Raw genomic sequence first — 282,468 nt, forward strand, 5'->3', positions numbered from 1 at the left:
GTGGTGCTCCGAAAACTGGTTTTTCTTGAGGCTGTGCGGCAGCAGAAAAGCACTTTGGGGCTAACACCCGAGAACTGGCCCTGCTCATCAGATGCCTGCTCCAGGCCTCAGTTCCACACACCGATCCAGGGACAGCCTGGCTGAAACGGGCGCTGCAGACACTCCTCAGTGAGGTGTGCCACGCTGCGGCTTATGTAACAAATGTTACCTGGGGAGGTGCACCTCCCAGGCAAACTGGAAGTCACACTTCCTCCTCCCAAATCTCACGTTAATCGAGCAACTTCTCCGGGGACAGATCAGTTTGGTGCAAAACCGGAAGAGGAGGAGGGAAAGAAGGTGGGGGAGATTTCTCGGGGCACCTCCGAGGTGGCTGGCTCGGGATCATAAGCAGGCCACTTGCAGAACTGTGGAAATGTGTGTTCCACCTGCCAGCCGGCCATCACCGGACCCCGAAGCAGGCTACTCAGCTTTTTCTGGTGTTCAAAGTCATGTATCTAATGAGATTAGGCTACTTTGAAGGTCCCTCCCAGAAATGGAATGCTATTCAACTTGGCCAAAGGAAGCTCCACCTCCAGTTGGAAGATTAATTTTCTGGTCCAGTGTCTGTGAAAAAATGATCACTTATCGCGGGAATGATGCTACCGAGCAAAGGAAAATTGGTCCTAATGGTCTGTGTTGGTACAATTGGGTAGGATGAGACAACTTCGATCTTCACCCGTTCCAGCGTGGCTCTGAACATCCTGGAAATGTGGCCAGTGCCACTGGAGATGTTCACCGGGAGTGTACTTACACCGAATTTCAAAATCTTAGCACGGTAAGAAAGGACGGGAAAGATCTCACAAGTAACTTACTATCTTGATCACATGTGAAAATAATATTTGACTTAGGAGTTAAATGTAGTACTAAAATGAATATCAGCTGTTTCTTTTTACTCTGTTCGGTGTGGCTACCACAAAATTTGAAATTACATATTTCAAATTTTGTGGTTATTTCTATGAGACAGCACTACTTTAAAAAAAAAGTTTTTATTGATTTCAGAGAGAGAAAGGGAGAGGGAGAGAGAGATAGGGACATCAATGATGAGACAGAATTATCGATCGGCTGCCCCCTACCAGGGATCAAGCCCTCAACCCTGGCATGTGCCCTGACAGGGAATTGAACCATGATCTCCTGGTTCATGGGCAGACGCTCAAACACTGAGCCATACCACGTGGGCCGGACAGCACTACTTTTGAAAGCATAGCTGGAAAACCAGTCATTTGCTTTCAACCCAATACTTTCTGTCTCTGTTCTCTCGTTTCCCCATCTGTTAAATGGCAAGATAGACTTTGGACTAAATTTCTCTTGGGGTTACTTCTGGATTGAATATTCCTTCAATGAAGAACTGAAGCCCAGAGAGGCCCTGAGACCACCCAAGGCTACACAGCTGCCTAGTAGGGAAGCTAGAAGAATACAGGTCAGATGAGGGCTGCTGGGCTGCCAGAGGGATGTCTGACTGCCAGCTTGGGCCCGATCCCCCAGGGAGCGGGCCTAAGCCAGCAGGTGGCTATCCTCTGAGGGGTCCCAGACTGCAAGAGGGCATAGGCTGGGCTGAGGGACCCCCTCCCCCTCCAGTGCACAAATATATATATATACACACACACACACATATATTTTGTTGATTTCAGAGAAAGGAAGGGAGAGGGAAAGAGATAGAAACATCAATGATGAGAGAGAATCATTGATTGGCTGCCTCCCGCACGCCCCCTACTGAGGATTGAGCTCACAACCTAGGCATGTGCCCTTTACCAGGATCTTTCAGTCTGCAGGCCGACGCTCTATCCACTGAGCCAAACTGGGTAGGTCAACAATAATAATAATACTCTTTATGGTTTCTTTTTTGAAATTTAGAAGGAATATTACAGAAGAAAAGAAAGGGATAAGTGTGTTTTTGAGAGAAGTTAAAAGGAAGTAGTTTATCCTAATAAGTTGGTTATTTCTGAATGTGTAAAAAGAGACCAACTAAGAAGGACAAAGGACATTGTAGAAGGTTAGTGGAAAAGGAATCTTGGGAAATAAATTTTTAAAAAGATTTAAGCAAGTTCAACAAATATTTTCTGAACCTCTACTCTGCCCAGTGCCTGGAGCCAATGTACCGCTTCCCTTCCTGGGAGCTTGAGGGGCTTATACTTCTTTGCAGCCCCGGCCACCTGCACCTCAAGAAACAAGCAGCCCTTTCACTCTCCCCTCCCAGCCCACTGGTCCCTTTATTCCTACTTTATTAGAGAGTCCAGGAGAAATTCGACATGAAGACAGGCACGCCTTGGGAGTTAAATCTAATTTTTCAGACCCAGAAAATCAGCATCGAAATCGATTTCATCAGCATCTGCGTGTTAGTTTGTAACCACCAGTCCCTCCAATTCTGCACGGGTGTTTGCATTCGTGTTGTGTCCCCAGCCTGTGATAGAACCACAGTTTGTAGAATTGGCCTCTAATCGATCGCTCTCCGGTCATTTTTTAAAGACCATCCTCCTCTGAGCTTGCACAGAAAAGCCATACACTGCAGAGAGTCCATTTTTCTCTGGCCATCAGCAGTGTGGCTATATGGTTTTGAGACTAGAGAAGGAGACAGGAGGACAAATGAATTGCAGGCCTTACAGATGTCCGCCCAGCATTGATGATGTAATAGAGCCCAGAAGCCAGGTGATTGTTCTGCTTAGGGTTAAGAAACAGAGCTTGGCCCTGGCTGGTTTTGCTCAGTGGATAGAGCGTCAACCTGTGGACTGAAGAGTCTCAGGTTCGATTCCGGTCAAGGGCACATGCCCAGCTTTCAGGCTTGATACCCAGTGGGGGACATGCAGGAGGCAGCCAATCAATGACTCTCTCATCATTGATGTTTCTATCTCTCTCTCCCTTCTCCCTTACTCTCTGAAATCAATAAAGATAAAAAAAAAAAAAAAAAAAAGAAACAGCTTGAATGGACAAGAGGAAAAGGCTTTGGGCTCAGATGTAGAAGTGGGTCCTTTGTCTGGAAGGTTACTGACGAGACAAGAAGAGGGGTGGGCTGTTTAATGTTATCAGGCGGCCCCGGTGGCTGGAAACCCTTGCATTTCCGGCCACATCACATCTTGTAAAACTCTGACCACCCTTTGGAAAATGAACAAGCCAAGCTGACGTGAGCCCCCACAGGGCCCCTCAATTCCGAGCCTGGGCCTCTTCTCCGAATGGGCTTCCATGCTGGTAGGCTTAGGCTGGGGACAACCCTCCTGGACCTCGGGCCCCCTCCCGGCAAAATGCCGGGGACGGGCCTGTGCTGCATGGACGTGCCCCTCGGACATCCCCCCTGGACATGGCCTGTGGCTGTGCTTTGTGAATGGATGTGACGCATGTGCCCTTGGGCATGCTCAGTGCATGCACACCATAGACAGGCACCATGGCTGTGCACTGTGGCATGACACACATGCTGCATGGATGTGCTCCGTGACATGCATGTGGAGGTGCTCCAGGGACAGGCACCATGGCCATGTCCCATGTATGTGTTCTGTAGTCACACTCCAGCCGTACACTATGCTCTGCTTGGAGATCATGCTTCAAGGGCCTGCACCATGGACACGCACCTGGAAGGAGTTTTGGCTGGTACACAGATGAACATTTAAAAATTTTTCAATTGCTACATATTTATTTCAGTGCACATTAGAAATGCATGTATGTTTGTATAAGGAGCAATCAAATCCATGCTTTTAATAATGAATGATAGCCCTAGCCAGTTTGGCTCAGTGAATAGAGTGTCGGGCCACAGACTGAAAGGTCCTGGGTTCAATTCTAGTCAAAGGCATGTACCTCGGTTGCAGGCTCGATCCCCAGCTCTGGTCAGGACATGTGTGGGCGGTGGCGGGGGAGTAAGGGGGGTTACCAATCGGCTTGTCTCTCTCACATTGATGTCTTTCTCTTTGTGTCTCTCCACCTCCCTTCCACTCCTTCTAAAAAAAGTTCAATGGAAAAATATACTCGGGTGAGGATTAGCAGCAACAAAATAAGAATGATAAAGAATTTCCTCTTTTTTTTTGCCCTAACCAGTTTGGCTCAGTGGATAGAGTGTCGGCCTATGGACTGAAGGATCCCAGGTTCGATTCTGGTCAAGGGCATGTACCTTGGTTGTGGGCACATCCCCAGTAGGTGGTGTGCAGGAGGCAGCTGATCAATGTTTCTCTCTCATCGATGTTTCTAACTCTCTATCCCTCTCCCTTCCTCTCTGTAAAAAATCAATAAAATATATATTTTTTAAAAAGAATTTCCTTTTTAAAATGATTCATTTGTTTACAATAGTTATTTATTTAAAGTAAGATACTCAATCAGGTGTTTGTAGATCTTGTAAAAACGAGGACGGTGATTCCCAGACAACCTTGGTGGAGAGACCAGGGTGTGCTGCTCTCTGTCACCTCTCCCAGCCCTGATGTTCTTTTGTCTATGATGGACCACCTACTCTGACAATCTAGAAAAATCCACTGAGGAGTCAGGTAAGTGGATAAGAAAGCAAGCCTGTTTAAAAAAGCACACGTTGCAGGCCTGGACCCGATCCAAGAAACCTTCTTGGCTTTGAATAATATGTGACCAGGTTTGCAACCTGTCATCAGACACCAGCGTGCTGATGGGCCGTCGGAAGCAGGAGGCTGGCCGCAGAGGAGGCTGGACCATGCGGGTGGGAACCTGACTGCTGCCTGTCCTGTCCACTGGGCATGTGTGAAATCTAGTCCTTTCTGTGAGCATTAGGTTGCTCTGGAAAGTACCATTTTCTACCCGGAATCCAGTCCCCTCCTGTGAGGAATGAGAACAGTAAGACTCAGAGAAGGTGTCTCCGAGTCCAGCCAAATGGAGGAGGACCATGTGCTGACTCCCCACCACGCTGCCAGGAGCCACCCTGGCACTCGTTACTTTCATCTTCCGGGTAGTTTCCATCATAATTATTACGCACACAATGTTCAAAAGAGTGCGTTTATTACCAAATTTTATTGAATTGCCCGAGTCTTGGGCGGGTTCCCCTTCCTTGCCTTGGGGGACGGAAGGAATTTGCCCGGACACAGCCTTCTGCACACCATCATTACTAACGCTCGATTCCAAACAGGGTGCGAGGGACCTCTGGGCAACCAGTCTGACCGGGAGAGGGTTCCCGCTGACTCACAGGCAGGCGGGAAGCACGGGCGGCTCCAAGAACCCACGCGGGGCCGTCCGAGGAGGCTGAAAGGAGCAGACGGGAGTGAGAGACAGTGCGGGAGGGAGATGGAGAGCACAAACTGGGTTCAAGTCCCCGCTCTGCCCCTTGCTGTGTGGTCTTGGACAAGTTACACAGCTTCTCTGAGCCTCCCTTCCCACCTCTGTGAGTAGCAATGGCAATAGAACCTACCATGGAGCCTCACTCTGTGGCCTAAGTGAATAATCTTAGACGGGTGCCTGGTACGCAGTATGTGCTATTGGGTGGCTCTCATCCTAGACCTTAGGAGGACAGCCCATGGATCCATAGACCCGGCCAGAACCACAGCTCTGGCCGGACTCACACCATGACCTTGGCCCAGTTACTGCACTTCTCTGGACCTCAGTTGTCTTGTGTGTAAAATCAGGGCATGATGGAGTGCACCTTACAGTGTTACTGGAAGGGGGGCCTGACCCTGGCAGGCTGGCCTAGAGCCAGCCAGCAGTGGGTGGGTTCTTGACTTCATGCAGGAAAAATTTCACAATGTGAACCCAGGTGACGAAGAGGGAACATTTATTAGAGCTGGAGACAGTGAAACAAGAAAGGGCTTAGCATAGAAGCAACAGGAGAGCCCAGGCTGGGCTGCCCTAGCTCTCCGGGAGTCAGAGAAAAGGGGGCCTTGGGAGCAGGTTCAGGGGTTAGACGGGACAAGCTGCTGCTGCCCACTGCTCCCCTGGTTGCAAGCCTCATGGGGTCCTTTAGGGTTTAGGAGGTGCATGCCTGTGGGGGGAGGAGAGGGAAGAAGAAGGGGAAGGGGAATGGCGGGGCTGCTCCTCAGAGGGAGGCCTGAGCTGGGTCCTTTGTCTTGAGGTTTTTCTCTCTCTCTTACAGGCTGGATCTTAGGGGAGGTCTCAGGGGAGGGTCTCAGCAGAATAGTGATCAGTTTTCTGGGTGTGCTCCTCCAGAGCCGTGGTCTCCCCTGATTGGTCAGTGCTTCATTGCAGCTGGTCCTGGTGTCAGCCACCTGGTTTTGCTGCTTTTCTGGGCCTGGAGCTGAAGTACAACGGAGGCCTAGATGTCATTTCTAAGGCTGTAACCGTCTGCATCTGCTGTAAATGGCTCTGTCAGTATGTCCAGCTATGTGTTTCACTTTCCCTACCCCACTTGTCCTGGCTTACTGGCCTGTCTCAGTAGGAGTTTTATGAGGGGTCATGAACTTGAACCCAGAGCCTCAGGGGGCGCAGACGGAGCCCCTGAGAAAGAAGAACTTGCATTAGCTAAGACTCTCGCCCTTGTATATCGTTGGAATCTTGTTGGGAGTGCTCAGGACAGAGCAAACCAGTGAATGTCTCCGATCACATGGATGGGGAGGGGGTGATAGGTGAGTAAGTGAAAAAGACCCAGGGTGAGGAGCCAGGATTAATCTCATGGTCTGAGTCTCTGGATGACCCTGGGCAGGGTCCCTCCGCTTCCGGGGCCTCAACTGCACCAAAGGTACAAAGAGGGTTGGAATCTCATCAGGGGTCCTCTCGTGAGAGATTTCCTTGGAGGTGCTGGGCCTCAGCCCCCCCCCCCCACCCCCCGCCTCATTTCAATCAAAGCACATAAAAAGTAATAATAGCAAACATCTGCTGGGTGCTGACCACTGGCCAGGTACTTGACATCCATGCGGGTCTACCAGTACTTTGTTCCTTTTCCCTAAACTGTATTCCATGGTTAGGATGTGCCATCGCTTCTTCGACCATTCACCCCATTCAAGGACAGTTTGGTCCTTCCCAGTGGGCGGCCGGTACAAACAAAGCCACGGCGGACATGTGTGCACAGGGCTTTGTGCGGACATGTTTTTGTTCCTCTTGGATAAACGCCCAGGTGTGTAATTGCTGCGTCATAAGGTAAGTGTATATTTAGTTTCTTAGGAGAAACTACCAAACAGTTTTCCCGCGTGGCGGTCCCACCGGTCATCCCCGCCAGCGGGGTGGGAGGGCGGTTTCTCCACCTCCTTGCCAGCATCTGCTGTGTCCCTGTCCTTGCTCTTAGCCGTTCTAATAGGGACGCAGCGAGTCTCCGAAGGGTCTTGATCTGCACTTCCCCAGTGATGCTGGATGTCTTTTCATGTGCTTATTTGCCATCTGTAATGCCTCTAACTCCTCATCCGTCAAGTCTCTTCATGTCTTTGGCCCGTTTTCTAATTGGATTTTTTTTTTTTAATTGTTGAGTTGTGAGAGTTCTTTATACAGTTTCCATAGGAGTCCTTTGTAAGATCTGTGTGGTTTACAAATATTTTCTCCCAACCTGTAGCTTGTCGTCTCATCCCCTTAATGGACTTTTCATAGAGCAAAATTTTCTAATTTTGATGAAGTCCAATTTATCCATTATTTTCCCTTTGATGGATTTTGGTTTGGCTTCCTAGGACCTAGCCTGAGGTTCCAAAGGCATTCTATCATTTTCTTCCAAAAGTTTTAGAGTTTTACTTTTTTTAAACTTTTTTTTTCTTTTAATTTTAGAGAAAGGGAGGAAGCGGGGGAAAGAGAGAGAGAGAGAAACATCGATTTGTAGTTCCACTTATTTATGCCTTCCTTGGTTGCTTCTTGTATATGCCCTGACCAGGGACCAAACCCACAGCCTTGGTGTAGGGGACGATGCTCTAACCAACTGAGGTTTCTTTTTTCAGTCTGAGACCCATTCCGAGTTAGTTTTCATATGAGGCGTGAGGTTTAGGTCAAGGTTGTTTTCTGGCCTGTGGGTATCCAGTGGCCCCAGCGCCCCTGTGTGAAAAGACTGTCCTACCTCTGTCGGGCATGGACCTACAATGCCCCTGGCCAGGGACACGGTCCTGCAGGGAGGCAGCAACTTGGAAGAGGGGGTGACATCAAGGGGAGCACCGGCTAGGACTTGGAAGGGTGCTTTACGACACCGCATGTGAGTATTGCCTTCACGTCCGGCTGGTGTGGCTCAGTGGTTGATCGTCAGCCCATGCACCAAGAGGTCACCAGTTTGATTCCTAGTTGGGGCACATGTCTGGGTGGCCGGCTCAATCCCTGGTGGTGGGCATGCAGGAGACAGCCAATTGATGTTTCTCTTTCTCTCTCTCCCTCTCCCTTTCTCTCTCTCTAAAAAATAAATTAGAAAAACACACATATTTAAATATTGCCTTCACCCTGGCTCTTTGATGCTGAGAGAGAATTTTAGTCTCTCAGACACCACACCCACCCCCCAACCCATTCATGGGAAAGAAATTGCAGAGGCGTGGGGACAGCTGCTGCACCCCCAAACACATGTAGATGTACCAGGGTTAGTCTCATGTCAGTAACCTCGCAGAGTCCCCATTAGGGATGTCTCTCTCCATTCCCTGCCACCCCTGTCAACGGCAATGAGGCCTGATGGCCGCTTGTCAAAATCTCTTGTTTTAGACCAGAAAAGGCAGCTAAAAAGAACACTTGGGGAAGGTCTCTGCTCACATCATCATGATGCTTTAAAGTTTGCCAAGCACCTGTGTCTACTCTCCTGGGCCTCACAGTTGCCTGGTGAGGGCATGGGTCACAGGTCAGTACGCCCATTTTACAGTAGGGGAAACTGAGGCTCAGAAGGTCAAGTGGCTCGCCTTTTCACGTTTCTGCATCCTTCCGCTAGGCCAGTGATGGCGAACCTTTTGAGCTCAGCGTGTCAGCATTTTGAAAAACCCTAACTTAACTCTGGTGCCCTGTCACATATAGAAATTTTTTGATCTTTGCAACCATAGTAAAACAAACACTTATATTTTTGATATTTATTTTATATATTTAAATGCCATTTAACAAAGAAAAATCAACCAAAAAAATGAGTTCGCGTGTCACCTTTGACGCGCGTGTCATAGGTTCGCCATCACTGCGCTAGGCGAAAGCACCCAAGATGATAAAGCAGAGTTTTGATACTGGCCCTAGCACTTCTCTCTTTGGAACCAAAAGACAACAAGGAGGTTGTGACCAACGGCCCAAGAATCTCAGAAGAAAGAGAGGCACCGAGAGAGACCAAATTCAGCTGTCCACGGACCCCTGCCAGGCAAGGAGGGAATTGTTAGCATCCCGCTTCCCCGCGAGGAAACGGACAGAGGTAGGATTCTGTGATGGTTCATTTGAAGTGTCAATTTGACTGGGCTAAGCAAAGGCTGCCTGGATGGATACCCGGCAAAACATTATTTCTGAGTGTATTTGTGAACATGTTTCAGGGAGGAGATTGGCATTTGAATGGATAGACGGAGTAGAGAGATCTGCCTTCACCCATGTGCGTGGGCAACATCCAAACCCTTGAGGCCCGAATAGAACAAAAGGGCGGAGGGAGGGTGACCGGCTCTCTCTCCTCCCACCCGTGCTCAGCTGTCGTCGGCACTCCTGGTTCTCAGGCCTTGGGTTTGGACAGGAACGGTACCATCCTCCTTCCTGGGCCCTCAGCTTGCAGACGGCAGCTCAGGGGCTTCTCAGCCTCCATCACCATGAGAGCCAGTTCCTCACAGTGCATCCCTTGCTCTATAGCTCAGATTCCTCTGGGTTCTGTTTTTTCTGGTTACCCTGGCTCATACACTCTGCACTCTATTTTCTGTCTCTGGACTTGGGGCTCTAAGGACCTTGCCTAAGTGGATGTGACGATGTTTCTGGAAAGTCTTTAACTATGAGAACAATACAGAGGCCCACTTAAGGAAAAGTAGAAAGATAAAGAAAGGGGAAGAAAGACGTCCGGTGAGTGACCCCTCACTCTGTAGAACATTTTCCCATCGACACCCCCACTTTCTGGGAGACATCAAGGTGAACTGTGCGTTTCACGGCAAGAGACTCCAGCGAGCTGAAGCTGATGAAAATCGTGAACTTGGAGTCCTGGCTGGGTGGCTCAGTTGGTTGGAACATCGTCCGGATACGCCAAGGTTGCCCGTTCGATCTCTGGTCAGGGCACATACAAGAAGCAACCAATGAATGCCTAAGTGGGTGGGATCGCAAATCGATGTTTCTCTCTTTCAAATGAATCAATAAAACATTTAAAAAATACTTTTCAGCCCTAACCGGTTTGGCTCAGTGGATAGAGCGTTGGCCTGTGGACTGAAGGGTCCCAAGGGCATGTACCTTGGTTGCGGGCACAACCCCAGGAGGGGATGTGCAAGAGGCAGCTGATCGGTGTTTCTCTCTCATTGATGTTTCAAACTCTCTATCTCTCTCCCTTCCTCTCTGTAAAAAATCAATAAAAAATATATATATAAAAAAATAAAATAAATAAAAAGAAAAAATACTTTTCAAAAACCATGAACTTGGGGTGGCCAGGACCCAGACTCTAACTGCACCTAACTGAGCAGACGGACAAACAATGACAACCATGTCCAGGCTGAGGGGCCCACGGAGGCCTCTCCAGAACGCTGCTTCCCAGGCTTCATCCTGTCCTCCGCCCATGGTAAAGTCTTCCTTCATGTTTTAAAACCTAAACACAACCAGTGCCCCTCTGGCTGTTTTTGTTTTGGTGTGTGACCTTTATGTGCAGATTGGGGAGCAGTTACTAAACCTCCCGTCCCCCTGGCGCTGGGTCTGAGCTCTTGGAAAACAATTGAGTTCCTGCCCAAGGCCGATTGAATGCTAAACACAGGCCTTTGGGGCCAGAAAGAAAGTTAGCAAACAAAGTGTGCTGTTTTGAGAAATCGGTCATAACTAGAGCTGCCATTTCTTGTGCTTTTTCTAGGGAAGGTTGGGTACTTAAGACACATTATTGTATTCCTTCCTGGGATTTGGCATTGTTTCCGGCAGAGGGAAGGCCAGAGAATAGCTTCAGCTTCCACAGTTGGCATGTGTAATGATTTATTATTATTATTATTGAAAGGGGGCAGCGATAGAATTTGGGGAGCCAGCTCATATTGTAAGAATATTAATCACACTCTGTTCACTGTGACTGTTTTATTCTGGTTAAAGAAGGCACTTCTTCCCTGGCTGGAGCTGACCTGGAGATGCAGCCTTCCTCCTCATTTGAAGCTGCCTGTTATCATGGAAAGATTAACCATGATGCTGCAGAAACAGAATCGCCAGCCCTTTGAAGGTCTCCAGCCCTTCTGCACACCTGCAGGCCTTTGCAGACCTCCAGCCTGCTCACCTGTTCACTGCCCACCTGGCACTCCCTTTGGCTGTCTCTCCTGTAACCCCAGTCCTTGCCTATCACTCTAGTGAAGACCCCCTAGTCCTTTTGCATGTCTGTAAACTGCCCTTTGCCTACTTTTCCTTTGTGCTTTTGCCATATAAGCAGCTGGCTTATGGGGGGCTGCAGAGCAGATTTCTGTGGACAACCTGCTGCTCTCCCGTGCTGCCGGCTGTGCTGGCATAAACGCTCATATACGATTCAACCCTGTCTCTGCTTATTTGGCTGGAGTAGTGACAGTCAGCACTGCCCCATTGTTATTATTATTATTATTATTACTACTACTACTACTACTACTAGAAGCCCGGTGCACAAAATTCGTGCACAGGTAGGATCCCTTGGCCTGGCTGGCGATCAGGGCTGATCAGGGCCTTCTGGCTGCCAGCTGGGGCCTCCCTTACCTGGCTACCAGCTGGTGGCCCAGGCCTTCCTTCATTCCACACTGCCCCCTGGTGGTCATCACATGTCATAGCGAGCGATTGGTCTCCTGGTCGAACTCTAGTGGGGACAATTTGCATATTAGGCATATATATATATTATTATTATTATTGCAGCTAGTATGTATAGAGCACTCACTAGGTGCTGGCAAAACTTTGCTTACTGAATATATGTAATTTTATAGAATTCCCATGATAATCTGATGAGGTGGGTGCTATTTTCATCATCGGGCCCGTCTTACAGCTGATGGGAATGAGAAACAGACAGTGGCTCTCTCCAAGCAGCCCAGCTGGTCGGTGGGGAGCGAGGCTTGCCCCAGGCCCTCCTCAGCACCCGGGGTCACCTTTAGCTCACCCTGCCCCCAACCTGCTTCCTGGTTCCAAAGCCCTCCTCTTCGCTGCCACCCCGTACATGGACAAAACGAACAACTTCTCTACGAGCAGACTTGGGGTCTGGGGTTTGAAATGATCCCCTCTGATCCCAGGCAGGGGCGTGGGCCGGGCCCTTTGGATTCATCCTCCATGTCCGCAGACCACCCACTCTCCTGTTTGAAGGGCACAGGCCCGGAGGTTCTACCAGGGCCTGGCCTCTCCCCTGCCCAGGGCTGAGCTGTTCCCTGTGGAAAAGTCTGGACATTGTGTATTCTCACTCCTTCACGGGGATTTGCGTGTTTGGGGACAATCTGCTCAGGTTGGGAGGGGAAACCACACCCACAGGTGAACCTGAAGTCTGCTCTCTCGTGAAGAGAAGTTCCAGCTCTTTTTGGAAACAGCTTTTCCGAACTCCCAGGTCCCTCCGGCTAACAACCCCTTTGTTCTCCAGTCCCGATCTTAAAAGGGCTCTTCCTCCCTCTTCCTCTTTGTTGGTTCAGACTCTTTTCATTGAGCTGTAATTTGCATGAAGGGAAACACCCATTTCCACGTGCAGTTCACTTACCTGCAGTTTGTCGTGTGCAAAGGGGCAGGCCACACCCTCAAGGTGCTGAGCAGCCCCTTCCTTCCCTCACACTACCTGGGCGAGGGCACCCACCAGATGCCAGCTCAGAGCCCGGCCCAGGGCCCGGAGCCAGGGACACCCAGTCTTAGCCTTCACAGAGCAGCTCCACTAAGGGCCGAGCAGGAGAGGGAACAGGTGATTGCTCTGGGCAGGCACCAGGTAATGAGAGGCTGGTGTGAGGTGCAGAAAAAGCCCAGCAGAGGGCCTTCCCAGCTGTGGGGAGGCAGGTACTAGAGAGCCAGTGCAGCGGATTCAGAGAGTGCGTGCGTGGGTGCATGCGTACCCTGCCCTGGGACACCTGGGATTTACGGCCGAGGAGCAGCGTGAGGGGTAAAGAACTTCTCTTCATGGGGGGAGGGAGGGAGGGGGATGGGGGCCCTGCCAGGCAGGGGAGGCTCCCTCGATGTATTTTCGACATTTGTTTTGCCCAAGGCCCAGGTCAGGGAGACGGACCTCGCACATGTTCACAAATGGGATAGGGGGTGGCCCCATTTATAGATTTCATTTTGGGGGGCAGCTGGGAAGTGGAGATGGGGGCGGAGTGGAAGGGCAACATTGACAGGAAAGCACCGTGCAGAGGTAGCTGAGTGTCTGAGTGTTAATCTGACCTCGCTTTCCGGTAGATGCGCCCTAGCGTTCCATTCTAGCGAAGAGCCGCCTCTCGGAAGGGCTCCTTTCACACGTATTTCATGACTGAATCAGACATTGTCCCTGGGCACTGGGGTACCGCAAGGACCAATCAGGACAAAGATCCTGCCCTCCCGGGGCTTCCATTCTCCCGAGGGGGCAGAGGGGAGACAGACATTAAGCAGGATAAAGATGTGAATTGATTCTGCTGGGGAAGGGGAGAGAATGCCACCTTGGCAGGTTTCCATGAGCAGCACACGGCGTGGGCTTGGGAGACCTCACTGGGAAGGAGACATCTGGCTAGGGAGCCAGCTAGGAGACAGGAGGACACCTGGGGGTGGGGGTGGGGACACTGAACCAAGGGAGAAGCAGGTGCAAAGGCCCTGAGGCAGGCTCATGCCTTGTGTCTGGGAGGGGAAACTTCCCCTTTTCCAACTCTTAGTTCTTCTGGCTGAAAAATCCAAATAACATCGGTCATATTAACAGTGGAAAATCAAGTTGTAACACCTGCTCCTGGAGCGTTCACAGAAGCATAAAAATTCCAAAGACAGCAAGGTACAAAGAGGGGCATAAGTGGATTAAGGAGGGGGAAGCAAGGATTCAGAGGGCGGGGAAGAGTTATTGTTTAGCAAACAAATGGGCCACCATGAAACAATGGAACAAAGAGAGAACTGGGGTCAAACCTTGTCAGGTTCCTCCTTGTCCATCACACTTTGCCTTGTTCATATTTAAATGTAGCAGGCTCTGATTCTAGCTCCTTTCCTGGAGCAAATTCTCAGGTATAACCAAAGGGGAAGGCCAAAGGTCCTTCCCAAGCCTTCTGGACCCTGATTGTTTTCAGCAGGAAGAAATCTGCATTCTAGGCCAGGGCGGCACATCTTGGGGGCATTTATCCTGAATGACACTAGGGCAGGGGTGGGCAACCTTTTTGTGAGTGCGTGCCAAAACCAGCAAAATCTCTGACTCAAAATTCTTCTGCGTGCCGACCCTAATTTTTTGAGAACATGTTACGGCTACTTGATATCTCTTAAGGTGTACGTATGTGAAGAACCTTGAAGAAATAATAAAATTCATTCGAGCGACAAAGACACAGTATATGATGATGAAAAATACATTTATTTTTTAATGTATACATGTACACTGATAGTCTGACAGAAAACTTTATGACTCCGTTTGATATTATCAGTGGGACTTTTGCTGCTGCATCCCTGATGACAGAGATTTTACATCAGGTTTGTATTTCGTGACCTTCAGAGATATGCACGAGCTACTACTTTCATCCGTCAGGCTACTCCTATTAGGAGACTTAACAAAATTCATCACTGAGAACAAAGATTCACAAGCGTATGTGGATGAAACCAAAACACTGGTTGGATCTAGGAGGCAGGGAGAGTTAAGGCAGAGGCATAGAAATTGCTCTTCCCCTCTCTTGTCAATCCATGTCTATGGTCTTTAAGATAACTTGTTATTTAAAATTATTTATTTATCTAAGATGCACCTACACTGAATTTATCTGAAAAATAAAAAAGTCGATATTAAGAAAAGAATTGTAAATGGAAGATTATAAGAGAGGGTTTCGCGTGCCAGCAAAAGTTACTGGCGTGCCATGTTTGGCACGTGTGCCAGGGGTTGCCCACCCCTGCACTAGGGTGTTGAGTGTCCACAGGCAAGGAAGCTAGTGTGGGGGAGCAGAAGGAGGAGTGGGGTGAGGGGTGCAGGGTAGGTCACAGGCTGGACTGGGGCATTTTGGCCTGTTTTTTGTTTGTTTGCTTGTTTAACATACCCAAGTGGGGATGGTGGGCAGGCAGTTGGTTCTGAGCCTGGAGTCAGGGAGCAGTCTGGCCGGAGACATACATAAGTCAGTCATCTGCTTTGGTGTAAACACACTATTCAAAACCTTGAAACTACATAGGCTCTTAAAGGACCAGGATCTTGGTAATAGCGCCGGGAAGGCCCTCACAGCTTCACATTTCAGAATGAGGTCCAGAGAGGGGCGGACACTGGCCCAAGGTCACACAGCCAGCTGATGGCAAAGTTAGGAATCAGACCTCGATATCAGACCACCCTGGACATCTGATGGGTTCCTCATCCCCAGCCCCACCCCTCCCACCCCCCTCCCCGACCTGGGATGTCTGGTCACCCTGGCCTGCCTTCACCAGGAATCCTGGTGGGTCGGGTGGATTAGCCAGAATCCTGCCTTAACCCTCTTATACTTTTACAACCACTGATCCTTGGCTATAAATTCCCACCTTTTCCTGTCATATTCGGGGTTGAGCCCAAGCTCTCTCCCACTGCCACGCCCCACTGCCAGTGGTCCTTACATGTATGGAACCGTCCCCTCGAACGGCCTTCTTGTTCTTTAACAAGGGCCGTCCATCATTGTCTTTCACAGCTGAAGCCACGTGGCAGGCGGGTGTCTGCGACCACAAGCATGAAGCAGGAGTGACCTCCATCCGGTGGGACCTGGTGCTGAGCCGTGTCGGCAGCAGGGACACGTAAGTGACCCCGAGCAGGTGTGGGAGGTGATGGGGGATGGCTCCCCCTCATGCCTGTGGATGCAAAGGGGCCACACGCTAACCCTACTGGCTCAGGCAAGGCCTGCGTGGCGGCCTTTCAAACTCAGGCCTAAGGAACCAGAGAGGATGGTGTGAAAGGAAAACTTTTAAATTAAGAAGCACTGTATGGTGGCTAGTCATACCTAGGCCGCATCTTCCCTGACAAAGGTCAATCTGTACCTTCACGGAGCCTATTGTCCTTTTGCATCTGCGATAACATACCTTTGGAATGTCCAAGCGATTTTCCGTTTCCCGGGCTCTTCAGAGCACAGGCAGCGAGCGCTCTGCGGAGACCACAGTCCCCTCATGGCTATTGAGTTCATTGTTGACAGTCAAATCCTGCACCCGCCTCCCTAGTCTGTCACCAGTGGAGTTCATGGAACCCACTTACGTCTCCTCCTTTGATGGTCATGTATGAAACAAGGTGTAGCCCTAGCCGGTTTGGCTCAGTGGATAGAGCATCAGCCTGCGGACTGAAAGGTCCCGGGTTCGATTCCGGTCAAGGGCACATGCCCAGGTTGTGGGCTCAATCACCAGTGGGGGGGGGCGTGCAGGAGGCAGCTAATCAATGATTCTCTCATCATTGATGCTTCTATCTCTCTCTCCCTCTCCCTTTCTCTCTGGTTAAGAAAATAATAAAAAATTTTTAAAAAGTAAAAAACAAACAAACAAAAAAACAATATGTAGCCCTAACCAGTTTGGCTCAGTGGATAGAGCGTCGGCCTGCGGATTCCGGACAAGGGCATGTACCTTGGTTGCAGGCACATCCCCAGTAGTGGGTGTGCAGGAGGCAGCTGATCGATGTTTCTCTCTCATCGATGTTTCTAACTCTCTATCCCTCTCCCTTCCTCTCTGTAAAAAAATCAATAAAATATATTAAAAAATAAGCAAACAAAAAACAAGGTGTAAAACCACCCTACTCTGGAGCCTTATCTCAGTACTTTGAGATTCTGCTTCCTGGCCATTGTCCACAGTTTGGCTCAAAAAAACTCACAGAAATTCTTTACAGGTTTGAATGCTTCTCACGTTAACGTGCCTTGGAGATGACACCTCTGTGGCCAGTACTAAGGAGGGTGTGCCGGCGGCTTCCCATCCGAAGGCCGGGCCTGGGAGAGAGGGCAGGGGTTTTTGCCTTTCGTTGTGGATAAGGTTCCTTCCTTCCCCTCAGGACCGTTCTCTTTGCCAAAGAACTTTCCGCCCCACCCTGCCATCTTCCCTGGATCCGCGAACAGCCCTTAGTCAGCGGCTTGTGCCCATGCAGGGTTTTCAGGCCCCTCGGGGGGCCAGGTGTGCCAGCCGTGGTTGCCCTGCGCCTGGAGGAAGGAGGCTCAGAGCATCCTGGCCTCCACCCACTAGATGCCAGCAGCAGCCCTCTCCCAGGCAGGGCAACCAAAATGCTCTGCAGACACGGCCAGATGTTCCCTGGGAGCAAAATTGCCCGACCCCTGCCCCCCCTCCCCGAAGCTGAAAACCACTGAGTTGCTGGGAAGATTGTTTTCAGCTGTGGCAGCAGGAAAGGGGGGCGGGAGGGGGGGCCCCTACAGGGCCAAGTGACCAGAACCAGATGCACGGCTTTGATCATTACACTGCAGCTCACTTTACCGCCACGTGTTTCGTATCTGGAGGGGCCCCGGAGACTGCTCTCTTCACCGTTATAAACTTCGGGGGGGTGGGGGTGGGGGGCCTCTGGGAACTCCTGCCTCCCTCCGTACAGTGAGAGGTGACGACATGCAAGCGATGGCTTCGCTAATGGACGCTCCCATCCTGCGAAGGCAAGGGGAAGGAGGGCCAGTTTGGGATTTGGTCCTGGCCCAGCTCTCGACGGCTGTGTGATGTCAGGCTCATCCCTGAACCTCTCTGGGTGGCGAGGATCCGAGGCCCCCAGGGCTGGGAGGTGCCCAGAGAGCATGTGGCCCGCCATCGGCCTGCCCCCTTGCCGGGAGCCGGTCCATCCTTGCTGCTTGACACAGTTGCTGCAGAGAAGAAACATCTGCACAGCATATGTTTCAAGGGACCTGGCGTATATGGCATACTGTTCTTAAGATGTTTGCTCCCCTTCTTGGCGCTATGTGTTTTAACCAAGGTCACCTCTCCGAGAAAGGTTGTTTCCCCAGGTAGGAATTTTTCCCTGAAGTTAGGGAGGGAATAAAACCTCTTAACTAAATGCCAGGCAGGTAGTTAATTACTTTAACTACGAACAATTACCCTTAAGCTACATAATCTTTACTCCCTGGAATGGAGATAAGAAATGCCCTAACCTTTGGAATAGAAATTGATAGGATTAAAATCAACTGGTATAAATACAGATGTAACAAGACAACAGAAGACAGAACCTAGACACAGAACCTAGAGACAGGACTTGGCTGGAGATCCTAGACAGAACCTAGAGAGAGAACCTAGACACAGAACCTACAGACAGAACCTAGCGAGAGAACATGGACATAGAACCTGGCTGGAGAATTTAGCGAGAGAACATGGACACAGAACCTGGCTGGTGAACCTGAACAGAACCTGACTACAGAACTTGGCAAGAGATCCTAGAGCCAGAACTTGGCAGGAGATTCAACACAGAACTTGGCTGGAGATCCTGGCTAGAGATCCTGGCTAGGCTGCTGATCAACTGAACGCTGTCTCCGTGTCATTCCTTCATCGCCGACTCCGTCCACACCTTTGGGGACCTCTGGACCCGCTGGGGTTGGACCCCAGCACCCCCTAAAAGCACGTTCTCCATTTTCACTCCGAATGGGGATGCTGGGCAGCATGGCGGCACACGTCTCCTGATGGCCTCTGATGTGGAACTCTGGAGAAACAAAATCAAGTTAAAGATCGCCGCCAGGGGTGGGTCCACCAGGGGTGGGTCCCCCAGGAGTGGGTCCCCAAGGGGTGGGTCCACCAGGGGTGAGTGTGCGGGCACCTTACCGTCCGCTGAGCCAGGACAGGCCTGTGTCTAGAACAGGGGTGGCCAAACTTTTTGACTCGAGGGCCACAATGGGTTCTTAAACTGGACCGGAGGGCCGGAACAAAAGCATGGATGGAGTGTTTGTGTGAACTAATATAAATTCAAAGTAAACATCATTACATAAAAGGGTACGGTCTTTTTTTTTTTTTTTTTTTAGTTTTATTCATTTCAAATGGGCTGGATCCGGCCCGCGGGCCGTAGTTTGCCCACAGCTGGCCTAGAAGGACGACTGGGGGCAGGGGTAGAAGGAAGCCCAGGGGGTCACTTAGTGACTTCTTGTTTCTTGCTGGACTGGCTCAGGGTTCTTAGAAAGTTCGATGTTCTCTTAAAGGTGTCTGGGGCAGGGGGTGGGGTGGGGACACACACACACACACACACACACACACACACACACATGATGGCTTTCAAAGCAAGGAGTCTGGACTGCTAAATCCCATGTACTTGTATTTTTCGTGCCAGCAAACACCCCACCCTGCCCTCTGCAAACCCTAATAAGTCTCTATAATAAGGTCAGCATGGGGCGGGGGTGGGGGGTTTGCACAGGTGTGCAGCTGGTGCAAGGACCCTAGAAAGAGTGGAAGTAGCTTTGAACAGTACTAAAGAGAGCATCACAGATTAGACCTCTCTGAACGTGACGAATATTGATTGACTGAGAGAAGCGAGCCTGACCCGCCAAACAATTAGCTGTCCAGGGCCGATCTATTTGAGCCCCCTTTCTTCTTTGGGTTCTGATAGCTGGTCCAATCTTTTGTTTGTTCTGGAAAGTCCTGGATTTAAAGATCTCAATGAGCCAGGCCCTTCCCTTCCCTTCCCTTCCCTTCCCTTCTCATTCCCATCCCTCCCCTCCCCTCCCCTCCCCTCCCCTCCTCTCTCCTCCCCTTCCCATCCCTTCCCATCCCATCCCTTCCCTTCCCCTTCCCATCCCATCCCTCCCCTTCTCCTTCCCTTCCCTCCCCTCCCCTTCCCATCCCATCCCTCCCCTCCCCTTCCCTTCCCTTCCCTCCCCTCCCCTCCCCATCCCATCCCTTCCCTCCACTTCCCATCCCTTCCCTTCCCATCCCTTCCCTTCCCTCCCCTCCCCTCCCCTTCCCTCCCCTCCCCTCCCATTCCCTCCCCTCCCATTCCTTTCCCTCCCCTTCCCTTCCCTCCCCTCCCCTTCCCTTCCCATCACATCCCTTCCCTTCCCTCCCCTCCCCTCCCCTCCCATTCCCTTCCCTCCCCTTCCCTCCCCTCCCCTTCCCTTCCCATCCCATCCCTTCCCTTCCCTCCCCTCCTCTCCCCTTCCCTTCCCTCCCCTCCCCTTCCCTTCCCATCCGATCCCATCCCTTCCCATCCCATCCCTCCCCTCCCCTCCCCTCCCCTTCCCTTCCCTTCCCTCCCCTCCCCTCCCCTTCCCTTCGCATCCCTCCCCTCCCCTCCCCTCCCCTTCCCTTCCCTTCCCTTCCCTCCCCTCCCCTCCCCTCCCCTCCCTCCCCTCCCCTTCCCTTCCCTTCCCTTCCTTTCCCTTCCCTCCCCTTCCTTTCCCTTCCTTCCCATCCCCTCCCCTCCCATCCCATCCCATAGTACTGATCTGCAAATCCCTCCCTCTAGTTAAGTGAAGCCCTAAATGAAGTTGCTCTCACCCAATCTCTATGCAGATGAACCTTTAAATCAATTTCACTCACAGGACACAACTTACATTAAAAAAAAAAATACGTTTTTTATTTTTATTATTTTAAAATATATGTTATTTGTTGTTTTTTTAATTGATTTTTAGAGAGAGAAAGGGAGAGGGGTAGAGAGATAGAAACATTGATGGGGATCGAGCGTGCAACCTGGGCATGTGCCCTGGCCAGGAATGGGAATTGAACTGGCGACCTCTTGGTTCCTGGGCTGAGCCACACCGGCCGAGCACGACTTACATTTCAATGTAAGAATCACCTGCGTTACTCTGTTTTCCACAATTTACAGAGTGTGAGTTAGTTTCCAGACAGTGAAAAGTGAAGCAGGCAAGCTAGGCAGGACACCCGCCGCATCCCCAAGCCTCTCACAACTTCCCCTGCACCCCCCTCGCCTCTGCCCCCCCTCCCCTCACGCTACTCCAGCCACAGGCCTCCCTGCTGCCCCTTGAGCGGCTAACCTTCTGTCCTCAGAGCCCCTGCTGTCCCTGTGCCTGGAAGGCACTGTCCCCAGGTATCCCGGCTCTTCAGAGCCCTCGTCTTGCTCAGGCCTCTGCTCAGAGGTCACCTTCACGGAGGCCCAGACAAAACAGCCCCTCCCACCCACCCCCTGCACGGGGAGGGCCCCAGCTAGGAATCACATTATCTGTAGGACTGGAAGTGGGCTTCAGATATTTGTGACACCCTGATATTTTAAGGACAATGAAACCAGGGGCAGGAGAGGGAAGAGCCAGGGCCCAGGCAGTGGGGTGCAGGGTGAGGCCTGTGTTCCCAGAACCTGCTGCTGGGCTCAGTTCTCATTACGTGACCCGGGGGCCAAGGCGCCTCACCTCCGGAATCTCAGTTCCTCATCTGGAGAAGGGAGGAGCTGCCTGCACTTGAGAGGATGTAGGCGAACTTCTGAGCTCCGCACACTGCACAGCACGTCTGCATGTTACCGGGAACCCACAAAACCGTGAACTAAGCCATGTGGCGTCTCAGTACTCGGACCAGCCAGCTCTCCGGAGCTCACCTGGGTTTTGAAGGGAATTAGAGGTGCGGCCGGGAACTGATGTTTTGGAGTCTGAATCCGCGAGCAGGACCCTCAGGACTTGCTTAGAACAGCGGTGCTCAGATTTCAGCCTCACCTGGGCTGGGGCTTGTTCGATAATCTGCATTTCTGACGTGTTCCCAGGTGACAAGATGCCACTCACTCTCCTGGCCCTCAGCCCAGCACGCTTTCTCCTCTGCCTTCGCTGAGTCTACTGGAAGCTGTGGCTGCAGTTCCTACCTGATCAGTCCAGCTCCCTGTCCTTCCTCCACCCTCCTCCACCTGACCCGGGATTTCTTCTTCTGTCCGCATGCACCTGTGCACAGGCGGTTCTTCTCACCCTGCCGGCCCCCACGAGCGCCTTCTCACTCTTTTTTTTTTTTTTTTTAATTCTTTATTAGTTAAGGTATTACAAATGTGTCCTTGCCTTCTCACTCTTTAAGGCTCAGCTCAGACAACATTCTTGGCTTTTCTTATCACAGGCAGGGTGGCCCATGCCAGTTGCCCTGGCCCACTCAATCTAAATTGTTTCAACGGCAGTGAATTGAACTCCTGAATCAGAATACCCATTGCTCACTGCAGATCACCTCCTCCAGGAAGCCGTCCTGGACTCCCCAGGCTTGATCAGGAGTTTCTTCTGAGCCCTGCACTTACCGGGCTCATAAATGGGTCATTTCCTGTGAGGGGACTGTGTGCATATCAAGGCATCTCAGCATCCCGTCCTTTGGGTGTTATTTTTACTATAACCAGCAGAGGGCGCCTCAGCACCACAATTCTGCCCAACTGGGTTCTTTCAGAACTGTTCTCAGGAGGCCTGGGGCAAAGGTGAGGCTTCCCTTGTTCTTCGAGCACCAGGTCACCTGTGGTTAAGAGCTCAGCATTTGGGCCCAGACGTTCCTAACTGCCCGATCTTGGCTTTGTGACTTGCCCATTTCTCTTCTGTAAATCGGCTATAATAATGCCTTTTGGGAGTTTGTACGTGTTTAATAAAATGTTCAAGTGAAGCTCTCAGCCAGTCAGGCTCGGAGGGAACACGTCCACCACTGGCTGGGTGACCAGGGACCGGAGATTTCACCTCCCGAGCCTCAGTTTCCTCATCTGTAAAGGGGAGATAATGTCACCTCCCCACCAGCTGTTGTGAAAATCGAGTTAATAAATATAAAACACCAAGCACTGTGGCGGGCGCATGGGCTGTGCTGTGTTGTCACTCCCCTTTATTGTTATTACCGAGGATGATGACAGTGACCCGGCTTCGATGTCCACCTGGCTGACCACGGGTCCAGAGTCAAGGCTGCTCCACCCTGTGTTCCTGGGCTCCCCCTGCTCCCCCAGAGCTATTGCTGTGGGTGGGGGTAGGGTCTGTCTCCAGACTTTTCTTGGTAGGGGCTGGTTGAGACCCTGGGCCTGAGCTGGGATGCTGATGGCATCTGGAAACTTGGCTTCCTTGAACCTGGCTGCAGCTCAGGTCAGGAGTGGGAGTCCAGGGTGCTCCCAGAATGCCCCGGGCTCCCCCACAGAAACCGAGACTGCCCTGGGCCCCAGAGTAGGCCCTGCTCTCTGAGGGGGAGGAGAGGCAGCAGGCAGCACCGGGGCTGGTGGCCATGTCAGCATTAGAGCCAAACTCAGGGTCAGGGGTCAGGGGGTAGAGCTTGGACCACCAGTGTCTTCATCTACATAATGGGGACACAAAGACCTGGTTCCCCTCTCCCTCTCAGGGCAGGCTGGTAGAGCACCTCCATCCAGTGGAGTTAGATATGGGAAAGCCCACAGTTGGGAGCTTTGAACCCCGAGTCTACTTTCTACCAGCTGTGTGACATTGGGCAAGTGACTGAACCTCTCTGAACCTCAGGTTCTTCAGGCGATGCTTCGAGGACTGAACATGTTACATACATATTGTGTGTTGTTGCTGCCTTACTGTTGTTATTAATGCTAGAAACCAAGTGGGTTTAATCTTCAGTGCAATCATGCAAGATTATATTCTCCGGGCCAGTTCCCTAACATCAGGGGTGGGCTTGACCTTGAGCTTCCTGTCGCTTGACGTTCCTGCTCCGGTTTCTGGGCGGAGAGGTGGAGCTGCTGTCCTCGGGCGGGGGCAGGGGGGGGGGGGGGGAATGCTACTCCTTGGAACACCCACCAGGCACTAGCCTTTACCTATGTGATTTCATTGATGCCTCAGAGCAATGGGGAGAGGTCGTCATCCCAATTTACGGGTAAGAAAACGGAGGCTCCAGGAGGTGGAGTGACTTGTTCAAGACCCACAGCTGCAAGATCGGGTGGCTCGGAGGCTGCCTCTGGGGTGGAGGAAGGGGCGTGAGAACCTGCACAGTCCAGCCCTTGAAACCTCTGCAGAGCTGACAGTCGTGCTCAGTATACACGCCAGGGGGCGCCACACACAAGGCAGACCCCTCCTGCAGATCCCCGCCCAGGGCTGTCCCTCTGAGCGGCAGCTGAGGCTGACTCCTGACTTCTGTGAGGACAGCATTGTAGCTGGTAATGACCGATTATGCCCATCACTGGCCTCCTGGGAACTGGGCCCCTCCAAGCCATTGGCTTCAGCGCCCCCTCCAACCTGCTTGCTTGTGTCTTGAGTGTGCCCCAGCTGTTTGTGCTGTCACTTTAACTCCCACGATGGCCCTGAGCTTGGCGGAAGACAGACACAACAGGAATCGAATAAATGCGTGGGCTGCCAGGCAAGCAGATGTAAATAAGTTGTGCCTCTGAACTGCTCAGTGGGGCAACAGCCTTAGAATACTGTTTAAGGGCCTGAGCTGGAGAGGGAAGAGGCTCCCATTCAATACCAGACACGGGCAGCACTGGGGACTCGCGCTGTAGCTGGAGACTGGATGCCATAATAGTGAGCGATGGGCCTGTGTTCAAGTCCTGGCCCAACCACTGCATAAGTGACAGAAATGGCCACCACACTTTGTTTCTCCCATCGAGGAGTCTATTTTTTTTTATAGCGTTTGATATAAAGCTTTTTTAAAAACAGTTTTTATTGATTTTATGGAGAGGGAGAGAGAGATAGAAACATCAATGATGAGAGAGAATCATCGATCAGCTACCTCCTGAATGCCCCTTACTGGGGATCAAGCCCACAACCTAGGCATGTGCCCTGACTGGGAATCCAACTGTGACCTCCTGGTTCATGGGTTGACGCTCAACTCTTGAGCCACAGGGGCTGGGCTGTGGAGTCTTTTTCCATTCCTTGCTTTGACCTCTGGAATGTGGTGCAAGTGAGGATTTGCGACCTCCAAGCCAGGGTCCCAGAGGCCTTGCCCACGTACACGGTCTCTCACTTGGACCATTGTAACCATCATGTGACATGAGTTTGTGCTCAAGGGCCGGGGGCTGAGAGACCACGTGGAGGAAAGGGTCCCAAGCGAGGCCATCCCAGACCAGCTGACTGATGAGTGAGCCAAGCCCCAGCCAGAAAGACAGGTGACCATGGACTATGTTAGATGCTCATTGTTTTAAGCCGTTAAGTTTGGGGCTGCTTAATATGCAGAAATCATTTACCGATACAGCCACTTCGAGTTAAACAATCATGGTCAAACTCTGTACCCTCTTTGACCCTCCATTTCTTGATCTGTGAGGTGGACATGACGACAGTCTGCGTCCCAGAGGAGTGACCCGAGGAGTAAATGAAACGCATATAAAGTACTTAGCACGGTGCCTGACGCGGAGAGGATCAGCGGGAACAGGCCCTATGGTTCCTGTCCTCATCCTGGAGGATGTACTTCTGGTGGCCAGCAGGGGGCGCCCAATACCCCTTTGGGTCCACAGATTAGGAGGGGGCAAGGGAGGGTGACACTCATGGCTTCTCTGGACATAAACATTCTATTCTAAGTTCTTCACGTGAACATTCTTTTCTGAGTTCTTCAGAGGGTTATCTACAGGAGATATAGGTATAGATATAGATATAGATATAGAGATAGAGATAGAGATATAGGTATAGCTAGAGATATAGGTATAGATAGAGATATAGGTAGAGATATAGATATATAGATATAGGTATAGATATAGGTATAAATATAGATATAGGTATAGTTATAGATATAGATATATAGAGGTACAGATATAGGTATAGATATAGATATAGCTATAGATAGAGGTATAGATATAGGTATAGATATAGATATAGCTATAGATAGAGGTATAGGTATAGCTAGAGATATAGGTATAGATAGAGATATATAGATATAGATATAGATATAGATATAGATATAGATATAGATATAGACGTAGATCTCCAGGCATTGAGGCAGAACTGAAAGATTCAGAAGTTTAAACTCAGACTTGTTAGAGTAAAGGAAATCTATTCCTCATGCTGCGTCCCGTTTGGTCTGAGCCAGTGTTGTCAGCTTGACCCTCAGACTCCACTGCCCGTCAGCTTAGCTGTACTGACCTCTCCTTGTTTTCTGATAACAAGTCTGTGGAGGTGAAGTTGGTGGCACCGTGGCAGGGGTGGAGCAGGCTGCCAGCAGAGGCCAGTCAGGTTCTCTTTCCCGCGGGGCACTACCCGGCAAGGTCACGCTTCCCCATCTCTGGCACCGGGACCCGAGTTCCCCCTCCCCCTTGTAAAAACAATATAACCTGAGCCCCTTCAAAAGAGTCAGAGCTGCCGTCCCAGAGGAACTGCCTCGCAGGTGTTACTCCTCAGACCTTAGGAGTGTTAGAACCGGGCACGGCAACACTTGGACCGAGCCTATGGCAGCATTGTATCCAAACAGGTGCTTGTTATGAGCACAGGACTGGAAATTAAAGACCCTTTAGAACTGTGGTTCTCAACCTTGGCTGCACATTAGAATCACCTGGGAATCTTTTTAAAATCCTGATTTCTGGGCCTCATCCTCCGGAAATTGTTTTTTTGTGACTAATGTTGTGGCCCCACCCCATAACAAAGAAACAGAATTTCCAGAGGATGAGGTCCAGAAATCAGGATTTTAAAAAGATTCCCAGGTGATTCTAATGTGCAGCCAAGGTTGAGAACCACTGCTTCAGACAGCGGTTCTCAACCTTCCTAATGCCGCCACCCTTTAATACAGTTCCTCATGTTGTGGTGACCCCCAATTTCATTGTTACAAATTGAACATAATTAAAGCATAGTGATTCATCACAAAAACAATGTATAATTATATATGTGTTTTCCGATGGTCTTAGGCGACCCCTGTGAAAGGGTCGTTCGACCCCCAAAGGGGTCGTGACCCACAGGTTGAGAACCGCTGCTTTAGAAGTAGCACCATCCCTATGTTAGCTTATCTGCACCCTTAGAATATTTTTCCCTCCAGTTTATGTCATTATTTACCTTCTCTTTCTCGTAAATCCTCCTGCCTTCACCTCCTAATCAGAACACGATTTGTTCTTCTCTTCCCCTGGATAGCTATTATTTTGGATCTCAGGTAAATGTGTAGTTGCCACTCACTTTGACCTTTTATTCTTAGGTTAACACCCTCAACTCAGGACAGTTGGTGTAACCAGGGCAGCTGAAATCCTGAACTCCGAGGGGAAAGTTTAATCTCTCCTATGCAATTTTCACGAATGGACTTGGCCTGGGAGAGATTTTAGTGGGTCTGTTTAAACGACAGATGAGAATCATTTGCCAGGAGCCTGGCCATCATTAATGTAAATGGGGTTTTCCTGGTACTCACTTTTGCTTTCTTAAATTTAATGTTTGCTCACTCAATGTTAATTAAACCCCTACTATGTGCTGGGCACTGGGTTAAGCACTGAGGATGCTGCTGACGCAGGTGGGTAGGCTCCTGCCTTCCTGGAGTGTATTACACAATTGAGGGCACAGATACAATCCAAGCAAGCACTCAGATATTACATAATTACAAATTGCGTAAATGCTTTGGAGGAAACAAATACATTTGCTTATTGGCTCAGCTGGTTGAGCATCATCCTGCGCACCAAAAGGTCGCTGGTTGGATTCCTGGTCAGGGCATCCCAGGTTGTGAGCTCAATCTCCAGTAGAGGGCATGCAGGAGGCAGCTGATCTATGTGGTATATTGCTCTCACATTGATGTTTCTCTCCCTCTCCCCTTCCCTCTCCCTCTCCTTCTCTTTCACTCAAAATTAATAAATATTAATAAATATTAATAAATATTAATATATTAATAAAAATATATACTAGTATATTTTAAAAAAGCTTAAATGATACAAAGGTAAGTTTCAGCCTAGCCCATGGAATCTGAAGGTTTTTCTAGGATACTGTCATAAAAAATGATAATAACCACCCACGGTCTCCTTAGATATTAAGATGGCCTGCTAAGGCTATGTATGCAAATGAATGCCTTATATAAGCAAGCTCCTTCACTCCTTACAGCAGCTCTCAGCTCTCAGACTTGAGTGCCATTATCCCCATTTTACAGATGCTCATATAGAGGTCTAGGGGACAAGTGACTTGACCGAGGTCACATGACTTGCTAATGACGCTGGATTCAAACTCTGGCTTGTTTGATCCGTCCCTGCTGTGATTACAGATCCTGTCCGTGCGGCGCTGGCTGGGCTCACGCTACACCATTTGTCTGGGTTTTGCTGTTAAGCTTCCTGGCTGAGAGAAAGCAAAAGAAGAGAAGTGGCTGGTGGGCGATGTCCCCACAGCCGGGATTTAGGCTTCCCACCTGGGCTGGGAGAGGGGATGGGAGTGCTGGGAGGCTGAGGCTGGCCGTTGCTATCGTCAAGGTCTAGCCCAGAAGCTTGTCTCATAGCAACGGGACCAAATGGTCTCTGTCTCCAAGATGCACTGGCAGGCCCACCTGGGGAAGGGCCGCTGGCCCCAACCTGGGGTGCAAATGCTGGATGAGGATGATGGGTTGAGGGGAGGAGCCCCAGCTCTGCATCCACATCCACCAGCGCTGCTCATACTCTCAAAGCTGTAGCAGGTGGCGTAGGAGTTTGGGAGCCAATCAGAGGCCCCCAAGCTCAGAATCTGGCCTCCTTGCTTCCAGTACCATTTGCCATGGGCAGCCCCAGTCCTGTCCTCCCTGTGGCCAAGCGTCTGGGCCCTGGAAAGGAAAGGACTGTGGGCGAGAAAGTGGTCACATACTGCACCTGACAAGCTCAGGGGAGGGCTGCATGGCGGCCTCACACACTCAGAGACCTAAAGTCACCACAAAGGATGGTCGGAAATGAAAGCTTCCTAACTACAGAGGGTTGTGACGGGTCGTCATGTCTAGTCCGGTATCTTCCTTGACAAAGGTCAGTCTTTGCCTTAACTGAGCCTGCCTATGGTCTTCTTGCATCTAGGATAACAGACCTTTGAAATGTTAGAGGAATCCCCTTTCCCAGACCCCTCAGGCACAACCCCTGAGCCAGGGCAGGAGACCACAGACCCCCTCATTGCTATCTTGTTGCCCAAATGCCATCTCCATGTGTGGTAAATGTTAATTATTAACTATCCTGCACCCGCCAAGGTAAAAGAAGCATGTATCTCTCCATTGTACTCTTCATCCAATCCCAGGGATTCCCCCCCACTTTACTTTCTCCCAACTCTCTTATCTACCACTGTTGCAGAAGACCAAAGAAATCCCAAGCACGCTTCCTAGAGAAAGGGAGGGACCCTGTTTATTAACACTAGTGACTAGTGGACTCCGAGAATAATTTCCAAATCAGAGTGAGTAACACGCAGAGGGCTTCACTTTTTATAACCTTCTGTTGTCTTTGTCTTGCAGATATGGTTCCGCCCCCTTGTGGGCTTACAGGAAGGCCCCCAGGTGTTGGGGTCCCCAGGCCATATCTGATGATCTGTCCTGGGGCCAGCGATAATGACCTTCCCCCTCCCCCCCCAGGGCAGTGCATTGTTCACAGTTTTTATGGCTTGACACACCTTGCAAGACCAGTTTCCTCCTCACCACTAGTGAATTTCATGTCACCCTCCTTCCAGTCCCTTTGATTGTCATGCATAAAATAAACTGTAAAACTGCCCTTCTCGGAACTTGAGATTTTGCTTCCGGTAATTGTCATCTGACTCAACTAAACTCGTAAAAAATTTTTTATAGGATTGGCTGTTTCTTTCTTTCTTTTTTTTTAAAAAATATATTTTATTGATTTTTTACAGAGAAGAAGGGAGAGGGATAGAGAGTTAGAAACATTGATGAGAGAGAAACATCGATCAGCTGCCTCCTGCACCCCTCCCACTGGGGATGCGTCCTAAACCAAGGTACATGCCCTTGACCGGAATTGAACCTGGGACCCTTCAGTCTGCAGATCGACGCTCTATCCACTGAGCCAAACCAGCTAGGGCGGGATTGGCTGTTTCTTTTCTTTCTTTCTTTTTTTTTTTTTAATTTTGTTTTATTGCTTAAAGTATTACAAAGAGTATTACATATGTCTCCTTTCTCCCCGGGATTGGCTGTTTCTTACTTCGACAAGACCTAGATTCAAATTCCAGTTCTCCCACTTTCTTGCTGTGTGATTCTCCCCAAGTTACCTAATCCTCTGGGTCTCAGTTTCCTCATCTTTCAAATGGGCGTGTTAATATGTGCCTCTCTGTTTGGGAGATTCAGTGAAATCATTTACATAAAGTATGTCATCCAGTTCCTGGAGGATCCTATAATCTTGGTTGATAACAGAAAGTCAAATCTTTCCCTTCCAGGAACTTGGGCTGTCAGCAGCTTCTCCCCAAGCGATGAGGAGTCCGCACAACAGGGCGTGACCCACTTAGGTTCCTTCCCCGATTTGCTTCCAACCGAATAAGTGCTTTTCTGTGTAAGAGACTATTCTTTCTTCGAGGTAGTGACCCATAGGGAGGCTCTTCCAGGAACATGGCTCTGGAAACATCTGCAGAGCCAGGGGCACAGCCTCGCATGAGCTCAGTGGAAACATTCTTGAGCATTGACCTATGAATCAGGCGGTCACAGGTTCAATTCCCGGTCAGGGCACATGCCCAGGTTGTGGGCTCGATTCCCAGTGGTGGTATGCAGGAGGCAGCCAGTCAATGATTCTCTCTCATCACCGATGTCTCTCTCTCTCTCTTTCCTTCTCCTTTCCTCTCTGAAATTAATAAAAATACCTTTAGGTTTCCCACCAGGAGGGCTACGGGTCTGATTGAGGCAGTTTTATTAAAATAAATGTGCAGGGCGGTGCTATCATGGATCAGAATGAGGAACGGGGGGTTCTGGGGCACTGGGCCTTTCTGGGGGCTGACCTTGGGCAGAGGGTCATGCCCTCCCTCCCACAAAGGATAGTCCCAGATATCTCCTCGAGATCCTTTTATTGCAAGGACAGAGTCCTGGGGACATAGTCTGGGGACTCGGGGTGCCTCAGACACCCACGGAGCTGCCTGGCCTCATGAGGGTCTGACGCCAGGAGCTGGCAAGGACTGGGAAACCCGGTCTCAATTCCCATAATCTCTTTTTTAAATCGTGGTAAAATATATGTAACATAAAATCTATTATTGAAACCATCTTTAGGTGCACGGTTCAGTGGCATTAAGTACATTCCCTAAGTTGTGCAGCCATCACCGCTATCCATTTTCAGAATCTTTCTATCATCCCAAACAGACACTCTGCCCCTGATAAACAGTAACTCCCCCTCCAGCTCCCCGCTAGGCCCTGGTGACAACCATTCTACTCTCTGCCTCTAGAATTTGCCTCTAGGTGCCTCACAGAGATGGATCCCATGGGGCTCTTGTGACGGGCTTATTGTACTTAGCGCAATGTTTTCAAAGTTCGTCTGTGCTGTAGCGTGTGTTACTGGTGGTGTTGATGGCAAAATTGGACCTGGGTTCTTGAGTTCGGCAAAGAAAGAATTCAGAGCCAAGAACTTAAAGCAGTGGTTCTCAACCTTCTGGCCCTTTAAATACAGTTCCTCATGTTGTGACCCAACCATACAATTATTTTCGTTGCTACTTCATAACTGTCATGTTGCTACTGTTATGAATCGTAAGGTAAATGCCTGAGATGCAGGATGGTCTTAGGCGACCCCTGTGATAGGGTCGTTCGACCACCAAAGGGGTCGCGACCCACAGGTTGAGAACCGCTGGCTTAAATGGTAAGAGAACGTTGCTTTAGAAAGTGGCAGAGGCAAGAGAAGTGAGCCAGTTGGGCTGCGTGGACTCAGAAAACGAGTTACAGAAGCAAAAGAAGGGCTGTGGCGCTCAGGAGAGGGAAAGGCCAGGGCCATGTGCTTTGGGGGCAGTGGAGGGAGCAGGGCAAGGCCCACGTGCTCCCGTGAGTGCCCAACAGTGTGGGGGAAAGACATGGAGGTGGGTTTATTCATTTTTCCTGGACTCTTGGCTCCTTCTCAACGAATACTCAGCCCCTCCCCTGCCTCCTGGCCTTGAGGGCGGGGAGAGAAGGGGCACGAGAAGGCCCCCAGCAAGAGGAGAGGGGGGGCCAGAGGCCTCCATACCCTTCGGGAAGACAGGGTCTGGCCCCAGTTTCCCAGGGAAAAGACCTTGGCTGCCTCTGGCCCCTCCTGGGCCCCCACCGTGACCCTTGGTGCTACTGCTTCTGGGAGTGGAGGCCCAGGCCTCAGAGGCCCTTTGGGGCGGGGCCCTGGGGGTGAGGGGCAGCCTCCCCCCTGGCCAGGAGGTCAAGGGCCTGGGAGGCGGGAGTGGAAGCGTCTCTCCTTTCAAGGCTCCCGAACCGGAACCAGGAAGTGTCTCTCCCAATTGGGCCGTGCCCTCTTAAAGGGAGAGCTCACCCCGCTGTCACTCCTGCAGGTGGAGGGGCTGCTTCTCCACCTGTTCCCACCTTCCAGGGGGGCCAGGACCCAGCTGGGAGCCTCCCCGGCGGGGATGGGCGGCAGGTGCGTGTTGACTGCCCCGGGCTGCGGAGCCGTCAGTCCCACCGGGGCTTGCTGAGCCCTGGGTACCTCGTGGAGCCAGAGGCTTGGGTTTCCATCAGCCTTTAATTCAAAATATCCACCGCCACAGACTCTCAGCGTGACCGCGGGTAAGTTCCTTCTCTCTCGGAGCCACAGTTTCCCTCTCTGCAGAAAGGGGGAGACCTGGTGGTGAGGCTTGTGTGAGGTGATGCATAGAGAGGTTTTTAGTGGCTAAGAGATGTGAGAGGAACAGAGACCTAGACTGGCGTCATCACTGCCGTCCTAGGCATCACGTGTCATCGCCAGGGACCAGCCCACTTTCTCTGGAAGGCCAGGCAGCAAGCACTTTTGGCTTTGCGGACCCTACAGCCTCTGTCATCACTCTGTTCTGCCCTTGTCTCTGCAAAGCAAGTGGATGTGGTCGTGTTTTCATAAAACTTTATTTACAAAAACTGGCGATGGGTTGGGTTTGGCCCGAGGTTCGTAGCATGCCAACCCCTGATCCAGGACCTTGGCCTGATGGTTGGTTTCCTGTAGCAGAAAGCGAGCAGGTCAGGCCAGGCCAGGCCAGGCGTGGTGGGCGATTCGGGCATCCGTGTGTGGGTGTTGGAGGGCAGGGGCTCTACCACTGAGACCCCCATCCTGGGTCCTCAGGGGCGCACGGTCAGGGCAGAGTAAGTGTTTGAGGTTAAATGACTTGATCCCGATGTCCAGATACTCGTGCTCTTAGTTTTTAAAAATAAGTTCAGTTCTCGTTTGTTTTTTTTTTTTAATGTTTTATTGATTTTTAGAGAGAGAGGAAGGGAGGGGAAGAGAGAGAGAGAAAAACATCAATGTGAGAGAAACATCAATCAGGTGCCTCCTGCACACGCCCTACTGGGGATCGAGCCTACAGTCCGGCCCGTGCCCTGACCCAGAAAAGAACTGGCAACCTTTCTGCGCACGCGACTGCCTGAGTGAGATGCCTGTGCTCTTAATCAGCACAGCAGATGTCTGGCTAACATCTGGGGGCCACCAACACTGACAGTAGGAAGGCACACAGGCCTGTCCCGAGTGTGCCATCTGCTTTCCCGAACGGGAGAGTCAGAGCCACGATTACTGTCTATCGGGAGGAGCTGGGACTCCAGGCCCTTTCCCCACAGCCTCGTGCACGTCTCACCAGAACCTTGTCAGATTGGGTCCACTCCAGTGGAACAAGAGGGAAACAGGCTTGGAGAGGCGAGGCCATGCAGCTGGAAGGGGCAGGGATTCAAACCCGGAACTTTCCACTGTCAAAGGGTGTGCTTTTCCACCTTCTCCTGGTCCTGGTCCATGGGTGAACTTCCAACGCTCCCCTGTGCTCAGGCCCGGTGCCCCTTCCTGGGCCAGCGGGCCGCTGTCAATGCTCAGCCTTTCTGCCTGCACCCCCCTTTGCAGGTCCCCATCTTTATTCACACTAGCTCAGCTGGTCTAGCAGGTGAATGACTCACCCACCTGTACACACAGCGCCACAGGGAGAGCTGGTGCGCGGCGCCTTCCTGCCTTGCCAGCTGCTGAGACAGCTGGGATCTGTCCTGCCAGTGGGGACCCCGCGGCCGGAATTGGACCACACAGAATCCAGGTCAGGTTTTGGGTTTTTAAACATCTCTGTTTCTCTCTGAGCTGGAGGAGGAGGCTTTGGCACTCACTGGGCGTGGGGGTGGGTCTCTCCGTTGTTGACACCCTGGCCCAGGGACACCCTTCCCTTCCCAGGTGGCGACGGGGCTTAGGGGCGCCTTGTGCTGGGGTTTGTCGGAGGGAACTCTGCTGGGAGCCTCAGTAGATGTGACCCTGACCCTTGTGGCCACCTGTGGGGCAGGTCAGAGCAAAGTGGGGGTGAAGGATGCAGAGGGAGCCTCTCAGGGGTGAGTGTGGTGAGAGCTTCCCCCCACCCCCTTCTTAGGGTCACAGAGTTTGATGATTGCACTTGATATGGCCTCAAGAACACCTAGTTCAATGGCATCATTGTGCAGCTGGGAAAAGTGAGGCTTAGAATATGGGGGGTAACTCAAGGTCACACTGTGAATGGGTGACAGAGTGGGGTGGGGGAGGGGGAAGCCAGAGGGGGCTGTGGCCTCCCCTCCCAGGGCTCTGCCTCCTTCGTGCCTGCTCCTCTGTTCCTGCCCCCACCGCCCTGGTAGCCCTCTTCCCATGCTGGGAAGGAGGAATGCAATGCCCACAATTCCACTGGCGCGACTTTATGGGCTCACACTCAGAAGCCTTTTAAAGGCACCAGGCAGTCCTGGCCCCGTGACTCCCCCATGTGGCTGTTCAGTGGTGGCTTGAGTGTCTGCGGTGATGGCGAGCTCACGGCGAGCTCACGGCTGTTGGAGGCAGTGTCTCTTGTTTGTGCGGCCGATGTTTGGTGAAAAGCATGCTTGCCGGATGCTTGCTTTGTGCCAGGCACTTTGCTAACAGAGCACTCATTTAATTCTCCCGGCACCCTGTGAGGTATTAATATGATCACTAGAGGCCCAGTGCACAAAATTCGTGCACTGGAGTGGGGGGGTCCCTCAGCCTGGCCTGCACCCTCTCCAATTTGGGACATCCCTCTCGCAATCTGGGACTTCTGGCTCCTAACCGCTCGCCTGCCTGCCTGATCACCCCTAACCACCTCTGCCTGCCTGCCTGACTGCCCCTAACTGCTCCCCTGCTAGCCTGATCGCCCCTAACCGCCTCTGCCCCTGCCTGCACCTGGGACCCAAGCTTCCCTCCTCTGCCTGGCCCAGGCACCTGGGACTGGGATGGGGGGCGGGGCAGCTTCAGCTGGCCCGGCGTTGTCAGGAAGGATGTCCGGAAAACATCTGGTCTAATTAGCATGTTACCCTTTTATTAGTATAGATTCTTGTTTCTAGCTGAGGAAACAGGCACAGAGAGGGTAAACAACTTACTCAAAAATTCACAGCTCGAAAAGGAGAGCTGAGATTTGACACTAGACAAGTTTGGTTCTGGACTCTGACCACATCCTTAGCCCCCTCCTGTGACTGCTGCCAGGAGACAAGGAGACTTACGGGGGGGTGGGGGGGGGGGGCGCCGGTCTGGCCGGGTGCGGCGAGGCCGAGGTTGTAAAGGAGAACATTTATTTTTTTATTTCTATTTTTATTTTTTTAAAAATACATTTTTGTTGATTTCAGAGAGGAAGGGAGAGGGAGAGAAGCATAGAAGCATCAATGATGAGGGCGAATCATTGATTGCCTGTCTGCCTCCTGCATGCCCCACACTGGGGATGGAGCCCACAACCCGGGCATGTGCCCTGACCAGGAATTGAACCCTGATCTCCTGTTCATCGGGCGATGCTCAACCCCTGAGCCAGCCGGCCGGGTGTAAGGGAGACGTTTAGATGACTGTGTGTAACCTCTGGCCGGCCTCCCAGGGTGCTGGGGGTACAAATGTCACCTTTGAAGCGTTTCTCCTCTCGCCTGCTCCAGCTCCGAGGCAGACCACGGCCTGCCTGACTAGCCCCCGGTGGCAGGTGCAGGACAAATGGTCAATGACGTGCAGGATGATCTGCAGTGAGGGACAGGAGGGGGGTTAAAAGCAAGTAGCCCAGGACAACCCCAGACACAGGCTTCAGGAGTTCCCAGGGACTCCAGCCCGGCAAAGGAGGCAGGAGGTGTGGGTGTCGCCTAGTAGCGCTGCCGCCATAACTCCATTGCTGTTTATTGGTTATTCGCTCCCTGAAGCTCTGAGCCAGCATCCTGCGTGCCATCGCTCCTCTCGTCCTGACAACCCCCACTTCACAGGTGAGGAGGCTGAGGCTCAGAAAGGTGAGATCACGTGTCCAGGGTCACACAGCTGGTCAGTGGCACTGAAATAACCAGTCAGAAAGTTGAAAGCTGCCCAGCTGGGTGGCTCAGTGGTTGAGCAACGATCTATGAGCCAGGAGGTCACGGTTCGATTCCTGGTCAGGGCACATGCCCAGGTTGCGGGCTCGATCCCCAGTGTGGGGCATGCAGGAGGCAACCGATCAGTGATTCTCTCTCATCATTGATGTTTCTATCTCTCTCTTCCCTCCCTTCCTCTCTGAAATCAATAAAAAATATATTAAAAAGAAAAAGAAAGTTGAAAGCTCACATCACCCAAAGTCAGCATCCTAACCCACATGCTGAGCTCATGGTGCAGCCAAGGTCAGGACCCAGCTTGGTGGGCTCTGGGTTTTAGGCTCTTCCCATTCAGTGCCTTGGGCTGGGCTGGGCGGGGCATCTGGTTGCTTCTAAGAGGTGTGGGTAAGCCACCCAGCCTCCTGGGGCCCGAGTCACCCTTTCTGGGGACAGGGGCTGCTCTCCCGAGGGCTGTGAATCATCGTCATGGCTGGAAGTTAGTATGACGAGAGTAAACTCCCCAAGCAGCGTCTCCGTCCCCTCTGCGCCTGGGACGGCCTTGACAGTTAATCCCCACAGCCGCCTGGGGAGCTGGGAGCACAGGCTGGCTTTGGAGCAGGGAGCTGAGACCCAGAGGGGCAAGGTCCCAGGACTGGTAGGCGGGGAAGCAGGGACTTGAACCCGGTCTGTGTGTTTCCAGAAGTGAGTATCCTCCCACTGTGACAAGACAGCTCCCTGGGATGGGGGTCTCTCAGGGACCCAGGCTCGGAGCAGTGAGTGGGTTTGGGGACACCCACTCTTCAGATTCAAGGGCAGACTCATGGGAGCAAGTTCCCAGCAGCTCAGCAGGTAGGTGGAAGGTGGCGGGGGGGGGGGGGGGGGGGGGGGGCGGCTGCCACCAAGTGAGCCCCTAGCTCCCCACTCAGGCCTTTTCCCACGTGGCCCTCCCCCACCCTTCCTTGTCTGGGGGACAGAGGCAGTCCTTGTTCTAAGGGGCCAGGAACTGGGGGCTCTCCTGGCCACAGGGGCCTGGCCCCTGCTCCTGCTCCAGCCAACCCACTCGGCGGACGCAGGGAGGCAACGGGTGACCCTTCTCCCTGGCTCTCTTGCTGAGCAAAGGCATAATTACATCTGATAACTGTTCATTTGATCTGATAGAAGGGGCTCCAATGTCCTGGCTTGTCTGAGGCAGGCTGGGGTGGAGGAGGAGACCCCGGGCTTCGAGCCAGGAGGCTGCCTCGACTCTCATTCCATCCCTCACCCTGTGTGGCCTTGAGCAAAATCCTTTGCCTTCTCCAGGCCTCGGTTTCCCCCTCTGTGAGAGGAGAAGGGGTGGCTTGGGTCATGGCTAAGGGCCTGTCCAGCTCTGAAAGTCTCTGAATTGCCCTCTGGGCTCGCCGCCACCTCCCCCGCCTTCCCGCTAAGCTGAGGAATGTGGGGGAGGCTGCGTTTGCTTCTGCTACATGGGAACTGGCGAAGGCTGGATTGGTCTCCATAAAAACTGCTCCGATTCTGCCTGGCCAATTTTGGGATAAACTCAGGATGCCCATGTTTGCCCAACTGCGGGGGAGAGCCGTCCTGTGGCCTTTTCACCTTGCTGTCCGCGGAGAAAGCATGGCCTTTGGGGTCAGACTAGGGGTCAAACCCCAGCTCTGTCCCTTCTGACCGTGTGAACTTGGGGGAGTTAACTTGGTCTTGGTTATGTAACTGAAAAGGAAGATATTAATACCGAACTCACTGAGGTGTGATGAAGGCTGTGCATTAACCCAGGCAGAGCACCTGGCCTGGCGCATAATAAGTGCTCAGAAAAAGGTCCCAGTGCCATCCCAATCTCTCGCTTCTGGCAAATACTAGTAGGTAAGGCCCTTGGCTGTCAGGACGCCTCACCCGCTGTCCAGGGCCTCAATGCCGTGTCCCTGCAGAGGAGCGGAGGTCTCCAGGTGGTAGGAGTGGTCCTGGGCTTTATAGTCTCTCCTCTTCCTCTTTAACACTGCGAAACTGGCCCCATGTTGCAATGCCCGCTCTCCCGGGACCGCTGGTTTTCTTTGGCGCTGTGTCTTGCGGAAGCCCAGGGCCCTGCAGGGGTGAGTGGGGAGGAGGACAGCCTGCTTCACACTGATCTGACCTCAGATCTAGCTGGCCGGCTCAAGCTGATGATCAGAAATCACGAGGCATGGGACTTTGAGGATCAGCGTGAGGTTTTTTATTTTTTTAATGAAAAATTTGTTTTAATTTATTGATTGCGTTTAGAGAGAGAAAGGAAGGGAGAGGAGAAAGAGAGGGAGAAACATTGATTTGTTGTTCCACTTACTTATGCATTCGTTGTTGATTCCTGCATGTGCCTTGATTGGGGATGAACCTGTAACCTTGGCACACTGGGACGATGCTCTAACCCCCTGAGCTATCTGGTCAGGGTCAAGCAGGAGAGCTTTTAAATTAACTAGAGAACAAGCCCCCTGAAGCTCAAGGCTCCTGGTGGCTGCTCCAGAATTCGCAGATGGTGCCCAGGGGATGGGCTGGGCCTGGTCCCCAGGGCCTGGCGCAGCTCTGTTCTTAGGCCCAGTCCTGGCAGCACAGGGCAGGGGATCTACTTGGGCACATTTTGTGGCTGCCCCCCAGTTCAGAGATGTGGTTTGGGATGGAGCAGCTGAAACTCACGGCAGAGGGGTGGTTTCTGGAAGGAGGAACGCTTCACCTTGTTTGGGACTCTCTGTGCTTGTGTGACTTTTTTCTTCCCCACCTCAGGGAAGTTTTCTGATATTATTTCTTTGAATAGGTTTTCTAATCCTTGTTCCTCTTTCTGTTGTTCTGGCACCCCTACTATTCGTATGTTGTTTCGTTTTATGTTGTCCCAAAGCTCCCTGGAAGGGGGAACGTGTGATGGGACTCCATGCTGCTCACTTTCAGCTGTCTCAAAGCCATCTCCCCCATGGCGCTTCTTTTCCCTCCCCTAGTAGTCAGCACACTCTTCTCGGCTTTCCCTGGAATCTTGGCCAGGGGATTTCCCAATTAGCAGAGAAACTGCTCCCAGCTTCCTCCTGCTTCACTGAGGGGGTGGGTGGCTGGGAGTACAGGAGGTATGTATTGTTTTCTAGCTCTTTTCCTTTTATTTTTCTATTGTATTTATCCATCCATCATCTATCCATCATTATCCATTATCCATCCATCATCCATTCATTCATCCATCATCCATCCATCCATTCATCATCCACTGATCATTCATCATCCATCCATCCATCCATCCATCCATCATCCATCTATCCATCATCCATCCATCCATCCATCCATCCATTATCCATCCATCCATCCATCCACCCATCATCCATCCATCATCCATCCATCCACCCACGCATCCATCCATACTTCCATCCTTCCATTTGTGTGTCCATCCATCTGTCCAACCATCCATTCATCCAAAGGCTACAGGCTGCCTTTGTGGGGGCTGGTGTAGGCCCCCTGGAAAGCTCCCAGAAGCTGAGGGGAGCCAGGATACCAAGGGAGGCAGAGGTGGGGAACAGCCCCTGTGCTGGGGGAATGGAGTGTCTGCTGAACCCCACAGTGTGAAGACTTGGGGAGACACAGTGAGGTAGACTCAGATACACCTGGAATCTGTTGCTTACTTGCTGTGTGACCTTAGGGAGGCTACTTACCTCTCTCCAAAAGGGGATCTTGAAAGCAGCCATTCTGTAGATTCTTGCAAGAAGACATGCATTCATGCATGAAGAGCACGGGGCCAGCGTGTAAAGGCTCAGTGGAGGGGGGCTGTCATCAACGGCGGCCTTCAGAGGAGGAAGGGGGTGAACTGGCCTTGGGAGTGTGAATGTGAGATGCGGTGAAGGACTGTGATTTCACCCGAGGGAAGGGGCTGGGGTCCTTTATACCTGTGCCTGATGTGCTCTCCCTTCAGAAGTGGCCCGCCCCACTCTCCCTCTGCTGGCACCTTGGGTAGGTCAATAGGACCATCTGCCTTGGGTAGGTCAATAGGACCATCTGGTAAAGGCGTTGAGGTCTCAGAAGATGCTTAGTTCCAGGAGAAAACCCAAGAAAATCTCTGGGCTTAACCTCCTGAATTTCGGCAGCAGGACCGAGTGATCATAACCCGAGGCCACGTGGTATGGGGGAAGGAGCTGGGACTCGGGGTTCCAACCCCGCCTCCTCCACTCTCCTGCTGTGTGACCCTGGGCCAGCACCTAGCCTCTCTGGGTCTGTTTCTTTATTCATAAACCGGGACAAAGGCCGCTTCCTTGCGGGGTGGCCTGTAGGCCGAGCACACTGTGGAACTCTGTAATCTGGAGTGATTTTGCAGGCTCCACGGAGGGTGAGGGAGTGGATGTTAATGAACGCTGGGGCTGGTCCAGAAACCCAGTCTATAAAGCTCCTGCCTGCAGCTTCTGGTGCATTGCTAATGGCAGTTTATGTGAAGGACACGGCGGGATAAGGGCCCATTGTTCCGAGAGGGGATGGGCTTTATGACTCTTAGAAAGCGTCTTTCATCTGAGAGATCAGGGAGCTTATGGAACCTTCCAGCCCTGGGCGGTCAAACGGGAGGGGACACTGAAGGTTTCTGGGGCTGGTGCCAGGCTGCAGGCGTAGCCGGGCCCTCCTGCCACAGCCACCGCAGTCCCAGGCTGGCAGCTCAGCACCTCCCATCCCCAGACCCGGGCCTTCCCTCCTGGAGGCCTTCTGTTCAACCCCCGTCCCCAGCCTGGTCTGCTTGGCAGGGCTGGAGGCTGAGCCTGGCCCCAGGCGCCTTCCCCGCTCCCCACCCTCAACAGCCAGTGCCACACTCTCTTCATCCTGATGGCAGCTTCCAGAACAAGTCTGCTGTCAGCTGACCAGCAGCTCTCATGCCCGGAGCTTCTCCTAGCAGCCCGAGCCTGGATACGGGCAGTAACCTGATGCCAGGAAGCGAAGACCTTGCCTCCTTGTCCTTTCTGGCTCCTTGGCCAGGCCCCAAGCAGAGAAACCCAGCCTCCCTCGGCTCACAGAGAGCTGCAAGCCTCTCTGCCTGCGTGTCCCATGGAGGCTGCAGACCCCCGAGGAGGAAGCTGCAGACCCCCGAGGAGGAGGCTGCAGACCCCCAAGGAGGAGGCTGCAGACCCTCGAGGAGGAGGCTGCAGACCCCGAGGAGGAGGCTGCAGATCCCCGAGGAGGAGGCTGCAGACCCCCGAGGAGGAGGCTGCAGACCCTCGAGGAGGAGGCTGGCTTCCTCCTGTGAATTGGGCTGGCATACGGGGCTTGTGGGGTCTGTGTTTGCAGCTGCCTTTGGTGCCCCAGGCTGTGAAACTTCCCCTTTACAAACCCCTCGTATTTTCCAGTTAGGGAGATACAGGAAGGCTGGAGCAGGATGTTTGGGGTTGCCTTAATTGGTCCCAGAATCCCTCCTCACCCTGCACAGAGCAGTAGCCACGGGCAGTGGGCACTACCTGAATATTAATGACCCGCTCCTCTCCTCACAGGAATAAAATCCACGCAGGTGAGTACAGGTACAGGGTGGGGGCTCTCGTAAGGACACAACAGGACATGCTGATGGACACTCAAGGCTAGGACAGGATGTCTTTGTGCCTCAGTTTCCTCCCGTAAAACCTGATAGAAGTACCTACTTTATAGGGGTGCTGTGAGGATTCAGTGAATTAATGGTTGCACAGAGGTTAAACAGAGCACGTGTGGAGAGAGTGCATTGGGAGCGTTTGCCATCACTGCTGGGAATGCCTCCCAGGGCTGCACGGTCTCCGGCTCCCTGTCTTTTTCTCCCACCTTACTCTGTACGCCTGCTTGCTTTCGTTCTTTTGTCTTTCCTCTGGCATTTCTGATCCTCCAGAACCTCAGCTTGAACTTGGCTGTGGTTTGTGGCAGCCTGGATGCTGGCCCCAGTCCTGTGTGATGGTTCAGGCTCAGCGTCCATGGGCATTTGACCCACTCAGCCTCTCAGCTCTGCAATTCCAAGTTCCTGGAAGAAGCAAGCTGATTGGCTCAGTTTCTGTCAGGTGTTCACCCTGTTGTCCAATCAGCTGTGCTGGGGAGGAGTGGGCTGCCATGGCACATGGGGTTGTACACATCTTGGTCGGAGGCTCCATCAGAAGAACCATGCATTGTGGTTTGGTGCTTTTCCCGTCAACCTACAGGGGCGTTCCCATGTTTCTAAACGTTTGGGACAAGCTTTCAGAACTCCTCCTGGTGCTGGCACTTGGGGCCTGTTTGGCTCACAAATTACTAGCCCACTTAAAATTGGAAATAGTTATCAATATTAAAAATCAGAAGGCCGGCTGGTGTGGCTCAGTGGTTGAGCGTCGGCCTATGAACCAGGAGGTCACGGTTCGATTCCCGGTCAGGGCACATGCCTGGGTTGCAGGCTCATTCCCCAGTAAGGAGCATGCAGGAGCAGCCGATGGATTATATTTCTCTCTCATCATTGATGTTTCTATCTCTCTCTCCCTCTCCCTTAATCTCTGAAATCAATAAAAAGATAGTTTTTAAAAAGGCAAGACTTAACCCAAAACCGGTTTGGCTCAGTGGATAGAGCGTCGGCCTGTGGACTGAAGGGTCCCAGGTTTGATTCCGGTCAAGGGCATGTGCCTTGGTTGCGGGCACATCCCCAGTGGGGGGTGTGCAGAAGGCAGCTGATTGATGTTTCTCTCTCATCGATGTTTTTAACTCTCTATCCCTTTCCCTTCCTCTCTGTAAAAAAATCAATAAAATATATATTTAAAAAAAAAGGCAAGACTTAAAAAAAATTGGGGGATTTCAGTTAGAAATCTGGGTTTCTGGTTTGGGGAGAAGGGAAAGCTCTGGAGACACTGGGCATAGTGATGCATTTATTAGGACAGGTGGTGACTGCCCCCTTTCTAGGGCATGAACTGTCCAGGCCTCCGGGGGGTCCCCTCTCCCTGTGGTGTCCCCAATCCTGAAATCTGTGTCAGTTGTCACACACATTCATCCTGCTTCTCCCATGTTTACCCCCTACCTGGTCCCTTTGGCACTGGGGTGTGCCACCTTATTCTATACCCTTCCACTTGTCCTGGGGATGGGAACAGCATGAAGAAAAAGAAAAATGATACACCTCTTCAAAATTTTGAAATATGTATATGAACCCAGTTCTGTTCCAAATACTATCAAATATTATCTCATTTAATTCTCTAAACAACCCATATGAAGCAGGTATTATTACTTTCACCCATTACTATACAGATAATAAACTGAGGCTCAGAGCATTAAACAACTTGTTCTAGATCAGCACAGGCACCTGGCTTTAGAAATAGCTTCAAACTTACAGAACAGTTGCCAGTAGGGCTTTTTCCTTCTGAGGCATGGAGAGGCAACCACTGATGATGTTTCTTACCTCTGGACACTTTAGTGTGCATTTCCCACACACAAGGACATGTCCTACACCACCATGATGCAGCCGTCAACACCAGGAAACTAGTGTCCCAAAAAGGCCCTTTATAGGAAAGGGTGGAGGTTCAGAACCGCCTGTGGCATTTAGCTGTTGCGTCTCTTCAGTTTCCTTCAATCTGGAGAAGTTCCTCAGTCTTTCCTTGGCTTCTGTGACCTTGGCCTTTCAGAAGACAGTCAGAGGAATGTCCCTCAGGTTGGGTGAGTTTGATGTTTGCTCACAACTATGTGAGTTGTGCGTCTTTGGCAGGAGTAGCATGAAGTGAGGCTGTTGTGTTTCTCAGCCCATCACATCACGGGATTTGTGATGTCAAATATCCCACAACTGGTCCAACCTGGTTTGATCGCTTGGGTGAGGAGGTGTCTCCTGTAGACTTGCTCTTTTCCCCTTATGATTAGAAAGCATTTTTGTGGGGAAGTACTTTGAGGCTATGCAAATAGCCATTCCTAACTTTCCATTCATTCATTTATTTATTTCCATTCGTATGGACTCTTGGTTTCCTATTGTATTCAATGGAATATAAATCCATACAATTATTATTTATTTGGATGCTCAAGTTGCCCGCAGTTTGGCTATTCAGAGCCTCTTTGAGCTGGTCTCTGTGTCCTTTTGCTATGTTCTCATCACTAGCAATTTATTATTATTTTAAATAGATTTTTATTGTTTTCAGAGATGAAGAAAGAGGGAGGGAGAGAGAGGAACATCAATGATGAGAGAGAATCATTGATTGGCTGCCTCCTACACACCCCAGACTGGGGATCAAGCCTGCAACCCAGGCATATGCCCTGACTGGGAATCAAACCGTGACTTCCTGGTTCATAAGTTGATGCTCAACCACTGAGCTATGCTGGCTGGGCTTGAGCAATTTATTAATTTCTGGCACAATATGTTTCAGACTCAACCTATTTCCCCCCCGGAATCAGCCATTTCTCCAAGGAGCTCTGGTTCCTGTGAGTAGAGAATGATATTTTGAAACCATGATCTAGTTGCTAGGTGTGCTCATTGCTATTGGGATATTCCTGCTCCCAGGTCCTCTTGGTGGACAGAGCTATGAACTCACACCAATACTTTCACCACCACAGGGTTCATTCTATCCTCTCCCTTTCCATATTAATAATTCCCTTCCTAACAGTGAGAATCCCAAGAGTTTGAACTCTTGACCATGACTGTACTAGATTGCCTCTCATAAATAGTAGTTATGACTGTTTATGATAATATAGTCTCAAAAAGCATATTTATTTAATTTTGTCAGTGAGAAGTTGAAAAAAATCTCTGTTCGACAATACTGGATTGATCCTTCAAATTCTGTGAGTTCGAAGAGAGCAACAAGAGTATTGTTCCCACTTTACACAGAGATGATTCTCTCTCATCATTGATGTTTTTATCTCTCTCTCCCTCTCCTTTCCTCTCTGGGGAAAAAAAAAATGAAATGAAAGAGGTTGAGGGCTGTTCTCAGGGTCCTACAGAGAGCTCATGAGCAATCAGGCCCGGAGCCCTGTCCTGTGTCCATGTCCAGCCCACTGGACATGCGCTGTATACCCGTCCCAGGGTTGTCTTGGGAAAATGTTGAGATTACATCCCCAAGAGAATGAATTGCTCAGACCGGCCTCTCCCTGACACCAAGGCCCATAAAATAGTAGCTCAGAGAAGTCAAGTTTCTCTCCCACCTGAGCCCCTGCAACCACCTCCAACTGTGACCTGTGCCTGGACCTTGGCTTGCTCCCTGCAGATGCAGGTCTTGGGTTGTGAGGAATCTGAGAGGCTTGGAGGGTTGCTCAATGGCATCCAAGCCCCTTCCAAGTGCCCATCCTACTTACAGGGCCAGGAGTGTAGGGGAAGAGGGCTTCATCTTGGTTAGATAGACTGTATAATGAGGATGTGATCCAGCCCCTCTCAGATGAGAGCCTGCTCATGATGGCTTTGATGATACAGTAAGTGTGGAGGACTGACAGTTTCCTGCCCGCTCTCCGTTTGTACTGCCAGTGTGAGGGTGGCATCTGGGCTTGAGAAATCCACTGTTCCTTCCATCCACGTCCTTTTTGACCTCTTTGGACCCAGGCCAGTGGAAGGGAGGCAGAGGCAGCAGCCCTGGGTTTCCATCTTTTTCTTTTTTTTTCTTTTTTAAAAATTTTTTGGAAGGGCGAGAGAGATAGAAACATCAATGAGAGAGAACCATTGATCGGCTGCCTCCTGCATGCCCCACACTGGCGATGGAACCCTGACCGGGAATCAATCCATGACCTCCTGGTTCATAGGTGGACGCTCAACCACTGAGCCACGCCGGCCGGGCCTGGGTTTCCATCTTGACTTTGCCACCAGCTCGCTAGGCAACCGTGGGCAAGTCACTTAGCCTCTCTGGCCAGTGGAAAGTACCACCTGCATGCCCTCCCTCTTTCTTAGGCCGGCGGCGGAGACAAGGGAGAGCAGAGCCCCAGTCCCACTCGGCAGTGTCATTCATGATGACCTTGCACAGTAAATCCTGTCCTCACCAGAACGCTCAGGGAGTGGGGAATTCTGGTTAATGGAATGTTCCGGGACATGGAAATGTTCCCAGAAGTTCTTTTTGTTCCTTTTGTGGCGATTGAAACCCATTAATTCATCTATTTAGCAAATATTTGTCTCCTGCCTATGCTCGACCAGGCTCTGTCCCAGGTGTTGGGGATTCCAGTGAGAGTGACAGCCGAGTCCCAGCTCCCAGGATGCACAGAATAGGGGAGACATGGGGCAAATATACCGCACAACACGGTAGGATGGGTACACTGATGCGGGGAGCACAGGACACGTGGGAGCCCCAGCGTCGAATCTGGGGGCACTAGAAAAGAGATCCTTGAGAAGGTATCGTTTACATTGAGAGCAGCAAAAAGCAGTTAGCCACAGTGTCTGGGGGATGGCAGCAGAGGGAACAGTATGGGCAAAGGCCCAGCCAAACACCTTGCACATTCATTTGTGCTGTGGAGCCTAAAATGTGAAGCTGGGAGGCGAGCGAGAAGGGGTGTGTGTGTGTCAGAAGAGGGCAATGGCGAAGAGATCAAGAATGTAGGAGAGCATGGCCGGTGTAGCTTAGTGGTTGAGCATCAACCTATGGACCAGGAGGTCATGGTTTGATTCCTGGTCAGGGCACATGCCAGAGTTGCAGGCTCGCTCTCCAGTGTGGGGCGTGCAGGAGGCAGCTGATAGATGATTCTCTCTCATCATTGATGTTTCTATCTCTCTCTCCCTCTCCTTTCCTCTCTGGGGGAAAAAAAAAAAGATTTAAAAAGAAAAGAAAAGAATGTTGGAGAATTTGGCCTGGCCTGGGGCCTGGGGCCAGCCTGGTAGGTTAGGGCTGCAGGCTTATTTATTCTCAAGTATGTGTTTCTTTCTCCTAAAAGTACAATGTAGAGTAGAAAGTGCAGTAAAAACACTAATTCACAGAGGAGAGGCCTCCAAGTCAGATGGGTTATATAGGGCTGGGAGGGATAGAGGCAAGCGGAGGGCACAGCTCTGGTAAGGAGCCAGGCTCCCTGGGGCCTGCAGAGGGTGACCACGTGGGAACGGGGGCCTGGCATCACCAGATCTTCAGATTTGTTAAGAGAAGCCAGCAGTCTGCTTTCTATGGGAAATCTCCTAACTGTTAATTGTTGGTAACTAATTAGCAACAACAATAACAACACCACTATGGGTGAAGCAAAATGCTTCTGCAGCTCCATTGGTCTATGAGCTGGCGGGTTGCAACCCTGGATCCCGAGGGTTCTACTGCTAAGGGTTTGAGGGTGTCCACTGAAATCTATTTTGATCCTCTCATGATCCCAACCTGGGCTGGGCTCTGGGGGACTGGGGGATGGCCCCTGTCCTCAAGCCTGGATCATAGCTGCCCTCAAACTGGAGAGATTTCAAATCAGTACACGCCTGGAGCCAACTCAACAAAACTAAAGCAACCAACCCAAGCTCAGAGTGCTTTGGCGCTCAGAGCAGAGGCGCTCAGGGAGCGAAGGCCATGTGGGGGGTCCTCGAGGGCATGCTAGGGCTTCTGATGTTCCTGGGAGGGAGGGTGAGCCTCCTGCAACCAAAGAGGGGCGGGCATTCAGCTGGAGGGCTCAGGAGGGCTCAGGCCCAGGAGGAAAACTAGAAGGCCAGGGACGGGGGTAGGAGCAGGTCTGCAAGGCTGCGAATGCAGGTTCAGAATATCTAAATTCTGGTCCAAGGTTCAATGAGCCCCGGTCACCCAATGGACATCCGGAGATGCCCTTGCTGCTTTGCTAGCATTCCAGAAACTTCCCTCTCTGCGGTCACGGCCACCGTTCATTCACCCCTGGAATGGAAGCTCCAGCAGGGCAAGGACCAAGCCTGGTTTGTTCACTGATGTCTCCTGCGCCTAGAATGATGTCTGGAACGTAGTGAGTGCTTAACTAATATTTACTGGCCAATTACTATGAGTCCAGGGTTGCTGTAGGCCTGGGGCTTCCCACAGCGCCTGTGAACAAGTCTTAATACAAGCTCGATGGGGCTTATGTTCTAGTGTGGCGCAGGACAATGAACAAACCAACCCATGAATAAGGTGGCTTCAGTGAGGGTGGCCCGAGGGTGGCTTGTCTCAGCACACTGCAAGTGGCCTGTTTCTGTGTGTCTCCTCCTGGCCTCTGAGAACCGAGGGGGCAGGGCTGGGGTCTGCCTGGTTCCTTGTTTCATGCCTAGCCCCTAAGGCTGGTGCCTGACGCGTAGGGAGTAGTTTAAAAAATAATGTTTTTTTGCTGGCTGCATGAATGGACGAATACAGGCTGACAAAGATTCCAGCCCGCATACACCTGTGCCCTCTGGAGTCTATAGAATCCTTATTACCAACCCAGGAGTAATTGCTGATAAGCCTGAGTGTGAATTGCATTGTAAATTGAGAGGTAGCAGGGCAGTGTTTAATAACTCCGGGGATCATCTTAATTAATGGCCTGATAAGTCTAATTAATTGCATCATATCTGCAGGCCCTCTTTGGAATTCTGGGAGGGAGTAGCTAGCGATTTTGGCAGCTTTAGAGGCTGGAAGGAAGGAGGTGCTAGGATCTGCTTTCCACCACTTCCTTGCCGGGTGAGTTTGGGCAAGTTACAGCTGAGCCTCAGTTTCCTCATCAGGAAGATGGGGCCACATGCAGGGCTGTTGCCAGTTGGGTGAGATGTTCTCACTCAGCTTAGCAAACCCTTCATGCCTGCAGCCCCTGGGGTCAGAACACTGAGGTGCAAGGACACGGAGGGACTGAAGGGCTCTGGGCCAGCAGGCAGGGCGTCACAGGCCCGGGGTTTTCCACCCTGGGGCCAGCCCAGGCATCTCAACCTCCCCGGAGACACCTGGCAAACTCCTGAAAGTGCGGAAGGAGAAGCCGCAGCCCCGGGTGCGTGTGCGGCACTTAGGGGAATGGGATGGTGTGTGGGGGCTTCTGGCGGGAGAAGCAGGGAAGTGGGAGGGGACACTGGGAGTGGAGGAGTGAGGGGTCCCTGTGGCCTCAGTTTCCCCGTGGTGCGCTGGGTCAGGTTGATCGGAGCAGGGCCAGCGGGAGGGCAGAAGCCGTCCTGCCACAGGGGGCTGGGGGCTCCCCTCTTCCCCGTCCCGTCCTCCGGGGGCGCCCGCGCAGGCAGGGGCGCGGCGGCGGCGGCCACCAGGGGTTAAGCGGTGACTTCAGCGGCGGCGGCCGGGCGGCGGGGCGGCGCCGAGCGCGGTGGCTGGGCCAGGCCGCTCCGAGGCGGCGCGCTCCCGGCGGGGCCATCGGCTCGGTGGCGGCGGCGGGCCGGGCGGGGCGCGGGGCTGGGCCGGCCCGGCCATGGGCGCCCGCGGCGGCCGGAGGGCAGAGGCGCGGAGCCGGCCGCCGGCGCCTTTGTGAGCGGCGCGGACAACAAAGGCGCGGCCGCGGCCGGAGCGGGTGAGTGCGGCCCGCGGGCGGGGGCTGGGCGGGGGCCGCGGGCGCCGCCGGCCCGGGAGGGGCTCCGCGAGTGGGGGGTGTGGTCCCGGGTGACCCCAGGGCCGGGGCGCCCCTGTGCCAGGGTCTCGGAGAGCCCAGGGCCCCGTTGCCCGGCGTCCCGGCCCCTTGCGCGTCTTTGCTGCTGCGGGATCTTTGTGTGTCTCTGACTCTCCCAGCGCGAGTCTGGTGTCTTCCCGGGGTCCCGGTGTGTCTGTGAGTCTGTGTATCTCGGTGCCTCTGGGTGTGAGGTCCACGCCGGCATCTTCCCCGTGGCCCTGGCGTGTGTGTGTGTCTCCGGGAGCCGGCGATCTCTGTCCGTGTCCAGGGAGCCTGTGTGCGGACGGGTCTCTGGGTGTGCGCTCCAGAGCCTGGGTCTGCTCTGTGTGGGGGTCGCTACTTGGGTGGGTTGAGTGTAAGTGTGAATGTGTACCTTTCGAGTGTGAGTGTGCACCCCACTCCCCACGGGAGTCTGTGTCCCATCGCTCTGCATGACTTCTGACCGGCTTCTGAGCATCAGTGTGTGTGTGTGTGTGTGTGTGTGTGTGACTCTCTGCCTCACTTTCCGTCCATGGACGGACCCTTCAAGTTCTGCTGTCACAGGCATCACCTCCCCCTGCTGACCTTGGGGGTCCCTGGGGTTGCCTGAAGCCAGGGACTGCTCCTGGCGCCTCTGTGCTGGGCTAGCAGCTCTCAGCCTGGACGCTGGCTGCATGGAGGAGGGGGTAGGAGGAGAGGTGCCCTGGTCCTCGGGAAGGCCATGGCCATCGAACGGGGTGAGGCCTGGACACTCCTGAGGCAGGGAAGGGTGTCGGGGTGGGCCCTGCTGAGGATGAAGGTCAGCCAGCGCCCTGGCCCCCAGGGGTGGTCTCTGAGAGGGGAGCCCAGGCCTGTTGTGGGAGAATGTGGGAGACTTCCTCCTCCCTGTCCCAGGGTGGGGGACCCAGGCAGGGGTCAGGAACCTTTTTTAACCTGGAGAGCGCGAGGACCCTGGCTCAGGCCACAGCAGGGAGGTGGGGGGTGGGTGGGTGGCACTTCCCCCCACTTTAGAGCCGAGACCTTGCCTCAAAGTCCTTGGCCTTCCTGAGGGATCCATCCAGGGGAAGCCCCGCCCTGCCCGCCCGCCCGAAGCACCATCTGCTCCTGCTCGGATGCTGGGGAGAGGGGACAGGTTGTGCACACTCATTAAAGTGCTCAGCCCTTCCCTGCAGCCCTGCCCGCATGGCCATCAGCTGCAGCATCCATCTGTCTATCCATCCAGCGCTGTACCCCGCGGTGTCCAGTCCTCCGACACACAGACTAGACAGGAGGCCCCGTCTGGAACTCTCCAAGCTCCCTGAGACCGTGGGGGCTGTCCTGCCCCTCCCTCAGGCTCCAGGGTGACACTCAGAACCCTCCTCGTGCCTGGTGAGGCCTACGGTTGTGCCGGGTCTGATTCTCACTCTGCTCCCTCACGCTTGCCTTCCTGAGGTCCCTGCCCCTCCTCTTCCACCAAAGACCCTGCACCATTGCTGTTCCCTCCATGGAAAGCTGGTCCTACCCTTCGCCTCTTCACTTCTCACCTGGGATCTCTTCCTCTCAGCCCGTCAGAGAGGCTCACGGATCCTTGTTCACGATGCTGCTCCAGCCTCATTGTAGTGAGGGTGGCTCTATACCAGGGATGACGAACCTTTTGAGCTCGGCGTGTCAGCATTTTGAAAAACCCTAACTTAACTCTGGTGCCGTGTCACATATAGAAATTTTTTGATATTTGCAATCATAATAAAACAAAGATTTATATTTTTGATATTTATTTTATAGCCATTTAACAAAGAAAAATCAACCAAAAAATGAGTTCGCGTGTCACCTCTGACACGCGTGTCGTAGGTTCACCATCACTGCTCTATACCCTCAGGGGACTGTAAGCCTTGGAGAGCAAGGACCATGTCTGTCCTGGAACAGGGCCTGACACATAGTAGGTGCTCGATAAATAGTTGCTGATTAAGTGCATGTCCAGTAATGAACGGTTCCTAAATTCTGCTCTTTCAAGTTTTAACTTGGGAGGCGTCTGGGGAGGGGGTGTAGCTGGTGGGCTCTTTGGTACCAGTACCAGATTAGTGTAGGTGGAAAGCCTGCTGTTAACTAGATAAATAGTAAATGAATTAACAGATATTGGTAGTATCTGGTAAGTGCCAGGTGCTGGGCTAGCTGCTTCACATGTGTGTTCCCTTAAATCGGGCAAGGAGCAGAGTGGCAAGCATAGAATCTTAATCAGATAAGTTTAGAAAAGATAAAGTGGGTGATGTGTCTATATGATAATAGTAACTTAGATTCATATCACCTTTTCAGGTCGAAATCTCTTTGTTTCTACAACAGCCCTGATACTTAGGCAGGGAAGATGGGTTCATACCCATTTTACAGATGAGAAAAATGAACCACAGCGGAAGGTCACAGTCAGCGGAGGACTCACGCCTGGGTCTCCCCGACCGCCCAGTCCTTGCTGTTTTGTGAAGGCTTGTCTTCACCGCATTTGTGTTCTCATCACCCGGCTGGACATTGGTGAATGGGCCACTCTTCTTGCCCTCAAGGGGTTTGAAGTCCAGGAAAGAGAATCAGATTCATAAGCAGCAAAGTGGGCCCAAGTTCTCTGTCCACCCCACCGTGCCACCTGGGCCCCAGCTCAGCCCAGTCCTGGCCGTGGGTCCCTGGAGAGTTCCTTGGTCTCTGTTTGTCTCGCTGGAGGCCATCAGAGCCACCTTCCTTTGGGGCCCTGGGCCGAGAGAGCTCCCAGGAGTGGCTGTCCTTACAAGGCTGTGCTGGGCCCTGGGCAGTGGTGTGCTGGGGCAAGTTTGTACCAAAGCATGAGAGCTGATCACTGTATTTGAGGAATTTTATGAGCTGGCTGTTAGACACAGCCTTTATAAAAAAAATTGTACACCTATAAATTTACAGTTAAAAAGGTTATACTAGCCCTAGCTGGTTTGGCTCAGTGGATAGAGCATTGGCTTGGGACTGAAGGGTCCTGGGCTCCATACCAGTCAAGGGCACATGCCCAGGTTTCAGGCTGGATCCCCAGTAGGGGTGTGTGCAGGAGGCAGCCCATCAATGATTCTCTCTCATCATTGATGTTTCTATCTCTCTCCCTCTCCCTTCATCTCTGAAATCAATAAAAATATATTTTAAAAGTTATAATAGAAGCAAGGATAACTCGAAACACAGTACTTCTAATTACTTCACTATAACCTATGTGTTTATTTGTGTCTTTTATGCGTTTGTATTTATATTATACATACATAATGTTTAGGCACATATGATGGTGGTCCCATAGGATTATAATAGAAATGAAGGCTATGTGGTTCAGGGGGATTTTTCTCTGACGGGAGCAGTGTCTGGAGCTTGGCAGTAGACTCCCTCTCGCTCACAGCACCTCAATTCTGAGCGCACAGATTGCATCCCAGTCCCTCGGCCACTGACCTGTTTCCTCCCAGAGGAGCCCGTCCCCCAGCGCTGCGTGTTCAGAGGGCGCTGCAGCCCCAGGCCCGGCTGATGGGCTTCAGAGGACCCGGCTGTAGGTGCTCTGTTGAGGACCTAAGGTCACTGTACACGGACTCAGGCCCACGGGAGCACCTTAATCAGTATGAAGCGCCACGGCCACTCCAGTGAGAGTTTTCCCTTTCCCTGTGGGGCCAGCCTGTCCCTGGACGTTGGAAATATTGTCAGGTTGTAATTGTGTAAAGCAGAGATAGTTTTACTTCTTCTATCAGTTCAATACCAGAGAGAGCCTTTTATGCCAGAGAGGGCCAGTGGAACCCAAAACAAATTTCCAAAGTCAAAACTGAAACTGTAGGCAATGTAGCAATGGTATTTGTGTATCTAAGCAGAACTACCCTCTCTTCATGATAACACCCTCTTTTTCCTGAACCACCACAAAGTTCCTTGATCTGACCACGGCTCCAGCAGGCAATAGCCACCCACGTGGCCATGACAGTCCCTGTGTTCCTTACCCTTCCGTCCTGGTTTCTCATTCCTGCTGACCCTCAGGCCACCGTCAGTCCCTCCTGACAGTCACTGTTACGGTGATCGGCGTCTCCCCCAGCCATTTTCTCCTCGATATTCCCACCCAGCCCACATCCCTGCTCATGGGGCAGCGCTGACAGCTCTGTGTTCTCTGACCCTGTCGGAAGGAAGTGGGGGAAGGACTTGTGGGACAGAGTGATAAAGTCTGCAGTGTGTCCAGTAATGCCCAGGCCTTCCCACTCACTCAGTGATTCCCGGCATCTTCCGGTCCTGCAGGCTCCAGTCATGGTCAGTGCCCTGCACAGTTTTATCTCATACACTGTATTTTTACTGTACCTTTTCATGTTTAGTTATGTTTAGATACACAAATACCATTGCTACATTGCCTACGGTATTCAGTACAGGAACATGTACAAGCTTATAGCCTAGGAACAATAGGCTATCCCATATAGCCTAGGTGTGTAGTTGCTTATACCATCTAGGTTTCTGTAAGCGCCCTCTGATGTTCACACAAGGATGAAGTAGCTTACCGATGCATTTCTCAGAGCGTAGCCCCATCGTTAAATGACACCTGACTGTATAATATACATGCTGGTGGCTACTGCACTTTTCTTCCCAACTGTGTGCTTGGTGATGTCACCTTGGTAGCTTGAAATGGGCCGTGGTGAGAATATTTACACCACAGAAATGGGCAAACACTTTAAATCAGCCCTCACCCCCTAGTTAGTTGTTGAACATTTGAAGCTCACCATGGGGATCCAGCAGTGAACAGCTCAGGCACAGCCCCTCCCTGGAGCTGGCATTCTGGGGCTGGTCTGGGGTCCTCACAGTGCAGAGCAAGAGGGGCAGCTGCTGGGCTGGGCCTGCTGTGGTGGTTGGGGTTGCAAATGGCCCTCGAATGACCTCTCCCTTTGGGAACTGAGTTATTATATTGCCATGCGCCAAGAAGAGGGGAAATGGGTTGAGGATAGGATGCTGTTAATTGCGAGCCTGCTTTGCCATTGATTGAATAACCATACTCAGGGGATCCAGGCATCTGGGAGGCAAAGTGGTGGTGATGTCCGAGGACACGGTGAACAAGTCAGCCAGCTCAGGGCTGGTGGAGGTGTGATGTCCAGGACCCAGGTGGCTGGAGCTGTCTGGGGGAGGCGTAGGCAACAGTGGGCATGGCCTATCCCCATGGATTCAGGGACAGCACAAGAGAGTAGAGCCGGACTGTTGAGCAGACATCTCTTTACAAGAGTGTTAGCTCTTGTCCAGTGTGTGAGCTCTAGTGGGGAGATGGACATGTGTGCAGTTACATTCATTGGAGGTGTGAGAGCAGGAAAATGGGGTGGGGACAGGGAAAGGGTCTGGATCGAAGGAACAGCATGTGCGAAGGCTCAGAGGCAAGAGCTGTCGGGAGTTCAGTCCGGCTTGGGTGTCAGAGCAAGTGCTGTACCTTCCTCAGGTCAGAGGATACAGCATCATCTGGGTACCAGCCCAGGAATCCTGCCACACCTCGCCTGCTAGGGGCATCGTGTTGTGTGGGCCAACCCGTCCCCTGCACATCTTGTTATTCCCCAAGCTGCCTAATGCTCCAGTCCTGGCATCTGTGGCTGGTGGAGTCTCAAAAAATATTTCCATTTTAATATCAGACCAAACAAAAGAGAATTGCCGAAGCCGGTTTGGCTCAGTGGATAGAGCGTCGGCCTGCGGACTGAAAGGTCCCAGGTTTGATTCCGGTCAAGGGCATGTACCTGGGTTGCGGCCACATTCCCAGTGGGGGATGTGCAGGAGGCAGCTGGTCGATGTTTCTCTCTCATCGATGTTTCTAACTCTCTATCTCTCTCCCTTCCTCTCTTTGGAAAATCAATAAAAAATATATTTAAAAAAACAAAAAACAAAAGAGAATTGGGAAGGTGAGCATGCTGCCCTCCTCCCCCAACCCCCAATAATACCAGAAAGGCCAAAGATAAAAGTAACTGGAATTGAGGTTACCCAGTGTTTTTGGTTACGTCTGCCCTTCACTTAATAATGAAGTTTGAGAGCTTATTTCTTTAAGGACAACTCATGTTCACTTTAAGTCTGTACGTGCCAGACCCTTTTGATGCATCAATTTCTTTAATTCCCATCCTGAGCCTGCAGGTGGGTACTGTTGGCCCATCTTATAGACGAGGACACGGAATCTGAGAGCTTGAGTGACTTTCCCAAGGTCACGGTGTTTGTCAGTGGCAGGATTCAAACCAGGTAGTGGGATCTTCCTAGAATCCTATTCCCCTCTATACTATTTCCCCAGTCTATAATCTTAACACACTCTGCCACTCTTTGTCTGAAACGGATGTGTGTTTTTTCACCCACTTAGCTGGGTTCACTGCCCTGTGGTTTAGGGTCAAGGCCTAGAATAGAACCCAGTGCCCAAACGGGCCCCCAGGCCTGCCGTCCGGAAAGCGCTAATAATAATGGCGTGTATTTATGGAGATTGCTGAACTAATAGGTCTTATTTAGGGAGTGGCAGGCACGTTGGCAGGCACGGGGCTCGAGGGAGCTGCTCAGTCATCAGCCATCAGGGACGTGGGCTTGTCATCTCCACTGTGTCCCCGAGGAGGCGGAGGCCCAGCTCAGTCATCTTGCTCGTCCAGGTCACGCACCTGTGAGGGGTGGAGGCGGCACGGGTCCACCTTGTTCTGTCTGCCCCAGAGCCCAGCTCCCAGCCCTGCATCCTAGGCCAGTGCCACCCTTTCCAGGACCGGGCCTGGCTGGGCCTTCGGTGTCCCCTGGCAGCAGTGGCCACATGCGGTGGGAAACCGGAGGACAGGTGACCACGTGGCCAGAAGCACAGGTGGTGGTCCCTCTTGGTTAGAGCCTGGTGCTGAGCCTCCTGCCAAGGGCTTCAGGGATTCATCTTCCTACTCACCTGTCTGTCCAGAGGGTGGTCTTGGGCCAGTCTTTGCAGGGACCCTCTTAGACCAGGGCAGGGCAGGCGTTTTGAGGTGGCCCCTGCCTACATTGGGGGGTGCATAAGGCCCCAGGCGGGCGGCCTTCTGGGCCTGGCCTCTCCTCCTCTTTGAGAGCCTGGCCTCTGGGCCTCTATGGAAAGCCCCTTCCAGGCTGCCTGCTTGGTATGCGTCCCTGCTTCCCGCCATCAGGGCTCGAGGCCGACCGCTCTCATTACTTCCCCCTCTTCATTGTTTGAAGTGGGCAGACTTGGAGAGAGCTCTAAAAATGCGGGCTTATTATTCAATTTCACTAGAAAAACAGCGGTTTAAATTAAGTAGAGGAATAACAGTCTCTGAAAATTGAAGAAAAATATTCCTGGACCAAGGCATTGCCCAGGACCTTTGAATTTACTTGAAAACTAAAGCGTTATTGTACTTGAAGTTATGTGTGTGTTACACGACCATTGAAGAAAACTTGGGAAATACAGACAGAAGGAAATTAAAATTGCTCCACGTTCCACTACTCAAAGACCACCTCTCTCAACACCGTGGTGCACCTCATGCATTGATTTTTGGTGATAGATTTGCTCATTTGGCAAGTGTCTATTTCGGGTTTGCAAAGGGCCAGGCCTGCGTTGGGCTTGGCGGGTCGATGGGTGCCCTGCTCTTTGCTGGGCCTCTTTCTGTGTTGGACCTTAGGCAACTCACTTGGCCCCTCCGTGTCTCAGTTTCCTCATCTGTAAAATGGGATAACACTAGTCGCCGTGTCCTGTGTTGCGTGGATTTGAGGAGCAAGTACAAGGAGGCTGCTCCGGACAGCGCCTGGCCCGTGGGAGAGCAGCATTTCCGCTGCCGTGATGTCGGTCAGCTGGTCGACCTTCAGTAGCCTTGCCCTGTGGCTCTTACGTGATGGCAGAGGAGACAACAACCAAAGCAACCGCTCAGATTACAGAGTAACTGCACGTCATTGATGAAAGAAGGTCCAACCTATAGAAAAGTTGCGTGAGCGTTTATTTGAGCCAACATTTTGAGGAGCAGGATCTCAACAGGTTGAGAAAATGCTCAGGAGAGTGGCAGTTTGGTAGTTCTTTCTGTGCATTTGGAATCAAAGGAGAGAGCGTGGGGAAGGTCACGTGGAATCCATGGGTGGGGGGTTAGGGAGGTGGGGAAATCGCTGGGATTGGATAAAAAGCGAAACGGAGAAACACACACTTCTTTTCCGTTGGCGGGTGCGGGACAGTGCCCATTTACCACCGACAGCTCCCGGACAGCGTGCAGGAACGAGGTGACAGGAGGAGCTCGGTGGTCTTGGCTCTGGTGCCCACGTGGGCCTCCCAGGGGCCCGGGAAGGAAAACGACTTTGACATTTTATTTTATTTTTTTAAAAAAATATATTTTATTGATTTTTTTTTACAGAGAGGAAGGGAGAGGGATAGAGAGTTAGAAACATTGATGAGAGAGAAACATTGATCAGCTGCCTCTTGCATACTCCCCACTGGGGATGTGCCCGCAACCAAGGTACATGCCCTTGACCAGAATTGAACCTGGGACCCTTGAGTCCGCAGGCTGACGCTCTATCCACTGAGCCAAACCGGTTAAGGCACGACTTTGACATTTTAAATGTGTGCTACCCTAGATGCGTAAGAACGTTGGGGCACATTCACTTCAGGTCAAGGTTGACCTTTGCCGAGGAAGCTGTAGGACTTCCCGCTCTGACCTGCCCGGTTAGGAATTCATGATCGGCCCATCCATCCTGCGTGGTTACTTTCGGTCACTGCGCTTGCCAGGCCTCCCCGGTGGCCCCCTGAGCTTGTCGGCTCTGCGGTGCCGTCCCTTTTCGTCCCCAGTGTCACGTAAGAAGTCCTGTAAGCAAACAGGCTGATGCGATGGGAATGACTGGGCCTCCGGGCTGGATTCTAGCTTGGGCGTGGTTAGCACATGGACGGAGCAGGTGTGGCCACCCCGAGGTCAGGGGAAGCAGGAGGAGGCCAGGGGGTGGCGCTGGGAGGAGGAAGGAGAGCGGGGCCCCTGGGAAGCCCACACGCCGTTCTGCTTCAGAAAAGAGCTAGTGGTTAGCAGGGCTGCAGGCTGGTGAGAGTCCAGGGAAGAGGAGACAGGAAAGGGGCCACTGGTTCAGGCCACTTGGAGGCAGTTTGGGCCTTTGTGTCAGAGCAGTTCTGGAGGAGTGATGGCGCTCCGGAGTGGGAAAGGATGAGGGGCCGGGAGGCGAGAAGGGAGAGACGGACAGCGTGTGGGGACAGCTTCTGAGGTGCTGGGTAGTGAAGAGGGGCTGAGAAAAGGTGTTTCGTTTGGAGGTGAATTGAGGGGAGGAGGACTGGGGGACCCAGGAGAAGGGTTTGTACGGATGGTCAAGACCCATGGGGCAGCTACAGGAGCTGGATCTGTAGGCGGATGAGAGAGGAGGAGGTACCAGTGTGGTGATGCCGGGTGGGGGGTTTATGGGAGTAGGGGTGCTTCTTGGGAAATGGAAGAATCGGGGTAGATTGGAGTACACATGAGGGGGGGTTGGAGATAGTCCCATTTGGTAGCCTCATGGTTCTCAGTGACACCTTGACCAAGGGAGGGGAGGGTCCAGTCCAACCAAGACTGCCCACCCCGGGAGAGGTCGGTGGCAGTCACTGTGAGAATGAGCAGAGGTTGCTGGGTCCCCAAAATGATGGAAGTGGGCGCTTCGTAGCCCTCCTTTTTATTTTTATTTATTTATTTTTAAAAATATATTTTATTGATTTTTTACAGAGAGGAAGGGAGAGGGATAGAGAGTTAGAAACATCGATGAGAGAGAAACATCGATCAGCTGCTTCCTACACACCTCCCACTGGGGATGTGCCCGCATCCAAGGTACATGCCCTTGACTGGAATCGAACCTGGGACCCTTGAGTCCGCAGGCTGACGCTCTATCCACTGAGCCAAACCGGTTAGGGCAGCCCTCCTTTCTAAAGAGGAGGGAATGGGATCAGAGAGGTCAGCGGTGTGTGCGAGATGGCACAGTGGGGCCCACAGTCTCCAGGGCACCGGGCTGCTGGGTGTGGGGCCAGTGCTGGCGGATGCGACGAGCACCCGAGCCTGTTGGGAGCTTGGTTTCAGGAGAACTCGGTTCCTGCAGCAGATGCCACTTCAGCTGGGCCAGGCTGGACGGCTCTGGGCCCTGTGTCACCCCCACTTCCCACTCCTCAGATGTGAAGTGCAGGGAAGTCACCTTTATGCGCCAGGCGCTGGCCTGAGCACTCCGGGAGGACTGGCTCACGGCATCCTCATAGAAGTGCAGGTGCTGTTGCTGTCCTCACCTTCCAGAGTGGGGAGAGGCCACCCAGCCAGCACGGCCAGCTGCCAAAGGGGGCGAGGGCCCCACCCAGGTGGTCCAGCTACTGCTCCCACAGCATTCCTGTTGGCAGAGGAGGAGACCGAAGCTCAGGGAGCAGCTGATTTGTTTTTGTTTGTCTGTCCTTGCATTCCTCTCTTCCCATCACATACTTATCTGGCACAGATTTCTTAGGGAGCCGGTACCAACTAGGAGCCAGATATGAGTAAATGTGTGCACCCTCTTTCTGCTGGGGGAGGCAGACGGTACCCGGTGCAAAGATGCAGAGTGTCTAACCCAGGCATAGAAATGAGAAGCTTTCTAGGGGAGTGTCTGAGCAAGGCAGCCAAGCGTCAGTCATTTCAGGGAGAGGGAAGCACTGTGCATGGCTGCAAAGGCTGGGGCCGGGGTCGTGGGGGATCCTGGTGAAGGGCTCTGAACATCTCACTCGGAGCTCTCACTTTATCTCGAGGACCATAGGAAGCCAGTCAAGTGTTTCCAGATATGGAGGGGGGGTGGGGGGAGACAAGATCAGAACCTTTTGTCCTCAGGGGAGACAGGGTTGTAAGGGTCAGGAGACATCGGGGAGACCTTTAGATCATTCTGCAAACCCTGCTGAGTCCTTAGGGCTTCCTGAAATCTGCTTATTTCTCTTTTCTAAAAAGATTCCTGAGACTCAGAGAGGTTAAGCAACTTGCCTGAGGTCACACAGCATAACAGGACATCCGGGCTGGGACTGGTCCCTTGAATGAAACAACCAAAGTCTCAAGGGTGGAAGCAGGTGGAGAGTAACCCCAGCGAGAGACTCAGTGGGGGCTCAGGTGAACGTCACCGTCCCACCATCCGCAGGTCCTCTTGTGGTTTTAACTATTGCCCTTTGCATACTCAGAGACTGGGCAGTGCCTCCGGGCGGGAGGAGCTAGGCTGCTGCTGGAAAGTGGGAGTTGGCCCTCCCCGGAGCCAGGGCCCCCTGGGTTGTTGAAACATTTTGCTGGGCCTTGGCTTCCTCCCCAGTAAGTGATTGGAAAACTTCTGGGGGCTGGGCTAGGATTTGATCCTGGACATGGGTCATGTGAGGCCAGGGATGGCGTGGTCTTCGCTGGGGACGGCAGCTGTATTTTACAGATGCCAGGCAGAGGCCTCATTTTTGGGGGGCCAGGAGGGATGGGGGGCAGTTCGCAGAGACCTGCTTCTTAAGAGCCCCTTCACCATGGGCAGCTGACTTGCCTCTCTGCAACCTTGGTTATCTCATCTGTGAAGTATGGATGAGATGAAATGTGATCCCAAAGGATTGAAAAAATAACCCGTGTTTACTGAGGGCTTAGCGTGTGCCAGGCACCATGTATTATTATTATCTTCTTTCAGTTCTCTGTGGCAATCTGTGAGCTGTGTATGGTTAATATCTTCATTTAACAGGCGTGGCAGCTGAGGGACAGAGAGGGTGATAATTTGCGCAAAGTCACACAGCTAGGAAATGGCAGAACTGGAACCCTGACCCATCTGAGGCCGGAGACTTCCCTTGAAACCCTTTGTTCAGCTGAGCCCTTCCTTGGCAAACTACCTGTTAGGATCTTGGGGGGTTCCAGCGGTCAGCCCACCCCGCTTTGGGACAACTGGTTTAGTCCAACCCCTATAGTTTTATCACGAGCCTTGGCGCTCCAGTGGCCCTAAAGCCCTTTGCTGATCGTCTCACAGCCACGTGGGGCCGACTTAGGATGGGAATTCCAGCCCCCTGGCCCCCTGGCCCCTGCTCTTTTCACCCTTCCCCCCCTTCCCCCGGGGTCTCGGGAAGAGCACCACATTGGGAAGCAGGCGCCTGGGTTCCGGTGAGGGAGGCAAAGGGACAGTGACAGGGAGAGCAAAGGCAGTGCTTAGTCCACCACTGGGCAGAGCTCAGCCCAGCCTGCAGCCTGGCCGAGCAGTACAGGCCTCAGCTGCTTACAGGAAAGGGGATGCGGGACCAGGGAGAGGCTGTGGCTGGTGGGGAGAGAAATAGAAGCTGAGGACAGGGCCATGAAGTCAGAGACTCATTTAGAGCTGGAAGGGCCTTCCGGGATCATCGAGGCCAAAGTCCTAACTTTATGCATGGGGACAGCTTCGCCTGGAGAGGGGCGGTGACTTGCCCCAGGTCACACAGCCAATGGCAGCAGAACCAGGCGCAGAAGACCTGGGAAGCTGGGTCCTCAGCTTCACCTCTTGGCCACTTTCGTGAGCATGACTTCCTGCCCAGGCCCTGCTGCTGCGTGCCCTCGCTCCCTCCCATCAGAGCAAGAACAACAACGATAAAAATAAATGAAATGGCCCAGCTGGCGTGGCTCAGTGGTTGAATGTCAACCTATGAGCCCTGAGGTCATGGTTCAGCCCCGGTTAGGAATCATGCCTGGGTTGTGGGCTCGATCCCCAGTGTAGGGTGTGTAGGAGGCCACCGATCTATGATCCTCTGTCATCATTGATGTTTCTCTCTCTCTCCCTTCCTCTCTGAAATCAATAAAAAATATAAATAAATAAGAGTATCTTTAAAAAAATAAAAATAAATGACAGGGATCATCTCACTGAGTACTAAGCATGTTAGTCTCCAGTGCAGACTCGGGTCCCGCGTCCCCACTTCCTGGTCTATGACTTGGGGTACACGACTCCTCTTTCATCTGCATCATGATCTAAGCAGATTCTGAAATTGCAGGACTCGACAGTGCCTTGAACATGCCTGATATTGTTAATCTCCGTGATCAGAGCCACTCTGACTTCCTGGAACAGCAAGCCTGGCCGAGACATCCAGGGCGGACGGCCGCTGCCCTGCTGGAGGCTCTTCCCAGGGGCCTTGACTCACCTGGGAGCACGTGCGGAGAATGCGAGTAGGGGAGAGCCTCCCACGTGGGCCAGGGCAGCGTGGGCCTGGGGGCGAGCCTGGGGCATGGCCATCTGGCTTCGAGCTTGGCTCTGGCACTCACTCTTTTATGACCTTGGGCAGGACACAGTCCTCCCTGGGCCTCGGCTTCCTCATCTGTAAGGTGAGAAGCTGGGCCTCATGACTCGTTGGTTGCTTCAAGGCTCAGGCGCTGAGGAATGGGCACGTTTGCTGCCTTGTGGCCTCTCACCTAGTTTGCTGGGTTTCTTGGAGTCATCCAGGCTGCCCCCACAGGAACTTTCCTCTCTCAGAAGGTGAGGTGTGCATGAAGGTGCCGGACACGTCGGGTGGTCTTAGCACCCCGGGGAACCCATGAGCCAGTCGCTCCCATCCCCCCTGGTGCCAGGATGGCCCAGACAGCCTGTTAAGGGTACAGATTCTTGGGGCCTCCCAGAAGAGACTCTAAGTTTGTAGGTTGGGGTGGGACCTTAGAATCTACATTTTAAAAAAAGACTTCCTCTGCCCAGCCGTGACTCAGTTGTTGAGCCTTGACCTATGAGTCAGGAGGTCACAGTTTGATTCCCTGTTAGGGCTGCAGGCTCGATCCTCAGTAGGGTGTGTGCGTGCAGGATGCAGCTGATCAATGATTCTTTTTCATCGTTGATGTTTCTATCTCTCTTCCTCTCTCTCTTCCTCTCTGAAATCAATAAAAAAAAATATTTTTAATTAAAGGCTTCCTCTTACTCAGGTGGTTCTGAAGTAAATAGTTCAAGGACCACACTCCAAAGAATGCTGTTAGACTCTTTTAACCTAAAAGAATTAGGAGAGTGGTGATCTGCCCGAGTTGGTGACCGCTCCATCCGGCCCTGTTCGGAGATGCCTTCATCTGCGGCCACAGCCTTCAGTAGCTGGGGACTCCTCTTCCCCACAAGCTAGGTGCCCAATCCCGGCCAATTACTGGAATTGCCAGAAAGCTTTTGAACAAAATACGCATTCTTGAGTTTCACCCTTAGAGATTCTGAGCCAGCAGATCTCAACCGGGACCTAGAAATCTCCATGTTTAAAAAGCTCCCTAGGTCTTTTGTTCATTTGTCATTTATTCAACAAGTATTCATTGAGGCCTGCAGCGGCCCCAGCCCAGGGGAGGGCATTGAGGACGTAATTGTTAGGCCAGACGCAGTGCTGGGTAGTGTGTCACCTACGCTACAGCCTGTGAAGGAGGCAGACAGTAATCACACAGGGATACTCGGCCAAGTTGGGGAAACGTACCTAGAAAAGAGTTGGGTCAGACTAAATACCTGGGGCAAAGCTGGGATTCCCTGGCAGCTGAGCTCCAGTAAATTCCAGACCGAAGTAGAGCCTGGAGCCCAGTGGCCTCTGGTATTACTTATGGGATCCTATTATTTGTTCATTCATTTAGTCATTTATGTGTCCACCCATCCATCCACCCACCCACCCACCCACCCACCCATCCCCTCATCCCCCTATCCACCCACCCACCTATCCATCCATCCATCCATCCATCCATCCATCCACCCACCCATCCCCTCAGGACACAGAGCATCCGGCCACATCTCCCTATCCACCCATCTATCCACCCACCCACCCACTTATCCATCTATCTATCTATCTATCCATCCATCCATCCACCCATCCATCCATCCACCCACCCATCCATCCACCCACCCATCCACATACCTACCCACCCATCCACCCATTCATCTATCAATCTACCTACCCACCCACCCAGCCATCCATCATCTCTTGAATCTCTACCATGTCCCGAGGACTGTACTGGGTATGGGAGAGACAGAAATGAAAGGCATTGTCCGTGTCCCCAAGGAACTCACAGTCTAGTGGGGGAGTCAGAGAACAAAGCAGATGATTCCAGTCCAGAGTGTTAGGTGCTCTGAGGGGTGAGTGGCTAGCTGTGGGCATCGTGGAAGACTTCCCTGAGGTCATCTTGTGTTAAGGCTCAAAATGTAGGTGTGAGTGTCCCAAGCAGATGAGGTGGGACACGGTTTCCAGGTCATGGAAGGCAGGTCATGTGACTGGGGCAGGTGGGGGCCCCTCTTTTGCTCCCAAAGCTCAGGCTCTGTCTTTTATTTTCCACTAGAGGCCCGGTGCATGAAATTTGTGCATGGGTAGGGTCCCTAGGCCTGGCTTGTGATCAGGGCTGATCTGTGGGGCACCCACCTTGGCTGGCCTGGTGCCACCTGCTTGCTGGCTGGCCACGTCTCCCGATTGCCCTGCCATGGGTGGTTGCCTCCCTCTGTTGCAGGCAACTGGTGGGGCGATGGGGTGGGAAGAGGGCGCCTTGCTGGCACCTGCCTTGGCTGGCCTGGGGCCTGTGGGCTGGGGGCAGCTCCTGCATTGAGCATCTGCCCCCTGGTGGTCAGTGCGTGTCATAGCGACTGGTCATTCCACTGGTTGTTCTGCCGTTCCGTTGATTTACATATTAGGCTTTTATTCTGTAGCAGTGGTTCTCAATCTTCCTAATGCCGCAACCCTTTAATACAGTTCCTCATGTTGTGGTGACCCCCAACCATAAAATTATTTTTGTTGCTACTTCATAACTGTAATTTGCTACTGTTATGAATCATCATGTAAATATCTGATATGCAGGATGTATTTTCATTGTTACAAATTGAACATAATTAAAGCATAGTGATTAATCACAAAAACAATATGTAATTATATATGTGTTTTCCGATGGTCTTAGGCGACCCCTGTGAAAGGGTCGTTCGACCCCCAAAGGGGTTGTGACCCACAGGTTGAGAACCGCTGTTCTATAGGATGTTTGTCTCCCCATGAGGCCTGATCCATAGTATGTGCTCAGCAAACATTCATCATTGGTGAATGGGGAGTTGGGGATGATCTGTCAAAAAGAATGGCCTTGTGGGCCACACTGAGGAGCTTCTGGTTCTGCGGGCCCTGGACAGTTGCAGGCGGGGAATGACACCATTACCCAGGCTCCCTCTGCTCAGCGGGAAGAACAGGGAAGGCAGACGAGGGTGCCTACCCAGCTCCTACCTTTCACAGCCTCCTGGGCCTTCAGCTCTTTCCTTGTGTGGGTAAGAGCCATTGTGTTCACGAAACCTTCCCAATGGTAGGTCTCTCCTGCCCTGTGTGCGTGCATGGGCGGCATGAGTGTGTGGATGTGAGTGTGTGTGTGTGCGTGTGTGTGTGCATGTGAGTGTGTGTGCGTGTGTTGGGGGAAATGAGGGGATAGGGTCATTTGGAGGGTGGGGTATATGCAGTGGTGGCCTCTGGAGTCAGGCTGCCTGGTTTTGATTCTCACTCTGCCTATCTGCTCTGTGTCCTGGGGCAAGTGTCTCAACCTCCCTGTGTTTCAGTTCAGTTTCTCAGCTTGTTGGGTAACAGCCTCGTCCTCATCCGGAAGGTTCTTGGACCGATAAAGACAGTCGTCATGTGTAAGCAGGTAGAGCCCTGCCTGGTACCCGGTAAACACCTGATAAACAGTGGCAGGAAAGTGGAGTGCTGGAGGCAGGCTGCTTATTCATTAGCCTGGGGGCCAGGAGGCCTGGTTTGAATCCCCCTGTACCTCTGACTATTTAGAGACCTTGGCAGGCTGTCTCAGGCTCTAAGCTGAGGTTTCTCATCTGTGAAGTGGGGACCGATGCCCCGGATAGTTGCTGGAGGGGCACTGACTCTGGTGGTTCTCCTGCGTGGGGCTTATTATTGAAATCAGGAAACTCGGGTCTAAACAGCCCGAGTGAAATCTCCATTGGATGAGCGTGCGTGGCAGCCACCTCCACTGCCCACGGATGCTGGGGCTCAGCTCTTCGTCTGTGGGGCCTCAGCCTCCACCCTCGCATGTTCGCCCTGGTTTCCGGGATCCTATGGAAATGGGTCATCCGATGAGTGGGGCTCGGGTCTTCAGAGCAAGTGCTATGGGGTGGAGGGTGACACTTAGTCTGCAGGGACATGGGGAAGGGACGGACCGCTCCCAGCCAGCCTGGGTTTGGGTGCCCTAGGGGACCAGGGTTTCTGACTCTTGTCCCAGATTCAGCACCACCTCCCACCTCATGTCCCTTCTGGGTTGGAAGTCTCAGGGCTGAGTGGCTCAGGCATGCCTGGTGCCCCAGAAGATTTGGGTCACAAGCAGGTAAATATTAACTCCACAAACCTAGCTCTGGATGCAGACCTGTTTGGGCTGGCTGCCTGGGGGGCTGCAGGTTCTGAGCCCCCTGCCCAGCTGATGCCCAGGGTGAGCAGGTGCCCTCCAGGGGAGAAAGGGTGCCTGCCTCAGGCCGGGTGATGGACGGCATTTAATCACCTTCGCTGTCCGGTGGTCAGGGGCTGCTGTCTGTTGTTTAGCGGAGGAGGAGACCGAGGCGTGGAGAGGGCCGGAGGCCCGCTCAGGTCTGCACAGCTAATGGGGCGGACCTGGGGTTGAAACCTGGAGGGTCTCGCTGCAAAGCCCATGCTCCCCGCCTTGGACTCCAGCCACCTCCTCGCTGCTGTGAGGGCCACACCAGGATGCTCTGTGTGTCACAGGTGCTGAGGTTTGCTTTCTGGCTCCTCTGAGCCTTGGTCTCAAATTCCTCTTGCAAAGTGGGTGCAGGCTGGTTTGGGGTCTCTGGCAGGCAGGACCTGGCTCAGGACACCCGAGAGCAATGAGGCAGGGAGCTGGGGAGCGGGCCCTGCTTGTGATGTGTGAGGCTCCCCTGGGGCCTGGGCTGGGGTTTGGGAGTAACCAGCTGGCCAACCGAGAAAGCCCGTGTCTGCAGACCACGGATGAGGCATCATGGAGACACGTAGGGCCTAGTCACAGTTTCTGTCCTCTGGGAGCTGACACATGAGCAGGAATGAGAACACAGGTTTGGGAACTTCAGGGCCTGGGTTTGAACCCTGAGTCGCGTTAGCTGTGGGATCTTGGGCAGGCACCTTTGTCTGGCTCAGCCTGGGCGGCTCCCTTGGAAAGAGGAGTTAAACCTGTACTTCACAGGGTCAGTGCGGGGATAAAGTGACACGGCGCTCCCAGAGCTCCCAGGGCATGGCAGGTGCTCAGTAAGTTGACTTCCTTCCCAGGCCCACAGATGACAGTCTTCAAAGGCTGGACTAGAAGGTCTGCAAGGTGAGTCAAGCTGCTTCCCGGTGATGCTGGCAGCCCAGGGGTAGAAGGGGTGACTCTGCTGGCATCTGGAGATGGGGCAAGGGGGTGCCAACTCCACCCAGGGGGAAGGGCGTGTGTGTAAATGAGATGTGGGCTAAGTGTGGCTGGAGAGAGAGGGAGATGTTGGCTTTCACTTGGTCTTGCCCTCCCCTCTCTGTTGTCATAAGCAGGGACCATCAGCACTCTGGGGGCGGAAGTGACTTGCCCAACGCTGGTAGCATTGGTGGCAGAGCCAGGCTGACGCCCAGCCCGAGGCCAACCGGACCTGGCACCTCCAGCTACCTGGGGTAGGGCCCTAGGGCTGTCAGGCTCTGGGCCGCCGTGGCCTGCCTGGAGCCAGCTGTGAACCCAATATTCTGGGGCACATGATACACAGGCTGGTCTTTCCTCCACCAACGCACTTTCTGTTTTTCTTCATTTACTTTTCCTTAAAAGGTCGAATGTGGAGCTCACCTCTCCTTTCTCAGGCCCTGGAGGGGCGGTGCCTTTTGCCCAGAAGCCTGTCTGGAGAGAGCCCTGTTAGCCAGCTGCTGGACTGCAGGCGCTCACACATGGGGAGGTCAGAGAGAGGCCGAGTGCAAGCACTTGGAGTTGCACAGACCTGGTCCACAGCTGGGCCGGCTCACTCTAGCTGTGTGACGTTGGGCAAGTCACTTTACTTCTCTGAGCCTCAGTTTTCTTACTCAAGTCAATCCAACCAGCATTTATTAAAGACCTGTTAGATGCCTGGTTACATGCTAGACATTTTTTTAAAGTATATTTTTATTGATTTTTTTTACAGAGAGGAAGGGAGAGGGATAGAGAGTTAAAAACATCGATGAGAGAGAAACATCGATCAGCTGCCTCCTGCACCCCCTCCCCCCCCACTGGAGATGTGCCCGCAACCAAGGTACATGCCCTTGACCGGAATCGAACCTGCGACCCTTTGGTCCACAGGCTGATGATCTATCCACTGAGCCACACCGGCTAGGGCAGTGCTAGACATTTTGGGCAGACTCAGCCACTAGCCTCTGGGAACCTGGAGACTGAGTGGGGACTCAAGTGGGGACCTGGATCTCCACCTTGAAGTGTCGGGGAGCTTGTGAAATGACCCGTGAAACACCACACACGGCTCCTGGTTTTAACAGAAACTCAGAAACGATGGTGAGCATTCGTGTTGTTCGCAGCCAGTGAGAGCCGGCACTGGGTTTCTTGCGAGTTACTGTCTCTTTGATGTCACTTGTTCGCAGGAAAGAGCAGGGTCTACTTCTTGGGGGTCCGTAGGGACGGTGTTGGATGTCCGTGGGCATCGTGATGTGAGTCAGAGCCCTGGTCAAGAGTGGAGTCCGCCACATTCCCCTGGGTGCCCTGACCTTAGCAAAGAGGAAGTGCAACCCAGGTGATGTCCTAGGGTCGTCCACCCTGGGCACGTGGGGGACACCCAAGGGGTGTTTGCTGAGCTCATGAGAAGGACCATGGCAGCCTGGAATGGGCCCTAGTGGGGGTGCAGTGGACACAGTGAGGGAGGGATAGCGGATGGGTATCCTGTGCAGGAGGCGGGGCCTTGTCCTGAGAAACTCCAGAAGATGACATGAGGGCAAGGGTAGACCCTTCCAGTGACTCTTTTGCCGAAGGAGGAATTCATACGAGAGTATGACGTGGGACAGTGACCCAGGCTTGGCGTGAGGCGGGGCATTTATGACATATCCACTCTGTGACAGGCACAGGGTAAGGCTCAGTAAGTCCGCTGGGGCAGGGAGCCTTTTCCCATGGTTCACTGATGTATCCCAACACCTGGGACGGTATTTGGCTCAAGGGAGTACTTGATCAATATGGGCTGAATAAATGAGGGAGTGTATTACTTAATGGGTTTTGGGAGTGTCATTGCGCCCAGTCTGCAGATGAGTAAGCTGAGGCTTAGAGAGATGAAATCATGTATTTGTTCAAGCTCTGACCCACCCATCTGCTAGGATTAAGAAGGAATTCTTGCTCTGGCCCACAGGTTGGGTGTAGGCCTTGCTACAATCCCTCCTTTGGAGAGTGACTGGTTGTGGGAAAATACAGCGACGGGGTCAGTGCTGTGAATCACAGGTGACGCTCTAGCCATTGGTTCCTGCTCCGATCACGGGCACCCTTTCAAGGGGCCAGGTTAGGAGGGGATTTGATGCTGCTAGCAGTAAAGGGGGCCCTTCTGGTTTTGGTCTGACATCATGGTATCCTCAGTCACAGCAGGGGGAGGGCCCTTGCTCAGCCCATGGCTGGCACGCAGCCATGCCCGCTCATGTCGGCTGTCCCTGCCCAGGTGTCTGTGCTAAGGTGGTGGCTAGGGGGCCCGGGTGAATCCCGGTTCACAGGTCATGTTCCTGCCAGACCAGAATGCCCAGTGAGACTTACCGTGTTTACATTCGGCTGCTGCTGGAGCCCAGGGCTGGGTCCCCGACACAGGGGCTGCTTGGCGAGGCTCTGTTGGGGGCAGTGCACCTAGAACTCTCCCTGGGGCCCACGGGGCCCAATGAGTACTTTGCAGGGAGCCTTTTCCCATTGTTCTCTTCCTGATGTGCCTGCCCACTGGGGCCCTGACCCTCTGGCTCGCCATGAGTGGTGTCCTTGTGGTCCCATCTGCTCACCCGAGCATTTCCCGGACACCACTGGAGCCCAGCTGGCTGGTGGCTGGCTGGTGGCTGGCTGGTGGCTGAAGATTGAAAACCCCAATCCTCTTGGGGTTTAGTCCTGCAGCCTCAGAGTCTGGGTTCACATCCCAGCTCTCCCTCTGTGGACGCTGTGACCTTGAGCCACTTCCTTAACCTCTGCTGTTGAGTTTCCCAATCTGTAAAATGGGGATGACGGATAGCGCCTCTCTCACAGGGTTGTTGCAAAGATTAAAATAATAAGATTAAAGGGCCTAGAATAGCTTCATGCACTTAAAGGCAATTAGTAAGTTGAGGTTGACTTTGGCACTCACTCCCTGGTGGCCTTAGGCAACCCTAGGAGCTGCTGCCTTTCTGTGTGCCTAGTGCCTGGGCTCTGGCTTCCATCCCCAGTGCTGTTTGTCCCGGTGAAGGAGTTCCTGGGCCAGGTGTCTGGGGAGAGGGGAGCAGGGCAGCGTGCAGGCCCCGGACGCCCCCAGAAGTCCCTGTCTACCTTCTCCTTGTCTCTGTCCTGCTCACGTGTTCTCACTGCTGCCGTGCATGTCCCAGGCCTTGCAGAGAGGAGCTATTCATGCTGTGTCCATTGTTTCCAGGACTATTTTAAAAATATATTTTTATTGATTTCAGAGAGGAAGGGAGAGGGGGAGAGAGAGAGAAACATCAACGATGAGAGAATCCTTGATTGGCTGCCTCCTGCATGCCTGGAGCCTGCAACCTGGGCATGTGCCCAGATCGGGAATTGAACCGTGACCTCCTGGTTCATAGGTTGATGTTCAGCCATTGAGCTACACAGGCTGGGCTGTTTCCAGGACTATTACCTGATGGATAGCCCTGCCCCCCATCTAGGTTCAGGGCCCCTCCCAGGAGTGCTTGCAGCTCCCCACCCCCCCATCTCCTCCACAGGAGCACTGCCTGCTGTTTATTGTTGCTCCCTGCTCCCTGCTCAGTTCTCCTTCCCCTGCTGAACTATGAGGTCTGAGGGGTAGGGGCCGATGGTGAGTGTGGAGGGTTGAGCCATAAGCTAGGCTCAGCTCGGGGACAGAGAGGGACCTGGCCTCAGAGCTCACAGAATTAAAAAGCGGCCGCTTGGTGCCGGGAATGGCGCTGGGTGCTGGGGACAGGAGAGGCATAGCACGTGGTCCCTGCCTTAAAAGGCCCAGTTTGCCCTCTTCCCCACCCCCTCTCTTTCTCCTTCCCTCCCTTCTCCCACCTTCAGTATTCCATATGCTGGGCCGGGTGGTGGAGAGGCACAGAGAGGTGGGTCGGAGGTCCACAAACATCAGTGACTGTGGTATAATGCAGTCTTTTTAGAGACCCGTAGCCTGGTATTTCCCTGCTGTGGAAACCAGTGGTCATGACTTTGTCTTTGTGTCCCTGTGACTAATAACGTAACACTACCCAGCGCTAAGGAGCCAGTATCTGCGCTAGATCTCAGAGGACTTGACCAGATGCCCTTGGAGTAAGGGTTCTGCACCTCGCACTGTTGACACTCGAGCCGGGTCATTCTCTGTGGTGGGGCCGTCCTGTGCCCCGTAGGGTGTTTGGCAGCATCCTTGGCCTCTACCCCCCGGATGCCACTAGCATTCCCTGCCTTTCCAGTCGTGACAGCCAACATGTCTCCCAACATTGCCAAATGTCCCCGGGGTGCGGGGGACCAGATCGGCCCGGCCGAGAGCCACTGCCGTAGATGGACCAGCAAGACTCTCTGCCCAGGTCAAGATGGGATGGGAATTTTGAAGTCGAATGCTGCCTCAGGCCAAAACAAGCGAAACAGGGAGACAGAGCCCACACCATTGTCCCTGGGTGCGTACATGACCTTGTTTGGCATGAAATGCAAACGGCCATCGGGAGGTGGGCGGGCCCTTGCAGGCTGGGCAGTGTGCGCCTTGGCCCAGGCCACACAGAGGCAGGCTCCTGGCAGAATTAACTGGACTGTCACCAGGTTTTTGTGTCCTTTGTTTTGTGTGGTTACAATGCAGATGAACACGTGGAGTCCAGAGGACCAGCACCGGTCCTGGGAGAGTTGTCAACGTTCGGCTGTCCGTCTAAATGTCAGAGGAGCCCTGGCGCGTGCTCCCTCCCCTCGTAGTGCGTATCTGGTTTGTAACGAAGTTGAGTTTGTGTAATTGTTTAGCATCTGCCTCCCTGTGGGACTGTGGAATCCAGGAGGGCAGAAACCAACGCTGTCTTTCTGATCAGCAAATCCCCAGACCTTGCATACCGAAGCGCTCAATAAATATGTGTGGACTGGTTAAGGGGTGGGGTTGGGTGGCAGGAGGATCCAGAGAGATGAAGACTAGCTTTTCTGCCCTCCCCGTGGATGCTGTGAGCTTAAAGGGCCCCAGAATGAGGGAGAAGAGCCTGGAGACCTCAGTGTTAACATAGATGGTACGTGTCTGGGAGAAGTGAGCCCTGGTACTTGCGTCCTGGTTTGCACCCTAATGTGGAAGGAGATGGTGCCCTATCTTCTGACCAAGCCCTGGCCACAGGCCAGACCTTGCATGAGCCTGGCACAGGCTGAGTCTTGGCAGGGAGCGCAGGTGTCCAGCACTGAGCACTGGGTACCTGGTAGCTGTGCTGGCGGCCGCAAACAGGGAAGAGAACTGAGTCCCGCCCACCTGGGCCTGCACTGTCTCTGCAGGTCCCTCAGATGCTCCTGATGTTGAGTGACAGCCCTGGGCATATGCGTGCGCACGCGTGTGCGTGTGTGTGTGTGTGAGTGTGTGTGTGTGGTCATTGTAACCTTGCTGCTTGGAGGGGATTTATCCCTGAATTTAGCTAAACATATTGGAACGCCAGCAAGGAAATAGACGCATGTGGTTTTTGCCACTCTCCTGGGCTGGTTGTCCAGCCAGCGTGCTTTCCATAAAGGGGGACATCAGCAGCCAGCTCCGAGGTCCCCTCGGCTTGACTAAACGGATTCAGGGGCTTGGACTGTCTCCCTGGCACCACGCACTGAGCTTTGGTCGTCACTACGTTTCGCACCAGTTAAAGGAACTCGCTTTTTCTTTCTGGGTCCTCCCCTCCCCTGGAATCTTGACTTGAAAAGGGGTGGGAGGCGGTGGAGGCTTTGGGGAACTTACACAGCTGCGTGTTAGCCTCGGCCAGGTTAAGCTGGTGCTGCCCCAGAGCACATCGCTGGGTCCCCTGCCCTCGGAGGGACTGCTACATGGTCAGATGCTGCAGGAGAGGCTGCGTTCTCCAGGCTTAATCCCCTTGGAGGCCAGGGGTGGGCAGGGCTCTAGGATCACTCAGTGCCACCTGGGGCAGCGCCCTCCTTGTGGGCCAGGGCAGCTGTTCCGTTAGAACAGTGGTTCTCAACCTTCCTAATGCCGCGACCCTTTAATACAGTTCCTCATGTTGTGGTGACCCCCAACCATAAAATTATTTTCGTTGCTACTTCCTAACTGTAATTTAGCTACTGTTATGAATCGTCATGTAAATATCTGATATGCAGGATGTATTTTCATTGTTACAAATTGAACATAATTAAAGCATAGTGATTAATCACAAAAACAATATGTAATTATATATGTGTTTTCTGATGGTCTCAGGTGACCCCTGTGAAAGGGTTGTTCGACCCTCAAATGGTCGCGACCCACAAGTTGAGAACCGCTGCGTTAGAAGGAGGTGGCTGCTCATTCACTCATTCATTCAGCGAACATTTATCGAGCCCCTGCTGTGTTCTAGGCTCTCAGTGAGGCACTTTTTGTGACTCATCTCATCTAACCTGTATAACAACCCTATGAGGTGGGGATTCTTATAACTCTTGTACTGAGGGGGAGCCAGGGATCAGAACAGCGAAGTAATATCTTAGTGTCACAGGAAGTGGGGAGCTGGGACCCAACCTGGTTTGATCACTGGGCTCACTTTCCTAAAAACCATCCTCAGGGTGAGATGGTGGCAAAAAAGGGTACCCAGCACCCCCTTCCGCCCCCCCCCCCCCGGCAGGACCGGAGATTGCTGCAGAGCAGGAGCCACCCTGAGTGCAGTGGGCCCCCCATTTCCCACTGAACAAGTGGCCGCATTTCTGCAGTGGGATGTAGGCAGGGGTGGGCTCCCAGCTCACGGCACCCAGCACGGGTTCAGTGCTGAGAACAGAAGGAAGATGAGGGAGTTCAGGAATTCTTTCTAGTACCCGCGAGTGGGCAGCATCTAAGCCAGGGGTCCTCAAACTACGGCCCGAGGGCCACATGCAAATACAAATATTGTATTTGTTCCCGTTTTGTTTTTTTACTTCAAAATAAGATATGTGCAGTGTGCATAGGAATTTGTTCATAGTTTTTTTAAAAAACTATAGTCCGGCCCTCCAATGGTCTGAGGGACAGTGAACTGGCCCCCTGTTTAAAAAGTTTGAGGACCCTTGATCTAAGCTATCTGGTTCCGGGGTTGGCAAGCACCAGTGAGCTTCTTGTTAAAGTTGATTATGAAGGAGGACCCGTGTTTGGGACTGGTTCCCGTGGGGGTCCTGGTCCTGGGTGTGAGTTCCCCCCAGGACAGGATTCAGGACCCATCCATTTCAGGGGTGCAGCCACTTCTCCACTCTCTGCCCCCAGCACCTACAGCCCAGGCTCCTCCTGTCCCACAGCCCCAGGCGGTGTCTTCTCAGAGGCTGTGATGTTAATAGCCAGGGGGAGTGGCCTGGATTCACTGGGGGAGGGAGAGGAACCCCTGCAGGGGAAAGAGGGGGACAGACATCCATCTAATCAGGGATCTGCCTGTGATGAACTTGACTTTGGGTCATCTCTCTCCCTCTCTGAGCCTCAGTTTCCTCCTCTGTAATGGGGTTGACCCTGCCCTCTTGTTGACCCCCACCTGCTTGGGGGCTGGTGGGAAGACACCCATTTCTGTGCCTCCCTCCAGGTTTGGAGGACAGAGAGCAGCTGGATTCACACACCCTGTTTTTCGGGGAGGGGTTTGACTATGAGAGCTAGCTGCTTGGAGAGTTCAGCCAGAGCTGTTCTGTGCCTCGTGGCTGAGGCCTCTGGTCCCCTGGGGCTCCATGCTGGCCTTGCCTTTCCCGAGACCTCAGATGCTGCCTGGCCTGCTTGCAGGGCCGTGGTCGGGCGGGCCGAGTTATCTTTAGCTCTGAGTTTTGCAAAGGCTGTTGCTTGCTGCCCAGAGCTGTCTTCTGGGACAAAGGGGTCCCCTCCTTGAGAGAGGCAGAGGGTGGGTCTGAAGAAAGTGATCCAGGTCAGACTGGACCCAGCGGGCTGTCTATGGAAGGAGGCCTGCTCCTCTCCCTGGCCCACCAGCTAGGGCCTGAGCACCCAGCCTGGACCCTGTGCTTCCTCCCTGGGCAGCTGGGTGTGTGGCAGGTCCCTCACCTGTCTGGCGGAGGGTGGCAGCCGTTGGAGCTCTGGGGTCCTGCTCCCTCTCCCAGCCACGTGCTTCTGACTCAGCAGAGCAAGAATGAGGTCTTTTTTGGGAGCCAGTTTTTTATGGTCCAAGTCCTTCCCCCCGCCCTGCCCCTCCCTCCCCTCTCCTTCTGATCACACCCTGCCTTTGGCTCAGACCTCTTCCCATACTGGTTTTGGGGCACTGCCCCTTGCACAGCTTGGCAGTGAGTCTGTTTACTAAGCTCTCCTGGGCGGAGCCGTCCTGGCCACAGGCTGATTTCAGGCAGGAGGAGGCCCAGTCCCAGACTAAGATGCCGAACAGGCCTGGGCTGCCCTATCCCCTCCTCTGAGGGTGGTGGCAGGACTGACCCAGACCAAGGGGTTCCTTCATCCACTTAGCAGGTGTGTGCTGAGGCCTAGTGTTTGCCAGGCCCTGATCCAGGGCTGTGGATAGAGCAATGGACAGAAATAATGGTGTCCTGGCCTCCGTCGAGTCCATATTCTCATAGGAGGAGGCTGTTATAAACAACTAAAGTGTACAGGTGCCCAGAAGTATTAAATACAATGAAGACAGGGGAGCTGGGTCAGGGGAAGGGGCACGATGGGAAGGAGTGTGTGCTGTTTTAAAGAGGGTGCTGGGGAAGCCTCTGACAGGGTGACCTTTAATCAGAACCCAGAGGAGGCGAGGGGAGGGAGCATCCAGTCAGAGGGAGCAGCACGTGCAAGGGCCCTGAGGCCGGAGCCTGTGTGGGGTGTTTGAGGAACTGCACGGTGGTTCTTGTGACTGGGGTAGAATAAGCTATGGGGGGAGAGGTAGGATCTGAGTCAGGAAGGTAGTGGGGGGTGGGGGTGCACCATGTAGGGCCTTGTAGGCCAAGGTGAGGGCTCTGGCTTCCACCCTGAATGAGGTGGGGAAGCATTTGAGGGTTTGAGCAGAGGAGTAACTTGGCTGCTGTGTTGAAAACAAAGTGGGAGCTAGAGACCAATCAAGGGGTAATTTTAATGGTCCCAATAGGAGCTGATGCCGGTTTGGACCAGGTGGTGGCGGGGCAGGGGGAGAGGAGTGGTGAGAAGTGGTCAGATTCGGGACATATTTGGAAGGGAGAGCCAACAGGTCTGCTGAGGGTAGGATGGAGGTGTGAGAGGAAGAGGGAGGCAAGGATGAGCCTGAGGCTCTTAGTCTGGGTGCCTGGCACGCTGGAGCTGCCATCAGGTGAGCTGGGAGGACGAAGGAACAGGGGTGATGGTCAGGAGTTTGGATGGGTGGTAAGTTCAAGATGCACAGTCGACCACGGGCAGACATGCTGAGCAGGCTTGTTTCCAGGCAGAAGTTTGGAGTCGAAGGGAAACTCAGTTGAGTCATCATCGCGGAGACAGTCTTAAAAACCATGGAGGAGGGGAGGTCGCCCAGGGAGGCACAGGCGGAGAGGGGGCGGGCTTGGGAGCAGCCAGCGAGCCAGGCAGCGGCCAGCATTTGGATGTCCTGAGGATGCGGTGGAGGAGAGGGAGCAGAGCCGGGGCTGGGCAGGAAGGAGAGCGGAGGGAGCGTATGGAGAAGGGTGCAGCCAAGTGGTGGGGAGGCTGAGGGGGGCTGAGCCATGTCCACTGCATTGGGCATCATGAGGGTTGTTGGTGGCTCCGTTGCTGGTGGCTCCGGTGCAGCGGCTGGCAGAGCGGTGGGGAGAGCACCCAACCCGCCAGGTGCCCTTGCTGGAAACCCAGCTCCCTCGAGCCTCCCTGCCTTTGTCTGGGCCATTTCTGCAGCCTGGAGTGTCCGTCCTGCCCCAGCACCTGCTCCATCGAATTGCATGGAGTCAGACTCACCTTCGTGTCCTGGTGCCGCCTCACTGAGCCGCAGCTGGGAAAGGAGGGGTGGAACCCACCTCTCGGTTTGTTTCTCGTGTGGAAATGCTCTGCTGCTCGGATGAGTGTCCTATGGCCACATGGCACTGGATTGCCTGAGAGGTGGCTCCTGACGGGGAAACTGAGGCTCAAAAGGTGAAGGGGTAGCGCAAAGGCCATGCTGTCCCCTTCTGGCCTCCAAGTGTGTGTGTGCGGTGGGGCCCTATCACCTGGGACCCTCTGGGCATGAGGTCAGGATAGTTCAGCCATATTAGGAGACTTTTCACCTGGCCCTTCAGCCTGGCACCGCCTGTCTGGGCTGGTTAGCTGGGGACAAAGGGGTTAATGTGCCTGGGACTGTGAGGAGGAGAAAGGGCTGGGGACCAGTCTGGTGGCAGCCCCCCGGGCCCCCCACCGCAGGGTCTTGAAGCTTCTGGCTGGTTCTGGTTTCCCAGGCAACAGCCCTTAGAGATGCCCTCTGCAGGGGTGTGGGGTGGGGTGTGGGTGGGCTCTTCTGCCCAGAGGCCTCCTCCTGGGGCTGCCCCCTCCTGTCCTGCCCGGGGATCACTGACCAGGGGCTCGCCTAGCCAAGAAAGTCAATGGAGGAAGGAGGGTGGGGTTCGGGGCTCCTTCCCTGGTGGGAACAGAGCCTCCATTGTCTGAGGCTTCAGCTATTGACCAAGCCTCACCCCTGCCCACAGCCCAGAGGGAGGGTGCTCCTCTCAGAGCCTTCCTCCCCCTTCTCAGCTGAGGGAAGCCCGTTGAGTGGCCTGGCGCCCAGAGGGTGAGGGCAGGAGCTGGCCCTCTTGTCCCTCTGGCATTCGGAGGCCCCTGCCATGGGGAGGGCCTGGAAGATGCTCACCCCTTACCCATGTACTCACCCAGCACTTTTGTCCAAGGGGCCCGCCTGGCAGTCCCCGCTCACAGCCCAGTGACACCCCTCTCAGTGGCTGCATGGCCTTGAGAACATCCTTCAGTTTCTCAGCTTCCTTTCCCTCATCTGCGATGGGAATTAAGTTAGACAAAAACAGAAATGTTCAGCAAGAGGCCTGGTGCATGGCAGTGCTCAGACGTCAGCCATGACGATCATTTTGTGATCTCGGGGGTGATGAGGGTAAGGAAGGGCAGGGCACGTATTCTGGCCACGGTTGACTTGGACTCAGTTGAGCAGTCTGCAGAATGGGACAACGCCGAGTGTCCTCAAGGAAGGCAGGAACTCTGGGAAGGGAACTAACATTTATTAAGATGCTACCAGCTTTATTAGACATCATTTCATTTACATTTGCCTCTGATCAATGGGGACAGGACACACAGAGGGTGGAAAACTTCCCGAGGGCCCTAGCTGGTTTTTCTCAGTGGATAGAGCGTTGGCCTGTGGACTGAAGAGTCCTGGGTTCAATTCCGGTCAAGGGCACATGCACAGGTTGCAAGCTCCATCCCCAGTAGGGGGTGTGTAGAAGGTGGCCAAGCAGTGATTCTCTCTCATCATTGATTGTGAAAAGCCATGGCCAGCGGGTTCAAAGGCTTGGAGAAAGAGCTGATGCGCAAATTGACACACAAGACAAGAAAAATTAATTTTGAAATGATGGGGGGAAGCCAGGGAAAAGCTTAACTGTAGTAGTTAAGTTCCACTGAGTCTCCTTTCCCAGCTGCTTTTATTTACTAGAATACTCAAGTGCCTTTTAAGAATGCAAACAGACACATCAATGGTAATGTGTAGTAAACAGTAAGATTATCAGGTTAGGGGGCAGTTTGCTTTAGGTCATTGAGTCAGCCCTAGGTAATAAAATGCAAATTCACCCTGTGAATATCAAAGGAGTCCAAACTCAGCCTTCTGGGGCACTTCTCGCATTTATATTAATTACTGTTGATCTTGGTTTCCAGCAATTGATGTTTCTATCTCTCCCTCTTCCTTCCTCCATGAAATCAATAAAACAAAAACAAGAACTTTCTGAAGTCTTGCCCTGGAGAGCTGCAGATTGTCTGAAGTTGGGTCCTTGGACCCAGCCTGAACCCTTCCCACCTCTCTTCCTGGGCGCCGAGTTCTGCTCATGCTCCTCTTGCCCTAGCTCCTCTGGTGTTTTCTTGGATCGGGCGCCTCATCTCTCTAGATCCCCGGGAGCCACCTGCCCCCGACTTTGTGGTTGATGGCCACCTGTGCTGAGCCTGCGAGGGCAGAGCGTGGGTGTCCTGCCCCCCTGCAGACACTAGTTGTGGATCCCACTTCCCACTGTCCAGCTGGCACCCTGCCTCTTCCTCTGGGAGGGAGGGTGGGGGTGGGGGGGGGGGGTGGGGGGGTAGGGGGGTGGCGGTGGCTGGAGTTCTCACCTGGACCTGGGCTCCTCTTTCCATTGAGCAGGAAGTCCCACACCTGCAGCTGCCCAGGCCCAGGGACGCCCCAGCCTCAGGGACTCCACAGAGTAGGTCCCAAGCAGGGCGAGGTTCCCAGGCTCTTGGGTTCTTGGCCTCTGGCCTCAGTTCAGTGCAGCTCAGCAGCTGTTGTCTCGCATGTGGGCCAGGGCTCCAGACACCGAGATGAAAAAAGAGGTCACAGTCTAGTGAGGGAGGCAGTTATAATAGGGCTGTATGTGTCCCAGGGTCACCTGAGCTCTTTGATAATAGCCTCTCCCTGGCCGCATCCCTGAGCTACTGAATCTTAGGCCTGGGTCACATCTATTTTTTTAAAAAGCTCCACCACCAGGCTTGAGAGCCACTGCCTGAGATGGATCTGGGGAGGACTCACAGAGGAAGAACTGGGTCTGGGTTTTGAAGGTTGAGTAGGAGTTTGCTTGCTGATTGTGAAAGAGAATTCTCCCTGGAGGGAGCAAATAGCCTGAGCAAAAGGCCCAGAGATGTGAGACAAGTTGGCATGGTCGCAGGCCTGACAGCTCTTCATGAGGCTGGAGCAGAGTTCCCTGTAAGGTCGGGGTCAGGGGGTGGGAGCTGTTGAGGCCAGCGGGGGGGGGGGGGGGGTGGTGTCAATGGGGAGGGGTGTGTGTCATCTATGGCCTTGCTTAGGGCCTTGACTTTATTCTGAAAAGCGATGAGGAAGAGGCAGAGGGTGGTCCCGGTAGTGAGCGTGATGGGCTGAGATACACCCTGCAGCTCGAGCTGGGGCTTCCGCCCTGGCTCCCAGCGTCTCACCCTGTCTGACTGTGGCCCTTCTGCGTCGTGTAGCAGGAAAGGGCATCTTTTGGGGGTCTGCCTGCCCGGCCAGTATGGCAGCCATCTTTAAAGAGATGACCCCCCCCCCAAGAGAAGAACTCTCCCCTATCACCCAAGCATGACGTTGTTACCGTCGTAAAGATAACGGTGGCCAGTGTGCACGGAGGGCTTACTCTGTGGAATACCTTGCACACCCGCACAGCCCTCTTCCCATCCCCGTGGGAACTCTGCTTGCCAGGGACCAGTGAGAAAGGTGTTCACTGTCCTGCCGGCAAGTGCAGACTGGGATCTGAACTCAGAGCTCCAATAAATCTCATCCTTGTAACCACTGTGGCCTTGTCGCTGCCACCCATGACCTGGCTCCTTGCGTGTAGCAGCCCCTGGGATGGTCTGAGCAGGTGCGGTCTCCACTTTAAAGAGACAAAGCCCCAGGCCATGAGGGGCCTCGGGGAGGTCAAGGTCACTGATGGGAGGGGAGGTCAAGGTCACTGATGGGGGGGAGGTCAAGGTCACTGATGGGATGAGGCAGAGCCCAGCCTGCAGGTGGCTCCGGCTGCCCCAGGCCCCAGTCCCAGATCCCCACAGCTTGAAGCCCTGGGGTCTTGGGGTCCCTCTGTGAGCCCACCTCGGGTCCCTTACCCTCTTGGGGTATGGAGCCCAGACACAGAGTCCCATTTGCTGCCCCCCATTTTGGTGGTGACAGCTTTAAGGACAGGCATCTTGGCTCTGACCGAGTCTGCCCGGGGCTTTGCGATTGACCTCCGGTGTGCTGCTGGGAGTCCCGTGGGACAGCTGGCCCCATTTACAGATGAGAACGCTGAGGCTCAGCTCGCCTGCCCGCGGAGCTGAGACTCCAGCCTGGGCCCCTGACTCCCAAGGCAGATCTGCGGCCATCACCACCCATGACTGACAGCACAGACCAGTGGGTACCAAGGCTTTACACGTTTTTACTTCTAACTTCCTCGATCACCCTTTGCGGTGGCTACTTTGTAATCTCCATTCTGTGGGTGAGTAAACTGAAGCCCAGAGATGGGGGTTAAGTAACGCATCCAAGGTGTCGGCTGCTGAGTGGTGGGACCCTTGCAGGTGGTAGCAGGTAGCCTGGACTCTCTCCTAACTGTTGCACCCTGAGGGTCTCTAGTGGTGACAATGGGCTGCTGTGAGCCATCCCTACTCCCTTGCCCACATCCTGTGAACTAAGGATACCTGTGTGCATACAATGGTGGCCATAGGCCTATGGGCATGCATGTGTCCTTGCTCAAGGCCTCACTGCCCGAGATTAGTTTATAGTCCCGTCCCCCGTCCCCCCGCCCCCCCCCCCCCCCCCTCGCCCCAGATTCCAGCCCCAAAGTCCCGGGAGGTTTTATGGTTAAAGGAGTGACACCAGGTTTGGGGGGGGCCATGCCTTCCCACTGATTCCTAGTGTTGTCACCTTGGGGCAACGCCTTGCTCTTTCTAGCTTTGGTTTCCTTTTCTGTAAATGGAACAATGCAAATAAAGCTCCGGCTTAATGGATGTTGCTGTCTCTCTTCCTTTCCGGGGAAAGCCCTGGGCTTGGAGTGGAGGGCGGGAATCAGCCCTGCAGGGTGAGGAGAGAGGGGAGGACAGCAGACTCTCTGGCCTGGAGGGATGATCCTGGGTTTCTGCATCATCAGAAAATTGCATTGAAGGAGCAGTTTGCACACAGGCCTGTGCTAGGCGCCTCCCTCCTTCCTCCTGTAAAATGGGTATACGACTCCCTGGTCCTTCCTGAGCGGTTCTGAATGAGCCCACCGGGAGGAGGCAGCTGCAGGAGGATGCTGTGCAGCTGCTGTTTGCTCTTGCAGCGTGCAAAGGGGCACGCAGCCATTTTAGTTCGTTTTCCCAAATCCTGTGCTGGGAACAACATTTTAGTCCCGAGAGTTTTCAGTCACACACTTAGTGGAGAGCAATTTGCATTCAATCAGAATTGACCCAGCAGGTCCATTTCAAGGCATGTGTCCTGGCTCATGCACCCCCTCACTCAAGGCGTTGTGTAGGGAGGATGTTAGTTGCTGCATTGTTTATAACACCGAAGGCCTGGAAACAACTCCGTGTCCGTTGGTAGGGATTATGGTACATTGGTCAACAGCGGTACATTAAAAACAATATTATGCAGCCATTTAAAAAAGTGAGCCATATCTGTGTACTGTTCTGGAACAATCCCCGAGATTCTTAAGCAAAAAATGTGGTTGCGGCCCAGCGGGTCCGGTGTGCTTCCTCCTGTACAAAACAAGGCAGCTAGCCAGGCATGCCGGCTGGTTCACCTGTGGGATAGTTCTGGAGGCTTTGTAGGGAATCATTACAGTGGTCACTTCTGGGGGATTAGGGTGACTGGGGTTGGGGGAGACTCACTTTTCATTGTACACCCTGAGTCTTGTTTGGATTCTGAGAGCACTGTGGTTACTTAAGGAGCTCAGACTCTGGGGCCCATGGCCCGGGTTCCAACCCTGGCTCTGCCACTTACCAGCTGTGTGATCTTGGGCAACTTACTCAACTACTCTGGGCCTCATGTTCTCCTTTATAATGTGGATTCCTATCTGTCACCGTTATTTGTAAAGTGCTTAAGGTCTGAGATAGAGTAGGCGCTTCGTGAATGTTTGCTGTTATTAATTCACTGCCGTTTACGTGCATTCTGTTCTTAGTCAGGAAGCCAGTTAATAGCAGCACAGGCTTTAGGGGTGGGAAGGAAAACAGACACGCAGCCAGTTTATGGCGGGGGCTGAGTAGACGGAAGGGCTGGTGCTGTCCCTCGGGGATGCCTCTCTCCTCCACAGGGAAGCCTAGAAGGACAGCCCCTCGTTCCCAATCAGGAGTGCCGGTAGGGAGCGGGAGAACTCTCCCTCACTGCTCGGCAGGGACATCTGGCAGGTTTGCTCCAGGGCCCAGGGAGCCACCAGAGGCACTGGCTTCTGGGTGGCGTGAGCCCCCACTGTGAGGCCAGCAGAAACCCTGCCTCCCGCTCCGAGCATGTGGGATTCTGCCCCTGTCTTGCACCATCGGCCTCTCTGCACCCCTTTCCTTTCCTTATACCCACGTGCCATGGCTGGGTGGCCCCTTGCCGGCTGGCCAGCCCCATTGGGCAGGACAGGGAGCGACAGAGAGCGAATGGCCTTCAGCGGGGCTCTCGGCAGGGGCTGGTGAGAGCGGCTGGGCTCGGGGAGCCTGTGGTTATAGGACAGCCAGGAGGCGGAAGTGTCCGGCCACCCCCCTGAGAGTTCAGGTGTGATAAACTCCTGGAACAGGGGGGCTGAGCACGATCCTGGTTTCGGGGGCTGGAGCTTCATCCGTAAGTCAAAGGGGGCAGGTGTAGTGTAGCCGGACCCACCAGGCTCCTGAGGGTCCCTGGCATTGGTCAAAGTGAAGGCCAGTGGCGGCAGGGGCTTTCTGGGAAGACCGGGTTATGGTCCTGCAGCTGCTGGTTTTTCCGGGTTAATGATTTACGATGGTGGGGGCTGGGCCCTCCTGAGCTGTCCTGGGCTCCCGGGCTGCTGGGGAAGGAGTGTGAGAGCTGGCGGCTGCAGCGCACAGGTCCTGAGCCGGTGACCCCTCTCTGTTGCGGAAGCTTTGGCCTTGAGCGTCATCTAATTAGACTTCTGGCCTTCTTTTCACAGGCGAGCGGCTGGGACGGTGCCGGTCTGAGCTGGACTTTGTCTGATGGCTTCCTCCAGTCCTCCTCCACAGGCTGCTACAGGTACCGTACCCTGGGAGAGGGCCACCAGCTGGGGAGCAGGCTGACCCCAGGGGGTGCGAATCTGGCTTCACTGGCAGTTAGCTGTGTGCCCTGGGACAGGTGACTTCACCACTCTGCCTCGGTTTCCTTGTTGCAACAGAGTGGGCTCCTGACAAGGGTCGATTCTTACCCTGTGTCCCTAAGGTCCCCTGGAGAGATGGGCAGAGCCCGTCTGGGATTGAAGTGTGCCAGGGGACGAAGCTTATGAATCGAGGGCGGGGCCCGAGGGCAGAGGGGACGGGCTGGGCCGTCTCTCTCCATCTATGAAGGTGCCAGTGGTAGAGCTTTCAGACTTGCTCCAAAAACAACAACAAAAAAACCCCACCTCCCAACAAAAAAATACTTATGTTAATACAATTATTTGTTGTTCACCTGAAATTCAATTCGACAGCCTGTGTTTTATCTGGCAAGCCAGGCAGTGGGGCCTCAGACACCGCAGGTGGAATTCAGGCCCCGCCTGGGAGGAGCTGGACCCAGGCTGGTTCACCCACTAGGCCCGGCGTCCTGTCCTCTTGCTCCTACTAGGGGAGGCAGACAGTGGAGTGGTAACGAGGAGGGCTCTTTCTCAGCCTGACCCTGCCACTGCCCCTTGGTGGCTGGGTGTCTCTATGGCTCCCTGTCATCACTCATTGACCTGGGGATAATGATGACACCCTCCCTTATGGCGAGGCTTAAATATAGGTAAGGCTCTGGCGTGTGGTCATCGATCGCTCAATGAATGGAAGCTGTTACCACTGTGGGGTGCTGGCAGGATGCTGCGTGCGCTGCGTGTGCCCTGCACGGCACTGTGTTCTCTGGAGGGTGGGGCTCAGCAGGTGGACCTGCGTTCTCCACAGCACGAGTGGCTTTCTGAGCCCGGCCTCCTGGCCTCGCTGGGGTTGGCTCTCCCGAGGACGGGGCGTGTCCAGGAGCATCAAAGGTGTATGTGGCCAGCTCTGGCCATGCCACCTGTCTAGATGGGCAGGAAGGGCTTCGTTCAGCTGTCAATTATCCAGGGATGGGCCTCCTGATTTTTCCTTCTGATAAAGAGCAAGGTCTGATTGCCTGGGACACAGGAGCCTGGGAACAGCACTGGGGACAAGGGCATCTCCTGATTCATGGCCGTGACTTTGGGTCCCAGGATGCTCCCACCCCAGCCCCTGCTGCCATGGTCATCTTGCCTCCTTTCTCTTACCTCCCAAGGGGCCCAGACACGGAGAGTGAGAACAAAATCATTTTATGATGAAATCTACTCAGTTCTATTCAAGAAACATTTGATGGGCATTTATTGTCCCAGGTCTGTCTGATGTTGCTGGTGACTGTCTTCTGGTTGAGCCAGTCTCTTGGCCATTTTCTGACTCTGAGAGCTTCCTGGATTCAAATAAAATCCAGATTCCCGAAGCACCTCTTGTCGTCTCACAGCTCTTCATTCTTGCTCACGTGTTCAGCTCCACTGGGCCCCTCGATGTTCTCTGCACCTGCTCTGGGCGCAGCCTGGAACACCTCTGCCCACCCGATCCCGTTGGACCTTTGCTCAGCCTTCAGTGCTCTGCGCGGGGCAGCCTTTGCCCGAGGCCCCGGCTGGCATGGGCCCCTCTCCTCTCTTTCAGCGCCAGCTCAGTCTCTGGGTTTTATGTTTCTGTCTTGTCTCCTACGCCTGCCTCACCCCGCAGTGAGCACCTTGGCACTGAGAGGTCCCATCTTCTGGGCTGGCGTGCACAGGTCATGGTCCGGGGGCTGCCGGAAACAGTTCACTGAAGGTGGGAATGACTGTGTGGATTGATGGCTAATTGAGGCCATTTGTACTCGCAAAAGGAGAAGGTGCAGAAATGGCCTGAGTCCCTGAACATGGTCTGGGCCTGGCCTGTGAGTGGGGAAGGCCTGCCCATCTCACCCAGGGGCAAGGACTGGGCTGTGACTCAGGGCAATAGTAGTAGTAATAATAATGATAGTAATGATGGTGATGATGATGATGCAATGACAGTGATAACGAATAGAATCATCATCATAAGAATGATGCTATTCAGTGAGCACGTACCTGGCTCCAGGTGCTTTATATGCGTTACTTCATTCATTTCATCCTCCCAACAACACGATAAGGTGGTTACGATTATTGTTCTCATTTTACAGAGCAGGGAACTGCAGCTGGGCGGGTAGACTAACTTGATGCTCACACAGCCAGTGTGTGGGAGAGCTGTAGTCTGACCCAGATGGACTGAGACTGTATTCACTGCAGTGATACCGGTCGGGTGCCGGGCATAAAGGGAATCCCTCCCCGCCATTGCCCACCCAGCAGACTCCAGTGGGCAGGCACCAAGGGCGCTGAAGCCCTCTTGGTCAGGATGGGCCTGCATCCCGGTGCCCAGAAGTGGTGGGCAGGGATTTTCCGTCATTTGTTTCCATATTTTTTAAACTTTTAAAACCACAACCCATAGATAAGACCACAGGAATATATGTGTGTGTGTGAATTCAACAAATACTTAGCATGTGCCTGCCATGTGCTTGGCACTGTGCCAGATGCTGGGGATTCAACAATGAGTGAAATAGGCAAGAATGCCTGCTCTCATAGAGGAGATGAACAGTAAGGTGAATGAAACTTGGAGCATGTCATGTAGTCACAGGGCCACAGAGAAGAATGTGGCCCCATGAGGGAGGGAGCCCCAGTGTTCCCGTGGGCAGCTCTGGTCAGGGAGGTATGTATAGTGAAGACCTGAAGGAGGTGAGAAGGAGAAGACACCTGGGGAAGAGCATCTGGACCCTGGGCTAGAGAACAAAGGTCCGAGGCAGCAGCACGTGTGGCTCACTCATGGTGCAGCAAGGAGGCCAGTGTGGCTGCAGTGGACTGAGCGTGGGAGAGCAGTGGAAGGTTACACACACACACACACACACACATGCCCACATATGCACCCACGCACACACACGCACAAAAGGCATGCATACACATGTATGAACACACACGAAATGGGATGCATACACACATGACCTGAAACTGAAACAGTTTGATATATCACATTAACTGAACAGAAGCGCAACAAACAATATCAAAAGTAATACTTTGATTTTATGCCTATTACAAAATTTAAAAATATCTCAAATAGGCAGTCCATACACAAAACAGCCTGCTGGCTGGGAAGCTCCTAGCTGCTTTTGTGACCCACCAGTGGGCGGAGACCTGTTACTTGAAAACCATGACCCGCTTCCCACGCGGGCCCCGCATTTCCTTTGTTAGCGCATCACCCGGGCCAGGTGTCCAGGGAGCACATGGCTTCCAGGAGGCAGCGGGGCTCAGTGGGAAGAGTGAGGGACGCGAGCGAAGCCGGATCTGCGTTCAGACACGGCTCCCCACTTATTAGCTGTGTGGCTGCGGGCACTTTCGCTCTGGAAACCCCGTGGCCTCGTGGCATGCGATGGGGTGGTTGTGAGGCTTCAGCGGGGGCTCCGCGGGGCACACTTACGGCTCTCAGCCGAGTTTGTTTCTCTACACCTGCCAAGGACCTTGTGCCCCGTGGAGTCCACCTGCCGCTGTTGGCCCATGGGGTCCCCAAAGCTCCAGGAGGGGCGGGGTCCCCAGCTCAGTGGCCTCCATCTGGCCATAATCCCGCAGAGGAAGCTGGGGAGGGAGGGTGAGCTCTGGGTTCTGCCGAGGAAAGGGCTTCTGGGATTTGATACATTCGCACCTAACATGTTCTGCTCTGGAGGCCCCAGTTCGCTGTGGGGGAGGGGTTGGATTTTTCTGGTCAGAGAGACTGCTGGGATCGGATCTGTCCATCTGTCCGTCTGCTGGTCCACCCACCCATCTCTGCTCCATCCACCTCCCTGCCCATTCACTCATCCTCCAGCTGTGAGCACCCGTGGACCAGACTGTCCTGTCCTCAAGGATCTCAGGTGGGAGGGGCAGTGGTTACGACAACAGGAAGGGAGAAGCCACTGGGACGAAGCTGTGAGGTAGCACAAATGCCAGGCACTATGCCAAGGCAGGAAAGAAGACGAAAGCGTCGCTGGTCGATCCGCTGTAGGCTCCAACCTGCTATGAAAAGTGGAAAGTCGGTGCTGGGGCACAAGCAGAGTCCCAGGCTGAGCAGACCAGGCAAAGCGAACCTGCTCGTCCTCGCCAGCACCTGCCCCGCCTTGAGCCAGCCTGAGCTAGAGCACTAGCCTGGCCGCCCAAGACCGCTGTCCATCACTGCAGTGCAACGACACCAAACTGGGCACAGCGTGTGGACGATACTAGAGCGTGCACACGGGCTGTCGCTGACCCAGGGGGTTCCCATATCACTAGAGGCGTGCCAGACAGACGGATAAGAAGCAAATCGTGCAAAAATTTCCTTTAATGAAACTGGCCAGAGCCCCATTAATAAATAAATAAATAAATAAATAAATAACCCCCTTACTTACAAAATAGGAAAACAGGAAACAAGACGATGAATAACTTGCCTTCAAGTACAGATGCGCACATGCTCGCCGTGGAGGCTTGCTCTCTGCCCCTCCATCCTCTCCCATCTGCTTAGAGCCCAACCCAGCCACGGGCCACCTCAGGGGCACAGGAGCGTGGGTTTGCTCTGGTCTCTGGGAACTGCGCTCTCACCCATTTCCAGCCACCTCTCCCTTGGCCTAACCCTGAGACCCTGCTGCCCAGCTGGTAACTAACTCCTCCTCCCTTCCAGGAGATCAGCTGGTTCCTGGAGGAGGCCTAGGCCCCTCCCCAGAGGAGGAGGACGACCCTGGAGAACTCTTTGAGTTTGACGACAGTGACGATGACGAGGACACCAGTGCTGGCCTGGGCGTGCCAGGCGTTGCTCCAGAGGACACAGACGCCCCCCTGATCCATTTGGACGCGGCCCCTGTCACGGGTAAGGTGCTCTGGGAGCCTTGGGTCCCCCCATCCCCAGGCCTCTGGGCTGGGGTGGAGCTCCAGGCTCCCAGTCCTGCCTCTGGTTCCTCTGCTGTCCCCAGGAAGCAGGAAGGGAGAAGCCACTGGGAAGAAGCTGCATTCCGTGGCCTCCCCTGGGAACAAGCATTCCTAGCATTCCTGCAGCATCTGGTGCGCTTTGGCACAGAGTAAATGGAAGTGGCTGGCCCGGCTCTGTCTCTGAAACCACCCCTCTCCCCGCAGCTTCTCCCAGGGAATCACACCAGCCAGTGGCTGCTCCTCCCAGAGAGCGGGCCGCCTGGGGCGGGAAGGCCCTGATAAGGCTGGTGTTAAATGGCAGCTGCTGGGCTCTTGATTCTGTGGGAGAGACTGGGGACTGGACTAGCAGGAACTTCCTGCAGCCGTGGGGACAAGGGACTCCTTGAGGAGCTGGGGGTGGGGGACAGGCCCGGAGTAGGCCGGGCCTCCGGTGCTGGTTGGAGTTGGGATGTGGGCCACGGGGTGGAGGTGGGGGTGGTGCAGGCAGGACAGGTAGGGAAGCTTGATGACTGAACAGACTGGGAGAAGGAGGCGGGCACTGCCGGCGCCCAGGCGGGCCAGGCCCTGTCTCCTGCACCACGGGGTGTCCACCAGGCCGGCCCCGGCCTGACGGGGCTCTCCTTCTACTCTTCTCCGCAGACCCAGACCCAGCGGCCTCCCCGCCCCAGACACAGTAAGTGAGCCTCCTTCCCTTTTTTTTTTTTTTTTTTGTGGCTGGAAAAAGAGGGAGACTGGGCAGGTGGTGTGGGGAAGGGTGGGGCTGCAGCCCGGATGGCTCAGGGCAGGTCTTTGCTTGGGAGGAACACAGTTCCAGATCCCCGAGCCCCAGGGAAGAGGTCAGGCCCTAAAACTCATGTTACTCCAAGCCCTGGCTCTGCCCCTCGCTAGTTAGCTGTGTGGCCTGAAGGAGTCATGTGAATTCTCCGAGTGTAAGTCTGTTCACGTGCAAAATGGAAATAGCAAGTCCTCACCCCATTGGGTGGCGGCTGAGAATTAGCCGACTCTCTGGTATTCGGGCCGTTGTCTTGGCCATCGCTGTTTGTTTTGCCAATACTGGTCTCGTTCCTGTGGCTGTTGTCAGGGACTCTGTCCTCCAGCTGCGGGCCTGCCAGGGGCAGAGCAGCCTAATGGTTAAAAGCCTGGATTTGGGGGCGACTGCCTGGGTCTGACTCCAGCCCTGGCTGTGAGCCCTTGTGTAAGTCACAGTCCTCTGGGCTCTGGTTTTCTCATCTGTAAAATGGGCACTGCTTCCCTCTTAGAAGAGCATATTGTTCCGCAAGAGGCCAGCAGCGCAGCGGGCACCTGGTCACGGCGGCTCCTTTTCCTCCCCTTCCCTCTGGGGTCTCGGGCAAGTCAGCTCTGAGTTACACAGCGCAGTTGGGGGTGGGGGATGTGGAAGCTGAGGCCTCTCTCAGCCTCTCAGAGCTTCACTCACTGCGGCTTACTGCTGGGGTCATGGTGTGTAGGGAGTCCCCTTCTAAGGGAAGAGTGAGTGGGTTTTGGCCAGGGGCAGCCACCCTGGTGGGGGGAGGGATGGTTGAGACTCCCCTTTGTCTTCCAGGTGGGAGTGGGGGGGTGACTAGTTCTCAGGCAGGTGTGGCCTCGCTGGAGGCCTCAGAGATGCAGATGTGTCCCTGGGCCCCCAGAGCGAAAGACAGTCCTGGATTCAAATCTCTGTCAACACAAGGTCTTGTATGTGCTCATTTGTCACAGGGAGAGTGGGCGGACCCTGTGTAATTAAGGCCTCAAGTGGGAGCTGGCAGCTCCTCCCTGATTAGGGACCTGAAATGAATCAGCATTTCATCAGCTGGGGAGTTCTGGGATGGCTGTGACCCCAGATGACAGCCCTCCAGGTGGGCTGGGGCAAAGCTGCCTGGAAACTCAGTCCGGTGGGGGAGGCAGACACTTCGCAGTGGGACAGAGGAGGGTGCCCAGGGAACTGCGACCCTGGCCCGAGGGAAGCCAGGAGGGGATCTTGGCTGAGCAAGTGAGCGTGAATTCCTGGTGGGACAGGGGCAGGTGGGAGGAGGGATCACATGGAGGAAGCCCCTGGGCAGAGGCAGGGCTGTGAGCAGTGAGCATCTTGGTTCTTTCAGGCCACCCTCCCAGAGACCCCCTTCCGACCTTGGGGTCAGGAGCACAGCAGCCTGGCCCGCCTTCTCTTCGTGTGCCCTGGAGGCCTGATCGTGTGTCTGGCTGGTGCCGGGTGCCACACTGAGCTGACCCGGTGCTGCCTAGTGCGTTGTTTTCCCCAGCCCACTGGTCAGGACAGCTGGGGTGCGCCAGGCGTTTCTGAAAGACAGGCCCAGACCACCTGCCACTCGCAGCCCACCCCTTGCCCTGGAGCAGCCCCACCCCCTTGCACACCATCTCCAGGAGGCACCAGGGCCAGAGCTCTGAAGGTTCAGACCTCACTAGCGGCGTGGCTTCGGGCTGCCTGTGAACCTCGCTGAGCCCCAGTTTCCCCGGGAATAGGATCCTGAGGACTAAGTGAGACGGATTGTGGGAAGCCTGAAATACACACGTCGTGTTTGCTCCTGTTCCCACCTCCTGTCCAGCTCGGATGATTCCGGCGCCGTGGGGCTGGAGGGGCGGAGAAGGTGTGCTCGGTGCCCTGGACTCCTGGGCTGGAGTCTCACCCACAACAGGCACGAATAAGGCTCACGCGTGGGTGCCCTTCTGGGGACTGACATTCATGGGACGTGAGACCCCGCAAGCACTGATCACAGTGGGCGTCGTGAGAGGCCTCCATCCCAGCCTCTTAACTTTGCAAATAGGGAGGCTGGTGGGGGGGGGGGGGGGGTTGCCCAAGATGCTGGCGGCCTCCTGACTCCTTGCTCAGTGCTCTCCACCCTTCTCCCAGCTCTATCCTCCCTCCAGGCCTTCGTTTCCTTCTGTTCCAGCTCCTTCCCTGGGCGGTGATTTTCCACTTGGAGTCCTCTGGGAGGTGAATCCATCCAGACCGAGTTCCTCCTCCCTGTTACCCAAGAAAAAGGAAAAAAAAAAATCTTGGTTTTTAAAAAATGCTTCCCTGAAGGTAGTCACTAAGCAAACACGGCTTTGACAAAACAAATCTTCGCGTGCAGGACGTTTCACCTCCCGTTACTGCGTTTCCTCCGTGGCCCCTGCCCCAGGTTTGGAAATGGCCTTGGGCTTTGCCTGGCTGCCCACCTGGCCTCAGAGAAGCTCCTGGCAGTACAGTTAGAGTAACCACCCAGGCCCGGACAGAGCCGCAGCCTCAAAGTGACCTCCTTCCTACCAGGGCCTCGGAGGCAGGGAGACAGGTCCGTCCTCATCCCCGCTGCCCAGCTGGTGGCAGGAGCGTGGTGGGTAAAGTGGGGGCCTGGGAGCTCAGGCTCTGAGCCTCAGAGCTGGCTTCAAGTCTTGGTCTGGGTCACTAGCTGTGCGTCGCTGGACTAGTGGCTTCCCGTCCCGAGCCTCACTTTCTTAATCAATAAGACGGGGATAATAAATCTACTTTCTTGCAGGGCTCTGTGAGGCAAACGTAAGTTAATATTTATCCGGCGCTTCGTCTGGCCGGTTTGTGCTGGCTGCTCCAAACGTATTTGCTGTTGTTATTCTGGGTCCTGGTTTAGATTTGGTTTTAGAGGGAGCTGGTTGGGCTCTGCCCCCTGGGAATCGGACAGACCTGGGTTTGATCTGGCTCTCCTCCCTCAGCTACCCCACCTCCAGGAGTCCGCACAGGGGAGGGAATGCGCCTGCCAGGCGGGCAGTTGCAGGAGAGGCTGAGTGGGAATCCAGGCCCAGGGCTGATGGGTCTGTCCCTGGCGTTGAGGCCCATGGACTTCCTGGTCCCTTTGCCTGCTTGGCTGGCTTGCCCAGAGGAGGAATGAGGCGTCTGTGGGGTAAACAGAGCTGCTGGCATTGCTGGGGGGGTGTTACGCCGAGGTCAGTGGGGTGAGGTTTAGGCTTGGGCTACCCTGCTCAACCACCCCAGGAGTGAGGGGGGCGGGGATTCCGTCTGTCTTGCTGCTGTGTTAAAGCAAGCTTCCAAGTTCTCAGCTAACTGGTTGCACACATCTATTACCAGGTGGTAGTAGTAGTAGTAATAATCATAGCAAATAATAACAGTGATAATAATGATCCTGTTTACTGTGTACCAGGCACTGAGCTAAACACCCAGGCCCATGTACTCCTCCTGGCTCTAGAAAGTGGACACTGTCATTGCCTGCATCACAGGTGGGGACACTGAGGCCCAGGGAAGTTAGGTGGCCAAAGTCACATAGAGATAGTATGTGTTCATTCAGAGCAGCGACTAGAACCAGGGCCTCTCAGCCTGGAGGCCAGGTGTTTGCCACCACACTACCCCCCAGGGATGCGCTGGGGACCCCAGGTGCAAGCCCAGAGCCTCAGACTTTGGCTCCTGGTGGGGGGTGCAGCTGGCTCCATATGAGTGACCCAATTGTTTGTGTGTTTATTGGAGTAAGAACTTTGCCTGCAAACAGATGCCCTCTAGCTCTTGGGAGAGTCGTTTCTGAGCAGTCGGATGTTCCAGGGGCCCCAGCTGGGGAGCCAAGCAGAGTGGGCTCAGTACTGCCAGGGAGTGATTCTGGGGGAGTCCCCTTCTCTGATAGGGGGGCAGAGTAAGAGTAAAAGCAGCCCCTCCCCTCTCGCCCACACTGAGGTCTCGTGATGGTAGAGGGGTGAGGAAGTGTCCCCCACCTGCAGGCCAGCCCCACGGGGGCAGCTGGCTGCTGTGTCCTCATCCTCATGGCGTGGCATGGTGCCAGGACATCCCTGCTGAATGAATGGTGGGTACCACCGAGGGATAGAAGGATGGGCGAGTGGGGTCCGAAAGGTGACTTTCAGCATCTCCATCCATGAAAACGAACAGGTCATGAACAGCGTGGACATGGGCTCTCTGAACCTGGGTTCTGACTCCGGCAGCCCATGCGGGCAGAGGCCAGCAGGGATGGGGCTGGGGGCGGTTGAGGGGCCCGAGGCCACACAGCCAGGTCCCCGATCCTGCTGATGCTGAGGGTGTCGGCTACCACTTACCGAGGGCTGCCTGCATGTATGTCACCTCCTGGGCACTGCAGCCCTGGGGACAGGGGCCACGGATCACTTCCCTTTTGTAGATTAGGAGCCGAGGCTTAGAGAGTTGCAGTAGTTTCCCACGATCTGGTAGGGCTGGTGGATGGCAGGGCTGGAGCTCCATCCCTTGGAGCCCGCAGGGTTGGCCTTTCCCGGTGGACTTTGCAGCCAGTGCACTCATACCAGCCCGAGCTCTCGCTGGAGGAGCCGTGGGGGGAACCGCGGCCGAAAGAGCGGCTCTGGGTGCCCAGTGGTCGCCGGCTTCCTGTGTTCTCCTGGCTGCAGGCTGCACCTCGTACCCCTCACTGAGTGCACTGCCTGTGGACTCCGGCCTCTTTGCTTTTCTGGCCCAGTTACTGCCATCCCAGAGGGGCCCCTGCAGCCTCAGCATTTCCTGTTGGCTGAGGCCTTTGGCTCCTGGCCAACTGTAGGGACTCACAGTGGCCCCCTGGAGGTACCAGCCCTGCCCCTTCCTGGGCTTATCCAGACAAGATGGGCTGTGCTGCCCACTGGCCAGCACCTCTCACGTGGACCTGGATCCCGAGGGAGGCAGCTGGGCAGCTGGATTCCTGGACAGGCCCTGGAGCCCATCCTCCCCAGGCGTGTCAGGTGCTCACAGGGTCAGCCAAGAGGAGGCCAGGCTCAGGAAGCAGCATTTGAACAGAATGGAATCAGGCTGGAGTGCCCGTCTGCAGCCTGGCCTGTGGGCGGGGAGCAGGGGGAGCAGTGAGATGAGGCCAGAGTGGCCCCCAGCCCCTGAGGAAATTCTCTCTGGGGAGGTCAGTTGTGCAGGTGTCACTCAAGGCTTCCCCAGTTGCTGCAGACCCAGCCCGAGTTGTTTGGAACCCTGGGCTTGGCCTTAAACTTGCCATTTCCCCAAATCCCAGGTATTCACAGCCTTTTGCATCCTCCTGTCCTGCAGGGTCCATGTGGGCAGGGGAGTCCTTCCTGGGCAGGTTATGGGGCCCCCTTTTCCATCGAAGACCCTCTCTGGCCCCTCGCTCCTAAGGAGGAGAAGCTGTATTTGGGTGTTTTTCTGTTTCCCACCCTGGTTAAATGGGTTCCCGCATTGGAGCGATGGCCTTTGGATCACGGACCCTTTGAGGACCCAGTATAAAAGCCGTGCTGTCTCTCCCCTGAACAGGGCACACCCTTAGTGACATTGAGGGCCCTTTCAGGAATCTCGTGAGGCCCATGCCTGGGGTCCCTGTAGCAGTAGGACTGCGCCTTCTTCAGCTTTTATCCCCGGTGCCCGGCACAACGCAGTGCAATACTAGTAGCTGGCATCTGCATGGGCTCTACCGTTCAGTAGCCACTCCACACACGTCTCCTTTTGGTTCTCATGACGGTGGTAGGCGGAGTAATGCACCCCTATCCCTCCTCAAAGAGGTCCATGTTCTAATCTCCGGAGCCTGTGAAATGGTATCTGACATGGGGACTGTCCAGATGGGATTACATTAAGGATCTTGTGATGGGGAGGTTTTCCTGGATTATCCTGGTTAACCCAATGGAATCCCAGGGTCCTTGTAAGAGGGAGGCCAGAAGGTCAGAGTCAGAGGGAGACTGAGAGATGCCTTGCTCTTGGCTTCAAGGAGCGGACCACAAGCCAAGGGCTCCAGGGGCTGGAAAAGGACAAGGGATGGGTTCTGCTCTGGAGCTGCCAGCGGGAGCAGGGCATGGGCAATGCCTTGCTTTTTGTCTGGTGAAACCCATGTTGGACTTTGGATAATACATTCGTGTCCTTTAAGTCACTGAGCTTGTGGTAATTTGTCACAGCAGCAGCAGGAGACGAACACCACGGCCCTGGAAAGAGGGGGTTATTTGGGGCTCGTTGTGCAGACCCAGAGAGATCCAGGGGGCTGGGCAGGCAGGTGGTAGCACTGGGCCCAAAGCCTGAGGTCAGGGTCTCTGTTTGCTCTTTGTCGGCAGACCCCTGCCCACCCAGGACCGTGCTGGGCTGTCCTGGGCCAGTATTCTGCTGGCTGGCTTGTGTCCTCCCTGCCCTTGACCTCCAACCTCCATCCTTTCTGGTGCACATCTAAGCTGAGCACTGCGATGTGGCAGGCTCTGCAGCAACCCAGGCAGACGGTCCCTGCCCTGGGGGGCGGGGCCGGCATTCTGTGCAGGGCTGAGTTATCTTCACATGCCCGGGTGTGTGGCTGCATGTGATCAGCACTTATTATTTGCCAGGCCCTGTCCTAAGAGCGTTATCTGCCTTATCTCACGAATCCTCTCACAGGCTCTCACAGGCCCTGTCACAATCCCCGTTTTACATATGTGGACACAGGCGCAGAGAGGACTGTCATCAGCCTGAGGTCCCGGGGCTGAGATGAGGCAGAGCCCGGGCGGCTTCCAGAACCAGTATTCCAGCCCTCTGCCCTGTGTCTTCCACAGAGATCGGGTTCGGACCCCACCCACCCTACATCTCAGCTCCGTGACCCGGCAGGACCTTCTGTTGCCTCATCAGCTACGTTGTTCCCTCTCTGTGAAGTGGAACAGTAGGCTCACCTGACGGAGCCTTTGGGAGGATGAGATGAGATGTCAGAACAGATGCTCAGTCAGTGAGCTGCTCTTTTTCTAAAAAAAATATTTTTCCCTTTATTGATTTTTAGAGAGAGAGGAAGGGAGAGGGATAGAGATAGAAACATTGATGAGGGAGAGAAACATCATCGATTGGCTGCCTCCTGCATGCTCCCTACTGGGGATCGAGCCCGAAACCCGGGCCTGTGCCCTGACGGGGAATCGAACCAGTGGCCTCTTGGTTCCTGGGTCGACGCTCAACCACTGAGCCACACCAGCTGGGAGAGCTGCTCTTTACCTTGGGCAGACCAAGGTAGAAGGGACCCACGTTGGCCAGTGCATTAGCTTAGATGTATTTTCTCTCTCTCTTTTTTTTCTTCTTACTAATGGTTATACATGTTTACTGTAGAAAAGTTGGAAAGTACAGAAAATGATAGACCGAAAGCAAGCTTTAATTCCGCACTGTTTCCGTCCAGCTGCGTTGCCCTGCGCATATACAAGTGTACATACATTTATTTATAGCACTGTGGTTTTATGACACATACTGTTTCATGGCGCTCTTTGTGGGCTAATTACAGAGCGTGAGCATTTTCCCAGGGGAACCTGTGTTCATCTTCAAAACCCCACGTGGTCCTCGATAAGTTATTGCTGGGGGTGCAGTGCCTGTCCAAGTTCTGACCGCCAAGCCGGGGCCCTCGATATGTCAGGGGGGAAGGTGTGTACACACACCAGGAGGCCAGGGCGGGGTCCGGGGCAGCCTCTCGGGCTGTGGGGCAGGCTCCTGGGTTGCAGTGGTTCCCGGGGGGGCCTTGCTGCTCACTCCCCATTGGAGACTGTGTCAGGAATATCACATGAGGGGCCATTTTTAAGATTTACCCTGGGGGCTCCTCACCACTCCTACTTATTGAGTCAGTGGATGTGTGACTGTGTGTGAGGTGACACAGGACGAGCAGACTGGGTGCTGGAACCTTCTGTGTGTGAGACGTGGCTGGCCACAGCGTGAGGAGGGGACTGCATGCAGGGACCCTGTCACTGGAGGAGGGCGGGGCAGGGGGGATGGGAAGTGGCACCCAGGAGGGTTTCATGTGTGCCAGACCCCGGGCTAAGTGTTTCACATGCCTCCTTTATTTACTCCTTAGACCAGTGGTCGGCAAACTGCGGCTCGCGAGCCGCATGCGGCTCTTTGGCCCCTTGAGTGTGGCTCTTCCACAAAATACCGACTTCTGCGCATGGGCCACGAAGTTTCAATCGCACTGTACATGCACGCCCGCATCTGGTATTTTGTGGAAGAGCCACACTCAAGGGGCCAAAGAGCCGCATCTGGTTCACGAGCCGCAGTTTGCCGACCACTGCCTTAGACGAACCCTAAGAGGGAGGTACTGTTGCCCCATTCACAGCTATGGGAACGGAGGCACAGAGAGGCACTTCCCCTGCCTTATCTCATCTCATCCGCACAGTGGGAAGTAGAATGGATTATTCGCTCTGTGCTAGAGCAGCTCCCAGACACCCAGTGACTGTCCCTCTGCGCGCAGCCCAGTGGCAGAGCTGTGGTTTTATCCTGGTCTGTTTGCTCCAGAGTGTTTTCTTCACACCTCAAGTCCCGGTTTTCGGCTCTGGCTGCACATTGGACCCAGCGATGCCTGGGCCCCTCTGGACCAGGGGGGCAGAACTGCCGGGGTAGGGGCCCAGGGAACTGCAGTGGCAGCTGTTTGAATCCTCCCAGCAGATGATCTTTCAGGTCCCCCTGGCTTTCACATGTTACAGGAACTAGAAAGTGGCCAGAGCTGAAAAGAAATCCGGCAGCGGGATTAGTCTGGGCTCAGTGTTTTTGCCTTTCTTTTGCGTGTCTTGGATTGAGGGATGGTGGGGAATGCCCAGAGGGGTGGCAATGTTTTGCCCGGCCGGCCCTCGTCACAGCCCGCTGGGTGCTGCAGATTCCGTTTTGCTCCAGGCCTTATAAGGCAAAGGCTATTCTGGTCCTTTATTCGCCAAAGGTGGAATTCTTCCCCTTTCCTGTTAGTCCTACCTTGTCCTGGAAAAGGCCCCGGAGATGCCCTGTGTGTGGGGGCCCAGCTAGGAATCCTCAGACCGTTTTGTTTGGGGGTCTTCTCCTTGACCCCCGCACTCTGCAGACTCTGGGGAGGGACTTATGGAATCTGTTGTCATTGAGGTTCTCTGAGAACCTCGGGCCTGTGCCTGCAGCAGCAGGGGTCCGGCACTGCCATTCTCAGCAGTGGGGCTTAAAATCTATAATAATAAAAGTGTAATATGCTAATTAGACCAGATGTCCTTCCAGATGAAGCCCAGGCTGCAAGGGAAGCCCGGGTCCCAGGTGCCTTCCAAGTTCTGGGTGCTTGCCGGCGGCCAGAGGGAGGGAAGCCGGTGCCGGCAGCCGGGGGAAGGGAGACCTACTCTTGCATGAATTTCGTGTATCGGGCCTCTAGTATATATATAATTGATTTCAGAGAGGGAGAGGGAAAGAGAAACATCAAGGATGAGAGAGAATCATCTATCGGCTGCCTCCTGCACGCCCCACACGGGATTGAGCCTGCAACCCGGGCATATGCCCTGACTGGGAATGGAACCGTGACCTCCTGGTTCATAGGTCGATGCTCAACCACGGAGCCACGCTGGCTGGGTAGCAGTGGGGCTTCTTATCGTAAAATAGGCTGAGAGACATCGATCACCATTGAGTGTCCACTATGCTGACGGAATGGGGCCACCAGGGCAGAGTAGGTCCCTGGTGTCGCCGGGCACTCACCCCCCTCTTGTCCCAGGCTTGCTCCTGGAGAGAGAGGGGCGGCCTCCGAAAGTGCCCCGAGCTCCTGGTGGCCTTCTGGTGTACTTGACCAAAGTCTGGTCCGTGAATTTGCACCTGGGAGAAGTCCTTTGTCTGTCCCCTGCTTCCTCTTCCCCCCTGAGCCTCTCCTCGGATCCTCCCCATATGGATGCTCCTTTTCTTCATATCTGGTGGCAGGGGCCCCACCTTGCAGGGCTGCTGTCACCCCAGCCGGCCTTGCTCCCTAGGCAGGCAGAGAGGCATCAGAGGTGCAGGGAGCTCAGATAAGGGTGAGCTAATTGGCCACTTACTGCTTTTTATGGCCCTTTTACTCTCTGGGGAATCCCCAGCAGGAGTGTTTGCTTACAGGGAGAAGTAGACTTCCTGCCGGGAAGCAGCTGGGAGAGGCTGCCCCTGGGGTGGGTGCAGGGTGGGCCAGTGGCCTTGGCAGGAAGGGCAGGGAGGGAGGAGGCGCCCCAGCCTCATTTCTTGCCATGCCTCTTCTCCCCTTGCCTGCGAGACCCCTTCCTCCACATCTGCCCAGGGAAGGTAAGCAGAGCTGGTGTCAGAGCAAGGCTCGCGGGCAGATCACAGCTCTGTCGCTTGCTGTCCAGGTGACCTGGAGTGAGGTACTTGCCAAATCGAGCCTCACTTTCCTCATCTGTGAAATGGTCATAATAAGACATGCACTCGTCCTCAAGCATTTGACATCTCCTGGCACAGAGTAGATACCAACAAAGTACAGGGCGGGGATGGGGCTTCCTAGGCTTCCGCAAGCCTAGGAAGACCTGTCCACCCACAGGCACCGGCCTCTTCCCTCCCGTGGGGCTCCCAGGCTCTGCTTGCCTCAGCCATGGAGGCAGTGCCGTGTGTGGGGGAGCTCAGTGCTTTCCTGGCGTTAACTCATTTAATGAGTGGGCATGAGGGTGACTTCTCTGTGCTGTGTGACCCCCACTCCTCAGCCCAGAAGGCCAGGACCTGGGATGTCTGCTCAGTGGATGAGCCCAGATTAGCTTCTTCAGTAGAGCAGGTAGCTTAGTCCTGCATTGTCTTGTATGGTGGCCACAAGCCACATGTGGCTATTTCAAATTAAATTAAAGTTAAAAATTAAGTTCACCATGTTTTTGATAATGTGCAATGAAGAGGCTCATGTTTTCAGCCCCACCTGGCTTTTGGGGTGTCATAAAGTATTTCCAGAGTTCTTCTAAAACTTCCTGATCTCACCCCAAAATACCCACCCACCCGCTTCCCCTCGATGCCAGCTTTAGGGTTTACCCTGAGCCTTCTCAGCTCTTCTCTGGTTGAACTGCACTGCACCTAGGAGCTGGGTGGTATGATTCATGTCCAGTATTTTTGTTGTAGCATCTTTGTCATAGGCACATAACTAATTGGACGTAAGGCATTTTTTCCATAAAAGAAATAAAATCATGACAAATAAGAGGGACATTAAAAATGAATAACAGAATTAAAAAGGCTACTGTGTGCCCTGGCTGGTGTGGTTCAGTTGGTGGGTGTCGTCCCATGCACCAAAAGGTTGCACATGGCCAGGCTGTGGGCTTGATCTCCAGTAGAGAGTGTGCAGGGGGCAGCTGATTGATGTTCTGCTCTGACATTGATTTCTCTCTCTCTCTCTCCCCCACACCCCTCCTCTCTCTCTGTCTAAAAATCAACAACAACAACAAAAAAGTTACTGTGAAATATTTGAATGCATTTAAAATGTGTTTAGATTGATGGCAATCCTGTGCAAATGACTGATTTTATTTTGTGGATTGTACCTCGGCACTTGTCTTCCTTCCATGGGAAACATGTGGGTCCACCTTGCACCCTCAAAGAGAGGCCTCGGCCTCTCCCTCCTCCCAACGTAGTGTGTTTCGAAATAAACAACCAACTCGCTGGTAAATCGTCATCTGGAAGAAATGCTGACTATTTTAAGATCACCCCGTTTAACTGTGTTCTCCACCAGTTTGTCAACGGAGAAATGAAGCCAGACTGACAACCAAGCTGATGACACAAAACAGCAACAAACCAAACTGACCCTTTTTATGGCAATACTGCCTTCCGGCCACTTAGTTATGCGGAGAAAATGCTCAAGGCAAAATGTCTAGCATGGAAGTACCAGGAACCATGACGATTTCTTTTAGATGAAGACTGGAACGTGTGTTGTTGGCTATGCTGAGCGCACTCTCTCTCCTTCCTTTTGAAAAAAAAAAAAAAATGATGGCTAAATGGTCTGGCAAGGCCCGGTGACCTTAGGTCACAGCGAATCTGTGATGTCAGTGAATATTTACGTGCAAGGTCCCACCTCCAAGAGGTCTGATTGAATAGCACAGACTGTACAGGCAGGCGGCCTGGGCATTAGACCCAGGTCCCTGTGATGCACCCAGTGATGCTGGGTAAGTCCTTCAGTCTCGATGGGCCTCAGTTTCCCCATCTGTAGCACAAGGTCGATACTATCTACCTCATATGCCCTCTTGTGAAATGAGTGGCATCTGACAGGTGCATCGTCATGGTCACGAATTGTCACCGCTAGTGCATCCATGCAAACTTTCCAGTGGATCCCGCCAAACTCTCATGTTGACTCCGGCTGGAGCGGTTTGGTTCTGTCTGGGCATTTCGGAGCGGCTGGATCCAGCACCTTCAAAGACATCTCTTGTTTGAGCAGGTGGTGGCTCAGGGAAGCAGCTGGCAGGGATGGGGGCTCAGGAGGCTCCTTTCATTCTAGCACCCCTTACTGGTGTTGGAATTCCCCTCTTGGCATTGACTTCCTGCTGGGGTAAAGTCTTAACCCCAGGACTGCGTCCCTCACCTCAGGGCAACACTGCTGACTTCTGGCAGTGAGCTTTGAGCTGAGACTAGCTTCTCCAACGGGTGACTTAGACCTGCGTTGTCCTATGCAGTGGCCACTAGCCACACAGAGCAACTGAAAATAAAATTAAACTCCTTGGTCACATTAGTGCCACCAGCCACATCCCCACTGCTCAGTAGCCACGTGAGGCTCATGGGACAGCACGGACTAGAGCATCTCCATTCTCCCAGCTGTCCGGGCTCTGTTATCTGAGACGCAGTCTTAAGAGCCCAGCTTTGGGGCCCGGCAAGCGGGCTCCCTGGTCTGGCTCTGCCCGTCATGGGCAGCATGATCTTGGGCAGGTTCCTCTGCCTGCTGCCTGCAGAGCTGGGAGGGAGAAGGCAAAGGGCCCACTCCCAGGAGGTGTTGCTCATTCTCCGCCCTCCTCCTCCTTGTACTGTCCTGGCCTTCATCTCCCCACCTGTCCTCGACTGAGGGCTGAGGGCTCAGGTCCCGAGAAGTTCGAGTCAATTCTTGGCAACAGTGGCTGCTCTCTTGGGCAGTTGGAGGCCTCTCCCTTCTGGAATGGCAGATGTGGACTTTGTCTTTTGAGCAAACACACACACACACACACACACACACACACACACACCACAAACAGCTTTCACCTGGAATGGTTCCGGACTTACAGAAAAGCCGTGATGGTAGCACATGGAGTTCTGTTGCACACCCCTCACCCTGTTTTCTCGTTGCTAACTTCCTAGGTGACGGCGGGACCTTTGTCAAAACCACAGAAACATTCACTAACCTCCAGACTTGATCCGAGTTCTGCCCATTTTTCTACTCGTGTCCTTTCTTTGTTCCAGGGTCCCATCCAGGGTCCCAGGTTGCATGTAGTTGTCGCCCGGCCTGCGCTGGTCTGGGACAGTTTCTCAGTCTTCTCTTGGTTTTTATGATCCCGACAGCGTTGAGGAGTGACAGGCAGGCATTCTGTGGCATGTCCCTCTGTCTGGGTCTGTCTGGCATTTTTCTCATGATTGGACTGGGGTTATGGGTTAGGGCAGTGATGGCGAACCTTTTGAGCTTGGCGTGTCAGCCTTTTGAAAAACCCTAACTTAACTCTGGTGCCGTGTCACATATAGAAATTTTTTGATATTTGCAACCATAGTAAAACAAAGACATATATTTGATATTTATTTTATATATTTAAAAGCCATTTAACAAAGAAAAATCAACCAAAAAAATGAGTTCGCGTGTCACCTCTGACACGTGTGTCATAGGTTCGCCATCACTGGGTTAGGGTAAGAAGACTGCAGAGGCCGGTGCCCTTCTCGTGTTGTGCCACCTCATGTCAGGGGCGCATGATGTCCGAGTGACAGCACTGCGGACGGTCACGTGCTCACTTGGTTCAGGTGGGCTCTGCTGCTTCCCCACCCTTTCCCTTTGCGTGTCTGCTCCTGGGAAGCCAGTGTCTGAGCACAGCCCGTCCTCAGCTCTGTCTCTCAGGTGTGGTTTGTGAACCTTTGCAAGTCCTCCTTTCTCCCAGAAGGTGGTCCCCAGCCCTGGCCTCCAGCTCCAGGTGGGAGAACAATGGGGAGAGGGAGGTTCCCCCTGAGCCTGCGCTGGAGGGAAGACCGGTGCCCATCCTGGGGAGCACTGTGATCTTCATGCTCTTAAAGTCGCAGGCTGCCTTCTAAAGATGAGGAAGGGGCTGGTCCCCACCTCCAAAGCCTCCAGGCTGATGGCTGTGGGGGCCAGAGGCTCCTGTCGTCAGCCCGCCCTGCCCCTCACGTGCCCTGCTGTTCCCGTGAGGGGCTGCTGGAGGCTTCCAGAGCCAGCTTTCTCTGTCTCTCCTGCCATCAGTTCTGTCCCCTGCCCTGCCCTGCCGGCTCACTGGCACTGTGTCTCGGCCCGCAGGGTGCCGGCTGTGGTGAGCAATGGAGATGCTGTGGACACAGCTTTGTCCGGGGTCCGGCGCTCCAGCTGGAAGCGGAAGAGTTCCCGTCGAAGTAAGTCCCCCACCCCCCAACTCAGGTCTTAGCTGTTGGGGGGGTGGGGTGGGGTGGTTCCAGGATAACCTGAGAGCTGATGGCGGGGAGAGGTGGGGCTGTGTGAGCTGAGGGGTCGTCCTCCCTGGCTGGGCTGCCGTGGGCTGGGTGGCAGTTCTGGGGTGGACTGGACACTGTCCACGCTTGACAGTTACCCCCGTTTGCCCCGAGAGCCACGGTCCAGGCGTGGACCACACATTCAGCCGTTCATTGGCTCTTCACATACTTCCGAAGCCGTTGGTGGGTGTCCCCCGTGACCAGGACGAGGTTGCTCTGGGAGTAGAGCCAGACACACAGGCAGGTGGCTCCCACGAAGAGGGCAGGTGGCAGAGTGGGGACAACCCATGTGTCCTGGAGGCAGAGAGCCAGGGAGCGGGGTCAGGGGTCAGGGAAAGAGTGTCCAGGCGGCTTGTGCAGGAGCCCGAGGGAGCAGTCAGCCTCGGAGTGATGGATGGAGTGCTGCATCGGAGGGGTACCGGGTGAGGTGAGGCTGCCACCTCCCCGGCTGCTCCTGGGCCTCAGGGGCCACACTTTTTCGAAGGCAACAGGGAGCCAGGAGAGGCTGGTGATGTAGCCGCATTGCATTTCAGTCCATGCCTGTGGGGTGGGGGTGTAGCTTCGGAGACAGGAGACAGGGTGGGGTGGGCTGGACCAGTGAGGAGGCTGGCGGAGAGGGTGGCGATGGCCGGAGCTAGGGACCTGGACAGAGGCGGCCAGGTCTGAAGCCACTGGGAGGCAGAGTCTGTGGGGGGAAGGCAAGGAGGTCAGGACGAGGCTCTGACAGGCTGGGGCCCCGGGGCAGCTGGAGGCATCGCAGTTAGGATGGCGAGACTTCAGAGGTCCCAGGCCTTCCCGGAGGGCTGTGGGGCGAGGCCAGGCTCCCATCAGGGCTGGAGACTGGCATTCGAAACCCTAAAGAGGACAGAGAGTGGGCACAATTTTGGGAAAGACCTCACTACATTTTGTATCTACTGGGCTACTGTCATGGGGGGGGGCACGCCCTGCCCTGCTCATAGGCCTCCAGTGACATGTTCAGGGATTAAGCTCTGTCTCATTTGTGCTCATTTGCTGAAATCTTCACCAATCAGGACTCTGCGGGCTGGGTTTGGGGGGACTCTTCTTAATCCCACTCTCCAAGTCCATCCCCCTCCCCCTATTTCCACTTCTCACTGGGGCTGGTTGGCCCTCCCCTGCCTCTGGGTGGGAGGTGGCTCCTATGGGGTAGCGCTGGGGGCCTGGGCCACTGAAAATGTGCCCTGGGCGCTGGGCCTGCTCCCTGCTCCCTGCTCCCTGCAGGTGCCCTCAGCCAGGTGGGCAGGTCTGTGGGTGGCAGGGAGGCAGTGGGGTCTGGGAGGGGTGGGGAGGCGGAGAGAAGGAGCCGAACATTGTCCTCTGAGAGTGGCGGGCAGGGGCTCCCCAGGGCCCAGGCTGCCCGACGCTGATGCTGGCGGGGGAGCTGCCAGCTGGTGCAGCTGATGTCAGTCTGGCAGCCGCCTCCGCCTGGGCCGCCACAGCCTCACTTGTGCTCTCTCCTCTCCTTCTTCACGCCCAGTCGACCGGTTCACTTTCCCCGCCCTGGATGAAGATGTGATTTATGACGACGTCCCGTGTGAGAACCTGGATGCCCGTCAGCCCGGTAGGGCCCCTTTCATGCTTCTCTGGGGCTGCGGTGGGAGGGGCTGGGGCTGGGGACCGTCTGTCTTCTTCCACTTCCTTCCCTCCTCACCCAGCCAATTGCCCCTCCTTCCTGCTTTTAAAAACCACTGGAGTCATCCAGGGAGAGTGGGAGATGGCTGAGGGTGGGGCCAAGCTGGGGCGGGGCAGGGGTTAGGGCCTCATGGCTGGGGAGGCTCTGGCTGAAGGGACTCAGGCCAGTTATTTCACCTCTCCAAGCCTCGATTCCTCCCTCAGGAAAATGGGTGATAGTCTGGGCTTGCAGGGACAGTGACAGCTTGTTAAGCTGAATGATGAAGTGGAGAAAGCTGGAAAGCCTGTGCCCTGTTCTGTGGTGAGGCCCTCTGTGGGCCTGGAGGCCAGGGAGACTGTGGCCTCAGACAGAGGAGGTGGGGGGAGGTGGGGGGAGATGGAGGAGGGGGTGAGTCCTGCTGGAGCTGGGCCCAACTTTCTCACCCACGGGGAGGGGTATTTATTATCACCATCTTTGCTTGAACACATTAGGCCAGCGATTCACCCGTTTGTCTCAGGTACTCTGCTTTGAGACTTTGATTTGGGCATATTATGTCCTCATTCTACAAAGATATTGCAGAGGCAGGGCTGGGATTTGAACCTTGGCCATTCTGACTCCAAGCCCAGTGCTCTGTCCCCTACCCCAGGAGGACTTGGGCAGTGTCTGATGCCAAATGAAGCACAATTGCTCTCACTGTTCAATCAACCCCACGAGGTCGGCAGGGCCAGGCTTATGGCTCCAGTTGAGTTGCGTCAGAGAGGTTGAGCTACCAGCCCCAGATCACACAGCCAGGATTTTCTGGACATCTGCCTGACTCTTGCCTTTTCTTTTTTAAATTTTTATTTATTGATTTTTTTTCTTCTTTTTGGAGAGAGAGAGAAAGGGAGAGACACAGAGAAACATGGATTCACTCTTCCACTTGTTTATGCATTCATTGGTTGATTCTTTTTTTAAAAAAAAATATTTTATTGATTTTTTTTACAGAGAGGAAGGGAGAGGGATAGAGAGCTAGAAACATCAATGAGAGAGAAACATCGATCAGCTGCCTCCTGCACAGCCCCTACTGGGAATGTGCCCACAACCAAGGTACATGCCCTTGACCGGAATCGAACCTGGGACCCTTCAGTCCTCAGGCCAACGCTCTATCCACTGAGCCAAACCGGTTAGGGCGCATTGGTTGATTCTTGTATGTGCCCTGACCAGGAATCAAGCCCACAACCTTGGCATATTGGGACGACGCTCTAACCAACTGAGCTACCCAGCCAGGGCCTTGCTTTTACTTTTTTTTTCTTTTTTTAAAAAAAATATTTTTATTGACTTTAGAGAGGAAGGGAGAGGGAAAGAGAGATAGAGACATCAATGATGACAGAGAATCATTGATTGGCTGCCTCCTGCACATCCCCCACTGGGGATCCAGCCCGAATCCTGGGCATGTGCCCTGACCAGGAATCGAACCGTGACCTCCAGGTTACAGGTCGACTCTCAACCACTGAGCCTCTCCAGCGGGGCTGACTCTTGCTTTTTCGACTACCCCATTCTGCCTGCTTTCAGGGGCTCCCCATGCCGGGGAAACACAGCCCCTGCTTTTGAGGAGCTCCTAGTCTGATAGGGGTGGCCTTCACCATCCTTGGGCTACGCACAGTCCAACGGGAGAGACACACAGACAAGACCTGAGGGCCCCCAGAGCCACCCTCCTGACTCCTGTTCCAGCCACAGGGACAGATGGGCCAACAACAGGCATCCCTTTGCAAGCCCAGGAGGTGCTTACCACCCCTGCTTGCAGCTCATTTGGATCCAGGAGAGGTGGGGATGGGCTGCAATGTGTAGGGAGGCAGTGGGGTCTTGTAGGTCCCAACCCAGGAGATCTGAGAGGACTAAGGTCCTTGTTTGACCTCTTTGGGCTGTTTTCCCACCTGAATCTAATCAAGCAATGAATTACTTGGTCCCTAGTCTGCACACCCCCCTCCCCCACCTTCCAGCACTATGGTGTCCCCAGGGCAGGGGAAATGGCTTGTCTCTAGTTTTCCCCGAGGCGGTTAAGAGTATGTGTCAGACAATCTGCCTTTGAATCCCAGCTCTGAGCCTGCAGAGTGAGGACCCCCCACCCCCAGGTCCCCACCTGCAGGGCTTGGGAGGACTGAGTGAGACAAGGCTGTGGCCGCCTCGGTAGGTCTGCTGCTCAGGGATGCTGCTGTGTTAGTATTAGACCGGTGTGGACTCATGTGGGCTCAGCGGGCCCTGGGAGAGGAGGTTATGGGCCGAGGCACAGGCCACCCACGCTAGTGGACACTCAGCCCTGGGTTCCAGCCTCGGCTCTGCCATTGATTAGGGCACCGGGGTCTGTGCCTTTGGGCCAGACATATTTTATTTATATGTTTTTTGATACAAAGTCAGAATGTCATCCTGACCTCGAAGGACTTTGGGGAGGGTCACACCAGAGCCTTCTCTTCATCTCTCTGGGCCTCAGTCGATGCATCTGTAAAGTTGGGACAATAAAGTTAGATGCTTGGGCTGTGGTGAGGATGCCAGTAGAGAATGACATGGAGTGCTGAGCGGGTGGTGGTGAATGCTGTGGAAAGGGGCTGTGATCTTGAGCACCAGTGAAGCCTGAGGCCCCAGGAAGCAGAGGGCGGGGACCAGGACCAGAACTGCTGTGAGGCCCCAGACTGAGGGTTTGGCACAGGCCCAGGAATCTGGTGGCACGGTGTCCACTGGGGGAGCACTTCTAGATGAGCCCAGCATGGTGGGGCTTCCATGAAAACGGGTGAATGGATGGAGCCCAGCCTGGGAGTCTGCAGCCCCTCCCTTGCCTGACCGTGGGCCAGTCTTCTGTCTAATGGAGAGGTGATGACTTGCCACCTGCCGACCTGCAGGGCTTCTGGGAAAATCCACTGAGATGGACATGTAGATGTGGGCAGGGCGGGGAGCTGGTGGCCCTTGGAAGGTGGGGGGGTGGGTGGGTGGGGGGGGAGACATCTGGCATGCCACCCTGGTTCTTCCTCAGGGGCAGCCCCAAGCATTGGTGGGGCCCGCACTGCAGTAATAGGACAATCAACCCAGCCTCGTAAAGGTCACCGTAAAGGTCACCGCCTAGTCACCAGCTGCTCCACTCCCTGGAAACATTAGTCACTATTATCTTTTGCTTAAAAATAACCTCATGCTCCCTCCTGATCCTGGGGCCCGAGTTTCCAGCTAAGCCTCAGTGCGCCCGCTTCATTCTTTGGCTGCCAATCTTCCAGGTTCCCGCCCCCAACTTTCCCAAGGGGTGCAGGTGCGGCTCGAGGTCAGTGCGATGTCACCGAGCCCACCTAGAGCCCCCACTGGGAAGGATCCGCTGCTCTCCGCTAGAGCTTTACGTACACGTTTTTTTTTTTTTTTTCCATTCTGTATTTTAATGTAATTTAAAACCATTAACCATGCACATACACATACACGTATACAGTATACCTCATCTCTCTGGTGTCTTTCTCCCACAAGCATGTCTCTCCTAGTTCAGTCCATTTTCAGCTGTCTTCTTGACTATGGTCACAACCTCTGACTGGTCCCCCTGCTTGCACTCTTTTTTTTTTTTTTTTTTTTAAATTAAATTTTTATTGTTCAGATTACATTTGTTCCTCTTCCCCCCCCCCCATAACTCCCCTCCTTCCAGTTCCCGCCCCACCCTCCGCCCTCACTCCCCACCCACTGTCCTCATCCATAGGTGCACGATTTTTGTCCAGTCTCTTCCCGAATCTCCCATTCCCCTTACCCCCCCAAAAATAGTCAGTCCATTCCCTTTCTATGTCCCTGATTCATTATAATCACCAGTTCATTCTGTACATCAGATTATTTATTCACTTGATTCTTAGATTCACTTGTTGATAGATGCATGTTTGTTGTTCACAATTTGTATCTTTACCTTTTTCTTCTTCCTCTTCTTAAAGGATACCTTTCAGTATTTTGTATAATACTGGTTTAGTGGTGATGAACTCCTTTAGCTTTTCCTTGTCTGTGAAGCTCTTTATCTGACCTTCAGTTCTGAATGATAGCTTTGCTGGATAAAGTAATCTTGGTTGTAGGTTCTTGGTATTCAGCACTTTGAATATTTCTTGCCATTCCCTTCTGGCCTGCAAAGTTTCTGTTGAGAAATCAGCTGACAGTCGTATGGGTATTCCCTTGTAGGTAATTGAGCCTCTTTCTCTTGCTGCTTTTAAGATTTTCTCTTTGTCTTTTGCTCTTGGCATTTTAATGATGATGTGTCTTGGTGTGGTCCTCTTTGGATTCCTTTTGTTTGGGGTTCTCTGCGCTTCTTGGACCTGTAAGTCCATTTCTTTCACCAGGTGGGGGAAGTTTTCTGCCATTATTTCTTGAAATAGGTTTTCAATATCTTGCTGTCTTTCATCTTCTGGCACCCCTATTATTCTGATGTTGGTACGCTTGAAACTGTCCCAGAGGCTCCTTACACTATCTTCACACTTTCGGATTCTTTTTTCATTTTGCTTTTCCAGTTGGGTGTTTTTTGTCAAATCTTTGGTTTGATTCTTGTGCTCCTCTGGTCTGCTATTGGGTATAATATTCTTTATTTCAGTCCGTGTATGCTTACTTTCTAATTTCTTTATCGTAGCATCGAGGGTCTCATTAGTTTTCGTGAGGCTCTGCACAAATTTATGGCAAGCCCTCAAAATTGCGATTCTTAGCTCCATATCCTCCATTTCTGTCATGTTTTTTTGTCTCCGCATCTTTTATGCTTTCTTGGTGCACCCCCTTGTGGTCTTTGTGCGCAGTCTTGTTCTAGCCAAGCCTTAATTGTTGTAGTTAACACTAGAGGGATTTGACCACCAGGCCGACTGGCTGCAGGAAACAGCTGTGTGGAAAACGTCTGCCTTCTGGGGAGGCGCTAATCCAGCCTTTGCCTGAGGCGATCGGCAAATGGCTGTGCGCAGGGTTTGGGCGGGGCGGGATCCACAGGGCGGGTGGAGGGAGCAGTTATGGCCGCTCTCAGTCCCGTTCCCAGAGGCTCTGCTTCTCAGAACCCCGGCAGCCGCTGCAAACCTCGGAGAGAAAGCTGCCCTCAGGTTCCAACTGATGCCGGATAATCCCGCTTCTCCCGTTTGAGTCTGGGTCCCTAGAGACTCGCCCGGATCTGGAGCCCAGAGTCTGAGACTCACTCCCGACCGAAAACGACAACCGCGCCCTCAGCCACCAGCCCGCTTTGCGCGCGCACCTCGGTACCTTTGTATTTTCCACACTGCGCCGCCTCTGAGCCTCGGTTTGCTGTTCTCTTTCCTTCTAGTTGTAGAGTCTCTCTTCAGCCAGCTTTCCTGTGGTTCTGGGTGATGTCCGTTCCGTCTTTTAGTTGTATTTTTCTGCTTGCACTCTTGCTACCCTCAAGTCCATCCTCTGTGTCCTTTCCAAAACGCTAATCTTCACGTACACGTTTTATTCACTCCGCCTTCCGCTGATCACCATCCCATTTTGCAGGGAGGTCTCCGAAGACCCATGCCCCCCCTTCCCAGCACATGTGCTTTCTGAGCAGATTTAAAACCCCTTCCCAACACCTCATTTTCTCCGTGTTGACAGCAGCCTTTTGATCTGCGGGCATTTTTGGAGCCTGGCCTCACTTTTGTGAGGTTTGCAGTTCAGGTCTGTGGGTAACTGACAGGGAGTGAAGCTGAAGATCTCCCAGTGGCGGAGCTGGGGCTGTGCGGGGACCGTGTCCCAGTCCGAGGACAGCCTGGGAGTGCAACTCACACCCACTTGACAGAGACCCCAAGAGTCCCAGGCCCTGGTGGCACCTGTCTCTCCAGGCTAGTGGACTCTCAGGTCTTTGTCCCCAGGCTTTCGGTTCAAGGCATTTCCTGTGGGGCCTTGGAGAAAAGGGACTGCTCCTGGACACTGGAGCAGCTGCGCCCCCTACTGGCCCATGCTGGACCGCTGTGGGAAAGAGGCTGGACCTGAAGGGTCCTGGCTCCTGGAACGCTGGCCCATCTCCGCTCCGTGTGCTCCCAGGATGCTGAGGCCAGAGCTGAGGGCCCGAGTCAGGACTTGCTGCTCCATGTTCTCTTTCCTTTTTTTTTCTTTCCTTTTTTAATCCTCACCCGAGGATATTTTCCCATTGAATTTTAGGGAGAGTGGAAGAGAGAGGGAAAGACAGAGAGAAATATCGATGTGAGAGAAACACATCAGTTGGTTGCCTCCTGCATGAGTCCCGACCAGGGCCCGGGCTGGGGAGGAGCTTGCAACCGAGGTACGAGCCCTTGACTGGAATCGAACCCGGGACCCTTCAGTCCTCAGGCCTATGCTTTATCCATTGAGCCAAATCGGCTAGGGCCGTCTTCTCTTTTCTATTAAAAAATGCCTAGGAGGCCCAGGATGAGCACCCAGACCCCAGAAAAGTAATGCTGACAACGACAGGAAATCAGTGAGCCTGTCGGGTGCCCAACACGTTTCTTGCGCTTTTTTACACCTTCTCGTGCCCGCCTCACTTTACCGGGTGGCTGTTGTGTTGTCATCACTCTGCTGTATAGACAAGGAAGTGGAGGTGGAGCTCCAGGGCCAATCGACATGCACCCATGCCCACCCCCACCTACGCATCTGGGTTCAGAAATGGGGTTCTGGTGAACTTGGCCTTGGGGCCTCCACTCACCTGCCTGTCCCTTGGCCAGCAGGGGCGGAGAGGAGCCTGCTGTACGAGGATGTGCGCCAGGACGGGGCGCCCAGGGAGGCCGAGGACCTAGGCTGGAGCTCCAGCGAGTTTGAGAGCTACAGCGAGGACTCCGGGGAGGAGGCCAAGCCGGAGGCGGAGCCCGCCAGGCACCGAGTGTCCTTCCAGCCCAAGGTGAGCCGGCGGGGGGTCTCTCACCCCCCGGCCAGGGCACTGGGACCCCCTCGGGGAGGGGACAATGCGGGTGGCGAGAGCCAAGCCTGAGACTCATAGCTGAACAGTGATTCCCAGGAATGTTTAAGGGGGGAAGTGGCCCAGGGGCCCTGAAACAGAAGCTGACCTACGGGCCTTGCTGTTTGGTTGTGCAGAGCCCTGACCCTGGGGTGGGTGTGGCTCATCCCTGCACAGGTGCTCTCCCACCCTGCGTCTGTGGCAGATCCTGGCATGGACCAGGGTGCTCCTGGGCTCAGATCTGGCTTCAGAATCCCCAGCACCGTGCTCCAGGCAGCCCGGCCAGCGGATCAGAGTGGGCACTTGGAGCAATCATTGTGCTCTTCCTGCCTCACGCTGGTCTGTGTCATCGGACCAATCAGAGACCCACCCAGTCCTCCGCCTGGGGAGGGGAGCCAGCGGGGGCTGCTGTGGCCAAGACAGAGTTGCCTGGGAGGCTCCTTCCCTCGGCCTTTCCAAGCGCCACCCATGCATTGGTTCCTTCTGGTGTTCTGCTGGGATGGGGTGCATCCTGCTGATCTCGGGAGGAAGCCAGAGGCCGAGAGGAGGGTGGCCTGCCTGCTCCTCCTCTCCTACGACAGTCTCACTGCTCCCATTCCTTCTACAGATGCCCCCAGAAGGCAGGCTCAGGCCATGCTGAGATTTGGGATTTAGTGGGAGCAGCTTCTTACTCACTGACCGGAGGTGACTGGGTCCCTCTCAGGCTCCTTCGGAAAAGACACAAACAGCAGGCTCCCAGGACAGGGGGTTGAGGAGGGGCCCTTCCTTCAGCACTCAGCTCTGCCAGGGACCCCCGACCCCTGCCTGCGGTGCTCTGCCCTCCTGCGCTTCTCGGACGCACCTGCTCCCGTGCCTGGTGCTGCAGTGGCTGCATGCTTCGGGGCCACCGCTGCTTGGCTGTGTGGTGTGGCTGCGGGGCACTGGGCAGCAGAGATTTGGGGAAGTGCTGTGTCCTGTCCTTGGAGACCAGAGGGGCCTGGCACTCTGCCCTGCTGCCAGAGAACTAGTGGACTTCCTCCTTCTCACGTCTTGAGAGGCTGCTCTCGACGGGTGGATTTTTGCCAAAGGAAGTGACCGAAGGGTGTGCGGAGGGGCCTCCTTGGAAGCTGCCGACCCAGGTGTAAGCAGGAGCCTGGTCCTCTTATGCTAACAGTACCTGCTGGCTGCCTCCCATGGCCAGTGGCAGTTACTAATTTTTTCCCACTGTGGAGTGGGCTGCTTGAACTTTTCCACGTTCTGATTGTGACCTCTTCATAACCGAGGTCACTGTGATCCAGTGGGTCAGGGGACGGGGCAGAAAAGCCAGCTCTGACCTGCTCAGATCTGGCCAGTTCCGCAGGGGACTCCCGATCCTGGGTCTTCTGACCCTTAGAGAATCGAGGGCATCAGGCGGCCCACGTGGCCTTGTGGCTTTATTGCAGTGGTTCTCAACCTTCTGGCCCTTTAAATACAGTTCCTCATGTTGTGACCCAACCATAAAATTATTTTCGTTGCTACTTCATAACTGTAATGTTGCTACTGTTATGAATCGTAATGTAAGTATCTGATATGCAGGATGATCTTAGGCGACCCCTGTGAAAGGGTCATTCGACCGCCAAAGGGGTTGGGACCCACAGGTTGAGAACCGCTGCTTTATTGTGTTAATCTTATTTGCAGATGGAACAGAACTCAGTACATACACCAGCCCCCCCAGTTTCTGGGGAGTCTGAGTAACTCACAGAAGGATCCCTGTCTGGTTACTTCTTTGTATAACAACCATGGACCTTTGCCTGGTGTGGTGCAGCTTACCAAGCAGTTTCATTTAGTTTTCCTAATACCCTAGTATTATGGGCACGAAGAATCTCATTTTGTTCATCAGAGAACCTAAGTGACCGAAGCTCAGAGAGGTTAGATGATGTGGTCAGGGTCACACAGCCAGTAAGTGGTAGAGCCACATTCATCACATACAATTTGAAAGAAAATATTTCCTCCCACCATCCATCTATCCATCTATCCATGCCACCATCCATCCATCCATCCATCCATCCATCCAGCTATTCAACAGATGGTGAGCACTTATTCGAATAAGAGAGTGTGATGATCGCTTCCATTTTTGAGGAATCACCAAGCTCTCGATATATTGGATATATCATCTATGTGATCTCCTCAGCCACTCTGTGAAGTGGTTATTATCATGGCCAGCTTGCCTGTAGGGAAGCTGGAAGGCAGGTGGGGAGACTTCCAGCGAGTAAGCGGGGCTGGTGATGTGAGTGCAGGCTCGTGCCTACAGAGCTCACACTCGATCTCCCTGCGTGTCCGTTGCTCTAAAGGACACTCTTGGTCTTCTGTGTACTTGACCAAATATCACCCTTGCTTATACACTTCATGCATTTGGATGTCTATCTGACCATCTGTCCATCCATCCATCTTCCCAGAGAGTATGTAAGCAGTCACCCATCCATCCTTCCATTCAGTCCTCCCTCCCTTCCTCCTGCCCTCCTTCCCTCCCTCCCTCCCTCCCTCTTTCCCTCTCTTCCTCCCTCTACTTATCCACCCCTTCCTCCAGTGGTGTGCTAGAGGCCTTGCTCACAAGAACCCAAGAACCAATTGTGTCTCTTTCCAAGTTTACATTCAGTGATTCAGGTTGGTAGCTTGAAATGGATTAGGGGGGAGCATTTACACCATGGAAATGCTACAAAGCAGAGCTCTTTTGCCTGGAGAACTGGTTGTTAATGTTTATTAGCACAGCACTATCATCTATCAGTCCATTCATCCTTTTATTTTTCCATTCATCTATTCATCCCTCCATCCTTTTGCCCAGCCATATAGTCACCTAACTAAATTTATCCATTTGCTCACCTATCCATTTATCTCTCCATCCATCCATCCATCCATCCATCCATCTCTCCATGAGCCTGTCCATCTGCCCATCTGCCTGTCTGTTTTGCATCCATCTGTCCAACCATCCCTCCATCCACTCACCCATCTTTCTGTGCATCTTCCTACTCATCCACGTATCCCCTTGCCCACCTGTTCCGCCCATCCATCTACCTGCCATCCATCCATCCATCCATCTCACAAAGTTGCCAAGAACCTCTTATGTCACAAGCCCCCTGGGATGGGGAGATGACAAAGACACAGTCCTTGTCCTCCCAGCATTGCTCCCCTTCCCTGAGAGGTGCCTGGGCTACCCCCCTGCCACCTCTCCTCCCCAGCAGCGGGGTTCCCTGCTGCAGAGACCGGCCCTGGCTGCCCGACACATGGGGGTGGGGCGATGCTGGAGCCGGTCCAGGCAGGAGGCTGGCCGGACTGCTGCCTGGGCCCTGGTCAAGCCCAGCCCCAAAATCCCGCCTGCTCCGCATTGTCCATCCGCCACCTTACCTGAGTCTCCTTTTTCCTCTGTTGTCCCTGTTTTGTCTCCGCCCTGTCCTGCCTGCTCCTCTCACCTGCTCTCCTTCTGCCTGGCCGCTTGGGGGCTCCAGCTTTCTCCAGACCTGACTAGGCTAAAGGAGAGATACGCCAGGACTAAGAGAGACATCTTGGCTTTAAGAGTTGGGGGGAGAGACATGCAGGAGCTGAAGCACAAGTACGATTGTAAGGTATTGTTTGTCTGTCCCTCCCGAGTCCTGGGCCGCAGAGGGTGGGCTGAGCCCTGGGCTGTCCCCGAGACCCCCGGGACTGGCCGCGGGGCGCACCTGTGCAGGAGCTGGTCGGTGCCTTAGCAGGCCTGTTTCTCCCCACCCCCAAGCGAAGCCTCACCGGTCTACAGGACTTCCTGGGTGGGTTTTCAAACTTAGGGCCTTTGGAATCACCCGGGGAGCTTTGAAACATGCAGATTTCTGAGCTCCCCCTTACCACTCCCCTGAAGACTCTGGACCAAGGCCCTGCAGTCTGCATATTTAATAACCATGGTAGGGGGTTTGGGTTACATAGACATCCCTCCCCGTCCTGTTCAGAGAGATTCAGGGGACCTGCTTCTCAGATGGGACTCAGATTGCTGGATAATGAGGCTGCTGACAGCAGTAGCTTCCATTCATTGATCAACTACCATGTGCTTTGGGCTTTGAAGGCCCGAAGGCCTGGGTTTGAATCCCCGTCCCACCACTTTCTCTCTGTGTGATCCTGGACAGGTCTCTTGACCTCTCTGACCTCGGTTTCCTTGCCTGAGAAATGGGGACATTAGCAGTACCAGCCCCTCGGGCGGATGTAAGGATGAGCTCAGGCGTGTTGGGTGCTCGGTGCTGCACTCAGCACAGCCCGGGCGCTCAGGGGACGGTGGCAGTATGACTGTGCGCCCGACTGTTCTGTCCCCAGGGAACCCTGCAGGCAGGTGGGTCACTGCTGTCACTGAGCGTTAGTGAGGATGGCGAGGGTCACACCAGCGGCAGCAGCGGAGCTGGGCTTCACACCTGGGTTCGTGCGGGTCAAAGCCTGCAGTCTCCAGCCCGTGGCACTGTCCCCCTCGAACCCGAGGCCTCCCCAGGGAGAGGAGAAGAGACACTGCGGTGTGCAGGCCCTTTTACAGGTGCCCGAGGGGCCTGGCACCTGGGGTCGGGCAGGTTTAACTTCCCGGGAAGCCAAGGCCAGAGAGGAGCAGGGAGCACGTGGAGGACTAGAAGCCCAGACCAGCGCTTTTCCTGCACCGTGAGGGCGGGTGGGGTGGCAGGCTGACGCAGGGACGCTCTGGGGTGCTCACCTGCCCTTTTACTGCCCAGGAAAATGCCAGCAGAGAGGCTGCAGGGGCTTCCCCCAAAGCCATTCATAGGACAGCCCTGCGGATGGCGGTCTACCAGGCTGGGAACTGGGCTCCAGACAGAGGTTTTCCATCTGGGGTGCAGGGGAGACCCCCTCAGAAGAGGATGAGCGTCTTCGTGCAGTTTGGGGTTGACATCTGTCCCTCTTGCTAGTCCTCACAGGTGTTTATGACCTCCCCACCCAAAAGGCCAAGCCCTGCTACCCTCGCATTGTCTGTGTAGAGGGGAGGAGGGGCTGGGACATCCCTTCCCCACCCACGCTGGGTGGTTCTAGAAAGTTGGCCTTGTTCCTGAAAAGCGCCACCCTGCCCCCAGCCTCAGCCCCCACTGGTTTACAGCAAGCCTTCCTCTCCCAGACCCCCCGGAACGCCCGCCCCTTCTGCCGGGGCCCCAGGAAGTGTTCGGAGGAAGGAGGTCCTGAGAGCAGAGACCAGGCCCCGCCCCCCTCGCCCCATGAGTGCCCCCCAGCTGCAGCAGAGGCTCAGGAAGGAGAGGGTGTTCCTAGGCAGACACTGTCCATGATGACAGCCATAGGGTTATTTAAATTCAAAGGAATGAAAAGGAAATATAACCTGGAGTTTGGGTCCTCAGTCACATCGGCCACTTTTCCAGTGTCCGAAAGTTACGGGGGGTTAGTGGCTGCCGCGCTGGCAGCACAGAGAGGAGGCATGTCCATCCCTGCAGAAGCTTCTCTCAGTGGCGCCGGCTGTGTGTCGGGGAAGATGCCAGGGCTGGGCTGGGTGCGGAGGGGATGAAAGAAGGAGTTAAGGGACAGCAGCTCTGTTTGCAGGCCAGGGCTCCCCCAGCGCCCAGGGTGCCCGCTTCCCCTCCTGGGCACGCCTCCTCCTGTGCCCGCGTTCTGCTTAGCTTGCTGCGCTGTTGCCCCAGGCCCTCCCCGCCGAGGGGAAGCTGCGCCCTGCTCTGTGGCAACTTCAGCCTTCTCCCCTTTCCTGGACAGTGGCTCAGTAAGAAACCTGGCTGTTTGGGGGCACGGGACGGGGTTCCTCTCTCGGGTTCCGCAGATGGGATGGAGGTGTGTGCTCACCTCCTTGGGGTGGCCCCTTAAGTAACCCCGATATTGTGCAGCTTGCTTTTCTGTCCAGCGTGCTTCCCCAGACCTGTCCGCGTGGTCCTCGCGTCCCTGGTGAGTCTCAGCGAGAGCCTGAGGCTCACTGAGGTTAAGACGCGTCCAGAGTCACGTTGCTGGGTGTGGTGGAGTTGGGACTTGCAGCCAGGCTGGGACCCCAGGCCTCGAGCCTTCCCCCACGCGACACCTGCCCTCGATTTGATGGGAGTAGGTGCTGTATAATTTGTCCCAAAGGGGAAAAATCGAGTTAGGACCTCCCCTTGCCCATAAAGAGGGTTCGCCTAGGGAGCTCCTCCTTCTCATCCTGTCCCAGGTCTCAAGTGGTCTCGGGGTGCCCTGCCCCACTGTCCCTCTTGGCCTCTGCTGCCACCTCCCTGGGAGGGCACGGGCCCCGGGGTCTTGATGTTTGTCGTCCTGGCCTGGAGGCCTGGAGGCCTGGGAGGAGCTGGTGGCCCTTGGTGGCCGGCGGCCCAGGGCCTCCCTCCGCTTCTCTGATGAGCGCCTCTGCCTTTGCCCAGATGACCCAGTTCATGAAGGCCGCCAGGAGCGGGACCAAGGACGGGCTGGAGAAGACGAGGATCGCCGTCCTGCGCAAAGTGTCCTTCCTGCACAGGAAAGACGTCCTCGGTGAGGCCCGTGGGCCGGCCTGGGAGGGTTGGTGCCCAGCCCTGTGGCACAGGGACTGGTGGGCGAGGTCACTGGTGTCTGGGCTCCTCTGGCGGTGGGTCTTGGGGACTGAACCCCAAGTGTCAGGCCTCTGTCCCAGCCTATTTCCTATTTCTCTTGGAGGCGTGGCCTCCTCTTCCAGGGGAGGTGGGGCCTCTCCCTTTAGCGTCCCTGCCCTTGATCTTGCCCTTGGCCTTCCATGCTGTCTAGCTCACCTGGCCTCGCCTTTGAGTTCTGTTTATTCCTTCCTTTATCAGCCACCCATCTCCCCACCAGCCAGCATTTAGTGAACACCTACTAAGTGCCACACCCAGGGCTGGGTGCAGGGGCACCACGATGCATAGAACAGCATTTCCTCCAGGAGCTCCTGATGCAGCAGGGGAGACAGGCCTGTAGACAGGAAATGACAGGCAGCATGGCGGCATGGTGGGGTGCCATGGCGCGAGGTGGGGAAAACAGGCATGGAATGTGGGATTGAAGGTCAGGGAAAGGCTGAGAGTAGGAGAGGGAGACCCAGGTCAGTCAGCAGGGGGTAGGGGAGGGGAACGGGTGCTCCGGGCGCAGAAGGGAGCCTGTGCAAAGGCCGGGAGGCAGGGATGTAGGCGATGTCCCAGAAATGATTTTCGTGAGAATTCACGTTTATCGAGTATTCGTTGCGTGCCAGGCGCTCATAAGAGCTTTCCAGCTCCTCACTGAATCCTAATAAACACCAGACAGCTACAGAGGCTGTCCTGTTCCCGTTCAGAGAGGAGGGAGCCGGTGCAGCATGCTTCAGTGACTTGCCTGGGGACACACAGGCACTGGAGGGATGGAGGAGGCTCCTTCCTCTGGCTGGAGTGAGGGTGGGGGGAGAGAGCGGGGCCAGGTCAGGTGTGTAGGCCAGGGAGAACGGAGGCTCTGCGCCCTCTTTTATTTCACCCTCTCTGTGCCTCAGTTTGCTCATCCGGGCAATGGGCTAAGATGGCACCTGTCTCAGGGGGCTGTGGTAAGGATGACCAAGGCAGCGCATGGAAAGAGCCTGGCTCAGCCCCCAGTTCCTGTGTGGTAGGCGTTATTGTCAGTGTGTGTGTGTGTGTGTGTGGGGGGGGGGGGGGGGGGTGGGCAGGTGGCGGCACTAAATGGAGTGTCTGGTGTCTGGTGCCAGGACCGAATCTCTCTGTCCTGGGTTCAGATCCCAGCTCTGCTGCCTCCTGGCCATGTGACGCTGCACAGTTAATCCCAACAGTGCATGCGCGGATGCAGCACTAAACCTGGGAGGGTGCCCTGGCCCCCGGTGTGGAAGGCGACAGGCCCGAATGCAGTGGAGTGGCCCAGAGAAAGAGCAGGGTGGACAGGCGCGCTGGCTGGGAGCAGTTCCTGGTCACTCTCCCCACCCCCAGGCCAGCCAGGCGGCCAGCGGGCTCTCCCCAGGCCCTCCCCACCCGGCCCAGAGCCTTTTCTAAAGTGACCCTCCCACCAGAGGCGTTATTAATAGCTGTGGCAGAGCTCGAATCACCGGCCAAGAATGTTACCCAGCGCTGCATGGGGGAAGAGGAAGCCGCAGGGCCGGAGGCTGGGGTGGGTGCGGAGTGATCGCCCGGGTGCCATGTGGGCCGGGAAGGAGGGCCTTCACCACCCCCACCCCCACGCTGTAGTTCGTTGTCCCTCCTCCTCCTCCTCTTCCGTCTCCTGCTCAGGTAAGGGCCCACCTGAGTGTCCCTGCTCCCTTGGCCCCGGGAGTCACTGCCACTTCTTTCTTCCCAGCTTCCCCAGGGCGCCCACTTCCTGCTGCCCACGGCCGCTGCCATGGGGTGTCAGAGCCCTGAGCAGCCAGGGTCCCGTCTCCCGTGTCCACTTCTCTCTCGTAGGGGCCAGACTCCAAGGCCAGACCCTTGCCCTCCGCCAGCCTCCCCTTCTCTCTGCCTGAGCCTGTCTCCCCGGCCCTCCGTCTGGGACCCACGCCCACCCATGCCCACGGTGCCCTGAGGACACCAGCTGAACTTTTCCCCTTTGGCGTCTTTGCATACTTTTTTGAAAGATGAAAACACAAAGCCAAACAGCTCGTTCTTTGGGGGTCTTTCTTCTCCCTTTCAGGCGTCCAGAAGAAAACTATTTTTAGTGCCTAGTGATGGGCTCCCAGGCGGCCGGGCCTCGCCAGGCCAGAAGCCGGCGGGTCTGAGCAGGGACAGGGACGCTGGCGAGTGGATGCTGCTGTTTCCTCCCTCGCTCATGGTTATTTAGGGACAGGCTATTGCAGGGGAGTGTGGCCGAGGATGCGGCCACTGGGCTCTGATCCTGTGTGGCCCCAGGCGCCACTCAGCCCCCAGGACCCCGGGCCAGGGTGGTTCCAGGCTCCTGGAGCCTGAGAAGGGCATGTTGTCCTGGCCTTGCTGTGTCACCAACCTGTCTGACTTTCCAGGTGACTCGGAGGACGAGGACATGGGGCTCCTGGAGGTCAGCGTCACGGACATCAAGCCCCCAGCCCCGGAGCTGGGCCCCATGCCCGATGGCCTGAGCCCTCAGCAGGTCTGTGGGAGGAGCCAGGGGTGGGAGTCTTCAGGGGAAGGAATGTTGGGGTCCCAGCTTATTACCTGGGGCCACAAGGTCTGCATCTTGAAGGGGAAGTGATGGTTTGGGGGCTCTTGGCTGAACCCCGGCTGGGGCCTCTTGGGTTCTCTTCCCAACCAGCTGCACAGACTTTCCAAACTGGGCCTCGAGGGTCCCCCACTGTGGTCCCTGGCGGTGGGTCCCGCCCCCCGCCCCCCCCCCCCCCCCCCCCCCCCCAATCTGGAGCCTTGCTTCCCACGCCCACGGCAACCAGAGCAGCTCCGACTTACCTATTTCAAATGAAAGTGCTGTTTGATGAAAGGGACTAAATTTAAAAAGGGCTGAGACACACTGAACTAATCCGCTCCGAGAGGACTGATCGAGGTGCCCAGTCCACCCTCCGTCCACCTGTCGTCAGACTGGGGTCTCAGAGTCCCATGGGCTTCCCCTCCGAGCCGGCTCCTCGGCCATGTCTTCCTTCTCCCAGTGTCACGCCGAGCCGGGCGGCTTTGCTCAGGGACCTGGGTGGTCAGATCGACTCCCTCCCCATCTGGGTTTTCCCAGCCACGGACCAGCGTGAGAGACCTGCTTCCCTCTGGTTGTGAGGACACCAGGCAAGATGTATTAGGGGCTCCAAGCTCAGTGAAGGGATCTGTCACCTCTTTGGGTGGCAGAGAACCCGGATGTCCGGCCTCTTAAAATCAGGGAGATGGGGCCGCACCTCTCGTCTTGGGAGGCCACCCGCCTGCTTCCTTCATTTCTGTTACCCTGGCCCCTGGACGCATTGGGAAGGTGACCCCGCTCCCCTGCCCCAAGGCAGGGAACCACTGTCCGAGCAGGTGGAGCTGGTGAGACCCCAGGCTTCAGCTCGTAGCCCAGGGCTCCCCTTCCTGGTGTCGGCTGGTCTCTGCCCCGGAGCCTGTGACTTCCTGGGCCAGGGAAGACCAGTTACTCTAGGCCGGTGGCTTCCGACCAGGTGATTTTGTGTCCCAGGGGACATTTGGCAAGGTCTGCTCGTCACAACTGGGAGATGCTACTGGAACCTAGGGGTAAGGGCCAGGGATGCTGCTAAGCATCTTACAGTGCTCAGGACGGTCCACACAGTCACCTGGCCTTAAATGTCAATGCGGTTGAGAACTCTGCTCTGGGAACAGCTTGGGCACCTGGGGGTCGTCCAGGGCCCCCGCCCCATTCTGCAGTCTGGGGAGCACGGTGTTTCTCTGGGGAGCACGGGTGTTTCTCTGGGGAGCACAGGTGTTTCTCTGGGGGTGGGGGGCAGGGGCCCTGGAAGGAAATGCCGGGCCTCCAGGCCCACTGGTTCCAGGGAGGGATGGGTCCCTTAGCTGTCAGCTCCTCTGGGCACTGGGGCTCCTTTTCCTGTCACCTGGGTTCTGCACACAGTAGGTGCTGCTCTGTGCCATGGTTGGTGCAGGCGCTGACCGAGCTCTCGGCCCGAGCAGGTGGTCCGGAGGCACATCCTGGGCTCCATCGTGCAGAGCGAAGGCAGCTACGTGGAGTCTTTGAAGCGGGTCCTCCAGGTATGACTCTGGGGCTCCTGGGAGAGGGAGGCGGGGCCCCCGCAGGGACACCTGGCAGGGAGGGTTTGGGGCCTATGGGCAGTTTTAAGGGGAGGGGGCCAAAGGCCAGAACTTTTGTGGGGACAGCGGACCTCCAAATGGGAGACATTAAGAATTCCGGATTCCTTGGTGTTCACAGGGGCCCTGCGTTTTCTGAAACAAAGTTGGGGTTCTGTGGAATGAGGGCTGTTCTGGAGAGTCCAGGGCACGGGGTCCTTTTCCTGCCTGAAAGGGACCGTGTCTTCCTCGCCTGCCTCTCTGGGAGCCCCTGGGACAGGGCCGTGCCTTCCCATTGGCCTGGAGCCCCCAAGTCGGGGAGTAGGAGGCAGCCTCTCTCGCCATCAGATGCCCAGGGATTGCTAGATGGTCATGTGACTCGGTCCAGGTGTATCCACCTGGTCTGTCCTTTGCATTCCTGAAACGGTGAATCTGCTGGGGTGTTGTGGGCTCTCGGAGTGAGGCCAACGGGGAAGGGTGTTGTCGGGGTGGGAGCCACACAGGGGAGCCCGGTCCCCGGACCTCAGGCAGGTAGAGATGCAGATGGAAACGCCTGTGTGTCTGACAAAGCTGGGGGTCAGGGGGGCTCCCGGGACGTCATCGCCTCTGCTCCATCAGACAGACTGGCTCAGGCTCGGGCAGAGCTGAACAGGGCCAGCCTGGCCTTGGGTCCTGACACCACGGAGCTCCTCCCAGCCCAGCTTAACACAGAAGTCATGGGGTGGGCTGTGGGTGGGCACAGGGGGGCCAGGAGGCTTACATCATGGAGATCCTCCTAGAAGACAGGCGAGGGGGGAGGGATACCTGCTCCCCCGACAGGAAGGCCCACGCCTGGCCCGCCGAGTTCTCGTTGGCCTTGGCCAGCTCACCCCGCCCGCCCGCCCCACAGGATTACCGCAACCCGCTGGTGGAGATGGAGCCCAAGGCACTGAGCCTCCGCAAGTGCCAGGTGGTGTTCTTCCGCGTGAAGGAGATCCTGCACTGCCACTCCATGTTCCAGATCGCCCTGTCCTCCCGCGTGGCCGAGTGGGACGCCTCCGAGAAGATCGGGGACCTCTTCGTGGCTTCGGTAGGTGTCCCCAAACTCTCTCCCTGGCCCCCCCCACCCAGGGGAAACCACAGCCTGTCTGGCCCTGTGGTCATGTGGGCCAGCCTCCTGCCTCTGCCTGCTCCCCTGTCCGAGTCAGTGGGGTCACAGGGTGGTGGGGCCTGAATCTGCCCTGTGGTCCAAGCCGGGGGTCGGCATGGCACCTTCCAGTGCCCGGTGTGGCCTTGGAGATGGCTGCCGGCGTGGTGCTGGGGGCCTCCAGGGGCCCGGCTGCTGGGGGCAGCCACCGGGGGTCTGAAGGTCCCCTGCCGGGCACTCCTGGGTGACCACTGTTGGCGATGCTTAAACAGACCACACCTGGGCCCCCGGAGGATGTCCCAGGGCGTCGTTGCCTCCTCAGCATGGATCACACTCCAGGAGACCTGGCCTGGCCTCCGCTCGGCTTGGCCATGTCCGGCAGCTCTAGGGCCCTCTCAGACCCAGGTCCCCTCTGGAATGAGGGGTGTGTCAGAAACCCCTGGGCCCCAGAGAGACCCAAGGAGCTAAGGAGGGTGAAGTCGGTGGAACCCCACTCCGACACATCTTAGATATTTGGGTTCTGTTAAATGAAAAACGATTGTTTTGAAAACCTGAGTGCTCAGCAGATCCAATACCTGGTCAGTGTGTCCCAGGAGTTTGGAGTCAGGAGCAGTCCCTGGGGGGTGAAGGGCCGGGGGAATTTTATTTTCTGGGGGTGTCACACCTTCACTTGTGGGCGGGGCTGCCGTGCTCGGGCAGGAGGAGCATCAGGCTGTCCTTGTCCCCGCCTCTCCTCCCTGAGACCTCGGGTCTCCTGGCCTCTCTGAGCCCGGTCTCCTCCCCTCCCTGGGGTGACAGGTGTCCTGACCTCAGACTAGCTGAGATCCTCCAGGTGTTGTCAGAGCAGTTGAGATGGCAGTGAGGGTGGGCGGGGTGTGACCCTCCCATGCCACTCCCATGCCCGTTCCAGTTCTCCAAGTCCATGGTGCTCGACGTGTACAGCGACTACGTGAACAACTTCACCAATGCCATGTCCATCATCAAGAAGGCCTGTCTCACCAAGCCCGCCTTCCTCGAGTTCCTCAAGGTGGGCCTGGCGGTGGTCCACAGCCCCCTCAACGGGCGCTGGCGGCGGTGGGGCGGGAGGGCTTCTCAGGAGGGGGGACTTTGGCCCAGCTTCAGGTAGCACATTGCTTTGGGGGGGACACCTCTTTCCTTTGGGGCTCCCACAGTCCCATGGGAAGACAGAGGTTCCTCCTGCCCCCCCAGCAGGAGGGATAGGATGAGTGACAGTTAGCCTCTTGGGATCCTGGCTTTGCCAGGCGGAAGGGGAGGCCTGTGACCTCTTGGGGATGGGTGAGATGATGGTGGGTCTGCCGTGGGGAGACCCAGCAGTGCCGGGGCCTGTACCTCTGGTGGGCTGGGCAGGGTGCCTCCAGGTAGAGCTCAGGGTGTCGCTGGACTGTCCTTTTTCTTATTTAAAAAAATAGATTTTTATTAATTTCAGAGAGGAAGGGAGAGGGAGAGAGAGATAGAAACATCAATGATGAGAGAGACTCATTGATTGGGTGCCCCCTGCAGACCCCCTACTGGGGATGGAGCCCACAGCCTGGGCATGTGCCCTGACCAGGAATCGAACCACAATCCCTTCCTTATTTGTAAAAGGGTGAGGAGAATTTCTCAAAGGGGTGTCTTGGGTTCATGTGGGAGATTAGAGGTAAAAGGACCAAAGGCCTCATGTAGCTGTGGCCAGGCTCCCCCAGATTTCTTTGGGTGCTCAGTCAGGCGAGTCAGATGGAGGCCCTACCTGCAGGGAGCATGCCGCCTGGTGCGGGGTGCAGGTGAGCCAGAGCCGGGCCTCAGCTGAGGAACCCAATGCCCTGGTCCAAGAGGGCGTCTGCCATGGGTCCTGGGGGTACAATGGATTATAACAGGTGGAGATGGAGGAGTGTAACAGGTGCAGGGTGAGGGCAAAGGTCAGAGGCAGGAGGATGGCGTCAGGTGAGCGCGTCTGGTTGGATCCCGGGAGCACTGCTGCTGGGGAGTCCCGGGAGTGGAGGCCCAGAGGCAGCCGTGTTCAGTGTGGGCGGCCCTGGACCTGCGGGACAGTGTGTTTCAGGCAGTGGGAGCTGTTGTGGGACTTTGGGCTGGGGCAGAGGGACGTGGAGGCCAGTGGAGAGGCTGTGGCAGCAGCCTGGGTTACCAGGGACGAGGGCCAGGATCTAGGTGACAGGTGTGTGGATGGAGTGGTGGGAACAGATGCAAGAGAGAGGACAGTAAGACCCCCATGCCCTCCCCTCATCCTGGCCAGACCCGGCGGCTTTCGTTTCAGTGGTTCTCAACCTTCTGGCCCTTTAAATACAGTTCCTCATGTTGTGACCCAACCATAAAATTATTTTCGTTGCTACTTCATAACTGTAATGTTGCTGCTGTTATGAATCGTAATGTAAATATCTGATATGCAGGATGGTCTTAGGTGACCCCTGTGAAAGGGAGGTTCGACCACCAAAGGGGTCGCGACCCACAGGTTGAGAACCGCTGGTTTAAGTGGAGGGAATGGTTGTCTCGGCTATTGTGGAGGTACGACCACTGCAATAAATGGCTGAATTTCCCAATTATGCTGTTAGTCCAGAGACCTTAACATGACCGCTCTAGCTTCTCCAGGCTGAGGGGCTGTGTGGGGACCCCGTGGTGGCCGGGAGCCCTGGCCGCGGGACCAGAGACCCCCCCTGGCTCTTCTCTCAGGCCCGAGGCTGAGCAGAGTCCTGGGCCCGGGGAGAGGAGCCCATCCAGGGCGGCGTCTGCAGCCGGGGGCACGGGGGCCTCGCTGCAGAGGGTCAGCGAATGACCCCACCTCGTCTTCAACAGCGGCGGCAGGTGTGTAGCCCCGACCGCGTCACGCTGTACGGGCTGATGGTGAAGCCCATCCAGAGGTTCCCGCAGTTCATCCTCCTGCTTCAGGTACCACCGGGGCTCTGCAGCCACCTGCTTGCGTGGTGCGCGCCTGGTGGGTGGGGGCTCTCATCTGTCATCTGCAGTCCCTGCATCCGCTGTGGACTGTGGCGGGGCCTCTCCCCCTCCCCCGCCCGCCTGGCCCCTCCTACTTCACTCCTGGAGTGGAGCTGATCAGATTGGGAGCGTATTTCCCATCTCCATGTGGAATGCCGAGTGGCTGGTGGTGGGTGAGCCCAGGATTCTGGAAGGGAATGAAGGCATGTGGAACCCAGGACCTGTGGGCTCTGGGCAGGGAGGAGGTGCTCAGGGAATGAGCTGACCTGGGCCACTTCAGGCTTCACAGGAAGCAAGAGGCCCCCTCCCCGCCTGTTCCTGCCCCACCCCATACCCAGGGCCCGAGACCTTGGGGCATCTCTATCACGGGTGAGCCTGGGCCCAGCTGGGAAGGAGGCTGCCAGCTGAGGGCCCAGCAGCGTCTTCCTTTCTGTCCTCAGAGCCGCCAGCTGGGGAGTGGCTGTCAGCATCGGTCATCAGGGATGGGTCCCCATGCTTGTTATTTTCTCATTCATTCGCTGTTCCTTGAGCCATGCTCTATGCCAAGTCCCACCTGTCCTGGCTGCAAGCTGAGCCTTCAGACCGGTCTCCAGGGTATCCGTAGGGGTGTGGAGGCTGAGGCTCTGACCCCAGCCAGGGGGGTCTGCTAGGGTGGGGTTCTCAGCCCTGGCTCTCTCGGCCCTGGCAGGACATGCTGAAGAACACCCCCAGGGGCCACCCGGACAGGCTCTCGCTGCAGCTGGCCCTCACGGAGCTGGAGACGCTGGCCGAGAAGCTCAATGAGCAGAAGCGGCTCGCTGACCAGGTGGCCGAGATCCAGCAGCTGACCAAGAGCGTCAGCGACCGCAGCAGCCTCAACAAGGTGAGTGCCGGGGGTGCCCCACCTGCGTGCCTGCCCTCACCTGTTCTGCAGCCTTGATCACCTCTAGGCTGCCTGTCTGGTGGCCACCACCAGGTGGCAGTGTTCTCAGAGGGAGGGGCTTCCTGGCTTCTCTCTGCGCCCACAGACCTTACCTGGAGGATTAGTCTCACTAGACACCCACATTCATTACTGTTCGTGTTACTTTAGGATAAAAGCTCATTTTGTTCATTCATGGAATTGCCGGTAAAGATATGGGAAATGGTAGCCTAATACTGTGCTTGAGCAAGTGGGCTCTGGAGTCAGAGTTCGGGGTTTGGATCCTGATTTTGCTACTGGTGTTCACTGTGTGGCCTCAGGGGAATCACACAACCTCTCTGAACCTCACTTGCTCCCACTGAAAGGAGAATTCAAAGGTGCCTGACCCCCAGGGGCAAATGAGGGAGTCAGAAAAACAGCAGGCCCAGAGTCCTTAATAAAAAGGACTTAATACAAATAACATTATCAGTGATTTTTTTAAAGAAGAAGAAAGATGAAAAGTCCATGCTAGGCCTTGGGGTTGCAACTTAGGAATAGTCTATCCCCCCCGCAAAAAAAAAAATCTTGAAGAACTTTCAAATAAGCCTGTAGAGACTCCTGTTTTTAAAATACAAAGCCAGCCCAGCCGGTGTGGGTCAGGAGATCATGGTTCGATTCCTGGTCAGGGCACATGCCTGGGTTGTGGGCTTGATCCCCAGTAGGGGGCGTGCAGGAGGCAGCCAATCATTGATGTTTCTCATCACTGATGTTTCTACCTCTCTCTCCCTCTCCCTTCCTCTTTGAAATCAATAAAAACATATAAAAATACAAAGCCAGTACAAAAAAAGTCACCTCCTAGAGCCACCTGTTGGTAGATGTCAGTCCTCTGTGTCCGAGTGGCATGTGACCTCAGCTGCCTGCAAGACCCCAGGTCTGCACCCCAGCCTTCACCTTCCTTCACTTACTGGAGGGTGGAAGTCGGCCCAGATGGTTCAGGGTGAGGCGACCCCGCCCCGGGGCACAGTGGCAGGAACATGGGTTGTTCTTTGGGGAAGTGACTTTGTGCTGGGTCATGGGGAGATGTCCAGATCTTTTTTGGGGAAAACTGGGAGCCTTCTGGCTCTGTGGGCCCGAAAGCAGAACTAAGGCCAGTGACTAAGGCCCAGTGAGATTTCAGCCACATGGTGAAAGTCCTAATAGTACAGGAAGGGTTGTCAGGAAAACAGCCTTTTCCAGGTGGACCGTGACCTTACAGTATATAGTATTCTCTAACCCACATTGCCATTTTTAAAAAAATCTTTACCACAGCTTGAGTAACCGGGCTGGGACAAGACAACCTGCAGGGTCCCTTGCAATTCTAAGCGTCAGGGGTCCTACATCTTGAGACTCTCCCACCAAATTCAGGCTGCACATGTGTTTTTGGACCCACACGGTAGTTAAAAAAAAAAGGAATTAGTTGCCAACATTTGAAAATGGAGAGATAGCCCATGAAATTCAGACTTGAGGGTCTTCCTGAAGGATTGGAAGAGCTCGGAAACCTGTTGGTGTTGGGCAAGGAACTTCCTACATGGTAACAGTCACCTGAGCTGTGGCTTCCCACTCCCCTCAGCCCCTCCCCATGTCTTCCCAGTGAGGTCCCTGCTGGCCCCACAGGCATCTGTGGAAAGAGATGGAGGAAAAAGATGGGTAGAAGACAGAGCCTCCTCCTGGGGGGACGTCCCCATCCATGATTGATCAAGGTGGGCATGAAGGGTGGGCGTCATCCCCTGCCCACTCCCTGCCTCTAGGCAGGACACCCTTATGGTAGCTAGTAACACCCAAGCCTTCTATCTTGGGATGTCTCTTGAGAAAAAGACTTCAGCCCAGCCGTGGCCACCTGTGCTGGTATTTAATGGGCTTTGCCCTTTGGAGTATCTTCTTCTGTCCTCTGCTTTAGCTCCTTTTCTGTAACCGGCAGGGTTTTTCTTGCCTCTGCTCACACACCTGTGCAGCCGCCGTGGAAAGAGATTATCGGGAAAAGGAAGCCCTTTGACGTAGCAGTTACTCGGGGAAGAGCCATCTCTTCTATTCTGCTCTGTCCCCCGGGGGGACCCGGGCAGTAAGGAGTGGTGGTCATTGCCTGGAGGTCAGGGAAACCTGTTGGTGTTGGGCAAGGAACTGTAGGCTCTGAGTCTGGTTCTTCACCTGTCATGTAGGGGGTGTCTTGCTAGGTGTGGATGTTGTGAAGAGTGTGGTGGCGGCCGCCGCCGTGCCTTCCCCCTGCCAGGGCCCCCTTGGGCCATCTCAGCCGGGCCAGTGGCTTTCCCCTGCTCCATCACCCAGGGGAAAGCAGAAATGAAACCGGGTGGGCCCCAAACGGAACTGTGCGGCTGTTTCATAATATGCCTGCTCGGGACCCTCCGGGGGACGCTTGTGCAATATCAGGGTTTTCTTTAACTCTGCCTAAGGGCAGGGGGGTGGTTGCCAGAAGCCCAGGGGACTTTCCTCTTCCACGTTTTGGGTCACGGCACACTTGGCAGTCTCCCACGGGGCCCACTGTCCTCAGGGTCCCAGGCCTGTCTCCTGAGCGGGGGTCAGCTTATTGGTAGAAGTAGTGGGAGGAGCTCGGCCCCAGCAGTTATGGGGGGAACCCGAGGAACCTCGAATCTTTTCCTTGTGTTCGGAGCAGCAGGTTCCCCCCTGACTCCGATGGCCCAGCCAGGAGCTGGAGGGACAGCGCACGTGGCCTGGCTCCACCCAAGCTGGGTCTCGGAGGTCTCTTCACCTCTGGGATCTCCGTTTCCTCCTCTGGGGATGGGCATAGCCTCGGGACTGCTGCGCAAATGAAGTGAGAAGCGGAATCCTTAGTGCCGAGCACCATGGCTGGCGCACAGTGGGGTTTGGTGCTGTTTGTTTGGGCTTCTCTGTCGACAGAGACACGTGGTTTTTTGGAGATTGACAGGCATTCTTTCCAGGAGAGGTTTGGGGGGCTCTGCCCTTCACCTCGGGAGGGTGGGGAGGATAACTGTTGCCCTTGGAGTCATGGGTTTTGGGAATGAATTTTGCTGAACCCCTCCCCACTCCCCAATATCCCTATTAATAAAAAGATGTTTTCCCAGGGGGGCCCAGTGCTGGAGGGGGTTCTTGGTGGCCAGGCTGCGGAGAGGCCTGGGGCTTAAAGGTCCTTGGCCACCTCAGAGGGTCGCCTCGTTGACCAGCAGACCTGCTCCACCCCTATGGGAGCCTTTCCAAGGGGCGAGTGTGGCCGAGGTTCAACAGGTGCAGGGACTGGACCGACTTCCAGGCCAGGGGTCTCCCTGCGTGAGGCCACACCCCTTCCTGGTGAGCTCAGTCACGACAGCCGCAGCGGGGACAGCTGCCGTCTTTGCCGTGTCAGCTTCATGGGTGCACCCCCTGAACTGTCACAGGGCCGGGCGCAGAAGGGCCCGTGCTGGGTTCAATGCGCTGCTATCGCCGTCTTGTAATTCGTAGTAACTTTTGAACGAGGGCCACATTTCCATGTTGCTCTGAGCTTGGGAAGTTACGTAGCCACGTCTGCTCGTGCGTTACCTTGGTGACCTGAGCGGTGGAGATTGTTGCCCCACTTGACAGCTGAGGTGTGGGCAGGTGAAATGATCCCCCTGGATGGCTTCCCAGCTGGTGCTCGGGGAGCCGGGGCTGAGGTCCCTGGTGGTGCTGGTCGGGCGGGGATGCCAGAGGGACGGACGGGCTGCAATGGCTGGCTCACCTGAGAGGGATGCTGGCTGCTGGGCAGGGTGGGTGGTCAGAGGACCCAGCCTGTGGCCCTCCCCAGGGCCTCCTGTCACCTGGAGGTGGAGGGCGAGGCCCTGCCTTCTCTGCCTCTCTCAGCCCCGGTCTCCTTTTGGCCGCAGAGCTCTGGGTCTTTGGCACGGTGATGTCTGTGTAACAGCCTGCGTGCTTCTTGGTGTTGACCTTGCTCTGTCCCCCTCCACCAGCTGTTGACCTCGGGCCAGAGGCAGCTGCTCCTCTGTGAGACGCTGACGGAGACGGTGTACGGTGACCGCGGGCAGCTGATCAAGTCCAAGGAGCGCAGGGTCTTCCTGCTCAACGACATGCTGGTCTGCGCCAACATCAACTTCAAGTAAGCGGCTGGGGGACCTTGGGGACCTGTTCCTGTCCTCGGCTGGCCCCTCTGTGACAGGGTCTCTCCGCCGGCCCCTCTGTGTCAGGGTCCCTTGGCTGACCCCTCTGTGACAGGGTCCCTTGGCCGGCCCCTCTGTGACAGGGTCCCTCGGCCGGCCCCTCTGATAGGGTCCCTCGGCAGGCCCCTCTGTGACAGGGTCCCGGGGAGCTCAGCTTAGGTCTCTGATACCCCGGCTTCCTCTCCCATCCCTCCTGACCTGCTCTGTTCCTGGTCCTGGAGCCAGGAAGCACCTGGAGAGGTCACGGGGGACCCCGGCCTTTGGGAGACAGCTGTCCATTGCACAGTGTGGTCGGTTCTGGTCACTGAACAGCCTCCTGAAGTTACTATGAATTACAAGACGGCAATAGCAGTGCATTGAGTTTTGACCACTTTGAAATTCACGAGATTCTTCCTGTGTCCAGCTGCTCTACTTCCCATGGCTCTTCCTCCCACTGGACCTCAGTGTTTCTCACACGAGCCTGGGCCTGTCCCCCCACTGCCCAGAGCATCTTCTTCCGCAGGAGCCTGGGGTGCTGCTCCGGGGTCAGAGGTTGTAGAAATGCCCAGGACCGGCTGCCAGGCTGTGCCCGGAGGGGTTGGAGCCCTGGATAGGGTGAGGGTGATTCTTTAGACTAGAATCTGCAGACTTATGGCCCATGGGTTGCATTAGGCCTTCAGGAATCTTTTGTTTGGTTCACATAAGCCATTCACCCAAAGATGGAGACAATTGTTTTTCTTGAAAATGTGAAGATCCCACATTGCCCAGGGCACACGGGCCGGGTGCTGGTCACGTGTCTCCTCTACTTCTGTTCACTGTCCCATCAGCTGGTTCGCTCACCTGTGTCCCTTGCTTGGCCTTGTAGGCGGTAGGGATGATGACCCTTAACCAAAGGAACTGCAGCTGGACCTCCCCAGCTGGCTCCTCTCCGCTTGTGGAGGAAAATCTCTGCTCCCAGTGTTTAACGCACTTTAAAAACATCCCAGACACAGCAGTGTGGCCACAATAGCTAAGACCCCCGAGGGAAAGCAGCCACCGTAGTGGAATCCCGGCCTGACTCTCCCACCCCTGCCTGGAACCCCCATAGGGTCAGCATGCCCACGGAGCCCGGCTTGATGTCACACCCAGGGTCGGCGGTGCACCTGCCCGTGACCATAGCCAGGGTCATGGAGCAGAGTTGGGGATTGTCCATGGTTGCAGATTCCATGCCTAGAAGGGGAGCCAGCAGGGTTGTTTGGGGACTTGGGCACTATTAACCCATCAGATGCTTATTGAGCCCTTACTTTGTGCCAGTCCACAGGTAGGAAACTCGGGCAAGGAGGCCTGTGTCCCAGAGCAGAGCGGCAGTCAGCTTATGGCTGGGCTGACTCCCTCCCGCACGCCCGCTCTCCCACACTCTAATTTTTAAGTCCCATTGATGTCCTAGGTACCATTCTGACCAACACCCTCTCTGCCCACCTGGCATGATGCGAAAATGAGATGGGGATGCTAGTGGCCCACTTTGGGGGGGATCAGTCTGGGTGATTTGGGGTGAGTCCTGAGACCTGTCTGAGCATCAGTGTCCTCGTCCAGAATAATAAAGGCTTCCTACAGGGCTGTTGTAGGAGACTGGAGGCCAGTGCCTGGCCCCGGAAGCAGGCCCCTCATGGGGTCCCCTTTGCCCACACCTGGCCAGCCCTCAGCAGTCATTCCCTGTAGAAATCACTCGGTAACAGTAACCATCTTTCCCTCCTTGTTTCTTTCCTCAGGCCTGCCAACCACAGGTAGGGGTTTGGGGGCTTTGGGGACACATGATTCTGGATCTGGGGCTGGGGGTTGGGCGCCTGGTGCTTTTGCCTCAGCGACGGCTCCCTGCCCTGCCCGGCTTGGTTTTGGCCTGGAGTGTTGTGCTGGGCGGTGAGGTGCCTGGCTGAGCTGATGTGCTGAGAAGGGGCATCTGGGCTAGCCCGGGGCTGGGGTGCTGCTGGCTCTCCAGGCCTCCATCTCTGTCCCTGCAGGGGCCAGCTGGAGATCAGCAGCCTGGTGCCCCTGGGGCCCAAGTACGTGGTGAAGTGGAACACGGCGCTGCCCCAGGTGCAGGTGGTGGAGGTGGGCCAGGAGGGCGGCTCCTACGACAAGGACAACGTGCTCATCCAGCACGCCGGTGCCAAGAAGTCCTCTGCCTCGGGCCAGGCTCAGAGTGAGTACCGCCCGCTGCTGCCCTGGGAGCCCCTGCGCAGGCTCCAGGGCCCATCCGGGGGCCCCCAGGCCACTGGGCCACTGGGCCCAGAGCTCTCGCTGGTTTACAGCCCCACAAACCCACATCCACACCCCAACCTCTGTGAGTACACGCACATCCCACAGCCACACCTACACACACTGGACAGGCGCTCCCGGCCCTGCCCACTCCAGCCCCACGTGCCCTCGCACACACGTGTGCACACACGTGCCTGCACAGGCAATGACTTTGAGTCAGGAAGCGTGACTTCCAGTCCCGCCTGGGCATTGCCTGCCTCCCTGAGTGATGTGGGCAGGTGTCACTGCCTCTCTGTGCCTCAGTTTGCCCCTCCGGACAGCCAGGGTCTCAGGTGACACTAATCCTGCCCCTACACCCTCAGGGACCAGGTCAGGGCTGCCTGGCCCTGCCGGGTCCTCCTTCCCCTGTCCTGACCATCCGCAGGCTTGTTTCTGTCTACTTGCCTTTACTCATCGAGCTCAGGTAGCCCTTCCTCAGGAAGCCTCTTTAAATTCCTTGGGACTGGACCAGGTTCCGCCCCCTGACCCCCACCCTCCCCATGCTCTCAAGGCCGGTGCATTGGCTGCCCGGAGCTGGTTCCAGGGGGTGTTAACGGCCGTTTGCTGAATGAATGAAGGGTGCTGAACCGCAGAGCCAGCAGAAAGGAGCACTGAGCCGGAAGCACCTCCCATGGGCTGGGAGAGCGCTTGGCTGCACTCCCTTCCACCACCGGCCGGGCTCGGCTCAGGCTCTGGGCTCTGTCCATCGCCTGACCCTGGGGGTTGCCTCATGGGGCTGTTGCCGATTCTGGAAACAGGGCGATTGCATCATTTACTCTCGCCCTTGGAGGGCTGGCCGGACAGCTGCGCCCATGTCCAGATGCTGCGTTTCTTCTCCCTGGTCTGGGAGGCGGGCAGGGCTGCCTCTGCCGCAGCCCCTGGGAGGGGCTCCGGAGCCACCTGCAGCCCCAGATCTCCTCCCCCTCCCACCCCTCCGACTCTGCCCTCACTCTGGGACTTCCTTCAACCACTGTGCCGTCTGTGCTTCGTTCCTGAGATGACAGTCATATGCTGCCAGACCCCCTTTAAGGGGAAAAAGAAATTCTCGTTGAACCCCAGTTGGCCGTGAATGATTTTTTATTATGTTGTTATTCAAATGTGTGCAAATCTAAGGCTAGGTATAATTGACGCCTTATGCTCAGACCCCTTGAACAACCATAAAACCAAAACAAAAATCACAAATGAGATAAAAATGAAGCTACAAAACCATAAAATTCAAATGAACAGCATTAATGTCATGGGATGGGTGATGTTGTTTTGCTGGCACCAAATTGCTCACAATATGGATGTGGCCTCCTACCGGGCGGGTTCCTCGGAGCTCTTGGCACCCACGACACAGGGTGCCTTACGGTGACCCGCATTCCCACCCGCGTTCCTGTCGGGGTCCCTGCAGAGCCCATCTCGCCCTTTGTTTGGTATGAGCCATCACTTCCCTCCCCTGGCCGCCTCCCTGCTCCATGGTGACCATTCAGTTCGCCCTGCTCAGTACCGAGGTCCATGGGAGCCCGGACTCCATGCAGCAGAACGTGGCTTTGAAGTCATCATCTCCAGGTGACTCAGGATGTGCATCTGAAGTTTAGATAATCATCTAAATGACAGCCCCAAATAACTCCCCTCCTGGGATCCCATGGATCTCAGCTTGAGAAACCACGGCCTAGAGAATACAGCCCAAATTCCCTAGCAGGGCATTGAAGGACTTCCCCACCCTGTCCCTGCGGGTCCCTCTTGCTCCGTCTCTTGCTGTCCATCTCCCAAGCCCCCGCGCTCCATTTGTGTCATCAGTAAAGATCTGGGCATCCTTCCCCCACCCCCCCCATCACTGTCTCATCGCTCTGATACCATTCTCCTTAGTACCTCCCATCATCTGTGGTTGCAATCGACTGCTTCCCCATTTTCCCCTTTCCCCAGGTCATGCACTCCATAAGAGTGGGGTCCCTGTCTTGTTCACACCTGTCCCTCTAACACAGCAGTTCTCAACCTGTGGGTCGCAACCCCTTTGGCGGTCGAACGACACTTTCACAGGGGTCTCTCAAGACCATCCTGTATACCAGATATTTACATTACGATTCATAACAGTGGCAACATTACAGTTATGAAGTAGCAACGAAAATAATTTTATGGTTGGGTCACAACATGAGGAGCTGTATTTAAAGGGCCAGAAGGTTGAGAACCACTGCTCTAATACCTGGAATAGAACCTGGCACATAGTAGGTCCTCAGCATGCTTTTGAACAACTTGCTGTTCACAGGCCTCCTCAAGCCACAGTGCCTTTGCACATGATGTTCTACTTCTTGGCAGTGCCCGCCACTCTCCTGGCCCCATGAGGGCTCCTTTCTCTTCAGGCATAATTGGTTCTGTCTTCTGGTTGCCTGTGACCCTTTGTAGAGATTGAGTGGGCCCCGCTTCACAGGTGCTGGACTTTGCCTGTGTTGGACCTGTGCTCCCCAGTAGACAAGAGCCTGGTAATGTTTCTTTGTCTCTCTGCTGCCATATCCCCAGGGCGACAGCTCTTCTTTTCCGCAGTGAGTGGACACTTGGGTTCTCATTGGCGTCTTGCGACTCCTGAGCTGACTCGGTCTCTCTCTGCCCAGGTAAGGTGTACTTCGGTCCCCCGCGACTCTTCCAGGAGCTGCAGGACCTGCAGAAGGACCTGGCTGTCGTGGAGCAGATCACCCTCCTCATCAGCACGCTGCACGGCACCTACCAGGTACGCAGCGCTGGCCTGGCCTGCGGGGCTCCGGCTCCTCCCTCTGGGCAGCCCCAGACTCAGCAGGCGGAGTGGGGGCTCTCCTCCTGGTCCAGTCCCCTGACGAGGCTGTGGCTCTGAGTTCCCCCACCAGCAGGAGTGGCTACGCCCCCTGTCGCTACCTAGCAGTCTGGTGTGTGGCCTCTGGTTCAAGTTGAAGCTCTGGTTCAGGTTGAGGGGGGCCTGGCTGCCTGGTATTTTTTGTTGTTGTTTTCTGCACGGTGGCCAGTCAGTCTTGTCGCCCCTTCCTGGCGTTGCCCTAGGCTGGAAAGGAAGCTGCTAAGAGGGTGTGTCCCTCTCAAAACAGGGGTGTCAGGTGGGGTCTGAACCAAGGGCCGGGCAGCCTGCCCGCAGCCCAGAGCCCAGGGGAGCCGGCCTCCTGCTTGTCTTCTCTCCCCTGGGGCGTCCCAGGGGCTGAGGATCTGGTGTGGCTTTGGGGGAGCTAGTGGGCTGTGTGGGGACTTCATTGGCCTCCTCCGCCCTAGAACCTGAACATGACCGTGGCTCAAGACTGGTGCCTGGCCCTGCAGAGGCTGATGCGGGTGAAGGAGGAAGAGATCCAATCGGCCAACAAGTGCCGCCTCCGGCTCCTGCTTCCCGGGAAACCTGACAAGTGAGAGGCGGAGGGGCCGGCGGTGACGTGGGGTATTCGGAGGGGGCCCCTGGAACTGGTCCGTTTGCTAGTATTATTGTGATGGGAGGGGGTGTGCATGCACCGTGGCCATGCCCAACCCCGAGGGGCCCCTGATGCTCCAAGGTGGGATGCCAGTGTGGTGACAACTGACCTCCGGCTGCCTCTGGCCTGGCCATAACCCCATTCATTCACGTGTCCATTTGGCAAACAGTTACCAGGCAACTGCCCTTTGCCAAGTGCTGTTGCCCTGAGGATACGGCACCAGAAACACAGAGAGAAACATTGCTGAGGCTCCTGGAGCAGGTGTCTGATAAGGCCCGTGGAAAGCTGACCAGGTGGAGCCTGGGCAGGGCCTCTTGCCTCTTAGCCGACAGTCGGCCAGGCACCTGGGCTGGGCTGCAGTGTGGCCTGGCCGCTCTGGGGGAGGGGCCTTCCTCCTGGGGCCATGGTGGGTGGAGGGACCCCTCCCCTAGGGGACCGAGGCTCTGCTGGGCAGGCCACTGGCCTCCCTGGCCACCCTTGGCTGCTCTGAACAGACCTTTCTCCCAGGCATGGGGTGAGGGAAGACCTGGGTGCTGGCCCCGGGGGAGCCAGGCCCTTGCTCTGAGCACTCACACTCCTCGCCCTTCTCACCGAAGGTCCGGCCGTCCCATCAGCTTCATGGTGGTCTTCATCACCCCCAACCCCCTGAGCAAGATCTCCTGGGTCAACAGGTTGCACCTGGCCAAGATTGGACTCCGTGAGTAAGCCCCAAAGAGAGCACCTTAGGGGGCAGGGGTGGGAGAGGGGAGGTTTGGGAGTGTATGTATGTGTGCGTGGGGGGCGCCCAGGCTCATGGGGGAAGGAGGCTCCTGAGCTGGGGGGGAGGTGGGGCAGCTGGAGCAAGGGTTCTGAGTCTTGAGCCTGCTCAGTGACCTTGGACAAGTCACTTTCTCTCCAAGCCTCAGTTTCCCCACCTATAAAACAGTGGGAATCGACAGATGGTAAATTAGTGATTGTCAGGGACCTGGGAGGAGGGGGATTGGAGAGGGACTGCTAAGGGTTTTTTGTTTTGGTGGGAGTGATAAAAATACTCTCAATTTTGGGGTAATGGTTGCCCAACTCTTAATATACTAGAAACCAGTGAAGTGTACACTTTCAAAGGGTGGGTTTTATGGTAGCCGAATTATATCTTAACAAAGCTGTTATCCAAAATCGACGCAGGTTAGACTGAACGGGTTTTCTGCCACGAGCCTCTTTATGATTTGTTTCTCCTGTGCACCCGATAACATACAGATAACGGTGGACACCTGCATTCACAGAGCACTTCCTGTGAGCAAGCGTTTTCCTAAGCATTTTACTCACCGCCTTCATTTCACATTCACAGTCACCCTAAGCGGCAGGCCTGTTTGAGCCCCTTTTCACAGGCGAGGGCTTGGAGGCCCCACGCTGTGCTGTGACTTGCCTAGGCTCATACAGCAGGAGGGGCGGGCCCTCGGCAGCCGCTCCTGTCCATCCCGCTTCCTCCGTTTGGCGAGTTTCTGTCTGCCAAACCACACTCATTAAGTTATAATTACTTTATTTGTGTTTTTTGTAAATTGACAAAAGGCCCGGGTCCTTGCCGATCAGAGCTATTATTCCTCGTGATGTACTGGAATTCTCATTTGCTGGTTCCAGCCAATAGCGGTGATTGCTTTTTTTGGTTTCTGCTGTGATCTTTTCTAGATAAGTATATATTTCCCAATAGGTTCTGCAACATTTCCGGAAAGGGGTCAGGACTTTCGTCAATGGCTTTCATCAATGAGACAACGATCTATGGCGTCTCTACAGTAATTTTAGGCAGAGGGGAAAAGAGCAGTGATAGAAACAGAAAGATCCCTACCCTCAAGGAACTCACGATTGATGAGGGGCAGGCAGACTTTACACGGGGAGCAAACCGTCAGGGAGGGGGTGTGCTGTGAGGGTACAGAGCTGGGTGACCTGACTGGCACCAAGCCTGGGGGTTGGGAGTGCTGTCACGGAGGACATCTGAGCAGGTGACATCTGAAGCCATGCAGAGCTTCAGGAAAAATGGTCCAGGCTTGAGAACAGCAAGTGCAAAGGTCCTGGGGTAGCCAGAGCTGGGGGATAGGGCAGGTGGAGGCGGGGGCAGGTTTTCCAGAAAGCCAGGGTAAGGTGTATGGAACTTGACGGGGAGTATTTGTTCTAGCACCGAGGGCCGGACAGTGGCATGGCCCGGGTTCCATTTACGCGAATCATTCTGGCACTGTGCAGAGGGCACCTGGAGGTCAGGAGGGCATGGGAGGAGGCTGTGGCTTTGGAGGAGGAGCCAGGATCAGAGGCATCTGCTCACCAGTCCCTTCTAGAACCTGGTGCTGATAGTGCACAGGCCTCTGTTGGATGTGTCTTTGTGACCAGGAGGGTGGAGGAAGGATTGTAAGCAGAGGCTGTTCCTGGCCCTGGCGGAGGACTGTGGGAATGCTGGCCCAAGGAAAGGCTAAGCTGGCCCCGCCCCTGCCCGCTCAGGCCACACCCCCGCTGGTGCTGCAGTTGCCTCTTGGGCAGATGCCTCCGCCCGCCCTGTTCCTGCACCTGCTCCAAAGCAGGTGAATCTGTTGGAACCCAGATGCTTTGTGGGGTGGGGCTTGGCGTTGGCGGGGAGGAGCTGACTGACGAGCCTCGCAGTCCTCGCTGCCTGCGAAGCAGCTCAGCCGCCCTGTCTGCGCAGTTTCTCTGCAGCAAAAAGTTTTAATGGAATGAGAGTCATTTCAAATCTTATTTGAGTGCCTGGGTTCCCCTGGGGCTTGAATAATTTGTGCATTTTATTTTGCCAGTTTGTTTTTTTTATCTGCAGTGCCTGGTGGGGAGGGGAAAATAACATGAGCCCATTAAAATATGTTTAAAAAATTTATTCACAAAGGATGTTATTCTTTTAATCCCCCCCCCCCCACCCCCACCCGTATCTTCCTCTCACCCTGACTGCACGGGGGCATATCTCACAGGGCATATCTCATGGGGCATATGTCACAGGCTTGGCCCGGGGCCCCTCCCTCGCTGCCTCTGCCTCGGTTGGTATTCCAGCCCTCAGCCCTCCCAGGAACACCACTGCTCCCCCTTGTGGTGGGTCCATTGTGGAGGTCTGAGCACAACCCAGGTATGTGCCAGGAGTGCTGTAACCCTCGTGTCCTTTAACCCTCAACCTGAGGTGGGGACCTGGCCGAGCCCTCACTGGAAGTGGGTCTGCCCTCCAGGACGGGGCCGAGGTGGCCGTGGGCATGACTTGGGTGTTACCCAGCTGGGTGACCATGGCTGCTCGCCTGGATCCCAGGGGAGGGGTGTTTGGAGAGGACGCGTGGTGATGTCCTGCCAGCCCCACGTCTGTGCCGGGAGCTGTGAGAGGGAGGGAGGGAAGGCAGTCGGCAGTGACAGAAGGCACCGTGCTGGGTCTGAGTGAGCAGAGTTTGCCAGGCAGGGCGGTGGTGCTGTGGGGGAGCCCCGTGGGCCGGGCCCTTAAGCGCAGTGCTAGGCAATACTGTCCACCCCAAGGACGATGGCCAGAATGGGCACTCTTTCCTGAGTGCCTGGGGTACGCCAGGCGTTATATCCATTCCTCCCAGTGCTCACAGCAGCTGCAGAAGGTTGGAATGATTCCCCCATTTTCCAGATGAGGCCACAGCCTCTGAGGGCTAAGTGTCGGCTCAGCGTGGCGCTGAGTGAGGCTGAGTTGGGATCTGCCAGGAGAGCCGGACTCCCGCAGCCTGTGGGGCTGTTCTGCAGGCTCGGAGGTCGGGGGTGGCCGGGACACGGCCCTAGCCCTGAGCTGCTCCTGCTGCCCCACGGGCGCTCTTCGGTGCTGTGGGCGCTGCAGAGCTGGGCACCAAACAAGTCCCTACTTAACGTCACTTGGAAATCGCAGCTTTGACATCGGTGCCAGTCCTTCATGTCACTTATCCCAGGTGGGCCTTCCATTTTCAGCAGCACCAGCTTCTAATTCGGTCTCAGCCGCGCTGGTTTTGTGACAGGGACAATGGCAGCGGCAGATGGGAAGCAGCCACTCCATTTTCCTTTAACGCTCCCAGGCGCAGGCCGGGACGGCACCATCTGGAAGGAGAAGGTCAGATCATTAAGAAATATGTACACTAACCAATCGCCACGACTTGATGGGCTGTGCCAGGGGGAGGGGAGGGGAGGGGAGCTCAGGGGGATGCATGATTGGGGCGAGTTATGTCCACAGGACTGAGCTCTGGGAAGCCTCCTGCCAGGAGTGGGGTTTGGGGGTGCTGCTGGGCTCCCGTCTGGCCAAGGGGAGGGTCTGAGTGACTGTAAGCTCCTTGAGAGCAGGGGCACGCTCAGATCTCGCCGTCTTCATTCCCGACAAGAAAGTGGGTGCTGCCCCCAGTGGGTGGGCTGTCTCGGCGAACACCCCGCGTGGCGGGCGCTGTGTGAAGGGGCCCCTGGCTTAGTCCCGGGCTCTGGGCCCTGCCTTTGTCTTCCCGGCCTCTGTTGCTCAGGGTAGAATGGGGATGGAAACACTGCCCCCCCTGGCGGCCAGGAGGATGAAAGGAGACAGTGTGAAGTGTGGTGCACGCAGTCCTGCTATGCTGATGCCTGCCTTGTTCCGTAGTTGTCTCTTCCTTGGTGGCCTCGCCTCCTCAGTGAAGGAACCAGGTTTGATGGGGCTTTGTCTCCGGGGCCCAGTGGGGCAGAGGGCCGTGTAGGGAGTGAGCTCACCGCCCATCGACTCTGCTGCTTGAGAGAGTGGGTGCGCCGGGAGGGAGAGCGGGTGGGGCAGGCGCTGGTCGTGCCTGACATTTGCAAGCGTCTCTGACGTCTCCGGGAACATCCGCACCTGCCACCACGTCCAGCTCTCTCGCTGTGACCGACACTCAGGCGCCGCCTTCCTCTGGGGCAGTGGCATTTTCTCAAAAGCCACTTCGTGAGGCACGATTGACACACAACAGGCGTGCATGTCGGATGCACACGACTTGAGGAGTTTGGAGGTTAGGATGTGCCCGTGAGCCCATCCCACAGTCTATGCCACATAACAAATCCATCCCCAAACCCCCTCCTGCCCGCTTAGCTGTTAGTCTTCGTGATAAGAACAATTCGTGTAAGATCCTCTGAGCAGATCTTTAAGCACATCATACGGAGTTGCTAGCTGTAGGCGCCATGCTGCACAGACGACCTGGGACTTAGCTTGTGTAACCCAGACGCCGTGCCCTTCATCGATGTCCTGTTTCCCCTCCCTGACGACACTTCTCCAGGGCTTGCTCTGTGCTGGGGGTGGGGTGGGGTGGGGGAGGGGGGAGGCTGTGCCACGCCAGTTCAGTCGATGACCTCTCCTCCCACCTCCGGAGCTCTCGGCTCCACTCAGCTCCATGTCACTGTGCTAAGTGTCCCCTCTCACTCAGGGTGTCCCAGCGCCTCTGGCTCCCTGGGGCTGAGCCTCCTCCTCATTGTCCGGCGTCACCATGTCAAGGGTCAGTAATGCTCATGGCTGTCAGTAGGAGCTAGATGCTAGAAGAATGCCTGGTTTAGTGCAAAGAACCTGGGCTTTGGGTCAGACAGTCCTTGGTCCCCATCTGGGCTCGGCCATGTAGGCCTGCCTGTGACCTGGTCAGCATAATCCCGAGTGTCTATCTCATCATCCATGAAGTGAAAATCATTATCTGACTGTGCTTGGTCCGTGTGAAAACAAGGCCAGGGGACACGCGCATAGCACACTCAGTATGTGCCTGATGCGTGGACACACAGTAGGGTGTCCTAGCTGTACCGTGCCCCTGCTGTCCAGGCCCCAGGAAGGCAGTCGTCATATGGAGGTCGCCATGTGGAGCGTAAGGGTGGGGTCCTTAGCAGGGAGGACTCTTTGGAAGAAGTGGAGGTTTGCTCACCCACTCACTTGCTCACTCCTTTCATTCATTCTTTCAACCCATGTTTGCTGAGCACTAATTGTGCAGGCAGTGTGCTGAGGGCCAGGGAGACAGTGACGAAGGAGATACCCTGGATCTGGCTGCCCTGAACTTACATTCTAGAGACACAGGGAGAAGGATTATAAACAAGAAAGTACACACGGTGATTTGAGATTGTGGTGAAGGCTACGTGAGAAGTCTGACAGGGTCTTTAGAGTCAGGGGCTTTCCCCCTGAGAGAAGGAAGCCACGGTAGCCAGGGTGGTCATGGAGGACTTCTTGGAGGCGGCAGCATGTGAGGGAGCCCTGACCCATGTGAAGGAACCACTGCTACAGTGGATGATCCTGAGCGCAGAGGTCTCCAAATGTGAGTCGAGGGTCTGGGCTTGGGCCTGGGTGTCTGTACTTGTAACAGGTCCCCGGGGCTTCTATGCCCAGCTTGACTCGGGGACCTGGAGGTTTCAGGGTGGCTTCAAAGGCAGGCAGACAGAGTAAGAGTCTTCCCCAGCACCATCGTCATCACCGTCAGCTGTAAACGCAGCTGAATTTACATCGTCATCACAATCGGAAATCACCTTGTCTGCTTGCTGGTCTCGGACCCTCTCCCCTCTCTGAAGCTAAGGGCAAGGCAGCTGGGCCTGGACTGAGTCCAGCATCTTAGTGCTTCCTGAACCCCTTTCCATGTTTTATTTCACTGGATGCTGACAACAGCCGCAGGATGAAGGCATTTTCATCGTCCCTGTTGTATCGGTGGAGAAATCGAGGCTCGGAGTTGGGGTGATTTGCACAAGGTTGCTAAGCAAGAGGCCGGTCGAGTGGGGGACTCAAACCTTAGGTGTCTGGGCTCCTGGCTGGGGACCCACAGCCATGACCACAGAGTGGGGCAGATTTCATCTCAGATGGGCAGGAGTGGGCCTGGGGGTCAGGGGGGTGAGTGAATGGTGGGGTCTGTCTAGGCCGCCGTGCAGGCCGGGCCTCTGGGGCCTGTGGGGGCTCCCTGGGCTCCAGGACTGCTCCCAGCCTGCTTGGTCCTCGCACTCCGACCTGCTTCACCCCCTCCTTCCTTTTGCTGTAGGAGAGGAGAACCAGCCAGGCTGGCGATGTCCGGACGAGGACAAGAAGAGCAAAGCCCCGTTCTGGTGCCCAACCCTGGCCTGCTGCATCCCCGCCTTCTCCTCGCGGGGCCTCAGCCTGCAGGTGAGAGGGCAGCTCTTGCTCACCTTCTCCTGGGAGAACCAGCGTTTCCAGGCTGTGCCCACAGTGGGAGAGGCCCCGGCTCCAGACCCAGCACCTCAGCTTTTTCCCCGATGGAGTTGGTTGAGCCTTTTTACTGCTCTGGGCGTCAGCTGTCCTACCCACAATGTGGGGGTAGATGCCCTCCGTGGGTCAAGTGAACGGAAAATTCCATTATTTTGAGCTAACAAATAGCAGTGATCTCATCCGTCGATGGCCTGACTCCAGCCCAGAATAGGCCGGAATATGCCCGAGCGGCTGTGCCAGGCTTTGTGGGTTGGACCCTTGTGGGCTGGAGCCAGGCAGGAGCCAGGCAGGAGCCAGGGCTTTGATGTGGGCGGGGCCTGAGGGGACGACAACACACCTTTCACAGCCATCATGCCTTCCATTCGTCAAGCACCTACTGTGCTCCCCCGTCACTGCTTGGCCGTCACTCTCTTGTTTTACTGTTTTTGAGACCCCGATAAGTAGGTGTTTCTAGATCTATTTCACAGGGAAGGCCCACCTGGGGCTCAGACAGATGGCTTTCTAAAAATGACACAGCCGGTAAGGATGGGTCCAGGAATGAGAACCTCGTTCTATCTGGTTCCCACACCTGTGGTCGTCACCTCCTCTGGTCACCTGTCCTTTTTCTGGAGCAACTGCTGCCCATCGTCCTCTTAGGGAGATGAGGTCATCTGAGCTCTGGGGAGGGGAGCGCAAGCTCGGACCCAGGCCCAGGTAAATAAGTCCCAAGAGCTAAGTGGCTAGGACTGCAGATTGGGGTGCTAAGTAGCTGAAAGAACATAGCCGTGAGATGTCAGTTTATTCATTCGTTCAGTCATCCATCCATCCATTCATTCGTCCAAGCTGCCTATCATTGTTGAGGACCTACTGTGTGCTGGGCCCTGTCCTGGCCACTGGGAATCATAGTGGTGATCAAAACATGCAACATACCCTCATATAGCGTTCAATCTAGAGAGAGAGAGGAAAAACCCTGGCAAACAAAGGGAAATTGAAAGGAGAGATGTGTGTGTTAAAGAAAATAAATCAGATATAATAGATTCAGAGATGGTGCCAACAGAGAGGGCCTCTCGGAGGAGGTGGCATTAAACTGTGACCCGGATGGCAAGAAGGTCGCAACCTGGTGAGGGCCCAGGGGAAGAATATTCCAAATAGCCAGAGCAGCACAGAGGCCCACCCCAGGCGCCCCAGGGAAGACAGCGAGGCTGCAGCCCAGGAGTCCGGAGGAGAGGCGGGGCCATGAGTGTAAGGATATCGAGGACTCCAGCTTGGCCTCTGGGTAGAATTCAACCAAGAGGGGCCCTGCACTGGAGCAAAACTGAATTCCAGCCCTGACGCTCCCTCTGACGTGCTGTGTGACCTGGAGCCAGTCATGTCCCCCTCCCCCTTCCCCTTCCCCGAACTTCATGGTTACTGACTCCTAATGAGGGGCTGGAGGAGGTGACCTCTGGTCCCCTCACCTATGGCCATTAGGTATTTTGTTAGAATGTTCCAGCAGGGCTGGTGCTGGCCAGGGCCTTCAGCACCAGCAGAGGGCAGCACCTGCCCGGCAAAGGGTCCAGCCGCTGCCGCATTCCTCAGAGGGGCAAAGCCAAGCCCTTGAAAGGGCCAGGCCACCTCCTTCCATTGCCGTCCTGGCCAGAGGGCTGACCGGCAGGATCTAGCTCAGGAAACAGGCCCCAGAGACCCCCCTGGCATGGATTTGGGGGAAGAAGTTGCAGGAGGAACAAGTCGCTGGTGGCTCTTGGTGACAGCCCGTCACAGACAGAGCCATCGGCCCCTGCCGGCAGCCCACACAAGCCACCCGGCCCTGTGTCCTGGGGGCTCACCTGCAGGGTGGTTCTGATGATCTGGGGGTCCCTGCGCTGTTTCTCTGGAGGCGTGCAGGAAGGCGGAGGGGGAGGTGGGCACAGGCCAGGCCCTGCCCCTCACCTTCCCTGTGGCCTAGGCCATCCTGTGTCCTCTGCAGACCTCATTGTCCCCATCTGTAAAGTAAAGGGAGTGGAGTGGGTGTTAGTGGTTTTCAACGAAGCTTAAATGGGAGGTGGTCAGTTGGAGAAGTCCTTGGGGTCCCAGAGTATCAGCCAGGCCCCTTCCAGCCAGAGGTTCTAGGAGAGTGATGGTCAAATGTGGGTGCCTAGGAACTTCCCGGAGATCCTGGACACCTCCCCCTCTCCTGGCCCATCCTCAGGGATCCTCACTGGGAATCTGCAGGTTTAACGACCCCTGACCCCTGCAGGTGGTTCACACGAAGGTTCCATAGCCGGACGCTGGCCTCTCGGGCACCTAGACACTTAACCCTGCACGTGTCATCTCTGTCTCCGCAGCTTGGGGCTCTGGTCCACAGTCCTGTCAGCTCTCCCCTGCTGGGCTTCTCGGCGGTCAGCACCTCCCTTCCACAGGGCTACCTCTGGGTGAGTACCCCTTGTCCCCAGCCAGGAGCTCTGGCTCAGGACAGGAACAGGGAGAGAAGCCCCTGGGAGGGTGCTGGAGAAAGCCACCTGCCTGCTGGCCCATTTTGTACACTTTACCCGGCAAGTTCTTCTGGGACCCTGTCCCAGGCTCTGGGTTTGGAGTTGGCAGGTGCCAGACACCTCACCAGGGACAACAGAAAACCAGGGACAAATCAGTGAGCATGACTCTTGCACAGGCCACAGGCCGTGCAGGAAATGAGCGGGAGCGGTGCTGTGTGCCTGGGTGGCAGGTCTTCACCGGGGTCAGGAAGCAGGGCTGCTTACTGCCCATCTCTCAGATCCCAGCCCAGTTTTCTGCTCTCGGGGCTCCTGGCAATGTTTCCCTGGATTCGAATAGGTGACCTCCCCATGCTGCTTATAGTGCCGATTGTGCCTCCCATAGACACTCTTCTGAGGACAATTTGTTCTTCACTGTTTCTCTAGCACATGGTGTTTCCATCCAACCATCCATCCATCCATCCACCTACCTATCCATGTATCCATCCATCCATCCATCCATGTCTCCATCTATCCATCCACCCATTCATCCATCCATTATCCATTTATCCATCCATCCATCCTTCCATCCATGTATCCATCCATCCACCTATGTCTCCATCTATCCATCCACCCATTCATCCATCCATTATCCATTTATCCATCCATCCATCCATTCATCCATCCATCCATCCATCCTTCCATCCATCCATTCATCTATCCCTCCATCCACTCAGCAAGTACACTGTATACCATGTGCTAGACAATACAGTAAAACAGAGAACAGGAAGGTAGGACATTTTAAAGGGGCAGAGTGTATGTTCACTCTTCGTTGGTTGAAATTTAGCCTAAAGACAAGGAGATGGAAAGCTGACTGGGTAACTAGTCCACCTTAGCTCCTTAGCTGGTTTCCTTTGAGCCCGGAATCGAACTCGCTGCCTTGGGGGCTGGGGACAAGTGACCTTCGATGACAGCAGGCTGCATGTGGCAGGAGGCAGCCGCTCCTCGCAGTTATTAGTGCCAAGAAGAAGTTTGGGACAGGTCTCTGGGAGGGCAGGAGCCAAGCTTCGCCTCTGCTCTCACGGTTCTTCCTGACAGCTTCTTTTGTCTCTGTCCCAGGTTGGGGGAGGTCAGGAGGGCGCAGGAGGCCAGGTCGAGATCTTTTCCCTGAACCGGCCCTCACCCCGCACGGTCAAGTCCTTCCCGCTGGCGGCCCCCGTGCTCTGCATGGAGTACATTCCTGAGCCGGAGGAGGGGGAGAGTGGAGATGGAGACAAAGACGAGAGCCACACGGCTGCTGACCCCTCGGCTGCGGTGCATCCGACCATCTGCCTGGGGCTCCAGGATGGCAGGTGAGGGGCTCGGGGAGGAGGGCAGGACTGCGCGGTGCGTGGAGGCTGTTTTGGGGTCCATCAGGTGGAAGGTGGCTTGGCTGGATTCACACTCAGGTCTGTGTGACCCTGAAAACTCAGGTCAGCACCTTGTTAATCCTCACATGAGTATACTTTTTTTCCCATTGATTTTTAGAGAGAGTGGAAGGGAGGGAGGAGGGAGAGAGAGAGAGAAACATGGATGTGAGAGAGACACATTGATCAATTGCCTCCTGCATACATCAGACCTGCAACCCAGGTACATGCCCTTGACTGGGAATCAAACCCGGACCCTTTGGTCCGAGGGCTGATGTTCTTTCTAACCACTGAGCAAAACGGCCAGGGATCAGCATCTTTATTGTGCTGCTTCTGGAACGCCCCACCCCACCCCCCAAGTCTTCCATGAGACAGAGGCCGGGGAGGACCCCATCCTCAAAGGCCACCCATGGAAAATCTGAGCTCCCCTTTGGTGGAACGCAGGCCTGGTTCCACAGAGGGGGCCTTGGAGGGCATATGGGGGGCTGAGTGAGTCACTTGGGCCTCTCCCGGCAGCATCCTGGTCTACAGCAGCGTGGACACGGGCACCCAGTGCCTGGCGACCTGCAGGAGCCCAGGCCTGCAGCCTGTGCTCTGCCTGCGACACAGCCCCTTCCACCTGTTTGCCGGCCTACAGGACGGGACCCTCGCCGCCTACCCTCGGACCAGTGGTGAGGACGTGGGGCTGGGAGCCATCTGGGGACCGTGTGCCAGATGGTTGTGGGAGGCAGGCCAAGGTGGCGGCTCAGAAACGAACCAGGCCATCTCAGAGGTGGGGGGATCGGAGATCCCTGATCTCCATCAGGGTCCCCACAGGAACGGGGTGCTCACTCCTGCACAGGTAGCTCCGCCCATTGGAGGGAGTCTCTAGTGGCTAAGAGCAGGGGTTCTGGGCTCGCACAGACCTGGCTTCCGGGCCAGGCTCTGCCCTGATGCCAGCTGTGTCCATCGGTGAGCCGCTTCTCCTCCTCACGCCTGTCTCCTCGTCTGTAAAATGGCAGTAATGGCCAAACCCACCACTTACGGGTACTGGCAGGTCAAACAACCCCGTGAAGGCAAAGCGCAGGGCCTGGCCCAGGGATGCCAGTGAGGCCGGCATTTGAGTCTCTGATTTCATCGAGCCGTGGACGGCCCCGATCATGACGCTGGAGGGCAGGGCCAACGGTGTGAGCGGCTGTGTTCCAGAAACACGGCGCAGTGCTTGATGTTGGCCATTATCTTAATTGTCTCCACAGCCCTTGAGAATTGCCTCCTCTGTACAGACCCAGTGCTGAGACCGGGAGGGGATGCGCTGGAGCACAGCCACACGGTGCTGGGGTCCCCGGTCCCCTGTGGCTTGTTCAGCTCCTAGTTGGATGATGACAAGAGCCGGGGGTTGTGGGGTGGGGAGAGGGTGCTGCCCTCGAGAGGGCTGATGAGTCCCGTGGCTGCCCAGCCCTTCCTCCCGCTTCCTCCCAGGAGCCTCTAATTGCTGCGTCATCACAGCCTGTTGCAGGGTTATAAACGGATATTTGTACTGAGCTATTTTTTTTTTTTTTTTTTTTTTGCCACTTGGCACTGTGTTGGTATTTTTAATTAGCTTTTGATAAGGCATTTATAGTTTTTAATTAAAGGGGGAAGAGGGAGGGAAAAAATTCTTCTTACCATCGGAGCGTGCCTGTGAATGCAAATATGGGCACAGATCTTTGGGGAGTAGACTAGGGGTTCTGGAGGGACTCCACCCCGCGGCCCCACTGAATACTGTGAGCCACGCTGGTCCCAGTTTGGGCCGCCTTTGGCTCTTCCCTTCCTGGTTCCTGACTCATCAGTTTGGGCGCCCAGGTTGGGAGGAGGGAAGGGGGTGGCGTGTGAGTTTGCTCATAGACCCCACAAACTGAGAGGTTTAAACACTGTAAATTCAGTGACTCATGGTTCTGGAGTTGAGAAGTCCAGGCTCAGGTTGCTGTCAGGGCCACGCTGCCTAGGAAGATACTGAAGAAGGAGCTGTCCCGGCCTGACCTCAGCTCGGACCCCAGCTCGGTGGTCCCTGGCTGCGGCAGCTTGCCTCCCTTCTTCACACGATGTTCTCCTGAGTGCATGTCTGTGTCCATGTTTCTCTCTTTTATAATAACACCCGTCACCTTGGATCAGGGCCCCCCCTCCTCCAGGGTGACCTCATTTTAACTAAATATATCTGCAAACAGCCCCATCTCCAAATAAGGTCACAGGCTGAGGTCCTGGGAGTTAGAACTTCCCATGAATTTTAGGGACACAAGTCAACCCAGTGGGGGTTTTGGCTCTAACCACTGGCCTTCGGCCTGGGGCTAGGACTGGTGGTTTGTCAGAGCCAGAAGGGCCATTGGGCACCATTGAACCCCCCCCCCCCCCACTTCCCAGAGTCTCAGGGGTGAGCTGAGACCTGAACCCTAATGTCCTCCGTCCGGGCCTCGAGCCCTCTCCAGACTCAGGGGGCCTTGGCTTCTCCGAGCAGAACTGGCAGCGTCTGGCCTGGAGGAGAAGGCTGAGATACCTATCCCCCTTGCAAACATTTGTGCATCAGATATTTACTGCGCACCTACTATGCACCATGGGTACGGGGGCCAGCAAGGCAGATGTGACCCTGCCCTCGCAGGGTTTGTAGAGAAAGACAATTAGTTCCGTGAACAAGCAGGGAGCTTACACTTTCATGTCGCCTCTCACCTGGGCTGCCTGTGGCTGGGACTGGGACCATCCGGCTTATCCATGACTGAGCTGTGCGACCTCCTCCAGACTCACCAGGGCCTTGGATACCCCTCAGACATCCCGACTCCATCCCAGCCCAAGCCAGAGCACAGAGCAGGAGCCCTGTGCCTGCAGAACCCACTGCTAGTGCCCCCTGGTGGCCGGGAAGGTCAAGGGTTGTGAATGTTCCAGACCCTTATCCTGGGCTTAGAGCTGGTATAGGATGAGAGGTTACCATCCTGCCTAGGTTTGGCTGAGACCACGACTGGATAAAACTGGCGTCATGGCCCACGCTTTGTCTCCTTGCAAGAGGGCGGGACCAGAAATGTTAGCCTGGGATTTGGCCAAGTCCTGGAGGACCTGTGGGGCCAGCAGCTGAGAAGAGACTGAGGAACTCAAGGTCACCAGGTCACTAACTGTACTGTCAGAGCCAGAGGGGCCTCAGAGTTCAACTTCCAGCTGACAGATGGGGAAACTGAGGTCAAGAGCAGTGTGGCCATGGAAGTCATTCATTCATCTGTTCATTTATTCACTCACTCAGGAAAGATGTATTCTGTGCTCTGAGGTGCCAGGCACTGAGCAGGACCCAGGACTCAGAGAGGAGCCAGACGGCCACTGTCCCCGCCCAGTCCCGTGTCTGAGCAGAGCTACCCGGATCCCTTCTGTCTGCCTCATCTCTGAGCAGGCCCAGGCCTGGGGGCAGGTGTGGGAAAGTCCCTGGTTAGATGCTGGGGCTGTGGGCAGGGTCACCTCCTGCAGGAGGGGCGAGGGGACAGGCTGGGGAGTTAGGCTGCCTGGGGTTGAGACCCAGCTGTGAGACGACCTGTTACTTCGCCTCTTGGAGCCTTAGTTTCCTCACCTGTAAAATGGGGATGAAGACTGCCCCCTGCACAGGCTGCCTGTGGAGGCCAGGTGGGATCAGCCACACAAGTAGCCTGGTGCTTGTTACCTTCATCTGAATGGTTGTCACCGTCCTTATTACTGACCAGGCGTGGGCGACCCTTGGGGCCCCTCTCAGTTTCAATGACTTTTACCCAGTGTCCTGCCTTCGGCTCCAGCTGGATCGGGACCTCCAAAGGCCTTCATCCCCCTTGGCCTGGCAGCACGAGAGCTGGTGAGGGGCCCAGACGGATGGGCTGTCACACAGGGAGTGGGTGTGTGCGTGTGTGTATGAGTGCGCATGTGGGTTCTGTAACATGTATGTGTGTACCTAAAGCCTGGAGGGCAAGGAAGGGATGGAAGGTGGACCCCCCCTTCCCTGGCTGCAGGGGGGTTTGACCTGCACAGAGCTCACAATGATTGTGTTTAAAGTCTTAGAGCTATGGCCGTGAGGGCTGGGAAGAACAGGAGAGGTCAGAGTTCAGTCCCTCGGGTGCAGATGGGAGAGTTGAGTCCCAGCAAGGGGCGGCCTCTGGTTCAGGGTCCCACTGTGGGGACTCCGGTCCAGGGTCCTTTTGACATAACAATACAGGCATTAAACTCCGTCACAGTTTATCATTCTGTCCTGGAGTCAGGACATCTGCAGCGGTTCTCAACCTGTGGGTCGCGAACAATGAAAATACATCCTGCATATCAGATATTTACATGACGATTCATAACAGTAGCAAAATTACAGTTATGAAGTAGCAAGGGAAATAATTTTATGGTTGGGGGGTCACCACAACATGAGGAACTGTATTAAAGGGTCGCGGCATGAGGAAGGTTGAGAACCACTGCAGGACTTACAGGTTCCTGCAGAAGCCCAGCAAGTGGCGGTATGGTCAGAGCCCCTGTGACCCTCAGGAGTAGCAGACCCTGGCTCCGACCTCAGGCAGCCCCGGCCACGCTGTTCCTTGCAGGGTAGAGGTTGTAAGGGCTTTGGTGCCCACTAAGCAGAGCCCCATTTCCTAGTTTTCGGGGTGTGGTCCCAGTATTCTCAGCTGCTTACTGGGAAGGAGGTCACAGTGGAAGGAGCTCTAGCTTCTGGCTATAAGCACTACTTACCCGTGGCCACTGGGGGGCGCTCAAAGCCTTGCATTTTGTGGCTCTGGTGTTCTGGTGGGGCTCAGTGTGCCTGGCTGCCTGTGGTCACTCGCTTGTCCTTGACCCCAGGTACAGCCCCAGTGCCCTATGGAAGCTCTTGGAACCTGAGAGGGCAGCAGGGTGGGGGCGGAGGTGGGGGAGTGGGTCAGCTGAGTTTCAATCCTGCTTGGCCTGTCACCCCTTGGGTGGCTTCGGGCAAGTTCTCAGCTCCCTGCTCTCCATTGTCACATTAGTCAAATGGAGGCAACACCTGTTTCCACAGACGGTTATGTGGTGGCAAATGACTCCAAACAGTATGGGCTAATGAGCACCCTGTACTCTCGAGCTGTGTGATCCGGGCTGGCTATTTAAACTCCGTGTCTCCGCTTCCTCAGTTGTAAAACAGGGATGAAAATAGAAGGCACAGGCTGGGAGTTAGGAAAACAATTCGTGAAAACAGTGCCTGGCGTGCGGATATGTAACGGCATGGATCAACAGCTGTTGTCGCTCCTTGCTGTGTGCCAACCCTGAGCTAAATGCTCTGCACGTTCTATTTAGTCCTGCAGCATCGGCGAGGTGTAGGCATGGTCATCGTGCCCATTTTACAGGTGGGGAAACTGAGGCCCAGAGAGGTGAAGTCACCTGTCCTAGTTCATGCAGGAGTTCAGAGGCCACAGCCAGGATTCTGGCCCTGCCTGCTTCCCATGTGCTCATATGCCCAGGCTGGAAAGACCTGGTAGTGTGTTGGTGGGGAGGGGTCCCTATTCCCCAGCTCTCAGGTGAGCTGGGAGTCTGACAGGTTTAAGTAGGACAGAAGGGAGAGAGGCAGACCTGCTTTACAGGTGGTGTAAAGCCTGGGGTGTGATAGTCTGTCCTCTAAGGGTTCTTCCTGCCACACTGTGGGCAGTGGCTCTCACCGTGTACCCTGGTGGCCCCTCCAGCTCTACCGACAGCTGTGCCCCATCCTGTCACCAGCAGCTGGCTCGGAGGGAGGGTCTATGATGGGGCTGCTTGCAGGGTCCCCTGGAGGGAGTGTGGGGTGGCTGGGCACTGGCCAGCCAGCAGCAGGCTCTGTCCTGCCCCCCAGGCCCAGCTACTGCTGCCTGTCTTTCCAGGGTGTGCCCCCTTCCTCCCCTCTTTCCCACCTGGCATCCTGACAAGACAGGACAGCCACTGGGGTTCTGTGTGACTTAAAGGAAAACCCATCATAGCCAGCAGGGCTTGTGTGCCAGGGAAAATTCTTGGCCCGTTCTTGGGTGAGCGAGCATCCTGGGTGGGCAGGGAGAGCCTTGTTCAGGGCCAGGCCAGCTCCCTTGGTTAGTTCCATCTGCGGGGTGGCGGACTGGGCACTGATTTCTTCTTGGGACTTCCTCCTTCCACACCGGGGGCCGTGGCGTCTCTGGAGGAGAAAGGTCGTCAGAGATTTGGCAAAGGTGGTAGAGTGCCTTATGGTAGGCGAGCAGATCAGCGAGAAGGCAGGTGTGTGTGGGACGAATGAACAGGAGATTGAGGAAGAGGAGTCCAGCCCCCACGGGAAGGGCCACAAACGCAGGCCAATGGGAACAGCCACCATCCCCCACAGAACCGGGTGAGAGGGTTTGTGGAGCCAGGCTGGGCCCCCGCTGCAGGCCGTGGTTCCCTGGGCCTTGACCTGCATCTTCTTCTCCTCCCAGGAGATGTGCCCTGGGACCTGGAGAGCCCTCCCGTGCGCCTGACAGTGGGGCCAGGGCCCATCCGCACCCTGCTGAGCCTGGAGGACGCCGTGTGGGCCAGCTGTGGGCCTCGGGTCACGGTCCTGGACGCCACCAGCTTGCAGACTCAGGTACTGGCCTTTCCTCGTGGCTCATGGCCCCTGCCCACGGGGCCATCAGCTGGGCACACCCTTGCTGACCTTCTGACCTTCTCGCTGGCACGGCTCTCAGCTCCTATCTGTGTCTCAGGGATCGGTTTGTCAGGAAGCAGGGGGGACCACAATCCCTGCTGGGCCCTGCCCTCTGCCCCGACATGCATCCCCAGGGCTGCCGTGAGGGGAAGGTCCTGACTACATTGGGCCATGATCTGCATCCTGAGTTGTGGCTCTTGCTGCCAGTGGAGGTGCCTGTTCTCGCTCTGGTGCCCAGGACCCACCTGGGCTGAGGGGACAGCCAGTGTGGGCATAGTCATCCTGGAGGCCGGAGGCAGAATGGGAACTGAGAGGTGTTTCTGGAAGGATCTTCCCAGGAAGGGTCCGTTGGACCTGGAAGCCCCAGGCCTGAGGGAGCAGAGAAGTTGGCTGTGGATTGTTGGGGAGGGGTATGGGCAGCAGAGCCTGAAGATCTGGGGAAAGCTGGGTGCCACTCGGCCCCTCCCAGGGCCACAGGGCTTTTTGGAGGGGGTGGAAGTGGGAGGCACCCCTCCCTGTCCTGGCTGTGCCCCACTCGGGTCTGCTGGGCATCCCTCCATCGAGGGGTGTGGTTTGCCAGCACCTGCTTCAGATGGGACCCTGGCTCTGCCCTGCCAATCTGTCCGCCCTTGGACAAGGCACTGAGCCTTCCTGGGCCTGTCACTTCATCTGTAAAATGGGAGATGGTGTAGAGCTACCTAAGTAGTGAGTGAGAATGTTTATGTAAAGGGACTGTTTCCCACAGTGCCTGACACAAAGTAAGTGTCCGATGAACCCAAGTTATCACTGTACTTGTTTGCCGAACTGAAATCCTCGTCGCCACATTATGTGGCTCATGTGGAAAATCACGCTGCTTCCTGAGAGTCCGTGTTGGTGGACGTGTGTCCGTATTGCATTGTGGGTCCGTCATCCTCTCCCTTCACTGCCAGGGATGCTTCCTCCTGCTGACAGCTGCCTCGGCGCGGAAGACAGATGGACCAAGGGAAGCAGAGGGGCCTGGGCTGGGGCTGGGCCCTGCCCACCTCTCGTACGATTCTGCCCCTCACCAGCCACGGTGCCTGCAGCTCTGGCCTGCAGTCCCTGTCGCCAGGTGGCCACCAGGCTGCAGCTCGAGGCTGGGGTGATTTAAGACTAGTTCTGGGTCCGCCACTCTTAGACAGGGATCAATATGGCCTTTCACCTGCTTTGCACACCATGGAGGCGGTTGGAAAGTGCTGGGTGGGGGAGGCGGGTGGAGGAGGGGGTGGGGAGGGAGGCTTCCCAGCGGGGCCAGCGGGAGCACGCGCCTGGTCTGCAGCCAGGGAAATGGCAAAGTTTGTGTGGGCAGCTCGCCTTCAGCACACACGATCCTCGGGCACAGTAACGAGGTGATGGCCATGCATGTTTAATACAGCCGCGCTCCGCTGCTGCTTGCAATAGAGAGGGAGCCTCCGCCCTCGCGCCCCGGCTCGGAAAACAGCTTGGTCTGGGGCTGCTAATGGCCTCCCCATCTGCATGGCTGCTCCACGTTGGTCTGGGCTCCACATTCGTCTCATCTCGTCTTGGTGCCTCGCATGGCCAACCAGGCTCGGAGGAGGGGGCTGGAGATGGCGCTGCTGTCTGGGCTGCTGTGGCCTCGCGCGGGTGCCGCGGACTCAGCACCTGCAGGAAAGGGCCCTTGTGTGAGCTTTTCAGCCAAATGCCTCACTTTAGAGAGAGGGCATCTCTTAGCAGCCGACCCTCCTTCTCCCCCCCCCCCCCCCCACCCGTCAGGCTCCCCCCGCACCCCTCAGGCTCTAGAAAACCCGCTCTGGGGATTTGAGATACTTAATGCTGCTCAGAGCTCCAAGCCCAGAGGAGTATATTGTTGACCAAGGCTGTGGCTCTGGCCCAAATTCCAAAGCATAAGGGGGTTCATCTAGGGCAGTGGTTCTCAACCTTCTGGCCCTTCAAATACAGTTCCTCATGTTGTGACCCAACCATAAAATTATTTTCGTTGCTACTTCATAACTGTAATGTTGCTACTGTTATGAATCGTAATGAAAATATCTGATATGCAGGATGGTCTTAGGCGACCCCTGTGAAAGGGTCGTTCGACCGCCAAAGGGGTCGCGACCCACAGGTTGAGAACCACTGATCTAGGGAGTATGCTAACTCTAAGGAGTTCTCCCTGGCTTCTCTCATCCCCAGGAAGTAATAGCAACCAACACATATTGAGAACTTAATGTGGACCATTTATAGGTTTCAGGACTTTGCATAAATTAACTTACTTCATCCCCGAATTCCTCTCTGAGATTAGTACTCTTATTACTCCCACTTTACAGACAAGGAGACAGAGGCACCGAGAGGTTAAGTGGCTGGCCCAAGGTCACACAGCTAGAGGGAGGCTGAGCTGGGATCTGAGCGCAGGCCCCCACACCCGAGTCTGCTCGTGACCTTTGTGCCGGCCGCCCTGGAAGGCTAAAGGCTCCGTCTCCTTTGGGCTGCACTGTCCCTGCAGTTTCTGTCCCATCCTACGTGCCCTCTCGGGAACTCTCATTTGTTCACACACCTGCTTTTTCCACCAACCCGTCTTCGGGGCCCAGGATTGCTCACGTAGCTCACTCACATGGCAGGTGCACCGGAAAGGGTCGTGGAGGACAGACAGGTGGTGTCCTGCCTTCCCGGCCCTCATGGAGGGTGCTGGATGGAATGACACGAGGAGGACCCGGTGTCGGCTCCCCAGGAGCTCAGGGTCAGCCAGTAGGAGGCCCATTGGGAACCCAGGGGAGGTGGGTGCCAGATGCAGCCAGAGGAGGGACGGGAGCAGGGAAGGTTCTCAGAGGGCGGGATCCCTGAGGAGGCTGGGCTCTGAGGGGTAAAGGAAGAGAGGAGGCAGGAGGATGCTCTAGGCAGAGAGAGCCCCATGAGCCAAGGCCAAGCCAAAGACACCCCGGTGTGTGTGGGCCCCGGGGTGGTGTGGATGGCTCCCCGGGAGGCCTCCAAGGCGGGCCGCCCGGGCTGTCTCCATTAGGCCCACTTGGCCCCCGCTGGCTGCCCCTGACCTTGCCGAGCCCGTCCCCCGGGGAGCAGCGCCCGCAGTCTGTCTCAGGGTGTGACGCTTGTTCAGCTCCTTGATCCCAGTGGAGGCAGCAGCGAGGCTGTTAAATAGTAATGCAGCTTGCCAGGGCCTGTGTCAACACCGCATCCCCCGTGTTCATTATCTCCATCGGCGGCCACCTTCAGAGTCTGATCCAGTTGTCTGGAGTCATTTTACCCGATCGCTGGAGGGGACAACCAGCGGTGGGATGATGGTTGCATCTCAATTAAAAAAAAAAACTTATTGGGGACAGGCGGAGAGGAGGCCTGTGGTGTGCGGGTGTGCTCTGGGAGTGGGGGCGATCCGGGCACCGGGCAAGGCTTGCTCCTCGACACGGCACGGGCTGGGGTCTCCATCACCCCTGCTCATAGGAGGTGGCAGTGGCGGCAGGGATGGGGGGTGGAGACTGGGCTGGGTTCTATGTGATTAGAGCCTCAGGTCGAGGCGGAGACCAGCTGGGCCCATGTTGTAGATGGGGAGGTGGGCCAGAAGGCAGGCCTTCCACCTGTAGTCGGTGGCCCCCGCTCCCCAGCCACGCTGACCCCTTGTTGGTCTCTGAACATATTAAGCTCCTTCCCACCACCAGGCCTTTGCCTCTGCTGTTCCCCTGCCTGGAACACCATTCCCTCAGCTTCCCTTGGGCAGCTCCTCCTCCTCTTAGCTCAGCTGCCACCTCCTGATGGCTCCATTAGTGTCTCCTCTGCCCGTCACAGTCTTGACACAGTTCCTGCCTTTACTGTCATCAGAGCATTGACCATGGTCTGAAATTACCTCCTGACCAGGGTCCGTCGGCCCTCGCTGGGCTGTCCACAGAAGAGCACAGGGCCTGGCCTGTCTGGTTTGCTGGGTCCCAGGGCCGGGCCCCGCCCCGCCTCTCGGCCAGTGATGGTGGGAGAAGGTGGGGATGCCCTGCCTGTGTGGGGCAGGCCCCAGGGGGGGCTGGTGGGAGTGTGCCGTGACCCGTGACCATTCCTTCTGGGTGGAAGGTTGACAATGGGCGGGAGGAGGCTCAGGGCGCCGGCCGCTGGAGAAGTGTCCTGAGAGAACGTGTGCCTTCCAGGAAGTGGGACAGAGGGGCCACACCTGGAGAAGGCGGAAGGAATTTGGTAAAGGGCTGGTCAGAGGGTCTTGTGCCCAGGAGGGTGGGTCCTGCTCGGGGCAGGTGGGACATATGTGGGCGGGACAGCCGGGTCACCCCGAGGTCTCTGCTCTGACCTGCCAGCCTTGAGACGCTTCCGTGGCAGTCCCTTCCCCAGAGCCCCCTCGGGACTCCTGGTCCTGCCTGGGAAGGGCTGGAACACAGGCAAGTTGTGCCCTGGTTTGGGGACCAGGCCTGGCTCCCGTCCACAAGGTTGTTGTGAGGGGTAATAGGGGCAACCCTCTCCCAGAAGACCCCGGCTCCCCCACCCTCGGAGAAGTCTGTGCAGACCATATACCCCTGCTCCCCACCCTGACAAGACATGCCTGGCGCATAGTAGGTGCTCACTGAGGGGCTGTGAAGGACAGAGGGCTTTTACCTTAGGGAAATGGGCTCTGTCTGGGAGAGTGTGTGTGTGTGTGTGTGTGGGGGGGGGGGGTGTCCGCTAAGTGTGGAAGGGAGTTGTGGGCAGAGCAGGGGTCTGAGGGCTTGATTTTAACCGCTTTCCGGGCTGGCGGACACATGCCTCCCAGTGGCTCCCGGGCACAGATACCTGCTGTCACTGAGCACATCAGATGAGAAACTCCTCCGGGTTCCTGGGCACTAGCGGCCCTCAGACTTCCCCCTGCCCACCCCCAGGGACACGCCTTCCCCACCCTTAATTTTCACGTTTAGTGCCCAAACTTAGTTTGCATGTATTAGCTGTTGTAAATCTATCACAACAGTGAGGCGCAGCATGAATAATGCATCACTGGGCTGTATTAGTTTTCTGTCTCCTATCTTATTTATGACACGAAACGGGTGGGAATTTGCAAAAGCGAAACCCAGGCGCAAGGCTTCTTGGGTAATGGTATGCAAATTAACGTGAGGGCGGAAAGATCCGCTAAGTCCTTCGTGCTGGCCCCGCCTTTGGGCCGGCAGGGCCTGGGGATCGGGTCGCCTCCCTCCACGGAGTTCTCCCAGTGCAGCAGTCCTGCCTTAATTTTTCCCCATTTTGGTGTGTGTCTCATTGTTATTGCTGTCATCCTGTTCTTTTTTTTTTTTTTTTCAAATTACAAGTTGGCAGGTGAGACTTGAGAAATCGATTTTTCTAAAGGTTGCAGAAGCTTCCCTGGAGGCTCTGACAGTAACAAGTTCCAGGAGGGTGCGTGGCTTCCAGCAGCATGAAGAACTGAGGTTAGATGCTCAGAAGAACTTCCTTTCAGGAGGCTTGTGAAGGGCAGGGCGTGGGGGTGGATTTGGGGATCCTGGGGGCGCCCTTCCTGGGGGCGTCGGGGGCTCAGGACTGTGGTTGCCAACTCTGCTCCTGAGTCTGGGTGTCTCAGGGCACGTCTTGAGGGGCTGGGGCTGGCTAAGGGCAGGGCTCCAGGCCCCTTCTCTTCTCATCGGGAAGAGCTCAGGTCTTATATCCAATATTAGGACCCCCAGCCCTCAGGCCCAGAAGATTTACGTTGATGAGAGGATTTCGTGGTTGGAAAAAACGTGGTTTGAAGCTGTTGGCTCAGGAACAAGTTCTGTAAAGCCACAGAGGAGAAAAGGGAGGCAGCAGGGGAAGGCTGATGGGAGGGGACATTGTGCAGAGAATAGGGGGGTGGGGGGGTGGCCACTGGAGGTGAGTGTGGGGCAGCAGGTGTCAGTCCTCTTCCTTCTTGGCACCTTGGCTGTTAGGGTCTGTCTGTCCTTCCCTCCACCTGGCTCCTCCACGTCCTCCCACCTCTGCATGGTCACGCTCCCTCCGAGCGCTGCTGCAGTGAACGGAGAGGACAGACACCAAGGGAGCAGCCGCCCAGCCCCCTGGAACTGGACGGGGCCACACGGGGCCACAGACAGACCCACTGGGTGCCGGGCCCTGTGCTGGGCCCTCACGTACAGTGGAGGCTGAGATTGCGAGCCAGAGCCGGGCTGCGGGTGTAGTCACCATCCCATGAGGTCACACAGGCAGAGGGTTAGCCGTCCGGTGCTGAGTGCTCACTCAAGCCCTTAGGTGCTGCCAGCTCAGGCCCCGCAGCCGGGCTGGGGGAGGGTCTGCCTGGCGGGACCCTCCTGGAGAGGCATTCCTGGCTTCCTCAGCTGCCTGGTCCGAGCTCAGCTCAGATGGTGGTCATTGTGGGCTTGGGAGCTGGGCTGGCTAGCTTCAGCCCCTGGCTTGACCACTGAGTGCCTCAGTTTCCCCAACTGTAAAATGGGATAATTACAGAACCTACTCCAGGCGAAGCTTGATATATGTAGAGCACAGAGTGTAAGTAGTGCTCCGATGACCAGAGGCAAAGGGCCCAGGCAGGGGCTACAGGGAACTCGGTCTGCTCTTGGAGCTGGGAAGCAAATAGAGTGCAGAGCAGCCATAGCCAGACATCTGGAATTAAGTTCTGAGGCCTGGCTGCTGGGGATCCTTCCAGATCAAAGCTCCCATCACATCCAACCCTGCTTCAGAACTGTCCAGGCTGCCTCTTCCAGGCCCTGGCTCTTCCAGCCCCTGGCCCAGGGGTAGGCACTGCCAGCACTTTCAGTCCCTGTACCAGGTCCCTGTCCTCATGGACCTGCCCCTCCGGGGTGGGTGTGGTGGTGGGGGTCATGGCTTGGCAGAGACCACCCCCACCCCCAGGGAGTTAACTCTTATTGAAACTCACTCCTCTCAGAGGCTGTTCCAAGCCCTTGGCAAGTAGCAACTCCTGTAATCCTTACAGCAGCCCTTTGCAGTAGTTCTCTTATCACCCCCATTTGAAAGTGGAGGAAACTGAGGCAGGAAGTGGTGGAGCTGGACTTGGACCTGACAGTCTGGCTCTGAGCCCCTGGCCTCACGGCCTGTCCTGAGTAGGAAACAGATGACAAGCTAATCTCAGGCCACAGTGAGTGTCATGCGGAGGGCGAGCCAGGCACACAGAGCTCCGCCTCCTCTGTCCAGGACGGTTCACTCCGTTCCGAGCCTCGCTTCCTCCCCCGATCAGAGGCTCAGGGGTCCCACCTCCTGGTGGGGGTTGCAGGACTCTGTGAGGTGAGCTGAGCTGCGTGACTGTAACCCGGGCATGCACAGGTGCCGGAGGTGCACGTCCCGTCTCCACTGCTCGGCCTCCATAGGTCCCTGTGATGGCTGGGCCGGGAGCAGGCACCAGGCACCTGCTTGTACAGGGCAAGGCGGGAGTGGCTGCTGGGGCACGATCATGCAAAGGTCTCCCCTCAGGTGTCCATGGAGAGGAACCGCTGCGCTGGCTCATATAATTGAAGAAAACAAAAGGAAATTAAATAGCACTAATGAGGAGAATATCGAGTCCACGTTCTTTTATTTTCCGCTTCTCCCAGAATGGCCAGATGCGCCGGAGGATTTAATTTGTTTTCTTTTTAAAGGCAAAATGTCAGTGTGGCAGCAGCCGGATAGCCTCCCAGCCATGGCGCTCTCTGTGCCTCGGCCTGGGCTGTGGTTGGGGTGGCAGGGGGTCAACTCCAAACTCTGTGCCCACCCTCTTATGTGCTTTGTGACAAGTAGGCTTAGCGCAAGAAAGTTTAACTTTTGGATGCCGGTTGGCCATCTTTCTAGAAAAATGCACCAAAGACACCAAACTGCACCATCAGTTCCAAAGTGGGTTGCTAAAAGTTTGGGACTTGCTCTCAGTCCTGAAGCTGATGGGGCTGTCTGTCCCTCTGTCCCTTCTAGGTTTCCGTGGGGGCCCCGAGCTAGGAGAGCCCAGCTTCCTGTGAAGTCTCTTGTTAGTCAGGAATGGCCTCATCCCCCTTTACAGATGAGTACACTGAGACCCAGAGACGTTAACTGACTGCTGGTGAGAGGTGGATGCCTCGGTCAGAAAGCACCTGGAATGCCCGAGCTGGTTTGGCTCAGTGGATAGAGCGTCGGCCTGTGGACTGAAGGGTACCAGGTTCGATTCTGGTCAAGGGCACATGCCTGTGTTGTGGACTTGATCCCCAGTAGGGGGTGTGCAGGAGGCAGCCAATCAATGATTTCCTCTCATCATTGATGGTTCTCTCTCTCTCCCTCTGATGTCAATAGAAATGTATTTAAAAAAAGAAAAAGAAGAAGAAATGTGCCTGGAAGGGCAGCTCTGCTTTGAGTGCGTGGTCGCTCGGCCTAGACCGGGTCGGATTCTGACAGCAGAGTGTCTAGGCATCGGCCGAGGCTCACGTGTGTGTGCGGGGCTCGGAAATTGCGTGTGGGCTTTGGAGTCCCAAGAGGGTGACCAACCGCCCTGGTTTGCCCAGGATGTGGAGCTGGATGTCTCGTGCTACAACGGGGACCTCCCTGGGCAAACTGGACAAGTGGGTCACCCTAAGCTGCAATCCTGGCTTCCCCTGCTTCCTAAGCACTGTGACTTAGTGACTGTTACTCACCTGGAGCGTGACCTCGGGCTGATGGAGTGACTCCACACTGCGGGTTCTAGAAGCTTCCGTGTCCCGCCCGTTAGATGAGGATGGACTGGTGGTGCTGGGTGTTAGGTGGAGGCAGAGTTGCGGAGGGTCTATGGCTGGGCTCCGGCCCAGGATGGGCCTCCTAGGCCAGAAGGGGTGGTGACTGAGCAGGGAGTGGGAGGCCGGAACCCCTTTACACTACACCCCACCAGGGTGCTGGGCCTGAGGGTGCTGGGGAGTTCACTGAGCTTGGGTCCATGCCCAGCTCCGCCCCTGCCTGTGGGTCACCCGGCTCATCCCGTCCCCTTTCTGGGCACGTTCCTCTTCTCTCATAAGGGTCTCTGTGAGGATGGAACACTGCGGCCTGGGAAAAGCCTGGCACATAGTAGGAGCCCAACCAACAGAGCTGCCAGCCCCCGGCCTTGGCCCCAGCAGCTCCTGGCCCCCGAAAGCCCCAGCGTTCCTTCCCGGCTCCTTGGCATCATCTTAGCTCTAATGACTCTGAATTCTGAGCTGCTCACCTGGGAATTTCTAGAAACCAAGCACAGAGCGTCACCTGGAGGCACATAAATATTGTACGACTGGGGTTGGGCTGTGTCAGCACTATTTGGGGCCGTCTCACTCACCGAAGCCCTCTGTGCAGTGCCTGTGGGGGCTGCTGTGAGGCTGCAGGGACAGGGCGAAGGGGACAGGGTGCCGTGAGCGGGTGCAGGACACCAGGTTTCTTCCCAGCGCCCCGACCGGGTCCTGACTGCAGCCAGCGTGCACGGAGCACCCGTGTGCAGCCCTGTCCCTGGAGCCTCCCAGCACCATGGACAGAGAGAGAAGACCCAGCTCCCTGGCCAGGGACAAGCTGGGAGCTGGCGGCAGGCCCAGGCCTCCCCTCCGGCGGCCAGCTTTTAATTTTTTTAAATAACTGTCTCTCCCTACTCAAGTTTTTATTTAAAAAAATTAAAACTACCGGAAAGTTGAAAGAATAGTACAATGAGCACGCATATATGCTTCACCAAGTAAGCCAGCTAACATTTTGTCATAATTCCTAACCCCCCCAAATTATGCATATAAAGCCCCCCCCCCCTTTTGGGGTAAACCATTTAAAAGTCAGTTGTAGGCATCATCACCCTCCACGTGCAAATACTTCAGCAAGGCTCTCCTAGGTGACTTCAGTAGCATTTAACGTACCCAGAAGTTTGACATCAATGTACTGTCCACATGCACATTTTCACCAGTGTATCCTCCAGAGCTTCTCCCCAGCCCCACCCAGGATCCAGCAAGGGCCGCATGTTGCATTTGGTTGTCATGTCTCTTTAGTCTCCCTTTGATCAGGAATAATCCCTTTGCGCATGCGTGTGTGTGCGTGTGTGCATGTGTGTGTGTGTATCCATGATACGGACTTTTTTGAGACGTCCAAGCCAGTGTCTTCTAAAAAGTCCCATCATCTGGAATTGCCCAGTTGTTTCCTCGTGACGAGATTTGCGTGGCCAGATGCTTGGACAGATGTGACTTCCTGTCACATCACCCAAGGAGGCGGGACATACAGGCTGGCCACCTTCTTGATCTCTGGGTCCAGGTGGGTTCGCCAGGTCTCCCCATCATAAAGGTGCCAGATTCCCTTTGTAATGTAAGGTCCCCTGCAGGTGATCCTTGGAGAATTTGTGGATATACTGTTCCTCAGCAACACCCTCCCCTTTAATTACTGCTACCGCTACCGCTACCACTTCCGCTACAAATTCGTAGTGTCATTTTAAAGCCCCCACTCCTGGGCCCCCAATACCGCTAGGGATTAGGGGAGGCATCCAGAGCTGAGAAATGGGAAGCCATGACCTGAGTTGGGGGGCCAGGTGGGCAGTATATCTCCTGGCCCTGGTGGGGAGGAAAGGAGAGGCCCCCACTTTGATGGAGATGCGCCCCTGCCCTTGTTGAGGTGACAGCCTCCCCTGCAATTTCTGAGCTCCTTTCTGGGCAAGTGAGCACCCCATTTGGAAAACAAAGTAAGCTGCGTGGCTTGTCAGCCCGAGCCCAGTGGGCAGCGAGGGCTGGGCCTCACTGCCGCCTACACCCACGGGATGCTGCCCTCCGCTTCCTCAGCCCCCCTCGGGCACATGATGCTGACGTGCCACTGCGCCTGCCCTGCATGCCCTGGCTTAGGAAGGGGTCATGGGGAGCCTGGAGAGAACGGAGGAGCGAGGGGCTGGGGCCGCTGTGCTGTGGTTCAGTGTACCTTTGCCCTCCCCCACCCGCCTTACCGCTGGGTTGGCGGGTTGCGCAGGCCTTGTGCAAAGCCCGTTGGGCCTGGAGACAGACTTGGGAGGCCTCTGGAGAAATGAGCCTGGATTTCACCACTGACTTCTCTTTTAATTCGGTTCTGACAGCAGCAGGGCCGGCTGGCTGCAGATTCGGGGGCAGCTTTCTGTGGTCCCAGGCCTCTCGGTTTCAACGCGGGTTGGCTTTCTCGGAGGCAGGGAACGCTCACTTTTCTACAGCAGCCAGGCAGGAGCCTCGCTGCACACGTGTGAGCACGCACCCGCCTTCCTGATGGTGCATGCGTTTTTGTGCACAAGTATGTGCGAGCTGCCTTTGGAAAAGTCTGGACGGAGCACCTGCTCCCCATCCGCCCGTCCACCTCCTCACCGAGGGCGGCGGCCTGGGAAGTCAAGTTGGGCCTCAGGGTCTCCTTGGTGAGGTCCTCGCCGGGCCTCTCCCAGCAAGGCCCCGGGAGTGCCCTGTCTGAGCAGGCGCTCCGCCTGCGTGTGGGCTTTCAGGAAAGTTGTCTCCGGCGCAGGCTCTTCTGGAGAATAACACCCCCTCCACCAGGGTTTCCCGGAAGGAGGTGCCTCTCAAGAAGAGAGAACTGTGCAGGCGGGGGCGGAAAAGGGGAAGGGACTAAGCAACACAAAACAAAACCCCGAACCTCACACACAGACAACAGTGTGGTGATGGCCAGAGGGAGGGGGTGGGAGGAGGTAGAAGAGGGTAAAGGGGATAAGTGGTGATGGGAGGAGACTTGGTTGGGGTGGTGAACACAGTGCAGTGTACAGATGCTGTATAATAGAATTGTACACCCGAAACCTGTGTAATTTTATGAACCAATGTCACCCCACTAGATTCAATAAAAAGGTTAAAAAAAAAAGAGGAAAACAAAAGAGAACTGGAAGCTAGGCTTGCCAGGACTATGGGCAGCAGGTTTGGGGTGAAAGGACAGAGAAATGGAAATTCACACCCCCTCTCACCCCCCTGGCATTGCATGGTCTGGACTTGGCTTTGTGGAGGCTGTGAGGGGTTCAGCCTCCCGAAATTCCAGAGGCTCCCGCACCTGGGCCTTCACTGGGGTGGGGTGCTGAGGAAAGAGGGACAGAGAACCCCCACACCCCAGGAGCTCCTAGTCTGAGCCCCCGGTCTGAGGGAGGAAATAGCTCCCTGTCCTCTCCTTGCTCCTGGGGAGCCCCCACTTTCATGGAGATGCGCCCCTGCCCTTGGTGAACTTCCTGTCTGAGAGGGAGCTATCGCTGTTGCTCTCAGGGTCCCCCAGTAAGGGGCGAGCCTCAGAACCCTGCCTCCTGAGAGCACCCCATTTCCCCCAGCTGGGACGCAGAGCTCAGCCATCAGGGGCTGGCTTAGAAAAAGCAATTTTGTTGGCCATCTCAAAGTCTTGCCCTTCTGGGTCCTGCATTCGGATCGGGAATGAGATCAGGAATGAGCTTCCAGTTGATTGCCTTGGTTCCCTATGGAGGACCCCCTAACCTCCACCAGCTTCTTTGTCTCCATGGGAAACCTCTTGGTGATTTGAGACAGGATGGAGTTGGGTTGAGGCTCCGGCTAGAGTGACTCTGCAGCAAAACAAGCCGAGTCGTGTTACTGCCGCTTCCTGTTCACCAAGCTCGCAGGAGGCCCGGAATTCCAGGCTCCTGCCACACACAGCTGATGAACAGAGCCCCTTTCCCAGGTAAACCCGATCATGTCACTTACCAGCTCAGCCCCCTCCAGCACTTACAATCAAACTCTTCACTGGATTTTAAGGTGGCCCTGCCCACCTCTCCCACCTCTGTCTTAGCACTGTGCTCCCCACACTGACCACCTTTCTGTTTCTCAAGCATGGCAAGCTCATTCCTGCCCCAGGGCCTTTGCACCTCCTGTGCCCTCTGCCTGGAATGCTCTCCCCACCCTCACCCCATTATTCCAGGGCTGATTCCTTCTTGTATTTAATGTCTCTGATTAAATGCCTCCTAGAGAGACCTCCTCTGGCCACCCATCCTTAATGGCTCCCAACATTTTTTCCTGTGCAGTGGTTTTAATTATTTGGAGTCATCTTTATCTGTGTCTTTGTTTCACTGGTCTCTGCACTGGAACACACACTTCATGAGAGCCCCTGGGTGATCTCATTCATCATTACCTTCCCAGCACCTAGACCCATGCCAAGCACATAGTAGGAGCTCAAGAACATCTGTTAATGAATGAGACCATATTAGGAACTGGGCCTGCACCGAGCTCCCCCTCACCCAGGTCCCTGTAACCTCATGACAACTTCCACTTACAGATGGAAACTGAGGCCCAGGCCCGTGCAGTTACTGAGGAAATGAGCCCTAGTAGCAGATCTGGTAGCAAATCCATGTTCTGCCCAACATCTTCCTGCAGTTTTGGGTTTCTGTGCTCTTTGCAGAGGAAAGGGAAGGAAGAAACTCACCAGGCACTGCCTTGGACCAGTCCTCCGCGTTCAGGTTTCTCCTCTCCTGCACGTCTTCCTCCCTCTTTTTTTTTTTTTTTTTGTTTTTTTTTGCACTTGCTGCCCTACCATTCACATTTTCCTATGTTCTTTACACAGTCTGTGTAAACGGTTTTGAGTGGGTGTGGAACAGTCCACCACGTGGATACGTCGGAGTTACCTGAATGGTCGGCACTTAGGTTGTTTCCAGTCTGCTGTCCCGGAGTTGTCTGCATTGGAGCAACATCTGGATGTTGTAGATGAAGCTCAAGGGTCCGTCCGTTCACTGTGACCAAATGTTACTGCGTGCTGGCCCCTGTGCCGAGCAGGGGGCACTGGTGGGCCTGGGGCTCAGTGTCTGCTGTTGGAGATAATAGTCCGGGGTGGGAGGCGCTGAGCAGATACAGGGTGGCGTAGGTGTCACGGGGCTGGGCAGTGGAGAACCGCGTGCAGAAGGCGGTCCGGTGTGCCTCATGGAAGAGGGCCATCACCCCAAAGGGAGTCTTCAGGTGCTGAAAGGCTGTTGCCGGGAGGGCACTGGGTGATGCACACAGCACATAGGTCACTGTGAGGGTAGAGGCATGGCCGTGTGGCTCCTTCTGAGCTTCCTTCCCGCCCAGGCTCGGGTTGGCCTGGAGTGGAGGGAGCCTGCCATGGCAGAGCTGAGGCAGAGGCGGGCGGAGTGCCGAGTTAAAGAACCTGGACTTTGTCCTGCAGTGGATGGGGGCTCTGACTGTTTTCTCTCTATAAAAAAGAGGTTTTCTTTAAAAGACCAAAATTATACATACACCTATTTTAAAAAATCAAATAGCATAGAATGGTTCATCCCCAGACCCCTTCCTGGGAGAAAATGCTTGTCACCTGTTTCTGTTTTCAATTCACCTGCATGACTCTGACTTGTCTGCCCTGCTGGTTCCTGACTTATCAATGTTGGACATTCTGTGATGCCTCCCACTGTAAAAGGTGAGGATTTGGCTTATAGCACCCGCCTTTCTTCCCAGGAGTTGTGTCGGCTGCCTTTGTAACTTTAGATAATATGTAAGCGGCTGCTTCCTTCCATTGACTTTAGTTCTTTCTCTCCTGTCACGGTGGCGTGCTAGAGCTGGGTCCTATCAACTCCTAAGAGCCTGGTGTGTGTGACTTTCTCCCTGCTCCTTGTTCAGTGATGTCGTGTGGGTAGCTTGAGATTGGTCCCGTTGGAAGTATTTACACCAGGGGAATTGGCAGACACGACACACCAGGGTACCTCTGCCTGTTAAACAATTACCAACATGCCACTGCTGGGCTCCTGGGGTTTCCTTCTGGCCTCAGCTGGTTCAGGCAGAGGCCAGAGTAGCTTGGCCCCCAGGTGTTTGGCTGGCCCAGCACCAACACCACCACTCTGTCCTCAGCAAAGCTTCGAGGCGCACCAGGATGAGGCCGTGAGCGTGACGCACATGGTGAAGGCAGGCAGCGGCGTCTGGATGGCCTTCTCCTCCGGCTCCTCCATCCGCCTCTTCCACACGGAGACGCTGGAGCACCTGCAAGAGATCAACATCGCCACCAGGACCACCTTCCTCCTGCCAGGTGAGGCTGCGGGGGCCTCGTCCCGGCCCTGTGGAGGGAGGGCGCTGACAGTGGCAGCCGGCAGAGGTGCATCCTGCCCAGCCCATCTCATTAACCTTGTGGGAGCCTTAGGTCGGCCTTGAAACGGGGCCTCCAAGGCGGGCAGTGGAGGGTTTAGAATTCGAGCCCAGGACTGTCCTTTTAAAGCTCTGCTCGCTGTCACCACGTGCCCCCTCGGCCTGCAGCACAGGGGGCGCAGGCTCGCAGGAAGTGAGGCTCCAAGCTCAGCGGACTCTCCCAAGCCAGGCATCTGCTAAAAAGCCACTCTAGGTGGCAACCAGGCCTGTCTACACCTGCCACTCCTCAGGTTGACAGGAAACCAACTCTGCCTCGAATCACCTTCAGGATGAGGTGCAGGGGAAGAGCGAGGGCCAAGCAAGGGGCTCTTTTCTTAGAGATTTTTCTAAGAAAGGCAGCTGTCCCTTTTAGTTCCCTGGCCAGGCTGGGAGTGGGGATTGGACAGCATCCCGGGGCCTGTGCTTCCTCCTGCAGAGCTGTTGGTGAGACGTGATGGAGAGGATTAAGGCTGGAGCGCACCTAACCCCTGCCCCGTCTCTGTCTGAGGCTTTGGCGGAATTGGCTCTAGGCATCTCCCTTACCATCTGCTGCCCACGCTGCCACCCAGACCCCCGCAGGCTGTGCTGGGAGAGCCAGGGCGGCCACCTGCTCAGGGCCCATTCCCGCCCACAGCTGGCCTTAGAGCAGACCACAGAGCCAGCTGCACAGCCTGCCTTGCCTCCCTGCTTGGCCCCCGCTTCCACCAGACAGGCCGACTGATCCAAGCACTGCAGGCTGGGCTGGTCTTAGCAGCTGGGGAGCTGAAGGGCCCTGGGGCCAGGGGCAGAGCAGGCATGGCAGGCTGAGGGCCTGGCGCCAATGGTTACCACGACTCGGCAGATGGGCCACGGCGTCGCTAAAAGCAGCTGAGCCAGGAGACTGACCTCCCGTTGTGTGAGGCTGGGCCAAGGGCGGGCACGCTAGCCAGCACTTTGGGGGCCGTGGGAGCCTGTCTCACCCCAGAGGCCTGGTTTCTGACCCCACGTGGAGCGCCTGGAAATCACCCAGCTCGTTGAGACTGTCCCTGACTTGTGGCCACAGGGGATCTTGTACCAACAACAAGATCAACAACAAACAGCGATAGAATGTAATTAACTACCACCCGGCCATGAGCCCTACCGTGAGTGAGGTCCCAGGTGCTTGACCCACAGGGTCTCACTTCATCTTAACCCCGTGAGGTGGGGGTTGTCCCCACTGTACAGATGCAGAAACTGAGGTTTGCTCACCAGGTCAGGAGGCCGGTTTGCGGTCATGCCGCCCGCCAGAGGCAGGACTGGGGTCGCAAGAGGTCAGACTCACTTCAGAGTCCCACTGTGTGTAATGGGGGAAGGGATGACTTTAGAGGGGCCCAGAGTCCTGGCTCAATCACATTTGGGTCTTGGGCAGGTCTCTTTGCCTCCCGGAACCTCTGGTCCCTCTATGGGACTGGAGGTGGCTCCGGACTCCTGGTAAATGCCATCAGTGCGGGAAGGCACCTTGCCCAGCTCTGGGGTGTGGTGGGTACACCAGGAGGAGAAATGCCCCTACCATGTTCCCTGGGGTGTGGGAGGGGCCTGCGGGGCCTGTGTTATAGGTCTTTTTTTTTTTTTTTTGCAGCTTTATTTTTTTTGTATTTCATAGGGTTTAGCCATTCTACACAGTAAATCCATTTAGCTATGATCGATGTGTCTCTGTATCACAAAATATTTCCCCATTCACGCTGATAGCTAAATTATTTCAAGTTAGTGGGATAAGGGGAAAGTCGCACAATCTCTGGGCCTTTCCGATCTTGTCAAGCTCATCTGTGGGAGTGGGGAGAGTGAGAGGAAACGTCACGGTGACGGGGGCCCAGAGGTGGATTTGTGGGCAGATCGGCTGCAGGTGGAAAAACTCCAGCTCCCAGCGGTGCAGCTGACTCACTGTGGATGTTCAAAACACAGGCCCGTGCGCCCTGGCTGACTGGTTCTTTGTACTTACCCCTTAGAGAAGGGAGAGCGTTCATCATCGGGATGATTATTTCAGAGCCAGGTAAACCGAGGCCCAGGAGGTTAATCGACTGGCCCAAGGTCACGCTGCTGATGAGGCCGGAGCCAGGGCGCGAACCGCAGCCCCCTCACAGACTTACTGCGCAGTCCCCCTTGCTAGGCCTCCGTTTCCACATCTGTACGGTGAGGGGCCGAGATTTGAGCCAGAGCTTGACCATGTTGTGTAGGGCAGCTCAGAACCTGGAGTCGGGCAGGCCCTGCTGGGATCCTGGCTCTGCCACTTTGCAGCCCTGTGACTGGGGGCTGGTGGGGAACCTTTCTCATCCTTGGGCCCTGCCTCTCAGGGAGGCGTGGGCCTGAGACGGTGCAGCCTCTGGCTTGAGTAAGTCTCAGTTCCCGATGGTGCTGTTCACTGTCATCGGCTCCATCATGCCTTCTCGGCCATCCCCATCCCTGGTCACACTGGCTACTGTGGGCCATGCGTCTCCCAAGGGGCTCCTTGCTCACCCCCACCCTCCGAGTCCATGCCATTCTCTCCTCATCAGCTACGTCAGAGCAGACAGAGCCACCCCTACGCTTGCCGGACCTCTTTGGGGCTGGGCCCTGGGCACATCCGGGATGGAGGCTGAGGTTCCTGGGTACAGGGCTTCCCAAAGGTGACTGCCCTGGGCCTTCTCCCTCCAGCTTGACCGTTCCTACACCACACCTGAGGGCCCCCACACCCGAGGGCCCCCACACCCGAGGGATGCTTGGGCTGGAGCTAGCATGGGGCAGAGGGCAGCTTCAAATCCTCCCACCTTGTGCCTCTGCTAAAGGACAACAGAGCGGGACTCTTACGTTCTTTATTAGAAATATTTAGAAAGTGTTTTTTCTTCGCCCACACCAGCAAATGAAATAATTGCATAATTAGTAATAAATTTGTTCCTCCTTTAAGCGTGGATTTCTTTAAGGGGACGTAAAATATTTATCATGCTTCCTTCCCCCGACCCCTGCCTTCCACTCGGCACCCGACTGGTATTAATGCATTTTTGAGCCTAAACTCCCTCCTCCTCTTAACTAGACAGGTCATTAATAAAACGTTCTCCGAGAGCCCAAGCTTTTTAAAGTTGCATATCTCCAGATAGATGGCTCGGGCGAGCTGCACGCTGCTGCATTAAGTCTCTGTGATAAAATATTTATCCACCATTAGGATTTTTTTCTCTCGGACTTTTTGTGAGGTGCCTTGCTCTTTCCCTCAAGGCGGAGGGGGCAGGAGGAAGGGCCCCGGAATGAGGTCTGATGATGAAGTCATTTCTCAATTCCGGCATCTCTCTGGGTTTCTTGCTGCCTTCCTTTGGGTTTCGACTATGGGGGTGGGGGGGTGGGGTGGGGGTGGGCGGGAGGATGCAGGGGCATCAGGAAATGGTCTCCTTCTGGTCTTCAGGCTCCCGGGGCCCCGGAACAGGAGGTGAGGCGCTAGAGACGAAAAAATTTGCCACTGTTTCCGCGCTTGGCTTTATTGTTTTTGTGGGTTTTATGGCTCTGGTGGAGCTGGTCGGAAGAGTCTAGGTCCTTTTAATAATTATAGCTGTTTTCCTAATAGCCTGCCTTTATTGATTGTGTACTAGGGCTAAGAGCTGTGCTCAACCGTGTATATATATTATCACTATATGTGCTGTATATGTATATGCATATTTCTAATAACCATAAAATTGAGCTAGGTAGGTTTGTAATATTCATTGATCAATGAAAGTGACTTGTTAATTCACACAGTTAGTCAGTGACATCAGCACCCATGTCCTTTTCACTTTTCTATATTTTTCATTCATTCATTCAGTCATTCACCCACCCATTTACTCACGGATACTTGTTGAGTGTCTGCCATGGGCCATGGTACTGGGAATGGACCTTGAGCACAGATAAGCCTCTGCCCTCATGAAGCTTACAGTTGGAACAGCAAACAGCAAATAAGGAAGGGGAAGAAGAGGGTGGTTATAGACCTTGGCCAGGGCCAGGAGGGAAGACGGCTGGTGATGGGAGGGAGCTCGTAGCCTGAGCCTGTTGCTCTGACTTCCCGGGGCCAGGAACACCCAGTGGGACCACAGGTGCCCTAGTAGTTGATGCAGGTGTGAGGCAGAGTCCCGGCCCCACAGACCCGCAGATGCTGTGTGTGGAATAAATAGTGCCTGCCGTCAAGTGATGAACTGGCTTTTTTTTCGGTGTGGTTTGCATTTCCACGTTGAATCAATACTATGAATATGACTTTTTGAGTTTGCGTCACACCACCAGACTCATATATCTCCCTGCCTGCTGACAGCTCCATTTGGCGGTCTAACGTGCATCTCAAGCAACACATCCGGCGGAGAACTTGGACTTCCACCCCAAGCCCGCTCCTCCCCCATCTCAGTCGGTGTCACTGCCGTGTACCCGGCTGCACCAGACAAAACCCTCCGAGTTGCCCTTGATTCCTCCCCTTCCTCTCCTCCCACTCTGGTCAGCCAACGGGTCTGTTGTTCTGCTTCAAAACAGATCTCGGACCTGTTGGCTTCTCATTTTCTTCCTGCCACCATTGCGTCTCTGTCACCATCTTACGCCCCCTTCTTCCCTCACTGCTAAACGCTCCTCTAAAATCAGGTCTATCCCTCACCTGTTAGACCTCCTGGTAGCGTCTCATCGCGCCCAGAATGAACAGTCACAGTCCTTACCCCAACTTGTCCACTCTCCTGACCTCCCTCTGCTCATCTCGAGTTTGCCCTGGTCTCCGAGCTGCACTCGCTTCAGTCTGTTCCACCGACCTGCTAAGCTCGTTCTTGTCACAGGGCCCTTGCACGTGCTGTCTCCCAGGCTTTGGCTCAGGTCTTGACGTGGCTGCCTTCTCCTTGTCATCCTGATCTGGCATCCTCACACCTGCCTCCCCATCCTTCCCGGAAGCGGATGGAGGCATGAAATCCCAGGATCCCCCTCGCCTGCTCCATCACCCCATTGGAATCCTCTGCTAGTGTTTATGTTCCTTGTTTGTGTTTTCACTTCCCATGTTCCCTTTCCAGGGCTGCACTGATACGGTAGCCACTATTAAAATTAAATGGAATGAAAAATTCAACCCTCAGCCCCACTAGCCACATTTTAAGGGCTCAGTAGTCACGTGGTTAGTGGCTATATCATTGGGCATTCTGGTAGAGAACATTAGCCTCATGCCAGAAAGTTCTAGAATGTTTGCTCCTCAAGAGCAGAACGTTGTGTGTGGTTCCTGCTGTGCCGCCCACACCGAGGGCGGAATCCCGCACACCATAGGTGCTGGGAATGTCCCGGGTTCCAGTGAATGGATGAGTGACGGTCTGTCGCGCTGGGTTAGACAAGGCTGTGCAGGCCCCAAGATGGAAACCCTTCTTCCGGGGTGACTGGAGCCCCATCATACTCCTCCGAGACGTTTGCTCTGCAGAGGAGGCCCCTACCCCTCCTCGTATGGACCCGAGGCAATGTGCACAAGAGCAGAGAGGCATTGGGAGTGCCCGGCTGTAATAGGCAGGGGCTTGAGTGCGGCTCCCCGCCCTGCACTCACCAGCTGGGAGAACTCTGGACCTTGACATTCCCATCTGGGAAATGGGCATAGCATCTGCGCCTTGCAGGCCTCTCAGTGGTTGCAAGGCTTACGTCAGACTAGAGCAAACACAAGAGCTGCCAACGCTCCAAAGCAGTTTTCTCAAAGTGCGGTCCCTGGACCGGCAGCACCGTGCCACCAAGGATCTTGCTAGAAATGCCGTTTGGGGCCTCACCTCGAGGGGGTCGGCCCCCGGTTGTGAGCCCTCCTGTGGTGCTGACGGCAGGCCCAGGTTGAGGACCACCGCTCTCCGCAGCATCTCACACATCACGTGGCAATGTTATTGCCGAGGTGCGAGGTGTGAGTTAGAATTTCCTTTAGGGGAGAATCAGCCCCTCTCAGCAGAGCCGAAGGATCTGGGCAACAAGCGGGCCAGCCCTCAGGGAAGCCAGGCGTCCGCTCTGGGCCTCTCCTTCACGCCCGTTCTCACTGACCCAACTGTTGGCAATGGGATAGCAACCACTATAATGGCGGACAGCACCGTCTGTGCACACCACGTTTCATCCTCGGGACAAGGCTGTGAAATGTCATTGCCGGCCCTGCCCTCGGCACTGGCTGTGCAGCCCCCACTGTCTTCCTCCCTGTGAAGAGCAGTGGGACCCTCGCTGCCATCGCTGTTTGTTAAAAGGAAGAGACAGCACCCAGGGGATAGCCAACAAGAGCTAGTCTGGGCCGACATCAGAAACATGCTCGTCCCTGGCGCCGAGCTGTCCTTTGCACTGTCGGGCCCAGGGACTGCAGGGCGGAAGGGCCCACGTGGGCAACGTGTCAAGCCTGGGCTGGAAAGTTAGGGGCTGCGACAGGCTGTCAGTTTGCTTTGCTTCTCGTATCCACCCTGGCCCCTCCCATGCATCCCGTCTGCACCAACCTCCTCTTCACCTCAAACCTGCTCCTTCCCAGGCCTCCCTGGCTTCACTCCCAGGCGGCTGGTGGTGATCCTGGCGTGGGCCCCCTGCGCCTGCCCCGTGTGCCAGAGCACCCAGCCCCTGTATGCGGGAGCTCACAGGGGCCGGCACCGTGCTCTGTGGCATTCCCTCATTGCGTCCTTGCAGCAGCCCCGGGTTACACGGGAGGAAACTGAGGCTGGGGGAGGGAGCACTCGGCCTCCCACGCCCCCACTCTGACCCGCACCCCGTCCAGCTTCTTGCTTGTCTCCCCAGAGGAGCCCGGGTGGTACCCTTCCCTCAGTTTGAGGTGGCTCCCAGAACCCACTGCTGCCCCAGGGAGCGTGCTGCTCACGCCGGCCTCTCTCTCTGCAGGCCAGAAGCACGTGTGTGTCACCAGCCTCCTGATCTGCCAGGGTCTGCTCTGGGTGGGCACCGACCAGGGTGTCATTGTCCTGCTGCCCGTGCCTCGGCTGGAAGGCATCCCCAAGATCACAGGTGAGGTTCCGGGAAAGTCTTGTCGGGGCCCAGGACTGTCAGCTGCAGATGGAGGGGCCTGGGGGCATGGTGTTCATGCCCAGATGTTTGCGGGGTGTCTGTTCTCCAGTTTTCTCTGTCATCGCCGGCCGCACTGTGGTACAATGCAATCAAATCACCTCAGCCCCATAGTCTCCCACGTTCTTTCTGAGTCTCAGTCTCCCAGTCTGGCAAATGGGCACAGTCGTGCACATTGGCCAGGTGGTTTGAAGACTGGCTGAGACACCTGACTGATGGCAGAGGTTCTGCTGGGCCCATTCTGCTCTCTCCCCACAGCAGCTTCAAAACATCCAGGCTCCAGAGATAGAAATAACTGCGGGCTCCTTGGGGTGGGGCTATGTACAAATGTGTGTGCGTGGATTAGAGGAAGGCCTGCCCTGATGTGAGGCAGCAGGGCCCAGGAGGATAGGTAGGTCAGGGAGGACCCCAGAGCTCTGGGCGGCTCTTTGCCTCCTCCCTGAGAGCAGGGGTGAGTGGGAGGGAGGAGCCCCGAGGGAGGCCAGGCCCACCAGATCTCAAGCTCTCTGCTAAAGAAAAACCCTAAATTCTGAGATTTCCTGCTTGCATCATAGAGATCATATTGTTCATCCTGGTCTGGGTCCTAGGGTTGCAGGGATGTACCGGGCAGAGACCCTGCCCCTAAGGCAGTGGTCGGCAAACTGTGGCTCGTGAGCCACATGCGGCTCTTTGGCCCCTTGAGTGTGGCCACGAAGTTTCAATTGCACTGTACGGGCGCGCCCGCACGTGGTATTTTGTGGAAGAGCCACACTCAAGGGGCCGCCGTTTGCCGACCACTGCCCCAGGGAGTGATGGTCTGGTGGGGCGGCTGTAGTCCAGGGTGGCAGGTGCTAAGTGGGGCGCCCAGGGACTGTGGGCACAGAGACAGGAGTGATCAGCTCTCCGTGGTGATTTCCAGAAGGATGTGCTGTGGAGGAGCTCGAGCTGGGCTTCCAAGGATGTTATAGAATCAGGTGGGTGGGAAAGGCTCTCCAGGTGGACGCAATGGCTCTGCAAAGGCCCTGAGCCGTGCGGGTGGCTCAGGCAGGGAGCTGCAGGCGCTTTCACACTGAGGGTCCCCTGGTGCTTTCTAAGGTCACTCCTGTCCTCCTGCTTCACCCAAGAAGGTAGCCTGGAGCATGGGAGACCCCACCCCCCAACCCCACAATCAGAAAGTTCTCCCAGAGATGTGTGGGTGCCTCGCTTAAAACTCTGGACCTTTGGCCCCTTCTCTCTGCCCCACGTCTGCAGGGAAAGGCATGGTCTCCCTCAACGGTCACTGCGGGCCTGTGACCTTCCTGGCCGTGGCTACCAGCATCTTGGCCCTGGACATCCTTCGGAGTGACCAGGAGGAGGCTGAGGGCCCCAGGGCCGAGGAGGACAAGCCGGACGGGCAGGCTCCTGAGCCAGCGCCCGCGCCCTCCAGCCACGTGGGCCGGGAGCTGACCCGCAAGAAGGGCATTCTCCTGCAGTACCGGCTGCGCTCCACGGCCCACCTCCCCGGCCCGCTGCTCTCTGTGCGGGAACCCGCGCCCGCCGATGGCTCCGCCCTGGAGCACAGCGAGGAGGACGGCTCCATCTACGAGATGGCCGACGACCCTGACGTCTGGGTGCGCAGTCGGCCCTGCGCCCGCGATGCCCACCGCAAGGAGATCTGCTCCGTGGCCATCATCTCCGGCGGCCAGGGCTACCGGAACTTCGGCAGCGCCTCGGGTGTGGGCGGGAGGCCGGCCTCCTGCGGGGACATGGACAGCACCCTCCTCATTTGGCAGGTGCCGTTGTTGACGCTATAGCCCCCACCCAGGGAGCACAGCTGCAGCCGTGCCCCGCTCTCAGCCTGCCTGGGATCTTCAGCCAGCCAGGGCCCCGGGAATGTGGGTGGAATCGCCTTCCAGGGACCTGCCCAGGGCTGTGTGGAGGGGCCTGGGTCTCTAGTAACAACCCCAGGTAGACAGGCCTGAGACTCTAGTAACTACCCAGGTGGAGGGGCCTGGGTCTCTAGTAACTACCCAGGGGGACGGGCCTGGGTCTGTAGTTACTACCCCAGGTAGACGGGCCTGGGTCTCTAATAACTACCCAGGGGGACGGGCCTGGGTCTCTAATAACTACCCAGGTAGACAGGCCTGAGACTCTAGTAACTACCCAGGTGGAGGGGCCTGGGTCTCTAGTAACTACCCCAGGTGGACAGGCCTGAGTCTCTAGTAACTAGCCAGGTGGATGGACCTGAGTCTCTAGTAACTACCCAGGTGGAGGGGTCTGGGTCTGTAGTTACTACCCCAGGGGGACAGGCCTGGGTCTGTAGTTACTACCCCAGGGGGACAGGCCTGAGTCTCTAATAACTACCCAGGAGGACGGGCCTGGGTCTCTAGTAACTACCCAGGTGGACAGGCCTGGGTCTCTAGTAACTACCCCAGGTGGATGGGCCTGGGTCTCTAGTAACTAGCCAGGTGGACAGGCCTGAGTCTCTAGTAACTACCCAGTTGGACGGGCCTGGGTCTGTAGTTACTACCCAGGGGGACAGGCCTGGGTCTCTAGTAACTACCCAGATGGACAGGCCTGGGTCTCTAGTAACTAGCCAGATGGACAGGCCTGGGTCTCTAGTAACTAGCCAGGTGGACAGGCCTGGGTCTCTAGTAACTACCCAGGTGGAGGGGCCTGGGTCTCTAATAACTTCCCAGAGGGACAGGCCTGGGTCTCTAATAACTACCCAGGGGGACAGGCCTGGGTCTGTAGTTACTACCCAGGGGGACGGGCCTGGGTCTCTAATTACTACCCCAGGCGGACGGGCCTGGGTCTCTAGTAACTACCCTAGGTGGAGGGGTCTAGGTCTCTAGTTACTACCCCTGGTGGACAGGCCTGGGTCTCTAGTAACTACCCCTGGGGGACAGGCCTGGTCTCTAGTAACTACCCACGGGGACAGGCCTGAGTCTCTAGTTACTATCCGAGGCGGAGGGGCCTGGGTCTCTAGTACCTAGCCAGGTGGACGGGCCTGAGTCTCTAGTAACTAACCAGGGGGACGGGCCTGAGTCTCTAATAACTACCCAGGGGGACAGGCCTGGGTCTCTAGTTACTACCCCAGGTGGACAGGCCTGGGTCTCTAGTTACTATCCGAGGCGGAGGGGCCTGGGTCTCTAGTACCTAGCCAGGTGGACGGGCCTGAGTCTCTAGTAACTAACCAGGGGGACGGGCCTGAGTCTCTAATAACTACCCAGGGGGACAGGCTGGGTCTCTAGTTACTATCCGAGGCGGAGGGGCCTGGGTCTCTAGTTACTACCCCAGGGGGACGGGCCTGGGTCTCTAACAACTACCCAGGGGGACGGGCCTGAGTCTCTAGTTACTACCCCAGGTGGACAGGCTGGGTCTCTAGTTACTATCCGAGGTGGAGGGGCCTGGGTCTCTAGTTACTACCCATGTGGACAGGCTGGGTCTCTAGTAACCACCCAGGTGGACAGGCCTGATCTCTAGTAACTGTCTTGGCTGAGCAGAGGAAAACCTCTTCTTTTTAAAACAAGATAAAATTTAGAGTTTGGGGGAGGGGCTTGGGTTTGTGGAGAGGGAAGAATCCTCTGGAGGAAATGGCCTTTTTTAAAAAACAAAACACAAAACCTCACAACTGCCTGACAAGCCCAGTGCCTCTTGTCCGGGCCAAGCGGGGCTCAGAGGCGGCCCGCGCCCCTCCTGGAAGGGCGTGAGCGTGTGCGTGTACGAGAGCGTGTGGGCTGATGTGTGAATATATATAAATACGTATATATGGTGTATATTATCTGTGTATAAATAAAGTCTGTACATATTGGAGCTCTGGGAGATGCTGGAATAAAAGGCGAGAATAACATCGGTGCTTGGATTGAGGGGTTTTTCTTTTTGAGATGGGACACGGGGAAGACCGAGCAGCTGCCCCTGGGTGGGGAGTGTTTGGGAGCCAGAGTGACGCCGCCCTTGGCAGGAGTGGCCGAGGCCCGGCACCCGAAGACCTGCCACAAGAGCAGCCCCAGGACTGTGCCGTTCCGTGTGGTTGCCATTGGTCACTGATGGCTACTTAATTTTTAAAATTAGTTACAACTAAATTAAATGACAAATTCAGTTTCCCATCCCATTAGCTTGCAGAGCCCCACAGGTGAGTGCTGGCTGTCGGACAAGGAGGTGGACAGGCCTGGGTCTCTAGTATCCTTTTCCACCATCCTGGAAAGTTCCCTTCTGCTCGAGAAGGGGCTCTTGGGAGCTTCTTTTCTGCATATCTATAATAATAAAAGGGTAATATGCTAATTAGACCAGACATCCTTCCTTCCATACAAAATCCCAGCGGGCAGGGGCCGAGGCAGAGGTGGCAGAGGCCCTTGGCCGTGGTGGTGGTGGTGGGCAGGGGCTGGAGCCAAGGCCCTTGCATGAATTTTGTGCACTGGGCCTCTAGTGTGTATATATATATATTTACACACACATATATATATATATATATATATATATATTTATATATAAATATATAAATATATATATATATATATGGCTAATATGCAAAGTGCCCCCTCGAGAGTTCCACCAGGAGACCTGGAGTCCGATCATTCGCTATGACATGCGCTGACCACCAGGGGGTGGCGTGGAATGAAGGAAGGCCCCGGCCGGCAGCTGGCAGCCAGGGAAGGGAGGCCTCAGCGGGTAGCTGGAAGGCCCTGATCAGCTCTGATCACTGGCCAGGCCTAGGGACCCTACCCATGCATGAATTTCGTGCATCAGGCCTCTAGTGTTTTGATAAAAAGGCTGGGCCCCAGCTCTGGAGGGTATGGAAGCAGGACACCTTGGCTCTGCCAACCTGGGAAGGAAGGAAGCTGGTGCTTCACCACATGGAAGGTGGGGTCTGGGTTGTTGCTATGGGCAACAGAGCAAGGCAAGGATGGGGCTGAGGTCCCTGAGTCTGAGGGAAGATGGGGTGAGTGCTGGTGGTGGGAGCAGAGCCCAGGCTATGGGGGAATTGGCAGGTGGGGTTGCTCGGGGTCCTGGATTCCTTCTGGCTCGATCTCCATCCTTATATCCCTAGAGCTGCCTGCACAGAAAAAAACAAAACCCAAACCCCCCGCCCAAAAGGGAAGTGTTTCCTCCACCTTCCCACCCAGCCATCTCTCTGTCATCTGTCCGAGAGTCTGTCCACCCACCCATCCGAATGTTCTCTCTTCCACACTCACCAAGAGCGGCAGCCCCAGGACAAGGGAGAAGGAAAGCAGGGCCCAGTGGAGATGGGAGGCACACCTCTCACCTGGACCCTCCGAGAAGCTCGAAGCTCTGGGAACCCAGCGAAAAGAGCCAGCGCGGAGAGGATGTTTCCACCGGGTCCTAACCACCCGGTGGGGCCGCACTCCCTGGAGGAGCCAGTCTCACATCCACATCTTTTAGAAACCCCTCGAGCTTCTGCTGGATTCAGGCACCGTGCTGGCTGCTGGGGCTGTGGAGGTGAGCAGGGCAGTGGCATCCCTGCCCCTAGGAAGTTCATGGTTAGAGGGCAGGACAGGCATAGGTGCCAGCGGGTGTGGGCTTGGGGTTGGGGAGGGTGTGCCGAGAAAGGGGGAGAGCCTCTGGCGGGGGGGGCGGCCTATGGAAGACGGGGTGTGTAGCGTGTCGTGGTTGGCTCGATTGCCAGAAGGCCAGGAGGGGATGGGGGAGCTGTGTATGCAGGAACCATGGCCGTGGGCACTGACCAACGACATTCCGTTCCCGCTGAACCCATCTCCAGGCCTCAGTTTCCCAACTTGTATGAAAGGGAGACTCACTGCTGTCCTGCCCACCTCCACTGGGAGAGGAGTGTCCTACCTAAGTACGAGTGGGACAAAGTGCACGGTGCTCAGGTTAGCTACCAAGTGCCCTGCAGGGTGGGGCTCCCATGGGTGCCTTTATCCCGTTTGTCAAATGCAGGTCAAGACTTTTCCTAGGACAGTGACGAGTGAGTAGAGGCCGCTTGGGATGGTGAGCAAGCCTGAAGTCTAGGATCCGGCAGGCCTGCATTCAAGGACAGCCCTGCCAAGGACCTGCCGTGTGCTCCCAGCCTCGGTTTCCTCATCCCCAAAACGGGGACCACGACCGACACCCTGCGCCATGGCTGTGGACCAGTGGTGACAAGCCCACGGAAAGGGCCTGGAGCAGTCCTCCGGCAGCAGCGTTGTGATTATTCCTGACATCACTGCAGCCGCCTGGCTGCGCGCTCTCGGAGGCAGACTGCTTTTGCTAAGACATCCCCCCCCGTTTGCACAGGAGTTGGCGTCTGAGAGCTCTGTGGGTCTGTTAGATTCTAGATCTGTGGATCTAATGGGCTGGTGACATTCATCACTGAGACAATGAGGACTTTGCTACTCTAGTGAAATGATCAGATCAGGCAACACTCATTTCCGAGTCTCTGACAACAGCAAGGGAGGATGGGGTTGTCGGAAACGACTCCGAGACGTGCGGCGGATGAGCCTTGCATCTGAGAGGGACCCTCGCTTTAGATGCGGATCAGAGTAACAATAACCATGGTACTTGGGCCTGCCAGCTCATTTCACGCCCTCGGCCACTCCCCTCGCCTCATTCTGCAGGCGAGGGACCTGAGGCTCAGGGAGGGTAAGTAAATGTCTGAGGAAGCGTCAGGGCCAAGACTGAGGTCTGTCTGCCACCACAGCCAGACTTTTAGCCACCAGGTGACTCCCCTCCACAAGAGCAAATCATCCCACTAGACAACTGAACACCTTTGCTGGCCTGACACGAGGCTCAAGTCACTGGGGATATAACGTTGTCCCTGTGCTCCTCGTGAGACCCACAGCCCAGCCAGCAGGATGCTGCTGCCAAGGAGATGCAACCAAGGCAGGCTTCCTGGAGGCAGTGAGGTAGGTGTGGTGCACAAATGAGGGCTTTGGAGTGATGCAGATTTGGGTCTGAATCTTGGCTCTATCATGTATTTCCTGTGTGGCCTGAGACATGTGATAATCTGTGCTTCCATGGCCTCCGCTGAATAAATGGTCCATGACACCTGCTTTGCGGGGTGGCTGTGAGCTCCCAGGAGGTGTTAGGAGTTCGCTGTTACTATTACTGCTATGGCCCCCCTTTCCTGCTGCTGTTCCTATCAGCATCATTTCTGTGAATTCTCAAAGTTAACCAGAACGTGTAGGCTGCGAGGATGCAGTAACCTGGGAGGGGGACGAGGTCAGGGTGGGGGATCTGCAGTTCTGGGGAGGTCTGGTTCTGGAAGGGACTGGGCTGGAGGTGGGGGTTGGGATTGTGTTCTGGCCCGAGCTGTCTTGGTCTGTTTTTAAACCCTGAGTCTAGGAGGAGACCCCAGCTGGCCCTCCCTGGAGCCAGAGCCATGACAGGCTCCTGGGCATAGGCCTCCAGCCCTGTCAGAGGGGAACCAGCCCTCCTGCCACCAGCATGTTTTGTGTGACCCTGTGAAAGCCCAGGACACACACAGAGTAGCCCAGGCACTGCCTGTTGATCCGTGGGGGTGACTGAGCCTCCAAAGCCTGCTTTCTCATGGGCATGTGTGTCCATGAGGGGCGTGGTCACATGGGGATGGGGTGTGAGCTTCAGCCACCGAACATGGGGATGCCAACAGCACTGACCCAACCGGTCCGATGGGGGAGACAGAGCCACCCACGGGGCACATTCCCAGTCTGATGGGAGAGGTCCTTGCTCTCAGGAAGCTCCCAGGCTGATGGAGGACTCAAGCCCCTCTCACCTGGTTGGACGGGAAGCTGCCAGTCTGATGGGGAGGCACGGCTCTGCCCCTGCCTGATGGGGGAGGCCTAGCCTAACGCTCAGGCTCACCTGCCCGTGGGATGGGGAAGATACAGTTTCTGCCTGGGAGGAGACCCTAGCCTGACGGTGGAGACCCCCGGGGTGAAGTGGGGGATAAATCCTTGGCTCTCAGGGCGCTCCCGGTCTGACAGGGGAGATGGGGCCCTCAACGTGAAGAGACTTAACAATAAGACACACAACAGAAACTTTTAAACGATGCAGACCTATTTCCAGCGCTGCCGAACTACTCCAAACTCCTCGTTTACACTTTCCTGGAACCTGCAAATAGCAAGAATGTGTAAATTGAGGAAAATTAATATAATTACCGGAGCTATTTCTTGTCATCTCTTCACGTCAACAGAAGCCACAAACCTTTCCTGGTGAGAAGCGGGTGGTTATGGGCTCTGTCCCCGATGAGACAGCTGGCTCCTTCTCTGCAGGGAGCAGATTCCGACGGGTGCCCCGTGAGCTCTGGAAGCCGGCCTGCCTGACAGATGGGCCGGGCTGCGTGGTGGAGAGGGCGCCTGGGCCCTGAGTCAGGAGACGTGGCTCGAGGTTTGGCAGCAGGGTGAAGGTGACCCACAGGTCCCTAAGCCTCTGTGAACCCCAGTCTTGCCCAACACTAGTCCAAACGTGCTGAAGTCTTGCTGGGTCCAGGGACTGTCTGTGGTTAGAGCATTATGTCCCTGACCTCCATGAACTGTCACACCCATCCCCAGAGGAAGTTCTATTATTATTCCCACTTTACAGATGAGGAAATTGAGGCTCAGCGAGGCGAAGTCACTTGCTCAGTGTCACACAGCACAGAAGACCCCAGGGCTGTGGGTCTCAACGCTGCTACCCCTTCCTTGGCCCATTTCCCGGACCTGCCCCTCCACTCTGCCACCCAAGGGCCCTGTGTGAGGACCCGTGGCCAAACAAACCACAGAATGTTTGCAAACAGTGAGCATCGGTCTCCTCTTCTGGAACTTGGGGATATTAACAGCATTGACTGCCTGGGCTATTTTGAGGATGAAATGAGTTAATTTATATTAAATAGTCAGTGCCGTTCCTGGCCCGTAGGGAGCCCTCATTAACTTGATTATCATCTCGTGCAGGAGCCCTGCCCGGGTCTGTGCTGGGGATGCTCCTCGGTAGAGCGTTAAACACCCAGGCGTGCCCCGAAGCCCCTGGCACCTGCTCAGAGAGGGATAGCTGAGCTCCCCCAGCGTGTGTTCGCAGCGCTTTGTGCAGAACCTCTAACAGTTCTGCTGGCTGAGGACTCACCACGCCGGTGTCGCTCACCAAGGATTTGGGGAAATAAAGGCAAAATGCAGGAAACACCATCGTGACGAATAGACATCCCATTGCGAGCTCTTAGTTGGATCCAGAAATAGATGGTGTAAATGTGCAGAAAACAGGGTTTGAGCAAACATATCCTGGAGTAGGTTTCATTCATTCATTCATTCATTCATTCATTGTTCACTCACTCATTCATCATTCATTCACTCGCACACTCATTCTTCCATGCATTCATTATTCATTCACTCACTCCTTCATGCATTCATTCACTCATTCGTTCATCTGTTCAGTAAGTGTCTACTGCTGGTTGCTCTGTGCCAGTTTAGGGCAGGGCAGTGGAGCCAGGGCAGCCAATGAGTACACACTGCCTCTGTGTTCCTGGAGCAGAGCCCCAGCCTCATGGTTGAAAACAGAAGCTTCACAAGCCCAACATGTAGGGATGAGAACATTGGCTTGGGGGTCTCACAGATGTGGGACCTGCTGGGGCTACATGGCGGGAGGGGCCTCAGGACCATCCTTTTTCAGGCCCAACTCGGGGGAAGGAAGACCCACCATGAAGCTGGACTCTAAACCCAGGGCTTGGGTTCCAGGGACTGGTGGGCTGTGGCCAGGGAGGCCGGCTTCATTCCAGAAGATCTGAGTTCTTGTCAGCCTGAATCTGACTCTGACAGACAGACATGATCTTTCCCCCTATTATTTCTGCTGAACTAGGTGACCAGGCCTTTTCCTTTGGCAAATCCAGGGACATGCATTTTCATGCTGTTTTGCATAAATCAGGAAACTCATTTGCATCCATTTGCATGTTTTGCTGGATGTGAAGTTTGAGAGGCCCAAATTTAATTTGTGTAAAATGAAATAAGGGTGTTGATTTCACTCCCTCTCTGCTGGCCTGAACCCCACAGGCAGGGATGAAGGCGCTCAGAGGCGCTGGTGGTCTCCATTGGATGGTTAGACCAGGGAAGGACTCTGGGGCCAGCTCTCCCCATGCTGCTCACGACTGAGGGGGAAGGAGAACCATTGGGCAACTGGGTACAGATGAAACCACAGGGCAGGGTATCCTCAATGGCCTATCACAGACTTTGGAACAGGTATAGACAGGGGGAGTGGTGTACATGGTTCTAGCAAGGCTCTTTATACATGACTAGAGGCCTGGCGCACAAAATTCATGCACAGGTTCAGTCCCTAGGCCTAGCCTGCAATCAGGGACATCTTCCCTGGCTGCTGGCAGCCAGATCCACCCCCTGCCACCACCCACCTGGGTTCCCAGTTTGCCATTGGGCAATCAGAGCCTGATGGCCGGTGGGAGGGACCAAGAGATCGGCAGTTCCTGCCTGATTGTCGGCGCCACCCCTGCCGCAGGTCGCCCTCTATGTGTGGGACGATCGGTGGGGCAGGGGCCTTGGCCTGGTGCCGCCTGCATCCCCCGCCACCCACCCCTGGGTCCCCATTCACCATCAGGCGATTGGAGCCTGCCGGCCCAGGAAAGGGACCGAGAGGTGGTCAGTGCACCTCATAGTGGAATCGAGCAGTTGTTCCAGTCGTTCTGCCATTATGGTCACTGGGCTTTTATTATATAGAATAGTCCATTTCACCTTAGAGTCTTATGAGGTGGGTTATTAACTCGATTTTAGAGATGAGAAAACGGAGGCACAGGAGCTGAAGTGACCCATCCAAGGCCACATGACTGGTCTTTAGAGGCCCTGGACTCAACACATGCCAATTTGGTTCTGGACCTTTCTGCCCTGATTAGAGAGAGGAGAAGGCCCTCTCTTCTTTCCCTGTGTTTTGCTGGACTACCTCATGAAGAAGGAACCTTGGCAGCACCCATGCCTCCAGAATGGCCTGGTCTCCATGACAACAGATACACAGCCCTGTGGCAGGCCAACCCCAGGGAGGTCTGGAGGGGTGGCTTCCTTGAGGGAAGGAACCTCAGCCCCAGCCCCTGGCACATGCCTGGCACTGAGCAGGGCTCTGTGAGTACTTCCTGAGTTCACTCAGATGAATGGACAGCAGATGGCACAGCCCTCCCTGGGTGAAGATTCTCGGTCACCTCCCCCCATTGAGAAGTGGTGTCCTTTTCCATCCTTTTGAATCAGAGTTGGTCTTGAATGAGTTTGACAATGAGCTATGTTGGAAATGACACTGCGCCAGTTCTGGGCCTGGTAGCTTCTGCTTTCATGCTCGTGGGAGCTCTGTGTTGGCAGGTGAGAAGTCCAGCTACCCTGATGGAGGGATGGCAGAGACAGAGGTGACAGGGAGGACCTGGGAGAGAGTCCCAGCCCTCGGTGCATGCACATGCACCCATCGTCTTGGGCACTGCTATCTGGTCAAGTCCCCAGAGGACTCCCGATCCAGATGACATCACATCCAGCAGAAGAACCACCCAGCCGAACTCGGTGAACCCACAGAATCACGAGAGAGCGTAACAAAGGGTGTGTTTTAAGATGCTCGTTCGGGGTGGTTTGTGAGATATAACCCCTCCTCCTCCTCTTCCAGTGGTAAAAGCACCCTCTGGGATGCCCCCTCACCTGCTTTTCGGTGGGGGTGCCCATCATAATGATACCTTGTTCCTTCAGTCGCAGGAGCGGGTGTGGGACCCAGGCCTGGTCAGGATAACATTTCACCTCCTGGCAAAAGTGAATCAGTGGTTGAACATCGACCTATGAACCAGAAAGTCATGGTTCAGTTCCTGGTCAGGGCACATGCCTGGGTTGCAGGCTCAATCCCTAGTGTGGGGCGTGCAGGAGGCAGCAGATCAATGATTCTCTCTCATCATTGATATTTCTCTCTCCCCCTTCCTCTCTGAGATCATGTGACCCAAGATGAACCAATCAGAGCCCTTCCCTGGGCTCTCTATATTGATGCTGGGCGAGAGAAGCTCTGTTTCTTTTGGGGTTGCTGAACTGGGACAATGTAAACCCGAGAGCTGCCTGTGGTCACGTTCCCCACCCTGTCCCCATATCAGCTCAGGATGCAGCAATCCCAGCCGCGGTGGCAGAGAAGGAGGCTATGGCAGGGAGGAGAGGTGGTGTGGTGACACCTTTGGGTTCTTGGAGTCTCTGGGCCAGCTCTCCCTCTGGACTTCCCAGTTTCACGAGCCAATAAATGCTTGTTTTTCCCCCCTTTAAGCTGGTTGACACACACCACACTGACTCTATTTCTTTGTCTTATCAAACTTAGAAATAGCTGCGCTCTTCTGTCCTAGAGGCTCGGTTCTCCAAGGAAAGGAGAGCTGTCCCCGCTTCGTCTGAGGCCCTGCTAAATGCTTTACCCCCTTCCCTGCCTTCACAGGAGGCGGCTCCTGGTCATGTGCAGGGTGGGAGCAGGTCGCAGGCCCAGTGGTGGGGCCACCTATCCTCTCTCCTCTCTCCATGTGGCAGTTCAGTTCTGAGCAGAGTGAGGAGGGGACCAGGCGGGGGGAGAGAGTAGGAGAAGCAAGGGAATCCCATTAATTTTCCCGGCCCTAAATCAATTAAGTGGGAGCCTCCGATGACTCTGATCTGATTTTTCATTTTCAGGATTACAATTATCAGCCGATATTTCTGGCAGCTCAAGCTTGAAATGGGACAGCACAGCGGAGGCTGTCAGAAAGGGAAGGGTACCCGATTACACCAATTATCTAATTGTTTGCTAATGAGACACCCAGCGCATCTCGCGTGTTTACAGCAAGGGACAGAGAAGCTCCGCACCATCATTGTTATTCTCCTTTGCTGATGGTCATGTGCCCTGCTCAGGGTTTTACATCCCGAGGAGAACTTCCGTTTTCAGGGCCCTTCATCCCTGGGTACCACTGGAACCCCTGCCATCTGTCCTCGGGCCTTCTGCCTGCTCTCGGAGGTAACGGAGTGCAGGGGACCCCGGTGTGCTCGGCCCCCGTGGGGGTGACGCTGTGCGGGTTGCAGGATGCATGGTGAGAAACGTATCACCCCCAAACCAAAGAGCAGGTGGAATGAATTGGGACGAAAGGTGTTCCGAGTCAGAAACCTCTCTTCGCCTTGCAGACGGGGAAAGAGGCTCAGAGAGGGCGTGAGTTGGCTAAGGTGCCACAAGAGGGTGTGGCAGAGCTGAACCTGAACCCCAAGTCTCCTGATTCCTGATGTAATAGTCTTTCCACCCACCGCCTTCGGCCTGTGTGAACTCGGGCTGTTCAAGTCTCCTGTGCAGCTGACTGGACTGGGAAGCAGATCTGGACCAGAAGAAACACAGAATCATGGGAGGTGTCCAGGCCCTGGAGCAGCCCATTTACCTGCAGGCCCATGCGGGACAGCGGCCCTTCCCCAGTACGTGGTGTGGTGGGCAGGGCTTTGCTCTGGGGTCAGAAGAACCAGCAGTGTGACCTTTACCAAATGCTTTAACCGTTTGAGCCTCAAAGGGAACAGAAGGCCCAGAATGAGGGAGGACTCATGAAAATCAGTATTTAAATGATTTATTCAAAGAACCATTTTCCAAAAGGACACACAAGGTCAGAGTGTGTATGTGTGTGTGTGTGTGTGTGCGTGCGTGTGTGTGTGTGTGTGTGTGTGACTTCCATTATTTTATGTTAGTAATAAAAATAGCTGCTATTTACTGAGGCCCCATTATATATTCCAGGCATGTGTCAAATATTTTACATGTATTATGTAATTTAATCAGTGCTAGAAGTCAGGAATGCCACACCCATTTTACAGATGAGAAAACTGAGGATCTCAGAGATCAGAGGGCTTAACTCCCATGGCACATGGCAAGGCCAGGATGGAAACCCGGCCAATGTCCAAAGACCTTTATCAATCCTCAGCCGAGGATATTTCCCCCACATTGATTTTTAGAGAGAGTGGGCGGGGGAGGGGGGGGCAGAGAAACAGAGAGAGAGAAACATTGATCGGCTGCCTCCCACATGTGCCCGACCAGGGCTGGAGATTGGGCCTGCAACCGAGGTACATACGTGCCCTTGACCAGAATCGAACCCTCGACCCTTCAGTCCAAGGGCTGATGCTCTATCCACTTAGAAAAACTGGCCAGGGCTCCAGAAACCTTTAGAAACAAGCTGGGTCCCCTGGGTCCTTTGGCCTCCAGAGGATGAACTGCATGGAGGGGCAGGGAGGACAGGGGAGGGACCGTGTGTCTGAGAGGCGCTGTCCACAAGCCCCGTCACCCCTCACCAGATCCTGATTTGTAGAGCTCAGGCCTCGGGGCAGCTGCTCTCAAAAACATGGTCAGCTTTGCTCTGCTGAACTTCATTAGCTTTATCAAATTAATTTACGCAAGCCAGTGTGGCCACCTAATTAAGATGTTTCCCAGGGCCCTGTGCTGGCTGCTTAATGAGGCAGGAGCGGCTGGACTCAGGTTCAGAGTGCCCTGGGGTGAGGAGGGGAGGAGTGTGAGAGCGTGACCTGACTGCTCAGGGTCCCGCTCCGCCACGGTCCAGGCTGTGAGTGACCAGCGCCCGCCGCTTCCTCCATCTGCCTGCCCTGGGGCCCGCTCGGCCAGCCGGGCTTCCTGGGGAGGCGGTGTGCTGTGGCCGCAGTGCCTGGGTTTCTGTAGTTAATTTTGTAAGTGACACAGATAAGACTTTCTGTTGTGCCTGATAATGGCTCAGCCCTGCGGCAGAATGCCCTCAATTTGGTTAATGAACTTTTCTTCTTTCTGTAAATGAGATTGTTGAGATGGGAGGGGAGGATAGGCGAGGAGCCAGCTAGGAGGCTATGGCAGCGCTCCAGGTGAGCTGGGGCGGAGTGATGGGAGAGCTGCTCCTTAGGCGTGATGGCTGGGGGCCAGGGAGCGTCAGGGATGGCCTCTTTGTTTCTGGTTTGGGCAACTGGACTGATAGTGGTCAGTCTTGACAATTCACTCACTCATTCATTCATTCATCCAATACACACACAATCACACACATACACATATTGCTCACCTACATGCCAAGCCCTGGGTTCTAGTTACTGGGGATAAAGCCACAAACAAAACAGATCAATTCCCTGTCCTCTCTGAGCCAACACTCTAGTAAGATTTAGCTTTAAACTCATAAGAGTTTGTAAATTGTTGCCTCTGCCTCTGTCAGCCTCAGAGAAGGAGAGAGAGGGTCTGGCCCCACCCCTTGCTGCTTCCACATCCTGAGAAACTCGGCTGCTCCGGGCCTTTCCTGGCTCAGCTCGTCAGACCCTCAGGCCCTGCGGGAAGGTGCCCGCTCCCCTCTTTGCAGTGGAGGGTCAGACTCTGGGAGTCACCCAGGAGGAAGCAGGGAGGTGGGGGCAGACGGGTTCTGACATCTACGCTGCTGACAGGCATGCTGTGGTCTTCTCTGAGCCTCGGTGTCCTTATCCACACAGAGGGTGTCCTGAGTCTCTCGGGCCTGCTGAAGCCTTGCAGAGGGGCCAGGATTTCCTGTCTCAGGCCTTGGGGACAGATGCTGGCTGCTTTAGGGCAGGCAGCCTGGGCGGCACCTGTGAGGGAGAGGGAAGAAAGGAGGTACCTGCCTGCCCGGGTCTCTGGTTCTGCCTGGGGACTCTGGGATGCTTCTGGGGCTGGGAAACCGCACAGGTTCCAGGTCCAATGGGCGTTCAAAGCCCAGTGGCGGGGCCTCGGGTGAGCTGCTCCAACTGAGCCTCAGTTTCTCCAATGTCCCTGCTCAACCCCCAGCCCTGTTGGGATGCCTGTTTCTGGTGTATGAGGGGAGGGAACCTCCCTGACCCCCCATTTAGGTCCTTTCCACGTCCTTCCAGGCCTTTTCAGGCCATAGCCGCTGCCCTCTCTGTGTGTTCCCTCTCTTGCTGGCTCAGAATGAGCAGCCTTGAGGGGAGGCAGTGGGCACAACTTCCTCCCACCTGTTCACCTCCCCAGGACTCAGAGCCCCTGAACCCCTGACCCGGAAGCTCTGCGCCTCAGGGTCTCCCATTTGCCTGAGCCCCCTCCGCACTGACCCTCTTGGCCATCCGCTCCTCCCAAGCGCAGCTCAGTCCGCTCTGGGACCCTTCGCCATCCCTCTACCCCTGGAGTGTGTCACAGGCTCATGAGGGCCTCTCGCCACCACGCACGCCCACTCTGGACCTGTGCAGGTAGCGTGGGCCCCGGGGTCAGATCTGAGATCCGACGTGGGCTCCACGCTGCTAGTGTGGCCCGGGGCCTTCAGTTCAGCCTCCCCATCGGCAGGGCAGGCCTCAGGGTCCTCACCCGCTCAGCGTGGAGAATGGCGAGGCCCACTGGTAGGTGCCATGTTTCTTAGACATGGCGGTTCTTATGCTGGATTGGCTTCTGCCTCGATGAGGGATTTGCCTGTGTCCTGCAGGGGGCGGATGGGTGAGCCACGTGTCCCAGGAGCTTGCTACTAGGCTCAAGAAGGCACAATGCAACAGGAAACCAGCAGCAGGGTGGTAATTCAGATGGTTGATATAGATGAGGCGACACAAACTCCTACTCCCAAGGAGCTCGCTCTGCAGCCTGGGAGACCGGTGATGACCAAACTGTAACACAACACAGTTAATAAATAATAATGATACTGTGTTAACTGGGGACGGTAAAGTGCTTTACATGCATTTTATCTTAATTCTCGGGAAACCTCAGGGAAGCAGACATCGTCCTCCTCAGAGAGGGACAGCTGCTTGCTCTCAGGGTCCCGCAGCAGAGCTCAGAGATGGCCATGGTTTTACAGCAGGCGGTTCTGTCCTATGCCGCTGGGCACAAGGCTGCGGCCTCCTGAGCGACCCCTATGTGCCAAACCGGGCACTGGCCCTGCCATAATAACCGTCTTCAGGACTGCCATCAGGGTTGCAAGTGACAGAAAACCCAGCTCCAACAAGTTTAAGCAATGAAGGGAATTCTGTTTACATAACTAAACAGGAGATCAGGCCTGCTTCAGGCAAGGATTGATCCAGCTCTAGGCCCTGATTGGCATGGATAGATACATTTGCCCTTTCTCCACCGCTTGGCTCCCCTCCCTCAGTGTGGCACCATTCACAGCAGGCCCGCCCCTCCTGCCTGCAGGTTCCTGCTAGCAGCTTCTCCTTCGCAGCGGCCAGTCAGTGAGGGTCCACTTCACCCAACAGCTCAATCTACTAGTGAGTCCCAGAATTTGGCCTGTGGTTGGCCAGACTTGGGTCATGTGCCCATTCCTGAACCAATCACTGTGGCCTGGGAAATGGAAGACACTGATTGGTCTAAGCCAGGCAAGCCCTCCCATGGTCAAATCACATGGCCAGGAAATTTAGGGCAGGGAGGGAGGAAGAGATGAAAGGAGGATGCCAAGGAAACAAACTACAAATAAATATCCTCTACTCCCCTCCTACAAGAGAAATGTTATTCTCCCCATTTCCTGGACGTGGCCACTGAGGGTCAGAGCAGCCACACGACAGGATGGTGCTCTCTGATGGGGGAGGAGGTGTTCCAGAGAGGAGAGCCAGCTCGCCATTTGGATGTGTCACATCAGAGATCCTTAACAAGGTCCTTGTCATCCTCGCTCTTCCGACTTTCCCTAAGCTCAGCGTAGCACCTCGCTCTACTAACCAGAGAATGCAAGTGGGAACTGGGAGACTAATTTTTTTTCAATCACATCAGCAACGGTGGGCAGTTGCTGAATGCTGGGGAGTGTGGAGGCTCTTCATCCTTGGCTGGCGGAGTGGAGGTGGGTATGAGCCGGAAGAGCGCTCCGAGATCGCCTGAAGAGCTTGGCGCAGGCAGGAGCCTTGGGCTCCCAGCACTTTCACTTCCCGGAACCCCTCTTACATGTTGGGAGTTGGGGACCATTCAACGATGATGCGGAAAGTTGTCCACGGCTGTGTTACTTGCAGCCTGGTCGCCTGGGAACACTGTGACCTTGATTTTTCACCCGCATTTGTCTTTGGCACACATCTCGGTCTACCAACGGCAGCGTTTATGGCTGGTCTTGCGTGATTGTTCATTCTTGATCCATTTAGTCACTGCCTGTGCCCCCACAGGCTCTCCCGGCCCCATGGCTCCATGTGTGGGAACACCCTGCCTCTGGAAGCAGATACCTGGTGAACAGCCAGCACAGGCCCCCTCTGCCTGGACCCTGCAGGCGGACAGTTATCCTGCTCTTATTCTCTGTCTATGCAGGACGTGTGGAGTGCCCCAGCCCCTCTGTCTGAGACCCCCACACTTTTATGGAGGTTCCACCACTGTCTAAGTGCCTTCTTGCCCTCTCTGATGCCCTTGTGTTTCGCCAGGGCACTCTTTAGCTGGTCTGGGGTGGGGACCCTTGCTTTTATATCCTCCTGCATTCTCCTACATCTTCTGTCTTATGTCAGAAGTCATGACAACACAGTTGCCTGGATGGGCTGAGGGGTGAGGGTGAGGGTGGGGGCTGGTGTGTGAAGGAGGACTCTGAGGGGAGCCTTGCTTAGAACCCCAAATAAGTGCTGATATTGGGAGAGGGAGGAGGAGGTCAGGGGGGGGGGGGGAGAGGAGGGGACACCTGTAACACTTTCAACAATAAAGATAAATAAATAAAAAAGGACATGTGGAAACGAAAAATAAAAAAAGAACTGCCGATATTTATTGAGCACTTACTATGTGCCAGACCCTATTGTAACTGATCTACATGTATTAGCTCATTTATTTGACTTAACACCTACTTTGATGGTTGAGGAAACATGCTCAGCTAAGGGAAGTCATTTACCTAAAATCACCCAGTGAGGAAGGGTTAGGATGGGGCTTCGAACCCAGGCAGTCCAATTCTAGAATCCCTGCTCCCAACCATTCCTCCTGCAGCCAGCGGGGGCTGGGAGGGGTGTTGGTGGTGAGGTGGGAGGGATGAGGTGGATTAAGCCCTCAGGGCTAATCAAGGGGAGAAAGAAGTTCAGGACCAGGTCCCCTTCCCCTCTCCCTGCTGCCACGAACCACTCACCCCCTGGGAAGGGCTGTGCCCCCACTGGGATGTGCATGGGCTAGTGCCTTCCTGTGGTGGCTAAATAAATATTGGACTTCCTGCTCTTGTTGAATCAGCGTGTGAACCACCTCTTCAGGCTCCCAGTCGTGGCTGGATTTTGCAGGGGAGCCTTGGAGGCTAAGTCCTTTCATGGGGACCCGGGAATGCAGCCTCCTCCCACCCTCACGCCCAACCCTTCTGTCTGAGCTGGGGGTGCAGGCCTAAGAACCTACTGGGTGCTCTCTCTGCCCACTCTCTCACTGCACTTCACATCCGCCCTGTGTTACCATTCACCTTTTACTATTGAGGAGGCTCAGAGAGGTGAAGTCACTCACCCCTGGTAACACAGCCAGTGAGGGGGCAGCTTGGCTTACACTCATCCCACTCCTTCAGGGGTGCAATAGGAGATGTGGTCCCCACCTTTAAGTTCTAGACCTGACAGGGCCCTCTGGGGAGCAGGGCCAGGTCTGGCATGGGAGATGGGAAGGAACAGAGGCCCGTGAGCTCCAGGACACAGAACCTGAGTGCTGTTGTCTGATGCCTCCAGGATAACTCCCTGCGGGGGTTCTCTTAAAGGAGCTGTGTGGGTGAGAAGGCACGGGGCATGGCCTTTGGGTGATGGGCTCTGGGATCGCACAAGCTCTGCAGGATGGGGCTGCATACCTCTTAGTCCTAACCCCACCCCCCTCACATAGCCTTCAATCTCGTCTCCCACCCTTCCCATCCTAACTCCCTGAGATGCCCAGAATGGTCTTCGTGGTTCATCTCTTCCAGGCTTTCAACAGATTCCTTGAAAACTGCAAAACCCTCTGTTGAAATGACATGTTGCTGAAATGACTCTCAGCGCATCAAGCAGACAAAAGGGGGTCTGGTCTGGTGGCAGCTGGGGGTCAGGGCCAGAGCTCCTCCACTTCCTTCCCTCCCTTTTCAAAATGACCCAGAGGCCATTCCAGGGAACCCCACGGTGCCAAGGAATACACTTTGAAAACCTTGTCCAGACCCTGCCTTGAGCAGATGGGGAGAAGGAGGCCTGGAGGGGCTGCCCTACCTGCTCAAGGTCACTGGGGGAGTCAGGGGCAGAGTCAAGGTCACTGGGGGAGTCAGGGGCAGCGTCAAGGCCTGGGCTGCCTGGCATCCGAGCCGTGTGTCCCCCGTGTCCTCTGCACGGCGGGGCCTCCCGGAGCCTCACAGAGCCGCACTATGCAAATGCCAGGCGCCCCGGTGCCTTTGCTCACGGTGCGGAGACAGGTGCTTCCAATTCCTTATCACGGCAGCAGGGATTGTCACTCCCGGCCTTCCCCGCCCCTGCTCTCCAGCCTGAGATAAGGGACATTATCTGTCTCAGAGTCCGGAGCTCCAGGAGCCGGAGACGTAATAAATGATGCTTGCTGATCAGCACTGTGTTCAGCTGAATCTCCTTGAAGAAAAGACACAGAAATAGCTCAGCGGGCCCCAAGTGCCCAAGGTCTGGATTCCCCTGAAGATGGGGGGACCAGGCGATTTGAGGTCTTGGCAGACACCTAGGTTTACGGGGACCCTTCTCAGTGGGAGCCCATAGGGAGGTCTCCAACTCCCCATTCGCCGGGTTACTAGCAGGGGAGACGAATGGCCAGGGTCCAGCGGCCTCCACCTGGTTGTGTGAGCTTAAGTCTCTGCTCCTCTCTGGCCTCAGTTTCCCTATCTGTACCATGAGCCATTGGCCTGGATAATCTCTAGAGCCTTAGTAGGCTCCATCAGCTGAACCCCAAGCTGCCCTGGACCCCCCCTGACACAGGCAAAGCTTGTGGGCTACCCCTCATCTGCACGCCCGGGACCAACTGCACGCTGCAGCCTTCCCTCCGCCTCCCTGGCTTCCACCTGCCCACCCCCCCGTCTCCCCCCTCACACACACTCCCCGTCCTGGAGGCCCGACTCCAAAGGGAGCCTGTCCTTTGTCAGCAGAGCTGCTTTGCTCAGCAAAGGGGCTTTCATCTTTGTGAGCAGGACTTCCCACCGCGTCAGCGGAAACTCCTGGCTGGGGAAGAAACGGCTCCTTCCTGCAGTGGGAGCCTTCAGGGAGCCCAGACTCTGGTCCCTGGAGTGTCCGGGCTGGAGCTGTGGTCAGTGAGGTGAGCCTGCTGGTGTAGCCCAGTGGTTAAGGGCATAGACTTTGGAGTCAAACGGACCTGGCCTTGAATTCTGGCTCTGCCACTGACCTTCTGGGTGACCCTGGGCTAGTTGCGTAATTGTCAAGTGACTCAGTTTCTCTAACTGGATTATGGGGGCTAATAAGAGCATCTAATTAAATCATAGGAATGGTTCACAAAATAAGTGATAACCAGGATAAAAAATCCGGCACACTGCCTGGCCCGTGGTGAAGACTCCATTCTGACACGCTGATTGCCTCACGACCCACATTCTCAGTCATTCTCGTACCTGTGTCCTTTGCAGTGGCCTTGTACCTACGACCTTGCATGTGCCCTCACCCAACAGGCAGAGCCCATTTCCCCATTCCTGGTGGGTGGTTGGGCCCTGTGACTTGCTTTGGCCAAGTGGGAACGTGCTGGGAGCGATGCTGGACCAGCTGCAAGTGGAGGCCTTGTGCATTCCCACGTGTTTGCTCGTGAACCTTTGCCTTGGCCACGAGAGCTTGCCCAGGCTGCGCCAGGAGGACAGGGGACACAGCCAGAGGAGCCCGGTTGCCCCAGTTAGTCAGCTAACAGCCAGACAACCCCCAGACACAGGAGCCCAGCTCAAACCAGAGCCGCTGAACTGATCTGAGGCTCATGGCCCAAGTAAACGCTCATGGTTTTCAGCCGCTGAGTCTGGGATGGTTTGCACACGGCATTGTTATGGCACTAGATCATGGACACAGGTATCTGTGCTACCGCGTGTGGCCTTGGGGGAGGCACATCTGTCTGAACTGTGCATTCCTATTTGCTAAGTGGATGTTCGTTGTGACAACGGTGGCTTAGATGCTGGAGCAAGACTGGGGCTGGAGCCCTAACTCCACCACTTTCTTTTTTAAAACCTTTAAAATTTATTTTATTTATTCATTTTTGTCACTCCCCCCCTCCCCCCAACAACCATCACTTTCTTAATGCCTAACCTTAAAATAGCACTGGGCCTGTCTGAGCCTCATGTTCTTCGCTTGTTGGGTAATAAAACCATCTCAAAGGGACTGATGTGAAGATGAGAAGTTCTTATTTCAAAGGCTGAGTCTAGCTTGGCACATAGTAGGGACATGTTTCAGTTATCTATTGCTACACAACACACACACACACACACACACACACACACACAACTGAGGGGTTTAAAAGGACAACTATTCACGATTTCTCTCGATTCCGTGAGTTGGTGGGGTGGTTTTCCTGCTGCACCTGTTCTCGGGAGGGTGACTGGGTGGGGCACCTTCCTGGGAAGTGGGGCTTCTCGGTGCCCAGACTGGGTGAGTCCCAGGCACACTGAGGCGGGCAGGTTACTCCTGTTGTCTGGTCACTCCCGCAGCGGCACTGCTGTAGGCCTGACTGGGCTGGGGCAGCCAGGACGGCTTCGCTCACAGTTGACAGTGGGCTGGCTGTGTGTCGGGAGCTCCACCAGGGTTCTCTGCTGTGGCTTCAAGGTTTTGCTACACAGCCTGGCCTTCCTCACAGCTGGGGAGTCTCCATATGTACCATTCCTTCCAAGAGGGGGTGCCAACGAGCAAGCATCTTTAGAGCTTCCACTTGCTCATGCTTGGTCATGCTTGCTTGCGTCCCATTGGCCAAAGTGAACTGCATGGCCTCCCGCAGAGTCAGTGGAGGAGCGGCCTCTACTAGGGCACAAATACCAGGAGGTGGGGGTCACTGGTCTTCCACAGGCTTCTTAGGCGGTTTGGGTTGTTGCCATGATTCTTATCGATATAACGAAAGGCCTGGATTGATGGTCTCTGAGGTCCCTCCCTCCCAGCTCCTCTGTGCTGTGATCCAGGAGGATGAATGACTCGCCCAGGGCCACACAGGGAGATGGGGGGCAGAAGCAGATAAATCATGAAACTCCCATAAACAGCACTATTGATAAAACAATCAGTAATCGAGAAATGACAGAAACATAAAACATTATACATCTGAGCATTTGTTAAGAGTTTCAAACGTGGAAGGATCACGGCAGTGACCAGCCATTCAGGGCCGGCATTATCGCACAGTGAAGGGTCCGGAAGTGTCAGAGGGTCCCGAGGCAACGGGGATGACTGTCACAAAGACCCTAGACCCCTTCCCACGACTATGCAGAGGCCTTGCTGGAGGAGCTGTGTCTTCAAATCAAGAGTGAGGGTGTGTTTTCAAATTGAGCCTCAGAGAGGTCAAGCCACTTACCCAAGGCTGCACAGCTGGGACATGGCAGAGCAAGCCCGTCTAGTTGCCACTAGAACCAGCCTGTCTAGTTTCCAAGTCCAAGGTGTACTTTTGGAGCCAAGCTGAAGCCAAGTCCCTTACTAGCTGTGGGACTTTGGACCAGGACTGTAACGTCTCTGGGCCTCAGTTTCCCCAGATAGCTGTAAGGATGAAATGAGAATATGCCCATTGAACCCTGAGCCCGGTGCCTGATCCCAGGAAGCCCTCCGCAATGCCCACTGGTGTCCTGCACTGAAGCTCCGTGATCCTGCCTGGCAGTGGTGGCAGGGACAGGATGACAGATGACATCTTCGGCCTCTTTCGCACAGAATTCTCCCCCATGGCTCAGTAAAGGGGTGCACATGTGTCTCCCCACCCCTGCAGCTCCCGCACTAGTGGATGATCAAAAGGAAACACGAGCAAAACCTATCTGTTGGCCAGAGGTGCCTGCTGCTGAATTATTCCTGGGAGGGGCCCCACGTCCCCTGGAAGGGTGACCTCTATTAATGTTCAAAAGCAGTGTATTGGGATGCAGTGTGCCTCTCTGGTCTCTTTAAAGAACCTGCTGTTAAGTTTCAAAGACCCAGGCCGGGCGTGAGGAGTGTCTGGGAGCGCAATTCCTGGGGGAGGAATATTCCATCAAACGCCTGTGATGAATGGGACCCGCACCACCGTAGACACTCACATCCCATGAGCGGCCCAGCGCGGAGACTTCACTCGCCAGGATAAAAGGCGATGCTTTCCAAACGGAATGCCTGAGCAAACACCGGTGCCCGTGCGCACGTCTGCCTCCCTGTCCTTTGCTGCAGCCCTGGTCTCCATCCTGACCCCTGGGCAGAGCCAGTCTGGGTTTCAGGAGGGCCAGCTCCTTGCCAAGAAGCAGAACCAATCGCAGGTACCAAGGGGCTTCTGTGTGCCCAGGAGGTGTGGGTGCTTTGCATAGCTGTCCGGTTGCATGCCCACCATGTGCGGCCAGGTGGGAGTGATTATCCTCATTCTGTAGAGAATGTGAAGCCCAGAGGGGTTGATATACTTGTCTAAAGTCACACAGCCCAGTAAGCCTGGAGCCAGGAACTTGACTCCAAAACGGTTCTCTTTGCACTGCCCAGAATGCTGGCACTGGATGAGCTCTTAAAGGCAAGCAGTAGCAACCCTGGCATTTATTCTATAGGAGGGAAACTGAGGCCCTGCGGTGAGCAGAGACTTGCCCAAGGCCACACAGCCAATTCGGCAGAGAGGGATTTTCTAGTCATCCACAGAGAGAGGAAGTTCAGCTCCTGGCCCATAGTTGGCACTTAATAGATTTAAGTTCATTTCCTTTTTTTTTCTCAGCCGCAGCCAAGGGAAGGAGGGGAGTTACAGTGATGAGAACTGAAGGGGACTCAGAGAGGTGGAGTGAGTCCTGGTCACACAGCATCCTGGGGAGCAACCGGGTTGTGCTGTCCCCTCTTTGCACACCCAAGTCCCTTCAACTCTGACCTTAGGCCTGCAGATGCAGGCTCAGGTGTGGAGCTGTCCTGGGGATCAAGGGCAGCCCTCTGTACTCAGGGTTCCCAGCAGAATGCATGCAGCTTCCAGAGACCAGGCCCTGCAGTCTGGGTGCCCAACACAACAGTCGCCTCTTCCATCTCATCTCCTCTCCCATCCATGCCCCGCCCCAGGCAGAAGGGCTAGAACAGACTCTCTAAGAGCCTTCAATGCTTCCTCATTGCTCACAGGCTAACAAGGGCCCCTCTTCCCCCTTGCCCTTGCCCTGAGCAGGATGGCTGCCAGTCCCGCCCATACACCAGCTCTCTCCCGCCTCCTGCCCTTTCTCCTGCTGTTCCCTCTGACTGGAACACGTTTCCCTTGCTCCCCACCTAATGCCTCCCTCTAGAGCTCAGCAGAGGGTGCCTCCTCCCTGGCATTTAGCCTGGTGCGTGCCCCTCTCCTGGGCTGGCTTCTCTTGGAGTGCCCATCACCTGAGCAGTGATGCCCTATTCCAAGTCTGTTTCCCAGGCTGGACTGTGTCCATTCACCGCAGGAGCTCCAGGACCTGGCACACAGTAGGTGCTCTGTAAACACTAGTGTAACTGAATGGGGTTTGTGACCCGCCTTCCCCCAACCTGCAGCTGTCCATGGGATGTGGGCATGGCTGTGCGTGTAGGTGCGCATGTGTGTGTGCATGCGTGTGCATGTGTGTGTTTTCGTGCACATTGGATCCCAGCTCTCCTTTGAAAAAGGCCCAGGATTCATGGTTCAGGTCTGAGGGCCCTGAACTCTGAGCCCGGCTGCAGGGAGTTGTCCATGGGGCCCGGCCAGGGTCAGGCCTGGTCCCCACGGCCTCTGTTCATCACACCTCTGAGCTCCCACCCACCCCTAACGCTCGCCAGCTTTGATATTCTTCCTTGGCCTGGCCAGGGGCCAGATTGATTCCTGTCTTAAAGGCACCAGCCTCCCTTCAGAGCCATCAAAGGGCATTTTGTGGAGGTGGTTATTTAAGAACACAGCACCTTTCATTTTGTTCTTGGCTCAGAAGCAGTGTGGGCTCTCTCTCCATGGACCGTGGGCGCAGGGCAGGGGCTGTGCTCTGTGCTCCGTGCTCCGTGCTCCGGGTGGATTATTGTGATCCCCCTTCAGAGCACGGAAGCTCAGGCTGGTGTGGTAACGCGCCTGGGGGGTAGGGCCGAGACTGGAAGCTCGTTTACTGGGTGCTGGGTTCGTATGCATAACAGGGACCTACCCCAGCTCCGGTGAAACCCTGCCTGGCAGCCCCTGCCCCTGCCCATGCCCACCCCGTGTCCAGGGTTATCCTGCTGCTGGCAGCATCTGGCAGCCTCCACCCAGACTCCAGTCCTCGGGGGCGGTCCCCCTCTCCTGTCCCTCCCGCAGCCTCCCACCCGCTTGATTGCAATTAAGGACGAGAACCACTGAATAGGGCTCTACTGGTGAATTAATAACCTGATCTCGCCCCAACCAACGCTGGGCTGCTGCACAGCTCGAGGGGCGGGGGTAGAGCTTCTCTGCCAGGCTGCAGGCGGCTCTGAGATCCTCCTCCTTGGACAAGAGGACACAGTGAGCTCGAATCTGCGGCTGCTTCCTGTCACTGCCGGGGTTGTTCCCAAAGCCTGGGCCCCTCTTCCCCAGTGTGCCCTGAGTTGCTGGTCTGAGATCCCAGGCTGTGCTTGGGGGGTGGTGGGGCGTGCTGGCAAGGGCCACTGCCAGGCTGTGAGCTCCCCCTGCAGAGACAGGCCTGGCACAGCACACACTAGTGAGCAAAGGGCAGAGGGAACTGCACAGGGTCCTCTGCTGCTGGTTCCTTCCCCTCCTAACCGTGGTGGCCACGAAGGTCTGCCTCAGGGCGTGGGGAACCCGTGTCGTTGGGAAGGGAACCAGATTTTAGCCAGGGTGCCGGAGGGAGAGACACATGTAAATCCTGTCACCTGGGCTCAAACCTCACATGTTCTTCCAGGTGGCTCAATGCGGAGTCAGACGGACCTCATGGGGCCCCAGCTCTGCCACTCGAAGCTGGTGTCTTTGGATGTGGGATCTGACTTTGTTGAGCCCATTTCCTCCTTTGTGAACCATGAGCTACAACACCCCCATCTTCCCCAATCTCAGGGAAATGGAGTGGAAAGACAGGAAGGGATCCCCCAGGACGTAGAGAGAACTATCCATTGGAGAGATGATGCCCAGCATCCCAAGGTGGCCAGAGGTCTGGCTGTGCCTGAGGGATGGAGAAGGGCCAGCAGTGGAGACAGGGAGAGAGAGAAGCAGGAGACTAAGACCGTGAATAAAAAGAGAGATGCACACAACCAAAGAAGGGGCAGAACATGGCAGAGACCGGAGACAGACAGGCTCTTAGACCCACCACCGTGGGTCAGGCCCTGGGGAGACCTGCTCTCATCTTCGCTGGAGGCAGGGGGAGGGAACGGGTGACCCCACCTAATGGACCTCTCTCCTCTGGCCACGACCCCATCCTTTCAAAGAACATATTCCAAGCCCGCAGCTCCACAACCCCTTGGGCACCTTGAGTGGTTTCTCTCCCTCTGCCAGTGGATGCCAACATCCCTCCCTGGCCAGGGCCATGCAGAGCAGGTGTTAGTGTCCTCAGGACTGGTTGGGGCAGCCGCACTAGTTCATCTCCGACACATCCATTCATCGAACATTTATTGTCTCTCTATGGTGTTCAGGCACCGAGGTAGAGAGAGAAATTAATCACATTCCATACCCTAAGGAGTCAAGTGAATAACATTCGAAGTGCCATCCATCTACCCTCTATTCGCTCATCATTCATGCATCCCTTTGAATAGCGAATACCTACCAGGTCACAGATACATAGGCCATCCCTGCCCTCAAAGTCACCTCTGAGTGCGGAACACAGACACGTAAATGGACAATGAAGCGGCTCTGAGCTCTGGCCAGATCCTGGGTCTGGGCACCCAGACCTCTTCTTGCACTGATTTGCTGGTGGGCTAGGTGGGCTGTGCCGGGGCAATCACTGGTGCCCTCGGCCCAGGCCTGGGTCAGGGGTGGGGTGGGGCTGCCAGGATCCATTCGGAGGGGCCTGTGGTCCTGACATGCTAAGCAGGCTCCCCGAGCTGGGAGAAATATTTCCAAGGGTTGGGGGTGCAGCCCAGAGCCTGCTGTAAAGTGCGCCCCTTAATACCCTGATGATGTCGTGCATAAGAATGCTAGCCGCCTGCCACGGGGAAGGAGAGGAAACCCATTTCCAAGCGGGGAAATTATTGAATATTTAGGACCCAGAGCAGATCGTTTGGAAGGGAAATGAATTTCTGCGGCTTCCTCTGGGCAAGATAAATCAGCCCAGATGCTCTCGTATTTTCATTTACCCCCGAGGAGGGTCTGGGTGGGTGTTTATGCAGCGTTAGCATAATCGTTCTTCCAGAAGTGGTAACAATTGCTCCCCGAGCCACCAGCTCCCTCTTCATGCTGGCGCGGTGGACCCCACTGCTCAGCCCCTGCAGCTCCGGGCCCTGGTGCCCGGGAAGGGGAGGCGGGGCAGCAGTCCACAGCGCCATTTCCCTCCTGATGGTTGTTGTTTTGCTGGCTCATGGGGTGTTGAGCAAGATCCAAGTCTCGGCTACTAACAATGGGAGACCCAACCAAGAGCTCAGGGCTGGGCCAAGGGTCTGAGCTGTGAGGCAGGAGGATTAGGGGTGCTGGATTTAAGTGAGACTTAAGGAAGGACTTCCCCTGTGTTTGTGGTATTGCTCTCCCTAGGCTAGTGGTCGGCAAACTCATTAGTCAACAGAGCCAAATATCAACAGTACAACGATTGAAATTTCTTTTGAGAGCCAAATTTTTTAAACTTAAACTATATAGGTAGGTACATTGTTATTAACTTAATTAAGGTACTCCTCAGGCTTAGGAAGAGCCACACTCAAGGGGCCAAAGAGCCGCATGTGGCTCGCGAGCCGCAGTTTGCCGACCACTGCCCTAGACGATAGGTCAGAACAAGGAGCCCCTCATCTATGGGGACAGAGGCAGGGATGGATGAACGGCCTGAACCCTGAATGACCTAGGATTCGGTGATACCCAGAGGACCAACCTGTTCATGTATTAGAGACTCCTGCCTTGGCCCTGGGCACTGACTCATTTTTCCTTCACAAAGTTATGCTCTTGCAGATCAGGCCAAGTGCTTTCTGTGAGGAGCCAAATAGTATGTATTTTCATTTTGGCAGGCCGTACCGTTCCTGTCACAACCACTGAACTCCAAGGTTAAGGGTAAAGGGGCCTTAGACAATATGTAAATGATGGGTGCGTCCGTGTTCAATAAAGCTTTATTTGACAAAAGCAGGTGGTGGGCCGGATTTGGCCCCTGTCACTGCTCACGGACTCCTAGATCTTGTTATCAAACGGAGACGGAAACAGGGCTTACTGGCTTTAGTCTGTTTTAGAAAAAAACTTTACTTTTTTCCTGATTAGAAAAATAATGTTTTCTTATAGTGAAAAATTAAAATAATATAGAAATGGAAAGCCATTGGTAACCCTCTGCCTCCTCAAAGAACCGCTGTGCACAGCGTGTATTTATTTTGGTCCTCACACTGTGTCTTTTTAAAGGTCATCCTTCACAGACGATGCTCACGGAGGCTGTTAGATTCCGAGTCCCAGGTTGAGTTGGGTTGAAAAGAAAACTGGAGATGGCCGCTGGGAAGTTGAGCCCAGGGTGAGAGGAGAGGGAACGTGGACGTTTCTTTCCTGGGACTGTTCCCGCAGGGAGCCGCCCGCTGCCTTTGGCAATGATGACTGCTGTGTGCTGGGCCGAGGGGGAGAGCGGTGGGTGAGGAGGTGGGGAAGAGGGCCAGGCAGCTCCTCCCGCCTGTGGGGGGTCAGACCGCCCTGGGAAAACATGCTGGACCCCGATGGGGGTGTTCTTGGCAGCGGGAGAGGAATGGGAGCTACACAGGTTCCAGTGGTTTGGCTGCCCGGGGTCTCCCAGCTCGGGCACTGGGGCTGATAACCCCGCTCCTCTCTGGAGAAGCCCTAGAGTGCTGGGGGCAGGTGTCCTCGCCCCTTCACCTTGATTAAAAATACAGGAAAACAGTGGGAAAAGAGGGTGCAAAGGAGAGAGGATTCTAGTGATGACAAAGGGCTCCCTTGGTCCCCCCCCACCCCATGGTCCCATGCTCCGTGGGAGCGGGGGGACGGAGAGCCTGACTCTCCGTGGGTCCTAACACCATCTTTGCCCTGAAACAGGAGCCCAAATCCCCAAACAGGTGCTTTTCTTTAGCCTCAGTTCCACGGAGGAGAAAATGTCCTTTCCCAACGACCACAGGATGGAGAGGAAGGAAGGGGAGCGAAATGCCACCTGGGTCAGCTGTGCGTCTCCATGGCAGCGGCGACAGGCTGGGTGGGCACTACCCCTGCCGAGGCCAGACTCATGGCCACCAATCCCTGATGCTGCCGGCACACACCTTGGCCCTCACCCCCTCATTTCCGGTCGTGGGCATTCGAGGGTCACGCTCAGGTCTGACCCAGGCACAGGAAATGCCTAGTGCGCCACAGTTTTCTGTGACAGGCGGAACAGCCGGGTAGTTATAAGAACAGGTTTAGAGAGCATTCAGGTCTGGGTTCAAGTCCCAGCTTTGTCACTTCCTCATCATAGACAGGTTTTGCCCCCTTGGACCTCAGTTTTCTCATCTGTAAAATGGGCATGTCAGCACCCTACAGATCACATGAGGTGATCCATGTAAAGTGCCTGCCCCCGTGACAGCTACTGGAGTGATCTTTTATCCCTTCAGTAAAATGCAAGTAGGGACATTGACATAATTGGTAATAAATCTCAGGCTGATAGGAGGTCTGGAAGAAAACTCCGTGAGTGGTCCCACCTTTTATTTTATTTTATTTTTTTACCCTAGAATTTTATGATTTTCAATGACTCAGACTCCTGGGGCAAGAACCTTGACCATCTTGTTCGTGGCGATATTTCGAATGCCTGGCCAGCGCCTGGTGACAAGGAGGGCTTTCTCCCATGGCCAGGATAAGAGGCAGAAGAGCTGAGCCGTGACCCCCAAGTCCCCGCCTCCCCTCTGGCCTCTCCTTCCCTGCAGGCCCCAGAGCCGATGGCCCAGTTTCCACGCCACCGTATTACACCACAAATTAATTTCAGGTTGGCTGGATTTAATTTGGTTCCCGAGTTAAAAAAAGAAGAAGGTGTAATTAAAAAACAATAACAACAATGGAACAGAAGTTCAGCTATCACGGATGATTTTTCACAGAAGCTGATGACGGGGAAATTGGTGCAGCCTTGCCAGGCTCCGGAGGCTGCCGGGGAGGGAGCAGGCTGGGTGGGCCCCGCCTCCCAGACTGTGCGTGCAGTGCAATTCCAGGAGGGACCCTGAGGCTGGGGTCTGCCCCCCATCCCCATGCTCCCCCACTCCTAGGACAGACCTTGCACCCCTCACAGCCAGGCTGACCTTTGTCTATCTTTGTCTTCTTCTGCGATTCGAGTCTCCTGTAAGCATTCTGCAGCCTTGTCCTGTGTGCTCCCTCTAGGACCCGCTGCATACCCTGACCCCCACCCCTTCTCACCTATACCCCCACCTCCCTAGGGGAGCACAGAGCCAGCAGAGTGAAGCTCAAGGGTCTGAAGAACATGGGTTCCAGCCCTTCGTGATAGTTCATGACCACGGCTGGCTGTTCCTGTGCACCTACTATGTGCCTCTACCTCCTACTTTTCCTCATGACACTGTGAACTAGGTACTGTGATGTCCCCATTTTTACAGACGGAGAAACTGAGGCTTGGAGAGATGAAGTGTCTTATCCAAGGATAACAGCCAGGAAGGGGTTAAGATGGGTAAGACTGTGCTAAACACTGTGCTTGCAACAGCCGGGAAAACAAGCAGGTAAGGGAGAGCCCTCGTTTCAAGGCGTTCACAGTCAGGGCAGACCTTGAAGCAGGCTGACTGGCTGGCTGAGTGGATAAGTGGATGGGTGGATGGGTGGATGTGTGGATGGGTGGATGGGTGGAAAGACTAATAAATGAGTAGATGGATAGATGAACAAATGGATAGATGGATGGATGGACAGAGAGATGGACAAATGGACAGAAACCCAAATTCAGAGATAGAGAGAAAAACAAGTAAAGAAGATGGGTAGAGAACAGACCCCAAAGACAGGGGACCCGTTGTCCTTGATTTGATGGGTGACCAGGGAGTGGTCTCGCTGGCCCTGGCCTCGCTTGCTGTGTGGCTTCAGTGACTCATTTAACTGCTGTGAGCATAGTGACGCCATTTGTGAAATGAGGGCTCGAATGCCACAGTCTCTACATCCCACTGGGCTCCAATATTCTCTGATTTCCTGTCTACAAACCCCACAGGGTAAGACCCACATTTATCCGACTTGCTGACATTTTCTAAGATCAGCGATGAGAAGCTGGCAGCTGAGAGTTAGACACAGGTATCTTTTGTTTATGATGATAAATATGATTTTTTTCTTAATTAGCAGCTAGCATTAAAACAAAACACCAGGATATTTTTTAATTTCACTTGGAAAACGGAAAAGTTGGGCAACATGGGTTGTCACTCTTGCATAGTAGTGAAGAGCCCAGCTTTGTACCCAGCGCTGACATTTTCTAGCTGTGAGTCTTTGGGGGAAGTTACTTCAACTCTTTAGACCTCAGTTTCCTTATCTATAAAATGGGGATGATAATGGTACCCACCCCAGAGGGTCATTGTGAGGATTAAATAAAGTAATCCATGTGGAGATGTAGAATAGCTCCTGGAACTCAGTGAGGGCTGTGGAAGTGCTGGCTTTTATTACCATTATCTCTCTACCCCATGTATGTTCGTCTGCTCAGGGCTGTTATAACAAAACTAGAGGCCCAATGCACAGATTCATGCATGGGGGCCAGGTTGGGGGCGGGGGGGGGGGGCGGGTAGCCTCAGCCTGGCCTGTGCCCTCTTGCAATCCAGGACCCCTTGGCAGATGTCCGACTGTCCGTTTAGGCCCGATCCCCAGGGCCTTAACCGGCAGTTGGACATCCCCCGAGGGATATATCAGTGTGCCAAGCGGCAGGCGGCCAGGGAGGAGCCCAAGCTGGTGCCACACCGCTCATGCTCATCCTGGCTTCTAGCTGAGCGGTGCTCTCCCTGTGGTGGCCAGTGCACGTCATAGCAACTGGTTGACTGGTCGTTCGGTTGTAATGGTCACTTAGGCTTTTATATATATAGATACCACAGGCTGGAGGCCTTAAACACCAGACACTTATTTTCTCATGGTTCCGGAGCTGGAAGTCCAAGATCAAGGTGCCAGCAGGATTGGTTTCTCCTAAGGCCTCTCCGTTTGGCTTGCAAACAGCCACCTTCTTGCCATGTCATCACAGGGGCTTTTCTCTCTGCACGTGCGTCCCTGGTGCCCCTCTCTCTCTCCTTGGAAGGACACCAGTCCTATTACATTCGGGCTCCACCCCCATGACCTCATTTAATCCTGATGACCTTCAAACCCTCTCCAAACACCGTCCCATGGGGGTTAGGTTTTCAGTGTTTGAGTTCCGGCTGTAACACCGGGTGGTAGCAATCTGCCCAGGTGAGTCACCGCTGCTCTTGCAGGACAGGATTTTTTTCCTGTTTATGACAGTCCCCACTAAGGTGACCACCCTTCAGGGTTTCTTCAGGACAGGGGGGCTTCCTGGGATGCCAGACTTCCAGTTTTAAAAGGAGGCAACCCCGGGTGAGCCGGGCACTCTAGTCCCAATCACAGCCAGCTTCCTTCATTTATTTCACCTGCCCAGCCCCTGGGTTTTGACCTTGGGTTGGAGTGACCTCTGGACCAGGAAGGCTGATGGGAGATGGGAAATATGTGCTCGTAGTGTTTCTGGAACCAGGCGAACAGCTTGGCTGAGGGAGGGAGAGCATGTAGCGCGGAGGACTCTGTGAGAGCCCCGGCTGCCCAGGGTTAAACCCACCCGGAGAAAAATCACCCAGCAAACACTCAGGGAGGGAAGGAGCAAGAGCATTACCATGATTAATGTTATTTCAAAGACGTAATTTCCCCCTCTTTCAGAAATGTTTGTGTGTCGCTGTGCTGCGTGCTGTCGCTTGATTCTGAATGTCCTTCCCCTGGAGTAATTTGGAACGAGGTCACTGCTCACCAGGAGGCTGCATAGCCTCTGATCTACCCACAAATAGCCCTGCGAGGGTGAGGGGCGTGAGCCGCAGGAGGCAGCCCGCAGGAGGAGGCGAGGGGACCAGGCCTGATGGTGGTGGTGAGGGTGCCAGGCCTGAGGCTGCAACCGCACCGCCTCCAGGGGCAGACAGAGTGCTAGCCCAAGAGGTGGGAGTGGCAGGGGCCTGGGGTGACGATCAAGACCTTTATTCTTAGCCAACAAAGGGTCTTGTTGGCTGAGGAAAGTCTCTGAGTCTCAGTTTCTTCACCTGCAAAGTAGAGGCAGGTTACTCCTGCCTGGCTGGAGATTCTTCTTCTTCTTCTTTTTTTTTTTAAGAGATTCTTAAAAAAAATTAAATTTATTTCAGACAGGAAGGGAGAGAGAAAGATAGAAACGTCAATGATCAGAGAGAATCATTGATCGGTTGCCTCTTGCACACCCCCACTGGGGATCAAGCCCACAACCCTGGCATGTGCCCTTACTGGGAATTGAACCATGACCTTCTGGTTCATAGGTCCACACTCAACCACTGAGCCACACAGGCTGGGCAAGTTGTGTAATCTCTTGATTCTGAGAAGTTTGAGCACCTCTCAGACTCAACTGTGCAGGCCAATCCCCTGGGCTCGGGGAAAGAAACAGACTTTGCTTTAGTAAAAAGTGCTTAGGTGATGTCAATGTGCCATATTTGAAATGGCAAAGCTTGGGAAGATGAAATGAAATGTAAGTTTTAAGCATCGTAGTGCTCAAAGTACCTAGTACTTGTCATCATCACCATCACTACTGTCATCATCATCATCAAAACCACCACCACCACCATCATCATCATCTGTATTTCATCCTTATCATTTATGACTATCATCATCATCATCATCATCATCATCACCATCTTATAGAGAAGACATACAGTTAAAGGATAGATGTTGGAGTTGGACAGTCCTGCATGGAAGTCTCTATTCCATCACTTGCTGGTTGTGTGACCTCAGGCAGGTCACTTCATCTCTCTGAGTCTCAGTTTACTCATCTGTAAAATGGGGTGTGATAGCCAGTTTCCAAGATGGCCTCCTGGTATTTACACCCTTTGTCAGTCTCCTCTCTCCTTATACTGGGCTTGTTCTGTGTGATCAATATAATATGGCAGAGGAGATGGTATTCACTTCCAACCCAAGGAGGCTGGGTTATGAAAGATTCAGTGGCTTCTGTCTTTGGTCTCTCTCTCTCTCTTTCTCTCTCACTCATCACTCACTCTATGGGAAGCCAGCTGTCATGTCCTGAAGCCACTCAGGCAGCCTGTGGAGAGTCCCATGTGTCAAGGAACTGAGATCTCTGTCCAACAGCCAGTGAGGAGCTGAGGCCTATTAACAGCCACGTGGATGAACTTGGACGTGGATTCTCCCACTCCAGTCGGGCCGTGAGGTGAGACCGCAGCCCTCACCATCAGCCTGACCACAACCTCATGGGAGGCCCAGGGTGATCCTGCTAAGCCACTGCCAGATCCCTGACCCTCCAAAGCTGAATGAGATAATAAATGTCACTTAAACTGCCAAGTTTGGGGGAAATGTGGTACCCGGTAGGGGTAAGTAACAGCTGGGGCTAATAATATCTACCTTGTTGTGAGGAGGAAATTCACGAAAGCACTTTGCATAGTTCAGGATGCACGTTGAAGGCTGCACGAAACATAACTGCACAGTGACAGCATAACTCTGTGGTTCTCAACCTGTCGGTTGCGACCCCTTTGGGGGTCAAATGACCCTTTCACAGGGGTCGCCTAAGACCATCGGAAAACACATATATAATTACATATTGTTTTTGTGATTAATCACTATGCTTTCATTATGTTCAATTTGTAACAATGAAATTGGGGGTCACCACAATATGAGGAACTGTATTAAAGGGTCGTGGCATTAGGAAGGTTGAGAACCACTAGCATAACTAATAATGTCATTGACAACCCCAGGGTTCACAGTGAGGGTGCGATAGGGTGATGACCCTGCTTCCCAGATGCCCAGTTTTAACCATTTTTAAAAATCCTCACTGGAGGATATTTTCCCATTGATTTTTAGGGAGAGTGGAAGAGAGAGAGACAGAGAGAAATATTGATGTGAGAGAAACACATTGACTGGTTGCCTCCTACACAAGACCCGACCAGGGCCCGGGCTGCGGAGGAGCCCGCAACCTTGGTACATGCCCTTGACTGGAATTGAACCTGAGACCCTTCAGTCAGCAGGCCAACGCTCAATCCACTGAGCCAAACTGGCGAGGGCAGTTTTAACCATTTGTGCCTCCTCAGTCTTCCTGACCTTGGTGGGCACCGAAGGCTTCACCAGAAAGGACATGGCAGGGTAGAGTGTGGAGGGCAGGGCATGTGATGCTGGTGCTGACAGTCACTGGGCCTCTGGGACCGGGAGCAGCCACTGTGTGTCCTGAGGAGTGGAGGGCTGAGGCACAGGATTGGTGTGTGTATGTGTGTACGTATATGTGTACGTATATGCGCTTGTATTTGCATGAATGTGCGTGCATGTGTGCACATGTGCGTTCATGCATGTGCACACATGGGCATGTAGGTCATCTCTGAAGACCCTTCAGCCCAAGATTATCTGATTATCTGATTCGCTGATTGTTTCTGGGTCTGCACTCCATGAAAGACTCACAAAAACCATGGCAACAAAGGGAAAATTAATGAGCAGGGGCGGAGGAGGCCAGAAACCTGGGTATCTCTGAGGCCATGGAGAGAGAAGCTTAAGAGAAGGTCCCCTGGGGCTTGTCTCCCTGGCCATGAGGGTGCCTTGGTCAGAGAGGTTAGAGAGGGACAGAGTGGGAGGTAAGCCCCTGGACCTCCAGCCCCAACATTCCAGGCAGCACGGGGCTCTCTGGGGTCATCTGCTCCAAGGTCCTGGGCTGCTGGAATTAGATGCATTGTTCTTGGGGGACTGTCTGTGGCCTCTCCCAGGATCTCAGATGGGTCTGTGATACAAACCATGGAGACTTCTTAGCTATTATTCATGGTAGAGACAAGAGAAATGGAGGCACAGAGAGGTTAAGGGACCTGCCTCAGGTCACACTGCAGGCTATGGCAACGTCAGGGCTGGAATCCAGGCCTCCTTGCTGAATACTCTGTCCCAGAGTGGGGCCTGCAGTGGGTGTCCTGGGACACTGGGGTCCAGAGGGCTCCTGTGCAGGGGCCCCTCTGGCTGATAGATTTCCTGCCAGGGGAGCTGGCCCATCCCTGCCCCCTGATTGGACCAGATGGGCAGCCCTGTTAACCCTGTCTCCTCCACCTTGGCTTTTCACAGGGAATAACTGGGGCAGAAAATTCTGGGGAAGCACATAGTCTGCCAAGTGTGGGCCTGGCACGAGCCCAGGCACCTGGATGCCAGGCGGGTTGGAGATGGATTCGTGAAGGGGGTCCCTGGGGAGCTGAATTGCTGGGAGCAACTTGGCCACTGCTTCCCCTGGATCCTGCCAGACCTTCTGTGCCAAGGATGCCTCCTCCCGCCAGATCCTTCTGCCACGTGCCAGGAGCATCTGGAAGAGATTTTTCTGGCTGGTTCTGGGTGCAGAAATGGGTCACAGGGGTCTCAGTCATGTACACAATCACAAACATCTACCAAGGAAAGGGGAGCGGGTGTCTGGAGTGCCTACTCATGCAAGGCCCTGAGTGAGGACCCCACACATTGTCTGCCTCACTTCTCATCACTCCTGTGATGCAGATGAGGAAATGGAGACTTGGGAACTCTAGGTGACTCCCCAAGGTCACCCAACTTTTAAGTGGCAGAGCTGGGATTTGAATCCAGATCTGTCTGATTCCAAAGCCTGCCTTTTCCCCATCTCTGAGTACCTTTCTGAGTGCTCTCTAAACCCAGGTATTAATCTAGATTCTGAAGACATAGATAGAGGTCAGCACGCTATGGGCCTTGCCTTTGAAGCACTCATAGTTTAGTGAGTGTATTAGCTACTGTTATTATGCTAAGGCTGAGTAACAAATAGCCCCCAGTGGCTTATCACTATAAGCAATGATTCCTCTTGCTCACAGTGGGTCGGCTGGGGTGGCTGTGCAGCAGGCTGCAGGTTGGGTCCAGGCCCTGTTTTCCTGGTTGGGCAGAAACATCCATGTCCTAAGGCCACATCTCGGAATCGGTGCACTGTCCTACTGCTTGCGTTCCGAGGCAAGTTACATGGCCAGGCCCAACACCGGTGGAGCTAGGATGTTTTCTTCACCCACTCTAGTCATTGCAAAGTCACACGGAAAAGGCATGAATGTCTAACTCTCTAACAGGGAGGCAGGAAGAATAGGGAACACTAATCCAATTATCTGCAGCAGGAGAGACAGGCCTGGGATGATAACATTGTAGTGCATTTGATCAAATCTAAGAAACCATCAATTGTAAGACACACCATTAATTTATGTGCCGCTAAGAAAGAAAAGCGGCTGCCACCTAAGTATGACACGGTGCTGTCTTAGCTCATCGTATTCTTATTCTTACTGAAAGAGCTGTTTGATACCTGCTTAGACATGGAAGTGACAATGATAGGAGCCGTTTTGACCAGGTTGCTCATGTTTAGGCAGTGACAACTGTGTCACAACTGCCACTGTCCAAGGAGATTGTGAGATGACGTTGATTGGAAGACACATTCTGATTCCAGAGATGTTAAAATGTGTGTGTCTTAGTATTGATGACATCCATTTTTTAATTGACGGTGAGCCCTTGCTCTGAGGTGGATACTGGGCTGAACACTCTATGTGGATAATAAGCTCACTTTTCCCTCGTGGCAACCCGAGGGGAAAATATTATTATCCCCATTTTTAGAGATGAGTAGAGCAAGGCTCAGGAGTGATCAGTGGTCTTGCCCAAGACCCACAGTTGTCAAGTGGAAGAGCTGGGATTTGAAACTAGGACAGTCAGACTCCAGAGACCAAGTGGTTAAGCGTGTGGACACTCTGAAAAGCTGCACCTCGGTTGCCTCATCGGAAAAATGGGGGTGCTAGAAGCAACTGCTGCAAAGGTTGCTGGGAATACTGGAGTTTTGAAAACAGTGTCGGGCATAGAGCACTCAGGCTGGTCCCTCTGGTGGTGCCAGAGACTTTTTGCCTCTCGAAACTAACATCAGTGCAATAAAAGCAGTGACTGAACTAAGAGCAGAGGGTTATGGGAGCCCAGAAAAGCAGGCCAATAGCTTAGTGATTTTCAGCAACTGTGATAAGTTTGATGTGAGGAAAGCAAAAAAGAGTGTGTGATTCATGCATGCATTTATTTATTCAAAAACAGTTATTTACCACCCTGGCCAGTGTGGCTCAGTTGGTTGGGTGTCATCATGCATCAAAAGGTTGCTGGTTGATTCCCAGTTGGTGCACATGCCAAGGTTTCAGGCTTGAGTGTGGGAGAGGAAGCCGGTAAATGTTTCTATCTCATATCGATGTTCCTCTTTCTCTCTCCCTTCCTCTTGCTCTACAAATCAATAAAAATACTTTTAAAATATTTCTTTACGTACTGTGTGCAAGCAGTACTGAGTGACTGGATTTGAACCCAAACTTACACAATGACATTTAAAAATTGAGATGTAATTCATCTACAACAAAATGCACAGATCTTAAATGTTCAATTTGAAGGATTTTTTTTTTTAATTCTCACCCGAGGATATTTTTCCATTGATTTTTAGAGAGAGTGGAAGAGAGAGGAAAAGATAGAGAGAAACATCGATGTGAGAGAAACACATCGACTGGTTGCCTCCTGCACGAACCCTGACCAGGGAGGAGCCTATAACTGTGGTTCGTGCCCTTGACTGGAATCAAACCCGGGACCCTTCTGCCTGCAGGCTGACACTCTACCCACTGAGCCATACCAGCCGGGGCAGTTTGAAGGATTTCTACAAATGTATACACCTGCGTTACCACCTGCCCAATCACAATAGACTGTTACCATTACTCCCAGCTCCAAATTCACCCTTCTTGCCTGCTGGGTGAAAATGGATCCGGGCCCTTTAAGTTTTCCCTGGCGAGCGGGCTGGCTAAGCGTCGCCAGCAGAGGGCGCTGTGCAGCCCACGCGGCGGGAAGCCCGGCTTCCTGGCTGCCATGTGCTCACAGGCTCTGCAGCCCAGCAGCCTCAGTGCCGGCTCCCGCAGTGCAGGGGTCAGTAGTTCGCGGGGGTCAGTGGTGCCCAAAAGCTTCCTCAGCACCCTTTGCAGGCAGTTTGCAGGGGTGCCCTGGTGAGACACCTTCTGGGAGCAGCTTTGGCTGGATCCTCCCGGGGAGACTTCTGGTAAGTTCCACAGGTTGGATTTCTAGCAAGTTCTGCTGGTTTGGCACCAGGCCAGAGTTTGGCCGCGCAGTGAGCCGCAGCCATGCCTACGACAAGGTCTGGATGGATGTCTGCCCTGGAGGCTGTGTGTGCATGTGTGGGGGGAGGGGTTTTCCTTGGGGGTTGTGCTTCAGCCTGCGTGGGGACCCCTCCCTGGGGACTTTCCCTCAGCCTGATGGGGGGTGTCTTTTTGGGGCTCTACTTTAGCCCTGGGGTGTGTGTGTGGGGGGGGTTCTTTGGGCCTCTCTCTATCTCAGCCCTTGAGTAGGGGGCGCTGTTCCTTGGGAGCCCTGCCTCCTCCTTGGGGGGCTTTTTCTTGGGGTCTTTATTTCACTTCTGGGGGGACCCACCCTTTGGGGGGGCCTACCACACCCCCCCGGGAACCCTTCCCTGGGGACCCTCTCTTTGCCCCGGGGGGAGGGGATTCTTAGGGGCTCTCTCTAGGCTCTGCGGTTATCAGCTCAGAATTCTTCACAGGAAACTCTGTTAAAACAATTACTGTGTGGTTTCTTTTTCTTTTTTATTTATCGGTTTTAGAGAGCAAGAGCAAGAGCAAGAGAGAAACAACAACCTGTCCCACTCATTTATGCATTTACTGGTTGCTTCTTGTATGTGCCCTGACCGGGGATCAAAACCACCTTGCCCTGGCCGGTGTGGCTCAATGGCTAGAGCGTCGGCCTGCAGACTGAAGGGTCCTGGGTTCAATTCTGGTCAAGGGCACAGGCCCAGGTTTCGGACTTGATCCCGGTGTGGGCTGTGCAGAAGGCAGCCGATCAATGATTCTCTCTTATCATTGATATTTTTATCTCTCTCTCCGTCTCTCTCTCTCTCTGAAATAAATAAAAATATATTTAAAAAACCCCCCAAAAACCACAGTACGACCTTGGCGTATCAGGATGATGCTCTACCCAAATGAGCTCCCCAGCCAGGGCCTGGTTTCTTTTTCTTTAAAAAAAAAATCTTTTTATTGATCTTTCGAGCGAGAGGAAGGGAGAGGGAGAGAGAACAGCCATGTGAGAGTGGAACATCAAGTGGGTGCCTCCTGCACTCCCCCACCGGGGATCGGCCCGAAACCTTTCGGCGCACGGGAGGGCGCCCAGCCAACCGAGCCACAGCAGCCAGGGCTGGGTTCTTGTTCTTCGTGAGACCCAGACCGAGACTGAATGGTTGTCAGGAGTGGTGCTAGGAGATGGGCCTGCGGAGATAGGATTTGTGGCTGGTTTCCTCGGGCTTTTGGGCTTGAGCGTGGTGCTGAGCACCTGGGGAAACGAGATGCTAGCAACCTGAGACATGCGGTGGCCTCACAATTAATCGAACTGTCACCGCGGCTGATCGAGATGAAGTGCCACGAAGGCACCTCCCCTGGGGGCTGGAGTGAGGCTGTACTTGCCGGCGAGTGAGGACTGTGGGCTGGGCTGCATTCTTTCAGGGGCTCTCAGCCTTTACCGAGCGGACGTGACAGGGGCACGCCCGTCACTCCTACTCAGGTCTGAGAGCCAGGGAGCCTCCAGGACAGCCCTTCATGGCGGCATTTCTTACAGCCGCAGGGCTGACGATGCTGAAAAGCAGACACAACATTTAATTTTGTTTTTTAACCAGCAATCGTGCTGGTTGCTGAATTACAACTCCAGTTGCATTTACATCTTGACCGATTTCTCGTGTGAAAACTAGGGCATTAATTGGGAACGGAAGGGGTCCTGAAACCTGGAGTGGGGAGTGTTGGACCCGGATGAAATGCTCTTAAACCCCAGGAGACTCCGAGCCTCCCTTGTCGGTGGTGGCAGCTTGTCATCCAGTGTCCGAGGAGACTGTTCTTTCTGTTAAAAAACACACACAACAACCCGTTATAACCTCGGCAGGAGCAGGTGCCCTGAGAGGGAAGACCCATTCTTCTCAAGATTCACCGCGACCGCCCCTGTCATCACCAACGCTAACTAGGATCAAATCTCAGGTTGCTCCCTGGTGACAGGGACACACCAAAAATCTTGCAAGACTTTGCTAATCTATATCAACCTGGGAACATACGTGAGAGTGGGTGCCGAGCAGGCAGGAAATAACCCTAGATTGGGCTGAATTCATCGTGTGGATGCATGTAGTGACATCCTGGATTTGGTTATTAGCGTGTGCAGTTGGAGGCGTCTCTAGCAGCTTCCTTGATCGATTGTCTAGATTCTAGACCAGCCGTGAGCAAACTATGGCCTGTGGGCCGGATCCGGCCCGTTTGAAATGAATAAAACTAAAAAAAAAAAAAAAAAAAAAGAGACCGTACCCTTTTATGTAATGATGTTTACTTTGAATTTATATTAGTTCACACAAACACTCCATCCATGCTTTTGTTCTGGCCCTCCGGTCCAGTTTAAGAACCCATTGTGGCCCTCGAGTCAAAAAGTTTGCCCACCCCTGATCTAGACTCTAGAATTTGGACCCATTCATAGTTAATGCGGTTGCAATGGTTTGAGATGGAGGAGGGACTCCGGAGGCTGGGGGAGACAGGGTGGTTGGACTGGATTGTGATATGCAATCCGCACACTGCTGCTCCCGCAGCGATATTCCACAAGAAGAAGGGTCAAGAATCACCCCTGAAATGCTCTGTGGCTGCTCTCCTGTAGACGGGGTGTAAAGCAGAAGCTGCCTCCACTGAGATGGGCTCCCTGATTGCAGTGGGGATAAGAACATTCCAGAGGAGCAGAGACCAGGGTCTCCCACCTCCCTGCCAAGGACAAAGGAGGCACATCTACCGTCAGGCAGCAGGGACGCAGAGGCAATCAGAAAGCCGTGGCCATGGGGACTTAGAGGATGGCGAATGGATCGCAGTGTCCCCGGGAATGAAATAAGTGGGCAGCCCACAGGAGTATTGTTCCATCTATATAACATAATAACTTCTGGGTCTGCTAGTCAAAACCTGACTTGCATCTCCACTAGATAGAGCCTTGGCCTCTCCTTCGGTTTGCAGACCTAAGTCAATTCCCAGACCCAGGAGCCCTTGGGAGGCCAGGTACCGGCGAAGAAGGAGCCTGCATCATCGCTGCAATAATTACCATAATCCTTCATCCATGCCTCCCCCAAAGGGACCGGTGGCCATCTACCAGAGTGACTGTGCACTGGGGAAAAGGAAATACCCCCAGGGGGTTCTGGGATTCCTGACACTGGCCCTGAATAAGCACAAATCCCTAGGGACCCACAATGCCACTGGCCCATATGTCACAGTGAGGACTTGAGCTAGTCAGGTGAGAGAAAGGGTCCCAGCTCCGGTCTGACTCGCAGCTGCCGGGCGGGTGCATGGACCCACCCTGACATTATTTCCCCAGGTCTGGAATGAATAATTAGAATATGCACACTTAGCAGCTAACCCTCTTCTCTCTCTTTTCATTTTTATTTTATATGCAAATGTTTGGAAGTTAACTTTACAATTTAATATTTAGGTGACAGAATAGTCTGTGGAACTGTGACTGCATGGGAGGGTTAATCAATACAGTCAGCGATGCCTTGTGGGACGGTTGGTTTCACGAATGGAAAGGGTGAGAACTTTTGTAGGAATGATAGCTATGGGTTCTTGGGTAGCAATACAGAGCTGTGTGGTTGTACAGGAGTTCAATTATGTGATCAGGGATCCTAGGGAAGCTGGGTCGTCAAAGGGACGGAGTTGCTGGCTATTGATGATGGCCTCTCAGCTCCACATTCACCCTTCTTGCCTGCTGGGTGAAAATGGATCTGGGCCCTTTAAATTTTCCGCCGTTCAGCTGGCCCGCTCCGCTCCGCCAGCAGAGGGCGCTGTGCAGCCCGCGCGGCAGGGAAGCCCCCCACTTCCTGGCTGCCATGTGCTCACAGGCTCCTGCAGCGCGCGGTGGCCCGTAGCGCCCAGCGGCTCCCTCAGCACCCCGTTTGCAGGCCGTTTTGTAGTGGGGTGTGCCTGGTGAGACACCCGTGAGCAGCTCTGGTGGCATCCTCCAGGGCCCATTGCTGGTAAGTTCCACAGGTGCAATTTCTAGCGAGTTCCGCCTGTTTGGCACCAGGCCGGCATTCGGCCGCGCAGTGAGCCCGGGCCATGCCGCCGACAAGGTCTGGAGGTCACACTGGAGGGTGTGCGTGGGTGGGGGCTCTACCTCAGCCTGGGGTCCGGGGTGCCTCCTGGGGGCTCTATTGAGCCCGCATTAGGGGCACCTGCTCTCCGGGGCCTGCATGTCCGCCCTGGGGAGGTTCTTCCTCGAGCAGCGATTTTCAGCCGCCGTGGGCTGCTGCGGGAGTCCCTACAGAGGCCGTGCAGTGCCCGGCCGTGCAGGCGGGGCCCTGACCTCCCTTCCTTCAGGTTGTCCAGTAAAAATGACAACGGCCACCACAACGATGGCCTTCCGGTGCGAACGAATCAAAATTATTTTTTGGTCAGATTTGCAGAAAATATATTTTTTGGTGTGCCACTGAATTTTGGCAACTCGCTTGTGTGTGCCCTGAGAGGGAAAAGGTTGAGAATCACTGCACTAGGTTCTCTACTTCTTCCTAACCAGTCCCTTGTTAGTTCTACTTCTTCCTAACCAGTCCCTTGTTAGTTCTCCTTCCTAACCAGTCCCTTGTTAGTTCTACTTCTTCCTAACCAATCCCTTGTTAGTTCTCCTTCCTAACCAGTCCCTTGTTATTTCTACTCCTTTCTAACCAGTCCCTTGTTAGTTCTACTTCTTTCTAACCAGTCCCTTGTTAGTTCTACTTCTTTCTAACCAGTCCCTTGTTACTTCTACTTCTTTCTAACCAGTCCCTTGTTACTTCTACTTCTTTCTAACCAGTCCCTTGTTACTTCTACTTCTTTCTAACCAGTCCCTTGTTAATTCTACTTCTTTCTAACCAGTCCCTTGTTATTTCTACTCCTTTCTAACCAGTCCCTTGTTATTTCTACTTCTTTCTAACCAGTCCCTTGTTAGTTCTACTTCTTCCTAATCAGTCCCTTGTTAGTTCTCCTTCCTAACCAGTCCCTTGTTAGTTCTACTTCTTTCTAACCAGTCCCTTGTTAGTTCTACTCCTTTCTAACCAGTCCCTTGTTAGTTCTACTTCTTTCTAACCAGTCCCTTGTTAGTTCTACTTCTTTCTAACCAGTCCCTTGTTAGTTCTACTTCTTTCTAACCAGTCCCTTGTTACTTCTACTTCTTTCTAACCAGTCCCTTGTTAGTTCTACTTCTTTCTAACCAGTCCCTTGTTATTTCTACTCTTTTCTAACCAGTCCCTTGTTATTTCTACTTCTTTCTAACCAGTCCCTTGTTAATTCTACTTCTTCCTAACCAGTCCCTTGTTAGTTCTCCTTCCTAACCAGTCCCTTGTTAGTTCTACTTCTTTCTAACCAGTCCCTTGTTAATTCTACTTCTTCCTAACCAGTCCCTTGTTAGTTCTACTTCTTTCTAACCAGTCCCTTGTTAGTTCTACTTCTTTCTAACCAGTCCCTTGTTAATTCTACTTCTTTCTAACCAGTCCCTTGTTATTTCTACTCCTTTCTAACCAGTCCCTTGTTATTTCTACTTCTTTCTAACCAGTCCCTTGTTAGTTCTACTTCTTCCTAACCAGTCCCTTGTTAGTTCTCCTTCCTAACCAGTCCCTTGTTAGTTCTACTTCTTTCTAACCAGTCCCTTGTTATTTCTACTCCTTTCTAACCAGTCCCTTGTTAGTTCTACTTCTTTCTAACCAGTCCCTTGTTAGTTCTACTTCTTTCTAACCAGTCCCTTGTTACTTCTACTAATTTCTAACCAGTCCCTTGTTACTTCTACTTCTTTCTAACCAGTCCCTTGTTACTTCTACTTCTTTCTAACCAGTCCCTTGTTAATTCTACTTCTTTCTAACCAGTCCCTTGTTACTTCTACTTCTTTCTAACCAGTCCCTTGTTAATTCTACTTCTTTCTAACCAGTCCCTTGTTACTTCTACTTCTTTCTAACCAGTCCCTTGTTAGTTCTACTTCTTTCTAACCAGTCCCTTGTTATTTCTACTCCTTTCTAACCAGTCCCTTGTTATTTCTACTTCTTTCTAACCAGTCCCTTGTTAGTTCTACTTCTTCCTAACCAGCCCCTTGTTAGTTCTCCTTCCTAACCAGTCCCTTGTTAGTTCTACTTCTTCCTAACCAGTCCCTTGTTAGTTCTACTCCTTTCTAACCAGTCCCTTGTTAGTTCTACTTCTTTCTAACCAGTCCCTTGTTAGTTCTACTTCTTTCTAACCAGTCCCTTGTTAATTCTACTTCATTCTAACCAGTCCCTTGTTAGTTCTACTTCTTCCTAACTTGTTAATTCTACTTCTTCCTAACCAGTCCCTTGTCTTTCTACCATTTCCTTTCTAGCCAGTCTCCTGTTATAGTTAATAATTCTTTATGTGAATCTTCTCCTCTCAAACCACTGGGTGGTTCCTTCCCCCGACTGGTTGCGAAGGGATTCACGGTGAATGTACAGGTCATAGCGTGTTTATCCGTTTTCATGTCGACAGCTCCACTTTGGGGCTGTTAGGAATCATCCGCTGTGATATTTCAAATGAAGAAGCCTTGGTGTGTGCCATCATTTTATGTATCTCGGATAGGTAGTTCGCTGGGGTTCCTTTGTGCAGGCCTGGCTCAGGGGCTTTGACGTGTCTAGGGGTGCTGAGGAGTTCCTGGGAGTTTCGTGGGTCTGTTTTTATGGGAGGGATGGGACTCCACGTGGGTCTTGAAGGGTCGCTTGGCCTCTGTCAGTGGGAGTGGGGACACCAGCTTGCATTGCCCCAGGCGAGGGTGGCAGCCTGGCCTGGTGACTCCGGGTGTGTGACTTCGCTCCACCAGCTATTTCTGAATCTGTGAAATGGGAGTGTTCACGGGTGTCCATAGGATTATCGACAGGACCAAAGAGGAAGATGCCCGAGGGGAGTGGGTACAAGCGAGGGGCACCCAGCCCGCTGGCATTACGAGGTGTTTGAGCCAGGTGTCTCGGTGTCTCCCTGGCACCGGCCATTATGTGTCCAGAAGGGGCGGGAAGGGTCTCTCGCCCTGCCCTCTGGGCCCGGGAAAGGTGGGGCACAGCTGCCCCTGTTGCCTGGCGCCTGGCGCGTTCCCACAGCTGTGCCTTCTCTCTGAGGAGCGGGCCCTCGAGGTGGCCTTGAGCTCTGGGCTCCACGCCCGGCCCCCTGACAGTCACCTCCGCGGGCCCTGAGCCGCCGCACGCCAGCCCGTCCAACGGCTCCGATTAGTCAAGTACAATTTCCATCTGGTTATAAAACCGATCAGAGGAGAAGGGTGGATGCGAGGGGGTCAGCGCCTCTGACTGTGTGCGTGCACGTGTCCTCATTGGGGTGGCCAGGTCCCCAGCGCTGCCTGGGCCTGAGGCGGCTGGGCTGGTGGGGGCGGGTCCTTCACTGCAGAGGGAGGAAGAAGGGGGGCTGCTGTGGTCAAACCTTGGGGGTCACTGTGGCCTTGAGAAAGGTCCTGGATGCCAAGGGCCTAGTCCTGGCACGCTCGCTGCAGGTGCTGAATGAATGCATGTTTCCGCCTTCTCTGTTCCTCCCTCCCTTGCCCTGGGGACCCAGCCAGGCTCCTGGACAGAGGCGGCCGTCTCCCCGGGCCAGGTTCTCGCTGTCGCGGACTCTGTGTGACCGGCCGCTGGGCCTTTGTACCTTCATCTTTAAAATGGGCCAGTTAATTACCATGCGCCCATCCACGGGGGACGCGGGCCATCACCCTTCTTGCTTCCTTGTTAGCAGCTGTAAATGTCTTGTTTGTTTCAAATTCCCATCATCTCTACTCCCTGGAGTGTCGCCTCCGAGGACAGCCTCTGCCTCCTGGCGGGCAGAACCCGGGGAGGGCAGAGCCAGCTGCTCCAGCTTTTGACACCGGTGCTCCCAGCCACTAGGCTTTCCTGCCTCTTGGCTCGATGTGAGTTCCTTAAATGACATTAGTGTCATTTCCTGGGGACCCTGATGTGAGGTGGAGGTTCCTCCTGGAGCACCCCTCCCCCCACCCCCCAACACCCAACGCCCAGGGAGTGAAATCTCACCCCAGGTTTTAGATCAGCTGAAGTTCATGCAGCCCGCCCTCCCACGGGTAATTACTGTAATTTCCCCTGCAGAAGGCTCAGCTCTGGGGGGATATTGTGACCGAAGTGTAAGAAGCCTGCCCTGGTAATTGAGGCTTGGAGAGTGAGCTGGTGCTCAGCGCCTGTGCTGGAAGCGTCACCTTTGAACTCTGGCTTTGGGACTGTGTGGCTCTGCAAATACAATAATGACTTGTGGGTGGGACACTTCGGTGCGCCGTTCCCCCAAGGTTGTGCACCCGTCCCGGGTCCAATTCAGAGCCTCGTGGCAGCCCCCTGAGCTGGGAGGGGTGCTGGGCGCTGACTTGATTGGGCAGAGAGGTTCTGTGTTCCCCAAAATTGGTCCTTAGAAATCTCTCCTGCTGCCTTTCCTTGTCCGGCTGACTCCTGAGCATCCTCCCCTTGTGGTTAGGCCTTCCTGCCCTCTGGTGGGGTGAGCTTGGCTTCTTTTATGCCCATGGCCCCTGGTGCTGCTCCTTTGCACCCACTGAGCTGGGTTGTCCATCAGTCCCTTGGCACGTGGTAAACCTTGGCTCCTCGGGTGTTGAATGAAGGTCTGTGTACACGTAGGTACTAACATTTTATTTTTGGCATCTACGGAAATACCTGCTTTGTATATAATCTGTTCAATTCCATCTCACTGTTACATTTATTTATTTACTTATTTATTTTTAAGCAAGAGGCACCACCTGGTTTGGCTTCTGGGCTCACTTGGGTTCCATCAGCTGACACGGGGAGAATGAAGCTGCGTTACTGAAGCAGTTGTCAGCTTGGCTTTTCCCAGTGGCGCGAGGTTCTCGGCCTCTCCGGCCACACGGGAGGGGTGCTACGCGTCCGACAGGACTGGGTGTCTGTGGGTTTGGTTCTGGGAGGGGGTGAGCGGGTGTGAGCAGGTCTGTGATTCTGTAATGTGGGGTCTAGAGAATCAGGCAGGGCTTCTTGCAAACAACAGGCTCTGGCCAGTTTCCACAGAAAAGGAATGGCTCAGCCTGACGTCCACCTGAATGAATGGCCTGGAAAAGTCCAGGAACCCAACCACCCCCGGGATCCCACTAGGATGGGTGAGCCCAGCCGGCTTTTAAGGATCTTGCAGGACGGAATTCCGTGTCCTGGGAGAGAGGGGATCGAATTGATGGGGCTTCGGCCATGTGACCAGTCCTGGCTCGGTGGAGATTAGGGCCTCGTGATCAAATAGTCCTGGCGAGACTGAACTTGGGAGGGGAGGATTGTTTCTGGAAAGGAATTTGGGGGTGCTGGTCCCAAAGGAAGAGGGGATGGGCACTTAGCTGCTACAAACACCTCATGTCCCCTAAAAGGATGTCCACGAGGTGTGAGCTGTGTCCTGGGCCTTTGGGATGCTAAGGGCAGGTGATATCAGCTATAGAACATTAGCGAGCAGGACCGAATTCCTCCGAGCAAGCGAAGGAGCTGAGTCCAGAGTGGACAGAGGTTCCTGGGCCTGGGGGAGGTTGTGGGAACTCGGGCTGGGCCTGGAGGGCTGGGTGGTCTTGAATAGGAGGGGAGGGTGGGAGCGGTGCTCAGAGTGAGGCTCACCGTTTGGGCAAAGTCACGGAGGCTGGGACGTGCCTGCTGGGCTTCGTGGAGGTGGAGAGACCAGCTGGCGCTTCGCTGGTAGGGAGCGGGGCGTGCAGCCAGAGCTGCAGGTGGGAGACCTCAGCGAACACCAGGTGGAGGAGTGTGACCGTCTGGCTGGGGTGGAGCGGTGCCGGGCTGGAAGCTGAGTTCGAGGAGTAATAGAATACACTGCTTGGATGGAGCACCTACTATGTGCCTAACAGTCTATGAAGGGCTTCATGGTGACCTTATCTAACCTGCGCTGCAATCCTACCCCATAGTGCTGCTGCCGTCCCTACTACACAGATGGAGAGGTGGGGCTCAGAGAGGTTAAGTGACTTGGCTAAGGCCACCCAGTGAGCAAGTAGCAGAGAGGGGATTTGAACCCAGGTCTGGCCGACATTCTCCACTCATCTTTGTTACAGAATCATCGGCTGTGAAGTCAGGGGCAGCCGGCTGACCTGTCCTGAGCATTTGCCCCATGCTCTCTCCTCCAGTCTTTTCTTCCCTCGGTATTCCTAGGCTGCACTGAGCAGGGAGGGCCGTGAGTGGGCAGGGGAGGCGGAGAGCAGGGGGTTTGGAGAGGTTCCAAGGAGACAGACTTCCTCCTTGTCCCTGCAGAGCCTTCCCCCCTCCCTCCCTCCTCCCTGCGAAGAGCTGGAACAAAGCTGGCAAAATCAGTGTCAGCAGAAAAATCTAATTTTCACCTTAGACACGTTTGCAGCTGACAGATAACCCAGCCTCTAGACTTTCCTTTTGGGCGGGGCTGAGCTAAGTCCTGCCCTGGACGTTGGGAGAGCAGCTCTGTCATGTTCACCGTCACGTTTTCTGCAGATATTTCTCCTCTTTAGGCCTCAGTGTTTCCACCAGTGAAATGGGGGTGGTGGCACTTGGGATTGGGTGTCACAAATTCAGATGCCTCCAGGAGGCCTCCAGGCATGACAGGGGTGTGAAATGGACCAGGTGCAGGAGAGAAGAGGGTATGGGGATGGAGGGCCCGGCAGGCATGTCCCTGGCCTCTGGGGGCATCCCCTGGTCAGGGCCAACCAGCTGCTGCTCTGTAGGGCTGCCATTGCCAGATCTTCGGATTGTGTTCAAGAAAAGCCAGACACATTGATTGCGCTATAAAATAGTTCAGATTTTAAATGTTAGCCATCTATTTAGAAACTAGAGGCCCAGTGCACGAAATTCGTTCATGGGTGGGGTCCCTAGGCCTGGCCGGTGATCAGGGCCAATCAGGTTCCCTGCCTCCCTGCCTCCTCCTTCCCTCGCCATTTGCATCCACTGCCCCCCACCTGGTTCCCCATCCCAGCCTGATCCCTGGCCCAGATCGGGCAATTGGGACCTGATGGCCAGGGGGAGGGATTGGGGGAGGGACCTGGGAGGTTGGCCGCTGGCCCTGAGGAGGGAGCCGGCCCTTGTCCCCCCTGAGAAAGGGGCCACATCTGCCACCACCCACCCCCGGTTCCCTGTCGCAGCCGAGGGGCCCGGCCCCAATCAGGCAATTGGGGCCTGCCAGCGGGGATGGGAGGGGTGGGGGGGAGGGAGGCCAGGAGGTTGGCTGGTAGGTACCATTGGCAATTGGGGCCTACAGGCTGGGGGCAGCTCCTGTGTTGAGCGTCTGCCCCCTGGTGGCCAGTGTGTGTCATAACGACCAGTCCTTCCACTCGTTCCATCAGAACGGTTGCTTAGGCTTTTATATATAGAGATTTTTGGAAAGATTGTTTAGGCCAATAAAGCAGCTTCGTGGGCTGAAAAGGCCCGCAGGTCACCGGGGTGCAATGCCTGGACTAGATTATTTGGGTTTCTTCCAGCCAGATGAGATACAGCTACATCTAATATGCAAATAAATAAAAGTCAGATATTTGCCTTCTAGTTCTGGTACATTGATTTGTATCTATTGATGAGCTCTGCGGTTTCTGATGCGCATCTAAGCTCAGCATTAATAATGGGCAGAAACCTTTCTGAGAAACTTTGGTCACAGATTAGGTGTCGTGTACCTGTACCTCTGCCTCCGGGTTCCTCCCGCCTCTAATGTCTATCTTGCAGCCTTCCTGCTGCAGGCATAGCTTGGCCTCGTTTCTATGGTAACCGAGCAAGCAACCTTCTCCCCTCATTGTTGGATGTTCAGAGAGAGAAAAAACTGGGAGGGTGGCCTTGAGATTTCCATAAGCTGGACAGCAGTCCCGGGGACTTCCACTTTCCAGCTCTGCGAGATTGTGGACGGGGCAGGTTTATTTGGAGCCAGTGGGCAGCCCAAGAGGGAAATTTATTGGCTCGCGTATATTTTTAGAGCGCTCTGGCTAGGGCTACCGACTTTATCACATCTGCTGCTATTTCCAGTCTGGAGGGTTCTGTGGATCGATTTCTATAGTGTCCAGAGAGCAATGGGTTTATGGGTCCTTTTAAAGGTGGGACAGTAGGGTTAGAAGAGGATCTGGGGGTCACAGTGGCCAGGGAGCTGACTAGGTACTCTGGTTATTCCCATCAGGTACCGTGAAGCCAAGAGGGCCCATTAGCAGGGGAGGCAGGCGGCTCCCTGGGGCTGAGGTGTGATAACTGGCAGCCCTGGGCTCTGACAGGAAGAACAGGGGTGTGGGCAAGACATAGGCATTGGAGTCTCTGCCTGGTTTCCAGTCCTGGCTCCACGTCTGTGAGGCTGTGGGACGTGGGCGATTTACTTAACATCTCTGAGCTCCTGTTCGTCGTCCGTAAAATGAAGATTATAGTAGCCATCTCCTCGAAGGTTATGGTAAGGATTGAGATGACCATGTAAAGCAGGTAGAAGTCCTCAAACGCTTTCTGCTAAGGACCAGAGAGTCCGCATTTTAGGCGTTGTGTGCCTTAGCGTCTCGGCCAAACGCCTCAACTCCTCTGTCGTAACTTGAAAGCAGCCGGGAACAGTATGTAAATGATGGCTGGGGCTGTGTTCCAATAAAACTTTATTTATTTATAGACACAGGAATTTGAACTTTCATGTCAAATTCACAGAAGAGTCTACTTTTTCTGATTTTTTCCCCCACAAACCATTTAAAAATGCATAAATGGTCCTTGGCTTGCAGACCGTATAGAAACAGGCAGTGAACTGGATTTGGCCCGTGGGCCATAGTGTGGTGACTCCCGATGTAGAATGATGCCTATTTCGTGTTCGTTAAATGTTTAAAATTGCCTTTATCTTCATCCTCATTCTTTCCATCCTGGAGGGTGGGTTGGGCCGAGGGAGGGAGGGTGCATAATAACTGCTATTGGAAGGGAAAATGGGCTTTGTCCTGTTACCCCAAATAGGGCCGGCCTCCGGCACTGGTGGGCAGAATGGGCAGGGAGATAGATTTTGGCTCCGAGGCCTCTGGCAGCTAAAGTTGGAACAGACTGCCGTGGGCGTAGCGAGCGCCTGTCACTAGAAGTGCTCACGCAGAGGCCAGAGGCCCTGCCACCTGCTGTGACAGAGGCTGGCTCCCTGGATACATGGGTGTTGGGGTGCGGGGTTTCTGCAGCTGTGGGCGGTGGGGGAAGGGGCCGGCATGAGTATTAGGAGGTTGGGGGGCTGCTACGCTCCCTCCTGTGTGATCCTCCAGCCACACTGCCCTTGCCTCGCAGGGGGTTCACGTGCAGAAAGAACAGCTCCCTCCGCTGTAAGGCCACAGGTATGAGCCTCAAAATCACCGTGCGACGCAATGAAAACCCAGGATTTATGGGGAAATGGGGTTGGGCGCAACAGTCAAGCTCTCTGTCGGCGACACATAAAAAAAGAAGAATGAAATAAAATGGTAGTCGAGCTTTATTCATGGTTAATGGTTAAGAAATACATAAAAGGACCATCTTTATTTTAGTATTTATCTTGGAGAGAAACCTGAAGTTCGCTTGTGGGAGTGTGTGCCCGCTCTACCTGCTGGCTGCCCGCCCAGTTCCCACACCTGCCACTCTGTGTGCGAAGGGGAGGAACCAAAGGCAGAGAAAGAGAGGAAAAGGCAGGAGGACGGGGAGAAAGAGTACAACAGAGGCTGGGGGGACTAGAGGGAGGGCGTGAGTTTGCCCTGAGAGGTGACGGGAGGAAGGCGATGGGGCCCCAGGTGGACAGATGGACGGATGGAGCCCCAGGTGTGGATGGGCGGGCCTCGCTGGCCCTGGGAGGTGTGTGTGTCGTGCATTCCTAGTGGCTCCGGTGTGGTGTTCTGGTACCAAGACTTTCTCATGGTTGAATTCCTCCATAACACGAAGTCCACGCGCTGCTCGGATTGTCCCCCGGTGTACTGACTGCGCTGGAACAGAGCAGGCACTAGAGCAGGATTCAAAGGTCACGCGTTCTGAGAGGTGGGAGGGTCTCTTAACCGGCCTGCCTGTGCGGTTCGCCTCACCCAGAAGATGGGAGTGTACTCGACATTCAGGGCCTGCGATGGCCCCCTGAACTTGGGTGACGTCGGCCCTGCCCTGAAACCTGCCCCTCGCTGACTCCAGCAGCTGGGCTTTGGGACCTCAAGGCCTCTAATAAGTTGCACTCACCCATTTTGGGGGAGAGAGCAACAGGGAGGGGTCAGGGCTCTGAGCCCACAGACTCACAAAGAAGCGCTCACATGGAATATTGCTTAACCTGGGAGAGGGGCCAGAAGGGGTGCGAGGAGGGGGGGTCCCTCTAGAGCAAGAGGAGAGCAGGAGTGGTGGCCACGCGTCCCCAGGTCCCTGGAGCCTCTGCCCTTTGGCCAAAGAGTCCCCCACGCTGCGCCAGAGCTGCGAGGGCCAAGGGGCCTTTGGCCGGTCAGACCCAGGAGACCTAAGACTCTGCCTTTCTTTGCAGCAGAACCCACTGTGGGGCTGCATGTGGGTAATGAGGGCTTGTGAGTGGCTCCTCCTCGGAGCAAAGGGGGGGTTGGGGGGGGGAGGAAGGGATTGCCCGGAATTTATTAGTCTAATTACATTTTCCTAATGCGGTTGACTCCCGCTCACAGCAGTGCGCTTATCAAAGCCACAATCACACCAGCGTTATTGGAGTTTTAATAAGAGTCAATTGGTTATTGTCCTTGCTGTGTCGGACCCTGTAGACGTAATTCCTGAAGCCCCTTGGGGAGGCAGGGAGCTTGCTTTCTTTGTGGGAATATTATTTACATTAATAGCCAGGATTAGGGACTTGTTCTACGTGGTTAGGAGAAGCGGAGAGATTCTTTGTTCAGGCAGCTCGCAGCCGCCAGCTGAGCGCCCACCAGTGCCCCTGTGAAGTCAGGGGCTCACCGCCCACTGTGCCACACGGTGTGAAATGAGAGGACACAGGTAACGCCAGTGAAATGAGAAGGCGCGGGAAGCCCTTTCTTAGCTCCTAGCAAGTGTTAATAAATGCTGGCTGTCTCAGAAATGGCCGGATAACGGGGCAGTGGTAGCTCAGCCCCACCCCGTGTAGATATTTCTGGTGCTTTAGAGTCCAGCAGTTTCACATCTGGAGTGAGCTTTTCTGCCTTCCGTTGGCTGTGTGACTTGGGCATCATTCTTGACCTCTCTGTGCCCAGACTTCCCTGTCTGTAAAAGGAGATGATCAGGGAGCTCTCTCCTCGGGGTAAGGAGAGGGGACTAACGGAGGGTATCCATGCAGTGTGTCGGGCAGTGCTCGGCCCGTGCTGGGCAGATGCTAGTTATTTGAGGATTTGCAAGCTTCCGTTTTCTACTTTATAAAATGGGGAGCTGGTGCTGCCTTTTCAGGGTCACTGAGGATGCGGTGGGACTGTGTTTGTGTTTATCGGTAACAGTCAGAGATGGCTCTTTGGCCCCTTGAGTGTGGCTCTTCCACAAAATACCACATGCGGGCACGCATGTACAGTGCGATTGAAACTTCGTGGCCCATGCACAGGAGTTGGTATTTTGTGGAAGAGCCACACTCAAGGGGCCAAAGAGCCGCATGTGGCTTGCGAGCCACAGTTTGCCGACCACTGCCCTAGAAGCATCTCTTCATGCCACAAGGACAATCAGGAGCGTACGCTGCAGACAGACCGGCAGGAGTTAAAATCTGAGCTTCTCTTGTCCTCAGCGCTGGGGGTCGCTGTCATTATCTGCACCATGGAGATGCTGAGGCACGGGGGCTGGGGTGGGGGGTGGGGGGGTCACTGGCAGGGACAGGATTTGCATTCCTTTAGCCTCTTCTTCCCAACCAAGAATTGTGGCCTGTCCCTGAGGGCCACAGGGAGCCACAGAAGACTTGAGAGCTGTGGCAGCAGCTTGTGGTGGGGGCAGCACAGACAGAGGTCCCGTTCTCGCAGCCTGCAGCCTGCCCTCCGCTGGCTCTGGCGAGAGCGGTCCCCTCGGAGGGGCCCTGCTGGGACCTGGAAGATGGTGAAGATCGTGGACTGGAACCAGCTCCCGCGCAGCCGCTCTGGGGCCTGCGGTGCCTGGAGCAGGCAGCGAGGATTCTGTGTTGGCGCCGAACTCGCCTGGCTCCTGTGGGCCTCCTGTTCCCTGCAGGTGCTTGGGCAGCTCCAGGACTTGGGCAGGAGGCTCCCTGCGGCCTCCCGGGAGCATGTGGTCAGCTGCTCTCTCGCAGTCCCGTCTCTCCAGACCGGGCTGGGCCTCCCTTCCTGCCGCCCCCTTCCCTGTCCCTGCCGCATGTCCCCAGTGGCCTCATTTCCCCTCGCAGGCGGAGCGAGTGCCATCTGCACGCTTGGCAGCCTCGCGCACGTTCTCTCGCCCAGCTCAGCGGTAAGGGTTTTAAAGGAGACCGCTTTTAGCACCAGTCCCCGGGATGACCTTACTTCTTACAGCTGGCCTTCCAGGGGACACTCTCTGTCCCTGTTCTTTGTTTCCTGTTGTTAGCCATCGAGTCACCTACCCACAGCGGAACATCCCACCTCCTGGAGCAGGCAGAGAATGTGCTTGTGCTGTGTCCGAACTTCGAGGAGGTCCAAGAGTCCATGTCCTGGTCCTCGAGGAACCGCTTAGCCCAGTGGTTCTCAACCTTCTGGCCCTTTAAATAAGTTCCTCATGTTGTGACCCAACCATAAAATTATTTTCGTTGCTACTTCATAACTGTACTGTTGCTGCTGTTATGAATCGTAATGTAAATATCTGATATGCAGGATGGTCTTAGGTGACCCCTGTGAAAGGGTCCTTCGACCGCCAAAGGGGTCGCGACCCACAGGCTGAGAACCGCTGGCTTAGCCCCTGCAAAGGACTCCCTGGTTGTGTACATCACAGAAATGCCACCTGCCCCTGCCAGTGCCTTCTGGTGCCCAGCATCTCGATCGGCGGAGTGCCACTTGAAACTCTTTATCCCAGGGCCCCCAGCCCGCGCCATGCCCACTTCTCAGCGTGTCCTGCTTCTTTCGCTCATGCCACTCGATAAATGCGTGCCCAGGGGTGGAAGGTGGCCCTCGTGCCTGAGGTCCTGGCGGCGATAGCAGGCGTGGGAAGTGGCTTCCCTCAGATGCACCAGCTCTGATGGCTGGAGGACAGGGCGGAGAGTCCAAGCTGTGCTTCCCTCAGTGGGAAGGAAGCCGGTGATTGATTAGTGATGTCTGCCGTGGCCGTGAGGGAGCAGAGTGGGGGTGTGTGTGCTAGAGCATGCCATTGGGCTGGGGCCCTTTCCTCTCGCCTTTCCGTCCCTCGTCAGCCCCTGTGCTCTGGACGCTGGCATCGTGGGGAGTGGTTGGCTGCTTTGAGGGCTGCATGGGAGGCAGGTTAGTGCCAGCTGGTTTGGGAAGCAGCTGGGAACTGCTCTGTGTTGAGACACGTGCTTCTCCAAGGCTGGTGCTTTTCCAGCAAGCCATGTGGTGCCCCCTAGGACAGTGATGGCGAACCTTTTGAGCTCGGCGTGTCAGCATTTTGAAAAACCCTAACTTAACTCTGGTGCCATGTCACATATAGACATTTTTTGATATTTGCAGCCATAGCAAAACAAAGATTTTTATTTTTGATATTTATTTTATATACTTAAATGCCATTTAACAAAGAAAAATCAACCCAAAAAAATGAGTTCGCGTGTCCCCTCTGACAGGCGTGTCATAGGTTCGCTATCACTGCCCTAGGATGAGGTGAGCTGGGCATCTCTGGGAGATTTGGCGTGAATAGGGAGGGTGTGTCCAGGCACCAGTTCTTCTAGCCTCGATGCGAAGGGCTTGTCCTTTCCTCAGGGGAGTCTTACTGGGCAGAGGGACTGCAAGGCTGAAGCCTGCCCTGGCCATGCCCCAGAATGCCTTTCAGGCCCCTGGGGGTGGGAGGCGGGGGGCAGGGAGGAGCATGGGACTAGGATCTCCTCCAGAACCCATGGAGGGGCCCAGGCTCAGCTGTTCCCACTGAGTCCCTGGGCCTGCCTTCCCTTCCTTCCTGCTAAAAACTCAAACAAACTGATGCCTGTCCAGATGAAAGGCATGGCCAGTTAGGAATCCCAGGACCCTAGGGTCCCAAGAAGCAGAGCAGTGAAAGAACGAACAGCATGCTTGGGGCCCAGTCTGCGTTCTAGTCACAGAGCTGCAGAGCTGTGCTGTGGATTTGCTGTGTGGCTTTAGGCAAGTTGCTTTCCCACTCTGTGCCCATCTTTCTTCACTTACAATGAAGGGGGATGACTAGAGGTCTAAGAGCCTTCTCTGTTCTCACTGAGGAAATGGGCTATCCTGAGTACAGCTGCGTGTTGGGCGTTGAGGCCCAGCGGTGGTGGTGCACCCCTACACAGATCTGCAAAGCCTCCCATGTCATCATAGAGGGGAGAGCTGGGGTACAGAGAGGACTGGGCTCTCATCTCAGGGGCCAGCAGCAGGCCCAGGTCTCTGTTGTACCACTGCCCTTTGCTCCTCGTGGCCTTGGCCCTGGACCCTGGAGTCCTGCTATCTGATCCTGCCGTGCCATGCAGGCAGGGGCGGGGGCGGCGTCCCCGGGGCTCTGGTGACATTATTTTAAGACCTTGGAAAGCAAATTAGAATTTCAAACCAGCCAGCCCTTTTGAAAGCAGACCGGGGGTGCGTTAACAGTAATTTAATTTTTACTTTGTTTTATGAATAGGATGTGGGAGGTGAGAGGAGGGTGTGAATTGTGGCGAGGGTGCTGGCTTCAGAGCTGGGGTTGACGGAAGCAGGAACGTTGGAGCAGAGCAGGGTGGGGGTGCCAGGAGGCTGACCAGAGAGCTTCAGGGAGTGTCCAGGGGGCTCTGGCCTGCAGACCCTGATTTGGCAACTATTGGCTCATACCAAAGAGGGTCTGTACCGGGGCCTCCAGGCTCCAGGGCTGGGGTCTGCATCAGCATCTCTGGGGCACCCTAATGAATTCACAAACTTGATGGCCTAAAACACAGAAAGCTATTCTCTCACATTCTGGAGCCCTAAAGTCTGAAATAAGTACAGCCATACTGAACTCAAGGTGTCAGCAGGCCCACACACACCCCCTCCAAAGGCTACTGGGAGGGTCTTTCTCGCCTCTTCCAGCTTCCGGAGCTCCCAGCGTTCCTTGGCTTGTGGCAGCATCTCTCCACTGTCCGCCTCCGACCTCCCATGGCCGCTTCCCCTGTGTCCCTGTGTCTTCCCCTCTTCTTACAAGGACACCAGGAACTTACGAGCCATTGGATTTAGGGCCCAGCCAAAATCCAGGATGATTTCATCTCACGATCCTTAACTAATTACATTTCCAAATAGGGTCATCTTCTGAGTTCTGGGTGGACATGAATTTTAGGGGGACACTCTTCAACCTACTACATGGGTGGCTTCAGGAGGGTGCAACCCCCCTAAACCCATCCTAAGCCTCAGTGTGGACATTGCCCCCAGGAAGATGTGTAGCTCCCTTTGAGCTGCCAGAGGCCCTGAGATACGCAACCAGCACTCTTCTGGGGCACATCTCTGGCAGGGGGGACTAGGGCAGAGGTCACGGGAAATATAGGGATGAGGGGTCTGTACAACGCACCACGGATGGAGGAGCCCGACGGAGCAAAGAGGAGACGGGCGCAGGTGTGCTCTGGAGGGCCTGGGATGCTGTAGCCCCTCCAGGCACAGCTCACAACACAGCACTTGCTTCTTCTAGGCCAGTGGTCGGCAAACTGCAGCTCAGCAAACCGCGGCTCGCGAGCCACGTGCGGCTCTTTGTTCCCTTGAGTGTGGCTCTTCCACAAAATACCGACTTCTGCGCATGGGCCCCGAAGTTTCAATCGCACTGTATGTGTGCGCCCGCACGTGGTATTTTGTGGAAGAACCACACTCAAGGGGCCAAAGAGCCGCATGTGGCTCGCGAGCCACGGTTTGCCGACCACGGTTCTAGGCCATAACGCTCAGGTGTTTAAGAATATGAATTTTTCAGATTCTTCCCCTGAAAAATGTACATGTGCCTCCCCCACCACTAAGCCATCCCTGGACCCTTAGAGACCCTGGTTAGGACCCTGCCAGATGGCGCAGACGGCTCAAGTTGGATCGGGCCATTAGGAGGCCAGGGTGGAGAGTATGGCATCCACTTCTGGCTTTGAGGATGGCAAGTGGTGACGTGGGTGACTGTGCCCCTGCTTTTCAAAGCAAGATTACTTACTTCGCCTTCGCCTTTTTTTGTTAAGCTGTATAATGTGCTATCTGTTCTTGGCAGGAAAAAATGAGGCAACGGTGATGAGCAGAGGGAGGAAAATTCCCTTGAGGTTACTGCCCACCGACAACCACGTGCCGTGAGGCCTCTGGCCTTCTGAACCTTGTTCTCCATATTTTATTTGACACAGAAGGGATGATATTATATCTAACAGCGAAGCTCACATTTCTTCCTGAAGTAGCAAATGCCTCTTCATGTGAAGAAAGGCTCACAAAGCATCGTCATTGGCCGTGTGGGATTCTGTTGTCTGGATGCATCAGAAATTAACCGGTCTTCTGTTTGGGGACAAATTGCCCTGTTTCCTTTCTTCTTCTTTTTTCCAAAATATATTTTGTTGATTTCAGAGAGGAGGGAGAGAGAGAGAGAGAGAGAGAGAGAGAGAAACATCAATGATGAGAAAGAATCATTGATTGGCTGCCTTCTGCACACCCCTCACTGGGGACTGAGCCTGCAACCCAGGCATGTGCCCTGACTGGGCATCTAACCATGGCCTCCTGGTTCATAGCTCAACCCTCAGCCACTGAGCAACACTGGCCGAGCTCCTTCCTTCTTTATAAACAATTCAGTAGTGAACATCCTTGCAGTTTCTTTTGTCTGTCTGCTTCTGTAGGGGGAAGGAGGTTGTACACCCTAAGCCAGTGATGGCGAACCTATGACATGAGTGTCAGAGCTGACGCAAACTCATTTTTTTGGTTGATTTTTCTTTGTTAAATGGCATTTAAATATATAAAATAAATATCAAAAATATAAATCTTTGTTTTACTATGGTCGCAAATATCAAAAAATGTCTATATGTGACACGGCACCAGAGTTAAGTTAGGGTTTTTCAAAATGCTGACACGCCGAGCTCAAAAGGTTCGCCATCACTGCCCTAAGCCATAAAGCTGTAATGCACCTATTTCCATCCTTTATCTGACCCTGGATCTGTGTGTAGGGCCTGAAGAAGGCTGGGGCAGGCAGAGCACTTCCTGTGACCCAAGCTGGGTCCCCGTCTTGGGTCTGTGCCTGACGTCTCTCTGTGAAGGTGGTGCTTGTTATTTAAAACATCCTATATAATAAAAGGCTAATATGCAAATTGACCAAACAGCGGAATGACTGGTCGCTATGATGTACACTGACCACCAGGGGGCAGATGCTCAATGTAGGAGCTGCCCCCTGGTGGTCAGTGCACTCCCACATGGGCAGTGCCGCTCAGCCAGAAGCCAGGCTCACAACTGGTGAGCGTAGCAGCAGTGGCGGTAGCCTCTCCCGCCTCCGCGGCAGTTGGACATCCCCCGAGGGCTCTCAGACTGCAAGAAGGCTCAGGCTGGGCTGAGGGACACCGCCCCCCTCCCCCAGTGCACAAATTTCATGCACTGAGCCTCTAGTTCCTTATATAATGCTTGTGTCCTGGACTGAGTTGGCATGGCTAGAGGAAGAGGAGTCCCCTTCCCACTGCCCTTTGGCTCTCTGGTGTTTGCAACTCTGGTCCCTGGTGTGTCTAGGAAATGAGGCCATGATCTCTTGTGAGGTGTGAGGGATCCAGCAGGCAGGGCCGTGCCATTCTGATGTCATCTCCAGGCCTCCTCTGCAGACAGATGTTCAGGTACAGGAGTGACGCCCTGTTTCCTGGGGGACGCATCACTCAGGCCCTGCTGGCCTGGAGTTCCGGGGTGAGAACAAGCTCTGGGCCTAGGCTGGTACAAAGGGGCGGTCCTGGCCAGTCGGCCGGAAGCCTTTGAACTGCTCATCACTGGGAGCTTGGGGTTTCCGAGGGGCCCCGTCACCCTCTGGGTCTAAACAGAGTCCGCCTTCCATACTGCCTCTCTGTGCAGATCAGTCAAGTTGCTCAAGCATTTCAGGCCTCCGTTGTCTTGTCTCTGATGTGAGAAGACGGCCCCTTCCTTACAAGCCTCGTAGGGATGGTAGAAAGCTAGTGCCATTCATTCCTGTGGGCCGTGTGCTTGCAAGAACGATTTGTAATAACCCGTTTTCCCAGGAGTTGTTACTGTTCAGAAATGGAGCTCATTCTTTTTGTTGCCACTTTTTCTTGCGAGCAGCATAGAACATGAGGAAAGAGATTCAGTGCTTGCTCCCTGCCAAGTGCTGTACATGCATGAAGCCATTTTCTCCTCTTGTGCTTCCCATTTTACCGATGGAGGAGACTGAGGCCCAGCGAGGCAGCATGGGGGGAGGGGGGAAGGGTTAGGAGTGTGGCTGTGGAGTTAGATGAGATACAGCACGTCTTGGTGCCCAGCAGCTCCCTTTTGAACGCTCATTGTGCCCCTTGCTGGTTCTGTGACCCTTGAACCTCTGTTCTCACATCGTAAAGGGAAATAGCACCTGTGCTGGGTGGGTCTGTCAGTACCACTTCAGCACCCGGGTCTGTGTGCTCAGCCACGCTCGGCGCTGCGTGCTCAGTGTGTGCGGACAAACACGTGGTCGTCGCTTTCACTGGGAAGGTTTCAATCTCCAGCCTGCTACTGGTTCAGAGGAGAGGACTTGGACTGTCCGTTTCTGTTCCAGGGACAACAAGGTTGTTACAGATATGCTTGAGAGTTCAGATGTCCGCTGCTCCCCTTCACCTCCTCGCCCCTTCCTGGTCCCTCTGGGCCTTAGGTCTCCATCCCCTGCTGTGATGGATGCTTGCAGGGTCTTTTGCCCTAATTCACCACAGCCCCAAACAGCAGCTAGCTCGTTTATGTCTGTCATTCTTCATCCTAGTGGTCATTTCTAACAATGCATAGTATATTTTTCTCAGGTTTCCCTTTTATTTCTGATTTTGATGAGTGTGTGTAACAAATGACACAGATTCGGAGGTGGAAAACAACACACGGGTGTCATCTCACCGTTGTTTTGTTGGGGGGGGGCGGCAAGAGCCCGGGAACGGCTTAGCTGGGTCCTCTGCTTGGGGTCTGACAAGGCTGCAGTCACAGTGTGGACTGGGCTGTGTTCTCACTTGGAAGCTCGATTGGGGAAGGATCACTTCCAATCTCATTCAGGCTGGTTGCATGACCGTGGACCCCAGCTCTTTTCTGCTGTTGGCTGGGGCTGCCCTCGGGTCCTGCAGGCCACCCTCGGACTCTGCCGTGTGGCCCCTCCAGGCTCAGTTCACAGCACGGCACTTGCTTCTTCTAGGCCAGCAGGAGAGCGTCTCTCACATTCTCCTGTGAAGACTGAGTCTTAGGTAATAAGACAGGAGTGATAGCCATCACCTTCCCAGCATCCTATTGGTTAGCAGATAGACACAGGTCCCACCCACATGCAAGGGGAGGCGATGATGCAATAATGTGGTTCATTGGGGACCCCTGCAGGTCTGGCTGCCACAATGAGCTTATTTTACAATTGTGTAAAATGAGAATAATTAGCTCAAGGGCCTTCGCCCAGAGTAAAGAACGTATTATCCTTTCTGGCTATCGGATCTCTAGTTTGCTTTGTAGTTCCAGGCTGTGTCCTGGAGAGTTAAGGGTGCCAGATAAATAAGGTATTTAGCTGCTTCTTCAGAATCTACTTGTTTTTCTTGTCTGAACTGTTTGAAGTGAGAGGAAGAGTGAGGAAAATAGGGATGAAAGCGAGCATGAGCCCAAGAGGGATAAAGGAGGGAAGGGACTTTCTTAGCCTATGTCAATGCCTTTTTATAGACAATTTTCTCTAAATGCATAAATGGCACATGATGCTGTTAGTGTAATTTTCCTTTGTTTTCCCTGTGCCCTAACCCTTCTTTAGTGACATCATGTCCCCTTACACCCACCCTGAAACCGTGGTAATGATCTAGGACAGATCTTTTCATGTTTCTCCACGTTCTTATAACCTTACACAGACATGCATTGATGTTTTTACATCTGAATCATCACCACTCAACAAGCCCCATGGAAACCCTTCTACACCGATGGCTATAGTGCTAGTGCACTCTTTTTAACGGCTGCATAATATTCCAGAGCGTGGATGTCCTGTAATTTCACCAACCATTCCCCTATTGATGTCATTCATTTCCTGTTTGTTTTCTTAGTAAGAAGCGTGAAGATAACCCTCCATGCATGCACACATCTGTAGGTACATCCATATAATTGATCTCTCTGGGTATATTTCCAGCTGTCGAATTGCTGGGTCACAAGGTTGGTGTACCTTTAATTTTCATAGCGGTTGCCACTTGATTTCCCCAGAGGCTGCGGCACTTCCTGTCACCCCCGTAATTGGAGAGCCATCTTCCCCCTGTATCCCGCCAGCAGCCTTGTGATTGGTCTTGTTAATTTTGACCAGGCTGAGAGGTATAAAGTGATATCTCACTGTTACTTTTAATTTGCATTTCACCCACTAGCAGAGAGTCTTAGCAGCTTTTCATCTGTTTGGCCATTTGGACAGTCTCACCTGCCAATTGCCCCTGCGAATCCTCTGCTTATTTCTCCATAGGGTCGATGGTCCCCTTCTTGTCAGCTTGTCAGCTCCGTAGAGGGTAGGTTTTAACCCTCCATTAGCCTCTGCATAGCAGTGATTTTGCCAGCGATGCTGAGCTGTCTGTTAACTTTGTTGATGTGTGTGTGTGTGTATTTGTGCCGTGCAAACGTTCTGAAGTGTTATGTAGGCAGATACCTGCCTTTTCTCCCGTGGCTTCTGGGTCCCCAGTGTTGGTTGAGAAGACTTCCTCACCCACACATGTTTGCTTTCTTTTCACATCAACGGTTCAGTGTAATAAACATCTGCCAAGTGTTTGATTTGTGCCAGACCCTGGGCCACACGCCACCCACATGGGATTAATAAGGGTGGGCCTATCCTCAAGGGGCTCAGTGTCACATGGGTAATTACAACCAATATGACGGAGCGCTGGTGGCTAGGGGCCAGGGGTGGGGGCTGCTCTCTGAGCACAGACACCCAGTCAGAATATAGAGGTGCCAAGGCCCAAGCCCCCAGGGAAGTCACCACCTGCCATGGGTGGCCTCACCCGTTCCCCCACACAGGAGTCATTTCTCTGAGGGCCATGGCGTGAGGCTGCCTCAGCTGATGCTGTAGGGATGGTGGCTGAGGTAGCCAGGCGAGGAAGGAGGTTGGGAAGGGGTAGCAGGAGGAAGGAACAGCGGGAGGCGGAAGAAGGGCTTGTCCTGCTGGGGAGCCCTGACTGGGACACAGGAAGAGGTAGGAGGGTGGGGAGTGTGTCACCAGCCTGCAGGTCGGATGCAAAACAGAGAGACCGAGAGCTGGTGCCCACCAGCAGGGGATGTGACGGGGGAGAGAGCTGGGCTGGCGGGCTTGGGAACTTGAACCCTCTCTGACACATCTGTGTGGGAGGCCCGCGCCTGCCTCGGCCGTCTCTGGGGCTGCGGCTGCTCTTGATCTGTGGTCACCAAAGTGGGCTGTGTGGCTCCCAGGAGAGCGAGAAAGCACCACGAGTGCAGCAGGCAGAATTAGAACTTCATTTCTATTTATGTCCTCATCTCCTCTAAAGGTGTATTTTTATGTCTGTTTAATGATGTACATAAAATTAGGAAGGCAGTGCATGCTGCTGATCATAAACAAATGCATGCTGGGACGTGTGCACAATCCAGAGCGCAGGGACCATTGATCTTGGTGGGCTGAGCTGCTTCGGCTCCCAGCCACCCTGAGGGCGAGGGGACCGGGTCATGGAAGGGAGGGACATTTGCATGGGTGGGGGTGGGGCCCTGGGAGAGTGATTACGGGGAAGGAAATAACTTCGCTCACGTTCCTAGGAAGGCTGGCTGTGTCTCATATATTACCTCCATAGAACAGTCCCCTTCCACTCCCTCCTGCATTTTATTTTAGCCTCCTTTTTTTTTCCTTTAGAAAATAACTTGCAATTTGTAGTCACTTTAATTTTTTGCCTATTTCTCCTCTAGACTGTAAGCTCCCTGAGAGTAAGGACTGAATGTCTCAGTCTTCCGGGTATCTCCAGGGCCCAGCACAGTGCCCGGTGCATAGTTGGTTCTCATATCTGCCTACAGCACAGTGAATGGATGGGTTAGCCCATATCAGTGTGTTCCATGCCTATGAAGGTAGACATCACCATCTCCATTCTGTAGGTGAGAAACTCGGTTTCAGAGAGGCTGAGTAATTTGCTCTAGGTCACACAGCTGTTTGGGTATAGGGATGGGAGGAAGGGAACTAACATATCCTGAGTGCCTGCCAGGTGTCTGGCTCTCACTATACCTCGATGCTACCCCGTCGACGATGAAGAGCCCTGTTCACAGGAGAGTAAACTGAGGCTCAGAGATGGGAAGTGACTTGCCCGAGGCCACTCAGCCAGGCAGCAGAAGAGCTGGGATTCGAACCCAGGTCTGTTTGGGTCCCAAGCACGTTTTCTTCCTACCATCTCGACAGTGATTCCCTTGTTCTGAGTTAACTCAGGAGCCTGATGGTGACTCTGAGGTCCAAAGGGGGCACGTGTGGGCACATACTAAATGGCGGGCACCCTGGCACACACCCCTGTGGGCAGGCGGTGAGGAGGTGGCTGGATGGGGCTGCCCCGGTGGTGGGTGCTGGTCCACACGCACTGGCCCCCAAAGCCGGCTGATTTGCCTGCCTGACAAGGTGGGTGATGTTTTATGCATGGCGCCTAATTTTGCCCCGGCAGTCTCTGGCTATATTTAACACCATTAATCATTATTGTTGGCTCCCAGGGGATGGATCCCTGATTAGTGTCAGGAACACATCACAGAAGGAATGGAGAGGGAAGAAAATAAGAGCTCCCTCCCAAGCCTGTTTCTCCAAACTGGAGAGGAGGCGAGACGCGTGTTCGCAGCGCCCTTCCCTCCGCCATCTGTGCGGCTCGTCACACACGCTTTCTAGGGCTGGACTCCCGCCCCTTCGTTGCTGGGCTGCAGCCAGGGCCTGCCACCCCAAGGAACCCCTCTGGGTGCCTCAGGACCCCCTCTTCTCTGCATCAGAGCAGTGTGCAGCTCAGCCAACAGAGGACAGCTGCCTCAGTCAGAGCTCAAGAAAGGGTGGACCCAGCACCTGTTAGGCTCCTGCTGTAGGCAGATGTCCCTACCTGGTGCCTTACCTACCTCATCCTCATCACCCTAACTCTCCTAGAGGCAACGTTGTTTTTATCTATATATATAAAAGCCTAAGCGACCGGTCGATTGGTTGACCGGTCGACCACTCTACTGCTTGACCATTCACTATGACGTGCACTGACCACCAGGGGGCAGATGCTCAATGCAGGAGCTGTCCCGTGGTGGTCAGTGTGCTCCCACAGCAGGAGCGCTGCTCAGCTGACCGGGATGACTGGGGCCGGGATGAGCAGGAGCGGCTCCTCCCTGGATCCCCACAGGCCACGCCAAGGGACCTCACCGGTGCACGAATCCCTGCACCGGGCCTCTAGTGTTTATATATTTTATTGATTTCAGAGAGGGAGCAAGAGGGATAGAGAGATAGAAACATCAGTGATGAGAGAGAAACATGGATCAGCTGCCTCTGCAAGCCCTGTATTGGGGATTAAGCCCGCCACTCGGGCATGTGCTCTGACCGGGAATTGAACCATGACCTCCTGGTTCATAGGTTGATTGTGTTTCCTTCTTTCCTTTGGCTGCTAGGAAGCTCAGTCAGATTGCTGCAAGTATATGGGCCTTCCTGGTCTCATCTTGTTTGTCCTGCTTTTCTCTTTGCTGTAATTTTTTTCCCACTTCACTGTGTCTGTATCAAAGTTGTATACCATTTTCAAAATTTCTATGTGAGGCTCTGACTGTTACAAATGGATTTTGCCCTCGGAGGGGAAGTCGAGGGCAATGCAGAGACCCTAGAGAGTTGCTCTTCCAGACAGTGTCCAGTCCCTCCCTCTCGGAGCAGAGCGTCTCTGGAAATTGGTCCGCTCTCATGCGTGTGCGTGCGTGGGTTAATAATGCTAGACATTCCCTCTAACCCAGTGGTTCTCAACCTTCCTAATGCTGAGACCCTTTAATACAGTTTCTCATGTTGTGTTGACCCCCAACCATAAAATTATTTTCGTTGCTACTTCATAACTGTAATTTTGCTACTGTTATGAATCGTAATGTAAATATCTGATATGCAGGATGTATTTTCATTGTTACAAATTGAACATAATTAAAGCATAGTGATTAATCACAAAAACAATATGTAATTATATATGCGTTTTCCGATGGTCTTAGGCGACCCCTGTGAAAGGGTCGTTCGACCCCCAAAGGGGTCTGGACCCACAGGTTGAGAACCGCTGCTCTAACCCTTTGAAATCTGAGGCAGTAGGACAATTTGCTGATAAAGTTCACAAAAGGAGGATTACCTGGTAGGTCCCGGTATCAGTGGAGGATTAATGTAGGACAAATGCAGTATTGGATTAATGCAGGAAAGACCCCAAATAAGAGGCTCAAACCATAGAGACGTTGATTTTGCTCTCGCATTCAGGTGGTTTAGAGGTGGGTCCGTCCTGGCGTGGCCGGGGTCCCCACAGTGTCGGGACCGTCTTCCTTTCTCTCTGTTTGTGTTGCGGAATAGCTTCCGTTCTCCAGTCACTCATGTCCCCGGACGGGTACTGTCTGTCCCAGCCAGCAGAGGGAGGTCCTGGGAAGGGCACGTTCTCCCCGTAAGGACGCTTCCTACGAGTTGCACATAGAGCCCCTTCCCCCTTCGATAGCGTGCAGGTGACGAGCTGACACAAAAGCCTACCAAAAACCCTACATATTTTACATGGATGCGCACGTACCCCAGGACAGACAACAAGCACGTGTGTTCCCGCGGGGAGGGTATAGGAGCAGAAACTGGGGATGAAAAGTTTGTAAAGAGTGAGACCAGAGGGGGGCCTGAACTTGTCTCACCTGGGAGGGGGGCCCAGGGGGACAAAAGTGGAAGAATTCAAAAAATAAAAAGCGAGTTTGGGCATTTGACAAGCATGGGGAATGGGTCCAAGGCGGGGAGAGGAAGCCTTCCTCCCGTGCAAACTTGGGGCTCCTCCAAACCCATCTCCCCCCCCCCCCCCACCCCCTGCCAACACTCACCACCTTGCAGGGCTTCTGTGAGAAAGAACTAAGGATGTGGTAAAGGAGAACAGGTGTTGCACAAATGCAAATTCCTTCTATTTTTAGTTTCCCTTCCCTCTGGTACTTGGGGCTAAGAGGGAAGGACTGAGGAGCAGTGGAGAAGGAGACCTCTTTGAGAGAGAGTGTGGGCTCACGCCAGGACCCGAATGCTGGGTGAGCAGGCACCCTTGGCTGCAATCAGTGAGGCCATAAAACTGAAACCGAAAAGCAGGGCCGGTCCAGTCCGGTCCTTTGTCGATCACTAGAGGTTAGATATGTACAGAAATGGGGTGGGGACCCCGTGACTGGGGAGGACCTCACCTGCCCTTTGGCCCCCAAGCACAGCAGTGATTGTCGTACCTACGCGTGCCTGCTACAGTGGGGCCTTGACTTACGAGTGTCCCGTCTAACGAGTTTTTCGAGACTCTCGGCCGATTTTTTGCTTTGAGTTGCGAGCTAAAATTCGGGTTCCAAGCCAGCTTCAGATACCCCACCGCTAGTTGGCGCAGTGAACGTCACAGTGAACGCCACAACATCAGCCCAGCATCACGTGTCTCACTTGTTCACTTTTTGATTTGACATACAAGTAATTTGAGTTACGAGCTCCGTCACGGAACGAATTAAACTCGTAAGTCAAGGCCCCACTCCATTTGCATGTTGGCTCTTTTCCAACTGAAGATGAGCTTGGGCAATTCCAAGCCTGCCTGCCCACCAAGGACATTGGCAAGGGGTGCAGCATCTCATTCCCCCGACACCCCCGTCCTGCCAGAGCCGAACCCCCAGGAGCCCCTCTGGGGCCTGTAAAAGCTGAGACAGTGAGCGTGGGAGCCCAGCAGGTGGCTGGCTCTGCTGTGTGATGGCTGCTGGGAAGGCTGCTGTCCCCAGGTTCTCACCGGGTTGCATGGCGGTGAGGTCATGGTGGTGAGGTCAGCAGTGGGGTGGCCTTCATCAGCCCAGCCCTGCCTTCCCTCGTCTCAGCCTCAGTTATGCCGAGAGAAGATGCTGTTGGCCCCCAGGGGATGCCAACAGCCGTTTTTATTGCTGTAGCTCTGGGTGTGGCCCAGGCCCTCAGGTCACTGCACAAACACGGCTGCCCTCGAGGTGCCGGGAACCAGAGCAGAGTGGGTCAGGCGCGGTGCCCCCAGGGGCTCACCCTGTGGTGGAGCCGGGCAGAGCCTGTGCAGCCGGGGCGGGGTCCGAGGGGGCAGGGGACCCTGGCGTCCTGGGAGGCAGGACCTGGGCGGCATGTGGAGGGGTGCTGGCTCTCAGAGGAAGACTAATGGTTCATCTAGTAGGTGCTTTAGCTGGAGGGAGAGAGGAGGAGGGAGAGACTGAGAGATTGAGATTGATTTCAAAGGCCTGCAAAATTTTCTCCGAATTCTGGTTTCAGGATTCCTTCGTCTGAGTCGTGCCCTCATTTCTACCCGGAAGATTGAGACTCGTGCGATTGCCTTGGATTCATTCCCCATGCTTGCCAAATGCCCAAACTCGCTTTTTATTTTTTTGAATTCTTCTGTTTTTGTCCCCCTGCCCCCGCCAAGTGAGGCAGGTTCATGTCATTCTACCATGTGTCCAGTCAAGGCCCTCTCTGGTCTCACTCTTTACAAACCTTCATTTCCAGTTTCTGCTCCTATACCCTCCCCGTGGGAACACGTGCTTGTTGTCTGTCCTGAGGTATGTGTGCATCCATGTAAATATGTAGGGTTTTTTCTGTAGGCTTTTGTGTTAGCTCATCACCTGCATGCTATTGAAGAGCTCCTTTTATATCTTAACCGTTTGTACTCAACACTATTTTTTTTTAGAGAGAGGGTGCAAGGGAGCGTGGGAAGAAGGAAGAGAGAGAGAGAGAGCGGGGAGGGAGGGAGGGAGGGAGAGAGAGAGAGAGAGAGAGAGAGAAACATCGATGTGAGAGAGACATCGATTGGTTGCCTCCTGAACATACCCTGACCAGGGCTGCGGATCAAACCTGCAACCCAGGTACTCACCCTTGACCCTTGACCGCATGCTTGAGCGGGAATCAAACTGGCAACCTTTGGGTGCACGGGTCGACCCCTGAGCCACACCTGCCAGGGCTTCCCTTACCTTTATAGTTGTACTTGGAAGAATTTAGGGCTTGAGCCCATCTGGATGTGGGACTGTGTTCTCGGAGTGGCCAGCAGGCGGTTTTATTTTTCTCCACACTGCGTGCGAATCAGTCCAGCCCCTGCCCCTCACCCCCCACCTCCCTTCCTTTCTCCTCCCGTTTCAGGAACCACCCTTATCACGCTTCCACTTTCCACGCATGGTGGGTCTGTGTCTGGGCTCTCTCTCCTCTTCCATTTGCGTGCCTGTCTTTATCTGAGCATCACAGCTGTTTTTATTGCTGTAGCTCTGGGACATCTGTTAATCCCCCAGAGGCCTGAGGCTTAGCTCTTGTTTTTCAAGATTGGTGGACCTTTTCTTCTTCCCGATAATTTTAGGATTAGTGGATCAAATTCCTTAAAAGCCCCGCTATAATTTTTATTGAAATTCATTATAATTTCTTTGGGGAGTTAACATATTAACAATGTTAACGTGACATTTACGTTTTCTTCCCCCCCCCTCCACCATCATTTAATAACGTAATGTATTCCCCCATACAAGTCTAATAGTTTATGTACTTTAATTGATAATATGAATGGTACCTCAATTTCTGTTATATTTCTAGTGGGTTATTGCCAGTGTAGAAGAAAGCTACATTTTTAAGTGGATGGTTCTGAACGTGTTCAGATTCTGTTGGATTTTTTTCTATAAATGCCGACATTATCTTACGTGTGGCTGGTGATGGTTTTCTCTCTCTTCTTCCCGTGATTTGATATTTTATTTCTTCTTGTCCGGCTGCCTGTGCCGGGGGCCTCCAGGGCGATGTTGAATCGCAGCGCATGACAGGCTCCCTTGCTGGGTTCCGAGTCTTGAAAAAGTTTAAGCTTCTTGGCTAAGGATGACATTTGCTGTAGGTTTTATTACATAGAGTTGATCCAGTTAAGGAAATTCTCTTCAACTTCTTGTTTGAGTTAAAAAAAAAAGGATGTTAAATTTTATCAAATGCTTTTGTCTACCCCTTGGAATGATTGTTGTACTTCTGTGCTAAATCCTACTCTGTCGAAGAGTACTTACCAGGTTCTGTCTACATGCCAGGCTGTGTCACAGGAGCTTTATAAATATTAACTCACCCGGTCCTTGCGGCGATTCTGAGAGCTCGGCACTATTTATTATCTCCTTCTTAGATGAGGCAGCGGAGGCACAGGGAGGCTAAGTAATTTGCCCAAAGTCACACAGCTTGTCAGGCCTAGTTTGCAGGGCCAAGGGAAGTGTATAAATGGATACTTAATACACCAATATTCAAAGTTATAAAATGAGCTAACACACTGTTAAATAAAATACATTCTTTCCTCTTATCTGAGAAATAGACTGTGATAAAGATCAACTTTACAAGTTATCAAGATAGCTGAATTTAATTATGATTGCACATTTTGTTATTCTGTTGACAAGTCTGATGAGTAATCAGGTTAAACATAATCCAGAAGTTATATATTTATCCCATAAAACTTGCTTTCCTTATCGCCAATTTAATAAATAACTAAATTTTGTTACAATCGCATGTTCTATTAATAGTGATATAATAAAAGATTAACAAAGAAATCATAATTAGGTTAGAAGTATACAAAATTAAACTTTTATCAACCATCAGTTGAATTAATGTTTAAAATAATTTCTTATGTTATCCAAATTTTTTATTTAAAATTCAAAATGAGCTGCCAGCATTAAAAGGACAAATATGACTCAATATGATTTTTAAATTTAAAATTCTTTAAAGCTTACATTTATTTACTCCTTGAAAATGTAATTCTGGCATTCACTACCAATAGAAATAATTGGAATCAGATTTTCACCCTCGTTACATCTAGATCTAGGCACGTACAGGTCTAAGAGTCATACGAATTGTTCAGGGTTCACCATGTCCTGGAGCTGCCCTATGCGGCTGCTGGGGACACAGTTCTAAACCAGCTCATTCACGCACCCCCCCCCCGACTGGAGCAGGGAGGGAAGCCAGGAAGCCGATGGCCCACATGACCAACCAGGGAAGGCTACTTCAGGCTGCGGGAACCTGTGGCATGAGAGCTGCGAGGAGCCTGGACAAGTGGAGGGTAGTGTGTCTTTCTCTTACCAAAGTGCTTCTGCTGCTGCTCACGTCCTCCCTGCGACTCCAAGCCCTATCCTCCGGCGTCTGCAGCACAGACAACACGCTCCCACGGCACCTGGATGGAGGGTGCCTCCTGCGTCCAGGATCCGAGCAAGACCTGCGAAGCATTTCTCGGGGGGCTGGTCGGAGAGTGGATGCTGAGTGGGGGTTGTGTTGTGTTGGCGCTGAGTGACAAGGCTGTGTGCGTGCTGTGTGTGCGCCCGTGCTTACTGTAGGTGGCCCCGGGCCGGGTCCCTCTTACCTGAGTGTAAGGAAATCACAGCAGCGAGTCAGGAGAGGAAGAATCGGGACTTGAACCCAGGCTGACTCAAGTCCATGCTCTTAACCATGACACTGTACTGCCCCTCAGCCACATTGCTTTACATCGACTCTTACACTGGGTGCGCTGATCCTCTTTTTGGATTTTTGCAAATACGTTCATAAGTAAAATCGGCCTACGATCGCCTTTGCTTATACTACGCTTGTTCGATTGTGGTACTTTTCCTTTTTTCCTATTTTCTACAAGTGGGGGATAGTCAACTAGGTAGGACTCACCCATGCAGCCATCTGGGGTCTGGCCCTTTGGGTGGGCTTATCTTTGATTATAATTTTAATTTAATGGTTTGGTCTGCTCCATTTGTCTGTTTCTTCTTTTACCAATGTTGACATTTTATATTTCTCTGGGAACTCTTGTCGGGTTTCAAATTTGGGACCTAACCACAGGGGGTGGGTGTGGGGGTGGGGGGGAAGGTGCCATGCTGTCCTCTGGCTGTCTGTCCCCTGTGGGCGGTGTCTGGCCATCTTCTTCTCCTGGCGGCCCAGCCACCGTCCAGCCCATTTCCTGGCGGCTTCTCCTAGTTTGCAGCATCCGCGTCCATCTTTCTTTTCTGGCCGCAGCAGGACAGGATCGGGAGAGGGCGGCTCGAGTTGGCCTGGGAGCCCTAGATCGGCAGCCCTGTTCGTTCTCAGGCTTGTCAGGCCCGTGCTTAGCTATTATCTCACGTGGAAGCTGCTAGTGACTGAAGTGTGAAGAGATTTCACAGCGCGTCGAGGCCCTGCAGGGACGAGTCTTTCAAACGGTTAGTGATGTCTGTCAGCGATGATGTCTGCGGGGGGCGGGGGGGGGGGGCAGCGTGTGCTGCACCTGTTGTTCCCAAATTAAGTCGTCAGTTCAGCTAAGAGTATAAGCTTAAAGCTTTGCCAGATTCTAGCAATATGTCATTGGGCAATTTATTTTTTCTGAGCCTCAGTTTTCTTATCTGTAAACTGGAAAATTGGGTATACCTCAAAGGGTACTTGTAAGGCCCAAGAATGCGGCGTCAGTTGGGAATCTAACCTACCCAAATTGACTTACGCAAAACGAGGAAATGGATCCACTTGAAGAGCTGAACACCTTCAGGAGCAGTTTGATCCAGCAGCTCATGATGTCGCACTCCAGTCCTGTTTCTCCGGGACATTCTTGGCTCTGCCCTTCTCATGGGACTGCTTCCTCTTGGGCTATAGTCATGTCACAGTAAGGGCTGTGGCCGTTTGAGACCTGACATCCACGTGCTAAGCAAGAGAAAATGGTTCTTCGAGGGCCTCCTGTGGTCTGGAGGAAAAGGGTTCTTTACCAGAAGCTTGGAGTTCATGTTTCCTCATCTCCATCAGCTTCAATTTGGCCACATGTTCATCCCTGAATCAGACATTGTGGTCGGAGCGTTGGGATAAGCCTAGTCACTCCTGAGCTGAGAGTTGAGTAAGTGTCATTGGGGCCACAGAACATGGGGGAAGGGCAGCCCAAAGCGGGATCTGGGTGCTGTTGACCGGGGAGGGCAGCAGGGTATAGGAGGCAACAGGGCCGTCCTTGATGTCGACAACTGCCTCTCACTGGTCTTACTGTTTCTGACTCTGCCCATCATCCGTCCTCACCTGAAAGGGACAGGCCCCTCTAGAAACATTCAATGGCACCATCTCTCTAAAGGCAGTGGTTCTCAACCTTCCTAATGCCGCGACCCTTTAATACAGTTCCTCATGTTGTGGTGACCCCCAATTTCATTGTTACAAATTGAACATAATTAAAGCATAGTGATTAATCACAAAGACAATATGTAATTATATATGTGTTTTCCGATGGTCTTAGGTGACCCCTGTGAAAGGGTCGTTCGACCCCCAAAGGGGTCGCGACCCACAGGTTGAGAACCACTGCTCTAGGGGGTAGATGTGGAGTCTTTACGATGTTCTGACAAGGCTCGAGATGCTCTGCATCCTGTGCTCCCCAATGATGCCTCCCCCCGCCCCCCGCAAAGAAACACTCCTCTGGGTCACTCCCTTCCAGCCACTGGGTACACTCACACCCCAGGACCTTTGCACATGCTGAGGCCTCTGCCTGAAACTCTCTTCCCCAGAAATTTATATGCTTTATGTCCTAACTTCTTGTAGGTCTTGGTCAAATGGCACCTCCTCAGAGAGAGGCCTTTTCTGCTCAGTCCAACTAAAATAGGACGTTTTTCTTCCCCCCACAATGTTTTTATCCCTGTACCTTGCTTTATTTTCTTTTGTAGCCAGTGTTTTATAAAACAAACATGTTTTCAACCACTTGCCCTCCACCCCCACCCCTCAATGCACTAATGACAGGTCCACAGTTGTCTTGTTTATAGCTGCATCTTCAGAGCCTAGCACACTGCCTGACACATAGTAAGTGGCCAATAAATATTTGTTGAAGGTTGTAGCTTAAAGCCTGCCAGCACCTCTGAAAAGCCCAGCGAGGGCTCCCCTGCTCTCACTTGCCTTCCTTCCCTTGTCCCAGTGCAGAAGGTTCCAGCAACCACATGTCACCAGCCCTGATGATCTGTGACGTGTGGCTTGGACATTGGTGTGTCCACGCTGATTCTTGGGGGCAGCTGGTTAAAGGTGTTGCTTCCCCCTTCCTTGTCCTCCTCGCTCTCGGCTGCCAGGATCTTATTAGCCCTATTTACACGGCCAGGATGTCGAGCGATTAATTTTTAATGGCTTGGTTTATTGCATGTTTGAACGGTTTATTGAGTAATTCCCACATTTAAGTGATTAATTCCCCAGAGTTCAGAACGACTGGTTAGTTTTACATTAATCAGGGTTTCTGAATGCCAAGAGACAATCAATCAATCCTTCCTGCCAGGGAGAGTAATGTTAAAATACCTCAAGGTCCGCTGAGGTTAAGAAAAGGAGTAATTAAAGTCCTGTCTTCCCCTGATGCAGATTTGATGTCTCTCTGTCTCTCTTCTCTAATTCTGCCTCCCAGCCCCTTCCGTAATAAAGGCACTTCCTGAACCCAGATGGTCTTTGGAATGATTATCTCCGCCTCTGTCCTTGGACGGCCCTGTAATGAGGTGCAGCCTGTCTGCCCTGGGAAGTGGGGTCTCAGAGAAGGGACTCGGAAGCCCAGGAGGCCTGTAGCAGAGTCCCTGGCTTCTGTCCTGCCCAGCTGGGTTCCTGCTTTGCAGAGAAGCTGGGCCATGCTTGGCTGTGGGATAAAATGCCTGCTTTCACCCGAGACAAAGCTCAGTCTCCCCCACAGGGGACGTGGGGAGGGTGTTTGGGATGAGGGCTGGTCAGCTTTGAGCAGGAAGGACATGTGAGCTGATTTTGCTTTTGCATCTGTATGAGTCTCCTAATGCTGCTATGACAACGGGCCACAAACCTTGTGCTTAAAACAACACAGAGTTGTTATCTTACGTTTCTGGACCCAGAAGCACAAAATGAACCTCACTGGGCTGACGTCGAGGTGCTGTCAGGGCCGTGTGCCCTTTGGAGGCTCCAGGGAGGGACCCATTTCTTTGCCTTCCCCAGCTTCTAGGCCAGTGATGGCGAACTTTTTGAGCTCGGCGTGTCAGCATTTTGAAAAACCCTAACTTAACTCTGGTGCCGTGTCACATATAGACATTTTTTGATATTTGCAACCAGAGTAAAACAAAGATTTATATTTTTGATATTTATTTTATATGTTTAAATGCCATTTAACAAAGAAAAATCAACCAAAAAAATGAGTTCGCGTGTCACCTCTGACAGGCGTGTCATAGGTTCGCCATCACTGTTCTAGGCCAACCACATCCCTTGGCTGGTGGCCCCTCCTCCATCTGCACAGTCATCAGTGTTGTTGCATCTTCGGTCTTTGATTCTGACCTTCTGCCTCCTCTTCCACATTTCAGGGAGCCTTGTGATGCCACTGGGCTCACCTGCATGACCCAGGCCAGGGGATTAGTAACCTCACTTCCCCTTTGCCAGGTAACCGAACGTGTTCATGGTTGCAGGATCGGGAAGCAGACTGCCTTTGTGCTGTGCTGATAGGATGAGAGGCCAAGTGGCTGCCTGGTCAGAGGCACGGCCTCTGGAGCCAGAGAATCAGTTTAAATCCCGGCCCAGCCCCTCAATAGCTGTGGGCAGCTGTGCCTCAGTTTCCTGACGTCTACAACCAACGATGATGCCTGCCTCCCGGAGAGGCTGTGCTGGTGAAATGCAGACGGAAGAGCCGGCGTGGCACCTGGATGGGAGGAAGCACGCTCGGTGTCGTCAGCAGCAATGAAGTGCCGATACTTATGAACTGGGATGACAACCAGAACGGCGTGACCTCCCTCATAGGAATTCACTGAGAACGGAGATCAAAGTGCTGAGTAAGGGGAAGGCTCCTTGCAAAATGTTTACAACCACAGAGTGATTCACAGGGGCCCCAGGTCGGGACTCACTGGACAAACCCAGGAGTGTCCCGTGGGTACAGACACTGCGCACACCTCGAGGGGGCGTGACAGCCGGGAGGGAGAGAAGACCCCAGGCAGACAGTTAACAGGAGCCGACGGCAGCGAGAGGCTCCACAGCCTGCGAGCTAAGGCGTTATGGTTCCTTCAAATGACATTGCTAGTCCGCAGCGCATCCATGAAAGGTAGTTATTCTCCTCTGAAAACGGAGGCTTAGAGAACTGACTAACCTAAGGCCACGTGGTTAAACTGGGAGCTTGGGCCGAACCGGTTTGGCTCAGTGGATAGAGTGTCGGCCTGCGGACTGAAGGGTCCCAGGTTCGATTCAGGTCAAGGGCATGTACCTCGGTTGCGGGCACATCCCCAGTGGGGGGCGTGCAGGAGGCAGCTGATCGATGTTTCTCTCTCATCGATGTTTCTAACTCTCTATCCCTCTCCCTTCCTCTCTGTAAAAAATCAATAAAATATATATTTAAACTGGGAGCTTGGGCTCCGGAACCCACAGGCCTGGGTTTGAATCCTGATGGCCCTGCTGACGGGCTGTCTTAGAGCCCATTCTCTAAGTTTGAATCACACCGTCCATCTACTGAAATTGATGCTGTCTCCTTGCCATTGGGCTGTGGTGCAGATTCACTGAGGCAATATGTGGAAAGCACCTGGCCCAGTGCCTGGCACATAGCAAGCACTCAGTAGGTGCTTTTTGTGGTGGTCCATGGAGGAAGGAGCTCCCACCCAAGAGTTACTTGGTGTTAGAAGCTCCCTGGAGGAAAGCTTGGTTTGGGTCTTAAAGACCTGAAACGTTTCATGGAAGGAGCTTCAGGCAGCAGAGAGACGGAGAAGACACATTTCTAGCTTCACGTGCGCAGAGAGGAGAGAAAGGTGCGGCTAGTCGGGCTGGAGCCTGGCGCCCACCCATGCCAAGATGGGATGAGACTTTATTTTGTTTGCAGTGGGAGCTGGTGAAGGGTTTTGAGCAGGAACATCACCAGCAGCCTACGGAAGAGACGAATATTTTAGGGACACAGGCATGGAATCCATATGGAACTATCACGCTGCCAGCAAGCCAATGTGTTTTAAAAAATTTATTCATTCAACACGAATTGATTTAACAAAACTCTGCCAGTTGTGTGATGGGAATGCGGAAGCAAAAGACAAACACTTGCCCACCTTGGAACCCGCACTCCGGCGGCCCTTGGAGGGAGGGAGACAAGAAGCCGGGAAACGCACACCATGATGATGATGATAATGAAAGTAGTTGCTGTGATAGTGGCTGGGGGTCCAGGGGGTGGCCAGGGAAGGCTTCTCTGATGGGGTGACACTGGAGCTGAGACTGGGAGGATGACAGAGGGTAAAGCGATGCCAGGTCCCTAGGAAGGAAGGCGTAGGCTGTGGTCCAGGGACAGAAAGGTCAGTGGGGCTGGAAGCCCTTGACCTTGGGGAAAGGGCAGGCGATTCTGGAGAAGTCAGGAAAGATAATTGTGTAGAATCCAGGTTTAACTGTGATTTGCTCTGATTTTATTCAACTCTTTTCTCTGCTGGATTATTTCCCTCAGCACAAAACCTTCACATACTATTTCTCATCTTAAAAAAAAACCCTCCCCTTCTGGGCTCCCGTATCTCTCCACATCGCTGGTTGTATTTCTTTGCTTCCTTTCATAGCAGAACTCATCCACATCGTTTATAGAGACTCACTGTTTCCCATTTGTCTGCTTCCACATTTTCTTTTAAAAACCTTTTAATTTTAAGAGCTGTTCATACTTAGAGAAGGTGCAAACACAGTCCCACCCCCTCTCCTAGAGCCGTGGTTATCCTCTTTGACCTCCTTTGCTTTGAGGCTTTGTCTATATGGACATACTGGTTTTTTTTTTTTCTGATCTCCTTGAAAGTAAATTGCATGACATTTTACCTATAAATACTTATTCAAAGATATTCTCTTTCAAATCCACAATGTGGTGATCAAATGCAGGAAATGTAACATTGAAAATATAACCCATATTCAAATTTCACCAGTCGTTCCCGAAATGTTCTTTTAAAAAATTCACTTAAAATTTTGTATGCAGTGTGATGCACTCGTTCTGATGTGTCGCTCCAAGTTTTGACAAATGCATACAGTCTTGTAATCACTATTATAATCAAGATATAACACAGTTCCATCACCAGTCCTCAGTCCTTCCCAGCACCCCCAGCCTTGGCAACCACTGATCTGTTTTCTGTCCTTAGCGTTCTGCCTTTACCAGAGTGTCATATAAATGGAAGCACACATATGCGTGTCTGGCCTCTTTCGCTTAGCGCACTGACTTTGGAACGCATTCATGTTATTGCTTGTTTCAGTAGTTTTTCCTTTTCACTGCTGAGTAGTATCCTGTCGGATGGGTGGACCACAGTTTGTCCATTCATCATTTGGACATTTAGGTCAGTGGTTCCCAAACTTATTTGGCCTACCGCCCCCTTTCCAGAAAAAATATTACTCAGCCCCTGGAAATTAATTTTTTTTAAATTTTAATAGCAGTTACTCATCGCCCCCAAATGCACCTGTGGCCATCACTGCCCCCCCCCCCCCCCCCATCGCTGCAGCGCCCACCGGGGGGCGGTAGCGCCCACTTTGGGAATCACTGATTTAGGTTGTTGCCAGCGTGGGGTAATTAATTGGTATAAAGTGATTTTTACATTGGTGGAAAGGCTTTTGTGTGAATATAAGTTTTTATTTCTCTTAAGGAGAGGATTGCTGGGTTGAATGGTAAATGTATATTTAACTGTCTAAGACACTTCTAAGCTGTTTTCCTGATCACACCTTTTTCGGTTCCCATCAGTAGCGTATGAGAATTCCAGTTCATTCACACCTTCTCAGCTGTTGCCTTTGTCCTTTTTCTTTCTTTTAAAAATTTTTTTAGCCTTTCTAATAGGTATGTGGTAGTATCCTACTATGGTTTTACTTTGTATTTCCCTGATGACTAATGATATGTAAGCATCTTGTCATGTGCTAATTTACCATTTTTCTAGCTTCTTTGATGAAGCGTCCAAATCCTTTGCTCATTTTTAACATGTTTGCTTTCTTATTGATTTTTGATAGTTCTTTATATGTTCTGAATACAAGCCTATATCAGAAATGTGATTTGCAAATAGTTTCTACCTACCAGTTTGTGGCGTGTCTTTTTCATTCCCATAATAGTGTCTTTCAGAGAGCAAAAGTTTTTAAATTGATGAAGTCCAGTATATACACTTTCCCTTTTATGGCTTGTACTTCGAATATTGTCCCTGAGAACACTTAGATATTCTTGGGTAAGGCCACAAAGATTTTCTCTTATATTTTCTCCTATAAGTCATGCAGATTTTTGCCTTATGATTATAGTTTACAGGATCCATTTGGAGTTATTTTTTTTGTATAAAGCATGAGGAATGGGTTGCGGTTCATTTGTGTATTTTTCCCCCCACAGAGATGGTTAAAATCCCGCCCCCCCCCCCCCCCAGCACCATTTGTTGAAAAGACTCTCCTTCATCACAGAAATGCCTTTGCAGCTCTGTCAGAATCAGTTGGCTTTGTTTGTCTGAGCCTGTTCCTGGGTCCTGCTTTCCTCCCTGGTCCATGTGGCTATCCTTTCACTCAATACCATATTGTCTTGATTACTGGAAGTGCATAGTGGGCCTTGAAATCAGGTTGTGTGAGTCTTTCAACTTGGTTCTTTTTTCAAAATTATTTTGGCTGTTCTAATTCCTTCGCCTTCCTATAAAAATTGTAGGATCATCTTGTTGATACTAAAAGAAAATCCCTTTGATTGGGATTAAACATATACATCAATTTAGGGAGAATTAACATCTCAATGATATTGAATCTTCTAATCCACGAACACAGTGTAACTATTTACTTAGATATCCTTTGATTTCCTTAATCCAAATTTGTAGGTTTTAACATATTTTATAACATATTTTGTTAGATTTATACGAAAGCATTTTATGGTTTTTGATGTTACTATGAATGGCACTGTTTTTAAAATTTTGATTTCCAGCTGTTTATTGCTAGTATATAAAATAGAATTGATTTTGCCCAGCCAGACTGGCTAAGTTCATTGAGTACCATCTTGTGCACCAAAAGGTTGCCAGTTTAATTCTCAGTCGGGTTACATCACTGGGTTGTGGTTTTGATCCCAGGTTGGAGCACGTAGGGGCAGCTGAGAGATGTTTCTCTCTCACATTGATGTCTCTCTCTTCCTCCAAGCATGTCTTCAGGTGAAGATTAAATAAATAAATAAAATTTAAAAATAGAATTGGTTTTTAAAATGTTGAACTTGTATCATGTGAGTTGGCCAAGCTCACTTACTAGTTCTAGGGTCTTTTTTTTGTATGTTCTTTGGGATTTCCCATATAGACAGTGGTCTCTCCTGCAAGTAGGAATGGTTTTATTTCTTCCTGGCCAATTTCTGTGCCCTTTATTTCTTTTTCTCGCCTTATCGAATTGGCTGGGACTTTCAGTTAATTATTGAAAGGTGAGAGGTGACCTGCTTACCTTGCTCCTAATCTTAGCGGGAGAGCTCTCAGCCCTTCACCATTAGGTATGATCTTATCTCTGGTTTTTTTTTTTGTAGATGCCCTTTATCAGGTTAAAGGAATTCCCTTCTATTCCTAGTTATTGAGAATTTTTATTGTAATTACACATTAAATTTTGTCCAGTGCTTTCTTTTCATCTATTGAGATGGTCACATGGTTTTGAATTACATTGATTTAAAAATGTTTAGCTAGGCTTACATTTCTGGGATAAGTACCACTTAATTGACGTAGTTTATCCTTTTTTGTTTTAATCCTCACCCAAGGACGTATTTACTGATTTGAGAGAGAGTTCGAGAAGGGAGGGAGGGAGGAAGAGAGAGAGAGAGAGAGAAACAGACATTGACGTGAGGAAGCGGCATTGATCAGTTACCTCCCATACTTGCCCTGACCGGGAATGGAACCTGCAACCTTTTGGTATGATGCTCCAACCAACTGAACCACACTATCCTTTTTATTTATTGCTGAGTTTGCTATGCTTTTATTGATAATTTTTTATATCTATGTCCATGAGAGATTTTGGTTTATAGTTTTCTTTTGTGGTAGTACCTTTGATTTTGGTATCAAGGTAATGCTGTCCTTGCAGCATGAGTTGGGGTGTCCCCTCCTCTTCCGCATTCTGGGAGGGATTGGGAACAATCAGTGTCATTTCTTCCTGGGATGTTTGGTAGAGATTACCAGTGACGCTATTTGGGCCTGCAGTTTTCTATGTTGGAAGGTTTTTAACTAAAAATTCAATCTTTTAATAGTTATATAGAGTTACTCAGATTACATATTTCTTCTTGAGTGAAGTTGGGTAGATTATGTCTTTGAAGGAATTTGTCCATTTCACCTAAGTTGTCAGATCAATAGGCAAAAAGTTGTTCATAATATTTTCTTGTTATTTTGTTCATGTCTGGAGAGTCCAAGTAATGTCACCTCATTCCTGAAATCAATCCTTTGTGCTCATGTCTTTTTTTCTTAGTCCGCCTAGAGGTTTATCAATTTATCGATCTTCTCCAAGAACCAGCTTTTGGTTTTATTGACTTTTCTCTGTTGGTTTCGTTTCCAGTTTCATTTATTTTGTTCCTTATTATTTTCAGCCTCTGCTTGCTTTGGGTTTAATGTGTTCTTTTTCTACTTTCTTAAGGTGGAAGCTTCAGTTATTGACTTGAAACCTTCTTTTTCTAATACAAACCCTTGATGCTATAAATTCCCTCTGAGCACTGCTTTAGCTGCATCTCACAAATTTTGACAGGTTGAATTTTTATTTTCATTCAGTTCAAATTATTTGCTAATTGTTTTCTTTGAGCCATGCACGACTTGCATTAATTTCTAAATATTTGGGGATTTCCCCAGCTCTCTGCTTTTGATTTCTAGCTTAATTCCTTTAGGTGCAGAGAACATGTTTTATTTGATTTTAATTCTAAATTTGTCTAGATTTGTGTTGTGGCTTATAATGTGGCTTGTTTTTGTGAGCATTTCATGTGTTTTGGGAATCAATGTGTATTCTGTTGTTTGATGAAGTGTTCTATAAATATCAGTTAGAAAATTGGCAAAGATAGGGAATTTCTGAACAACCAGCTTGACTCATCTACCTTTTTCTATCAATTTCTGAAAAATGAATTGAAGCCTATAGATATGGTGGCGTTCACTATTTCTGCAGAAAGGGTTTTGAATATCTGTTAGATGCATATGTATTTAGGACTGTTCTGTCCTTTTGGTAATTCACCCTTTTATCATTATTCAATGTCCGCCTTTACTCCCGGTAACTGTCCTTGTCCTGGAATCTACTTTGTCTCATGTAAAGGTAGCTTCTCCAGCTTCCATTGGATCCATTTTGGCATGGGGTACTCCCCGCCCCTTTTACTTTCAACCACTCTTTATTTTTTTATTTAAAGTGGCTTTCTTCTACCGGTAGACAGCACGTAGCTAGGTCTTTCTGTTGTTATTCCGGTCCAACAGTCTCTGTCTTCCAGTTGGTGTGTCTTGGGTCATTTTATTTTAATGTGATTGTTGATATGGTTGGATATAGGTCTACCACTGTTGTCTCCCCTGTTTCTTCTGTTGTTTCTCTGGTCCATCTTTCCTGCCACGTGTTAGATTATTTGAAGATTGTTTAGTATTTCATTTTAGTTCATCTATTGGATAAACATTGTTCTTTCTGATAATTTTTTTTTTTTTGGATCCAGGATTAGAAGACATACATTGTGTTGGTGGCCAAGCCCTTCACTTGTGAGCCTTCCTTACACTGTTTGTTTTGTGCCTACAGATGTCCTTGGGGATCAGGGGCCAGTCTGGCAGAGGCTACCGGGGACTTCTGTGTTGCCAAATCCAATGGATAGTCCTTTGTCTTCCATCTTAATTTCACAGCACAATCGATTTCTCTCTTCTGTTTTTAAAAACATTTTTGAATGTGTCTATGTTTCTTTTTCTTTTTTTAAAAAACCTTTCTTCTTTTTTCTTTGTTAATCCTCACCTAAGGATATTTTTTGCATTGATTTTTTAGAGAAAGTAGGGGGTGGGAGACACACACACACACACACACACACACACCCACAGAGAGAGAGAGAGAGAGAGAGAGAGAGGGAGAGAGAGAGAGAGAGTCAGAGACACACACACAGAGAAACATTGAGTCTGGCTCCTCTCAGCTTAATGCACCGAGATTTGCTCACGTTATTGGTTTTTGAGTCCTTGTTATTGCTGAGTGTTGTGCCATTGAGTGGAGATTTGCTCATCTGCTCCCCAGCTGAAGCGTTTCAGGTTGTTTCTAGTTTCTGGTGATCAGGAATAAAGCTGCTCTACACATGTACGTACCGATGTTTGTGTGGATGTAAGTTTTCATCCAAACTGTTTCCCAGTGGCTGTGCCCCTTCCCACCCCCACGGTGTGAGGGTTCCAGTCCTGCCACCTCCTCGCCAGCACTTGGCGCAGTCGGTCTTGAACTCCAGCCGTTCCCGTAGGTGTTTGCGAGCGTCTCGTCGTGGTTTTGATTTTCATTTTCCCAACAGCTGGTGATGGTGAGCGTCTGCCATGTGTTTGTCATCACACGTCTTCTTTTCTGAAGTGTGTAAACCTCTTGCCCATTTAAAAAAAGTGGAGTTGTTTTTCTTATCATTGGGTTTTGGGAGTTCTTTGTGTTTTTTGGGCACAAGATCTTTATGAGATACACGATTTGTACATATTTCCTCATCGTTTTCTTCTCTTCACAGTGTCTTTTGAAGAGCAAAGGGCCTCAGACTTGATGAACTCCAATCCATCAACTTGTTCTCTTATATATCCAGCTATTGATGTTACATCTAAGAAAACGTTACCTTCCCTAAAGTCATAATGATTTTCTCTGGTTCTTTTTTAAAAAAAGGGTTATAGTTTTAAGTTTACAAACTGTCCGTTTTGACTTAATTATTTATAAGGTGTGAGGTATTCCATTCCTTAAAGTTCTTTTTTTTTTTGCATGTGGATATCCAGCTGTTCCCACTCGTGGTTGTGAGACTGTTCTTCCTGCATCTCATTGTTTGGCACCCTGTCAAAGATCGAAGACCTGTGTGGGCCGGTTTCTCCCCGCACTGTGTCCCCGATACTGTAGTTTCACAGGAAGCCTGGAAATCAGGAAGTGGCCACACCTACTTTTTCGGCACAGAGATTATTATTCTCCCCACGTTACGTGTACGGGGAAACTGACCACAGTCAGAGTTAGATGCCTCACTCACAGCTCCCTTATAAGTCAGCTACTCAGCTCACACTCCAAACCCACACCTTCTCCCGCCTCGCCCAGTGCTCAGAGTCTGATGTGGGTTCAACTCTCAGCTCTGCTTTTCTTGGTTGTGTGGCCCTGGGAAAGTAACTGTAACCCCTCTGTGCCTCAGTTTCCCCATCGGTAAAGTGAGTGTAACAGTGGTACCTGCTTTAGAGATTAAATTCAGAACATACGGAATTGCTGATATTTGACCATTTCTGACTGATACAAATGGCACCTTTACCCAGTTCGACCTAATAGGCCAAATGTTCCTCCTAGTACTAGAGAGAGGGCGGGCACTTCAGAGATGGTAGCGAGAGCTGGCGTTGCTGTCACCATTGGCGTTGTCACGGTTACCACGGCTCCTGCTGCTGTTGCGGCCACACCAGTACCGCGGAGGGCGGTGGCCCCTCAGGCTGCTGGTTAGTGTTCTGTGTGTCCTCAAACCGGGCAGCCAACCACCACCAAGCACTCCCTGGGTGACACACTTCTTGCCGACTCTGCAGAGAGTGGAGCGGCAGTGCCCGCCTGGTGTCACTGCCCCGTGTTCTCAGACGGCCCGGGGGGTGGGGTGGGGCAGGGGCCTTGTCGGATGATGGGAGTTTGGGATGGGAAGAACCTTCCAGGCGCAGGCAGCAGCTGGCGCAAAGGTTTGGACACGGGAATGGACAGGCTTCGGGGAGCCTGAGGCTTGACGCTGGGTGGAGAGTGGGAAGCGGCCCACGGTGGCCAGAATGGGCTCACAGGGAACCCCCACCCTTTCCCTCCGCAGGTGGCCTGCCTTTGCCAAACACCCTTCAGAAGAGCCCTCCCAGCCCTTCCTCGGCCATGACCGAGCAAACCGTCGTCGTCATCGACCACGGGTCTGGCTACATGAAGTCCGGCTTCTCCGGCTGGAACGAGCCGCAGTTGATCTTACCAAGCATCGTGAACTACAGGCCGTGCAAGGAGAACCCCGGCCCCAGCTCCGCCCGGCGGCGCTTGGGTCTGGGCATCGACCTTCTCCACCCTGACACCTTTAGCTACCCCATCCAGCGGGGCCGTGTCCTCAACTGGGAGGGCGTGGAGCAGATCTGGTCCTTTGTTCTGCAGAAGCACAGGCTGATACACGAGGACACCCCCGTATTGGTCACAGAGTCCCCCCTGAAGGATCCTGTGGAGCGAAAGAAGACCCTGGAGGTAAGGCCTTCTCGGGGCTGCTCTCCCCCGGGAGCGGGCAGCAGCAGCACTTCGTGTTTGGACAGGATTGGCCATCAGGGGCTCTTCTTTCTTTCTTTTTTTAAAAAAAATATATTTTATTGATTTTTTACAGAGAGGAAGGGAGGGAGAGAGCTAGAAACTTTGATGAGAGAGAGACATCGATTAGCTGCCTCCTACACACCTCCCACTGGGGATGTGCCCGCAACCAAGGTACATGCCCTTGACCGGAATCGAACCTGGGACCTTTCAGTCCGCAGGCTGACGCTCTATCCATTGAGCCAAACCGGTTACGGCTCTTCTTTCTTAATCATTTGCCCCACGAGTATTTTCTGAGATCTCACGTGGGCCCGGCATTAGGCCTCAGGGACTTGTGGGAAGCTCTTCCCACAGAGAGAGACAGGGCAGGAAAAATGCTCTAGAAGGGGCGTGACTGGGAGACACTAGAGATTGGGTCATGTTCACAGATGAGATTCTGGCCCTTGAGGAGCTTACCTTCTGGGGAAGGACTTGACCATGAGGCGTTAACCAAAAAGAATTCCAAAGAGTCATCGGTTCTAGAAACAAATTAAAGTGTGGTGAGAGCGGACTGGTGAGGATCTTCTTTTTGAAGAGGGTGATCAGGGAGGGCTTCTCTGGGGAGGAGGTTTCAACTAGTGAGGCTGGAGCCCAGCGAACGGGGCGGGGGTGGGAGAGTGGCAAGAGGGAGACAGAAAGGTGAGGTTGGCAGAGGCCGGCGCTGGCAGGCTTGGTAGGCTACGGAAGCGCTTGCATTTTACTTTAAATCCAGAGCTGACAAACTACCGCTGGCGGGCCAAATCTGGCCCAGCATCTGTTTTGATAAATAAAGTTTTACCGGCACAGGCCCATGCCCACTCATTTGCATATCATCTATGGCTGCTTTTATTACAGCAGCTGAGTTGAGTAGTTGCATCAGAGACTGTGGATCCCATAAAATATTTACGACTGTAGGTTTGCTAGATAAAATACACGATACCTAGTCAGATGGGAATCTCAGATAAACAATGAAGGATGCTTCAGTGTGACAAAGTATGCCCCAAATATTGCACACGACATACTTATACTGAATCATTCTTTGTTGTTTATCTGAAATTCAAATTGGACTGGGCAGCCTACATTTGTATTTGCTACATCCGGCAACCCCTCTGGCCATTTACAGAAGACGCTTGCCAACCCCTGCTCTCAATGGACAGGAAGCTCCTGAGTTTTCAGTGGGGGAGTCACATTACCACAGCGGGAGCTCCAGGGTCCCTGGGCCCGGCGTTCTGAGGGGCAGCCGCCAGCCGCTGGAGGACAGACGTCTGTGTGCTGACTTCATTTTTGAAAGCTGGGCATAGCCCGGTGCTGCGTAAAACAGAAGTGGGTCCGAGCCCTTCGTTCAAGGAAAATACCGCGTGTGTCTTGTCTCCTCCCCGCTTGCAGATTATGTTTGAGTTACTGGATGTCCCGGCCCTCCTCCTGGCCGACCAGCTGGAGATGTCCCTGTACGCCACGGGCTTCCTGACGGGCATGGTGGTCGATTCCGGCTGCGGCCTGACCCGAGTCCAGCCTTTCCACTTGGGCCGCCCCATATGGCCCACCGGGAAGATGCTGGAGTTCGGCGGCCAGGATCTCTCCGACTATCTCGTCAAGAGCCTCTTCAAGGAAGACAGCAAGATGAACAAGCTGTTTCGGCTGCAAACAGTTGACGCCATTAAGATGACCAAATGCTACGTGCCGCAGAAGCTGGTGGAGGCGCTGGACTACCGCCAGAGCCTGCCCAGTGGCTACGATGATAGTGACACCTACATTCTCCCGGACGGCACCTCCGTGGAGCTGACCCCCATGCAGCGGCTGGCCCCCGAGATGTTCTTCAGCCCGCAGGTGTTCGACCAGGAGAGGCCCAGCATCTCCCAGGCTGTGCTGGATTCCATCAACGCCTGCGACGCCGCCCTGCAGCCCCAGCTCATGTCGCACGTGATCGCCTGTGGGGGGAACACCCTCTACCCGGGCTTCACCCGGCGCCTGTTCCTGGAGTTGGCCCCGCATTATCCCTCCTGCACGGATGCCTCCGTGTGGAGTCATAGCAAGAGAAACTTTAGCGTCTGGCTGGGAGCGTCTGTGGTGGCTCATCTGTCTACTTACAAGTCTGAGTGGATAACCAGGAAGGAGTACGATGAGAAATAGAAGCTGTGGCCTGTTGGCTTGCCTGGGGGGTGGTGGGGGGGGGGGGTGACCCGGCTTTCATCAGATGGGCACTGGTGGATTAATTTCAGTGAAAGGGACTGAGCCGGGGTGGGGTTAGCTGGCATTGGAATTCTGAGCTCATGGGGGATGTTTTAAAGTTCTGGGGTTTTATCTTGTTTCAAAAATGGGATCCAACCCATGGGAGGACAGGGTGTCATCCTGCGAAGCCCCCCAGGGGCAGTTTCTCCAGGGGTGGGCTGTTACTAGGATGGGAGCGGCCAGCTGCCATCTCCATGATAGGCACTTATTGTTCACTGGCGTCTCCCTGGGTTGTCCATTCTTTTAGTTGAGTAGGTTTTAACTGGGGCAAGAGAGAAGTATTTTGTATTGTGGGGGTGGGGGTGCGGGAGGGTGAGGCTGGGGAGAGTTGAAGTTTCTAACCCTCCACTCTCTGGCCAGGAGGAGTGAGTGCCCTTCCCCCGTGCCCTGGGTCTTGTTTGATAAATGCAAATAAACCACTTGTTTGGAACCAGTCGTAGCTTCTGTGATGAATGGGCGTCATGTGGGCAGTTCGGTAGGGAGACCTCGGGAGTATGAGTCTATGAGAACCAGGGTGGGGCCAGGGCAGTTGTTGGGGAGCTCGGGGCCTGTGGACAGTGGTTACTCCTGAGCAGAATGGGCAGGAGCCTGGAGCCTCTTGTTCTTCCTCTGCCACGTTCTTTCTCTCCATCCCAGATGTTCCAATATTATTATTATTTTAAATATATTTTTATTTGTTTCTGAGAGGAAGGGAGAGGGAGAGAGATAGAAGCATCGGTGATGAGAGAGAATCATCGATCAGCTGCCTCTTGCACATCCCACACTGGGGACCGAGCCCGCAACCAGGGCATGTGCCCTGACCGGGGATCGAACTGTGACCTCCTGGTTCATAGGTTGATGCTCCACCACTGAGCCACACCATCCAGGTCCAGATGTTCCAGTATTCTGCTAACGCTGAGCTCCCAGGACTGTAATAGCTGACAAACAGTTGAGGATCTACTGTGTGCAGGTACTACGCTAGGCACTGGGGACTTGGAGGTGAAAGAGATGCATGAGGTTTCTGGTTTCAAGGAGATTACCGTATTTTTGAGGATGAAGAGTGAGATAAATCACCTGTCACAGTCATGTGGTCTGGGGGTTGGAGGAATGCCTACTTTTGATGGGGTAGACTAAGATGGAGACCATTGGGGACTGTCAGGGCCTGTCCCCAGCCCCCTTTCTTGGTCTACTATGTAGTTACACTTCCCAGGTCCCTGGCAGTTAGCTAGGGCCATGTGACCATACCGTAAGTGCTGGCCAGTTTATGTATGCCTGACCTTTAAAATAGCCCTCTCAGCCTATGGGATTCAGAGGATCCAGTCGGGGAGGGGACAGTAGAGCTGCAGATGGATGGAGCCTGCATGACTGGGTGGGACCACACTATAAATCCTCTAGGGCCTCCATTATAAATTCTATAACTCTCCCAATCTACACTGCACTGGGAGATGAGGAAGAGTACTGTGTTCAGCCACTGAGATGTGGGGGTTGCTTGTTAGAGCAGCTGTCTTGCTTACTCTGACTAATACAGAGAAAGGAGCCACAATGTACTATTTGTTTAACAAATATTTTTTCTGGTAAGTGGTGAAAGTGGGGTTCAAATCCAGTCAGGGCCTCAACTGTGTTGTCCGGTTGCTTCTACAAGGGGCGCTTGGATCCAGTGTTGGGAACTGGGATAGAGTAACGTGGGTGGAGGACTGAGGCCCAAGGAACCCTGATGTTGCAGGGACAGGGGGAGGAATTTGGAAGCCAGAGACTAGCTCACCTTGTCTTTGGCATGCGAACTAGATTCTCTTGGCCACAAATTTGTCCCCAAACCTGAGCCAGCAGTGGTCCCCAGAAAATCAGTAAGTATATCCTTGGGTAAGAATTTATTTATTTATTTATTTTTTTAAAAATATATTTTATTGAATTTTTACAGAGAGGAAGGGAGAGAGATAGAGAGTTAGAAACATCGATGAGAGAGAAACATCGATTAGCTGCCTCCTGCACATCCCCTACTGGGGATGTGCCCACAACCCAGGCACATGCCCCTGACCGGAATCGAACCCGGGCCCTTTCAGTCCGCAGGCCGACGCTCCATCCACTGAGCCAAACCGGCTTCGGCAGAATTTATTTTTAAAAAAGGAAGCAACAGGAGGCACATGGATGTTGGCTGAGCTGACCCACCACACCTGTCCCGTGGTAGAGGAGAGATTTGAACCTAGCTCCATCCATATTTAAGTCCATATTGTCACCTACAGTGCTAGACTCCCTCCCCAGTGTTCTGGACCCTGTTGGGTCTGTTGGCCTGAGAGGCGAAACACGTGATTTTTTCTACACTCTAATGAAAGCTGCTTTTGGGTGGCAAGCAGGTGTTGATATACAGAACCGTAATCTTTGTGCTCCAGCCGGTTTATTTGTGTGCTCCCGAGCCTTAAACAGCAGAAGCGGGGAAGCACAGAAATGGGTATGAGGGAGCCGAGGGAGCTGGGCAAGGGGTATTTTTTTTCCTTATTTAGCTCTGGGCAACTGTCATCAGAACTCTCTTTCTCATTTCATTCTGAATGTAACATTTAACCTTTCAGTCGAAGCATCAAATCTGGCTTCCTGGTGTATAATTACGAACTTTTCTTCACTTTCTCTCTCTCCTTCCCTATGCTGAAAGCTTTTAAAACTCTCTCACTGGGTATCATCTCTCTCCTTCCACTCTCCAATTAAATTAAAAATAGCAGCTCCATGGGGCTGTGCGGGGCCATCAACCTAAGGCGGAACTTCTGGCACGCCAGGCCTGGCAGCTGCTCAGAGCTGGGGGGAGCTTTTCCTCCACGAGGGGTCTGGGGCTTCCTGCCAGGGTCAGCCAGGTGCAGGGGGGTGGGAGGCAGGGTCTTGGCAGCTGGGGATGGAGGGCTGGGTGGGGCTGACAGGGGGGACAAACGGAAGGGCCCTTAGCTAGGCCATTCCCAGTCCTGCCAGTTTCTGTTGCCAAGGTGGGGGCTTGGCACCCTTGTCTTTGGATTTGGGTTGGTTTTGGATGCCCAAGTGCCCCGAGATAACTCTGGTAGAAGTGTTAGGTTCTCCTGATGCAGAGAACAAAGTCAACGTTAACACTACAAGCCTCCTGGCTCTAGAAGAGACTTTCGTTGCCTCTCCCACCATTAGGTCCCCTTTCCTTAGAGAGGCAGATGGTGAAATGGACAAGGGCTGGGACTGAAGCAGATTGTCTGGATAAGCATGCTTGCTGTGCTGCTTTCTGGCTCTGTTGCCTTGGGGGAGGCTGCTTAACCTCCTGAGCCTCAGTTTTCCCATCTGTAAAATGGGCCTAACAAAAATGCCCACCTCATGGTGGGTTTGATGATGGTGGGTCTGACACCATGAGTTTGATGATTACCATATGGCTTTGGTGAGCTAACATATATAAAACATTTAGCAAGTGCCGGATACCTAAGGGTTCGCTATTATTATTTCTGCATACATCAGCCTCCGTTGAACAAGTTCTTAGGCAAAAACCTGGCTCTTCTGTTTGTTTTTACCTGCTCACATGCAGATAGGTACTAGTGATTCAAAATGAATAAAACATCATAAAGTGCTAGCTTACCGTCCAGGACGAAGCACTGCAGGGCAATTTCTTTTCTTGTCTGAGTGATGGGGCCAAAGCACATTCTGTATGCAGAGCTAGCCCAGGGATGGAGAGTGACTGGCTACAGGAGAGGTGGTCAGCCAGGGGTCTTCCTTAGGAAATGATCCCTGAATGACCCAGGCCAGAGCACCAGGACTTTGCACATGCTGTTCCTTTTCTTTGAAAAGCTTGTCCTTGCCACCAGCCCCACAGCTGCTTTTAACAACCCAGTATGGGAGTGTTACATAGACGGGACATTTAGAATGGCTGGAGAGTGAGGGAAGTAGGGAGAGAGGACAGGTGAAGGTGGAGGTAAGTAGGGCCAGTTCTGGAAGGACATTGAGTTTCATGCCAAGAAGTGAAGACTTTATCCTGAAGGTGATGGCGAGGCCTCTCGGAATTGTAAGGACAGTCATGACATCACTTGAAGAATTGGAACTCTGGGCGTAGCTTGGAGAACGGCCCAGAGAGGGACCAGGCCAGAGCAATAACATAAATCATGGAAACATGCATTCCATTAGATTCCAGGCTAAATATTCTGCATTGCCCGGGACCTTGTGCCTCTCTGATGCCTTAGACTGGAGATTTGGTGTTGGTGATACTGGGGGTTGTGGTGGGTTTGAGAGAAAAACACTTCCTTTCTATCACCTAGCAGCTGTCTATCAGTTTTAGATCACTTGGCCCGGGTGGTGGCAGGAGAGGAAGCTGGGAATGTGGGACTTGGGGAGAGGGGTGGCCAAGTGAGAGAGTGAAATGACTTGGTGGCGAGGGCAAGTCCTGTGCTGCCCCGGCTGGGAGTCTGAGCTCTTCCTTTCAGCACTGCAAATCCCGGACAGCTCCCGGGCTTCTCACTTCCTTCAGCCCCAAGCATGACCACCTGTCCCAGGAAGCCCATCCTGCAGGGAAAGGAGGAGCCATGGCTGACAGGAAAGAGTTCTGGTGTCAGAATCAGACACCTGGGGGCTTGGACTCTGCTCCCCACTTGGCATGCTGTGTTGCATGGGGCAAAGAACCGCCCCTTTCTGATTCTCTGGCCTCATCTGCAAAGTGTTAATTAATCGTACCGACCTCCCGACCTCCCATGGCTGATATGGGGCTTAAAAAGTCACTTATCCATGCAATGAATATTATTAGGCCCCTACTCTGTGCTGAGCCCTTTTCTAGGCTCTGTTACATTGCAGCATGTTTATAAAGTTGCTTAGCACCGTGTCTGCCACATAGTAGGTGCTCAATAAGGGTTAATATTCTCCTGGAGCCACTCTTTTGCAACAAGCCAGGATTAAAGACTCGAGCAATCAACCACACAGAGACTCACAAAGCACAGCCCCAAAGCTTTCACATGCTGCCTGCAAAGATTCCTTTTCATCCTGCTCTTTTGATGAACTTTTCCACTAAGGTCTCAGCCTCTTGCTATACGAGCGCTCTCAGGGGTCTTTGGTGTTTTAAAATGGCCCTAAAATCAGAGTGTGAGAGGTGGGTCTGACTCTTTAATTAAGATAGAGTTCACTGGACTTGCCCACATTCAAGCCACTTCTCCTGATGTTCCAGAGAGACCGAAGCTGGATCCAGGAAGGATGACCTTGGGGGAAGACAGACTCATTAGACAAGCGTTCCTGAATCCTGCTGGGGGTGCGGTGCTGCCCGGGACTCGGAGGACAGACCTGAGTCCCGCTGCCCAGATTCGATGAGGAGTGGACTTGACCCCAGGGAGGTAGGGAGACAGCCCGGCCACTCCCGTGTATTGTGGGCTCATCATCTTCGTCCAGATCTCTGGGCCAGCAACCCAGGTTTCTGGAGGGCCCCAGGGAGCCCTGTGCACTGTTCCCGCTGGAGACATTCATCAGGGGAGGGGGTTGGCTGTAATCCGTGCTTAATTTCTCCAGGGCCTCCATTATAAATTCTATAACTCTCCCAGTCAAAACATGACTAATTCCGAGGACGGCTGACCCCACCTGAGAGTAGAAAGCCCTGTGCATTTTTTGCTGCCTTTTATCACCACTAATAAAGGCTTGGCAGTTGGAATTGAGCTGCCGTGGGTGGTTTTTTTGGGCATGTGGATTTCTCCCCTCCCCCCGACAGGCTTGCCATAGAATAAATGCTTGCTTGCTGCGCTGGTTTTCTACCAGATTTGTAATATTCCCGGCCTGAAAAGCCATGGGTTTGGGGGAAGTTTGCAGGGAAGGGGCCACGGAATTCAGGGTTAATTGGGCCTTTGATGATTCTGACAAGGGCGGGACGCTGTGTGACTTATGAGGGAAAGAATGGGTTCGTTGAAAATAAGTAGAGCAAAATTTGCAGGTGCGATGTTTAGCCTGCTGACGGGAGTGGGATTCAGGGAGTGTTCCCTCACCCGGCCAGTGTAACTGTTGTTGGGAGAGTGGGCAGTGCAGGCAATGAATCTATGTGTTAATCGCTACTCCCCCCACCCCACTAGCTGTGCAACCCTAGGCAATTTGCTTAGCCTTTCTGAGCCTCAGTTTCCCCAGCAAAATGGTGCTGAGAAGCCTTCAGCCTGTCAGTACTGGGTTTTGTGAGAGTGTGCACTTAGCAAAGGGAGGTCCTCCAAGGCTGGGGGGTGGGTAGAAATCCCCTATGGTCTCAGTCATTTTATCTACCACCTTAGTCATTACATATTCATTAAAAATGTTCCCCGAGGGCCTTGCTAAAAGTATTAGTCTATTGTCTTTGGAATAAACAAGCAATTTGGCTGTCATCTCTAAAAATAGTGCCTGTTTCCAAACGCCTGGGCCTCCACCTGGAGTTAAGGAGGTCTCACTCCAGGTAAGAATGGGGGTCCTGTGGTGGCTGTGCTGCGGGGAGTCAGTGGGGGACATGGGTGAAGGGGGTGGGTGTGGAGGGCTGGGCCTGCCTCAGAGGAGAAGGGGGGTGGTGGCGGCAGTAGGTCTGCATGAGGAACCTAGGAGGGACTGTCCGGGGAATGGGACCTGGTCAGCAAGGAATTGTAGGGGCTGAAGGAACAGTTATGGAGACCCGAGTTTCAGTCTCTTTCTAGCTGTGTGGCCGCAGGATGATTATGTGGTATCTCCGAGCTTCAAACTCCTCTTCTGTAAAATGGGACTGTTGCTAGTACCTATCTCATGGTGTGTAGGGGGTTACGCAGAATGCTTAGCACAGTTCCCGGCACTTAATCGATGCCCAATGAAAGTTGGCTGCTATTATTGTTGTGATTGCGGTAATTATTATTAATCTTTTCCACTGGCCTGTTGGGGGGATTGTTGGCTTTTCAGCCACAGTTGCTCTGGGGCTACTGGCCTCGCTGGAGGCTGAGTTTGCTCTGGTGTAGAAGGATCTTGCCAGGCGTCGATGGACCCTGGGGAAGGCCGGATGCCCCAAGAGTTGCCCAGCACATCTCGGACCAGGCTCAGCAGAGCTGGCCTCTCTTCTCTGGCACATACCTGCCCTGAGGTGGTTAACAGTTTCAATGTGGAAAGAAATTCCCTTCTTCTAGTTTCCAATGGATTAGAGTCAAAAGAGAGGATGATGCCTGGCCGGCATGGCTCAGTGGTTGAGCATCAACTTATGAATCAGGAGGTCATGGTTTGATTCCTGGTCAGGGCACATGCCCGGATTGTGGGCTTGATCCCCAGTGGAGGAGGGGGGGCGTGCAGGAGGCAGCAGATCAATGATTCTCATCACTGATGTTTCTGTCTCTTTCTCCCTCTCCCTTGCTCTCTGAAATCAATAAAATATATATTAAAAGAGAGAGAGGATGTCAATGTCAGCCAAGAATGCCTCTCAACAAAACTGTTGACCTGGTGGCCAAGACCTTGAAAGTCAGATTCACCTTGGATAAGCCAGAGTAGCAATAAATAATCCTCCTCCTGTCTCTGGCTTCAAAATATATCCAGCAATAGCCACGTCTCACCCACTCTCCAGCTACCACTGCAGACCGTCAGCTCTCACCTGGTTCCTGAAAGGAACTCCCACCTGCCCACAGGCTTCCAGCTTTGCCTCCCATGAAATTTATTCTCAGTGCCCGTGCTGGCCCGTTAAAGGTGATGTCACATGACACGTTGCTTAGAAAGGCTCCTCATCTCACTCAGAGAAAAAGCTGAAGTCCCCAGTGTGTCCTATAAGGCCCTGCTCGGGGCTCCTGCCACACTCTCACCTCTCCTCTACCTCCTTCACCGCCCTCCCGTCCCTCTGGCCTCCCAGGGGTCCCCCATGGTACCAGGTGTGCTCGCCTCCAGACCTTTGCCCTTGCTGTTCCCTCTGCCCGGAGCACCTTCCCCAGACCTCTGCTGGCTCACTCCCTTGATTCTTTGACTCTGCTCAAGTGCCACCTACTAGAGAGGACTTCCCTGACCCCACACCCCATGTTAAAAATGAACAGCCCACACCTCCTCTCTTCTCTCTCGCTGCTTCACTTTTTAAAATACCAGCTTGTCTCTCCACTGGGATGGAAGCTCCATGAAGACAAGACTTTGTGTTGTTCACTGCTGGGTCCCCGGTTCCTAGAACGGTGCCAGCACACAGTGCCTGCTCTATCAGTGTTTGTTGAATGAATGAAGGATTGAATCTTCCTTCTGAGAGCACCGTAATTTACAGAGAAGGGCGAGCCAGCGCTCCCTTCTCTCCTGAGGACCGAGCAGAAGTGTATGACTCCGGCATCCAGCAGGACGCCTGTAGATGAGCTGCCTGCAGAAGTTTCTGGCATTGAGTGAGTACATTGGCATGGCCTTGTGAGCGCATTGATCGAACTGGCTTTCTTGAAGATTTGAGAGCCTCTCACGGGCAGGATTATGTATTAGGGAGCTGCCTGGTAGAACTGCCTGCCGTGGGCAGATGGGCCTGATTAGAGAGGTAACGCAGAAGGCCAGAGAGGTGACAGAGCACACTCAAGGTCGCCCACCGATCAGTAGCAGAACAAAGTCTGAAATGGGTCCCCTTATTTGACAACCCTTGCTTCCATTTATTGAGCATCTACTATGTGTGGGGCAGTGGAGATTCACAGATGAATGGCTCCTGTCCACGAGGGGCTCACCGTCAATCTTCCATCTCAGATCCCATTTTTTAAGGCTCACACCTTTCCTCCCAAATGCTGGAATGTTCCAAACACAACCTCCGTCTAAATGCCTCCACCACCTTCCCCCTCCTCACGTGCCTTCTACTGGTCCATCTCTCTCCCTTCCTCTTCAGTCTAGCTCCAAACACCATCCCCTGCCCAGCTCAATCTCATTAGGTCCAAAATCTGGGTTCACCGTGAGCCTCGGTGCTCTCATTCATCAGTGAGGATGGGGAGACACACCCATCATCACTGGGGAGACATAATGAGCGGTGCCCATCACAGCGCCGGCCTGTTGGAAACGCCAGTGCAACGCTTGCAGAGAGGTGCTAAAGGCGTGTCCTCTGGGGTCAGGGAGCCCAGGTTCGAATCCTGACTGTCACCCTCCAGCACTGCGACCTGGGATGGGCCACTTGATCTTTCTCTGCCTCATCTGCAAACTGGAGCTAAGTCTGCCTGATGGGGCTGTGGGAAGCCCAAAGCACGTTTGCCTTCTTGGAATAAACATGTTGTCTCACTTTTTCTATTTATAGGAACAGGGTGGAGCCCGGCCAGTTTGGCTCAGTGATTGAGCATCCATCTGTGAACCAGGAAGTCAGGCTTCGATTCCTGGTCAGGGCGCATGCCCGGATTACAGGCTGGATCCCCAGTAGGGGGTGTGCACTTCTCTCTCATAATTGATATTTCTATCTCTCCCTCTCCCTCTCTGAAATCAATAAAAATATATTAAGAAAAGAAAAAAGTGTAGAATGCCATGGAAGGGAATAGAGAGGCAACGTCTCTTCCGGCTCCCTCATTGACAGATGGGGAAACTGAGGCCAAAGAGGCGGAGCAGAGGCGCGGGTTGCTGACTCCCGGGCCTGCCTCTCTCCTCAGTGCCCCTGTCACCCTGCCTCTTCTGCCCTCCAGGGCGAGTGGCACAGCAGGGGCTCTGTGACGGCATCCGGCCCGCCGCCTGTGGCGCTCCTGTCGCTGACACGCCATTGTGATCTTCACGCGGGAGGAGAGTCAGACTCTCGTTCCACGAAGCCCCGTTCTTTCCCCCCAAATGAGAAAAAATGCCTGCGATATGCCTTGTGCCGCAACCACCCCTAATCTGCAAACCCTGTAATTCTCTGAAAGAGAGGAGAGGGGGAAATGCCTACGCAGTCTGGCCGACTCCCGGGCCAAGATTTAGTGACGGGAGCGGTAGCGAGGTCTCGCATTACTGAGCCTTCATTACTTTTACAAAATATGTTCCGGTGGTTCACCCGCAGCTGTAAAGCGCCGTCGTAAATAATTAAACTCCACTTGTCAAGGGGACCGAGAGGGGGCTGGTGGGAGCCCAACACCGTGCAGGGAGCCCTGGGCTGGGACATGGGGGTCTGGGGCCCAGGGGCTTCTAACCTCTGTGACCTTGGCCTGCCACTTCCCCTCCCTGGGCCTCAGCTTCCCCAGGTGCAGAGGAGGAGGTAGGAGCAGCTGGTCGCCAAGGTCCCCACCAGCTCTCAGCCTGCAATGAGCTCCTGTGAGCGTGCGTTTTGGGGAGGACGGTTCTAGGCCTCCCCATATTCCTTCCTTCTATGCCGCCTTCCACATACCCAGGTTCCAAGCGCTCTGTCATACCCTGGGGACACGGAAGGGCACACAGCATAGGCAGCCTCAGCTCTAGACCCTCACAGTTCAGGGGAGAAAACCACCAGGAAACTGCGCAGGACACTAGGGAAGCCCAGGGCCCTGTGGCAGCTGCTGGTCCGGGAAGGCTTCTTGGAGGAGGTGCTGTTGGGCCTGCTTTGGGAGGAAGGGTAGGGGTTAGACAAGGCCGGGCATTAAGGCAGAAGAAACGGCCTGTGCCAAGGTGCAGAGAAGAGCCCAGAGTTAGAAGGCTGGCTGGCAGTTCCATCAAGAATGGAAGGTGTGTCGGCGTTGGTGGTATAGTGGTGAGCATAGCTGCCTTCCAAGAATGGAAGGTGAGCCTGGCCGGCATGGCTCAGTGGTTGAGCATTAACCTATGAATCTGGAGGTCATGGTTTGAACCCCGGTCAGGGCACATGCCCGGGTTGCAGGCTCGATCCCCAGTGTGGGGTGTGCAGGAGGCAGCCGATCAATGATTCTCTCTCATCATTGATGTTTCTATCTCTCCCTCCTCTCCCTTCCTCTCTGAAATCAATAAAAATATATGTATTTTTTGTTTTTAAAGAATGGGAAGTGACCCAGGAGGTGGGTGGGTGATGGGAGTGAATCTGGGGCCCTGAGTGCCTGGCTGAGGAGTGTGCCTTCGTCTCCAGGTGATGGAGCTCCCACGGTTCTGTGCCTCAGCCTGTGGCATCCAACCTGGGCAAAGAGGCGTGGAGTTTAGGAACGTTCGCCCCTTGCCCTGGCCTGCTACGCCCCTTAGTCTTCCTTCCTGGAACTTGGTAGAATGTCTGAGTCAAACACCACAGCCTGGGGGGCTCAGGCAACACCCCTTTATCCTCTCACAGCTCTGGAGGCTAGAAGTCCAAGATCAAGGTGTTAGCAGGTGGCTTTCCTCTGAGGCCTCTCTCCGTGGCTTGCAGGCGGCGCCTTCTCCCTGTCCTCACCTGGTCCTTCCTCTGTGCCTGCCCCCTGGTGTCTCTGTGTGTCCTAATCTCCTCTTCTTATAAGGACACCAGCAGATTGGATTAGGCCCCTCCCCCCACCCCAGGACCTCGTGTTAGCTTAGTCCCCCCACCCGCAGGTCCTTTGGCTCCTCATGGGGTCCTCCACCTTGGTTATTCGTCTCTAGCTGCTTTGTAATGATTAGGTTCGATCAAATGATTGAATTGATACCCCTCCCCGGGGAACTGATCTTTAGGCCACATCACAATGGACATTCCCTTGTGCTTAGACCACATTCCATTTGCTAAGACTATGATCTCTCTCCTCCGGACTTTCCCAGAATCCAGACCCACCTAGAGAGCTCCCCACTGAGAAAGGCCCACTCAAAGGCCTTTAAAACCTGACTCCCCACCCCTGGGTCCTGATACTATTTCGGGGTTGAGCCCATCTGGGTTGCGGATGATCTCATAGGTTCAGAATCCCTCACCACTTTGGCCTCATGAGCTCCTCCTTGGCAACCCTCACGGTGATGAGGTCTCGCATCACTGTTGTGCCCCCACTGCCCAAGCTCCCAGGGGCATATCTAGCTCTCCAAGTGGTCTTGCTGCTAACCCCCTCCCTGGGCTTGAGGGAAGGCCAGGCAGCCCCCCCTTCTCTCTTGGTAGAAGGGTCTCAGAATTCCATCAGCCCCCCAACCCCCCCCCCCCGCCCCAAACTCCCTTCTTCATCTCCAGCCCCCTCTCGGTCTTGCTAACCCCTTTTAGCGTGATAAGCTAAAGCCGTGGTTCTCCACCTTCCTAATGCCTCCACCCTTTAATACAGTTCCTCGTGTTGTGGTGACCCCAATTTCGTTGTTACAAATTGAACATAATTAAAGCATAGTGATTAATCACAAAAACAATATGCAATTATATATGTGTTTTCTGATGGTTTTAGGCAACCCCTGTGAAAGGGTCGTTCGACCCCCAAAGGGGTCGCAACCCACAGGTTGAGAACCGCTGAGCTAAGGGCTATAATCCTCATCACCTCTTTTGCAAATCCTGTTGGGGCGGGGGTCTCACACCCCACATTGGCATACAGACGAGGTTGGAATCTATTGTCTTTGAGCCTCATCCAAAATTGAGACCAAAATTGTTCCATTTTAACATCCAGTTACTCAACCATACCTCAAGCAGCCCCACCTCGGGACCTTTGCACATGCTGCTCCCGCTTCTTCTGACTAAATACCTGTCCCCAGATTCCCGCTTACCTGAGGCCTCGGATATTGACTTCAGCGATGTCACCTTGTCATGTACTTCCCACCCCCCAGCTAGTTGCACTATCAAATCATCCTGCTCTTTCCCCCTCTATAGACGACCTACCAAGACCTGAGGGGACATTCGTTTGCCTGTTTATCATCTGTCTCCACTCCCACACTCCTCCACTGACCTTAGCACATCAGCTCCTCTACTAGGTCTGCTTTGTTCACTGTTTCCCAGGGACAGGGTGCCTGGCACAGAGCTGATCCTCGGTAAGAATGCCTTGGCTGGCCTTCCCAGGCCCTCTGATCAATCAGTGCAAAGGGGCCCACCGTGGAGCTTGTAGGATTAGATCGAGGCATTGGGACAAGGTGTGCCACTCACTGGTCAGAGCAGCATGAGCCACCTTCTCGGCTTCCCCTGGGTCCTCTGCTACACTGATAAGTGTGGAACCCAGATGCTCCGACCCCAACTGGGAACTTGAGGGCCAGGGGAGGTGGCTGTGAATGTCGAAACAGGAAGAAGCAGGGTGGTGACTTGGGCAGGTGCCAGTGAATTGCTGACCACTCTCCTGCCCAGGTAGAGACCACACAGGGGCCCTGAGATTGCCTAGGAGTGAGAGGAGACTCAGGTGTAAAGGGGGGAGGTGGTCGTGCGGGGCGGGGGGAGGCGGAAGAAGTGGAGCCTCACCCAGGGAGAGCCAGCTGCCTCTGTAGGCTGGGCTACAGGGGAGGCTGATCAGACCAGAGATGGGATAGCAGGGAGGGAGGTGGTGCAGACAGACCCCAGGGCTGGTGGGAGGTGGGGCAGAGGGAGCCTCTCTAGACAAAGAAGAAGGGGCTGGAGACGTATTTCCTTAGGGGCCAGGGCCCTGGTCTCCACTTCCCTTGGCTGGCTAGGCTCCAACCCCTGTGGGGGATGGTGGCCTAGTGAGTGAGCTGGGACACCCTCAGAACCCAGCCTCGAACTCAGACATTTCCCTTTGTCCTAATCTTAATGAGATCAAACTTTAAATGAGGCCATTTACAGGGTGGGGAATGGGGCAGCTCTGCAGCTGTTCATTGAGCAGCTACTATGTGCTAGGTGCTGCATCAGCCACCACCTTGCAGGGAGGTGAGGCGGGTGTGGGGGGAGGTGCCTGCAGACACTCCCAGGCACACTGCAGCCCTGCCGGAGCACAGGCCACCCGATGTGCCCAGCAGTCAGTGCTCCTGGAGTGACCTTCAGCCAGCAGGGGCGGGAATGTTGGGCTTCCGTCATAACTGACCTGTACCCGAATTCTTGTCTTTGAGGGGAACTAAGAAAGGTGGCTGGGAGAAAGGAGAAGAGATTCCCCAAGAAGCAGGATTTAGAAGAGCCCTCACTGACCCCACATCCAGGGCTCGGCCCCCCTCAGGGGCTGAGTGGTTAACACCATGTGTATTAAAGGGGAGAGAGTCAAGGAAGGAGGTGTCTAGGCAGCGGGCCCAGCAGCTGTGGGATGAGAGTGGGAGGGCTGCCCAGCAAGGGCCCTGCAGGTGGGGATGTGGAGTTAAAAGCCGGATTGCGGGGGAAGAGCCTGGAGCCCGCCTGGCCCAGCCCTCCCAGCACAGATGCTGCAATTAGAGGATTGGGCAGAGTCTCTGCAGAGATGACGCTACTTGAGGAAAGGAAGCGGTTCTGTGGGGGGCCTTTCTGGAGTCTGAAAGCAGTCAGCAGTGTGTAATTCCTCCAAGTAAATTGTATATTTAAGTGTGTAGGGTGCGGATGCAGCAGGTGCCTGCTTACATGTGCAAATTAGGGAGATGCGGGGGTCCTCGTATCTGGAGCACCTGCTGGGTGGGGAAGGGTCTCAGCCCTAGGGGAATGTGGGCACAGATGGCATTCCCTATATGACCTGAGGCCAGACAGGGTCTGCCCCTTGCCCTCCCCTGAGATGGTGGTGCCTGACCCCAAAGACCAGGTCAGGGTGGCTGGATCAAGGGCTGGTGTTTCAGGTCCCCTCCCTCCCCTCCCCAGCAGGAGAGCACCTCCCAAGTCTCCTGGGGGCTCTGGCTCCTCACTAACCCCACCTCCCCAGGGAACAGCAGGATCCCCAAGCATTTGTGGGACTCCAGGAGGGCAGGGGCCCCATCTGGCTTCTTCACCAGGTATCCAGCAGGCGCTCAATAAGTGTGAGTTGAATGAATACACTAGGAGAAGGGGAGCAGTAAGGCCCAGCTGACTCAGGCTGTCAGGCGAGCTCCTTGACCTTTTGGGGACATGTCATTTAAATGTTCGGCCCCCCGGTTTCCTTTCTTTGTATTTGGAATGGAGAGGATAGCGCTCACGTAGGGGATTTTGAAGGAGGTGGTACCCATAGACTGGGCCAGCCCTCGGCACATAGTAG

At 54.2% G+C, this 282,468-nt stretch overlaps 2 protein-coding genes across 6 annotated transcripts; both read left to right on the forward strand.

Annotated features, from left to right (window-relative positions):
* Positions 1 to 33,851: 33,851 nt before the first annotated feature.
* ARHGEF10L (Rho guanine nucleotide exchange factor 10 like) lies at positions 33,852 to 181,672 on the forward strand. 5 transcript variants are annotated; one of them, XM_070404202.1, is made up of 29 exons: positions 33,852 to 33,941; positions 84,318 to 84,397; positions 89,080 to 89,265; positions 89,964 to 89,997; positions 104,381 to 104,472; positions 106,064 to 106,147; positions 112,846 to 113,015; positions 116,534 to 116,650; positions 119,411 to 119,519; positions 121,957 to 122,063; positions 123,545 to 123,622; positions 124,548 to 124,727; positions 125,695 to 125,811; positions 127,593 to 127,685; positions 128,422 to 128,595; positions 132,567 to 132,712; positions 134,501 to 134,515; positions 134,750 to 134,931; positions 137,618 to 137,733; positions 138,258 to 138,385; positions 139,045 to 139,145; positions 145,369 to 145,490; positions 147,857 to 147,943; positions 149,099 to 149,331; positions 149,902 to 150,056; positions 155,760 to 155,908; positions 170,611 to 170,785; positions 177,682 to 177,804; positions 179,092 to 181,672. In XM_070404202.1, exons 2-29 carry the CDS (start codon positions 84,361 to 84,363, stop codon positions 179,631 to 179,633), a joined length of 3,852 nt encoding a protein of 1,283 aa, XP_070260303.1. In that variant the 5' UTR covers positions 33,852 to 33,941; positions 84,318 to 84,360; the 3' UTR covers positions 179,634 to 181,672. The 5 variants fall into 5 exon arrangements, with proteins under 5 accessions (XP_070260303.1, XP_070260304.1, XP_070260305.1 ...); XM_070404200.1 differs by lacking the exon at positions 33,852 to 33,941 and adding an exon at positions 49,353 to 49,458 and having other exon boundaries at positions 112,843 to 113,015; XM_070404203.1 differs by lacking the exon at positions 116,534 to 116,650 and having other exon boundaries at positions 112,843 to 113,015.
* Positions 181,673 to 265,048: 83,376 nt separating this feature from the next.
* ACTL8 (actin like 8) lies at positions 265,049 to 267,604 on the forward strand. Its single transcript, XM_070403062.1, has 2 exons — positions 265,049 to 265,399; positions 266,861 to 267,604. Exons 1-2 carry the CDS (start codon positions 265,049 to 265,051, stop codon positions 267,602 to 267,604), a joined length of 1,095 nt encoding a protein of 364 aa, XP_070259163.1.
* Positions 267,605 to 282,468: the final 14,864 nt, after the last annotated feature.

The sequence above is a fragment of the Myotis yumanensis genome, unplaced genomic scaffold, assembly GCF_028538775.1.
Source record: "Myotis yumanensis isolate MYYU_CA2020_CCGP unplaced genomic scaffold, mMyoYum1.0.hap1 SCAF_2, whole genome shotgun sequence".
NCBI lineage: Eukaryota > Metazoa > Chordata > Mammalia > Chiroptera > Vespertilionidae > Myotis > Myotis yumanensis.

Excerpts from the sequence above, each read along its gene's own strand:
- ARHGEF10L (XM_070404200.1), top strand. The coding sequence starts at position 84,361 with ATGGCTTCCTCCAGTCCTCCTCCACAGGCTGCTACAG. Across the intron at positions 122,064-123,544 it reads ATGGCCTGAGCCCTCAGCAG|GTGGTCCGGAGGCACATCCT; the intron begins GTCTGTGGGAGG and ends CGGCCCGAGCAG. Across the intron at positions 137,734-138,257 it reads CGCTGCACGGCACCTACCAG|AACCTGAACATGACCGTGGC; the intron begins GTACGCAGCGCT and ends CCTCCGCCCTAG.
- ACTL8 (XM_070403062.1), top strand. The coding sequence starts at position 265,049 with ATGACCGAGCAAACCGTCGTCGTCATCGACCACGGGTCTGGCTACATG. Across the intron at positions 265,400-266,860 it reads AGCGAAAGAAGACCCTGGAG|ATTATGTTTGAGTTACTGGA; the intron begins GTAAGGCCTTCT and ends CCCCGCTTGCAG.